This window comes from Tinamus guttatus, unplaced genomic scaffold (genome assembly GCF_059628265.1).
Source record: "Tinamus guttatus ecotype Peru unplaced genomic scaffold, ASM5962826v1 Tinamus_guttatus_pri_ptg000639l, whole genome shotgun sequence".
Taxonomy (NCBI): domain Eukaryota; kingdom Metazoa; phylum Chordata; class Aves; order Tinamiformes; family Tinamidae; genus Tinamus; species Tinamus guttatus.
This window is the reverse complement of record NW_028289173.1, coordinates 765,924-1,054,281: the sequence shown is the minus strand read 5'-3', so window position 1 is coordinate 1,054,281 and position 288,358 is coordinate 765,924. Positions and strand designations below refer to the sequence as shown.

General features: G+C 36.6%; 2 protein-coding genes across 2 annotated transcripts; one reads left to right on the top strand and one right to left on the bottom strand.

The window, feature by feature from the left end:
• Positions 1-11,164: 11,164 nt before the first annotated feature.
• CD226 (CD226 molecule) lies at positions 11,165-42,694 on the top strand. The gene is made up of 6 exons (XM_088535657.1): positions 11,165-11,210; positions 11,501-11,833; positions 29,164-29,496; positions 39,923-40,034; positions 40,828-40,882; positions 42,443-42,694. The coding sequence occupies exons 1-6, from the start codon at positions 11,165-11,167 to the stop codon at positions 42,578-42,580; spliced, it is 1,017 nt and encodes a 338-aa protein (XP_088391783.1). The 3' UTR covers positions 42,581-42,694.
• Positions 42,695-52,930: 10,236 nt separating this feature from the next.
• Positions 52,931-283,868, bottom strand: DOK6 (docking protein 6). The gene is made up of 8 exons (XM_088535650.1): positions 283,639-283,868; positions 192,936-193,043; positions 167,243-167,357; positions 144,532-144,651; positions 135,313-135,502; positions 112,051-112,189; positions 93,803-93,920; positions 52,931-53,147 (listed from the first exon to the last, which is right to left on the bottom strand). The coding sequence occupies exons 1-8, from the start codon at positions 283,702-283,704 to the stop codon at positions 53,008-53,010; spliced, it is 996 nt and encodes a 331-aa protein (XP_088391776.1). The 5' UTR covers positions 283,705-283,868; the 3' UTR covers positions 52,931-53,007.
• Positions 283,869-288,358: the final 4,490 nt, after the last annotated feature.

The following is a 288,358-nucleotide window of genomic DNA, read 5'->3' as shown; positions in this document are numbered from 1 at the left end:
ATGCCCTGCAACTTACAGAAGGTACTTTTATCTGCAAAAAGCTGAAAACTTTGATAATTTTGCTCTCTTCTCTTGAAAACCAGTGCAAGAAATAATCGCAGTAAGTAGTTTGGGTAGACATCTACCAAAAGCGGTGTTCGTAATACACAAAGACACAGAGCTGAACCTAATTTCGTAGTGTCAGGTGTCAGCGCATTCACCTACATCTTCCTTTTAAAAGGACGCAGCGGACAGAGACTCGATTCACTTTGTTTAGAAGAGAGAAGCTCTGGTTAAATGTAGTTGCTAATTTTATTATGACCAGGTAAATTGCAAACAGGTTCTTATTTGTTCACTGGCTATCTCTGAAAATGAGGGAAAAGCGGATTTAGGTGTGTCCTAGATATTCTTGGCTACTTTGCTAAGAGGCATGTATTGAAGTTAGGGTTTTTCTTGTTGATTTGTCAACTGTTTTAGTGCAATATTAGTTCCGACAGACAGAAGTTTTGGAAAAGATAAAAGCAAATCATAAACAATGCATATACATGTGTATATGCATGCAACTGGCCACCTTTTCCATGGCTCAGGTTGTTATTTAGGCTGTCCAATTTCTTATCTTACTTCAGAGACCAGCTAGCATGCCCTGATGCCGGTTATCAAACCAAAGGATAAACAGGGCAATATTGAAGAATTTGACTCTCTGAAAGCTCTTTTGAGAGAACGGGGTTGTCAAAAGTCTAGATGAGCTAAGAAAGATCCATTCTCAGCTGAGGTGACAGAAGCTGATATGTTAATATTGGAGTAGCAGCACTGCTCCCATAATCCCCAAATTTTAGAAAAATCTCAAAATGTTTCCCCTTAAAAATGTTTCACTTAAAATTCTTGGTGTCTGAAGTGCCTGTATGTATCTAAAGATTAACAAAGCACCCTTGCAAAAGGCTTATTCAAATGTGAAACTCTTCCCTGCTTTCTCTGTGCCTGCTGTACAGTGGGTCAGAAATTTATCAATCAAAGGATAAATGAAATAGTAAGAATTGCTTGAAAGTGAATATTAATAAACCATAAAAACAAAACATAAAAGTAGTGATTCTTTCTGAGAAGCCTTTTCTTTTTTTTTAACCATTTTTACATTTAACTTTTATAGGAGAAACTCTATTTTTGCTCACTTAGGATGTTTGTGGATGATATGCAGTTTTGTTGTTTCTATTATGTAGTCAGCTATCATTTTTACCTGGATTTTTTTTCATAAATCAGCAGGGCAAAACAGAGATAAAGCTAAGCTTTTGTACTATTTTAGGTGGCAAAAAGAGCGAGGCTAGAGCCAGAAAAAATACTCTGAATATTATTTTTAAGTCTTACTTTCTTAATGGCAAGAGCTTTGCATCCTCTAGAAAAAAAAAAAGGAGGAAAAAATCTGCTACTGAAATAGTTCATAAGGGCTGGTATCTTTCCATCAGTTTTACTTAGAATAATACGTAGTTTTAGTAGTTAATACCCAGTTTAATATGTAATTTGACATTGTGGGTTTTACCCAGTACAGTTTTAGAAGCTTCTCATGACAAAATAACTAACATGTAACATGCTTTTTTTTTTTTTTTAATGAGTGTAACAGCAACCAATTTTCAGAAACCAAAGACTATAAAAGTCAACAGAAAGATCGAACTTTAGGAGACGTTGGACAAATCCCAACAGGGGAACTGTTGCTGTATGAGCAAATTCCATATGGAGGACAGCAGGAATGGAGGTCAAAATGTAATCACGCAGAACGTAGCTCATCAGAATACATTGTTTTATTCTACCTCTGAACTGAAATATCTCTTAAGGGTAATAAATCCTCTTATCTGATGCTGAGACTGTGTTTACAGTAGTATATCAGGAGAAAGATCTTTAACAGTCTACATACTTTCTACATATGACTCTGTTGGTTTGGTGCTTCCTCCTGAAGAGCCCGGCATAATTTTATTTTCAATTTGAGACAAATCTGTCAAATGGAAATTTTGGAAGTTGACAAATACTAAATTAAGGTTTGAAATCCAATTGAAACTATGGTAAAAAGAAGTGAAAAAGCACAGCAAGTAAAATAGCCTGATGATGTACTAAATAAATTCAGAGGAATAGAGGTGTTGTTGTGCAAACAACAACAGTCTGCTCCATCATAGTCCATTTGAATTTCATTTGTTGGTAATGACCACTCATTTTTTATAGCCACTTAAATATTGTAATACAATAATTATTGTATTTCACATGTATGTTTGACTTCTCATATATGAACGAAACCATAATTAATAAACTTTTCTTATTGGTGAAATAGGCATCTGTCCAAGGATGATAACATTTTTCTGACTTTAGCAGCATGGCAGTATAAGCTCTGTGCACAGCAAAGCCCTCCTCCTTTTCCATGGATAGCAAAGGGAATGTTAGATGATCATTTGGCATTTTCATACTCCTTCTTCTGAAAGTGTCCTCTTTCTGCCATTCCCCTTCGCTCTTTTTTAGTCTCAGTTTGAAATTTTGTATCTTGTCTTCTGCTTTCCCAGAAACTATTCCAGTCTGCTTTAGAATCTGCAGATGCCCAGCACCAAGTGAAATGGGGCACAAAGCGACCTTTGCAGAGCCTGGCCCTGGAAAGCTGCCACAAGGCACATTTTGAAGCTCCACTTATTTGTGATTTTTTTTTGTTGTTGAATTTTGAAGAAAATAAGGGATAGAGCTGTGCTTTATTTCTGTCATGCTGTCAGTGCATTTATGCTGCTGTATTCAAAGGGAATTAGTCTTTTAGAAGTCTCTCTCAAAAGTCCCCTCACAGAGGAAAATGCATGTTTTGGTGAAGATGCTGAAGATGCCTTATTTAAACAGCTAACAATATTAACTGTACTTTTTCCCAGGAATTTCATTGCAGTGCAACAAATCTGACATTTTTCAAATGCAGTAGAAGAAATAGGAAGAAATTAATTCAAAGGCTCAGAAATTTCTCTTTTCAGATATAATCAACATTGTCAAAAGTGAAATCAGGACTATTTAAGATGCTTTACATATTGCCTGTCTTATATAAAGTATGGCTTATATCAGAATGACATGAAAATTGGAACTGCGTTCCCAGAAGCCTCTGTTCTCCCTCTGATGAATTAATTCAGCTGCCACATCCTGTATATTATATATACATTTTCTGAAGCAATAGAACCTCTTCTCAAACAGAAGGGTGGCAAATATATTTGTCTCAGATTGAGTAGAGAAGGCAATTGATTCAGTTGAGAAAAAAAAAATGTCCATTGAGACACAAACATAATATCAGGAAATACCATTAATCATCATCTACAGCAGAAAGCAACAACAAAAGCCAAAATATAAAGCTCTCAATCACACCAGGAATCCAGGGACAAAATATAGTGATAATAATAGAATATATCATTTATTTTTTGCCCTGAAACATAATCAAACAATAAAATACTTCTGTTATATATCCAAGTTTCTGGTTGAAAAATGAATATAGCTTGTCACAGCCAGTGCAAGGAATTTAAGAGGTAAGTACAATTTTGACCTTGCCTAGATCAAGAGATCTAGGCTATTAGCTTGAAAGACCTGGAAACTAAAGCTGGCTGTGTGAGAGCCTGGTGTATGTGGGAAGAGCGCTCTGCTGTGAGGGCTTTACCAGCGCTGCGCCTCTGCAGTCAGGCTCTCTTGTAATTTCTGGTCACTCTAATCCCAGTCAAACAACTCTTTGCAGATAGCAGAGCAACTTCAGCCCCCCACAAGGCTTAAACTCTTGCTCATGTCGTGCTGCAGATTATTCTGACAAGCATTTCATACACTTCCATGTAAGGCTTCCATAAATTCAAATCACTACTTCACCTCTTTTTGCTTTTCTTTTCTGAAAAACATCCATTAAGAATAGAAAAATAGGAGTGTATTAAAAAGAATATTTACAACTTCTAATTTTGAATGGTTTAGAATGGAATATATTTCAAACTGGTAGAGGTTTTGTATATGGTTTCTACTAAGGACTACTAACCCAAGCCATAAAAATAAAAAAATATTTTTCATTGGTAGCACATCAATGAAATATGTTGGCATAGTTGATAGGACATCCTCAGACAGGTGTGCTACTTCACAGAAATTTTGTGCTTCACGTATATACAAATTTTTAAAAGCCTGTCAGAGATCAACACTAGTTTTATAAACATACTAATGAAACAACATACAATTAAAACAATTCAATTCACAAGCAAAATCCTCAAAGAATAGCTTGTGATGATTCTGAAACAGTGCTCTTCAGCAGAAGAGATGTAATATAATTAAACTTTCAGGTTTCCAGAAATCAGCGACCAAGGTTGCAAGATAAAGTTTGAAAAAATAAAAGAAAAAAATCTATATTCCTTCTCAAACCGAAGTCACTAATTGAGACTATGCCAACTGTTGCTTTATGTCAGGATAAATATAATTGAATTCTTTGGAATTGCTTTAGCATAAGACAGATGTAATATGATTGTAGTGAATCAGACAGGAGGTTATGGTGCAATTACACTATTTCTACTAAAGCGAATGATTACAGAGGATACTGCTTCATTCAGTTAATTTACAGTTGGCTGTGACACCTTTGGCTACGTGAACTTCTGTAAAACAGTATCGTGCTCAGAAACACCTATTCTTGATTTTAGTAGGGAAGGAATTTTCACTTCAAGAACTGCATATCCATGCATAGAGGTAGAAAGGTGAGAGAAAAAAAAAAAAAAAAAAGAACAGATAATCTTTCTTTCTAATGCACTGGTGGTACTTTCAGCCTCCTTCAGGAGGGCTGTGAAAGACTGAGGGAATCAGGTAAAAAGCTCAATACTGCTCAGATCCTTACTTGCTGGGTGCAGGATGAAGACCCTGAGTACGATAGATCAGACTTTTTGATTTTGCTTTAGGTTTGTCCCTGTTGATTCTCCCATTTCATTATTCATGTAAAGATTCGATATAAGGTAGTTGATCCTGTAATATTTCTTTATCGTTTTCTCCCCACGCCTCCCTCCTGAGGTCATTTCTCCCCTTAGGGTGGGGAGTTTAGTCCCTTATCTCTTCAAGAATTTACTAGGCAATATTTTTTTGCTTTCCATTTTGAATAAGCAATATACTTATAAGCAGTGTACTTGTGAGGGAAGAGGTTGCTAGTTTATTATAAAGAATGTTTCCACTGAGGGACATAAACTGCTGGACTGGTACCTTCTTGAACATTTTAAACCAGTCAAAACTTAAAAGCTGCAGGAAGGATGTTTAGGTTATGTGTGTAGGAGGGGAGATTTTCAATAGCATTGGCACCTAGACTTGTTCTCCTTGTAAGGATAGACATGCCCCTTACCAGAAAATGATAAAGTGGCACTTTGCAGTTTACTAAACTCCTTTTTATTTTTTATTTTTAAATAGTGGAGCACAAAAAGAGCTTAAAGAAAGAACGTACAAAAGATATCTATCTTTGTTAGAAAAGGGTCTTGGTGGTGTCAACACAAAAGGCTAGAGACACCATATAAAAAAGACATCTTTTCTCTCTTGAGGGTTTTCTCTGGCTTTTGAAGGCTGTTTTTAAGACCATAACCTTATTTGCCATGCATAAGTTACAGATGTTTCTTGGAGACATGCCTGTGCTGGCAGCATCGTAATTCAAGGTGGCCCCAACCTTAGCTAGTCTGCCTCTGCAGAAAGATTTCTCGGGGACTCTGGCTCCATCTGCCAGCATGGCTCAGGAAACAGATCCCCAGTCTCTGCCAACAAGAGACAAACCCAGTAATACTCATCTCCTGAAAGGAGATGGAGTCTTGGAAGTCTTTCTACTTCAGTTTTTCTTTTATTAGCATTAAACTTTTGGGGATCTGCAAATAATATCACTTCTTGGAAATTAATAAGATAAGAAACTCACACAAGAAGACAAGAACCAAATTCAAAAACAAAAGTTAAGCACAGTCAACTGAACAGGATTAGTACATTAAATTCACAGAGACTCGAATGTAATAAACTACTTATTGTGAGTTAGTTTCTTCCACGTCTGTCAGATGCTGTCTTCCGCGTTATTATCAGATGAAAATACAAGGTCAAAAGAAATTATATGCAAAATGGAGATGCAAATCCAATAGCTACTTATTATTCTTCAAGTAGAGGAGAAGCTTAGAAAATCTTTTTAAAGAATATTCTTCATACCTTGTGCTAATCACTTGTATATATTTTACAGACAAGCTCACTGAACAGAACAGCCATGTTATATTATTTATCATTAAGTAATCACTTGGTTAAAATGCAAAGAGAGTTTTTATCAAAAATAAATTATCTGCTTATTTTCCCAGGATTTATTGTTGTATTTTTTCTCTCTTTTTAAAGCAGACCAGCTTATCTTTTTGTATATCCTAAGAAATGTTCTAAGGTTTTTTTTTTCTTTTTTTGTCATATTTTCCACTTTTGTTTTCTTTAAGGGAACAAAAGTATTTGATTGTTTTAGGAATTTCCGCTTTACACACACAGACATGCAGACCTCACTGAAGTTCAGTAAATCGTCACAGGCAGACTCTCTTGCTACGAATACATCAAAGGAACAGTATTTACACAGTGAATTTAAGAAATACCACAGACCTTCTTATCTCTTAGCAACACCCTTTTCGCTTGACAGTTTGCGAGACGAGTGCTTTAGGATGTCTAGTTTAGCATTTGTTCAGCAGTGCTGTTTCTTCCACTTCCTTAGCCACAAACTTATGTTATCAGTATATCTCATCATTAGCTCACTATAGTTTAAATGTCATCAATTAGTCACAATGAACCTCCTTGAAAAGACAAAAAAAACCCAAACAACACTACCCTATTTTCAATGTTTAGTGTCAATGCTAGCCTTCATATGATGTAGCTGTTGTTTTATCACCAACAATTTTCAGCTGGTGCTCCATGTTATGGCAGAATGACCCTCTAGTTTGTAGCCCAGTTCCAAAAATATAAATTAATAAATTTCTAGTGCCATGAAAGTAAAAATATAGTCCTTTATGTTCTTTTGCAAAGGTAGATTGCTTGGACCTGAAGCATTTCGTTACAGATGCTATATATAGTATCATGTTTCTGAGGCCATTATGTGTACTAATAAAAAATATTGAGTACTTAACTACATAGATTGTGTTTTCTTTCCTTTTCTATATTTGGGTGAATCTTCTACATTCACATCTCTGAATTGTTTTGACCTCTAAAACGTTTTGACTTCTAAAATATCTCTAAAATGTGTTTGTTTTAAATTCACAGCTTTCCTCTTTCTTCTTTCTCTTTGGAATAATACCTGGCATTAACTAAACTTCTCCTTTAAGGTTAATGAATAGATACTAAAGATACCTATGTAGTATGCCACTGACTCAGGCATGCTTGTGCGTTAATCCAGTGCTTTATTGATTGAATTAGATTAGATGCAGAATAGGAAAAAGAAAATTGAATTATGCGCCTTTATCCTGCTGTACTACTCAGCCATCCTGTTTAAGGAAACACAGAACGGTGAACAGAAAAGGAGGTAATTTCCTTAATGGTTGTATGCTAGCAACAGGAGAATAGGGAACTATATGATTCGTATTTGAACTGCCTTTCTAGTTTGGTTAACCTGCCTTTCGGGGGAAGATATAAGCTCAGGGGAGGCTCAGCTCAAAGACAAGTAGTCAGCAAGGCAGCAAAATCCTCCCTCTGCTCAACTCATTTGCTCCTTTATTTTCCCTTGACCATAACTGAAACTAAACAAACTATCCAGATCCTTTCCAGAGCTGAAGGTATAGAAGCTGTGCCTGAAACAGTCTCCTTTTTTAGCTAACACCGGCTTCACTACTCTGCCACAGCCTAGGACGTGTTTCTGGCAGCAGTGGCAGTCTGAGAGTATATTTGCCTCTCTTTCTCTATTATTGCTGCAGGCCTGTCTATATCTGTTACATCTTAAATACTAATAAATCATTAGAAAGGGTATTAACATATGGCGCTGACCCTATATATATATCTCACTCTTCACACTTGTTTAGCAATTTCCATTAAAAAGACTCATTATAGAGATCATTTTGACATACTTTAAATCAGCTGTGCTCATAGTATATTATCTATATATTGGAGTTTGAGAAATGAATGCACCAGGAAGTGAAATGACTCATCCAGGATTACAGAAGAAGTACGTTTAAGACAAGATTAAAATTCAAGGTGTAAAATCCCCACTATATTCACTGCACACTCCTCTACCTCTATCTTTCTATCTTTTCCTTCAACATCCAGCAGTTAAGCATTCAGCTGGACAATTCCACCATGCTGTTTTTATGTTCAAAATGCAACTGGTATTTAGCTAACAGTTAGTTAAATATAGCTTGAATATCTTTGGGATCAGCTCCTTCCTTTGAGCCTCAAAGAACAAAGAGAAGGTGGAATTCCTTGGAAAGAAGGGCAAGGATGGCAGGCAGGGAGCAGGAGAGGGAGAGTCTTAATGCCAATGGGGTGAGCATGAACTGTATAGATGCTATAGGAGTTTCTATTACTGCAGATCACTACTATCAGATGTGAATTTTTGGTGCTAAGGATGATCAGAAGAGAGGGAGGCTGTGACGGCAGGCCTGAAGGGAACAGGCTGCCAGAGGGACCTGCTCCAGTACTGCTATCTGGGAACAGCGGGATGGAGATGCTCTGTTTCTGCTTTTCTAGCTATACTATTTTAAGTTACATTTTCTACATGTGAAAACGTGGTACTGGAAGTGTGTGCTTGCTCCCAGGTCACCTCTGTAGAGTCAACTTTCACGAAGCCTGCAGTTTTCTAATTTGTGCTGGCCATGTTGCCCAAGCACCCAGAAGGGACTTTTATTCCAGCCTTTTCACAGTGACCCAGTAACATTTCTGTCACAGACTGCTTTTTTTAGCAGATGTGGCAAGGGACCCTGTTTTGGGAATTAGATCCCAGGAGACCCTGGCATGACTTTTATAGGAAATGTGTCTATTTCACTACAAATAAATGTACTTAGACAACATATTATATCAATGGTACTTAGTCATCATGCTGTGGGGCTGGAAGTTAATATTCTTCTGTTTTTGTTTTAATGCCAAATGGAGAGAAATGAGCATGAAATTCAGACCAATAAAAGAGTAATTTATATATAAACAGATGAGTGAGGAATAATTTTCTTTCAAAGGAATTTGTCTTCATTTAGGAGACTTCCTGAATACTTCATCTTAGCTTCAATTAAGGAAAACAGATGTGTAGGAAGGTTAATTTGTAATAATAATAAAAAAGAGTTATTAACATACATTTATCTTTTACTTCCCACTTTAGATGTTGTGAAATACCACCAGTCTGTACACTACAAAATACATGTGCAGCATGACATGAAGAATAATATTCCAGCCTATAGAGATACTTTGACTATTTGTCTCCTCACTTACAACTACAGTTTGAGAATAGCTAGTAACTGAGTTTAATAAAGATTTAAATGTAGAAAATATTGACCTTGCACAGCTGGTTCAAAAGCCACAGGGCATCTCACAAGGCTGTGCAGCATCTAGGGTCAGATCTCTTTGCCTCACAAAATCCTTTATTTTCCAAAATACAATACAAAATCTGTAATTTAGTTTCTGGAACTTCCCATTTCCTGCATTTCTTATCAGAAATGCCTCTATTTCCTGAGGCAAGCTAAATAGATGGTAATCTTTTTGATCTGTTTGAAAACGATAACTCTGTAAGACTAATAAAACACTGAGTGTTGAACTCAATTCTTTTCTATTTGGATTATTACACCTAGCATCAAATAGGCCACTGGCTGTCTAGGAATATTTTGAAAACCCAGATTTCAGTCTGGCTTAGGAAAACTTCAATTGCTGAATTATTAGCAGGTCTTATTCTTAGAAAATTTGAAGTTGCTTAAATGAAGTAAGCCAAGTTGTAAATTTTTGTTAGGGTTCAAAGTTTCCACTGCTGTGAAGTTCCAGTATTTAAGGAAATGCTCAGAATATAGAAGTAATTGAAATGGAAAAAATAACAAGTGGTGAGACTGTGAAGACAAGGTCATTAGAAAATTTTATGAGTCATTTTGATTAAGCATGCATCATTTGGAAGGTTGAGTTCAATTTTCTCAGAAAAGATTTCACTTACCCTATCTTTCTGTTTCTAAGGAGATTTTGATCTGTAGTCTACCTATTGAATTAAAGACTACAACTTTGTCACAAAAAACAAACAAACAAAAAAACATTTCTTATTTTGAGGGGGAATAGTTTGCTTAGAACAATGGCCTTTACTTAATGAGTCTACACCTTTCAGACAGAAAAAAAAATCCAAAACAACAGATCATCCTTAAAAAAAAATCATTCTTAAAAATAAAAACCATGACAAATAAATAAATAAAAAATTCTGCCTTTTCACACTGAATCTCAGATCTTCTTCCTAGGCCATCCTAGGATAAGCCATCCAGAAGAAGAAAAATAAAAGACTTCAATCCTAAGTAAGTGAAGCTTTTTATAGATAACAAGAAGACAAAATTGTGAGTTTAAAAGATCAAGCAAAGTAACCTTTACAATTTTATTTTGTCAAAATTTTTATAAATACATCTGTTTATTCATTTCATAATTTTATCCTGTTGATTCAAGTTTGATTTTGATTTCAAATTCATCAAATCAATCACTACATTTTTTTCAGCTTTTATAGCCACTGAAGTGCAAAAACATACAACCAGGCTTCTGAGAAAAAAAAATCATAGAATTGCGAGAATGAATTTTATGCTGACAGACTTCAACATAGGTCACAAATACTTGAGGATTCTTAAGCAAGTTGCATAATTATGATCCCAAAATACTATTTCTTAATCAACAAAGACTCTGAACTTAAGACTTTACTTTTCATAACTAGCCACAAAATTAAAATTTCAGAGAGATATATAATGGATACGTAACAGTATCATCTTCTTTTCCAAGTGTTGTGCTCCCTGAATAAGAGATAAATGCTGAATTGCAATGACAGAAGTAGAATTTTTCTATCAGGTAGATTTTGACTGGCAGTGAGTGTCTCTTTGATGCAGCTGCATCAAGATCTCAAATTTCATGTCTATAGAATGTGAAAGTAAAAAGCACACGATGCCTTTCACGCTTCAGAAGCAGGAAAGCTTCCGGGAAGCACAGCTCATGGTGCACAGAGACTGAGTAAAACCCTATCGCACAATAACCGAGTCCAGGATTCTTGGAGATGGACCGTGTAACTTTCCTTATTGTTGCTCTTCGGTTTTATGGACGTAAGATTTATTATTCCTAGCTTATGCTTAGCCTTACTCCTAGCTAATGTACTTTCATTTTTTTCTTACATCATGAAAGATACTATTGTGATTCACAAGAGTTTACTGTATGATTTAAGAGGATTTTATGTGTTCAGTCATATTCGGAAGTTAAAAGCAATGATAACACTCTTTTTTTAGTGTACCTTTTCCTCAGACTTTTCAGACTTCCAAAGTTATTTCTGAGTTTTGCTATTATTTCAAAGTTTAATGACATTAATTCTGAGACTAAATTTACATATATGTTTTAGCCCATGTGGAAGGAATGTTTGTTGATTCAACTGTAAAGCTTACAGAGAAGATGAAACTGGATTGTGTATACCCAAAGAAAGCCACAATAATCCAGACATCCTGGATGAAAAGTAATCTAACTTGTAAAGAAAATATAGCTGCCTTGCATCCAGTCTATGGCATACATATTAGTGACAAATACAAAGGGAGAATTTATTTTCAAAATTATTCCACTGAAGACAGCTCCTTATACTTCGTCAAGAGCACTTTGGAAGATGTTGGTCTTTACTTTTGCTCCATTCAAACTTTTCCAGATGGAACCTGGGAAAAGGTGATAAAAATTGTTCAGCCAGGTAAGTCAATCTTTCATTCTTCTACAAGTTTATGGTAAAGGTAAAACAGAAACGTGTGATAGTTTAGGGAGAATTTGACAATGCAATTTTTCTTTTCAGTTATATAGCATATGGAAATGGAATAATTTGGAGGTAAACACTAGCATGACAGAAAAGAATTACAGTACTCTGACAGAAGGTCATTTTAAGAGGATTAGCAAGTAAGGCAGTGAACTGGAGGAGCCAGCCATCTCCCACAGCAGCAGGATGATACATGGCAATCTCTGGGTACTGATGGTCAGTGATATTTCTGTTGGAACAAGCTTCTTGTAGCATTTCAGCCTGTTTCAGGATCTCCCCAGAGTATGGATAAACCTTCTATCTACCCTTGAGGATATCATATTTTTTCATTATGGTCAATAGTGAGGGTATTCCCAGCACATTCCTAAGGTCCAAACTAGGCTTGTTTTTCCCATTAGCTTTCTCTTGTCTTTTCTGCAACAGCATGACCACTGAGGTTTGATGTGGCAACAAAAGGCAATTAGGGAATTTTAAATGAAGGAAAAGACCTTTTCTGTAAAGGGCACTACTAAACAATTGAAGGGAGAAGGAAAAAAAATCTGTTATTGCCTTATACTTTTGGTGCAGCTGCCCCTGTTTTTTTCCAGTGCCTCTGTAATTACCAGACCACTTGCCCAGGGTTCAGGTTAAGCCTCCCCTACTCAACGAGAAAAAAAAAAAAAAAAAAAAAAGAACTCTTTTCTAGTATTTTTCCATGCTTTTTCGTGAATTGAGGGACTAGGTTGCCTAGGTGGGAGCTAATCATAATCACCAATTCCTTAAGAAATCTTTATGTTATATGATTGAATAGTCTTCAGAAGTCAACTGGTTTTGATTACTGATTGACTGGTTTGATATGCTGAATGCAGAAAAGTTCTGGACATTTTCTCATCTTGCAGAGTCAAAATAGACTTTTTTTTTTTTTTTTTTTTTGTATCTCCCTGCTAAGAAAGCATGAGAAATTCAGTTTCTAAAATTGGAAAAAGCAGAAGATAAAAAGTGGAGAAAGGTACCCCACTGAAAAAGTTTCTCCCTGCATCATTTCCGATTAAACCCAGACAATACATTCAGAAACAAAATGCTAAGATCAGTGGTGCCGTGGCCGAGAAAATGAGCTTACAGATCACTACAGCATCTAACTTTAAGGGTCTTCTCTTTTATGGAAAACCAGCCTAATGACAAGAAAGGTTCAACACTGCTAGAGATCAGTAATACTTTGCCAATTCTCTTTGTGGTAAATAGCAATCTACATTTCCAGGCCTTGGCTAATTTTAATGCAACCAAAAATATGTTTCTGATGCCTACAGTTATATTTTCATTATGAACTAAATGTACTGATAGACAAAACAAAAATCTTCAATAATGTTACTGTCACATGATCAAACAGACCTCCGAGTGAATCCAATCTCTGGATGCCACTCAAGGAATCTCAGCTGAGGAGCTCCGACATAGACTGCCAAGCTGCCTAAGGGACCCCTCACTTAGTACCAATTTTTATTGATGAAAAAGATAGCACAGTGTAAACCTAACACAAAGTGGATCTGTTACCGGAAGTATTTTTGAATGATACTGTGTGATTCAATATTTTCAGTATTCAATATTTTCTGTTTGTTGGAGCACTTTAAAACACAAACCTGAAATAACAACAAATCTCCAGTACTTTGATATCTCTTTTACTATGCCTCAGAAGGTGTATAAAAATTAATCTTTTTCTTTTCGATTTAAAGAATAGTGATTTCTGAGTGTAGAGACTATCCTATACAGCATCCCTATAGTTGTATACAGACATGATCATTATATTCATTGCTCTCATGAGAATAAAGTTTATTACCAGTACTAGTGAAGATAAAATATTACAACTTCATTCTGTAATTCAAATTAAATATGTTATTAAAAACAGAGCTTAGAGAAGGTATTTATTAATGCAGGGGTAGAGTAGAGCAACATCAGGCAGTCTTTTCCTAATTTTACTGGTGCATTCATCACTATCAAATACTTTAAACTCCCCAGATGAATTAATGCCTTGATTAAATCTACAGTAAACTTTAAATTCTCTTCCATGCAAGCAGTATTTCAGCTTGCTGTCATCAATGGATACATAATTTTTCTTCTTTATCTTTCAGTCTGTAAAATTAGGACACTGATGTTTAACTTTGAAGATTTTATATTCTTTTGGAAAGAACCAAGTACTAGTCTGATGCTGGGACATAAGATTGTTCTGTAGGATGAATATCCACTATTTAGAAGCTGAGCTCCTGGAAAATGAAGGGCTTTTTAAGGATTTGATATTCTCTGGTATACAGATATTTGAACAACATAATTTTTGAATCACATTTTTTTTCAGTTAAGATATTATATGTGTATTGTTTCTTAATGCACATTACTTTTCTGAAAGCAATAGCAGCTGGCCAAGTGCCTAATGCCAAAACCCAAGCCCCCAAAGGATCTACACAGCCACAGATAAATAAACAACTGACTGCAAAACCTATTCCTTCTATTTGCGACATTTGGTGAAGAAACTTAAGAGATGGAAATCTATATTTTTAGCAAATTTCAGAGTGTGCAGTGCTTTACAGATTTGCACTTATAAGCAAGCTTAGGTGATGAATCTGTAGTCATTATGGCTCTGTTGCATTGGTGGTGTAGTGAAAAACAGTTTTTGAGCTGCAGATGTTCTACTTCTCTGCAAAGAGACATTATTTACCATTTCTTTAGATTCAGTATTTAAAGTTTCCCTGTGTGCTCTGGGTGGCATCGAGTTTTAAATTATATGTTTTCAGACATCAGCCTTTCCTGATTAACTCGCTACTTCTGTGAAGGATGTCCTTTTACTGAGCCTAAACTCTTTTTTTTTTTTTTTTTTTGGATAAAGAAATAAATAGTCAGAAGAGGATAGAGCATTGGTGGTCCCTGAGTAGCACTAATTTGCAATGACACTGCCTTTAATTTGATACAACTTAGTTTGTGGACACTTAAAACATTTAAGCTTGCTCTAGGAAATTAGCACAAATGATACGTTGCTGACCTTAAGGTTTTTATGTCAATCAGAACTGATTAAATCAGTTCAAAGGCTGTTTTATAATTTAACTAATGTCTCCTGTACATTGAGATGTCTCAGGAGCTATCTGCGAAGCTGGGATCAGTTATTGTGGGATTTATTGAAGTTTCTTCACTAATGAAGGAAGGCAGGTATACCATCGAATTTGCAGCACAGACCTCAGTGACATCTAGCAACAAAAAACAGACCCAGAATATCTGACTAGCTTTCAAAATTTGCATGGATGCCATGAGATTCAGTCATGAAAGTGATTATTAACTAACTAGCTTAAAGTGTAAGGTGATAGGCTTCTCATATGGCAGTAACATCTGCTGGCAGTTACATAAATCTGGATGAAATGTGTGGGGTTTGCAAATTAATGCACATGCAAATTAATGAATGCGTCTGCACTCAAAAAGTTCAAAGTACATCGGTACTGATAATCAACAGAGATCATGGGACTGATCCTCCTTTCCCACTTGCTTTGTGTGAATTTGAATGCTTTCAACCAAGTGTATATGAAGTGGGTAAAATTGATATGATTCTGGTTCAAGAACTTTTTTCATCTGTGTAGTAGAAAGCATCAAGTGCTAATGCTTAATGAGTAAATATAACAAGTAGTGTCTCTTAAATTAACGTCAATGGACCTAGTAATTCAGAAGTGTTAATGAGACCCTGATGCTCTACAATATTTAACAGTTTAAAAGAGTTTTTAAAGAAAATATGGAAAAAGAGAAAGTAGAATATTAAAAAGAAATAAGCACACCTTTTTATTACTATTTCAGTAACACCTCTACCCTTTCTTTTAGGTAAAAGTGCTTTTTTAACAAAAAGTCCTCCATTCTTACAGTCTTTTGTATGTGATTAAAGATGTTATTAAATGAATAAAAGATCCCCCAGTGTTTGGCACTGTAAGAGAGCTGCAAAATAATGCAGCTGTTCTGGGCCACAGAACACTGGGTCACCCCACTGTGGTCTGTGTGGGAAAATTACATTCATTTTAAGTCAGGAACAATTTTTTAAAAAAAATGAGAAAAGATTAATCTTAATCTTGTCAAGGACCAATGTGTTGTCATAGGGATCTAGGATCCCAAGAGATAGAGGAGATTTCATCTCTCATCATCAAGATCTTTTCTTGGTGTACTATTTTTGCATTTTTGGCAGATGAAAGACACTAGAAGTGGTGATAAAGCACCATTTAGATCAATTTTTTGACACAGTTATTGTATTGATCGACTTTTTAACTAGATGCGATCTCAGTTCAGTCCTAAGGCTGTTTCAGGAACTACAATAAAAATGCTTTGTTCTTATTGTTTTAAATTTTTATGTTTTCTTGAGATCTATGAAACAGCCGAGAAAGAAATCTCCCAGACCACACACTATTATCTATGCTTTCTTTATTGGCAGTTACTGAGACACAGAGGCAGAAAAGCGGTAATTTTATTGAAAATTTTACACACTTAGCTACAGGATATTTTTACAAGTGGGTTCAGTACTGAAATTCTGTAACACAATTGCAAAGAGGTTTAGTACATTCTGCTATCATTACCCAGGAATATATTGAGTATTCTAGTTATCCCACAGGAAGGTGTTTGCCAGCTGTGTGTATCTACTGTTTTTTTCCAGTGGAGTGTGCATACATCCAACAGTTTTCAGAACTGCTGAATGTTCTTTTTTTCCCTTAATATTCTTTCATTTTTGAGGCACAAATGCTACATGCACTAAACAAACAAAACCCTCACCTACAGAGAAAACTCCTTTTATGTTTTTGAATAAGATATTTTAATGATTTTCTAGGAATGGTTAGTACTTGTATTATCTCACTTTTCTTGAGAAAGAGTTTAAGGACAATCTGGAGTTCATTATCTGCAGTGCTTCAGACGTTTTTCTGAAGACTGAGTAAAGTCACTACTAACAGAGTAAGTGTAGGAACGTTATGCAGGAACATTTGAACATCAAAAAGATGTTCATTCCTACGCTTGTTGCCCAGATGGGAAAGCATTTGAAGCTGCAGTTTGTTGTAATTGTACTTTTAGATAAAAGAACATTGAAGGAGCAGTGTGCTTGGTTAGTCTGTTGGGGAGGCGTGCTTTGCAGTGTGTGTTTAACTGTGGTCTCAGGTGGCCACTCAAGTAACACAGTACTCAGCTGAGAGAAAAAAAAAACGTGTTGACAATTATGTACCAAACTATTAAAAAGGCAACAAGAATTCTGCAATTTTTCTTTAAAAATAAGTATTTTGAAGCATAAACCTGTACAAAGAAATGTATAAGGGGAAAATTTTTGATTTCTAGCACCTTAGAACGAATACTGTGCACTGTGATGGTTGTTCTTCTTTCCAAAGGATCCAAGGAGGTATTGGCAAAATCCCTTATTTCTTACAATAACCTTTATTATTTTTCTTTTACTTGTTTTGTGCATACTTTTACTTTATCTATGGCCACTGAGGGCTTAACTGCATTTGTTTTTGATCCTTGGTCCTTTGCCAAATCTGTCTTCGGTCCTTTGGTTCTTCTTTCTTCAATTCATTCATTGCTACAGAAACACATATTTATGAAGGGATTTTTAAAATAGTTTTCATGAAGTATCAGTTCACCAAAAAGTAGTTTAATGAATAAACTACTGGCCTCCTTCATTACCTATTAACAGAAAATAAGGTCTTGCCCTGCTACCATCATGGATGTTTACTGTAGGTTCTTGTTATTTTTTGTTATTTTTCAGCTATTATTGACTCCATGGAACACTGTTCTACTGTATATATCTAGATATATAAATACAAAATGTCAAGATGAGATAAAGGGACTGTTATGTGGTTCAAAATTGTGACTTCCGGAAATTGCTGTGAATCGGGATTTAAGTTTTCAGCAAAACTGAAGGGTATTTGTGGCCTGTTCCTTTTCTAACAAAATATAATACTGATAGCTTTCATTTATAATGTCCTCAAAGGGCAATGCTTTGTTGAACTGAATAAGTTTAATTCAGGTTTCCTATCTAGTGACTTCTTAAAACTTTTGTTTTTACTACTGCACTTTCATATCAAATATACTTGTTGAAGAAAAATAAACAACCACTGCTACCTGGTTATAGCCCCATACTGCTGTTCCCCATAATGATAATCTTGCCTTTTACTGTGCTCATTAAGTATGAGATATTTGGAGTTCAGCACAATACTTCTTGCATTATCAACCCACTGGTTGAGGTCCAGTGCCTCCTACAAAAACACAAACTACCCTCTGATTCATTCTGCCTTGAGAAATAGTGATTGGTGCGTCAGGCTCCAAACAGCTCCATGTGGTTTTCACATTCTCCCAGGCCATTTTAAATAGGTTAGTCCTGCAGGTACTATTGCTTTGCAATGTAAAAAAAAAATCATGTGTATTTAGCATTCTACATACACATACAATTAGAATATTGACTATTTTTAGATTAATACAAGCAGAGATGATTGAATGTAGACAAAAACTCCAAGAAGCAAAGTCTATTAACCTGTTAAGAGATTTGTGGCACAAAATTAGATCTAAGGCTGACTCAGCACTCTTAAAGCAAGGGCATCAAATTTATGATGTAGATATAATTTGAAGATAATAAACATCACAAGAGAGTTCAAAAGCTAATATTGCTCTATATACTATTCCTTTGCTACACATTTAGATAGAGTCAAAAGTCTTCAGCAAGGAAAGTACTATGTGATATATAAAATGTTTAAATGAGATATTGGCCTTCATGCAATGTCTTTTGCTTATTTACAGGAGGAGTAGAAATAGTTAAAATTATCTGGAATATTTTTGTTGTCTAATTTCTTACCTTTAAAATGGTTGAATTTTAACATGACTTTTTAATATATTTTAAATCTTGTATTTGTTTCCTCCAGTTTTCTTTCAGTTAGATGGAAAAATAGTATCCTTAATTTGACTTAAAATTTCCCACTCTATGCTCTGGATGATGTGGGGAATATTCTTTTGACATTTATAGTGACCTTTATATCTTGTAATATGAATTACAAGAATAATTGTTAATTTGAATGTTCTTTGTTTCCCTATTTTTTTAAGTTTATGACTAAAATTGATTTTCTGTTAGCCAGTGAGGAGGGACCATTTGCTCAGGAGATGTTTTTTTCTGAGCAGCTCTGAATAAAAATAGAAGTTCATTAACAGAGTATTTAAATGCCAGATGTACCATGAGGTTTCATATTTTAAATAGAGTGATCAACTTATCCTGTGACAGCAGAGATAGAGCTTTTCTAACCTTAATTAGCATGATGATAACCATTCCATTCAGCACTTCTTTCTATATTACTGTTCTTCTGCCTGCCAAAAGCAATACATTGCACAGATTTTTTTAAAGTCCCTATTCACCTGAAATAGCTTACTTCCTATTTATCTCTGTCCCAGTTCAGAACATGATTCATAGGTCTATGGTGAAAAACTATCAGCCCTTTAAAACGCATGGAAGCAAGAGCTAATCCTGAGGGATCTTCATTCTTCAGCTCTTAGGCTGAGCTCCCCAGAGCAAGAACTATCTTTGCATCTTTATACAGAATCAACCACATTGTCAGCACCTAATTACAAAGGAAGAGGATGTAACCAGGAAAAGCTGCCTTCTTCACACCTCTGCTGCGGTTACTGACCTGTTAAGTACTGCTTTTCTTTCTTTTTATCTTCTCTGATGAGCTAAGTATTGGATACCCCTTCAGTATAAAGGACTAGGGGAAAAAAGAACTGTTGGGAGCAGTGTAGACATGTCCCCTATCTTTGTGAAAAAAAAAGAATGGAAAGGTGGGTTTTTTTTTTTTTTTTGGTGTAATATTCAGGTAAAAAGAGACATTGCAAATTCATCTCATCTATCTCTGTGGTTTGCTGCAGAATAAGCATAGCTGAATCACCCACTTCTACCTTTGGAAAATATATGCACAATATTCTTACACAGTGACCTTAGAGCTTAACGAGCCTTGCAATGGTAATCTTTTTCTTTATATCTAACCCAAATTTCTCTAATTTAAAACTGGGTTTATTCATTGTAGTCCTTTCCTTTTACTCACCGGAAGGCTCTCAGGATATCAGCCTTCAGCCATCTCTTTTTTACTAAATACAGTTCTTTGGTCATGTTTCTAAACTTTATCTTGTTCTCTTCAGAATCTCTCCAGTTTGCTTATATCCTTAGTAAAACGGAATACCGAAAACAAACAAACAAAAAATCAGCTACGCTCCATCTAAAAAATATAGCTCTTGCTTTGTCTTATATATGCTCTCTGTTCTTATACCTGAGAAAATAAGTCTTTCTGGAAACTGTCACTCTGTCGACACTGTTCATCTAACTGTTTATAATATACAAACCCCTTAATTCAGCATTGTTTTTTGCCTCTTTTTTTTTTGCCTTTGTTTCTTACCATATTAGATGTTTAGTTAGTTACTAAGAATAATGATGCTCTTATCTACTCTTGGTTACAATGCTCGCATCAGAATGAACTATATCAAGGAAAAAAAAATAAGCTGACTTCTTGTTGCCTGATAATTTGGGGACAAATCACACTTCTAATCTGTTCACCTGCTGACCCAACCTACTGTTTAGTGAGCTTTGCTGTTGCAGAGTGTCACAGAGAAGCTGCCAGGGATTGACCAGCCCTCAACTACTACTGCCTGCTTCTCTTTCACTTTGGCACCTCTCTATGGCCAGGGGAGACCTGGAGAACATCAAGCATGACTACATGGTGCTAAGGTCAAGTCAAAGATATGAGGCTCTGTGTGGTTTTCTGCATGATTCTGAAAATGAAGGGGAAAAGTATGATGAATGGGTGGCATAACCTGCAGGCCTACACCTTGTTGCGCAACTGGTGTTAACATCAGGGTATTGGCTTTTATGACCATGGAAGCCTCTTCGAGGTTTGAGGACTGAAAGGATGAGACAGGATGCAGGTGACAAGGTGGGGCAAAAGCATCTTCACCGATCAGCTAAGACTGCTTTAAACTAGGAACAGCAGGGAATGGAGGAGATGCCTCACAAACAAGTATGGAAGCAGTAAACTAGGTTGGCAAGCAGGATAATGTGGACAAAAGAGACCTTGTAACAAAATAGGATGGAAGAAAGCCCATCCCAGGATAAGGAATAAGGAACTGCTGTGAGGGCAGCATTTTGGGCAAGCTCTCAAATTTGTCCGGGAACTCAACATGACTGGGTGTCCATGTGAAACGTCTTTGAACCATCAGGATAAAAACAGGAGGAATCAGAGCTCTGTGTGCAGCTTGTGTGCAGCTGCTGGCCTATGTGATCATCAGGGCCGCAGAACCATGGTGGGATAGCTCATATAACCGTTATGATGAATGTGTACAAGCTCTTTAGGAAGGACAGACTGCAATTGCAAGGGGGGGCGAGTAACCCCTTATGTACAAGGAGCAGGATTGCATGGTGCTCTGCCTGGGGACAAGTGAGGGGCTAGCTGAGAGCACATTGGTCAGGATTAGAGACCAGATCAATGTGGGTGATACTGGGGGCCTGCTACTGGCCATCTGACTGGGAGGAAGTAGTGAGGCCTTCACCACTCAAATGGAAGGCATTTCATATTTCAAGGTCCTGATTCTCCTGGAGAACTTTAATGACCCTGATATCTGTGGAAGGAAAGCACAGTAGAGCACAAAGAATCCAGATTTCTGCAACTTTCAGGCAAGGTTGTTTGAGGATCTCATATGGAAAGGTGTTTTGCTGAACGTCATACTTGCAAACAAGGAAGGATTGTTCAGGGATGTGAAGACCAGGAGAAACCATGTCTTCAGTGACCATTATACAATGGAGTTCAGGATCCTGAGAGAAGGGAGCAAGTCAAATAGGAGGATCACAACCATGGGCTTCAACAGAGAGACTTTGGTCTGTTCAGGGATGTACATGGAAGAATCCCATGAGATACAGCCCTGGATGAGAGAGGGATAAGAGAGAGTGTTTGATTTGGATCACATGGGTCACATCCTCTGGTGGTCTGTTCCAGTGACCAAGAAATCAAGCAAACATGGCAGGCAGCTTGCATGAATGGGCAAGGAGGTCCTGACTAAACTCAAACACACAAAGGAAGCATAAGACGAAATGAAAACAGGATGGAGTGATCCAATAGGAACATTGAGACAGTGTCAGAGGATGTGGAATGTAGTTAGGAAGGCCAAAGCCCATCTGCAGTTGATAAGCCCATATGGTGAAGGATGTGAAGGATATCAAAAAAGGCTTCTACCTTATCTGCAAAAGGAAGACAAGGGAAAATATATTCCACTGCTTAATGGGGCAGGAAACTTGGTGACATAAGATATCTAAAAGGCCACGGTAGTCAATGACTCGTTCATCTTGGTCTTTATTGATAAGGTTTGCTTTCAGGATTTCCCTGAGCCTTGTGGGGAAGTCTGGAGCAAGGAAGACATCCTCTGATGAAAGAGGATCAGGTTAGGTAACATTTAAATAAATTGGACAGGCATACCTGATGGGATCCACCCATAGGTGCTGAGAGAGCTGCCCATTGTCATTGTAAGGGCACTTTTAAATATCTTTGAAAGATCATAGTGATTGGCAAAGGTCTTTGAGGACTTCTTGGGTAAGAAAAGAAATGTCACTCCTGTCTTCAAGAAAGATGAGAAAGAAGATCTGGGAGATGTGGAATATCTACAGGTAGCACGTTGATCCTTGGATATGATGGAGCAAAAGCTCCTGGAAGCCACTTCCAAACATTTTAAATACAAGAAGGTGATCTGGAGTAGCCAGCATGGATTTATGAAGAACAAATTGTGCTTAAGTACTTGACAGACTTCTATGATGAGAGGACTGGCTTGGTGAGCAAGGAGAGAGAGCAGTGGGGTGTTTATCTTGATGTTAGCAGTGCCTTTGGCATTGCCTCCCATAAAATTATCATAGACAAGTTAACTGAACAGGGCTCTGGGTGTCCTACTCTAGCTGACTCTGCTATGAACAGGAGGCTTGGGCTAGATGGCCTCCAGATATGCCTTCCACACTCAGCCATTCTGTGATTCTGTAATAACTGCTCCACTTACCTATTGAATAATAGTATTCAACTGGGAAGTGGAGTAATTTCAGTTGTCAAGTGATTTCAGCCTGATATAGGAAGATGTCAATTAGATAAAGGGTAAAGGAACTGTCAGAAACAGCAAATCCTTAATTTAAGTTGGATTTTCTTTTCTCAGGTATTTCCCTGCCTATATAGGCCAGAATACTTAATTTCCTCAGCCATAATTTTCTAATTCAGTGCCATTACAGCACCCATGGTGAAATATGGCTTAACTAAAACATGACATAATCTCTAGTGTCAACCAATACCTCTGTGGCATACAGAATTTTATAACCTTGTTAGTTGTTTCTGAAAGTGTAACGTGATGCGTGAAATTTTGAGATAATGGAATTTGAAAATCATTACAGTATGCAATTTCAGGGTACAATGAAAAGCAAAAAGTAATAGCTTTAAAATATTTTAAATTAAGAAAACGTTACTAATTTGCCTAGCACAAATTGAACAATATCTTATATGGGGCTAGGTTATGGAATGAGTACCAGCAGAAGGTAAGCAGAGGGTAAAAAGGACAACAGATTCAGATAGTTAAAGTTCCAAATATTCTGGTAAAAAGGACAACAGATTCAGATAGTTAAAGTTCCAAATATTCTGAAAAAAATCACTACAGGTTGTTTATATTTTAAGTTCTTAAGTTCTTCCATTGGCAGATCCTACTTTTACTACTGCTATTTCTAATGATGAACCTTGCTTTCAGCTTGCCTATCAGATGATATAATTGAGAATTTAATAAGGACAGAAAAAATGGAAAGGAAATGTTCAGTAAAAGATAGTGAGAATATATTGATTTATTTTATTTTATTTTATTAGCTGTTACCAAAATGCATTATGAAATGAATTGTACCTTTATTTTCCAATACATTTTCAGTCCTTAAAAAAAAATTAGAACTAATAAACAGATTCTGAGACATGGGGCAGAAATTCACCACAGAGCATGCTGCCCTGGCATTCCTGTGCTGCCTCATGGCACCGGGACTGGATGGAATGGGAAAGTGTGCTGTCTGCTGCTTTGGAATGCTCGAAATTCCCTTCTGAGAAACAAATGTTCAAATATTTGTCCTTAGGGATCAGTTGACTTTTCTCACCCTTTCCTATCCCTCCTCCCCTGCCTTTTCTGTCCTGTGTGGCTTAAAATAGCATTTCCCCTGTACTATCTGAATCTGATCCCTCAGGAGACTTATGGATGATGAGAGCAGGCAGGCACAAACATGCACAAACATGCATGCAAGGGCTGTGACGTATAGTTTCACAGTAATAATACTTGTATTCATCCTCTGGGAAAAATGTGGATCATTAACAATAAAATGAAGGCTGGGTGCAATAGTCTGTGTCACCTCTTTCTATTTATTGGGTTTCTACTGCCGATAAATTCCTTTCATCTTGAGATAATGACTCCTGTAGAGGATGAAAATTTGGGATCCTGACCTCTCACACTTTCTAGACTCTTGGGGTTGAATTCCAGAATGGCATTTTATATGCTCTTGTTGAATGGTTTCTTCCTCAAACAAACAACCAAAACAAAGAAAAAGAAAAGAAAAAAAAAACAACCCCCACAAATATTTTGTGCTAGAAATTCATGAATGTTTGTGTCAGAACAGAGGATGATTTTCTTTCTGTTATGAGAACTGTACTCTCTTTCTTTCTTCCTTGCACCCCAAGTAACTAGCATTCAGCTTTAAAGACAGGATAATATAGTAATAGTGATGCAGTGTTCATAAACAAACCAGAATCAGAGGATGGGTTGAAAATACATACAAAGTGTTTATAATCTCATGAAGAATTAATAATTGGTAGATACAGATTCACAGTTTTGTTACAATATCTCTTATTGTTAAAGGGATGTTTTGAGAAGCGTAGGAGTATGAATGCTTTATTTTTTTCCTTTATAACCCAAATAGTCACTGTTAGAAAAATACATTCTTTTCAAGCAGTATACTACTGTTGTACTACTACACCTGGTTGTCAAAATACTGTTAAAACATTTTTGGAAATAAAAATCTTTATTGGCCATTAATTCTCCAACTTATTTAGTAACTGTTCATCCTTATATCCTTATTTTATCTCAAAAATGACAAAAATATTTTTTAGAAATCATACAAAACTGTGTCTTATATATTAATACATTGGGAAGACATTATTTTGGGGCTTAAATATCACCCCATATTTCTTTTATTCGGGAAGAATGAAGAGGTTAATCCTCTGGAAATATTTTCTCAGTTGAAATCTGGTATTCATGGTGCTAAAAAGACCAGGAGAATGTTCATCTTCATGAAATTTTGAGCTTACTTTTCATCTTCGGTTCATTTCTTCTTCTTTTTTTTTTTTTCCCTCTGTATGTTTCTAATGGTTCTACAACAAAGGGAAACATGAGTAATTGCAATATACGATGAGAAAGCGCTATGCCAGAAGAGACTTGATAGGAGTGTCCAACACAGAGCACCTCTTTGACAAGCAGAGTCAAATGCACCTACTTTACCTGCTACTACTTTTTACCAGGAGGACGATTACATTGCCAGAGCAGGCACAGCTGCAGTCACTGGAATGAGCAAAGGGAAGGGGATGTCGATTTTTATCAGATGCAGTGTTACATATTTTTACCATTTTTGAAATAGTCACATGAGCTTGGTATAGTGTGCTTTTTGTGTGTGGTTGCAGGGGTGTAGGTGTGTGGGTGTACTTTTCTACAGAAGCACTTCTCAGAGTGGGAGGTATTCATCCCATACATAACACGCTGAAAGCAAAGAAACTGTGTTCAGAAATCTGCTAAATAAAGAAAGTGCTTAACAGAGGAGAAGGAGGATCAAAACTGAAGCTGATACTGGTGCCAAAATAAAAGGAACAATTGCTTAAAATGAAAGTCTGAAACATATAAGCTCACATGAAAAATTTAATTACAACTATGTAGGCCTGATTCTCCACTACCTGTGCCTTATACAATCGCGTATTTTGTGTACAGTACCATATTTTAAGAATGGGATTGATTAAAATCTTTTATTAAGAGTGTAAATGGCTGAAAGTAACTGTCAAGCACAAAATATATGCAAAACAAAAAAATGTGTGATATACTATTGAGAAGCTGGCAAATTTGTATGACAAATTTGTCTTGTTGGACAAATCTATCACAAGGATTTAACTAATAAATTATCCAACAGAAGAGATTTTCATGGTTATGGTAGAATGACTTTTATCTGTTTGGTCACAGTTCACTACATGCCTAACATATATTTTCCTAGCAAATGTACAGCAGGACAGCAAGAGAAAAGGCTGCTTTTTCCTCTGGCCTTGGTTGCTGCTGTTTGGTTTGGGGAGCATGCTCTGTGAGGAGGGTGGTACCATACCATTACGGAATGTCCTTAATAAGCAGGTTTAGATAGGAGAAATGCCTAGCGTCCTGTCAAGGCCACCAGCTCAAGGTGGCTTTGGCAGGAAATGAAGGACCCAGGAGCAGAGGGGACACATGGAGAGTCCAAAGCGTAGGTAGCAGCAGAGCTTGCTCGTAGCAGAAGGGGACAGTGAAGATAAAGTGAAGAAGAAGAGATTTTATTCAAGACTTGGGATAGGATGTGTGGTCCATTGCAAAACAGTTACTGAAAGCTGGTGGTCTGAAAAGTGGGGCTGGAGGAAAAGCTCTAACCTGTAGGAATATGATGTGTGAGAGAGATTTGGCTTCCAAGCCCTTTTTTTAAATAGCCCTGGCCATCTGAATGTTCTCTGCATGAAAATGACCTTGTTCTACTTTAGTGACTTCTGAAGGATTGGACCTTGGGATCTGTGCTTCAAGGAGCCTTTCACGCAAGCGTAGAGTCCCATTATAGCAGTCATTTAATCTGATCTGAGTAATAGTTATACTTCAGTGAGTAAATTTTTGCTGGAACTAGCATGATCTCTGACTTGATTATCCAGCCTTGTCTGTCTTTTTCAGTGATAGAAAATTAACCATTTTTGGTAAGTTGTTCAAGGAGTTAATTAACTTACTTAACTATGTTGTACCTTCTGTTTAGTCTGAATTTATCTCACTTCTGTCCTTGTCTATCATTAACTTTCTGTCTCCTTGATTGTAATCTACATGCAGTCAAGTTACTCATTATTTTTTTTAGGTAAACTAATTAGACATGGTTTCTTTTGTCTTTCAGCATTTAAACTTTTTAATCATACTGCTGGTCTCCAAAGGCAGAGGGAATGTATTTTTTCTGTGCTGTGTTCCATTGATAAAATATTCAAAAATTATAGCTGGCCTTTTTCATTTTTACTCTTCATGGTTTTACTGAGAGTGTGCAATTTTTTCTTCAGATTCTCTGGCTTCCACAGTAAAGTGCTCATCTATCCAACAAGAATGGAGTTACTTATTCCTAGATTTAGGGTAGTATGCTTGGCTACATGAAATACCATTACCCTTTGTTTATACCTATCTTAAGAGTGAGCTAGGTCATCCTCTATTGGTCATTTCTCCAGTACTTATGATTTGGCCATCCTAGTACTACCAACATCCAAAACAACAAAGTATACCAGCATTATCCTCCCTAGGTCTTTGATAAAAGTGTTGTATCAAGCAGTATTTAAACTTAAAACAGTCTTATATCATAATCTGTTCCAGCCAGAGTACTACTGGGTCCATGCCATTCCATGAAAGGCTGTTTACATCTTCATTTTAAAACCTACTAGACAGATTTTGATGCATTTAATGATTGCCATTTTTCTCTGCCCATTTTAATTTTCGGTCTCTGCTTCCAGTTGCTACTGTATATAAAGGCAAACATGTAAGAAATATTCACTGGTGACATTTTTTGACATCAAGGCATCTAATGAGAAAAACTCCTTGAACAACTTGAAAGATCAGTCATTTTACATTGCAGGCAAAGCAGTTTGATCATTAATCTTTTTCAGTACTAAAGTTGACAGTACTAGTCCTTACTTAAGAAATGTATGCATTACAAAGTTGCCTTTAAAAACCAAATGTCTGCTGAGTGCCCTGAATATCAGAAACACTGATAAATTTTCTGTAAATATCTTTTAAATCTGTTAACAGTGAATTCTATTACTAAAAACAATAGCTCTGAGCAGAGAATTTTCAGTTAAAATGGTTTAAAATATGTTTATAGTTTATGTGGGACTGAGCGATTGAATTTATCTGAAAGTCTCCTTGCATACCAGAGCCTGAATATTGCAAGATAGAGTGTATAAGTGGTTAAGAATTTCTTTATATCTTTGAGTGATGATGTTTGTGAATGTGATAATTGTTCATAAATTATAATGCCTTGAGGGTCATGGCAAGCTTTTTTTTTTTTTTATTTCCTTTCTTATATATATATAACTAGCATGAAATCATAATTTTGGAAGGATGAGACTACCACAAGTTTATTTAGAATGGTCTCATAATTTCTGCTGTTGAATATTTACTGAGACGTTTAATAATGCATTAATGTTTTTGAAATGTGCAGAAATATCTTTCTTGCAATGCTGCAGCAGCTCATAGCTGCATAGTTTACTGATTTGTTTAGATATGCATGGAAATATAGTCTATAATGCATAGATGCTGTTTTTCTGTATTTCAACTTGAAGCTGTAAGCTAATTTCATTAATTTTTACCATTCAGGAAACATTTACGTTGAACTTCACTTGACTACTTTAATTGATTATAAGCATATTTTTCTTTTTCTTTGTCTTTCCTTCTTTCTTTTTCTTTCTTTCTCCTTTCTTTTTTTCTTCCTTTCCTTCCTTCCTTCGTTGCTTCCTTCCTTCCTTCTTTCTTTTCTTCTTTCTTCCTTTCTTCCCTTCCTTCCTTCTTTTTCTTTCTTTTCTTCTTTCTTCCTTTCTCTTCCTTCCTTTCTTTCTTTTCTTTTTCTTTCTTTTCTTTCTTTCTTTCTTTCTTTCTTTCTTTCTTTCTTTCTTTCTTTCTTTCTTTCTTTCTTTCTTTCTTTCTTTCTTTTCTTTCTTTTCTTTCTTTTCTTTCTTTCTTTCTTTCTTTCTTTCTTTCTTTCTTTCTTTCTTTCTTTCTTTCTTTCTTTCTTTCTTTCTTTCTTTCTTTCTTTCTTTCTTTTTCTCCTTCCTTCCTTCCTTCCTTCCTTCCTTCCTTCCTTCCTTCCTTCCTTCCTTCCTTCCTTCCTTCCTTCCTTCCTTCCTTCCTTCCTTCCTTCCTTCCTTCCTTCCTTCCCTTTCATTGTATTTTATTATATGTTTGTGTGTGTGTGTGTTTTTCAACAGATGATTTTGAAGTACCTGAGAAACAAAACAATCATGTGTTTACTGAGCCAGGAGGAAACGTCACTTTTACTTGCCCTTATAATATTGGAAGTCCAGTGCAGCAAGTGATGTGGGAAAGAATTAAAGTAAATCAGATGGATTTCATGGTCCTTTGCAACTCATTAGGGCAGAAGAGCTTTGGTTCAGACTTTGAAGGGCGTACACTGGTGGACTGCACTTCCAAGACAAGCTCCATGATGGTCCTTCAAAATGTTACAGCTTCTGACTTTGCAATGTACCGCTGTGTAGTTACTGGAAGAAACAAAATCTTTGCAATGAGTTTTACAGTGGCTGGTAAGTAAAGAAGCAAAGTGATAAATGGTTTCACAGATAGCACCCTTTGAGGTATCACACTTTTACTATAGAGAGTAGTACTCAAATAACGAATGGACACAACATTCAAACTTGCAGCATGTAAAGAATAGCAAAATTAACATTTTTTGTCTGTTTGTTAACCAGTTAACTCCTCACAGGAGGGAAACATATTAAATATACACAGACTGACTCTCAGTCAGTCTCAGTGTAGGCTGACTCTCACATTTTTTTTTTCTGTTTTCCATTATGAATGAAGAAAATAAGACTAATTTGGGGTTATACTTTATAAATTACCTTTGAAAGATATGGTTCTTCTACCACCCCAGGCATTATTCTCCTGTTGTAGAGGGGCATAAAACTTCAGAATATCTTTATTCTATGATAGGCTTATTCAGAAGTGGCGAGAAGAGAGTTTCCATGCTTCTGTAGCTCCTGAAGTAAATCCTATAAATCACTACTATTCCAACAATGCTAATATAAAGTTATGGGTGTTTACTGTATGGAGGAAAAAAAAAGAAAAAAACATGAAATCAATGAAAAAGCTGAAGTACAGTATGATTCAGAAAATATCTGCTGTTTTCCTCTTAAACGCTCACAGTGCAGTATGATAAACTACTGTATGTTGACATTTGCAATTCGAAGAGTTTGCATTGACAAGGATTTCCAATCATTTGTCTTTAATGTTTGGGGCTGTTTCATAACACAATAATGCCAGAGAAATAAGTAGAAACACTAAAAGGAAAGGAATGACAGGTCATGTGTCATCTTGTGCAACACTCTCATGGACAGCCACTGAAGTCTCTTAAAAGCTCAGAGGGCCTTATTCTGTCTTGATTTGACATCTGTGCCTTGAGTGAACCAAGTAGTGACAGAAACTTTTTTTTTTTTTTCTCAGTCAGTTCAGTCACTTTATTTTGTCTGGCTTAATTTAGGATGAAGACACACTACCAAACTCCTCCAATGTCTTTCTTCTGCTGGTGTAAGGATATCTTTATTCCGCATGGATATCCCTTCCTTTCCCAATTTCAAAGACGTTTTGAAATATTGAGCCTAGAACTTGGGAAAACAGCTCTAGTTTAAATAAAAATAGGGAAACAGTCTGTTTTGGTGGAAAGAGAAAGATGAAAGAAAAGAGTATTTTTTGAGAAGCTGCTACTGAGAAGATGCCAAGAACTTTTGAAGGGAAGAAATCTTGTGGAAAGGAGGTAGAAACAAGGAAATAGGATTTAGGGATTATTTGCAGAATTCATAATAGTTTCAAAAGTACTGATTCTGAGAGATATCACAATCACAGAATCACACAGGATCACAGAACGGCAAAGGTTGGAAGGGACCTCTAGAGATCATCTAGTCCAACCCCCCTGCATAAGCAGGGACACCTAGAGCACATCTCACAGGGTGGCATCCAGGCGGGTTTGGAAGATCTCCAGAGGAGACTCCACAGCCTCTCTAGGAAGCCTGTTTCACGGCTCTGTCACCCTCACAGGAAAGAAGTTCTTCCTCATATGGAGATTAAACTTCCTATGTTTCAACTTACACCTGTTACCCCTCATCCTGTCACTGGCCACCACAGAGAAGAGCCTGGCCCCATCCTCCCTACATTAACCCCTCAGGTACTTGTACATGTTGATCAAATCTCCTATCAGCCTTCTCTTCTCCAGACTAAACAGGCCCAGCTCTCTTAGTCTTTCCTCATACAATAGATGCTCCAGTCCCTTAAACACTTTTGTGGATCCCCGCTGGACCCTCTCTAGAAGCTCAATATCCTTCTTGTACTGGGGAGCCCAGAACTGCACCCAATGCTCCAGGTGCGGCCTCACCAGGGCTGAGTAGAGGGGCAGGATCCCCTCCCTTGACCTGCTGGCAACACTCCTCCTGATGCAGGCCAGGATCCCATTGGCCTTGGCCACGAGGGCACATTGCTCTGGGTTAACCTGTTGTCAACCAGGACTCCCAAATCCCTCTCCACAGAACTGCTTTCCATCAGGTTAACCCCTAATCTGTACTGGTGCCTGGGGTTATTCCTCCTCAGGTGCAGGGCCCTGCACTCGTTCTTGTTGAACCTCATGAGGTTCCTCTCTGTGCAACTCTCCATCCTGTCTAGGTCTCTCTGAATGGCAGAACAGCCCTCTGGAGTGTTGGCCACTCCTCCCAGTTTGGTGTCATCTGCAAACTTGCTGAGGGTGCACTCTGGTGCCCTTGTCCAAGTCATTGATGAACAAGTTGAACAGCACTGGGCCCAGTACTGACCCTTACGGGGCACCACTGACCACAGGCCTGCAGCTGGACTCGATCCCATTTATCACTACCCTCTGGGCTCTGCCATTCAGTCAGTCCTCAATCCACCTCACTGTCCACTTGTCCAATGTAATGAAGGGATGTGCTTCTTGTCTTGGGAACATATTTCTGCAAGAAGAAACATTATGGAATTTCTTTTTTCTTTTTTTTTTTAAAAAAAGGAGGTGTAGGAAAACAGGTATTCAAGTGTTTGGACAGCCTTTGTTATTCTTGCATTTGTGCCAGTAAAAATCATCAAGCTCTCTTCAATGTTTTCCATGATTTGTGAAGGCAAAACCATAAGACTTGTTCAAAGCCATTAAGATTGTTTGCTCTATCCTACTAAATATTGTGACTTTTGCTATTCAGTAGAAAAATTTCCTGCTAAAATGGGTGTTTTGCACATCTTTCTTTGACCTCAAACACCCATTTAGTTGATAGTGAGATAGGAAGCGATTTCAGACAAAGGAAAATGGAAAGTTGTGCACTGCTGTGTGTTCTCAGCAGATCTGAAAAACTGAAGCCATGATGGTATTTAAACACAGTTTTAGGAGGTCAGAATTACCTTACTGACTTATTCTAATTGAAAAGCTCACCCTCTGACTTACACATCCAAGCTTGAAAATGTCAACCTCTACCTGTATTATGTGTTCTTAGTAGTCATAGATTTAAATCCTTTAGATTTTATCAACAGATTTTCTTAATATTTTTGAAGCAGAATAAAAAATAGCATATGTGAGTTTTGTGATTCCTGAACAAAAAAGTAAGCCTTGAATATTATTAGAGTTGTATCCAGTCAGATCACAGTGTGATGTAGTTTTCAAAGATTCACCCCAAAATTTTAAATGGTACTTTTTTTCTGTATTTTCTAGGGTGCTCTCATATTACCAAAAATAACATTTTATGCTTTTGGCAGCCTTAGGTATGCATATAAATTCAAGAGGATTCGTATGTTGTTTTATGCCAGTCCTAGTTCCCTAATTATTCAGGGTATATAAATGTTACTTTTAGGTTCTGGACTACATCACATCACTGCCTAGTTGGGAAACTCAGGCTTGATGACTGTTTGTACCAGAGCAAAATCAGCCTATGCAATAAACATTAATTACAGCAGATTTGGTTCTCTCAGCCTGCTTCAGTCTTTCCAAGTCAGAGACCAAAGCCAAGATCAAGGAATTCTTCCATGCTTACTCTCCTTGAGAAGAAAAGGCTAAGGGGAGATATTATTGCTGTCTTCAGCTACCTCACAGGAGGTTACGGAGGTGGCTATTTTTGGAAGTGCACAGTGATATGACAAGAGGCAGCGGACACAAACTGGAGTATGGGAAATCCCAGTAACATGTAACAGAACAAAACAAAAAAAACATGAGGGGTGAAATAGTGGTACTGGTTGCCCAAAGAGACTGTGGTATCTTCATCCTTGGAGGTATTCAAAACTCAGCTGGACACAGCCCTGAGCACCTCGCTCTTCTGCTCTGAGCCAGGAGTTGGACTAGATGACCTCCAGTGGTTCTGCAGTATGGAGCTCTTTCTGATCCCACCCCGCAAATTCATGCGAAGGGTCCCCCAGTAACACCACAAAACATACTTCATAGCGGTGAAGGCTACGGTTCACTACTGTGTCCACAGATGCTTCATGGTCTGAAGGAAGCAAATGGGTGCCACATAGACCAGGTCCCCACTTTCCAGTCGTCAGAAACAGGTGCAGATACATTTTCCAGCACATTCTTGGTAGCCAGCTGAGGTGATCTTTAAGTGAATCAGTGAGCAAAGCTACTTCAGTGTTAAAAGATCAGAGGCTTCAGCCATGGCTCTGACTGTGACAGGCTTTCACAACCATGACAGCTGTCAGTGAATCAGGCTACCATGGGAGCTTGGCGGGTCCTGTTCTGCAGCTTGATGTGCAAGTATACCCCTTTGCACTGACATGGGAAGAAAGAAAAATATCCTACCCTAAGACAATCCATTTTCCCCTCCTGATCTTGTCTTACAGATGGATTTTTAAAGCACCATTTCAACTATTTCAATGGCCCTGTGGTGTCTCCAGGGTCTTAGGCTTGCGAGTGCCAGCATCAGCAGCACGTCCGTGCTGTTTGTGCAGGGCAGAGCCTGAGAGGCTGCACTGAGCGGGATCTGCTTTATAGAGATTTATGGAGAGGACTGGCAATTTATGCAAGAGGCTAGTGAACTGAATTTGGGTGGGTGCTAGTGGGACTTGATGATGCACAGAAATTTTTTGTCTATACCTTGTTTTTTTCATTCATACTTCTTTTGGATACTTAGATTACTGAGTTACTGGTGTTCCTATGGGTTGAGTAATGCGTTTTGAGTTGTTACAGTTGACCATCTTTTTGGGTCTATTCTGTATAAAAACAACTTTAAAACATGAAAGCTTTATTTGAGCTTTCAGGGGATATTGGCTACCGGCTGTTAGAGGAAATTATTTCTGAAGAACAGGGACATGGACATCATCTTTTTTTTTTTTTTTCATTTTTGTTCCAAAATGATTGGAATCACAGAATCACAGAATGGTTGAGTTTGGAAGGGACCTCTAGAGATCATCTCGTCCAACCCCCTGCTCAAGTAGGGACACCTAGAGTACGTGTTGAATTCAGGCAGGTTTTGAAGATCTCCAAATCACTTTTTACCCTCGCTCTATTCCTGCTCACTAGATATTCAGGGAAATACATGGCAACGTCACTGAGAGTTATACTTGTGTGCCTTCTGCATATCAAAATACCTAAAAAAATCAAAAATAATTAAAACTAGGAAAATCAAACAGCAGTACTTGGGAGTGGGCCTACATGCTTTGTTTCCTTTCTGAGATAACCTGATGGAATTCCATAAACTGATGGAATGAGAGTGTTGAATCAGGAAAAATAAACTGAAAAACAATGGGAGGAGAACAAGAGAGAATAAAGAGGGAGGCGAAAGCACCAGTGTGGGGCCCTGCTCGCACAGAAAATCATATTTAGACAGACCCTGAGGGCAGACATCTGCATATAATGCAGGAGATGTCTTAAACGAGAACCATATTTTTGTTCTGATTTCATAATTCACAATAATTCTACCTCCATTCAATAATATTTCACAAAAATATTGAAAAAGATTTGGGAAAATGTAAAGCCAATTAAGGGCTTTTCTCTGTAACCTCTAAGATTTGCAAAATCTATGAGATTCTCATAATTTTATCACTCCTAAAATGACTTAAGGCCTGTTTACCCTCAGGCCTACTTGCCCTGTTTATCCTCAGGCCTACGTCCGCTGTTTACCCTGAGGCCTACTTGTCCTCAGGCTAGTCCTCCTGTCTGCCCTCAGGCCTACTCCCTCTCTTTACCCTCTTGCCCTGTTTACCCTCAGGCTTACTCCTGCTGTATACCCTCAGGCCTATGCATCCTGTTTATCCTCAGGCCTACTCCCACTGTTCACCCTCAGGCCTACTCGCCCTCTACCCTCAGGCCTACTCCCTCTCTTTACCCTCGGGCCTACTTTTCCTGTTCACCCTCAGGCTTACTCCTGCTGTGTACCCTCAGGCCTACCCACCCTGTTTACCCTCAGGCCTACTTGCCCTGTTCACCCTCAGGGCTACTCTTGCTGTATACCCTCAAGCCTACTGCCCCTGTCTACCCTCAGGCCTAATTCCCCCTTTTACCCACAGGCCTGCTTGCCCTGTTTACCCTCAGGGCTACTCCTGCTGTTTACCCTCAGGCTTACTCCTCCTGTCTATTGTCAGGCCTACTCCCTCTCTTTACTCTCAGGCTTACTTGCCCTACTTACTCTCAGACTTTGTCCCAGTGTTTACCCTCAGGCCTACTCCCACTCTTCACTCTTCAGGCCTATTCCCCCTGTTTACCTTCAAACCTACTCACCCTTTTTACCATCAGGCCTATCTACTCTGTCTACCCTCAGGCCTACTCTCGCTATTTATCCTTAGGCTTACTCCTGCTGCTTACCCTCAGGCCTACTCTGGCTCTTTATCTTCAGGCGTACTTGCCCTGCTTACCCTCAGGCCTATTTCCCCTCTCTACTCTGATGCCTACTCACTCTGTTTACCCTCAGGCCTACTCCTCTTGTCTACCCTGAGACCTACTCCTACTGTTTACTCTCAGACCTACTTGCCCTTTTTACTCTCAGATGTACTCCTGCGGTTCACCCTCAGGCCTACTCACCCTCTTTACACCCAGGCCTACTCGCTCTCTTTACTCTCGGGCCTACTTTGGCTGTCTACCCTCTGGTCTACTCCCCCTGTTTACCCTCAGGCCTACTCAGGCTGGGTACCCTCAGGCTTACTCTCCATGTTTACCCTAAGGCCTACTCCCGCTGTTTTGTCTCAGGCCTGTCTACCCTCAGGCATACTTCTGCTGTTTACAATCAGGCTACCCCCGTCTACCCTCACTCCTACTCCATCTGTCTACCCTCAGGCCTACTCCCACTCTTTACCTTCAGACTTACCTGCCCCGTTTACCCTCAGGCCTACTCCCCCATCTACCCTCAGGTCTACTCCCCGTCTTTACCGTCTTTACCCTCGGGCCTACTGCATCTGTCTAGTCTCAGGTCTACTCTTGCTGTTTACCCTCAGGCCTTCTCCCGCTGTTAACCCTTCAGCCTACTGCTGTTTATCCTCAGGTCGTCTTCCACTGTTTACCCTTAGCCCTACTCACCCTGTTTACCCTCAAGCCTACTGCCTGTTACATTTCAGATCACTGTTACATTGCCTCAATTATATTTTTAGTTATAGTGGAATCTTTCTGCTCTCAGACTTTTTACTCAGTTTTAGAGAACAGGAATTGGACAACAGCTAAGATAACAGAACAGAATAGGATAAATCCAGCATTGGGGCACAATTGAAAAGAGAAGAAATGCTGGAATTTTCTTCAGGGTTATCATTCAGGTCTTCTATGCTGGGAGATGATTTCTATGCTATAGAAAAGAGAAAATATGAGAGACAGATAGTACTTGAAGATTAGCTTATTGAGATTTATAGATACAAATCTATATTTTTTGATCCCAAAAAGTAGTGTATGAGGAGAATCAGAGTAGGAATGAAATATATTTCCTTTTCCTTCAAAGCCCGCTTGGACATGGTCCTGTGCCACATGCTGTAGGTGACCCTGCGTGTGCAGGGGGGTTGGACTAGATGATCTCTAGAGGTCCCTTCCAACCTTAATGATTCTATGATTCCTTCACATAGATGTAAGTTGATGTGTAAGTCTCTTTTGGATTTCTTAACCAACAAAGCATCTGTCTCTGAGCATGAATTTATTCAATGATGGATGTCTGCTGTTCCCTTGTGGGTGAAACTATTTCAGTAACGTGTATTTAGGATGCCATATGTCCCAGTCCAGCTAGACATGTGACAAGGTGCATCAAGACCCTTAGAGTGCAGTCAAACTTTTTGTGCAAACAAACAACTGCCTGGGCCATCAGTGCTTCCTACTCAGTCCCAAAGCCAGTACCCTGAAAACTGTCACCCAAGAAAAAAAGCCAAAGCCAAAGCAACAAACTTGGGAGAGAGAGGAATAGGTTGTCTAATGCCTAAAAGAAGTTGTGTCACTAATTACAATAGGCTTTGGATGTGTAAAGAAGACAAAAGCATGAGGGACATTTTGCTCACGTCAGATTTGAAGATGCAAAAGGACTTTGAATTGTTGCTCCTAAAACAAACCTTAATGACTTTTCTCATCCAAATTTAACTGACATCTGTTAATCCCAGCTCTCACACTTTTTTTTTTTTTTTTTTTCTTCCTCAGAGATTATTATCTTGTCCTTATAAAGTTGAAGGTGAAACTTAAGGAAAAGAGGAATGGAGTTTGCAGGGATCAGGCTGCCACTGAATTCTGGAACAAATTTACTCACTCATGATGATAATTTAACATAGTATTTTTAATGGAGCAACTAAAATCCTAAAGTTTCTTTATTTGTTACAGGATGTCTTTTTAATTACTCACTGGTACAGATAAGGATTTTCTTGTGATGTTTAGCTAAAGACTTAGAAAAAAAGACTTTTTTTTTTTGAGAGTTGTCACAGATATACGCGCTATCCTGCCATTTTAAGTATCTATCTATATTGCAGCCATGTTGGATATAATGTGATTTTACCTGTGGTTACATTTTAAAAGACATTTATGTTATCAGACAGCCATGTCTGATGTGCCACATACCTTCAGCAACATTCACTTCTGAGAGAAGTGTCGTTCTTTTCAGTAGAATAACATTGAAATTCAAGGCTAAAACTATTCTATAATCAGTATTTTTGTTATCCTTTCCAAAGAGCACATTAATACTAGAGAGGTGAGAGTTAGCAAGTCTCAAATGTATTTAGGACAGTCAAATATAAAGAGGCGAACATTTTCTATCATTTTTCAAAACCCTCTTTTCTTGGTCATGATGTTCAGGACAGAAAAGCCATCTGATGATGGCTCAGCAGCTGGCCAGCTGGGATTATTGTCACTAGTGAAGCTGACTGTTTCACTATGTATTGGGCACATAACCTTCTTGTCTTTGCAGAACACAAACTCTTGGAAGCAACCACTGCTTCATCTGCACTGAAGAAGGACTAACCTACAGACAGTTCTTGTAATAATACAAGAGGCATATCCATGACTTTTTTATAGTGAGCTCACCATTTTTATTACTGTTTTTCCATACCAGGACACTCCCATTTCTTTGTTTTGTTTTGTCTTACTCCTGCATGTTCAGAAACGGAAGAACGTGCAAGGAATACTTCCTTGGCATGTAGCTGGACAGACTCACACCTAATGTTTGTCTCAATTACACATTGGTTACATGTTACATCCAGCTAAGATGCGCACTGTAGACTTGTTGCTAGCTGTATTTTCCCTATATAAGATATTTTTTGTTGTCCTACTAGTTATGTTAAGTCTGCTTGCTTTTTGTCCTCTCAGTCTTAAGTCTGCAGAGAGCTAGCATGAGGTGCAACAGAGAAGCAGGAAGCAGGGTACGGGGTGGGTTGCAAAAAGTTGGCACTGCATGAAGTTTTGTGGTTTAACACATATATTCTTTTTAATATCATTAAAAAAGTTCAAAATTGTGACCAGAGGAAAAAAATATTCATAGTGCGTGATCTAAATTCTTAATAACTGTGCTGAGGATTTGTGTTGTGACCTTCCTGGATGATTTGGGGCACATACATAATTTCTTCTATTGATGTTTTTCTTCTGAAAAAATGAGAATAATATGACATAGCCACTTCACAATCTTGGGTACTACGATAATGTATTGACTGATACTAGAAGTGATCAAATCACAGTATTTGCCTTGAAGTCACAATCTTGCCTGTTTCTATCTCTACCTTGCCTGACTTATATAGCTAGTCAGGACATGCTACCCTTAGCCTAAGCTTTTTAAGCACATCTCAGAGCTTCAGAGGTAATGTGTTCTTCCATGGCCTGTGATTCCAAAAGAAAGCATTTTTGTTGGACTAGAACAAACAGGGTGGGTTTCCTGATATATCATCAAAGAATATATGATACAGGGTTACTTTTTTTTTAATTATTATTATTATTTATCATACTAGGAGAAGTTTTTGTGGATTTTTTTTTAAATGAACAGATTTCTCTTTTAATTAGAGCAGTAAAAAACTGACAGAACTATGTAGTACTGACTGGAAAACCCTCTTGGACTGAGATGCTCTTCTTGATCTCTGAAAAATGTCTTGTTGCCTATGGAAGTATTGCATGGCTAGTTTACGAGACAACTTCTGCAATACCAATAAATACCATAGCTTGTCTGAGTGCCTTTACTATCCATGTATCATCACATGTGTATGTTGTTGATCTGCTTTCCTCACAGAGGAGGAAGGAAGATGGGAAAGGAACATATAGGGCACTATTACTTTGTCTAACACTGCTTTGCTGTGCTCACTCACCTTCAGTCATCCCAGTGACACCTCTTGTAAGAGCTAGTTCAGCAACACAAAGACATTTTGTTGTTCAGCATAACAGACATTTTAGAAATGAGGAAATGGTTGCAAGGTCTAAGTATTGAACAGACGCTGGCATGGAATAATGTGTTTGCATAACTGTTGATTTTCAATTTAGTGTGTCATAGAAAGTTTCCTGCTGTTTTTTCCAGAATGCTAATAGCATTTATTACAATCATATTTTAGCAACCTTGGATCATCAATGGTTTACTATCTACATAGCAGGAGGAATTTCTGCTGCTTTTTTACTGCTAGTTTTCCTACTGATCTTCTGCATCATCACTGCTTATCGCAAGAAGTGAGTAACAAATCAATTTGCTTTTTGTAGCGAGTAAACGTAAAGTGTGAGGGTATTAGCAGCACATCCTCTAATATTCTTTTTAGATACACTTAAAAAAGGTGGATGTGAAAATCTAAATTTTCTTGAAAAAATTTTAAAAGTGAAAAAACTTCCTAGCCTATTAAGCAATATTCATTTTCACATTTTTTTCTTTTTTTTTTCCTGTTGTTAAAAAAATCAGCTTACTCTAATTTCTTCGGCTAGCTAAATACTTACAGGGCTATTAGCTGAGACTTGGTGCCAAGGGTGATTTGTCAGGAAGAACACAGGCATAGATGTTCCAGCACTTTTTTGTCCTTCAGATTCTATGTTCCAAATTTGGTCCTGGACAGACCTGAGACAATCATTTAAACCATTACCTAAGTTTGCTATACTCCTTGCTGAATATGCAATAGTTGACTGATCTATGAGCTTTGCTTTCAAGGAAAAGAAATAGCGAGTAGAAAAAAACATTTCTTTTCCTTATCAAAATACAAAAAGCGGATGGACTTTGTTAGAAATATATTATTATTGATCTGCTGGAATAGGAAGGTCTTTTTATCTGGCTCAGAGGTTATGAAACAGTATTAATCTCACACGTTACAGTTTGCAAGCCAGAGGAAAAGCTACTTAGATTTTTATTGTACTGGTTTCAGTACTGGTATTGGTTTCAGTAGGAAAATAAACTATACCAACACTATCTCTTACTTGGACTATGCTATCATGCATCTTTGCTGTTCTTTTCATTACGTTGCTGACTGTGTGTCCCCAGGAGAAAGAGGATCACGCCGGCCTTAGCAAAAGCTTTGCACTCTTCTTGGAATGGGGTAAGATCAGCTGGCATTTACTTGTACTTGACATGATATATATTTCTTAAACAGTGGTCTCTTCTGTGTCTGATACAACCCTTGAATATTCTTGTTTAATCTTTAACTATACTGACAAGAACTATCAAATATTTTGAAGTATGGTTATTCATGATTTTTCTGGTTAATAGTCTTTCATATTTTATGAGTATATTTAGAAGCCCAACTGCATTGGCTAGTATTGACAAAATAGCTCTTTTGGCTTGCCAGTTTTTTAAATAGTTGTGTATTGGTAATATCTTTTATTTTCCCAAACAGCTACATGCAAAAGGAAGCCACAAAAAAATCTCCCATGCACTGATATAGATGACAGTCACTTTATTTTTTTCTTCCATCCAGTTTCACCATACTTTTTGTTGTGCAGATGTTTCAGTGCCTACTCTTTCTTTGTGTACTGTAAAAAATCAGCTTTTTGGAATGCAGTGTCTTTTCTTTTGTTGCTGTTGTTTTTTGTTAATAGTCCTTACTGAGGCCTGAAGTTTATAAATGGAAAGACAGAAACCGTCTTCGCTGCCTCTGCCTCCTCTCTTCATATGCTGAATCAGGTTTTCACGCCCAGGGAAATGGCCTCATTCGCACAGCAGATGTGATGATACTCTTGAGCTTTTCACTTATCCCCTCTCAGCTGGCATTTCGGTGTGACCCAGCGTAAATCTCCAGGGTTGATATGCCCTTATATCAGCCTCCTGCATTTTACTTTTTCTCTCATTCTGCCCGTTCAGTCACTGTTTGCACAGTGCTCTGTTGCACAGAGCAGTCTGTGGGGCAACCACAGGACAGGGACTAGCTGCTTGCTGCAGAAACCATCTTTCTTCCTGTGCCTTTCCTCCAGTTAACCAAGTTACCATCACATTAAGTTGTCCTAAAGATATTATTACTTCTTAGAGTGGTCAATAACTTTGGAATAATTAATGTTTTAAGATCAGCATAGTTGACTATTTTAATATTCGAAGTTGTGGGCAGGAAGCTGGACACTTGTACCTTGATGTGGGATAGCTGTGAATATGTTTTTTTTAATGACTTGAAACTGGTACAATACACCCAGATAGAAAATATTTTGATTGATACTTCAAAATTTCCTAGCAATAAAATAGTGTATGAGAATTTGTCATACTTCTCTTTTTCCAAAGTTGCAGCTATTTTGCAAACATTCTAGATCCACAGGGAAAACTCAGAGTTTGGAACATGCTAACTTTTTGCAAGGTGTCATCCTGTCTCTACTCTTTGAAGACTCAAAGCTTATTTCATTTCCTTCTGAAATACAAAAGGCATCTGTGTGTTGTACTATTTACATAGAAATCTCAGCCTCAGGCTTCCCTCACTTAAGGGAATCTAGGGTGTTATTACACTGAGGGCAACAGAAACCTACGGCCCTACAGAGATCGTTGTGCCCACACCTAGCATGGCTCATGATTGAAACAAGCCTTTCTTCTGCTGAACTTTGCCTGAACTCTGCTCTCCCAGTTAACTTTCTTCTGAGGTCCCTTAACTTTTTTTTTTTTTTTTTAAATGTTCTTCTAGCCTTATAACAGTTATGGAAGATCTAATTTTCACGGTATAGAGAACACTGAAAGAAGAAGAGAAGAGGCATCGCTCCACGAGACAGAGATTTACGTCAACTGCAGAAGTTCCTCACACAAACCTAAGACAAGACTATGATATTAACTTCCTTCTTGGTAGGAAGCAACCAAAGTGAAATCACTGTATTTGCATCTCACCGTGGATTCTGTTTGCACTGTCTTCACACGGAGAGTTAAAAGTGGCTGTTCCCAGTGGTGCCGCTGCCTATGTCTGCCACCTTCACATTGTACCAAGTATATCCTTGCTACCTATCATCTGATTCATATGCACAAGTAAAGGCTATTTGTATGGCTACAGTTTTAAGCATTTCTTTTCTTTTTCTTTTTTTTTTTCTTTTTTTTTTTTTTTAACTCAGTAGGTACATTTTTAAGCAGCAATTTTAGAACTGCTCTGATATGCAGAATGACATAAGCTTGCATTAAGTTAATTTGGTTTGAGAAGTCTATGCGACAGGGTGAGAAATAAAATGTGCTTGATGTTGTCTGTATCTGTGACTTGTGCATCTCAAATTCAGAAAATTTGAAAACTGTTATAAAATAATAAAAACAAATCCATAATTTTTCACACTGTAGGTGTTATTATGCAGTATCATTGAGCTGACAGAAGTGAAAGCATCAGGGATCTCTGAACCCAGATTTGAAACCAGGACCAGCAGCTTGCTGTCTGACAGCTCTATGGTTATACAGGCTTCTTGAGGCTCAACAGGTTATTTCAGCACTTGCCATTTAGGGATGGAAGTTTAGCCTCTACTCAATACACACACACAGACACACAGATACACACACACTTTAATGCCCAGGAGAAAACAAAACACTCAGACTCTGTCACTGTCAAGTTATATTTAATAATAATTTATTATAAGATTTAGTTGCACAAAAAATAAATGAGAACATGGAAGATACATGGATAAATGGCGCAGAGTGGAAAAAAGCATGACTGAGAACATTAACAAAACAATATACATACATACATGTGTGTATTGTGTATGGGTATATATTCTGCTGAAACCTACGGAAGAAACCACACAAAAATAGAACAAACAAACAAACAAAAAATCCTCAAACAAACAGAACTAGAAAGCAGACCTGAGAATTAGGATCTACACATCTTCCGGCCTTTTACAAATCTGCTTTATTACTGAGGACGGAATCCCAGTAGATGAAGGCGTTACTGTGATGACTAATACTCATATAGGTCTGCATACCACAAACTCTATAATGCCTGGACCACCTCTGCTTGATTCCCCTTTCCTCTTGAAATACTAGTAAAAAGGTTTTTAAATATGAGTTTTACGACTTTTTTTTTAGAGAGGGATGGTCGAGGGAAGGCATCATCGTCTGCACCTCAGTCACCAGTTCCACTTGGTTGGCTAGGAAGGACGACCAACAGCCTGACAGTGAAAAGCACATTTTGCTCAGCCTTCATGGGCACAAGAGAACAGGAATCTGGGCTCTGGGGAGATTAATGTGGACCCAGGGCTTTTCTGAACTACTTGAGGAATAACAGAATTGGGAAGTTATTCTACACCCCAGCTAAAAAAAAAGAAATCTAAATGAAAGGTCCTTTAACTGGCATTAAAGATGTAAATGTAAAGTTGTAAATTGTTTACATCTGTCAAATGCCATGAGAAAACATCTCATTTTGGGTTTGTGTACTCCTGAACAAAGACACATACACAAGGGATATACCTTTTTCTTTTTTTTTCATTCGCTTGCTGAAGGATTTTTGAAGTATAAATGCTTGCATGTGGAGTTGATGATGTTACACAGAACTGTACTATTAATAAGTTGTTTTATTTCCTGAGTTATCAGATGTCATAGCAGATAATTCTAAATTGTGCACTGCATCACAAGTAAAACCCTGTAGCATTGGGTTGTTTTTTTGATGATCTCACTTATAAATAATGTAATGAATTTGAATACATTTAAGTAAGTTCTCTGTCAGAACTGCCGATGCACAAATCTCTATTTACTGAGAAGTTGGTTTCGTTTCATTGTTTTTAGAGACAGCATACAACACTAAAGGGAAGAGGTTGAGGTTAAGTGCCTGCAAAACCACATTAGTTTCATTTTTTCTGGTGATGCCCCTTTTTCTTGCCTCCCCTGGCACCTGTAGCTTTTCTGCACTTCTTTTTTTTTAAAATAATTGCTTATTTTTGAGATTCAGGGAAGAAAAAAAAAATCTGTAGAGCACATCTTTGCAGTTATTTAATCTTTTTTAATTCAAATTCCATAGACATAGTACTTCTACCAGGATAGTTCACAGGGGAAATTATCACATCACACATAGCATAATAAGAACAATATATTATTTTTTCAATAAACAAACCCACAGCAACAGCTTCATTTTTGTATCGTCATAGTATCAGTGAACAGCAGCTGAACATGAGACTGAAACAAATAAAAACAAAATGGAAAACAAATCAAGCCTCAGTGTAATCAATATTCACACTAGCTTAAAAGCTAGTAAATCATGCACCAGAGAAACTGCCAGAAGTGTCATTTGAAATGTAACATATAAATGCTTTAAATGTTTGCAGTGTGCAGCATGGTGGGATGGGACTCAGTAAGAGCCTAAGTGCTTTGCCAGGTTTGGATTATGTAAATTGGCCTGTCAGTGTAAAACAGTTTAAAAATATACATGTTTATTTTCAATATTTTTGGTAGAGCTGCCTTTTTTCTTTTTCTTTCAGAGACTTCTAGGTACTCTAGAGTAAACTTAATCTACTGTAATTTAGAAATTCTATCCAGAACAATTACTGTGAACAATTACTGCGCTGCTTTCCCAAATAGTTAAAAGTAAAAAAAAAAAAGAAGTAAATAATATGACACAACCATAGTTAGCAACCAGTTCAGTTAGCACCCAAATTCTTGGATAATGTTGTCTTTTTGCTGTTTCAAAGCCTTAGAAACTTCACTGAAAGGAGGCAAATAAAATAAAAGACACTTTTATTAAACAAATAACTCTTGAATCATTGGATAACTACTTTTCTTTTAGCAGGAAAATGGACCTATAAGATTTTAAGAAAGGAAAAAGCAGATTTTTTTTTTCTACATGAAATGGTGGGTGAAAAAGGTAAATTTTTAAGGTCCATGTTCAAAAGAAAATTCTGTGATTTATAGTACTGCCAAGTCTTTAAACAGCTTAAGCTCATATTTCCTTAGAAAAAGAAATCAGAGACCAGAGAATATATGAAATCAGTCTTTGCTGGGACTTCTGAGTGTAGGAGAGACAGTCATCAGAATTTGGATCAACAAAGAAAATATCTAACTGACAGTTTATGACAGGAAATTGGAACAATACATAACCTCAGCTCCAGTTATTCTCCTTAAATATGTCCCTATACAATACAGAATTTCTATGACCCTCTAATACCTTCAGGATAGTGCTTGCTTTGCTTGTCTTCATGTCCCCTTTGGCTGTGAGTCTTTGGATAAAACAGAGCTGCTGTCAGATCAAGGGGCTGGACCCACCGCAGACCGCACGAACGTGGGTTCCTCCAGACTCCTGCTTTTGGCAGCACCTTCCTCAGGACCTGTTCTAATAGACACTAAAAGTTTCTCAAGCACACTCAGAAACCACTAGTTTTAACTGCTTGCAGTGATCATCTAACTCCTAGGCATGTCTCATTCCAGGTATAGGGGAGGATCAATGCCGTAGGTCTGTCAGACTACTTAAAGGTTAGATGCTATCAACATTTGTTAATTTGGTCATAGGGGGATGCTGGCTTATTCTGGAAAGAGTTTTCTTAAAATAACTTTTTCTTAAAAAATCTTATTGGGCTATGGGAAGTTCCACTCAAATGAATGGCTGTTCTTTACACTAGCAGAAATGCTGTCCCAGTGAATACACTCCAGTGCAAGCATAAGACTTATTTGCTATAAAACGCCAATGCTCAAGAGGACTTAATCCTCTTAGCAGCTTTCTAAGACTGATCCTAAGGGTTAGTTCCAAGACCAGCCCTGTATGTCTGCAGAGTAGGTCCTATGATAACCTCACAGGCTTGGGCATCCAAGAGCGGAAATTCTTTGCCAAGTTCTGCGTACCTGTTAAGCACAGGGGAAGCTGGCAACTCTCCAGGTGTTCTGAAGCATTCACATCTCGCTGGGGAGCTGCCTTGGGCTGCAGCACAGGAGCTGCTGAGGAGGAGATGGGCCCCAGCTGCCGTGCCTCTCCGGGATGTGCTGTCAGGTGCACGTGGAGCCCAGGTGGTCGGCAGATTGAGCAAAAATATTGATCCTCATAGAGCCAGAAGTTGTTAAATGATCCAGAAAGATGTTTTGTGCTCAGCATGAGCCGGTGCTATGTGCCTATAATGTTTCCTGTATTTTCCTAATCTTTTAGAAGATAAAATCTTTTTTTTTCTTCATTTCTTAACTATCCTTTCTTTTTGCTTCATTATTATTCTAAAATCTTTTCCCTCTTTTTCTACAATGATATTTTCAAAGAGTGAAATGAAACTGAGAGCATTGATGAAAAGTGAGCATATGTTATACTTTGGTAGGAGGTCACAATTCTGTTTTTCCTATATTGTCTGTTTTCCTATATTGCCAGGTTTCCTTGTGACCATCGTAAATCAGTAGAACTCATAAAAAAGCAGTTCTACAACATAAAAAATCCTGTCACAGTCTGTCATCTAAGGAAAATCAGAAAATTGTCATCAATAAGGGCAACTATTTTCCATCATTTATTTTGTGTTAGCAGCAGAAGCAGTGATGAGAATAAATGCTTAACTGCAATCTTTAGTTTTGTAATTGATATCAAATTGTCAAGACAGTTGATTAATTTTGTGCTATTTTACATGTCTGTTGCAATCTTGCTATCGTGCCATGAAAAAAAGGTGGAGTAAAATATGTAGCCTAAAAGGAGTGTTAAGTTCAATCATGTCAAATATTGTTAAACAGAAACAACAACAACAACAAAAATATGTTAAAATGTATTCATGCGTACCCAGGACTGTAAGAACAGAATGAGGTCAATGTATTTTACCTCATGAGGGTTTCTGTACTCAAGGAAAAAAACACAAAACAATGAAATCTTAACCCTTCTTCAGGACTATCAGTGTGAGATTTTAGTAGACTAACTGCTGGTCTTAAAGATTCAGAGCTTGCATTTAATTAAACAAAGATATTTTCTCTGTTATAATTTGCTCTACTCTTAGCCATTTTAAAACGCTTTAATTTTAATTAATTATACTTAAACTCAATTGTACTCATATTTGTTTTAGCCATATCCATAAAAGTCTGCCATGCTGCATATGAATGCAAAGATGCAACAAGCATCTTTGTGTAATGAAACTTCTATTTTCTTGGATATAACCAGTCTTTCTGTGGATTCCAATCTTCAGAATCCATAGGTAAACCAGTGTCTAAGCACAATGGCATGTAAATAACGTCTGAAAACACATAATCTTCTTGTATCGCATTTACTGTCTTGTACATCTTGTACACAGAAAGACGACTCTTTATTAGAACAGAATATGCAATATACTTTGACACTTTTTTCATTCAAACAGATGAATGTACTTGTTTCCAACATACCACACCTTTTCGTCTAAAATCAAATGCAAAGATTATCTATTTATAATATCAAGAACATACACTACAGACTATATGGAGTTCCTGATGTTGCATCCAAAAATTAATATATCAAACCTTAAACCCTTCAATTTTAGAGCTATGTTGCTACAATGGTATTGCAATGGTGTATTGTTCTACTAACAAAACATAGGGAGGCACCCCAGCAGTCGTCTATAGTAAAAAATATAAGCTATTAATATATACTTGCTGTGTAGTAAATTATTTTGGAAAGAGTCACAAATAATTGGGATGATGTATGGAACAGGAAACTTCTCAGTGCTGATGAATCTATTCCTGTAACTAGACAGCAGCTTTCTGCACTTTCTCTACTTTATTCTGTGAGTGGATAAAAGCTACGTTTATTCCTTTGCAGCAGGTATAAAAAGTGTCTAAATACATTGATATTAAAAACTGAAAAAGAGATTAATGGGAATATCTTCCTCCTTTCTTTTTAGGAAGAAACAGTTGCATATAGGCAATGCTAGATTTCATGTTAAAAGGGACAGCAAGTCAAAAGATCTACATTTTGCCATGGAAAAACACCCTGTAGTTTCTAGGTTAGCAGCTGAAAATTAGAAAATGTGGCTGGTGAGATAAATCTGACTAGAGGTTTTTCTGCTACAGGCTGATGATCTTTGTCAGTTCCTACTACTCTAATATATGAAAAATTATTATCCTTTGTGGTAGTATCTATTACACTGGAGAGCAAGAACTGAGCAAGCATGAAGTCTATATCGTTTTTGATAAATGCCATTCAGAGCTCTTATTAATACTCTTTTTTAATTTTTATTGTGAATCAGTAAGGGTCTTCACAGGCTGTCTCCTTGTAGCAATTTCTAAATAAATGGTGCTTGTAGTCATTAAAATTATTTAAATTATTGCTATAGAGAGCATTTAATTTTTTTTTTACCTCAAACTATTAACTCTAACTCTTCCCCCAGCAAAGTCTCATCAGCTTACAACAAGACTTGCTTAGACACGTGTAGCTTCCCGGTCTGATTTCTATCACTAAATTGTTAAATGAAAAATTTCCCAAAATGCAATTCCAGACTTTTGACACAGCAAAAAAGAACAGCTAGTCTAACAAATTTACTCGGTTTGTCAATGCAATTCCATGCTTTCCGTGGTGAATTTGGGAAAAAAGTATCCACAGCAGAGTAGAGTAGATACTCATGGGATACTCATGCCCACCAGACAAAGCACAGCCTAAACAGGTGGTCAGCAAGGCTGCAATCACAAGGAGACAAGGCATTCTTTTTGCTTTAACATGGGCAGGCAATTTTTTTCCACAGAAATTTATACTCACAGATGAATTAAACTATTAATAATATATTGTGGCTGCTTCAATAGGTGGGCTGTTCAATTACCTTACGATCGTAGTTATGATTTATTACCTGTCTCCTTCAATTTCCCCTTTTCTGTGCCAAGTGACTTCAAAATCAAAAGTACCAGCATGCATCAATCGATAATATTCTCAAATAAGAGGTATTAGTAGCTAAGTTAGTAATGCTGCCTATTATTTTTATAAGAGTTAACATTCTTTTATTCTTTTATTCTTTAATATTCTTTCAAGGGTCATGTTTTGAAAACTTAAAATCATAGGTACAGATTTAAAATGTGGTTACAGACATATTCATTGCACTATTTCTCAGAACTTGAGTGTTGCAGGCAACGGTCTTATGTCAATTTTACCATCTTTTAATGCATTAATGCTAAGTTTTCTTTCCACTGGTTGCACCCGGTCACCACTGAAGACATTTGGTTGCCCTCCTGCTCTTCGCAGCGCATTGGCTGAAAACAGAGAGCTCTTCTTGGGTCAGGAGTGGGCATATTTTCTGTGCGTCTTGCACACGAAGAAAGCCGAGACTTGAACAGGGATCCATGGGGTCCTCAGACCGCTTTAAAGCCCCTGATAGTCTCTAGGCAGGCAGCTCTACCACGGGTGCCAAAAGAGAGTTTCCTTCTGGCAGAACCACTAGGAGCTGGACAAAGTTGTCTCAGTGGGGAGTCACTTATATTATTGACAGGCATATGTCAGGTATTAAAGCAATCCCATGAAAACAGAAATTTCTGACAAACTATTGGCCTGGTGCCTGCCAGCTTCTCATGGAGCTTTCCTGAGGAACATTTCTGGAAGTGATACAAATGCAAAAGTTTTGCAGTGGTATCGTCTGCTGTTCTGGAGTGGCACAAGTGACAAACTCCACCTGTCACTGAGTATCTCGGTGCTTCAGGTGCCCAGTTTTATTGGACTATGTTACAGGACACAGTGAAGTTGCATACAGTTAACAGAAGTTAACTTCTAGTACGGCTGTGTTTACTGTCTGAAAGAAAACATCTTCTTGAAAAGTCAGTTTTGCTTTTTATTGGCTCAGTTCTCTGACTTTGTCCTGGAATTTAGTTTTCTAACTGTTGCTACAAGATGGCACTTCACAAATCTTTATAAATACACAGTTGCATAATGTAGCAAAACCACAATATTTAGTAAAATTCCTCTAGAAAGACAATCTCTCTTCTTTTTCTGGAAACATTATCCACATTTTCATTGATTGAACATTACTCATACACGGCACAGGAAGACAAGGTTTTAGGATTTAGATATTTTAAAAGTCTATGGACACTGAATCTATAAAGCAGTTCTGATACTCTTCAAATTTTCTTTGTCCTGCTTTGGGGCCATGAAGAATATATAAACATTAAATGAACAGTCTTTGAATCACTTAAAAAAAAGAAAAAGTTACAGATAGAGCATAGAAACCCATACAGCATGCTGGAAACTTATTCCAAGGAGATTTAAAGAAAATGTCAAGGAAAGTGTTCACAATTGCATAGAAATAGAAATAATTGGCCAGTTCCTCAAAAGGCATATATTTGGCAAAGCTCTGAATAATAGAACTATACCAGCTGAGTATCCATCCTTTTGTATCACTCTTTGCATGCAACATTTGCAAACTGGAAAATTTCCCAAAGCAAAATGTTGACCACATTTTTTTTTTTTCATAAATGAAAGTGTGAATGAAGCTCCCTTGATGGCTACAGCTCAGAGAGCACCATAGGGACAGCTCCCTGACAGTGTGGGAGAACAGTTTTTCATTATTGTGTTAACTAACTCATCAAAATTTTCTCTGTAGGGAGCTGTTCTATTCCTGAGTGTGGCAGCGGTGTGAGAAGAGGAGGAGGAGAATGAGACAGGAAAGGAGAGCAAAAATAAAGCTGGTTGTGGTGGGGCACAATTGTTTCATTCAAATGGATTGCAAAGCTCTTTTATTCAGCAGCTGTTCACTGAGTGTGGAAATCTTTACATTGGTAAGATCGGTTCGCCTGTAAAATGTTTGGAGAAAAGTTGGACATACTGTATCAGTAAATGTTTAATCAAAAGCAGAAGTTTCTTCTGTACATTTTATGATATATATTTATGTATATATGTGTATGTGTGTGTACATATAAAACGACCCAACAACACTTTTTCAGTTAAATTATAATAGATAAAACTGATTGTTTAATTGGAAAACAGTCCAGGTATCTCCTCCTTAACATGCTTCCTCAACCTGTCCTGAGAAACAGCTAATGAGAAGAATTCCTCTGGTGATCATGGCAGAGAGTTTCGTGCTGGGAGTAGAATGCAAGGGCTGCTCATATCAGAGACAGACAGCAGATTTTTGATTTTCCATTTTCAAATGTTCCAGGGCATTGCAAGAAGTACATAAATATTTGATGCCACTTACAAAAATCTAAATATTTAGGATGGCTAAAACTTGTTCCCTGACTACAGGTGTGCCTTCCAACTTATTCCCTCCTTACTGATTACAAAAACACCTCTACAGTTCATTTTATAAAGACGTTTTCCCAAGAAAGAAAATATCCATTGAGAAGTACTCATGCTGCTCAACGCAAACTGATACCTGACCTATGATCACACAATACACAATGTGCATCTAAAACAGAAATCTGAGAAAGAAATAGAGAAAATCAAAGTAACACTTAGAAGGACAAGACCAGAGCTCTGCTTCTGCACCATATCTGGCCCACAACATACAATACGAGATTGCCAGTCAGGAAGGCAGCCCACATTTATTTGTTTGAAGAACAGAGTTCCTGCTCTTTACAGTTATACTTGCAGGCATGATTATTTAAATAATTTGCAAATGAGAAGACTTCTTGGCAGTTCTAAGGGCTCTACTTTGCGGCTTATATGTGCATTCATTGCTCTTAGAGGTATTCATGGGAGTTATGTGCATACTGGTAAGGGCAGGATTTGTGCCCCAAGAATTTAAGGTTAGACATATAGTAGGGAGCAATCTTCTCTTACTGCACCAAATTCTATTCTCAACAAATAACTAAGTATTCGCCTGCTACTGCAGGATTTATTGGAGTCAGAGTCAAGTAATACTTGACCCTCCAAATAATTAACTTTACTTGACTCTAAGGGTAGCATCTACATTATCTATGCTGTTTATTTAACTGGCAGCATTTCAGCAGGTCCAGTTGGAAACAGTGGGCTGCAACAAGGACCTAAAAATATTATCAGTGAAGATGAACAATGGAGATGGGTAGGAAGACTCTAATGTCAAAATGTGTCACCATGATAGAGCCCAGAGTGGGCCTTCTCCTGTCATGCAGAAACCTTCACACCAACACAGTTTCATTTGTTTCAACCACTTTCTTACAACACAAATGCTTCCCCCCTTGCCCTCCCCTCCTTTCTTAAACATATTAACAAAAGGAAGGATAAAATAAATAAATAACGACTTAGCCTCTGCCTCAGGGAAGCTGCCTCTTCAGGGTTCAACCTTTGCCGGGACCAGGCTGGAGCCAGTAGGACTCAGTTTTCACTGCAAATTGTGGGTGCGGAGGGCGCACGTTGCTTCCTGACCCGGGTGGCAGGCTCCAGGCTCAACTGTCTCTTGGCCAGCGGCTCTCCGGGTGTCATTGGATGAGGCCTGAGCTGTAGCTGAATCCGTAGCCGCCAGCCAGTGCCAGGGACTGCTGGTGCTCCTCGCCCTGCTCCGAAGGGTAGCTGGGAAATGTCTGTGCCCGAGACACCTTCCCTGGACCGAGACTGTGACCTGGAGTGGCAGGAAGAGTAATGAATCCATTGTAACATTTTACCATAACTCAGCTTCCTTAATTTATTTGGTTAGGAGCACTGTACTCTGGCTGAGTGATCAGGATTTTGCTGCCCGTGCTCCCATGGGTGGGGACGGCCAACCTCCAAGGCTATGATGAAGGCATCTCCTCATGTACCAGCATCACCACCCGTCCACCTAAGGCTTGACTGGCTGCTGTGCCAGGAGCAACACCAGCATGAGCAGCCACTCTGCTCTCTCTATTTCCATTGAATCTGATGCACGAAGAGCAGACCTACCATCCTGGGCTCTTTTGGGGCTTAGAAGGCTGCTTTTTGCCAGCATCTGAAGTACAACTGGAAGATAGATACCTCAGACAGAAACTATCCAGACTCAGGATAAAAATAATTCAGAGTCAAAATTTTCTATTTTTTTTTTAATTTTTCAGAATATCATGTCTATATATTCAATATTTTTTTTAAATCTCAATGATGAGAACTTATTCACTGATGCAGAACATCTGAAGATCTGATTAACTCATAGAAGTAATGCCTGTGGTTTCAGATGCAAATGTCATTTCACATGACACTAGAAAATAGGATGTTAGTTTCCGTCAGGTATACACAGCACGGTCATTTCAAGATCAACCCTGTGCATAAGAATATTGGTTGGGAAGAAGTACATCTGCGATCTTTTCTCAGAAGTCCTAGCGAGTTTCACATAATTGTGGCTTGTTTGTTCACAGTTGGGGAGATAAGAAATGATTATGAAAAATCAAAATAAGCTGGTGAGAAAGCTTAGAACATGGCTCATATTATGATTCCCTATCGTGATCACTCACTCATTTCAAAATACCTTTTTGAGTTAGAGATTTCATTAGTAGCTAAGACTGATGAAGCATTGACTGCTCTGATTTCCAAACTATGTATCTTCATCCAAAGCATATTTTCCAATTTTGGAAATTTTGGTATACTGAAGCCTGGAATTAAAATGGCTTTGGATAATATTTTTTGAAATGTCTTTAATACGTATATGGAATGTACAAATAGAAAATAATAGCTTTCCTTCAACCATAGACTGTAAATTAAAGAATGGCTTTGATAAAGCATATATTTTTATACTGAATAACTCACTTCACATTGAAACATTTCAAAGTAACTAGCCCTTTGCTAAACTGATCTAACAGTACTGGAACTAAGCATACAGCTGATGATTGGGTTTGGCAAAACTTTATCATTACTGTTGGACTTGGAAAAGTCTGTCTGTAACAACTGTTACTTACTGTCTGCTTAAAGAAAAAACCTCAATTCACTCAAAGATGGTAATCTTAAGGCCTACAGCAAAAGCAGGTCTAGAAGCACTAGCCAAGTGTGCTCTGCCTCTGATGTAACCAATTTTGAATTCCTTATCCAGTTTTGGTAGAGTGATGAAAAGTGCCCCATCGTAAATTAATTTCTAGCCAGGGCATTAAGGACATCTCTTAAAATATTGAAGCTGAATTGAATGTACTAATGTTATGTAGGAAATTAAACTCAAACCTCCGATTTCCTGCATGTGTGCTTTACCTACTAGCACTTCCCTTACTGATCTTTAAAAGAAAATTTTCAGCCACTAAATCTCACAGCGACACTGATATAAGCCATATGGTAACCAAAGGGATTAACGAAGCCAAGTGACTTCCTCCCTGGCTGTGAATGGCCTCATAGTGGGAGACTGTCTTAGATCTAAAAGATTAAAAGACATGGTCAACAGAGCCAAAAAGTCTAAGACCAGGGTTCGACCCAGACCATTACTTTCATTGGATGTATTTTCAGAATGTACAACATTACACTACGAAAATAATAATAAAAAGAATAGAGGACAGCTAAAATGAAATGAGCAAGCTATGGGTAACAGAGAATCTGTCTAGGAAATTATATTACAGAATTTATATATAATGAATAAAAGTATCTTATAATCAAATGGTCCTCTGTTTTCCAGGAGTTCCAATGTGAAAATCTGGGGGTCTGTTCAACACAGATTTTTCTAATTAGGTATTCCCTGGAGGGGAAATTCTAAATTTTAATCCTCTATTTTATTTGCATTTTTACTAAAAATTATTTTAATACTACTACTGCAGAATCTCTGCAATTATGGTTTAGATTTTGAATCTAAAGATACTAAAAAAAGTTTAAAAAGTTTTTGAAGTGAAGAAAAAAAATCGGTTTTCTAAGCTTCTGCTGCAATATTTGCTGTTATATTTTGGTCTTAGAAAGCTGAGAGAGAAGCAGGAGAATTCTGTCTGTGGACTTTGCAGCTCTTTGCTGCCACAGTTGTTTTCAAAAATACTAGAAAATCTCTTCTGCACAGCTCTTCTGAAGTCAGTGTAAGAGGAATTTGAATACTACACATCTCACCTTTTTCCTTTTTCAGACAGGACCCTGAAAGAGCAAGTATTATTCCGTCTACTTTGGCCTTTATTCAGATTTACTCTCAGGATCAGAGAACGCAATGAAGCCATAGTCCCAACCAATTAAGTATGAATGGTTCATAGGGATAATTTAATGTAACATGGAAAATTAGACCAAAATTAGATTTTTCCTGATCTTAATTATGTTGGAAACAGAGGCAGTATACGTAAAGATCTTATTTCAAGACATGGTATTTATTTATAACAATTCTTTAGAGGAAAAACCTAATGGTTATCTAGTAACAGATGGATGGATATTTATATAAGTGGATCGATCACAGCTTCCAAGAGAAAACTTGCAAGAGTTTCCAAGAGACTGAGCAAATTGAAAAAGAAAATCAAGATACAGAAGTACATTTTAAAAGCTACCTTGCTGCTGCAAAGGAGTTAGGAAATGTTTCTCTCTAGGATTTAGAATTCAGAATCTGACCGAGAAGGCAGGGGCATGGTTCACCTCTTTTCTAGGAGAAGTCAGGGTCACAGTTTTCTTTCTTATATAAGAATTCAACGGTTTCTTTTATCTGATGTTCTCTGGTTAGAGTACTTATCTGTGATGTTCAAATCCTGACCTCAAATGCCCTACTCAGTCTGGACAGGGTTTGACATTGCATTTTCTATGGCAGAAAATCGGCTTAAAAATGTCCCCTTCCTCTTCTGCACCCATCGGCCTGTCTCTCACTTGTGCCCCTGCAGCTGCCTGGGAGGCTCCTTTGCAAACTTCAGCCCTTTGGTGATCTGGTTTGCAAAGAGCCCTATGAATCTGCTGGTTCTGATCTGTTCCTCTGGCATAGGTGGAGATCATGCACAAACAGTCAAGTGAAAGAGATGGCGAGGTATTTTTTCAGACTAGCTTCAGTGCCAGTCTGAGAATTTGTTTGGGAAATGACGACCAGAGTAACACATACCCCAATTCAGATGAATGATATTGCCACCGGTTTTGAAACCCAGTGGCTAAACTGTCCTGCTATAATACTTAAAATATATGTATATTCTTACAGTATAATGATTAAAAATTTGTGAGATAATTGCTCGAGAAAGGGGAACTTAGAGACTTAGTCTGCTTAGAGAGCAGACTGTGGGTGAATCCAGTAGTGCCAGAGTTGGGCGTATAGCTAACACAGTGTTTGGTATCCCTATAGATACCAAGAGATGAGTCCAGCTGCCCCAGTCCCTCTAACCCTTGAGGATTGGCTGGAATGCAAGGGGATTCATCTCTTACCAGATTTGCCCCCCACAACAAACTGCAACGAATTAAAAAGACCAGAGGCTCCTGTGCTTCAGCTTCTGCTGTAGAGCCTTTTAAGCACCTCGTATTACAAAGGCAAATACAGAAACAGTTCTTTGTAGCTGCACAGCAAATTTTCATCTGGGACTTCTTAACTCCCTGAACAGATAACTTTGCAAACAAAATGATGTTCTTCTAACACAGTTTTACATTTCTAGATTATTAAAATAAACACTATATTTGAAAATAAAACTTTGCACTTCCATTCCCAAGATTCTGACCACAAAACTGAAGTCACTAAATTAAAGCCAAATGGATATCTTTATTAATATTATGCTTTGTATATGTATAGAGGAGTGCTCTGAGACTATGAGGACAAAAGTTAGGTGATTGTGAATGCTATAGAAAAACATGCTTGTCAAAAATAAATTTATAGGAATCAATGAGTTCAAGCTAAGAGTAAGAAAAGTGAATCAGGTGTGGCACAGTAACGCAATCTTTTCTTTTTTATAAGTATCCATTTGCAAATGCTGATATTTTTAATAAACAGAACAATTTGGCAGCCAGTGAAACTGAGACAATGAAGTTTTATTCACAAAGGATATTGCAAGGAGAGGTAAAAAAAAATACACACACACACAAACAGAAACAGAAAAAACTCCTCCACAACTAGCTAACAGATGTTTGAGAAACGAAATGCAGGTGCAAAAGAGTTGGCTGCATTTTTTTTTCTCACATCATTCCTGCTGGGCAATAAATGTGGCCTCTCAGCCAGAGAAGTCCACAAAACTAGAACCAGCCTTTGATTTAGATTCAGTTCTTCTAAGGACTTTTCCAACAGCAATAGAAATATGTAAGAGAAGGCCCAAGGATAGTATTGAGGATATAATTTTGATGGGGACTGGAGCCCTGAGATGCTTCGATGCTCAATATTCTTGATAGAGTTATGGTAAAGATGCAGGACAAAGTGGTGAAAACAACTGCAGTTATGCCTTGAGAGTCCACTAGGGAAAATAAAAAAACTTATTGCAAGAAAATAAGTTATTGCAACTGCTTTTTTTTGATGGAAGCTTTTATGTTCTTAAAAGCTTCTGTTGCAAAGAAAAACAAAATTCAGATTTTATTCCGGGTAAAGAAAGTGTTTTGTAAAAAACCCAATCTCAAATCACGTTAAGTGGCTATTATGGCATCAAATAGGATAGCTTTATTTAAGGCAGAAAATGAATGATTGCTGTTATCCTATTTATAAATTGATACTAGTTAAAATTCTGCCAACATTTCTATACTGAATATACAGTACCTCCTACTGAGCTGTTGATGAAAAAGCTTTTTTTTCTTTCCTGCAGTTAGTTGATTGGGATAACTAAAACGAAGTTTCATGCTAGGGCAAACTACTACAAAGCAAAACATTTATTCTGCAGTAATGATGCAGTTGGATTGCAATGTCATTAATTGGTACAGCAATTATTATGCTGTCAGTCACAAAAAGAGGCAATGGAAGGGAGCAGATGGAAACTGAATAATAGCATAAGCTACATTAGAGCATATTGAATTTCATATACACTTATTGAAAGTGAAACTGTGGGCCTGATTCAGTTCCAAATAAAGAAATCCAAACTTTCCCTTGAATTTCATAGATATTGGAATTAGCACTCCAGGGACCACAGCTGGACCCAAATGGTTACATTTTACACAATAATTCAAACATCTATCTTTTTGAGGGTAGAGTATAAGGAAACAGAATTCTTGAGGCACATTATTAATAAAAGAGTTTAGTTTTGTATTTGAAATAATTTTGAACTAACATATTTTAAATTTGCCCTGTGTTTTTTTTTCCCTGAAATACATTATGGGAATAAATGTAAAAATAAAAATCCCGCTAACATTTCTGAATATATAATTTTCATTTGCAACTAACTATAATTTTATTTTAAATTGAAAATGAACTGAATAATCCATTTTTGCCAGTGTCAAGCTTACTAAATATCTGACTAGAACATATTCATTAAGAAATTCCATTACTTTGCAGAACTAGAAGACTACAGTATGCCTTAAAAGTTTTTGGCATTGTTATCAGGTCTTCCTTTAGGGAAGATGGTGTTTTACATGTGCAGGCAGAAAGATTTTTTCTTGGCAGGTTTAAAAAAAAGTAAAACTACAATATGTCATTTTTTTTTCTGTCTTAAGGAAGATTTCCTCATTCCAGTTTTGGTAGGAGAAAAGCAATAAAACGCATGCCCTTATACCCTAGTGCTAATTGTTTCAGTACCTACAAAATAATATTAATTGCAGGTAAACTCTATGTACAGAAAAAAAAGAAGAACACTATTCCACATATATCACTACTTGGAAGAACAAGTGTTTAAAGGTGCTGCCTCCAAAATATGACTACAACTAACCTATTTACTAAAGGGTAGATTAGTTCATCAATAGGTTAATCATAGTTTTGTTTCAAGGTACTTGATACTTGATACTTGATCTCCCTTTGCTCTTGTATAAGAATGTAACAGCGTTAACTACATCTTTTAGATTTACTTTGACCAGATGATTATTGTTAGTCTAGTAGGGATTTTTTTTTTGTAACAGCTTTCTATGCCTCTGTCTGTGTATAAGGTAAGATATATATAAATGTCTGCTTCCTAGCATCTCTGTCTAGAAGATGGAAAAGAACAGAGAAGTTACTCTGCATGTCTCAAAAGTTACCCAATAGTTTTTCCCCTTGTTTTTTTGCCTGCAAAGTATTCCTGCAGCCAAAATATGACACATATTTGGAAAGAACAATCTGTTTCATATATTACATGCCTTTAACTCTTGTGCTCTCCTACTTGTAATACATATTTATATGCATGCATCCTGGAAGTAGAGAGAGATTAAATAAAAGAAAGGATCTGCCTGGGGTGGGAATAATTTTACCCCTACCTTCTGAGCCAACATACAGATAAGAGCAACAAGCTGCTCTGTGTTACATCGCCTTCCACGTACAGATTGCAGTTGTCTTTATAGAGATTAATTGATTTTCTTTACAGCTCTTTATTTACACTTGCCATGCTTATGCTAATGTTACAATACCAAAATAGTCCGTTCTGCATCCAGCTCCTGAACTACGCCAACACAGCAGAAGCAGGCATAATTTTCTTCACAATTCACAGAAAATAAGGCTCCAGCTTTGCTTCAAAACAAACAGAATTTTCCAGATGATTTTTTCTCAGATAGAAAAGTTCAGTTTCATAGAATCTGCAAAAGTGAAATTTTCTGCACCAGCGTTTTAAACCAACTAACAATTTTCAACTATTTATTGGGGAAACCTGATATGTCAGCCCAGCACTGAGCAAACAGTTGACCTCCAGAGTCATCTCTCAGCTTGAACTATTCTATGATGATCTTCAATACTTCATTTTCTGTCATTTGATATTCTGAGAAAAGCAGAAGAGCTTGTTTTAAATCAGCTAAAGAAAACAGGCATTTGTGCTGACTAGCACACTAGGAGTATGGTAGTTTTCTCTAAGTCATGACACACATGTATAATTTTAATACATTAGATAAGTGACTCTGACCAGAGATTTTGTTTAATAACGAAGGATAACGGCACCAGGAGCTTGAAGAAAAGGTTTTGAGAGGACATGTGCCAGAATGATCAGCAAGTTACTTAGGGTTCTGAATACAATCTTCAATTACATCCCTAGCTCAGCTGAAATGGTACTTCAGACCTGGTGGGGAGCATCCCAGGACCAATTTTTCCTTTCAGTCACAGACTTGGACAAAAAGTAGCTAACATAAAGTATCTTCACAGTTGAAAGTACAAGAAAGTTGAAAATATCACTTACAAAAATAATAATGCTAATCAGGTAATTTTTTTATGCCTGTTCAAAGTATATAAAAACAATAACTTACAGCAAATGTAAACAGAAAATAAGTTTGTGGATTTTTTCTGTGGGGAATGCGGGCAGTTTTGTTATCCGATTCAGGCTCAAAAGCTCTATGTAATCACAGACTTTTTAAACAAAAGCTTCACAAAGGTGGGACAGGCCTCATTAGCAACACTAAGGAAAGAAAAAGATGGTTGAGGAGGAATTCTTGCAGATTACGTGATTTCTTCAGGAAACATTTGAATTAGATAATAACAAGATGAAAAAGTAACAGAAATGAACATTCAGATAATAAATGGTTGTAGGAAAGGCTAAAAGAGGTTTGGGGGAAGATTACAAAACTAGGGAAAACTCCAGCAGGATAATGATTTTGGGGTTTGAAGTGCTTTGTTTTATGGTTACATAACTCAACAAGAAGGAAAAAATACAATGAAATTGGAATAACCTGAAGAGTGGGAAGAATATAAAGGTAATAAAATAAGAAACAATTGCAAAAGAAAATTGTGTGACCTCAGTTTATTTGACTCAATAATGACTTTCAACTGTATTTAACGAGGTAAAGCTGTACACTTAGCTATCTTCTTTTCCCTTTTCATTCCTGTCAGAAGAAGAAAGTCATTACATGAGTCAACTGATTGTTGATCTCTACATATAAATAATTTAGAATATAATTTTCTTTTGCATCCTTGGAAATTACATCTCCCAGATTTATTTGAAATAGGTAGTCGTGTAAGCAGTGTTATTATCTTGATTTTGTCAGTTTTGTCATTTGTCAGTTTACTTGTATTTGTTGCATTCCTTCCACAGCTAAGTAAATCTTCAGTTCATAGAAGCGCGTTATCAGTTGTCATGTTAAAACAAACCAACCAACCAAACAAAACCCTCTCCTAAATCTATTGCAGGTTTAACATGAAGTAACTTACTAAAAATGAAATTCAAAAATGCAAATGTATACTTCTTGTCAGTCTGATGGTATAGAATCTCACCGTTAAATATTTATTGCATTTTAAATCATGTTGACATTTCCCCTTCGATGCACTATTCCAGAAAACCCTATAAAGGCCTCATGCAATCTACTAGGGAGGTAAAGAGGAATAATGAATTTCTACTTCTGCATTAGAGAAAATAGAACAAAAGGAAGGGGTGAGGGGGAATGACTTCTATTGATAAGAAACATGCAGTGTGGAGATAGAATACTGCCACTGAAAATAGAATGTTCCTAAAGACTGCTTGTTCAGAAGTCTTCAGTATTTTTGCTTGTGTTATTCTTCTGATCTTTTGTATGGTTGGTAGCCAGTATTTCCTGGGCTAGCAGCATTTTAATTATAAGCACTCTATTCACAAAAGCTCACAAACTACTTTATACAAAACTTGCCATAAAGTAAAACTCAGTATATGACTTAAAAGCAGTGTAGTTTACATTGCTTGACATAGGAAAAAATAGGGCTAAAGGAACTTGGTGCTCTATCCTCTGGGCCTTCTTTGAACACTCGATGAACAAAGGATAGAGAAATAAACAGCAGGGAAAAAAATCTTATCAAAAAGAGGGGTTTTATAACTTATCTGGCTTTCAGAGATCAGAGAGTCAGATGTGCTCCAATACTAGGCTATGGAAAGAAAAGGCAACAGTGCATGACTGAGGAAATAGGTTCTCAGGTGAAATAGGACCAGGCGTTTTAGCTTCAGGTAAGTCTTAAATTAGCTTAGCTAATTGTTGCACTGCAGCCTCAGTCTCGGTTGAGCTCTGCTAGTGCTCCTCGCTGCTCAAAAGCAGCGAGATTTGTCATCTGTTCTAATAATACACTTCTGCCTTTGCTGTAGGAATCACAGCCATCCCATTACTGTGCTTCCTCATAGTTACATGGACATCTAATTCCATATAAACAGTGTACAATGTCCTCTGAAGCCGGGAAAAATTCTTGGACTCCAGTAAATCTCCTTCCATTCAAAGAAAACTGTATTTATGGTGAGACAGTGCTTACGGCAAGAGACTGCCTTGCTCACATGTTTTTGAGTGGGAAGGAGTAGGTGGTTTGTGGGAGATAAAAGAGGAGACACTGGCTTAATAAAATGAATTTATGAAATGTAAAAAAATTTTGGATGTTCATCAGTTAATTTAAATATGTCACTTATAAGGAAACTTAAAAAAACACAACTCATATTAATATCTCAACAGGTAAAATGCAGTTTTAGGTTTTATGCATACCAGTAATTATGACTTTTTTTTTTCTCATATCACCATCATGATGAATTTTCCTGTGGAAATGTTCTTCAGAAAAAAATTAAGGTTATTTCATGCTGCAACCAGTCAGTAATAGTAGATGCCATATAAAAATGAACATACTGCAGTAGCTGATAATTAGCCCTCTGACAATGATTAAGCATGTTAGGACAGGAAGAAACACCTTTCCAGTTGCTGTAAAGATGGAAGGACATCTGTCTTTTTTAAGACCTTGAAACTAGAGGCTTGTCTGCTTGTTTCTTTAAAATAAGATAGTCTGAACTAGGTCTGCAAAGAGTAAGTTAAAAGGAGAGACTGAATAACTGAAAAACTGCACTGGATTTAGAAATGCTTTGATAATTTCCCACTAAAATAATATCTGCTAAATGCCACACATTTATTAAACATGTTTGTTAAATAAAGATGTTTCTTAAACCAAATAAACTGGAGGTGGTAGCCCCAGTGAAAGCCATATGATAGCTAATTGCAAATTTATGAAAGCATCACAGAGATATGCTTTTCTATCACAATGAAATTATATAAAAAAAGCATATTTAAAAACTCTCAGTTTCTGCTACCATCTTCACAGTAAAATCCCATCTTCCTTCTGGAAGCAGAAAACCAGCAGATAATTTTGAAGATTGGCAGTTAACAAAATAAGTCTACAAATTTATCAAGAGATAATCTCTCAGTTTAAGCTAAGGATCATTATGTGTTCAATGCCTGCTTGCTAGAGGAAGGTGCAAAGCTCTTCTTGAAAATGTAATTAATATTTTCTTTTTAGCAAGAAATTTTACAGGCTAGCAAAATGCTATACTAATTTAGGATTTTGAGTATATTTTATATTCTGGAGAGAAAATTTAAGATGAGATTATATTCAAGGAAAAAATGAATCAATATTTTTCTGAATCAATATTTTACCTGCCTGAAGCAGACCTCCTGAATTACCTCTGAAGAATAACAATGCTTTCTGTAGGTTACAGGATGTAGTTCAGATGTATCACACCAACCCGTTTATCGAGGGTAATATCCACCAAATAAAAATCTTTGCCTATCTGAAATATCTCTGAGAACATATGCTCAGACAGGTGTGGGGTCTATAAGGGGGTAAAAAGCCATCCCATAGAGGCTGATTTGAGAACCGTGTGGTAAAACAAAGTTTTTTGAACAACCTTGAGCTAAGTAACTTTGTAGATCAGCAGACCTTAGGCTAATTGTTAACATGGGAACAGTGAGCCATTCTGGTCACTCTTATTTAACTCGAGGTCTTCCCATCTTTGCACTGCATTCTTCAGTATCCAAACTGAGAATTAAATCTTTCATTGCATAGAGTCGGTATTGTGTTTCTTAAATTAATTCAGTTATAGCCTGTAAGAACTCTGGTATGGACTTCGCTGATTTTTTTTTCACCGAATAAAAGCTAAAATAAGCTTTTATTTATCTTTAGTTAGCCAAGTATTCTCTTGAGATAAAGCAATAAAGATTGATCTGACATCAAATTTTACAATTCACAGTTGAGAAACATGCATATTGCTCAAGGAAAAATAAAAGGATGCATTTTGAGTCTCAGAAATTCTTATCCCATTAGCAGCAAAGAGAAACCTAATTTTGGAGACATATTTCATATTTCCTGCTTGTTCCAAGGATCCTGTTCCTTGTGCCTGTACCAGCTGGTAGCAGCTCCTATAGAAAATTTTATTAAAGGGGCATAGGTCTAACCCATGTCTAACTTAATTTTCAGGCTTCTTTCTAGATCCAGGCTTCTGTGCTGAAGGAACTGGGGAAAAGTTTCTGTAGTTGCCTTAATAGCACTTTGCATTCTCTTTTTCCTTCCAGAGATTACACACATAAAGCATGTGGAAATAAGGCAGTTCACCCAGGCCAAACAAATTATTTTTCTGCAGGATTTATTCTCTAAAATAAAGAAGTTCATTGATTTTGGATCTTATAAGTTTAATTGGAATAAAGTAGATGCCTAAAACATCAATGAAGCATTCAGGAAAGTTAATCCATTTTTCATGACTCTATAAATAATTTCTTCTAGCTGTAATAGCCTTCAATTACCCACTAGGAAATCAAAAACAATGGCTGTAATTCATTGAGGGATGCAAGTGGTGTTCTTTTGCCTTTTTTTTTTCCTGAAAGGGAATTCACTGTGATTCAGTGTGAACAAGCTGTGTCATTTTAATCAGACTCCTGTAAAGCTAGAGGAAATGAGCTGAGGTAAATCTGAAAAAGCTGTGTCAAACTGGTGGATCTGCTTGTGTCTTGAGATAGGAAAAATCCCTTTTTCTTTATTCTCATGAATGACTGGAGGAAAAGCTTAGCAAACAGCGCTTTATTCCTCCTCCCACACAATCAAGTAAATAAATAGCCAGTATGTTACTGAAAGCATTGGCTTTCAGTAACAGCAGCAATGATAATCACACCTGAATTACTGCCCATGTCTTCTCTCTGAAAATTTATTATTAAACCTGTAATTGCTTCTCGTTTCTTGCCTTTTCTTGCTTCTTTGCTCACTGAGGCCAGTTTTGGACTCACAAAGTCAGTCCTAACAAAAAAGAGTTCATTCTGGCAAATCAGTTGGCCGGCATGCTGAAAGTACAGGCAAGAAGATGCATAAGAAAATATATATATTCCCCTAAGTGACATCCATTCTGTCCTCTCACAGTGCCTATTAGTTAAGCATTATTAAAGCAAAATACAAAATTAAAATAGTGCTCACAGCACAAGGTAATAACCAAGGCTGAAATGTGGTAGTGGTGTGCAATATCAGAGGAGAAGGTGGGCAAAGATGGAGCTCCCAGCATGGCTGAAGGTTAGAGATAACAGAGCTCAGTAGCAAGACAGAAGCAACAGAAGAGACCAAAAGGTAACACTAACCATAGCAAACACGTTCCCTCCATCCTTAAGCTCCCTTTGTATACCGTGCATCAACTTCTGAAGGAAACCTGCGGCATTTCTCATGCATGCCAGGTCACACAGCACTCCTGGCATTTGAAGCAACACGGAGGCAAGTGAAACTCAGAGCAGCCATATACATTAGGGCACAAAAGGACTATAACCATCTTTGCCTCCCCTCCTTCCCTCGCCATGGTTTGTTGCCATTTAACCCACTTATGTTTGGAGTTCATATCAAACCAGAAGAGTGCATAACACAGAAGCAGACAATACATGATGATATTCTTGAGTTATGGCACCACTTCTTCACAAGCACTGAAGAAATTATTAACCTCCATGTTTATTTCTAGGTTTATTAAAACAGCTTTACAAAAGGAGGGAAATAAATAACAACATTTAAGTAGCTTGCCAGATGGAAAAAAAAAAGGGGAATTTAGAGAGCTGGAAATCAGCTGTGATTTAAAAGGAAATTAAAGCACAACTTTAGCAGAAATTATTCTGAAAGTACTTTATCTGTTGCAACATGACTAACATACATTTACATTAAGGCAAAATGGCAGCTTGCAAGAATATGCTATATAAGGAATTGGCTCCAGGTTGTAATCATAAAATTAGATTAAAATTAAATATATACTTACTATTTATAAAGACATGTTTGCATATATATATCTATGTACATTATTTAAAGGTATATTTACTATTTAATCTATTTTAAGATCAAATTGCAGACAATCTTAGGAGAAAAACAAATAAATAAAGAATCCTGACGAAGCAAATTCATAAAATAAAGAAGAAAGCAAATCGCTTTTCCTAGCTATTTTCAATGTATCTCTTTACAATCTCATTCACCGTACAGAATTAAAATAACCCTAATTAAAAATTAGCAATAATAGTGACTTTTATTTATCAATTGTTTAAAACTAAACACAGTAAAGCAGTACTGTGGAGTTTCTGAGTTGAGTGCGCCCCAGGCTGGAATTGCTTAAGTGTCAGATAACTGAGAAAAGAAACTATGCTATTAATGACAAAGTATAAATGATTTATACCACTAAAAGAAGAACAAAGAATAAAATGTAATATTCTGTAGCTCCCAGAAGTGAGGACTACACCATCTTGATTACTCAGGACATTGATTTTTGCATCATAAAATTACCAAACTTACATTCTACAGCTAGAATAGTCTATAGTCTTGCAGCTGCAGACATCAGAACTAGCCAGGCACAGAGGGAGGTGTGTTACATCTTTCTTGAGAGAGCTATATCTCTCATAAGATGAGATATTTACATCTTTTAAAAATAATTCTTATTTTTCTTCATGAATGTGAGAATGGGATCCACGTAGCAGTTATTTCCTCTTCCATTCCTTTTGGATGGATATTAATGAAATGCAAGCAGGGGTATAGGAGCCTCTAAAATAGCTAAAACACTAACTAGAAATGGCAGGCAGTGAATACTCAGTAGAAAAATCCCTGGCTTCTCTTTGAAATTCTCTTTGAAAGGCAAAAAAAAAAAAATAAACAAACATCCTTGCCTATTTAAAGAACTTCTTGAGAACAAACATGCTAAAAGAAGGAACTTAGCTGAGTCATTAGAACCTGCCTGTCCGTTTGCTTCAGAGGATAGACAGGAACTGAATTTAAAACACAGATGGGAAGCTCTCTGAATGTAGGAGCCATGCAGACCTGCTACTGCAGGCTTTGGACCTTACTCTTGTAAACGTGATTGTCAGAAGACACCAGGGATTGCAGGAGCAATGAGCAAGGGGATGCACTTTCTAAGCTTTTGATCAAATGGCTAAGTACCAATGGTTCTGGCAACTGGACTGCCATAATGCATAATAAAGCCTATCTTTATTAAATTGGTTCTTTAACTGTAAAAAAAAAAAAAGGGAAGCAGGAGATAAAAGGAGCACACTGAAAAATGCAGATACTGTTTCTGCCAGCTAGAAATTATTCTTCCTCATTCTTTAAATTAATTGCCTTAAAAAACCACAGCAGAGATGTGTCACAATTTCTTCTTCTTCATTCCCCTAGAAAAGAAGATAAAGGAATCTAAATAGGAGAGAAAAGAAAAGAAAATAAAAGAAAAGGGAAAAAACTCTACAGCACATGCTTTCTTTTTTTCTCCTTTCTTGGCATATTTGAGTCATTCAAAAGAAAAAAAAAGAAAACTGCTCTAGTTTCTACTGTGCTTGGACAGCAGCACATTTGCAAGAACTGAAACAGAGTAAAAAGAAGCATTTGAACCAAATAAAGCAGAGAACTAGTATTCTTGACTAAGTTTAAAAACAAACGCTCCACCTAACAGAAAATATTTCTTCCTTTCTTCAGAATAGGATGCAATTTTGGATTCACTGAGTATCACTCTTTAACCAGAGATGAGCATACCTGCATACCTGATTAATTATTTTTTAAACTAGCCAACTAGAAATTATGAAACCAACGAGAGTAATTTCTAAGCAAAACCAAACCAAACCATAAAGAGGACCGGTCCCTTGCAATAGATATATGTCTGTCATGATGTTCTGACTAAAACATCAAATAGATGCTAAAATGCTTTTAATATTATACTATAGTAACAGTAATATCTGTGCAAACTTTAGTGTTCCTTAGCGTTCAAAGGTAGGAAACATGCATGAAACAAGGTCCTTCTTGGTGAGATGGAGAGCACTTCTTCAAGCAGATCCTATTCTTATTTTCCTCCTATCAGTATCTAGCTCTTGCCTTTCCAAGAAATGACTAGTGAGTAGATCTATTGCCTCCAAATTAAATGACAATAAATGCTCATATACAAAAGACTGGTGATTCCTTTTGCAAATATACACAGCTAAAGGATTTACTAGTAAAGTATGTATTTGCAATTCCTTGTGGCTACTCCTAGTCTGCTATTGAAATTATTGCTGCCACTACATAAAAAACTATAATATTTTATAATATATATAATGGAGAAATAATATTTTTCAGTACAATTTAACAAAATATTCTTTTTCATATTTTCACAAATATCAATTTGTGAAAATAGAAATGAGAAAGGGGAAAAATAATGTAAATATTATCAAGAGATGATGACTGAAAACTATTTCAGATGATCAGATATAACCCAATGCTATTAAGATTCATATATATTTTAAAACTATTTCATTACTTTGGTCTCGTTGCCTTTATTTCTAAGTTCGTTTTATTTCATCTATCCAGATCATTTCTCAAGTAAAAGCTCTTTTTCAGTATTATATATTCCTCAAATGCTTATACATCTAAAGGGGACTCAATAAAAAAGGATGCTTTATAGAGCTTATACAAAATATTATGGAGGGAAATGAAGAAAAATATATGGAAATAAAGTGAGCTTCAACACTCTGTTAACCATTTTATTACCTATAATATATCTTGCTGGACCTTTTTGTCTGTTTACCTGTCTCAGAAACTCTAAATAAATTATTATTTTTTTTTTTTTTCACCAGGAATACATTTGCTGCTGAAAAGATTGTAATATCTTGGCTCCACTCATCCCAGCTGCTGGGGTGTCACAGCACTTAGCAGAACGTCCCAGTACCACAGGGACATTTGCATGCCTGCTGAAAACTGTGAATATTAATTAACCGTATTACAGCGCAATTCTGTTTCACTCACCAGGGAAGTGTGTTGTTTGGCAATAGAGCATTTGGATGAGAATATCTACGTCACACCTGAAAAAACTGAAAGTTTTTTTTTTTCCAAAGGTTTCATAAAACTATGTCCTATCATATTTCACATTCTGTTATCCCTTTTTTTGGCAGTGTTTTGCTGTGAATTAACTAACAACTCGCTAAAAATCCCGTTTCTCACTCAGACAGTCTGGATGAGATGGATTATTTTTCTTCCACCGACCTGACAGCCGACGGAAGTGGGATGCAGCTCTCTGCCCGCGCAGGCATGACCCTGGTTCCACCCCTGCTCCAGATACCGGCACCGCTTCTCCTGGCTAATGTCCAGACTCGGGTAATTGCTGTGACACCTCGTTGCCCCTTCCCTGGGAGAGGACACGGGGGCAGAAAGCTACTCATTCCCCTGGGTGGCACCTTCGCTTCGGTGGAGCAGCGATTACAGGGCCCCGTTCAAGGACAGAAACTGTTCCCAGTGTGGCCAAGAGCCACAGTTTCTCCTGCTCTATTACTTTGCACAATGGAAAGAGGGAACGAATGCTTTTCCTGGGAATATATAGAGTCAGGGAGGTATATGCAGGTAAAACCTGCCTGTCATTTAATTAGCTATGATGCCTGTGCTGCTTTGCCCCTTGTAAAGGGCCAAACCTAAGAAATGCTGCTTGCCAGACACACAGGCTTAATTGTTTTGGATAAATCACAGGTGTGCATGGATTGCCATAGGCCTTGTAGACTGGAAATTGTTCACATTATAGAGCCTATGGAAGCACAACCTAATTATGCAAGTTTTGTCATATTTTTGCAATTGAGTCTTTTTACCACCAAAAACCCTTAACAGTGATATGACGCAATGCCATAAATGAACAACAGTTAAAGACTGCTTTGTGGCAGAGCTGTTGCAGTGTGCTTGATGGACAAAACACAAAACACTCCTGACCTCTCCGTCCTTCCCCAAAGCAATGCAACGGTAAAAATAAAACACCCATCCCCAAACCACACTAAGAGAATGATTTTGCCCTGTATGGTATTATGGAATGTTCAGCCAAAGACAAGTCATATTCAGCAGAGGGCAACACAGCACTTTCCAGTATGAAGAAGTTTCTGTTTTATAAATATTTATATATAGGTATGTCAGCTGTAGATTCCCCAAAGCTCAGAGACAGATATCTCATAAACAGAATGGCAACAAGCATGGCAGCTAAGTTGTTTTTAAGCAAAACAAATTGAGCTTCTCAGAATAACATGAGACCCAATAGGAAATGCTTTTAGGATTTAAAACAGCACAGCAGCATTTAAAGCCTTTATTTTTTTTTATTGTTGCAGATATCCGTAAGAACAGATGGCTGCAAAAAAGATGCAGTTCCATTTAGGCTCCTGCCGAAGTATATTTATGAGAGTGCACAGTCACAAGGCATATGCCACCTGGTTTGGTGCTGTGATTCAGTCAGCTGCAGAACTGAATTAGGTGAAAATCTCTTTCAACGTTAAAGAAGTTGCTGGAACCTTGTAGGAGTAAAACTCCTGCAGTTTGGAGCCATGTCTCTGTGCTTCAGTAGAAATAACTCTATCAAATACCCTGTCAAGAAGAGAAAGCGAGGAGTAGACCACTCCCAAACACTACTGTCCTTGTAGATACAGGAGGTAGCCAGTTAGTTCAGGACTGTTTGTGAGTGGCTGGCAAACACTAAGAAACAATCTCACAATTCACACAGGTAAATACAAAGAAATGAGCTCACATATCTAGTCCTAAATGCTCATTTCCAAGCGCAGATTGAATAAATGATACTGAGAGGCTACCTCTTCTTTTGGCACAAATATATGTGGCTGGGGACAAGCACAGCTGTGTAGCTTTATGTATGCAGCAGCGCCATGAGCTTACTTTAAAGCCTTGCTGCTTTTCCTCCCTTTCGGGTGCAGATTTTTGAATAGTGCTTTGCAGAACCTGTCACAGCCCTTTTGGTTGGACTTGTTCTGGAAAAGGAGTGGAAAAAGATAGAGGACCAATCAAAGACTTTTCCAGGCTGAAAAGGCATTTTCTAGGGCTCAAAGCTCACTAGCGGTAGGATTTATTCTGTCCAGATATAACCTAGACTTGTCACCACTGACAAAGGAGCAAGGAGAGAAGAGTGTGACCTGTTATTTGAGTCTTAACATGAACCACCAGTATGGGTATTCTCTCTTCTCTCCAAGGTTTATAGCATTGGGTTTGGCAGTTTATAATGCAGGAAAGAACAAATCCTAATTTTCCACACATAACTGTATGCAAATCTGAACAGTTTAAATTTAGTGACGCATTTAGGCTAATAAGGGACTTTATCTCAATCTTTTCCATTCACTTAGTGCCATGAGATCCAGAGCCAAAGAAAACTGAGAAAAAAGCCACAAAGCCTATGTGAAATAAAAAGTATCCCTTATTTATCAAAGCACAATTGATCACATCGTCATCCTTCCATGTGAAACAGGTAGAAATTTTGAGAACTTTTGCTTTTTAGCCCACATCATCCTGGCTGATTTCCTCAGTGTTGCAAAAGATTTCCACCTAATATGACTCTAAGGTTTGATGAACTGCAGCTGTAAAAGGGGATGATGTACATACACATTTTGGATCACTGTCTGGCAAATGTACTTGATTATGTCTTGAAGTGGAAATGTTTTCACCTTATGAGTGATATAAAAAAGTAGTTCTATAAAAGCGTAGATTGTATGGAAAATGTAAACCTGCTTTTCAAACTCATAAAAGTATTTACAACAATAAATTAGGAAAAAAAAAAAGGGAATGTTGTTTCTATTTTAATACCATGTTAGCATACAGACAACCATGGAGAGGGGTTGCCAGACCCACAGACCTACATATGAAGTTTCATAGATATGCTATTGACAAGGTGATTTGCTCTGACTTCTATAGGCAATTCTAGGCTGCTTCTGTGTGCAAGGCAAGTGAGACTCCGAACGCATGAAACTCATACTCAATAACAAAAAAATACTTGGGGTTATCATACATAAGAAACAGTATTTGTTCTAGTGCCATTCCTCCCTATTTTGGATAGAACACACAAATTACAAGGAATTAAATAATATATCCCAAAGAGAAGTATATATAATATCAAACAGGTGTTTGATCACATAGGAATTCTTTAATTTTTCTAATTTTTCCTTCTATGAACTGGAAAAAGATCAAACAAATTTTAATAAAGGATGCAAAATAAAACTACTTTGAAGAATTAATCATGAAATTGGAAGACTGTATTGGAGGACTTCAAAATAAACTTACAGCCCTTGAACTGCACCTATTGAATTGTATCTATCATCTGGGCTAAATCTATGCTGTTGTCATACTTCGCCACTGATGGTGGCTGGCCAGGGATCCAATTTAAAGGAAATTCCCTTGTTAAGGAAACGTAACACCATGGGGAATCTAATATTCTTCCACTTGGATTTCCATTGGTTCAGTGAAGAGATGATGTACTAATTCCATACCTACAATCTACGTTGCCATTTTCCTAATTATGTAACTTCAATACACCCAACGTTTGGGACAATGTAAGAATGTTATTTGATATTTCACATTTAGAAATTTCCATGGTGCCACTCCCTGCCTCACGATGGCATACCAAAGACAAAGAGCTGATGTGCTCTCTAGTTCAGTATTTTCCCTATCCTAAAATCACCTCTTTTGGCAGTAAATGTAACCAAGCCAAGCTCACGTAAATCAACCTGATTGGAATATACTTTCCTATCTTAAGATCACTTTTAAATATAGCAGAATGGTTGACTTGGGACCAGCCCTATGTCATTCAGTGGCCCAGTCACTGTTTAGGTCAAGGCACTGTCAGCTGCTCCTGTTCTGCACTGTACGGAACAGCAGATCATAATTCCATGGTTCTGAAGCCACACTATAATTAATTAAGTGCATACAACATAAATAGGCCTTGCCATTTTTTTCTTATGCTACACAAAATACATGGCACTCTGGTTTGGAATGTGCTCATGTTCCCAGATTGCATTTTCTCACCTAGGAACACAACCTCAGAGCTTGTGGTCAATCCCTCCAGTGGAGGAAGGCTCAGAGGAGACGGACGAAGGCCATGCGCTCCTGTTGCTCAGCGAAGAATGCAGGTGTGACTGCACACTGCTGTCCCGAAGAAAGTTGAATTAATTCAAAACTAACAGGACCAGAGTGGATGTTGTTTTAGATGAACAGTGATATTTCAGCTGAGTGGATCAACTGGCTGTAAATGTTTTTGCCTGATTTAGTTATAAGAATGTGAACGTTTCCCAGAGTTAGCCAGAGCTGCACGGGGCTTGGCCCAACACAGAGTGTAAAAATCGAGCAACTAACACCAGACTTTTCGAGGCAGAAACAGACCTGAGATGGTTTGAACCCACGTACTCCTTCCCAGTGGTGACTAGCAGCACCCAGTGTCCTGACATGTTTGTACTGTGTCTCAGCTGTATATTGCAATAGTTATACTAACAAGTTGAAATGTATTGTGATTACAGTATATTGCTATATCACTCTGCTAAATAAAAATCCTGTGTCATGTCAAATATCTTCTTCAAGTAAATAAATCTGATTGAAAGAGCTGAAAAGTCTGAGTATATTTAGTAAGGAGAAGTTTAAACCCAGCATTTTCTAAAATAAATAATGATGACTCTATTGATGATAATGATAATAGTTTGGTTATCTGATTTCAGATATTGTATGACAGTACCTTCTGACTTATGTTAGACCAAAACATGCACTGCTTTTTGGATTTATATGCACAACCTGTAGAAGAATGACTATTATAAACTCTTAAAGTTTCACCAGAAAATGTCTCCATCTTGCTGTTATGCTAAAATTATGGAAAAGGAATCCCATGCTGTAGATTTAACGTTGCTAAGCAAATAGCAGTTCCCTCACTTTCAAGACTACTTGCAGAACTATGATAAGACTGCTCTAAGAATTGCTTCTTTCATGTAAAAATGCATAGTAAATTGTTTCTTCTGGAAAAAGGAATCTGTGCTGCACTTGAAATCATTATAATGTCAGACAAAAGAGAAAAAGTATAAAAGATACACATTGGAAAGTTCTTCCAAATAACAAAAATATGTATAAACATGAAATATAGCTGATTTCAATAGATACTCTGCTTCAGTTAGATGAATGGTCTGCCTGGAATTTTGTTAGCACAGTATAACTAACAGCGCTGTTCCCCTGTCATAATATTTCAGTGACTACAACTCAACTTTTCTTATCGTGTGAGTTACTCTTGTACTAAACCATTCCTCTGAACCATTTGAAGCTGTCACTTTTGATTGGGAAGGGGTTTGGTGCTTAGCCAGAGAGAACGATTTGCAGGCAATTGCCAACCCAATTTTTGCAGTACTGTAAACCAATCCAATCCAGAGCAGGAATGAGTCTGATTAAACTAATAATGATTCATAGTGGATCAAAGTAGAAGTTGGAGAGGCTACTGCACTATACTGTTTCTATAGCTTTACAACATACATAATTTCTGGTTTGCAAACACTCCTGTTTTTCTACAGTAGTGCACACATGCATGCACACACAAACTCAGACACACACACAAAGGAAATATAAAACTGATTTAGCCCATTCTATTGGCCTTTTAAAGATCTAATGTTTAGAGATGTGAAGCTCTTTCTAGAGGAGTATTTATGTAACCTACTTTTTTCTCTGGTAGTGATATAGATGCACTTAAGCAGCCTTGTAACTGCAGTCCCTTCTCATCACAAAAAGGCCTTTTATCTATGAACCTGTTAGGTCTGCCAAGCTTCAGAATGACCAGAGGGACCACATTTGTAGTCTGTACAAGCTGACTGTACATTGCTTTGATGGCTTAGATACTGGACATTATTTAGGCCTTAGAATCATTGCTCACTCATTAGTAGTTTATAGTCTGGGTAAAGGAAGCAGCTAACATTTACATATCATAAAGTAATCTTTAATGGGGAGTTTTAGCACTGGACTGAGATCAATTAAGTGATAAGGAAAATAGAAACCCTGAGAAAAGTGGAACTATTTTACATATGAGCATGAATAATCTACCACGTAACTATAAATAAGAAAAAAAAAATTACAGAGTAAGAAGTTAATTTGATTATGCATTTTCATATACACCTCTCCTTCCAGCTCTGTCCTCTCCCAATCTATTCCAACATCTGAAATCAGTAGAAATTTCCAATTTTATTATACAACAGTCTCTAGTAAAGCCCATCCCTTCTTATTTTCACTAAAAACTATGGAATTTCCACCTGAAGTGGAAATATAAGCTAATACTGTCTCTTCTTCTGTTTACAGAGTACAGTCTCCTTAGGGCAATAAATAAATTTTCTTGCAGTGAAATGTACTTTCTGGCATTCAGTGGCAATAATGATAATAAACACAGTTCCTAGAGGCCTCTAATCATAGTCCATGGCTACGTACTGAGCAGAGCAGGATTCTGGACCTGTGGGAAGTAGTCATCTAATGTGCTGCTTTCATGTCTCTACCTTTGGGTAAAATCTAGGTGCCTCTGTTCTAAGAAGTTGTTTCAGACATTTGAGAACCATAAGAAGACTGTGCTACAGAGCAAATTGCTATCATGACATATACTATATACTTTTGATTAAAACCACATAGGTCTTGATGATGGGCTATGATTTTGTGGGACTTACAGGTATATTATCTTATCTTATCCTAATCTTATCTTATTTTCAGAATGACAGAAATGCCAATGAAGTAAAATAACACACTTTTTCCTCTATGGGTGTTCAATGTGAGCAACAAAAAAGTAGACTTAATATGAAAAAGTCTAAGTATTAAGACAAAACTTGCCTACACATGAAACTCAGTATTTCTGCATTTTCATTCAACTTTTCATTTGGGTCTTTTATGCTTGAATTTTATATTTCTCTTACAAATAGCTTAATGTGGTACAAAACACTTGTCTTCGATTGCCCTATATCTGAATTTTGTTGCACACTGCGATGACATTTGGTAACACACCGAAATTACAATTTTATCTATTATATATCTATCCTGCCAGGAAAAATCCAAATAGATCAGTGGATCACATGTCTCAAGCACTAGTGAGAGAGTATGTTAGAGTTCAGTATTTGCTAGGAAATTTCAATGGAAAATTAAACTAAATATTTCTGACAGATTAATAATCCCAAATCTCAACAAAAAATATGAGTGTAAACTAATCCTTTTAAAATGATTACGGATAGGTAATTTGCTCGGAGACAATCTTAGTTCCTCTTGTTTGACGTCAGTGCTTAATCTCCTTGTCATGTTAAATGCAGTCTTGAACAATAATAGTTGTTGTCATCAAAAAATATGTGCTAATAAAAGAATGATAAATTCATCAAAATAATGGTCCAAAATTTGTTTTGATTGTAGTTACTAAAATAAATGTTGCTAAATAATCTGAATTCAGTCAAAGAATTGAAGGCCATTCCTAAAAATGATCTGTCTTATTTTAGCAAATAGGAAAATAAAATGATAAAAATATGTCTAGACAAGTGTGAGTGTAGAAGTTATCTACTTTATGCATGAACTGTGAAAAAAAAGGTTAGTAGTATTTTCATCTTACACAAGAGAGACAGGTTTTCAAAGTTAAAAAGCAGTTTTGAGTAGACTTGCTTATCATTTATAAAATTAAATTTATTCAAAACATAATGTAAACTTGAAGCAGTCAGTTGACTGGTATTAGCATAATCTATTTTTAAAAGGTTTTAGAAGGCAATTTTAAGTCCTAGATTCACCAGTTGTTGGTATTTTGTTAAATCACTGGACTATAATCCGTATTGTACATCTCAAAATATTTAAAGATGTGCTAGTATTTGTGGCCTCATACTATAGTGTGATAGCATAAAACTCCCCCCTGATATCTCCTACAGTTTGGAATGTTCATATTTAAACTTTTAGATCAAATTTTTAAACCTGTTAGATTACTGGAGGAAATTCCATATAGGTCTTAACATGTAAAACTTTTACTCCTTATACAGGTACTTCACAGTTTCTTTAAGAATCCCATTTTATTTTTGGTCATCCATCTACATCCTAGACACAAATATAAAAACTATTTAATATTTAGATTGTGGAGGTAAAATGAACATCTCTGCTATTTTTCCTTCTTCTGAAAACCACATACATAATTCAGAAAATTCTCTCTTTTCATCGTGACTTTGTTTTGTACAACTGCTAATTCAGGTTTCATGTATTCATGTACTTCAGTACAGATACTATGTTTCTAAAAGCCTTATACATACAGATAGATTTGACAGATAAAATGCATAATCATTGTTCTTGCCAGAAGGCAGAACATACGTTTCTGTTCCTTCCAGCCTGAAAAAGGCTATATATTATTGTCACTACAGTGCTTTTATTAACATTGTAGGGCACAGAACAAAATGTTTCATTTTTCTGAGTCACTGTAAAATATAACCTCACCTTCCTCCTCTTCCCCCTCTATTTGCAATAGGATTACACAAGACTGTGATATTAAACATTACCTTTCCTTTAGGTCAAAGAAATGATAAACCACATCGCTCTGCTACAGCTAGATCAAAACATAAAGGTTCTCATTGTTAGTAACTATAAAATAAGCCCGAGAGACAACTGAATGATTCTAAAAGAATAATAATCAGAGGAGAAATGAGTTTAATGCATATCCTCTTTCTCCTAGAATGTCCCCAAAACACAACAAAACTAAATCCAACCATGAAAATACAGTGGTTATTCAAAAGAAGCTTAAATCCTGGCACACAGTTTCTTGAAGGGAAGGACCCAAAGGAATATGGATTATTCACTTTTTGAAAACTAATCTTGCCAGAAAATATCTCACAATTAGATCCTCTCACTCCCACCTCCTCTTCCCTCCTTTCCCATCGCGAGCTATTTTAAGTCTACATTTGGCTTCTAAGACTGGTTCAGACTTTCAAGAAGAAAGATGAAATGGGAGTTTCATGTTAGTGAAACAAGTGTTAGCAGTTAGCAAAATTAAACATTTTTGAGGAATTATAATAAGAAATTAAGGCACAGTCTTCCATTAGATTTCAGGATCAGATATTAGCAATGTTAAATCACTCACATCCCTTTTTCCATCATGTACTAAAACAAAGATGGTGATGATGTATAACATTTCTCCAGGTCAGCCTGTTTCTCAGTGAGGACAAAAAAAGCTAGTTTCAGATATAAGTAGACTATTTCCAATAATTTTCATGGTAACTGCCTATCACACTCTTTCAGATGGAAGACTGAAAACGGAGATTTGGCTTCACAATCATTAAAGCCAGTCAAGCATCAATGCATCATTTGATCATATAGATTGCATCAACATCAGATTCACAAGTGCATTTATGTTGAATAAGCAAGAACATGCAGCAGAGTGCTTAGGCTAGCTTTAAGCCCTTGAATTTGCACTATACCAACAACAGGAAAAATGGCAGTACATGATGTGGTGTAAAATTAAAGTGAGATCCAGTCTGGCATAAAGTCTGCCTGCACCAAACTACTCATCAAAACATTTTGAATGAATTTAAACTGCTTTAAGGAGTTTGTGTCAGTTCAGCATTCTGAAATACATAGTCATAGCATTTCTTATCAGAAAGTGCCTTTCCATCAGTAGGCACTTTAAAACTGGAATTATTGTCTTGTCAAACCACTGTCCTATTCCATGCAGCAATGGGAACATAAGCAAACAAGGCAACATTTCAATCAAGACAATGCTAACACTTTTAATAATTTATATCTTTAAGTTACGCATCAATATCCATGCATGAATTCTTCTCCTATTAAAAATGAGCAAGCAAACAAACCAACCGCAAACATTTCTCATTAAATTAGAGCTCAAAGATAAAAAGTCTTTCAGCTTAAGAATTCTCATTAATATTATTCAACACGGGCTGGTAGGTAAAGTTCCTTTTTGTCCCTTGACTTTATTTTTCAGCCTACTGAAAAATAATTTTATGGTGAAGTCATGGTGAATATGAAAGGCCTGAACTGCATATTACCTTACAGAAGATCTCTGCAAAGGCATCTGTATTTCAATGTAATGATATGATGTTGCAATAACCATAACTCTTTCATTGTGATCATCTGGATGGGAAAATGTTGCCTTTTGTCATTGTGCTTCAAGTGCCTGTCATCAACATAGGCTCCCAGGCACCACATGGCAGCAAATGTGGCTACTACAATTTTCAGAGATCCTAGATTTAGTAAACAGAGATCTCATTTTGCAAATAGTGATGATACTAAAATAAAAATATCAGGGATTAATTTGTCATTCTCAAGAAAAGGATAAATTTACCTGGTAAATAAAAGAACTTTAGAATGAACAGAACAAGTTTCAAGTGAAAAATATTTTTAGCATGTTACTATGATAGCTACTTATAATTGTATTTATCATATGGCAGTTAAACAATACTAATGTAAACTATGGTAAAATAAACACTCATAGAGTAAGAATTTCGACATGAACTTCTGTAGCAGACAAACCTGTAGGGCTCTTCAGCAGAGCTATGCTGGTCTACAAAAGACTAGGATGTCACGAGTACCATCATTTGGTTCTGCCTCATGACCAGGAATACTGGACCTAGTTGTCACCAGCTATTGGAATTTCATAGACATCTAAGTAATAAGGAAAAATGCACTTATGATATTCTAAATAAAAATAATGTTACAAAGAAAATAAGATTTTTAAGTATATAAATGTTCAGTGGGCAACACACACTACAACACACAAAAGACAGGTTAAGAGTACCTATAATACCTACAAGAATACCTGAAATATGTTGTACATGGACATATATTTTCTGTGAAAAAAACATTTTTGAAAAATGTATTAGATAACAAAGTGCTCTGTTTAACTCAATTTGCATTATATAATACTTTTGATCTAACAAAACACTTCTATGCGGAAAAGACACTTGCATGTGAGTTTGATTCATTTTTGGCATTATTAAGTTCTTATTATATAACAGACAAGATCCATATTTGTATGTATTCCAGGTGTGGCACTTCTTCAGCTACACAATTTAGAGAAGATTTCAAACGTGAAAGAAAGTCTGAGCTATAACAAAATTAATTCATCCAAATTAATTAATGCATCCAAAATTAATTCATATAAAATTCATTATGGTGAAATTATAATTATATAAACAAGATTTGTATTAACGTGTGAATCTTACCTACAGTCATATATTTCATTTTGATCTCCACAGTGCTTTTTGTTTGCTTGTTCATTGTACAGATATAAAAATCCTGTTAAAATTTGTGAGAGAGATATCGGGAAATGGTGGATATATTCATATTGATGAGTTCTGCATTCTGTTTCTGTTTGTAAAAGTCAGTACAAACATCTTGAAATATTTCACTCTCATAAACACAATTGTGTAAAGGAGATATATATTAAAGGAGTGTAAAGGAGATATATAGCGCAGTGATCCAAGGATGATCAGGGGCCTGGAACATCTGCCCTATGAGGGAAGACTGAGAGAGCTGGGCCTGTTCAGCCTGGAGAAGAGAAGGCTGAGAGGGGACCTGATCAGTGTCTATAAATATCTCAAGAGAGAGAGTGAAGATGATGGGGACGGTGTCTTTTGAGTGGTGGCCACCGACAGAACTAGAGGTAACAGCCACAAACTGAAGCACCAAAAGTTCCACAGGAACTTAAGGAAAAATTTCTTAACAGTGAGGGTGACAGAGCACTGGAACAGGCTGCCCAGAGAGGTTGTGGAGTCTCCTTCCCTGGAGATCTTCAAAACCCACTTGGACGCAGTCCTGTGCCACGTGCTCTAGGTGACCCTGCGTGTGCAGGGGGGTTGGACTAGATGATCTCTAGAGGTCCCTTCCAACCTTAACAATTCTATGATATCTATGATTCTATGATATCTATTTTATACATATATATATATATATGTATACATATGTATGTAAATATTTACATTTCAAATGCAATAAACTATTTTTTTCTCCAAGGATAAAATCTCTTGAAATTTTAATGCCTTCAGGGCCACTTCAAAAAACAGCCAATCTACTAAAACTGCATGTACCCTAGCACAGTGTTATAAGAACAGTACTCGGCTGACGGATGAGAAACACCATAATAATTGCTAGATTTGACTGATTTCTCCCCAGACTGGTGAAAGCTGTGAATGCTGCGTAAAGAGTGAGACAGTGAGTCATATTACCTTTACATCTAAGGCAATTTACTTCTCTGGGGTCAGCAAAGATGGGATTCAAAGCTAATTCTTTCTATTGCTTCTGGATGAAAAATATTTGTAAGCAGCAGGTCGGCATTCACGGACTTTGGCTTTAGAGCTCCCACTGACTTAGAGCTGTTCTCAGGGAGATAAGGGGATCATCAGTCCCTTGCTGCTACGACTGAATATTGAAGCTCAGTGTAATGGTATGGACCCAGTCTCTAGGTATTAAGTTATACTGCAACAATATCTGTAGTGGGACAATTTCAAGCAATGTGATAGTACTAAGAGGGCTTTATTTAAACCATTCCCACAGTTTACTTTTTGTCTGATGACCTCTGTAGTGTAATAAAATACAGTACAAAAAAAATCCCTTTCATATATATATATATATATATAAATCAAAAGCAGTCAAACATGTAGAAGTTTATCAGAAAAAATATCTATTTCCTCATGTAGAAATCCTATTAAGGATCCATGACTACCAGAATAAAGCTAGACTACAGTCAAAAAGGCTATCCATAACCACACAGGTAACTGCAGAAGTGCTTGAAAGTGGCAGTATTGTTTATACTGCAGTAATCGGCTGACATGAGTTATTGAGGAAGGTTCTCATAGGTGTAGGTCAGCAGAGATTTTTTTTTTTCATGAGTGATGATCAATGGCAACAGCTGGAATGGAAGAGAGGCCCAGTGGCCTTAACAATAAGGAATCTCTCTTTCTTGAACTAGTTATGCGTATTTTCTCTTGCATGTTTGTGATTATTCAAACAAGCAAAATGAGTAAGCACCTCATATTCCTAGCAATGATATCATTTGAATTTTCTGAACATTTTTCCTTTTCATAACAGCTATGCACCAGCATAACTTCATTCATGTCCCTAGTAATGTCCCTGATTTACAGCAGCATAAGCAAAAAAAACAGTCACACTTTGAAGATAACAACTTACATCGTCTCCCTGTTTGGTATTTTATTACACAGTAAACACCACTGAAAAATTTATGGCTCACAGTTCTATATAAGGTTTGATGCACAACTAAGGTAATAAGAGAGTGTGAAGAGGTATCTTGAGCCTTTTTATATATTTCTTCAGGCCTGAGACATCTTGCTGCTGGTCCAACCCACAAGTATAACGTGGAACAGTTCTCTACTTTAGAAGACTGCTCATCAAATCAGGAAATCACATAAAATGATAAAGAGGCACCAGTAAAATCTCTTTTCATCATGGTCTTATACTGGATGAATAGAAGATACTGGTCCTGTAAGAGTTACAAGAAATTCACAGTCAGCAGCACTGGGAAGAGACCTTCCTAAAGATTTACTACAGAATTAAAGGACTTTTTGCTCGTGCTTAAAAAATAGTATATATTATGAACGAAAAAAACACCAACAAATACAGATAATATTCAGTATTTGTCACAACCAGAAGTCATTTGACAAAAACAGGCTATCTCAATTAATATATGGTGACAGTCAAAGAGGAGAACAACACTCTTCAGAAACAGATTCATGGACAAGCACTACAACAGATTGACACTTAAACCAAAATGCACGTACTTGATCAGAGGAAAGTGTTTCTATAAGAGGCATGAAAGGGATGAAAAACTGCTGAACTATTTCTCAGAATTAAATACCTGCTCTGATGAATGGGAAATAATGAGACAGTTGACAAAACCGAATCAAATACATTTCCACATCCTAACCCAGAACACATTATCTTTTCCATCATAAAACGCTTATGACATCAACTGTTTTGCAGTGATAGGACTGTCATCTCACAAATAGAAGCCCTGCAAAAGCGCTGAGATGCCCAGGAACAATATAACAGTAATAATGGAGAAAACAAGTGGCCAAAGTCTGTAATCAATCATTCAATCAAATGGATGCTGCATTTATAATAATTACAAGAAGAACAGACTTTTTCAATTAAAGCTCAAGCTTCATCATTTATGCAAACAGGCTCTGAGCTGTAATTTCAGCACCAGCGTCAGTGTGTACTCTCACACACAGGGATGTAGATAGATGAGGCACGGAGACAGCATATTTGAGTACCTGCATCCCGGGTTTGATGTCATCAGTCCATGAGCAAGAAAGTAGGAAATCCGAAGCCTGATGTAGGCAAGCATATGCACACAGAGGGACTACTCTAGCATGTCTGTGTGGGAATTGAGGTAGAAAACATTGTATTATGGTTATCGATTTATATACATTTTGGAAAAGTAGGAAGATGAGGTATAAAGTACAAACCATGTTGTTCCCAAGTGGGAATGGAAGCCAAAGGCAGATAAAAGGTGGAGAGCAGCCAGAGCCTTAGTTTTGGGCTATAGAGGAGAGGTCTGAGCAGCTGCAGCAGCTCAGAGAGACCAGCAGTGCAGCTGGAGGTTGCTGTCCTGGGGAAAATGGATGGGCAGCTGCAATGCTATGCCATCCTCAGGCTAGCCTGAGCGCTGGCATTGCCGCACACGGCAAATTATGGGACTATAATGTACAGACATCAAAGACAGCCATAAAGATACTTTCATTTTAAGCTCACTCTCCAAGTAGGGCTTTTGCTGAAGAAAAGTTTTTGTTTTCAACAATTTTGGTTGCTTTTTTTTTTTCAACAGCTGAACTAAAAACTCATACTGCTGAGGGCCTCACCTCCAACCTGCAGTTAAGACTTGGCATGGCTTCATGCTCTGTTACTCTGCACTAAGTCCTTTATGTGGAAGTTATTAGTAAGAGCACAAGGAAGGACGGAACTCTTCATATTTATTAATGCACATCCACAGCATTCAATCACATGTCCCTCAACAGCTAGCTCCACGTTTCCTATTTCTACAAAGTCCTGTCTCATCTCTTTTTCCAGTCCAACACCACATTTTCCTTTCTTCCCTAAGCTTTATAACTCAGAAGATTTCATTTGTTTTTGAACTTAACAAACTCTTTATTAAAATCCAGTCCCAATAGGTGTCTTCACAGAGTTTTAAAGGACAAAGATAAAAATGTATCCAACAGCCAAACAGCAAACACTTCAGGAGCTGCAAGGAGCCTGCAGACTGCAGCCATGCTTCACTTCCAGTTTGGGAAAAGTTTAAAAACTTTGGTGAATGATTGCTAACTCTGAATTGGGATGGAACCCTATTATTATTCATAGTTATTTCTTCTGTGAAATTTATTTTAGTGTCTTACAGTGTATCACTTTGATCAAATAAAATGTTGGCAAGATATAAACATTCACCAAGATGAAAAAAGATGAAAGTCTTTCTGAATAAGCAGAGAATGAAAGAATTTTTAAGATTTTTTTGTTCTTTTTTTTACTCTCTACTCAATAATACTGTGATTTTTTTAATCAGTTTTGCACGGCTAAAATTCAATATGCAGTTTTAAAGAATACATTATCATGGCTCAATAGAATTGAACATAGTAGTATGTTGTCCATTGTGCTTAAACTGTCATCATCATGAAAATAAATCAGACTGCAATAACATCAGATTCTATGTCATGTGCTGCGAATGTTGTCATCTCAGTTCTTTTAAAGATCAGTAAAGTGAAGTATACATGATGGGCAATCTTAAAAAAAATAAGATATTGTATTTGAGATTTTATGACACTTTTTATAACAAATATTATCCAAAGTGTTTAATAAGCAATTAGTCAAGGTCAATGCTATCTCACTTTGGATAGCGAATAAATCAGATGTTTACATTATGCCATTTTATCTCACAAGCATTAGAACATTGAAGGGAAGTGTATGTTTTTTCACTCAGAAAAGCAAAAATACAAGCATCTGCACTTGAAAACATTAAGAGTGGGTTCTACTCCCATTATTGTTGGAAAGGTTGATATTAGTAATATTCTACCACTCTGTCCATTATAAAGGCTATTTTCAAAAATTTCAACTTTTCTCCATTCTAAGGATTCTTGCTAACATTTTCAAAGGTTATCTCAATTTCAGTCTTCTTTACATTCTTTTAAAATTAATTATTGCCAGGAAAAAGTTTATGATTTTTATAGCACTGTTCAAAAGTTTAAGAAAAACTGTTGTTTTGCCCAGGTAGATTTTGCCCAAATCACAAGAGCTTTTTTTTTGTTTTGTTCCTCTCTTACTACAGGGTTTTAATGAATCCATGATTTCGAGTCATAATTTGACTAGAAGATACAGTCTGTCAGAATATTTCAATTCATTTGAAAGTACACAAATGAACTATTTAAGTTTAGCGACAATCATTGTGATTCCAATTTTGAAGACACACAACATAAAATGAGATAGCTAGATAGCCAGAGCAAGCAGGACCCATTGGTGAAAAGATTTGATAAGAAAACACAATTTGCATGAAACTGGCCTCTGTCAAATATTTCAATTTTCTCTAGAATAAATGTAGCAAAACCTGTTTTGCTCAGGCAATCCAATACTGACTGACAACTAGCAGTTGTACACTTGGTGGTGCCCATTTCCCTGCACCATATTCTCTGTTTGATCTACATCTCTCCCAGCATAACGCAGGTCTTCCTTGTGTTTTTTGATACATTTTGTGTGACCAGCTGATGGTAGCGTTCCAGCTTCAATCAGTAGCATGCACGTTGTCTCAAGCTAACTCAGAACAAGTATTTTGGTTTTGGTGAGAGGTGGGTCATGGGAAAAACTTAAATTGCTTCTCATATTAACACTGTGTGAGAAGCTAGCACCACCACATATTCATAAAGTCATTACCAAAGACAAAATGTGTGTAGTTAACACTAGAAAACACTGGAGTCCAATGACTTGGATGGTTTCTAGTTCAGCAGGAAGTATCCTTGCTGACAAGCGATCTCACTGGAATACCATCTACCATCACAACATAGGCCTTAAATGAAATCAGAACTTTTGAATTTGACAACAAATTATGCTTTATTAATTTTTTTTGGCTTTCTTCCCTGATTTTCATGGCTCATAATTGCAAGAACCTCTTACCTCAGCAACCATTTATCAGAATGAGGAGGAATATGTCAAGAAACTCTTTAGAGCTTTTCAGTAATGCTCTTAATTAGCTGGAGCAATCGCTGTTGAACAAAATGAAGTTCTCCTTTCCTTTTACTAGTTTCTGCATAAGACTCCTCACATTTCCAATATGTCATTTTAAAATCGGTCTAGTTTTTATTAGAGTAAGCATCATAATAAGACTTCATAGCAAATATTTTTGGAGAGGATATTAATACAAAGAGGAAGTGTAGTCGTTGAATCGTAATCTAAATTTCTCAAAATATTGAAGTAAATTTTACCTCAAACCTATTCTGAATTCTAAAATCACTTGAGGAAACTCTGTTTTCCCTAAGACCATGCCAGGAAGAAGTGGGAGAACAGCCAAAATACTCAGAAAATCTGGTGAGCTATTACTTCCTCCAGCAGTTTCTAGGGGAATGTAATAAGACAACATACTAACTTGATTAAACTATAATGTGTTCTTCCCTCCCACCCTGCTTTATTTTTGGCAGTAAGCATCTAAAAATATGAATTTTTCATAATGAGTGAAAAAGAGAAGAAGGAAATAATACTAAGCAGGTATACATTTTCTTTGCTATTCTCACATGCACTCTTGAAATACAAAATCATAGAATCATAGAATGCTCAAGATTGGAAGAGACCTCTAGAGATCATCTAGTCCAACCCCCCTGCACACGCAGGGTCACCTAGAGCACGTGGCACAGGACTGCATCCAAGCGGGTTTTCAAGATCTCCAGAGAAGGAGACTCCACAACCTCTCTGGGCAGCCTGTTCCAGTGCTCTGTCACCCTCACCGTCAAGAAATTTTTTCCTTAAGTTCCACTGGAACTTTTGGTGTTTCAGTTTCTTGCCATTTCCTCTAGTTCTGTCGGTGGTCACCACTGAAAAGAGGCCAGCACCATCCTCTTCACTGCCTCCCTTGAGGTACTTATAGACACTGATCAGATCCCCTCTCAGCCTTCTTTTCTCCAGGCTGAACAGGCCCAGCTCCCTCAGCCTCTCCTCATAGGGCAGATGTTCCAGGCCCCTGATCATCCTTTAATGAAATATCTTCTTGTATCAATGAAACAGAATAATAAAATAATAATAAAAGACAACAGCTAATGCTATCCAAAGAGTAATGTGGATCTATATCTTATATGTTACTCGACCTCCACTTTGTATGTCTTCCTCATGAAGACAGGGAGTATAATTATCTAAGTCAGTGATTGTTGTTGTTGTTGATTTTTAACTCTTGGAGACATTTGAGCTGCAGGGTATTTCCAATGGTGACATAAACTGTTTGATAGCATGTATGAACACGATTTTTTATGGGGACTTTCTAAGAGATAAGTTAGCAGAAATATATCCCTTCCATCCGCTATGCAGCAAGGATCACAGGTTGAAGGTTGTCCTCTTTCTAAAGAAAGAATAATGTCATAATTTCAGATCTGAAGCGAGATAACTACAACATTAAGAGTTGTCTGTTTGTCTCAAGAGAGGAGAAAAAGAACATTTTAAAATAATTAAGAGATAGGAATGAAATTAGATTATCTTGGGATATATAGAAAAGACTTCATTTTTGTGCTATCAATATCTGGATGCAAAACACTGGAGAACTGTTCAACAGTGCAATCTTGCATAAAGTGATTTCACAAAAGTATGCACAGGATATGGACAATACACCTAGGTCAGGAAAGATAATTGTAAAATGACAGCTCATTTCCTTTTATATAGCACGATAAACTCTTGGCAAAAGCAAAAAAAAGACAAAAAAATCGGACTGTTATTGATTAGGCTCATGAAGTTACAGGTTGCCAAGAAGTGCAAATTTGGTTTTCTTCTAAAAGAAGAAAAAAATCACTGAATGGTCTACCTATAATACACAGTCCATGTAGAGTAGATAAGAAAAAGCCCTGGATTTTTTTTTTTATTAGGTTTTGAACCAAAAGTAAAAATCAACAATGTCATTACAGTAACTCTTGACTGCAGCCATTGAATTAGGAAATATAAACGGACAGGAATATATTTTAATGCTTCCTTTATATAAACCTTAATGAAATGGACTAAGAAAAAAAAATATAAAGTGTTAAAAACCCAGTTATTTAGTATTTAATATTTATTTTTAAATTGTATTCTTATCGTAAATAAAAAAATCACTTTTTGCTTAAAATTTATCGCAAGAAGATTAACAAGCCATGAAGCGATGAATTATTTTGCAGAGAATTTCAAAGCTCCAAAGGGCCAAGTCTGCTGCATAAAACTGAAGAAGCTACCTAATATAGCACTTTTAAATAATGTAGATCCTCTATAGTCTGTACTCAGAAAGTATTGAGTTTTAGGTGTACCTTATTCATACATCAAATTTCACAGGCTTCATTTTCCTAATGTGAAAGTCCTTCCGAAAGATTCAGCAAAGGAAACAGCAAGGTGACAAGCTATGATGCAATTTTGCTTTAGCAGGTGGTAGATACTTGCTGAAATATTGTCGAGTAATCAGATTTAACAGATACATTCTAAAATTTTATAGCATTTTTACCATTCTGGCATCAAGATTACGTGGGGAAACGACTTCTGTGCTCTGTGGCTGGGCATATGAACAAACAATGAAATGCCAAAATGATGAATGCCTTCTAATTCATTTTACACACTTTAATTTGCAGAAAACTGCAGGAACACATAGGAAATTCCTGAAGGATTAGCCTAAGTAGGTTTGCACAGAATGATGCAAACCCTTCCACATATTTAGGATCTTGGATATTCTGTGATTATTTATAATTACCTATCAGCCTTGCTACTTTGGAAGGGCTGGAAATTTATGTAGCTGGCAGAAAGCATTTGCATATGCCTTTAACTTCTATAAATCAACACAAAACAATATTCTTGTTTAAATTTATTCCAAAATAAAAGAGAAAAAAAAAGAAAAAGAAAAAGAAAAAAAGAGACAGGCTACACCCAATAAGTCCGCAATACAAAGAGTGATGCAGGCTGGCTTACTGAGCCCAGAGGCTCCCCCCGTTTTGAAGAAGAAAAGCAGATTTATGTTTCTTGCATCTTTAGTACTAGCTAGAAAAAATAATTTTCTTAGAGACAAAATTTCTACCAACTTCATGGACACCAGCTCTCTTTCTGGGTCTTTTTGTTTTTGGCATATACTTAGAAGTTCAAGTGCTGCTTTTGGCTTAAATCCTATCCCACTGAAGACTACAGTTTTACTTTTTGAAATTCTTCCATCTCCCATCACAATCTAACTCTCAGCAGGCACATTTAGAGCATTTCTTCAGTTTTATTTAATTGCTCTCTCATGGATTTACAATGAAATCTGAGAAGCAATTTCTGTTTCTAAGATTTCTGTGGATAAAAAGGCATTATTGTTTGCTTTAAAGGGAAAACAGGCAAGGTGTTATTGGTGCAATCCTTATACAAGTACACATTTCCTTATGTGAATAGAAAAGAAAGAAGGATTACTTCTTTCATAAATTCTTGCAATAATTCTCAGAATTCTTTCATAGAAAGAATGACTACTTCTGTGCGTAGGTGTTCACCACTGAGAACGGATAGCAAAAGCAAAGTCCAAACAGGGAAGATGAAGCAGAATCATCCAAACAGGGTGAATGAGAGTAATATCTAATCTTGAATTTCTTGGAGAAGGGCCAAACTCTAATTAGATTTGCCGAACCAATTTCCTCAGGGATTTTAATAAACGCAAATAAAAAGCTAGTGTGGATTTTTAGGCTAACATTTTATTTGGTCTTATTTGTTTAAAATTATCCAAACTGTTTAAAATTTTCTTCACCTAAATTCTGTAGAGCAAGAAATACTATTAAGTTAAAGTTAGCTTAAAATCATTCTGCAATTCTTTTACATTCTAAGCAAACTTAAACTCCAGAAAGCAAAATTTTAAATTATAATATGCATTAATGTTATCCATTATGATTTGTTGTATAAGAAGACATTCATTTTGTTTCTCAGTTTTTAATACCGTGACCTTGTGAAACAGTGCTAAACCACAGGCCAAAGACCAAGAGTAATAAACAGTGAGTTGTGAAGGTAGATACATCTTTTCCTCAAGCTTATATGCATGCTTGATTTGCTTATATTTTGCTGTTTCTTATGTGTGATTTTAGTTGGCAAAGTTGCTCTTGGCTTTTGAGTTTTGTTTTCCTGTAAGTTTAGGAGAACATAATATATTAATGAGAGGTATCTTCTGTTGCGCTCTAATTCTTTATACAGTAATTTATTATTCATAAAAAATGTAAAACTTATTTATGCTTATGTGTGTACACACTAAGATCACCATATGATAAGAAAGGGTAAAACATTTTTATTTATTCATTGCTCAAACTATTTTATGTTAAAAGTCTGCAAGGACTTAAAGGTACAATCTGGATTATATGCAAATTTCAAAAACAAGCATTGTGATTTGTAAAGCCATGGGTGTCATGTCTTTTAAGTGAAATTACTTCAGAAGTTCAGTAGTATTCAACCTGGTGGCTGTACCAACTTAGTGTTATTTATCTGTGTAACACTGATTTCTTTTATTATTATTATTATTATTTTTATTGTGCAAAACAGTGAGGCTTGCACCATGGTGATTGATAGGCTGTTCTTGGTAAAAGCCAACTGTTGAGCTGTTCCTATTGACAAGATTAATAAGACATCAAAAACACTGTTTTTCTCTTATAAGTGTAATCAAGGACTGAATAAAGTAATCAAGTGCAAGGAAAGCACAAATGGATCTATAAAACCTAATTTTAAGATACTTTGTGAAATCTTAATGTGTAGGTCAGTTTTTAAAAGTCTTTTCAGGTCTTTAAGTGTTAATGGCCAGATGGAGAATTTTAAGCCCAATACATATTTATTGAATTGCTTTTTCTCCTATGAAATATATATATTTATATATATATATTTAAATCCACCTTCTCACTCTACAGCATATTCATTATCATATCAACTCACACTAGTAATTAAGTTAAATTCTACTTCTAAATAACTCCCAAAGAGCCAATTTATCTAAGGTAGTATGAGCACATATTCATTACTCCTTACACATCACCAGCTGTTATTATTAAATGCCAATCACTTCAGACTGCAAGTTTGAAATAATTGCAATTATGGAAACACTTTTATACTGTATTTAGCACTGAGTTTGGATGTTGTTTTACTGATACTGACAATAATTTGGATATGGGTAAGCACCACCCAAGTAAATTCATTTTAGAATTGACAAGATATTCAGAGGAAAATGTGGAATTACCATGTTCATTTCATGAATGTAAAAAGCTTTGTCATAAATGCACGTGAAGTGCAGAATAAAGTTTGATGGATTTTTGTCTGGAGAAAACATGTCCTTTCTGCAGATGTAGCTTGCCTTTTCACACATACAGGAGAAGAGCAGCAGAAAGTGACTTTTCCCATGGCAACAGCCCATCTCAGCTGGCTGCTGTCCTAGGAGAGTGTGGAAGTGATGCTCACACTCTGCTCCCTCTCTACCCACCCTTGTCTGCTGCACAAAGACTACCAACATGAGCAGGTAGCTAAAGGGATATGTCATGCTCCCTTAGGCTTCTGCACGAATACTTCACCTTTAATCGGTTGTAAGCTTTGCTGCAGGCAGTTCAAAGAGGTCTTCACTATGAAGAGTAATATTACTGCATGTCAAACTCGAGTAACCAGAAGGAGAGGACACTGCCCTTTGCATGCATTTCTTAGCTCACCAATAAAACTGAACTAGTCTTTCCTGAGATCTACTACAGCACACTTTCAAAAGTTTCAATCACCACAGTACATGTAAGAGAAGTGAAAAATTTGAGTTAGATTCAGGATTTATTAACCTTGTGTTTCAGTGGGAGTGTGAATAAAATCTGCATACTTCCCCAAAGTGGAATTCTTGTGTTTCTAATAATACACTTCCAACATGCTGCCTCCTGCAAAGCCAGTTGATACACATGTTGAGATATGATTTATATTCAAAGTTTAGCTTTCCTGAATTATACTGAATTAAAACTGTCATTTACAAGACACAAAAGATATGGCAAGGAATGAAAAACATTCCAAATACTTCTCGTTTTGTAATTATAATGCATGTTTTTCATCCTTTGGCCAAAGGGAAAGTCCATCAAGAATATAACAAGACTAACTGTAACAGATCTACAAATATATCTTTTCTTTCAAGTTCTACCATGTTCATGCAAAACTATCAGTCATATGAGGAATAACATTTAAGGTGATGTACAACATTTTTCACAGACAACTTCTGGAAGGTATTTTCTTCAATTTCTGTGACAATTTACAATGTAAAACATCTCAGATCTTTCATTTATGTCCTGCATTTCACTTAGTTTTATGAAAGTAATTAAGTAATACATTTCTTGGACTAGATACTGTTGTTTTTGAGCAATTTCTAACCTTCTATCATAACTGTAAATTGATTAGGCAAACAGCACATTAAGAAAGAATTGAAATGAAATACTTAAGGCTTTGTCAAGTAACACAAAGGAGTATGTTGACAAAAGCCTGTTCTTTTTTGAAGTGAAAAAGCACTGTTACTTAAGGTTTACAATTTAAATGTAATAAAAAGTTCAATCTCCTAAAAGATATCAATCAATTTCAGCTTAAGAGAAGTAAATCATCATCGAGCAATGTTATTTATCACATTTAAATTCTTACACAAATACCTTAGAGTCCAACCAAAGAGAATTGGAGACAGAAAATGATGATATATATATACAAACATATATACATATAGCAGACATGTAAGTTTGCCAAACAAAGCAGACCATATATATGGCTCTCTAAGCAAATTCACCCACAGTAGCTCTTATTCCTAGAATTATTTTGCTTTAATCTTGAAACTCATACAGCCACTTTATGTAGATTTAATTGGGCACCCTGAGGTTAGCTTCTGAAATACACACACAGTCTTATTGGAAGAAAAATACTAAAACACTCTGGCATTCATTAGCTAGTGAGAAGCTACATTGTGCCAAATTGGCTATCCATTTTTATGTAGTGATTTGGGGAATAATTTTCACCACTAGTTTATGAAATGACTAAAAGAAACCTGCTTTATGTAGATTTGGGAATCCTGCTGAGGTTGCTGACAAATGATAAACTGAAATAGAGAGAAAACAACCAATGCAAACAAAAAGCAATTTGCATAAATTTTGATCAAATGGAAGGAAGCTAATGGACATTGCATTTATTTATAAGACGCTTGCCTTGTAAACTGTAGATTTCTCCAACGCTGTTCTGCCGGGTGATGTGATGCCAGTATGCACTGCGAGGAAGGGAGATTGACTTGGATAATGTCATTGGTTCAGACAGACTGGTCTGGAGCTTAAAAAAAAAAAGCAAACAAATGTCAGATCATACATGACTACACTTGATAAGTTAAATCTCTAGACTTCGAATTGCACCAGCATTGTTAGGAAAACACAATTTACTGAATTACTATATTTTTTATATTATCATTTACAGCGTGTAATATCCATCAGCACTGTCAGCACTGTAAACACTCAGAAAAGCCTTGCAAGAGACTTGAATATCCATGCTTGGTTGTTTAAGTTTGTAAGCAGAGGTTTATTAACATATAGGAATATGTCCCTATTTGTCTACAGCTACTTCTGCTGCTGCCAGGATTTTGTTATTTTTTTCTGAAACTTTGCAACAGTGACCAATTAGAATATATCTGAAATCTGAACCCCCCAACAATTGTATTTCTTTCTAGTTATTTTACCTGCAAATTGGATAGACTATCAAGAAAGATGTTCAGACAACATCTGAGCAACCTAGCAGAGATTTAGTAACCTGAAGTCATTAACCTCCTAAGCTACCTTTCAAGTGCCAGCATCTCAACACCAGTTGCAGGTTATAGCCTCAAGAGCAAATCTCCCCAGTCAGGGAGGCTTGATCTACCAAAGCAGTGAGCTGCATGGTAAGTGTGCATATATACAGGAGCGAGGCCAGAGAAACCTGTGGCAGCAACGTAGACTTTAATAAAGGGAGTTCTGTCTCCAAATGTTCTAAAGATGCAACCTGGGGACAGAGAAAGTGGAGGGACAGAGAATTTTGAAAACAGACAATGTTTTGGAGAAATCTATCTCTCATCCCTAATAAAACAGAATTTATCTGCAAAATTTATGCATCTCTGGCTGTGCATTTTACATTTTTTTAAAGCCAGGGTTAGATTCTGCAAACTACTGTTGCATTTTATATTTTTTAAACGGTAGTTTGCAGAATCTAACAAATCACTAATACTCTGTGGAGCATGTCACGGGATGGCTGGGAGGATCAACACTAGACTCCATGTCTAATGAGCTAGAGGGGAAAGCCCCTTACACTGAGGAACAAGGCCAGGAAGGTGAGAGCGGATCTCTGACGGGCTGTGTCTGAAACCCACATCTTCAGTGAGTCCAGCTGCAGCACAGAAGGTATCTATCCAAGCTCTGGGTCATTTATTGCAGGCTAATGAAAAACTCCAAGAGATTCCTCCTTCAGAAACATAATGACACATTCAAAAAGTCATTTTTACAGCTGCAGACTGATGATATTCTATAATAACACCCTGGAGGCAGGACACCCAAAAGATCTACGATTATTTCATTTTTGAGTATTAAGACACACTGATGTGTACCAATTTTGATGTCAGAGCAACCTATTATAATTACCTAAGATGCTGCCTTCTTGAGAATCATCAGCAGAATGACTCCTAGTTCTTTTCTGCTCATTTATTGCCAAATATAAAATTTAATTTCTCATTAGTGCAGGCCACCAATGGAAACATGGAATACGAATCATTTAGTAACAGCAGAAGAATTATTCTGCGAGTTATTTTACTATGCTAGTATAACAAGGCTTTGTAGGGTAGGAAAAATAGATAATATTAATTAATTTTAATATACAAATGATTCCCTTGTAATTTATTCACAAAAAAACTAAATTCTAGTCTTGAGGCAATAGACAAAGCTCTTTATTGGTACACACTCTGAACAAATTAATTCCAGTAAGGAAAAACACTTTTGCTATGGTTCAGTGTCTCAGAGCTAAAGGCTTTAAAAGACTTAAAATCCATTCTTGCCATAAATTAAAGTAAGAAGCACTGAGGTACAAGAATCACAATGGAAGCATTTGCAGTACTGTATTTTCTCAGTTTCTCTAATATGAGAACAACTTCTGATACCAACATTTGGACAAGAAGTATCACCTCATGTATGCTAGTATCACAGATGAACTAAATTTCTTTGGGCATTCTACAGAGAGAAAAACATTTTATATTTAATGAAAGTATCATGTTTAGAAAAAGAATAAAAATCTTTTAATGTCAATTCATTTTAACATGAGATATAAACCATATATACCATAAAATATAAACATTACAATTGAAGACTTATTTCTCCATGAATTTCCTTTTTCCATTAAGTTCATCTTATTAGATTCTAGATTCTTATTAATTGAGATTTTCCTTTTAATCTTTTATATCAATATTGAAAAAACACATATTAATGGTCAAATGCAAGTGGAAAATCAATGAAAGTGATAATCAATGACAGAGCAAATTACAAATTACCCTTCACAAAAAAAAAATCAGATTTTACCACAGAAAACTGAAAAATAAACTGGCAGAGACTTACTTTTTTTAAGAGAACATCTCATGTGCCAGACAGTGGGTGTTTTAGAGAAAAACTTGTAGTCAACGTGCGAAGAAAACAGCCATATAAACATAGATAAATCACTTAAAAACACATTGGTATATAATTTTTTGCCATATTATTTATTGCAGCGTAATGTGCAGAGATCTATTTCAGGATCTATTTTCTGCAAGTTCAAATGATCCTGTTATTTAACAATGTTAAAAAAAAAAAAACCCAAAACTATATGCAGAATGCAGATCAGGAAAGATGATCTAGAACTGTTTACTTTTTAAATAATTAGCCTCTCAGGTTTGAGGCTCCTACTGCTCCGCACTATCATCGGAAGAGATCATGATGGATAAGTTTAAAGTCCTTATCCTAGATACTTTTCTTACCTTTGTCTTCTTACAAAGACAAACAAGCAAACAAATAAAATCCCCAGAACAAAAAACTTCTGCTCAATCTTTTTTTTCTGAATCAGCTAACTCAGAGAGCATCTCCCTAAGGAAAAGCAAGTAAACAACCTTTCATTTTAATCTCTAAACATACATACCTTAAATTTCCTACATTTATTTTTTCCTGCCTTTAATTTAACCTATCTTTACAAATTATTTCCCCTATCTCCTCAACCTTACATATCACTTACTTACTTACAAAATTTAATCTAAGCTTCTCCACATGGATCCCGTTTTCTATAGGTCACCATTGGGTAGTGTACTTGCAACACCAGCACTCTTCTCAGGATCCAGCAAAACAGACTCAGATGCATTAACATCAGCTGTTCAGAAGCAGCTCATAATAGCAGAGGTAGCACAGGCACTTAGAAAAACAGAAATGCTTTCCTCTGCAAAGGAACATATCTTAATCGTTTGTGACTAGGTACAGAAATACAGAGAAAAACAAAACTAGTATTCCAAATCAAGCATGCTAATACAATAATGTAGCATTAACTAAAATATTAATCTAGAATGATTTTGCTACAAATATTTCCCAAATGTAGTACGACTTAAGAAAACAAAAAACATAACTCAGACTTTTCCGCCCAGTTTATGAGGGAGAAAATGATGGTGTAATTAGAACTGGGATGAAAATAAAAGTAGAAATGAATACATCAGTTTCACATCAACCCGGGGATTTTTTGGTGGGAACATAAAAAAAAATCTTGATTGAAATGTTTATTTTATCTGATAAGAATTTGCACAGAGGTTAGGTTTCCTCCAGTTATTTGAATTGCATGGTGAACACTGCTTTTCTTTCCTGGTTATCCAAAATCTTTAGTCATAAAACGCCTTTCCATTGCCATGACAACTTTATAATTCTTAAAGGACTATTTGGTTAAAGTAGAAACAAGAAAAAAAATCTATAAATGCCTCACTGTAGGTTGTTCTCAATATTTTTCATTATTGTTCTTTCATGAAACAAGGCTTAAAGGCTAAATTTACTTTTAATTCCCATAGGCCAACTCCAGTGAGTTAAATATATTTGTTACTCTGATTTCAGTTAAGAATACAATTCCAAGAATGGAACCTATTAAATTTATTAGGACTCTGAGCTTTGATCTGTTTAGCATAATATTCTCTTGTTTTCCTTTCACGTTAAAAAAGTCAAAAGAATGAAAGTGACAGAAAATAATGCTTGGCTTGGGGAGAAAAACAGAGCAATAAACAGATCATTCAATTTTTTAGCCTGCAATAGAGTGAAGTCGCTCTTTACAGATACATTTTGCAAATAGGTTATTTTATTATGGATAAAAAAGACCAGCTCATTTCTCACTACAGTTTTTAAATAAATAGGAAGAGAACCAGGTCACAGAAAATTAATGAGAATTAAAGAATAGTGTAGAAGAAGGAATAAAATCTCCTTCACTATTTAGATTCTTTTTCTTTATAATTCTAAAGAAAGCTCTATTTTGTGTTATGCTTTGAAGATGAAGAATAGTCAAGAAATATATTTCACTTATCAATTGTCCACTAGCTGAGAATAGAAAAATATTGATTCATTTCACTTGCATTCACAAAGAGGAATGACTAGCATTTAGGGATTTTAAGGATCACACAATCTAAGTGGTAGCATCAGCTGAGCTTGTGTTATAGAATAAGCAAGAGAAAAGATGTAAAACATCTATTAAAAAAAAAAAAAGACTTTAAATAATGATTAAGGAAGAAGTGTCATGTTTACCTTTATTTACAATAGCAAACCCTGTTGCCTTTTGTTCATCTGAGAATCTACCAGGGCACACAGATCTATTCTACAAAAAAAAAAAAAAACTCCCATCCTTTACTCCGAGGTAGATTATTCTTTCTAAAGCATAGAGTTTTGTCCATTTCTATTGAATTTTATTTTTTTCTTCCAAGCAGTTTATCCAGCTGGTCATCCTCAATTCTAACTCTCTTAAATAACCCACTTCCATATTGTTTTATCCATGTTAAGATCTGCAGATTTAATAAAAGATTGTGCCTTCATCCAAGTTTTCTAAAAAATGCTTAATAGAATTGGATGCAGGATATATTCCTATGAATGTCTAATCAGTGCAATCTTTTCTTTAATAATGTATTATTAATAATTACTTGACTCTGTGATTTTCCCATAACCTTAAACAACCTCACTTAGGTTGATTATGAAATAATCCTGTATTACTTGGACTGTGTTCATTACTTGAAGATGTTGACTAATATATAAACACAAATAGCTATCAGCATACCTTTTCTTTACTATTGCTGGCTTTATGTCTCTTTTTGCATTTTTAACCAGCACGCTGTTCCTGACAGAATGCACAATATTGGCACAGGATCACAAATTTATGCTTTTTTTTTCTGAAAAGACCTATATAAAAGCTAGCTATAAAAGTTATTTCTGTTATTTCAACCTTTATAATAATATATTTCTAGCATGCAAGTTTTCAGGAGCTATTCTAGACTTGTAATGACCTTTGAGGGAGTTTCTTATTCAATTATGGAGAAAAAAATACTCAAAATAATAATAGTGCTTTGCAGTGCCAAGGATGATTACTCTCTGGCTGTGGAATAGTATTATGTATGAATAATGAAGTGATTGACTTTTTTTTCCCCCGCCCCCGATCTCCTTGGCCACACTAGAATTGGGCCATTTTTCTGCTTTTCTGGCAGAAGCCTTTTTTTTTTTTTTTTCCTTTTTACCCTCTGGAAGCTCATAATAAAACATTTTCTTTTTGTCTGACAGAAAGGATTAATTTAGAGAAAAATAGATGGATTTTATAGTGTATCCGGATTATATTATTTGAATATCACAAGGTGTGTGTCTTCACCCATATTCTGTTACAAAATTGTGGTTTTGTTTCTTTTTTTCATGAAAGAAATTTCTCATCCATGGGAATGATACTAATTACAGTGATGGCAGAAGGTCAGGTTCTTACATCTTTACAAGATTTAGGCTATTTCATTATTCATAGGACATATTTGAAATACTTTATTCAGTCTTCATTGCCTAAAACTATTTGCTAGCAATATAGGAGTTGGTGCTGGCATAAGCACAGCTGAGAATATTTCAGACCTTGGCTCTACAGTATCTCTTAGTGGGAAAAAAAAACATAACTAAAAAGGTAGGAGTCTGTATCATAGTGCTAGGTTTTGCTAATTTGTTCAATAAATGTATTTAATGGGGAATCCAGTAGTGCACAGAAAGTATTTGCAGATATTGATTGTCCTTCCTGTTACCATTAAATGGATGCTTTACCAAAATGAAAAGAGATGCTGGAGGTGAAGAAAAACAGACTTCTGCAGATGGATGTCTGTTGATCTGCAAATATATACATTTTTAGGATAACACTGAGTAGAATGACAAAATAATTTCTTTAAGCTTCGGGGAAAAATGTTCAGTTTTTAAAAAATAAAAATGGGTTGGATTTTGAAAGTGTTCAGTACTGGTGTATTTATTTAAAGATGTAGCTATTTCTAGGTAGGAAATGGGAGAGGATCAGAGAAAAAATGCCTCCCCTCAAAAAAAAAAAAAATCCAGAACAACATCCTCCCCCCCTGCCCAACCTTTTTCTTCAAGTCAAAAATGAAAGTGAATCACAGTCTCATGGACACTTAAAAGAGAAAGGTGATGGGGATGGACAGAACTGATTTAGATCAGCTTAAACTATATTGGATTAGAATAACCTTCAAAGATATACTCTAGAGGTCGTTTATCTCAAGCAGTTCACCACTGAAACACTCGTTTATTCTTTTGTATTATTTTAGAAACATGTATGAATCATCAGTCCCATCGGCCCCTGCATCAGTCCCACTATAATGTTTGTTAGAGGGTGATATAAAATATGAGTCAATGATGGCAGGGCTGGGAAGAGAGTAGGTTTTTTTTTTTTTCATTGAATTAATAGTACTAGTAATAGAAATATTAGACATTAATAGCAGACCAGTTAAGTACAGGAGATAATATCTGGTTTGCCAAAAGCAACATTTGATCTCCAGAATGAAAGAGCAATTTTTAAACTGAAAAGGCAATGTGTCAGGTCTCTCTTCTGAAAAACTAGAGATAAATCAGCTGTGGTGGGAAAAGAAGGAAAGAACCAACTGAAACGCAACAGTTGCAAAGACCAAGAAAGAGAAAGTCCAAAAAGACTGGCATGTTTCACGAAGACTAAGTCTTTCTCAGGGGAATTCAACCTGAGATTTAGGGTATTCCATATGACTATCTTTCATGGGGTATGTCAAGTCAAAGTCAAAAATACAGAGGTTTGACATCAGTGCCAGCTTAAGAGCCTATCCTCCTTCCTCTGCTTTTTACTGTCCTTGTTCTGCTGCATATCCCTCTCTCTGACAATGTTACTCATGTCCGACCTCAGCCTAACTGGCACTGGAGAATATTTCAAAGTAAACAAATTGTTTCACAACTTGCTTCTGAAACAAGCACTTGCCCAAAGTACGGTGACTACTAAAAAGAGGGATCCGGGACACCCGAAGTGCCATGTCCTCAAGATCTTACCTCAGAGTCCTTTGACTTCATAGGAACGGTCCCAGCCAGTTTGAGAGGTGATAAGGGAAGAGTGATAGCATAAAAATGGTGCCCTTTGGTAAAGATCAGTCTCCAAAAAATCTCTTGGGTATTTTGCAAGAAAGGAAAAGTAAAGGATGAAGTCAGAATGTCCCTGTTCAGGCAAAGTTTACTTGAGTATTGTGAAAAGATCACTGGAGTCTGAGACTGAAAAGGTGGAATTCTAAGGCACATTTACTTGTTTTGGTAACAAAATACTAGAATCTGAATTCAGAGAATTCACTCTTGCTTTATGCAAAGTAAAGCAAATTAAAGCAAATACATCACAAGCTTGCTAATAAAGTCTTTCCATCTGAAGGATAAACCAAATCAGTAGTCTTCAATTGAAATTTTGGTTTTGATTTTGAAAAATGCTATATTTTTATATATTTTGAGACAAAACAAACCTGTGTATGTATATGAATGCAGAAATAAACATTTTAGATTCATTATTTTACTATATATTTCACTAACTCTGTTACTATCAGTGTTTTTTCGCAGGTTTCAAATAAGCTGTGATGGCGGCATTTAAAAATAACAGACTAATCCTTTTCAGTGTGTGCATTAATGCACCATGATCACATATAGATGAATATGGACGGAGAATTCTTGACATTACTCAATATTCAGATTGTATTACATTGTAATAGTGAATCATGCAAAAGCAAAACAAGTGCTTCTACTAAATAAATACACATTAGGTGTGTTTGGAAGTATTTTTTTTTGTCCCCAAACAGCTTAACATGAAGAACAAGACTCTCTGCAGCCCCAAAGTCTGCATATAAAGGAAGCCAGTAAAACTGGTTAGGATCTATAATGGTGCAGACCTACCTATATAACATTAACAACTGCAAATTAGGAAACCAAATCGAATAGCAGGAGACATACATGTTTCAAATTGCTGTGTCTTTCAACATATGGGAATCAGACCAATAAATCCTAGAGCTGTCAAATTCTGCCATTTAATTTCATTTACCAATAATAACTCAGCGTTTTCATTTTGCCCTGGTTCATGTTCCCCGCTACTGGAGATGCCGTAGTTGCCCGACCACAAACCCCGTAATTCTCTCCTTTGGAAACGCTGTGCTGCCCTTTCCCAGGGCAGCCCTTTGCCTCCGTGCTGGTGACTTCCAGCTGCACGAAACAAAGGAAAGTAGAATTATGCTTGTTGCCATGGGAATCTGCAACTCTATCAGGCTTTTGCCTCATGTAATAGAAAATACATGGAAAGGTGATCATGGGGCAGTATGTGGGAAACATTACAGAAAGGGCTTCATAAAAACAACCAAATTTCTCAGCTGGTAGCAATTCCAACTTTTCCACTGCACCCTACAATGAAATTATTGAGAATAATGGAGAAAGCCTAGCTCTTTTTAGTATAAACCAGAGCCCATACTGATTTGTCCATGGATTTTGAATTGCAACCACTGTACTGCATTCAGCAACCTAGCCAACTACACCTCCATGTGAATCCTGCCCGGTAGCTACTTCTGCAGAAATAGATGCTGACAGAATGAATACCTGATGGGAGCAGTATCTGCATGTTTAATATGAGAAAAGGAAGGCTAAGAGACATCTGAATGCAGAGTCTCTTTCTCTGAGACAGTGGCAGAGATGGGTTATCAGAGATGCACAGTGAAAAGGCAAGCAGCAGTAGCCACAAGCTGTAGCACAGGAGGTTCCAAAAAGAAATGTGGAAAAATTCAACACAGTGACAGTGGTCAAGCACTGGAACATGTGCCCAGAGCCCAAATCCTTGGAGATTTTCAAAACTTGACTAGATAAGATCCTGAGCAACTTGATCTAGTCTTTGATGGTATCCTTTTCTATGACAGAAGTTTAGATTAGGTGACCAGCAGAGGTCTCTTCCAATCTATTTTTTCCTGATACTGTAATCATTAGGATGGGAAAATAAAGAGATAGTGAGATGGGCTGTGCCAATGTCTTAATCCAACATTATTTTGCTTGCTATAGCTGCTGCACAGCTTTATACAATATAGTTACTATCGCAAGTGAAATAACACTGAAACAACAGCTTAGGGACTGCTCTGCATATTTAACTTTCTTGCATTCTTCTGGAACCAGTGAATATCTGAAAAACACAAGCTATTAGCATGGCTACATTCATACATGGGTTATCAGTGATGTAAGAATCCAAGGTTGAACAAAAGGAACGTAAACAATCCCTATCTTGACAGGCTTTGACTAATATACATCAAAAGACAGCCGGTACTAGGAAAAGCATCCATATTTCAAGGATTTTTTTTTTAGCATGCTAAATATCAGAAGTCTCAGTGTAATCAGAGAGATTGTTGAGTTAAAAGATTTGCCATCTTTAGAAAGAAAAGGAAAAGGGGAGAAAAAGAAAAAAATAAAGACTATAAAGGGTGGACTTCACCTATTTTCTGTGCTACGAACAGGTACTTGATGAGCCAAAGCACATAATGCACAGAAGGGATTTACAGAGTAACTTTAGGACTACTATGAGAGTTTCTGATCCCCTTGCAGATTATTACTTTTTATAAATCTTCTGTTCTCTGAATAGGACCATGTCCCTCTGTAAATCATTGATAACAAAGTCCTATATTAATCAAAGCCCTAACAATTCCCTAATGCTTTATAAAGAACTCCTGAACAGAGTTGCTTGAACAGAGGAAGGACTTGTTTGACAAAAGACACAGCACGATACTGTTGTTCGGAAGACCAAGGAAATCCATGTGAAAAATAAGACTTTCAAAAGTTAATTCTTCTGTGAATAAGTAATTGACCATGATTCAGGATTTGTTTAGTTGTTTTGTTGTTGTGCTGTTCCCAGCAGTACAGCTGATTGCTCTGTGACCTTGGGCAATTCACACTCAGTTGAATTTGGCCTTAGTCTTTCTGTGCTTCATTTTACTCATTAGTATAATTACTATAATAATACCTGTCTCATGAGAGCATCGTGCGGCTTCATCAGCTATTATTTTTACTAATAATAACAGGAACTCTACAGGCTACTTTAGCTTATTTTACAAGAAACAGTTTTCTCAGAATAGTAGATATGAGCTTAATAATAAAATGAGCCAGCTGGAGAACTGGCTTGAAAATTATTTTTCTAGTAAAACATCAACATAACCTGCTTGTCTGCAAGAGAGTTTAATGATACAAATCTACAAGCATAGCTATACAAGCAAGTCCTTTCAAGTGTACAGAATGCCAAAGAAAACTTCCCATCCATATTAAGTGCTTTTCTGAGTTTACTTAAGGGGAGGGCTGGGAGTAGCCAAATAGGGTTCAGTCAGGCATGCAACAACCATTGCGTAATTACAGCAACCCTTCCTAATTTATCATTCATATCACCCATGTCTTTAGCAAATAAGACCACTAATCAAATAATCAATTTTGTTCAGGGAAAGTTCTTCAGCTCTTTGCTTCCTTGCATTTTCTAAAAGCGAATATGAATTTCACCTCGGTGGTGCCTTTCCAACCACTCTGATAACTCTGTAAACATGCAATATTTTGCTTTCTTGGCTCCCCAGTCCCCTTACCTACACAGTGTACATTGTCTGCAATGTCTCTGAACACTTGCTCTGTTCTCCAACCAACTCTACCAGTGCATAAAAACACCCGCTTTCTGCTTTGCTACCATAGCAGAGACATTCCTGCTGCTGCCTCTTTATTCAAGCAGACAGCCAACTTTGAACAACCACCACCACCATCTACAGCTTCTGCCAGTGTAGAAGGGCTTTGCACCTTGTTTTACCCTTGCCCATACGGGAGCAGGTAGGGGACAGTAGATTCCTGCAGTTGACAGAGAAAAGGAGGAGGTAAAGATGATGACTTTATAGAACCATAGTCCATAGTGAGGGGCAGTGGAAGTTAGAAAAAAATAATGAGCAGCACGAAATATCTTCTTTGAGGAAGCCAGTGATACCCGATTAGCAGGTTATGGCATTATTTCAGTGCTAGTTATTGGACATGAGTATGTTTCCCTGAAAACAAAATGCCAGTGAAATAAAGCTATTTTCAATGTAATATTTTCTTTCAAATAAGATTAAAAAATGAAATAGCTGCAAACTGAGGAAGCACCGCGTTAACAGTTATTGAAACCCAATCTATATTCACAAATCCTCTACTTTCTTCTGAAGCAGCAAATATTGAAAATAGACCTGCTACACAGCTTTGGGATTTGCATTTTCTAGGTATGAATTGTTTTCTGACCCTGAGGACTAACAAAGCACAATGTAAAATTGGCAATTGGCACAATTCTCAGAAAATGCTCATGGAAAAATGACATTATGTGCTTAATGAATCAAGAACTCCATAGGGATTTAATGATATTAGCATGAACATGGGATACAAAACTCAGTCCTGGGGCAACAGAAAAAATGCAAAATTTTTGTTTTGGATGTTAATCTTGGCAACATGCACCAGTGACCAAGATGTCCCAGTGGGTAGAATGTTCACCGCTATGTGAATGTTCACACACTAGTTTTTTATTATTGGTTTCTATTGCATAGAGGAGAAAGCTTTACTTCTGCAGAAGTCCTCTTTGCCAAAACTGCTGATAATCTATTTAAATTTTAGTTTGTAATTGTCAAAGACCTCTAGAAGCAGTAATAAACTTCACAATGCATGTGAGAACTAAGTAAGCAATTTATAAACTATGCACCATAATAAAGCAACCAGCTTTTTATAGGGCTATAAATTAAAATGCAATAGCAGCTTCTAAACAAACATTATATAACAACATCGTACCACAGTTTCAGGTGGGAAATATAGAAAAATATTGAGCTAACATGAATAACTCACCTGAGACTATATATTTACCTAAAGTGCAAGAGTTCATGAATGACCATATATATCCAGACCTCAATACATCAGTTTATCCAGAATTTGGAGTCACAGCATAACACAGTAAGAAGCCAAAGAGTTGTAACATGGAAATCTCAAACCACATTCTATCAGTGAATTCTTGCATTTTTTCCTCTCTATATTGACTTGACCCAACTGCACTTATCAGTTTATTGTATCCATCACTTCTTTATTAAATTAAGTAAAATGCAATCCCAAAATGGGGCCTCAAAGACATATATTTTAACTAAATATTTGATTTAATCATAGGGTTCACTGTGTAGTGCAGCATTCAAATGTGTTTCCCTGCTTTTCCTACCCTTCATAACTTTAAAATAACAGGAGACAGGCATATCATTACAAAAAGGCATAAATATAACTATAAACCAGATATATAAGCCCTGAATATGTTTTGCCTTTTTATTGAGGCTATCATTTTAAATTGAAAGCAAAATGAATTTTTAGATTTGTTTATTGATATTGCTGTATTCGGTAGAATTTTGATGAGTGTTTAGATTGAGATTTCATTTAAAATATGTGAATAAAATCATAGTAAAGACTTGTTTACAGAACAAAATTAAATTAAAAGTTGACTATGGAATTAATATCGTTACTTTTTCCAGCTTCCTTTTTTTTAATTCTAAGACAATTTATATTGTTATTTTTCATTCTATTTGCAATCTTCCTATTAATACCATCCCTGACAACCATATAATTTATATTTATCCTCTGACCAGACCTATGAAATGCTATTATACTTCTAAACTTGTTTCAGATGAATTAAAGAAAGATCAAATGATTTGCTGAAGACCAAAAACAAACAAAAGAATGAATACTTATACCCAAAATTTCAGGCTTATTTCTTAATGGCCCTGCTCTCCAAATTCTCTTTCAGTCTAGTTACACTGCCTGACGTTTGCCTTCTTTGGTACATTTGTTATTCCCTGCCTGATAACTTTTTTTTTTTTAATATCCAAACTCATTGATATTAGCTCATTTAAATGACAGAAATCTATCTTGATGATTCATTCACGTATTTTAATCTGAATATTAGAGACACATCATGTAAACAACAAGAATGGAAGAGGAATATGCAGATGCGGTACGTTATAAAGGTGTTTATCTTCTGCTAAATATTAAAACTATCACAATCTAAAATGGCATTATTCTTGTAGCCTTGCTGTCCATAGTAAGCCAAGTGCCACAGAACATTTCCCTGGCACAGGCTGCCCAGAGAGGTTGTGGAGTCTCCTTCTCTGGAGATCTTCCAAACCCTCCTGGATGCCACCCTGTGCCACGTGCTCTAGGTGTCCCTGCTTGAGTGGGGCGGGAGTTGGACTCTCCAGGTGATCTCTAGAGGTCCCTTCCAATCTCAACCATTCTGTGATTATAAGGTAGGAAAACCTACAGCATTTTCTTTTCTTCATGCATTTATACTCCAGGCTTAATGATGTTTGATTAACATCATCTGGCTAACATCAACGTTAGCATATCTTATTTAGAATTAGTTTTACAGACACATTTTTATTCTTCTGATTTTGCATAATACAGTCAATTCTTGAAGAAGTGATTTATAAGGTTACAAATATACCAGTAGACTTCCTCTGCCCTTCCTTGCACCTCTAATCATAATGTGAATAATCTGTAGCTCTTAACCCCACATTCTGTACACTCAGAATTAATGGGTATGGTAGTTATATTAGGAGCGTTTTCAGCAAGGGCTGAATGGGCAGAAGATTAAAGCTGGCATGCAGAAAATCAGGCCTTAAATTCTAATGCCTTATAACTGTAAGTGCATTTTCATTATGATCGAGAGATTAGATAAACTAGTGCTATTGAGAGTAACTGTATTCACATGTGTAAAAAGAACTGAAATTACAGAATTACACAATAGTTGAGGTTGGAAGAGACCTTCACAAGCCTCTATCCTTTACAAAGATCACCAAAACCAATATCTTCTGTTGATTTTGAGAAGGAAGATACTCACCAGTTAGAAAATTGATTATTCCTTTTTCTACTTTTTGTCTCTCACCTTTTTTTTTTTTTTGGTCTAAGTAGCAATCTGAATTGACTTGCTAAATCAGATTAGCATCTGAGCTAACTTAAAAGTGGAGGGATGGGATGGTTGGCTACTGTGGATCTGCCATGCTTGAGGTCAAACTGCAGCTACTGGGGACTCTTCCTATTCCTGCGGTTGTCGCTTTTTTTTCGATTCCAGGACTGGTAAATATTCTGGCAAATATTGAACCATATTTCTAAATGCCTCTTAATTTTTCAAAATATGGGGTAAGAGAAGAGATATGTAAGAACGTAAACTATTCAGAGGGTAAAATGACAGCTATTGGTACTCTGAGATAACAAAAGTTAAAATATTGTAAATAGATAGCAAATCATTATTCTTTTTACCGAAGTTGTTGTATTGATACTGTAAAAGCACTACAAAACATTCTAATATCAACCCCTACCCACAAATAAAAAGTCCACTAAAAAAAGATTAAAAGGAAGTAAATACACAAACAACACTTTCTCTAAAAAATTTCCAATATACAGTATTAGCTCTGATCCAAACTTGTTCACTGCTCAAAATAAAGAGAACATGAAGCATTCCGCTCTGCAAATGTGACGTTTCAAACTTAACACAAGAAAAGCACAAGAACTAAATTACCACCCATCTCTACTCTGTCTTGATGTTTGAGTAAAATGCAGCCTGTTTTGACCACAGTAAAATAACGAACCAATAACCAACAACGAACCAGAAACCCAACCTGTGTCAGAGACCATTGATCACATATTTCATGACTTTCTCTCAACGTTATAATTTGAAAGGGATACTGGCAGAAGACAAAGCTGCACATTGTGCTATCTGTTTAAACTGACACAACTGCCTTTCTCGTGATGACAACAAAGAAAGCTTGATACTCTATCAACTGCCACAGAACAATTTTGCTTCCTCTCCATGACATTTGGCATGTAGCAGGGGAAGAATTTGTTTCCTCCTCATGTCTTGCCCTTATTAACACAGTTGTGCTGCAGTTACTTGGCTTCAGCACCTGGTTCATTAGGGTAAAAATAAATGTATTGCCTAATAATCTGAAGCAGTATTTGTGTATGAAGAGATACTCGACAAACAGCAATTTGGTCTGAAGCTTCTTGTGATACCGTTATCTGAAAAGTTTCTTGTAGCAATAATATATTTTGCCTTTCTTCTTTTAGCAGAATGTGGTGGTGTTTTCTTATGTTTTCTGTTGTGGAGAGTAAGGGTACTCACTTTGTATAACCATACAAACTAACCATCATCTATAACTATACTATATATAGGGAGTATATACTGTATACTATATATATAGTGTATATATATATATATATATATACACACTATATATATACACACACACACATACTATATATATATATATATATAGTGTATATATATACACTATATATAACTATACTATAACTAACCATAATCTATACATTTCATCATGATTTCTTCTGTAAAAACAACATTTAGTTTCCTTTCTAAAGTCTAGTTACTCTTAATAATACTGGAATACAGCCAACTATAATCTAGAAAAAAAATAAACAAAACTTTAAGAATATTAATCACTTAAAATGTGCTAACATTTTAGGAGGAGTACGTAATTCATGACTCCTTTCTAACAGTTAACTATTTAACTCCTATTTAACTCCTTGAAATTGGAAGGAAAGAGTAAAAAAGGAGCTACCTTTACATTTCTTCCCTTTTCTTTGTTTAGTAATGGATATACCATTAGTCTTCCCTTACTTTTTTTTTGGCTAATTTCTTTAATTTTCACCTTTTCATGATCAAAAAAAAAAAAAAAGGTGAACATAATGATTCTTAATTATACATGACATGTTCATTACAGAAAAAGCAAAAACAGACCCAAATATGGAGATATAAATACAAGAGATAAAAGGTCAAACTTTAGGAATGTTTAGAAGACATTTGTAGCTTTAAAAGTATATTGTTTATATTGTTCTGTGATTGTATTTCAATGTCAGATCTTAGGGGAAAAGTATACATAGGTACATGGTGCAACTGTAGGCATTAGATATTGCAGATGCAGTTAGAGTTGAAATGGGAAAATAATACTGACTTGGCCTATCTTCAGTTTTTACTTCTATTTCTAGAACAAATACAGCTCAAATGCTGTAGATGTAGATGTACAATCGAAGACGTAGATGACCTGTTAAATGTTCAGTATCTCCTCAGTCAGGGGTGGCAATACTTCAAAAAAAAAATTCACATTAGATTACCATTTTAAATATTAAAGAAACATATTTTTCACAGAATGGTTAAGGTTGGAAGGGACCTCTAGAGATCACCTAGTCCAACTCCTCTGCACAAGTGGGGACACCCAGAGCATGTGGCACAGGCTGGCGTCCAGGCGGGTTTTGAAGATTTTTGTGCTACTTTTTCACAGTCTGTAGCAACTCTGCAGCCTACAGCAGATCACAAGCCTGTACGGATGCCCTTAGGCAGATCACCATACAGACTCATCCAAAGATGCAAGTACTTTGTACCCTGGACGGATGATGACTCATTTTCATTTCTCAGTCTGCGCTCGGAGTGCAATATTATGTACCATATGGCCACAGACTTCATAAATGAGTCTTCAAGGAATTCACCCTATGGCAGAATGGAAACAACTTTGCTATGTAGCAAAGCTATCAAGCAATGGTTGGAGGACCTAAAAGATGAGTTGCATGAAAGGAAAATTCTCCATAACCCTGGATGCAGGTACAAGCACTTATTATAGCAACATCAAAAATGCTCCATTTCTGATTTCTAGCGCAGGCACATTAAAAGCAAACACATTTATAATGATGTTTTGTTTTTCACTATTACTCAATTACTTTCCTGCCTTGCAGAATTAAGTATTTTTTTACCAAGACTTTTGCAACTTGACAAGCTTTAAAATTTCCTCTATTGCCTACGTTGTTTTGGAATTTCTAACAATTGTTCGTAGGTTCCTAAACTTATTTTAATCTTGATTGTGAACTCTTCCTACTTTTTCTAAGCAAAGCTTGTGAATCTCCAGTTTCCTACACATGCTCCTACTTTGGGGCTAGTTTCGTTGAAAAACTCATCCATCTCTTTCCACAAACCACAGAAAAAGCCACATTTTATACCTTCTCATCTCTCAGCTCTTACTCAGAGACTTATAAAATCTGAAGGGAGCATTCAATATGATGAACTTTTGTCACAGAAAGGTAAGTCTTTCAAGTTTCCTCTGTAATAAACAGAGAAAAATAGGCTTCTCTGGAGAGTAATTATGAGCAGGAGTTGAACACTGGAGTTTTGAATTGGCCTCTACAGCAGCTCCTTTCCTTCTCAGGAGCATAACAAGGTACTTTGACAGTGATGGAGAGTGTGGGGAGAGGATCATGGCAGTCATGCTTGTGCGACTGCGGGCACATCCACTGGAGGTCAGGGAAGGAAGGAAGGAAGAGGTGGTAACTGGAAACAGTGTCAAAGATATGTGAAGAATTGTGGTCATTTGAGAGGAAAGAGCATTGATCTGGTTCCCTAGCCTCCCCCACCTTTCTTCTTCTTCACTGGTGCATATAAAGGTAGAGTTTGTCTTAAAATACACTTTCAAATTACTACAGTGTAGAGAAAATAATTTCTTTCTTGTGTTAAAATAAAACAAACCCAAACAAAACCAACCAACCAACCAAAAAAACACAGAAAGAACAGAATGTTCTTGAGTTATGGAGGCATAACTTTCAGGAAGGTAACCATGGACTGAGTAGCTAAAGGTATCTTCTATTTCAGAAAGACATGACCATCATTGTGTAGCACTCTGAAAAAACTGAAAACTCTGAAAAACAAATCATGAAGTTTGTCTTTTTCCTAGGCACACAGCTAGTAGCCTTACTGTGGTTGAATCAATGGACTGCCATGCTGCACACTTCTTTGGTTCCTGATTCTCAGTTTTTATAAGAATATGGTGAATGTAACTTACCCGTGCTTTCTGCTCCATCTCCATCATTAATCTTTCATGTTGCTCTGCTATTGCCAGTGTTGCAGAATGAACTTTCTGATATATCATCTCTCCTTCCCTTGTCTGAAAGGTGAACAGCCCTTCTCCTGTGTCACACATCCTGAAATGAGATTAAAGCAGAATGGAAGGAAAAAAATTAGTACTTTTTCATTTTTATCCAACTATTATAAAAAATGCATACTTTGCAGTAGAGAATGCCAACTTTTATAGTTAAACTCTGGAATTCTGAACATCTGCAAAATTATTTTTAACCAGTGAGGAGAGACATATTCCAAGAGATGTGCGCAGAACTTGATGAACATAACCTTTAAATTCAGTTTTAATCATCCTCTGAACGGTAAGAGAGAAGTTTTATCATAAAATAAAAACCTGAGGTAATACACTCAGCTATTCACAGCACAATTTAAAGTGTCTGCACTGGTAAGTAGAACTTCAATTTAATTCTCTTAACCAATTCATGCCAGAAGTACATAGCACATCACAACACTGAAAAGCTGAGTTTTTAACAGAATGCTGACCAATAAAAGTTGCTGTTATGATGATCACTATAAAGAAGATATTTTGAAATAGAGCATTAGGAGTGTTAAAATATAACTCTGTCCTTTTAGGAGTACATTTATGTAAGGCAACATAAGCTATCCTGATAATTTCAGAAGCCATTCTGTCTGAGTATATTTGGCATTAGCAGAAGTATCTCTGTTGTATAAGAAGCTTAAATAATGAAAAATATTACATAAATAAAATGATTTTATTGCCCTTAGGGAGTAAATGCTATATTATCTTTAACTTTGGTATTCCTGTAGCATTATTCTAAGAAACAAAAGAGTGGTATGTGGTAAATGTGATGAGCCAGAGGGCTGTTAAATAGAGTATGAGTAAACATTAATGTCAGGTTATTGAGTAACTTCAAAGGTATATACTGTGTTAAATAGCAGTGCAATCTGACATATTCAGATTAGTGAATCATAAAAAAACAATTCTCATTGCCTTATGTGGATCCTGATAAAGACAAAATTATGCATAAATAGCATTTCCTTCAACAATTAGTTATTGCTTCATCAGTAACAGCTAATGTGTGTCTGATTTCTGCATTTATAAAGAAATCTTTATGAAATTTTAGAGTTGAAACTTATTTGATTTAATGTTTTAATTTGATCTTATACTTCCTATAATGATTTTCAGAGTTAGCTATGATATAAATTTGATGTTTCGAGCCATTGAAACATCCTTCAAGAATAGGAAGATTTCCATTTGTCTAAAAGACCAAATTTCTTTAATATTTTGGTTGCTTACATTATTTTTAAGGCATTGATTTTTCTTTCAGAAAGTGTTGTCTATCCCAATGTCTCCAGTACGAACCCTGAAAATCTCAGGCATATGAAATTGCTAATCATTTTAGAAGTTGTCCCTAAAACCCCAACTTTCTAACAAGTTTCTAAAAATAAAAACCTTTACAATTTGTCTCTCAGACTCTGGATTGTTGTTTAACTGTAAAATTAAATGTAAATTTTCCAAAATATTTTCCAATAAGTCAAATTAAGGGGTGTGTGTGTGTGTGTATATATATCATTTTAATTAAATAATCTCTACATACTTTTGCTATATAACAGAAACACACAATTATATTAGACTTGTTTGAAAAATGATATTTGCCATAAGAGTGGTTTTGGTCCAAATTAGAATTAGCAAAACTAAGTACTGTACTATTAATAACATTTCTTTAATTCTTAACTGTATTTATAAACAGGATTATTGTGTTGAGTAAAAGACTATTGAGAGTTCAAGAATGTCTTGTGATTTCAAGGCAGATCTAAGGCAATCTTACTAACTCCTATGAAAGCTTTTTCCATACACTGGAAATGTACACAGTTTTAGGAAGTTCCTTCTAAAATTGTATGCATATGTGTGCTTGGGGAGAGAAGAAACACGTGAAACAGAAGTGCTTCTTAGGGAAGGAAAATGCAGATGAACACTCTTAGATCAGCTGAGATGCTGAATGGAAAGTCAGTGTTTTAAGAATAGACCAGATTCCCGGCATTAGATACACCTACACTTCTGAAACAAAAATAGCCTTGCCTAATCTGGGAAGTAAAGAAAATGCATTTCGCTTTGTAGACTTTATTCACTTTGTAGCTACTATTTCATCAGCAGCAATGTGATGTGACAATTAAAAGACAAAAAAAAAAAATTTGTACTAAATTCCAGTGGACATCAAGATCCCTGCTGTAAACATTTAAGAAGATAGTTATACCCTTAGCCACAATCTTCCACAATTTTCCAAAGAGCTTCGAGTAGAAATAAAATATCTCGAGAGTTTTGCAACACTCTTTCAGGTCCCTCAGGGCATCATATAGCTGGTATCTGCTTTTGTGTAAAGAGATCTTAATAAAATTCAAGCGGCATGAAATGGAAAGTCTGGAAAAAAATGACCAAATTTCAGAAACTGAAGCAAAATATGATCTCTTTGTTTCACCCTCCTTTTCAGAGGCTGATAAAAATCCTACAAGAATAAAAACAAGGAAGCAGGCAATGGAGTGTGATGAAGATGTGAGAGTTAAGCACCACGTCCAGTGTTGACACCATCAGTCACCATTCTGCATCATTCCTGTGAACCGTAAGTGGAAATGACCCTGGTGGCTGCCCCCGCAGAAGGTGGCCCCATGGAGGAGGCTGCGCTCTGCAATGGGAAGGGACAACCACAACCTCCCAGCGTGTGTTGTGTTCCTGGGCTGGGGAATCCTTTTGATACAGCAAAGTTCTTCCGTTCAAATTGTCAGTATGATACAGGAGGGCATTCCCTTCCCGCCCCTATTCTTAATTATTTTACTCAGAAAAAAATGACTAGACCTTACTTATCAGACTAAGCACAGAAGCACGTTTTGGGTTTAGTTTCAGGCGTTCCAGAACAGCAAAATGCAAACTGATTTAGAGAAGCCTCAAAGTGCTAGGGAAAAGCTCCTGAGCATGATGAAGATAGGGTACAAGGAAAGGGACAAGTGTGCTCTACTGTATCCGAGAATTTTGCTGAAAAAAAAACAAGGTATTTTGCTTATCTGCCCAAAAGGAATGGGTAAGCAGATGAGCTGAATGGTACTTCTTGACTTGGTCTATCTACATTTAAAAACAAACAGCAGAACAAACATATTATTTCCTCTATAGCTTCTCTATTATATTATTTCCTCTAGATACCAGAAAAATGTCCATCTAAAACTGCAGTTTCAAGTTTAGCCTTGTCATTATGTTGTTTTAGAATGAGTATAAGATTCAAATTTCTCTTTGTTCAAAACTAACCATGACACAGAGTTGTTTAGCTGCGTCATGTTTTGGTTACTTTCCACTATATTTTAAAATAAACAAAAAGCATTGCTGCTTGCAAGTTCTGTTCCAAATATTTAAAAGGCTGTTTGTTTTCCAGCAAACTTTAAAAATGAAAAATGATTCTTTTTTTTTACCCCCAACAAAATTATTGTCAAAATGATTACTTTTTACTATTCTGAAAAATACTGTGCTACATTTTTACCTATTAAAGGAATTGATGTCAATTTATTTCCAAGAACCCTTTTAGAGTAAAGACAGAACAAAAATGTGAACCTTTTTTTTTTTTTTTCCCCTGATGCTGCCACGGGTTTGCATTGCAGCTCTACCTACTCGGTTTGACCTTTACTGTCAAAAAAATTCACTGATTTTGTATGCTTTAATTTTTTTGATGGGAGATTTAACAGTCTATATATGCTTGAAATATGCTGATGATAGCTTCTCTATTTCTGTGTTTCCAGCTTTAAAGCAGGTATGTCATTAACCTATGTCTTAGGATATTCAAGGATTCAATGCATTAAAATGTATGAAGTACTTTGAGTGAAATAGAAAAGTGCATTTTTCTCCTGTATTATTACAGAATGATTTAACTGGGCAGATAACGAAGCAAGTAGATAAATAACACCTGGAAATCATCATAAAATTTTTAATACTGCAGCTTTTCACCATCATCACTGTTAGCAGATCTGGTTCAAGACTCAGTGAAAGGAACAAGGAAAGAAATTATTAAGAAATTATTAAGAAATAAGACTGTGTCATAGGGAAACCTGCACTGAGAGATCAACAATGAAGTTTCTTGCTTTTGCTCAAAGGTAGGTCTTATTTTCAGGCCAAGGAAACTTTCCAGCCTTATATGTTGCCAAATCTTTTTTTCAATATTTCCTAAACCCACACAATGATTTCCCAGTGCCCCTGCTCACTACTGCAATCTCACTCTTTAGGGCAGAATCAATAATGTATATTAACCTCACAGAATTCACTCCAAGACAGAAATTTTGTTGACACATTCTATTCAGTTCTTCAAAGATCAAAACAAAAACAAAATAGTAAATAGTTTAATTCCTTTATACATCACTATAAAATGCACTGTTCAGATGGTGGTGGCCCAGCAGCCCAATAACACTTAGTTCCTTTGAATTTTTCCAAATATAACTAAACCAGCTTCATTCACTTTACTCCTTTTTCTTTCGAACGAATGACCAAGTTTCCTTTCCTCTATGGTCCTCTGGCCATATGCATAAACTACAAGTCCCAGGAATGATTAGTAAAGGCTCCACATTATTCAGCTTATCCAAAGAAGAGAAATAACTAACTGCTTTGTCAACACATGCTAGGTAGTATTGCAGGAACTTTCAGGTTAAACCAATTTACATTAATTATTAAAAATAAACCTTTTCTTTCATACTTGCAAACACTACAAACTAAATACCAAATGAATTGTTTGGAAAATGCCAATGATAAAATAACTCATACATAGACTTGACTTGATTTAAAACGGTATTCTTTTTTTTTTGCCAAACAGAGGTTGATACTCTCATGTCGTGGCTGAAACTAAAAGAGTAATATCCAGCAAGTGAATGTATGAGGGCATGAAAGGACAGGAGTTTGATATCTCAGTTCCATTCAATTATTTTTGCTAAAAGTAAGATGTATTTTTAAAGAATCATAAAGGTTTTCTGAAAACTGAAAAACACTACTTGCTATAAGTCTTTTTGAAATAAAAGATAAATGGCAATTGTAACTAGAAAGATTTTAGCTGTTCATATATCAAAATCTTATTTTTTAATGAACTTGGATGATTTTTTTTTTACCCATAAATAGGTCAGCATTAAAGAAATGTTGGCTGATTTGTAAATTCATTAATCATCCAAACCTAAATAAAGGTACATTCTGAAATAGGCACTAAACAAACTTAGAGTCGTTAGTGTTGGAGTCATCCCTTCCTGAAGAATTGTGATTGACTGTCAACGTGTGTCACTGATTGCAGCAGGGAACCAGCTCCTGAGCACATCACTACTCGACTCTCTGGACCAATGAAAGGAACTCCTGCCCCAAACCATCTGCCATCAAGTTTAATTCTATTAACAGATGTTGTCTTCTCAAAATGTATCTTCTCTTTTCTTGCACAGTAAATCAAGACAAAAATATACAGTAAAAGCAGGAGATTTTCTGTTTAAAGATAGAGGTACATAACTGTTGCCTTAGTTTGGCATTTTTAGCTCTTTAAAGAGACATGGGCTTTACATTTTTAATTGAGAATGCAGATCAGACCTCATTATTATCCAATAACCAGAGTGGCAAAAGTTAGCAATAGCTCATCAGATTTACTTGCTGTTGCAGAGTTTGCAGGTCCTGTATTTCAGGCCCCCCTTCTACACCATGAAACAGTACATAAAACTACACTAGTATTTAGATTTTCACATACAACCCTTCCAACATCTTATTCCTCACTTGCATGACACTTTTTCCAAGTTACTGATTTATTTTATTTTGGCTATCCTAAGACTTTTGAGTAGCATCGTATCTTTTTTTTTTGCAATTTTTTCCTTAACTTTGCAGTCCAGCGGTAAAGTCTAGGTTGCCTCATGAATGAAAGCTTACTGAAAATACTCCTGTTAAATAGTGAATCTCTTTTCTCAGACACTTCCAGGTCCAGAAGGGAATTAAGCTTGTGCTTATTTCCTGTATTCTGAGGTTGGGCGAATGCCAGATGTGGATCCAGACCTGGTACCCTGGTACTGTCACAAGAAGCATGATGAAGATTCTTACAGCTTTGGATATTGGTCAGAGAACTCAGCGGTGTGCAACATCTAACTCTGGACTGAAATGCTTATTTCTTGTGCCGTTACAGCTTTGATTTTCTAAAAAAAAAAAAAAAAAGTCGTCCAAACTAGCTGCAATTTTACTTCAATTTAATTAGATTATCAGAGGAGACACACAAACATTGCCTCCCTTGTGGATATCTAATTTTTGTTCTATCCTTGTTTGCTGTTATCTCAATTTGAGCTAAGTCATTTTGACAGAAATCCTGTTTGTTCTTTCTATGCAAGGACATTACACACAGCACACTAAACACAGATTAGCTAACTGGGAGGTTTCTCTAAGAAATGAATACAAAGCTCTCCTCAAGGTCCAAATGCTTTGATCGTTCCAACACATGCTAGCTTGCATGTATCCCAAGGTTGTTCTTTTCAGAGAAAACAAAGAAGAGCAAGGAAAGTAAATAATTATTTGTGCCGGGGACATACTCATGTAAAATGGGCAATACTTATTAAAATATTTGTAAAATAAACTACATGGATTTTTACAGAATTGTAAGTTCAACTTTTACGTTGAAGAGAGAAAGAATAGGGGAAAAAATAAGAAAGCATTGATAAAAATCCTAAATTACAATAGAGCAAGTAGGCAAAAATGTGACACATTTTGGGTGGGTGAATTAATAGGAGAAAAGGTAAGATTATATAAATAGAATCTGTACAGGAGTTATGAAAGGTCAATGAGTAAAGCAGAGAGAAGAAAATGAATGGAAAATGTGGAAAAGGTGCAATCATTTCAGTTACAGAACTCTGGTAGTAGACATGGTTAGAAAGCTCTGAAGGTGGGAAAAGGTCAGTGGAAGCCAGGAATATGTCCCGTGAAAAAAATGTGAAAGGGAAACGAAGATCAACAACATCAGGCACATCAATAATATCAGGGGCAACATACAGAGGAAACACACACAGAATCTCAAAATCTTTGTGTGTGGCATGTTACTTATACCCTGAAGTGAATCATGAGTTAGATTTCCATGCTTAGTAGTCAGCATTTCGGAGTTTTATGCTGCTTGTTAAACAAGGATATACCAACAATTTTATGATCTGAAAAGCAAATAAATTTATGTGATATCAGCCAGGTCCCCTAGATAAAACTACTTATTGCCAAAAATATACATCAGGAAAAAGAACAATTATGTATGATACCTACTAATTGCTGGCTGTAGACACTGATCCATAACATTTATTGTCATGTTATTACGTGTTAGCTGAGGTGGACAATTTACCACTGTTCATGTGCATGCTCATGAGAAATGGTAGCGTTTTATTTTAACTCTCTTTTATATGGGATCTCCTTGAATGAACCTTAATTAAAATGGGGAACATGGTGGCTCAGATGGGGCTCATTAACTTGGTCATGTAGCTTACACCTGAACATTTGTTCTAGATCCTATCTTGTATCTCTCGCATAATTCTTAGCGTTTTCTGCTAGAAGAGATACGTGGTTCCTCATGGCATCAAAACACTTTCTCTAATAAGGTCTATTTATGGAAATTTTGAAATGCCATATTTTGGCATTTTGAGAAGTAAAATATTAAGATGCATTGGAAAAGAGTGGGGGTTTGTCCCCAAAACACAACTGAGTCCAGAGGACCATAATACTTTCCAAGCAACAGCTACATGTCTTTTTAAGTTATTTTAGGCAGTCATGGTAACTGGATGCTTATGTGGTAGATTGATAAATGCAGTGTAAGTCTTCCTTAACCATATGCATTACACTGCTAATTTTCCTTCTAAATTATGAGGGGTTTTTTTTGCATGAATACCGGTTATTTGAGGTAAAATAATTTCTCTTTCTGCATGAACCAAGCAACAGTGTGAGGGGATTATATAATACACACACATTTCAATTCTTGAAAACACATATTTTTTTATTTGTTTAGTTAGACAGGAGAGATTTCTGTAAAGTACTAGTAGTAATTATGCCTCTTGGGAAATTCCTTCTTCTCTCTGCCTGTGCTGTCTCCACAATCACTTGTGTCTGCACTGTCCTCTGTAACAGCACATTTAGAGTAGAGGGGGTGAGTGTCACATTGCCAAAGCTTCAGGGAAATATCCCACTCCTGCACATCAAATGCTTTCTGCTTAATGGAAGTACAGTGAGCTGTATATAAGCCACGTCTTTCTCGGAACTAGATCAATAACTGTTCATTAGTCCTGTTCACTATTCTCTAGTTCATTTCAAACAGTATGATCAATGTTCATCATAAAATGTAGCAAAATTCATATTTTAGCTTTTTTCAAAGGTTTAATTTTGACAAGAAGCAAGATTATGTTTGGGACTGGTTTCAGACTGCTTTTATTTGGTAGCTACCAAGCTTCATCACCATTTCTCATTGAAAAATGTTTTTATGTATTTTACTTTCTTGAGCAGGCATATCAGAATAAATGTGAGTTTTTCCATAAGAGTTAAAGATAAATACTTAGTCTCCATGCTAGTTGCAGTATAAAAAGCAGAAAGCAAAAATCACTCCCCCAAAACAACAAATGCAATACTTTAGATCTGAGTGCAGAAATAAAAATCTTCAAAACAAAACATAACACTTCCATAATAAGCAACATTGTAGAGCTCACATAGAAAAAATAGAACATGGAGACAGACATCCAAACATGAAATACACCCATACATGATGATAAAGATACTGTGGCATATAAATGTACTGTTTCTCAGACAATAGAAACTGAAGTTCAGTCAATAAAAGATATCCACCTGGAACTCGTATTTTGGAGTCTAATACATTGAAATCTGCTTCTATGACTTAAAACTTTTGTCCCTTATAGCAACAGAGTAGTTTCATAAAACATGATCTAGGCACTTGGCGGAAACTTGAATTCCATCTGGACATAAGGAAAACTTGCTTACTGCGAGGGCACAGGCACAGCACCGGCACAGGTTGCCCAGGGAGGTTGTGGAGTCTCCTTCCTAGCAGACTTCCCTCTGAAGAGGGTCCTGCACAATGTGCTCCAAATGACCCAGATTGAGTGATCTCAGTAGGTCGCCCCCAACCTTCCCCGTTCGGTGAACCTGTGGTCTGTGCTGTTTATGCTTTAGCATCTCTGCACAAGAAGAAATCTAAGCAAGCTGCACATGCAAACTAGTATCTCTCCTCAATATTCAATCCACTTACTTATAGTTTAATTAATCAATGGAGGTCAATGATACTTATACATATGCAAAATGACCCATAGTAGGGAAATTTTTGACTAATGTTTTCTTTTTTAAAAATCACATATATTATTCATAAGAGGAATTTATCAAAGACAAAGGCACGATAATGAAACCAACTGTTGACATGCTCTTAAATACATACAATATTTGCATTTTTGACAGTTTAAGTAACAGAACAAATATAAACATTTTGTTAGATAATTAGTTCTGCTAATTTGCAAAGCTCTGGTCTCATTGATAACGATGAAATACTATTTAACACTCTTTTGGAAGAGTAGTTATTCTTAGCAGCCAAGTGGAAGATAAACTAATAATTCATATCACTATTATCATTTTAGCACAGAAGCAGCATTGATAGACTGCTACACAGCAAACAGACTAGTAAGAAACACAGATCTGAAGGGAAGAAAAATAAAGAGGTTACAAAGACTACACAGTTCTTTTTTTTTTTTCTTTTTTTCTTTTTTTTTGATTAAACCTTTTCACCCAGCATGGTCCAACTATTATTTTTATCTCACTTTTGAACCGCAGAGATGCAAGTTCCAAGCCCTGTAATCTGGGATCGTGTTCAAATAAAGAAAGATAACCACTACAAATTTCTGTCAGCCTGTTAAGAGCTATTATTCCCCAACGAGAAGAAAAAAGGAAAAAAAGAAAATGCTTACTTCCTCTCACTGCCTTAAGTAGCACAGCACAGGTGAAATAGCATTAATTTTATATCAGTAATGTTGAGTTAGCTAAATACAAAAATGTTAGATATAAAACCCAAATAAAGTTATTGCTTTACTGGTTAAAACCGATGAGAGCATAATAATACAAAAGAGCCCTGTGGCAGTGCAACATGACTTGCTATATCAGCAGCAATAAAACTTAGGCATCCAGAGTCTTTATTCTCTTCTTGTTTTCTTTTCAGAGCTCTAAAGTCACTGTTATGCGTGGGACTATTCCTAGTCCAGGAATTGCCTGTGGAATTCTTCTTAGCTGCTACAGTCTGAATTACTTCTGCATACAATGTGACACAAACATGAATTTATTTGTTTCTCTCTCAAGAAGCAAGTTTTGTAAGAAGGCGGCATATTCCAGTTAACAAATACTACCATAATGACAGCCAGGGAATTAATCTGTATAGGTATAATTGCTTATTTTACTATTGTTTTTAGGAACTCAAGCAGCTCAGACGCTACAACACTGAACACTATTCTACATGTGCTGACAATACTTGCAGTGATCATTAAAGATCAACTTAGAAAAGACAACAGAATTCAGTTTTGCACCTGCACATACCACATATGCAGTATGAGTCATAAAACACAGGACGACACTTGAAAGGATCTACAAGAAGAATTTGTCCTCTAATGCCCCAACAATATCTCCTCTATATGCTAACTGTTGTTGGAAATAAATTGCATCTACCATGATGTTGACACTGTGTTTGTGTCATTGACCCTTCTTTATATTCAAAATAAAGACTGGAAACAGACATTCTGGAAAAAAATAATGCTTCCACTTATAGGGATAGGAAGCAAATTTTCTGGAGGACTGGACACAAATGAACTAAGACAATTAACCTTTTGATGGATGGACCAATAATATCAAGACATTAAAGCAAAAAAATAGTAATGCCCAAAGACAGAGTCAGGTTTAGAACTACATAACCAGGTGAAAAGGTGAATTAGTCACAGCTGATGATGATGTATATTCAAAACAACAGTTTTCCCAGCCTGTGGAAAATGACATGACCCTCTAATGCTACATTCTCTTGCTTTGAAGGTGGGAGAAACAAAGTCAAAAGGAATGTTGAAGAGTGTTTCACTCCGCAGTCGATGCTGAAGGGTTTTTTTGTTTGTTCGTCATGAAATGTTTTTGCCACTCAAATCTATGGTCTGCCACTCCAAGAAATTTCAGTATATTATGACCCTATTGTGAAGGGATTTTTTTTTCAATGTCAGTCTTTCCCTCTTCCACCTTAAGAACTGCTGGTTTGAACATTTCCGCCACAGTGGAATTTTCGGAAAGTCATATGCAAATATTACAGGCATAAAAGTGTTGTCCAGAGACACTCACCATCCTATGTATGTACACTAATGAGTAATTAACATATGTTAATGATATCCAAGGACTCATCAGCACTAAGCTCAAAATTGGCAGATTTTCAGCTACAGTTTGGGAGTTCCCTGCCATAAGCTGAATGCCTACAGCAGTGACCCCTGGGGCTGACAAAAGCACCGGCCATGAGTCAAGACAGGGAATTTTTTTTTAATAGATTTCTTAAATGCTGATGACAGTAGGAACTGAAAGCTTCAGCTGAAGGCCATGTTTCTGGTCTGAACATCAGCTAGACATATGGACACAAGCTGTGAAATAAGGCCTTATGTGGGTAAGCAGTATGTGCAATAATAGTATTATGTCAAAAGAATAATTTTAAAAAATGTACAGATGTTATCACAAGTGAAAAACATTGAATATCTACCAGTATTATACGTGCGGTATTTAAAGTAGGAGGAAACAAAACTTCTCTCCCTTTTGCCTTATCTGTCCCTCTTCTACACAAGCCAGGCAGAAGCAAAATAGCCAAGTTTTATCTGTTCTCTTGACTGCAAACAATAACAGCACTGTTATGGATTTGACAGCTCACCCAGCATTAGTCTGGCATCTCTGGCTCCAGTTGTCATTGTGCATCTGATATCTGTGTGTTCGTGTTTCTAGCAGTGGGAAAATTCTTGGTAAAGATTTCTCACTAGTCAGATTGCTAAGTTCAACTAGTAGTTTCTTCAGGTAAGTAGTAGTTTGATAAGGGCTTGAGAACCCTCACAAATGCTTTGGTAAAGTTTTCTTCCATAAAAAAAGACACACCTTTTCAGATTGAAAAATCTGAAAGGCAACTGGCGAGGAAAACGTATTAGTGGATAGAAGGAGCAAAAAAAAACAAAGAAACTAAGAAAAAAGAAGCATCAGTGAAGAACAACAAAAATAATCACATGCATCAAATAACACGGCAATGGAAAAAGAGGAAAAGCATAAAAATGAATGAGGAATAAGAAGAAAGCAGCATTTATAACCTATAATGAAACATTTAGACAAGCTCCCATATTTCCCCTGTTTTCAAGAAATAACTTATTTCTATTTCATTGGATGAAACTGCTGGGTATTTTCTGTTTTTTGATAAATGCGCATTTCCACTTCTCTGCTGTTAATATTTCAATTATACTGACCATATTCTCCTAACTGAATAGCTATTACGGGTCCTGTGTGAAACTACGGAAGCCACACTGAACAAAGACACATTTTATGCTGTCATTACTGAAGATTTTGCCTAAAACAGAAGAAATTATGTAACAACAGGAGGAACTGTGGTCCTGTGGTATATGACTTTGCCTCTTCTTCATAAACAGACCAGTTTCTCTGCGTAGCACTATGCACTAATAACTGATAAGAAATGCTACTTGACAAGTTCACAAGAAGAAACACAGACTGCAAAACATATTATCGGACCATAGAATTCGAAAGTGTGAAATCTGTCTCCTCTAATGCATAGACACAGCATCCTGCTCTGTTTCCAGGGATTATGGGCCACAATTAGAAGGCAAAACTAGGGAAGCAATCTTCCTCTGCCCTGAAAAAAACAGTAACTGGCTAGTAACTTAGTTACTGTAAAACAGTAAATTTTACACTACAGCCTGCTTGTCTGAAGTTCAATATGTCATAATTTAGGCTTTTGCTTCTACAGTTTTGCCTCCATTAGCAACATTTTTATAAGAAACTTAAAGCAGTGGAACTGCTTTGTACATTGGCATGTGCCAAACCTTTCTGTCATGACTCTGTAGGCCAGCTTAAAAATATAAAAAAATTACAGATGTTGACACCTACTGGCTGCATTTATATGTCCCTACGCAATTATGAAGCACTGTAAATGGCAGAAATCATATATATGAGATATTCATTACCGTCATGTAATGAAGGATACTGTTCATCTCCTGAATGCTTGTACAGAATAGCTTGGGTATGTTTGTGACTACTTGACGCATGACATTAAAAGCATTTTGAGTATCCTTGGCAACACCTAAACTTTTGAAGTATTTCCCCATTTTCTCACTCCCATTCATATTATAGGTAAGCTTCATATCACAGACAGAATATAAGCTTCAGGATAAATGCTAATATGCATTTTTATGTCTGTGTATTACTATTTCTGCTCTTATTTCTCTGATGGTGCTTTTTACTGGCTATTCGACACTATTTCCACATGCACTGAGCACTTTTTTCTTGGCTGCCCTCCATTTCCTCTGTGCTTCTAAGGCAGAGAGCTAATTGAACCCATTTTTCTTCTTTTTCTCTCTGAGAAGCTTGTCCAACAGGGCTTAAAGAAGTTTAGGTGAAATACTAGTAAAATGAAATACCTGAGGAACCCATTCCTGCTAATTTTTGCTCAGATCTTCCTTACTTTTTTACAGGATGTTATTACTAAAGTGCTAAACATGTTTGGTGCCAGTGTGCCATCAAAGCAACATATATGTTGTTTTGCTCACAGACTGGATAAACGGGCAGTGAGAAATCTTACGAAAGTCAACAAGACCAAGTGCAAGGTCCTGCACCTGGAGAGGAATAACCCCAGACACCAGTACAGGCTGGGGACTGACCTTCTGGAGAGCAGCTCTGCAGAGAGGGACCTGGGTGTCATGGTGGATGACAAGTTGACCATGGGGCAGCAGTGTGCCCTCGTGGCCAAGAAGGCCAATGGGATCCTGGGCTGCATTAAGAAGAGCGTCTCCAGCAGGTCGAGGGAGGTGATCCTGCCCCTCTACTCAGCCCTGGTGAGGCACACCTGGAGTATTGTGTCCAGTTCTGGGCTCCACAGTATAAGAGGGATGTGGAGCTGCTGGAGAGAGTCCAGCTCAGGGCTACAAGCATGATCAGGGGCCTGGAACATCTGCCCTGTGAGGAGAGGCTGAGGGAGCTGGGCCTGTTCAGCCTGGAGAAGAGAAGGCTGAGAGGGGATCTAATCAGTGTCTATAAGTACCTCAAGGGAGGCAGTGAAGAGGATGGTGCTGGCCTCTTTTCAGTGGTGGCCACCGACAGAACTAGAGGTAACGGCCACAAACTGAAATACCAAAAGTTCCAGTGGAACTTAAGGAAAAATTTCTTAACCGTGGGGGTGACAGAGCACTGGAACAGGCTGCCCAGAGAGGTTATGGAGTCTCCTTCTCTGGAGATCTTCAAAACCCGCTTGGATGCCACCCTGTGCCGCGTGCTCTAGGTGACCCTGCATGTGCAGGGGGGGTTGGACTAGATGACCTCTAGAGGTCCCTTCCAACCTTAAGCATTCTATGATTCTATGTTGTGCTGTTAGTCCGAGGCCCCTTCTTAACTCTACTTCTGTCTTACTTGTTCATGTATTTTACCATCAAATTCACATCACCTCGTCTTATTCCATTTACTTAGGCCTTTATGTCGCTGCCACAAAACCTTCCCTGATTTTTATCTATCTCTTGAATTTTCATTAGTCCCAGAAAGATGGTCTTTTTGATATCCAATTTCATGTTAGTGTCGGGCTTCTTGAGCAACAGCTTTAGCCCTTGTACTGCTGTTGTTGTCTCTAGCCCTGTGTTTTTTCGTACTTCTGTTGTCACTCCTCATCCTGTGCTGGAAGCAGCAGGAGTCCTAAATAAGTCAGTCACCAGAACAGACGATCCAACCTGTTCTTTCTTTCCATGGAGATCAGACAAACGTGATCATCCCAAAGAATTTTCCATTATACCACCACTTAGACTGCAAAGTTTCCTTCCATTTCAGTCCCTTTCTGAAGAGTAGGTAATAGTTATGATCAAATGGTTTCAATTTATTTTTGAGTTTCAAAATACCACATATTAAGAAATGCATTTTTGCACTCTGGTGATTATTTCTATTTATTTTTATAGTCAATATTGATGAACTCTCAGTCATCATATCACATCACTAGGAAAGTAAAATCTATCCTGTTATTCATTCCAAGACAATGTTGTTTTGAAAAGTTGTATCAGAGATCATTTAAAATATTATTTTTAAGAAGGGATATTATTCAAGTTGGACAGAGCAAAAACCAAAATATATACAGACACATTTTAATACAACAAAACGTCCAAATCTATGTTTTGTGCATTGGCTCTAGCAACCCCTGAAAATGCAATGTTATATTTGAGTTTTCGGCCCTTGACAGCATAATCAAGTAGATGAAGCATCTCAGTGAGTTACAGAACTGTACGGAGTTTTTCTTTTTTTTCAAAAAGTCAGAAAGATCAAATGACGTTTGGAACCTCCGAGATTGAGCGATTCCATTAGATGCTGCCTTTCCCTCCTCTCCTTCTAATAAGACTGAAGCTTTTTAGAAAATATGTGACAAGTGACTACTCACAGTAGAAATAAATCACGTACCATTACAGCATTACTCAGAGTACAGAATTATTAATAGTGCACTAATAGTAATAACTTACTGCAACAGTGAAAAAGTACTATTAGAAGGGACCCGGCAGCTAATGGCATTTCCTCTAACAAGGGCTCAGGGACAGCCCTTCCCTCCGTGCCTATAAATAAGCACAAGATCAAAGGAGCCCAGGAGCCCAGTCAAGCACTCCTCAAAAAAGGCCTGACTTTTCTAGAATATGACCAAGAAGGTGCTGCAAGTAAATTGTTCTTGATCTTCCTTATGTGACATTGTTTTGATAGTTCTATAGTTAATTAAAATTAGGATGAGAGGACACTTAGTTTCAGTGAAAATCTTGAGGCGGACATAATATAGCATAATGCTGCAGTGCTCTGGCTTTCTTTTCAATTACTAGTCTTGCTTTCTCCTTAGGAGAATCCTTATATGAAAACAAAAAAATGGAATTTAGCATAGGTATTTGTATTCAGTCAGCACACGCCATCACTACCTAAGCAATAAAAAGAATTACTCATGAATGGTCAATTTGATAGTTCTTCCGGGCCTAGCTATTTATTTATGTATTCATTTTTGCTAGTATTCTGGAAATCTGAAGGAAAACATATTTTATAATATTTCACAAGAACACATGTCTCTGTATTTTTTCTTTATGTGTATTTGTCTTTTTAAGCAGCAAATGTTTCTGTGTGGCAAAAAGGAACTTGAATTTCATTGAACAAACAGCTGTTGGAAATGGTGAAAAATCTCTAGCCTACTTCAAAATAAATTAATGAAACTAAACTAACAATATCTGAACACTAGCCAGTCTGACTCAAATGAGAGTTCTGAGCTTTTTTAAAAACTTAGATCAAAATATGTGGAGTATTCTCCGGTTTGTATGGATATACATCTTTGAAAAAAGCAAACAAAAGTAAAGTCACCACTAATTTACTCTTATACTGCTGTCTTAGTTTTGTTTACCTATACCTTTTTACATATGAGAATATTTTTATTTTGAATTAAAGATTTTTTAATTATTAGTCTTTGATTTTTGCATTAAAAATTGGAAAACTCCACAGCAAAGGAAAAAAATAATTATGAGTAACTTCAACAATCACACACTTATTTCTGAACAGTCCTGGAGGTTTTGACAACAATTGCAGAGATATTTATGCATGTGTGTATATAAAAATGTAAACATATACATGTACACACATATACATGTACGCATACATGTACATATATATATGTGTGTGTGTGTATGTATGTGTGTATATATACTCTGTATATCTATACATAAAGCAGTGACTGGGTATGATCATCCTCAAGAAAAGATGCATCTTAGGGAGGATAAACAAAAAGAAGTCAATACATATTTTATAAGAGAATTTATTATTCATGAGAGCATTGAATTAGCACTGACAGAAGCAGGGAATTACGTAGATATGAGGCAAAGCTTCCAAGTGCAGCTGCCAATGCAGCTTTCTCAGCTCCTGAGTAGTGACTGGCAGTCACACTATACTAAATTTGATTACTACACAAGCAAGTCCTCAGATTGAGAGAAAAACAATAATTTTGCTTTTTTTCACATGTAACATACAAAGGTCAACTGTTCAAACATTGAAATGGCCTTTAGAATAATCCTACAAGCAAACTGAAGCTCAGGAGCTGAAGTTTTTACAAATGGAGCCCACAAATGTTTTTAGAAACATGTCCCTTTATAACACTCTGAGTGTGTGTACAAGGCTGCATTTGCATAGCCTTGTATATATTCATGAACAAGGCTGTTTGGTGGTGTAAATTCCATCTTCTGCATTTTGATCACTTCCTTCTATGTTTGCACAGCACTCAGGCAGAGTATAGTGGGTGTTGCAAACCTCCTTAAGTGATGCTACTCATGACAACCTTTGCAGAAAAGGAGGATTTATTTGTGCTTAGCATTTCTGTTGGCTAGGTGGTTCTCTCATCAAAATGTGCCCCTCTGGGTTGTCTATTGTGACGCTCTCCTGTTATCTCTATAGAGAGTTAGGTGCTTAATTTTAGCATTTTCAACCAGTTAATGCAGACAGGCTTCATGGTGTGGCAGAGACAGTGTTTAAAGGCTACGCGAGTCATGTGGGTTCTTATTGTAACAAAAAAAAAGGATATTATGAATTTTATTAGTAGACTTCGTAGACATGTGTTGTGTCAAGCTTTGCTCATGACTTTTTTCTTAAATGGGTAACACTTCCTTTTTTTTTTTTTTTTTTTTTACTGTGAGTTAGAAGGTTAAATTTTAGTAATAGTCCTGTAGACAAAGAGATTCAGAATCCCCACATGGGATATTTCTTTGCTATGGTCCACCAAGGAACTAGCAGGTCAAAATGTGGAGCTGGAACAGCCAAGTGTATCCTGCTATGAATTCAAGTGCTCCAGTGCTATTTGCATGTTAGACAAGGGAGAAGGTGTGGGGTGGCTGATTTTTCAAACCAGGGCTAAAATAAAGCAGAATGCTTTAGACCATACACTAGAAATCCAGTATAAATTAATTTAATATATATATCCTCTTCTTCTCATTGTTGGTCATATTAATTTACATTGTGGAGGAACAAAAGGGTTGACTGAGAGCCTTGGCAGAGAGAAGATGCAAGAAGCACATCATAAATCATTTGCAGTGAGCTAAAGTAGTTTCTTCTAATCTAAGAGTTTTGAGACAAGGCGGCACAATCAAAAATCAAGAGTGAGAGTCCTGCAGATGACAGGATACAAGGAAATACACAACTCCTTTTAAAGTATGATTTACATGAGTCAGAGGACTAACACAGAACTTATCTCAGATCGAGAAAATGGCAGAAGCCAATTTGACATTTGGAAAGGGAAAAGAAGTAGGAATGGAACTGCAATTAGATCTGATTTGACTACAACCTTAGCACTGCTAAATATCAAGAACTAATTAATCCTTTCCAGTGGTGAAAATACTACTTGTTCTAAAATTAGAGCTATGTGATTACTAAAAAAATAAGGAGGGAATACAACACACTCTAGTTTTGAGGAAGTTATGCTACCAATACATTGCACTTGGAGGAAGCACTAGGGAAAGAAGGGAAGAGCCTGTGAGAAAACACAGCAAAAGCCAAACCATCGACAATACAAATTAGGTAAATTCCGCATTATGAAAGTATAACAAAGGCATAACATTAAAATAAAAATAACACAACAAACATAACTCAGTGGAACACAGAGATCTCTGAGCTAGTGCTTGCATGAAATGATAAACATTTATTGCAGTTGCATTTGATTGGTTATTATGTTTTTAAACCCACGCTAACTTACAATTCTTGAGGCAGGTACAAAAGGAGCCTTTCCCCATATGGAGGAAAAAAGCATGTTTCCAATACCTTAACTGTAAAGGGCCCCATAACTTAGCTCTAAGGGTTAACTGACTGTTTCACAATAACACCAAAACTTGCTACAGAGGACTGACAATTAGATAAAAGATTTCTGTCAGATGTAGCACCTGAAGCAAACACTGAAGTTTCTGCTTCAGATAGCCCTAGCATCTGTGTATCTAACACGGAGAAAATGCACAGCCAGTCTTTACTCAAGAGTTCAAGCACTCTATAGTGCTTGAACCTAATGCTTTCTCATCTGCAGAAACAAATTGCAGATCTTAGGAGTGACAGAAAACAGCATGCTTAATTAGTGCAAAAAAGTAAAAGCAGATAAAAAATAATTTAGTGTGACTCAGTGGGTCTCTCTGAATGTGCAGCATGAATAAACTTGAAATGTAGATGATTGCAAGTATTTGCATATTTTCTACAAAAGAGAAAAATTATATTGCAGAATAAGGAGCATACCACAGATTTGTGACTACTTCCAACTTTTCTCAAAATTCTCCAAGAATAGACCTGTTACCTCTGACTCTTTTCTCATGAAAACTTATGATATTTCATATCTTTTGGCTGGGGCTATTGCAGCCCATCTCCATACTGCAGTTTGTCATCATGCTTAACTGGACTTCAGCACTTTCTTTTGGCTTTTTTTTTTTTTGGATATATCTTGCCAGTAGTTAATGCACTTGACCAGAGAGCTTCCATGTGGAAAAACTATTGTTTAATACAAATAGCAGAATAGCGGTAAAGTAAAACAAACAATATTTCCAAAAGAAGAGAGTCCATATGTTTTTACTTCTCTCAATGCCTCACTGCAAGAGATGAAAAGAAAATCCTGAATTCTTGGGGTGTCTCAGAGAGTACCTTAGACAGCTTGTTTCGCTGAAACAGAAAACACTTTCCAGATAATAATTTAAAAAAAAAATGTTTTTTGGTTGTTTGGTTGTCATAATTAGTAAAATGAATCCTGTAGCTTTGGCAAGTGGCTGAAAATAACACCTTTACATCTGATCCAGATCACACGATATCTTATCTTCATGTATTTTACCACCATACTGGCATACTTCTTAGATTGTCTATCATTAATTAATCTAGCACATACGTACAAGTATCTCCACCTGGACAGTTACATGGACATTTCCAAAAGGAGCATGTTTCCCATTTCAAGGGCTTAAAATCACCAACACTGTGCAGGCAGACCTACTATGTGCAGCAGCAATTCCAAAGATTCCAAGAAAAATGAATGCTGCTGCACTTGCACAGTTCCAATGCATCCTTATTCATAGTGTCTCTGACACATCACATGAGCATGAAGAATCTGAAATGCCTGGCACCTTACATCTGATCATAAAATCAGGTAATTTTGTTCACTCAGGAATGATTCGACAGTAAAATCGATCAAGCCAATCTGAAGTTGGCTTGTGAAAGTAAATGGTCAGCTCCTAGTTTAGGTGCTTTAAATTAAGGTGGGAACCATTCTCTATAGTAGATGCACATTGTTAATTGGTATAATGCCACCATAGCATCTCTACTCAATAGAAATGTGAATTAATATTTTATAATCAATGTATGGGATTATATGGGATTAGCCCTAATCAGCTACTTTATCAGATATCAAAATGCTGAGTGCAAAAGAATCTCACCACACTGTTTTGAACGAAGCCACACAAAACTGTGCTTCCTCCACATCTTAGCAGAATTTAAATGGAGGAGTATATAAACTGAGTTTGCAAGACATTTCTATTAGTTTTCAAGAAATAGTTATTTTCATTGGGTATCATCTGATTAATGAAACTTTATACACAATGTGCAGAACATACACACAAACTCCAGTTTAGTGGAAAAGTCAATGCAAATATCTGGGTACTGAAAAGAGTCTGTGTTATTCCTCTTACGTTTAAGACATCCTCCTAATCATGCAGTTATTAGATTTCATTAGACAACTTAGTGTGATACAAGTGAGTATATATTTAATTTAAATGTAAGGAAATATGTTTATTAAAAGATAACTTCACCCAAAAACTTAATTTTGATCTACTTATCATGGTATCTTTTCATGAATATGTCCACTTATTTTAACGTGATATTTTGTTGATATCACTTATTTTGTGAACCAAGTAATTTAAACATAAGTATGGATAATAAATAGCATAATTATATAATAATAAGCATATAAAACTGAGTTCTTAACGTTCGCGTATATTAGCCACTGCATAATACTGCATAGCTGCTGGTGCTCTACAAACAGTAAGAGTTTATTTCAAAATATTTATTTTAAAGCAATTCTCTACATTCAACTTTTAAGCCTTAGGGAAGAAATAAAGCAACCACATTTTTACTATGTAACATTGCCATCAAGCATGGATGAGTGCTTTACTTCTGATAAGAGACTCTGCATCAAGAATTCACCATATTAAGATACTAGCAGATTAAGGGACAAACATAAAATCATGTCCAGAAGGATCCTGAATAAAAGATAAATAAATCCCCACAAAAAAATAAAAACAGATTTTAAACTGAGTATTAGTGTTGCCCTATATATTCTTCATATGTTATTAAAAACACTGTTTTTCTGTAGTCCTATTTTCCCTCTACATTTTTCTGCCAGTCTAAATTTAATCTTCATGCATTTTCAAATCAGACAGATAAAGCACTCTCAAGCCAGCAAAAGGAAGAAATCAGATCAAATAAAATAAAGTATGACAGATAAATGCAGAGCTGGCTCATAAAAATGAAACACAGGAAAACAACCCACTTTTCATCAGGATGCATGGTGTATGGATGGCAGGGGGAGATGATGTACAAATATCAGTACAGGAAGCTGGAAAAGCAATAAGATAAAAATCTCTTGCATTTTACTTGAGTATGCACAATCACTATATATAACTTGCTAGTGCTGATGTGCCATAGTTAAAAATAGAGTAGAATAGAAAGCAACAATCCTGTTTTAGAAAAAGAAGTAAAAATAGAATTTCAGTATTCTACAGATAGTCACTTTTCATAATTAAAACACTGTAGATACACACATATTTTGAGCCATATACAGCAAATCGTCTTCCAGCAATTAATTTGCAGATCACAAAAATACTCCTGTGATAGCAATCTTGATATACAACTTAAGAGTCAAGCAATAATTCCAACCCAATCAATAAGAATCTGCACAGAAGTTTTATTTGCTATCTCTTTTAGAATTTAGGGTCTATTTGATCTGTGGTTTTGTTTATTAACACCAGCTGTGCTTTCACAAATCTTTGTTAATGCTGTTTTAATAAGTACATACTGAAATAGATTTAAGATTTTTGGCAAATGAGGCTAACACAAGATTGCAAGGACACCTGACTCCATAGACCGCTCTGCGTAGGGAATTGGTACACAATTAGAAAAGTCTAGAATCATAAAACATAAAACAAGACATCAAGGATAGAAATAAACCAAGAATGTAACCTAAAAAAAAAAAAAAAAGGCAGCGGATGATATGGGAAAGATCTGATATGCAATAAAAAGATATGAAATGGAAGGAAAAACAGACTTGTCCAGATCTTTAAGTTTGATCTGAGGATGGAAATGGCAATGAGGATTAAAATTTCAGACAGAAAAAAAAGCTAGACTTTTATTGGGTCCACTTGCTTTTATGAGATTTCTCCTTTTTATGACTAGAGTGGAAATCATGCATTAGGAATATCTGAGAAGAATATCTACTGTAGCTGAAGCTTCTCCATTCAATCTATATTACAAGCCTTTTCCATGATCCACAATTCATCTCTTCTACATCAGCAGCACACAAATATATCCCACACTAGTGTTTAAGACATGTAAAATTTAAGATGGATAATTCAATGACAGTTAAATAAAGAACAGAGTCAATGGATACCCCCAGATGGGAGATGTCAAGTAAAAAAGCTTTCAGCTTCTTTTAAATATTATTTATAGCATTTATATAGAATTATGCAGTATTTTATAAAGTATTTGTACCTTATAGTATTAATGTTTATTTTGAACAGACAATTGAATATATTGGAAAGTAATATTCAGCAGATGGAAGTATATGGATAAACCATGTATTTTGTCTTTCTTACTTGATATTGAGGGCTAATCTAACAAGCAGCTTCCCCAAAATGACTGTTTCTTTTATTCTTGTTGCTGCTTCTCTTTAGCTCTTACCTTCCAGACTCAAATGTGAACCACGTTGAGTCACGTCCATATCTCCTCAAAGAGCTCAGAGGCCACATGACCAGCTTGACCTTGGCATTGTGGATGTCCCAGAGATATATGTTTTCATGAGTGATCTGCATTGTACATTCCCCATAGATGTCTAGATTTGGTGTAGGCATAAGGTATACATTGAATCGCTCTGGAAGGAAAAAACAGAATAAGTTACATCCAGTTAAATCAAAATGTCAACTTGCAAAATGTTAAGGAAAGAAAATTTTTAAGTTACTAAAGTTTCAAAAACTAACAGGAAATTCTCTCCTGTGAAAGTGCTATGGATTCACTGATGTCCAAAAAGCCCTGACAGTATACTAGAGGAGTCTGAGAATCCTTCTCATTTCATCTTCAGCAGAAAGAATAAAGCAGACTGAAACATCTTTCACAGACGATCTTCAAAGTCCTTTAACTTTGTCATATAATCCTAGCAACTTAACTCAAAGCCTCTGTGTTCATACTGAAGTTCACAATTCTTCACACACAAAATAACAGTGATTTAAACTCTGGTCTAAGTTTCTTTCTCAAAGAATAAAGTAGTTATATTGATGAAACATATATGCACAACTACTGTCCTTATAAAAATTGTCCTTGTATTTGCAAAACCAGACTTACTTACTAAAGCCTGTAAATAATTTTATTCTTTGTGTCAGGCTTCTATTTATGTGCCACAATTGGTAAAATTTATAACATGTTTCACTATCTGTTGCTTTCAGGAAGCATTTGATTCAGCAAAATATATTATTCAGGCTACACAACAATTTGTGATTTCCTGCGCTTCCACTTCAGGGTATGCTTACTGAAGCAAGAAGTCAAGGCAAAAACAGTTCAAAGCATAAACATTAGCAATACTCATTATATAAAACAGAATCTTGGATATATGTATTTACAGGCAGGCTTGATAAGAAAATTGTGTCCAATAAGTGAATGATGGTTTGGCGTGGACCACTTTTAAATCAACTAATTACAACAAAATCCTTCATGCTGAGAATGACTTTCTAAAAATTATGAAGCAATTCAAAATAGTCATTTAAGGTATATAGTGAGATATTTAACAAAACAGTCAAAATGAAACTCAACCTTCAGGTGTGTTTGACAGTCAGGATCTCAAACATTATGTCCTCAGGTTTTTTAGTATTTGTTAAATATACTTTTCTGACAAATCATTAAATGCACTGCAAATAAATGAGTTAATATAAAATATGCCAGAAGTGAGTTTTTGTAGAAAGTAATAAAAGTTTGGTTAAGGAACTGCTGGGTGAGCAGTAAGATTTGCAGTCCTGCATAGCTATAAGTAAACTTGTCATCCCCAATGTTATTCTGTTTCAGTCCATTTAATTTTGTCCCATTAATGATTCCCCAATTGATTCACTCAATCTCATGGCCATTCAACCTCTTCTCCTAGGCTCTTGGTCTCATTAATCACACTAATGGGTGCTGGTCCTAAAAGCTGCACTTTATGACTAAGGTCCTATGTGGGAAACTCTTAATGTTTTGTAAAAGTCTTCTGACGTACAGCACAAATAGCTTAGCAGGTGCTGCTGAAATTGCTGACAAGAATTTCACCCAGCTCTTGGATGAACGTGTTGAGCATGGGTCGCACTGGATGTTTGCTAAAGTCAACAGAAGGACTCGCATGGGAGGATGAAGCAAGGTCTGCATCATAAAGAGAATGGTGCAGAACAAAGTAACCTACACTTTGTCCAAGAATTACATATACTTGCCCTCTTTCACTGCCTAAATGTTGTAGTAATGGGCCGTGCAAAAATGCCTAGGAGCTATGGAGAACTGTGCTTTTATTAGGCTTTAGTTTTGCACTTCCATGCTGTTTCCTCCTAGAGTATTCTCCCACTGTTTGAAAGAAAGATGCAGATGACCAGGAAATTCTCTTGCCCCCTCCACCTTTCATATAGTCCCCTTTGATTGTGTGAAATCACACAATGTGTAATACACAGCAAGTAGGAATGTCCATTTCCCAAAGTCTTCTCTTTATCTTGTCTTCACTGACAGAGTACCTCAGAGAGCAGAAAAAAACAGAAATGTGCAATTAGTTTCTGTAGCAGACATGAAACTCCCATGTTGAAGACAAGAAAAAATTCAATTTGTTTTACAAGCTTTCAGAACATTCACAAAACCCTAAACTCTCAGAAGTGTCTGACGATATTATTTCATGAAGGGTATTGAGGACATTTGATATATCCAAACTGTCAGGAGACATTTGTTGACTTTGCACTGGAGGTCAGTGTCTAAGGTGAGGTGTCAGGGATTGAGGAAAGTATAGCTTATCAAACTGAACATCAGCTGCAAGGCAAAATGTAGAACCACTGGAATTTATTCAAATTGGCAATAAAAGAAAGTGCATAAATGTATATGCAGGGAGAGACTGAATATGGATCTATTTGCTTTTGAAACCCAAATTTACCAATGCCTTCGAGTAACAAGAAGTTGAGGACAAAGGAAGGCCCACTGTTAAATTATGTTAAGAAATAAAATGTAGGGTTCAATTTGTCCATTTCAGAAATATTTGAGTAGGTATCTAGATGATGATAATACAATCATTCAGTTCCCAGAGGCAAGTTTTGCCCTTAAACTCAGTAGCAAGTACAAATACACTTGGACTATATTTGGGGTGTCTGGACTCATTCCCCAGCTGAATTCAGTCCCCCTGATCTATGATATTTAGCTTCTCTGTGGGTCAGTCACCATCTGCATATGAGGGACAAGGTTAACGAAATAGAAGTTGATGAGGGATGCAGAAAATAAGGAAATGGAAGAAAACGAGCAAGTAGGTACGACCCGACTGAACAAGACAAGGCTGTGACCATGAAGGCGCAATTCCTCAGCATTCAGTATTTCCAGTTTCTTCCTTCCTCTTAAAAAAAAAAAAAAAAAAAAAAAAAAAAGGTGAAAGCAAAATTCAGAAAGAGGGGCAGCCAGGATGCGAAAAAAAATGCTGTTTTATTGCCACACCTATTGCTCTGCAGCTTTCGGTGCGGCTGCTCTTTTGCGTCTCCTTCAATAAGCAGCACAATGCTTCATCACATACTTGGGCTATGTAAAGGTGTTTAGCATTTAGGCTTTGGCAAGTAGATGACCTTTAATAATGCCTCTTGGAGCTCAGGAGCAGAAGAGGCTTTGTTAAACTGAGCATATTGACTGAGACGGAGACCTGGCAGCTACGATGAAATGCAGTCCTGCAGTCTGCTCGATGTGCAGCTGTACTGGGGAAGCAAAATGACCGCAAGGCCTAATGATCCTGGCTCTAATCATTTTATCACTAGATTCCTTTGACTAAATCATCCCAGGTGGAAAACTGAATAGATAACCCTGAAATCCTCTAATCTAGATGCTTCTTTTCATTTCAGCTTTAATGTCAAGGAAAAATACTTCGGGAAAAAGGCAGTCAAGTTGGAATCTAAGTAAGAAGCGGCTTTAAAAGCACATTTTTTGCTTCTATCTGGAGCTCTAAGCTGGAGCTTCTAAGCTTCTCCATCTATGAACCTTTTTCTGCTGACAGTGCGTCGCTAATTTCCAGGTGGAAAGAGAGCTTTAAATCACAGCATCTTCTGCTATTTCATACATCAGGATTGTTAGAACAATTCTCTCCTGGTTTTCCTTCCCAGGAAAGAACTGGGCCTTTAGAATTACCTCCATGTCTCTTTCCTTGTATAATTATTCTGCTTTGCATCCATTATAAATGCATGGAAAGGTTTATTAACTTCTTTTTAGTAAAATATCAGGGCAGATGCACATTATTTCCTGGTAAGTAAGGTAGAGACGAATCTGAAAATTCAGTGGATTAACTAACCACTTAAATCTGTAAATCCCTTTCTTCTCTGAAAAAAGCTAGCAGTGTTCACTCTTGAAAAATAAAACTATGAAAACAGATTAATGATAACAGAAAATGAATTTGATGGTAATCTCAATCTGTAGTGTAAGGAACTCATAATCCTCTTCTAAATATTCAAAGACTTTTTCAGTATAGGAAGGTACATTTGTATTAAGAGTAATTAATGAGTTTCTTTCTATTAAAATACAGGAAGCAAGAATCTACTGTAGCATCCTTTAAATAAGAAAGGGAGGCAGCACAATAGTTATCATAAAAAAAGAGGTGCCTACAAAGGAAGAAATTTTATGAGCTTTTAAAAATTATATTAGGCAGGGAGTAAAAGAAGCAAAAAATTAATTGTCTATCAAACTTGCCCAGACTTCTAAAATCAAAATTAGCCTTATAGCATATATCAAGGAAAGCCAAAGAGCCAGAAAGATATAATACAAAAACACCATCTTGACATCACAGGCATCACAGCAAACATTAACTGAGCCACAGTGGTAAAAGATGGAATGGGCCTTTCCTTCATCTTAAAAATGAAAATTTTTTCCTTTCACAATTTCTTCCCTGCTTGCATCGTTCTTACAAGTAATATCCCAAAGTATCTGATTTTAGTACAAGTATTCAGCTATTTACGTAATAGCTTTAGTGTTCATAATAGATAGGAATACTGTCTTTATCAAAAAAGGTGCACTGCTTTTAAAGGATCACTTTAACAGCATCTTATTCAAATAATCATTTTTCAATCAATATTGTCTTGAATATCCTGGTTTATTTTACATGGTAAATCTAGTCTCTCGTTGTTCATTTAGAGTCTTTTTTCTTATTACTTTCTTTTATAAAATGGAACATTTTGATTAAATTTTGTGACATTTTGATTAAATCATCACCATAGACAGATTCTACGAGCAATGACAGCCAAGCAGTTCAAAATATTCAAAAAGCAGATTTGTTCCTGTTAGATTTTGGGAGCACTACTACAATAGTTTCTAAATGCATTGAGATCTATGTGGGAAGATGAAGACAGTACTCTCTATGAATGCTCTTTTTCCCTATCAGCAACATGGGAAGCATAAGGAATATGAAAGGCATATGTAAGGGTCTGAGTACATCACTTAGGAGATTGCTTGTCAACAATGTTATCAGATGCAACTGAGTTCAGATTTTCTTTCCAGGAGTTATTACTGTGTATTATTACTTGCACTGCCATTGTATCTGGAGTTCCAGTACCATTATGCTAAATTCATTATCTAAAGAGGATCATGTAGTCTTTATTGCTTTTGATATAATCCTATATCTTCATTCTTCATAAAATAATCTAAATGGACTTTCATAAGCAGTAAAGCCTGTTTTGTTGTCACAGGGCTGGGGAGCGCTGCAAGTCACATGAATTTGCAGGGGAGAGAAGGTAAAATGAGCGTAAGGGACGCTTCATTGCAGATCTCACTTTTATGAGAAACTGCATTTCATTGCAAACTAAGTAGCCATTAGTTGTGAGCCTTTTATGTAGAAAAGAAAATCACCCAAGGGTCATTTCCCACGCGGGAGCTAACACAGTGCCACTTGCAGTAATGCTTCTTACAGGTAATAACGGAGATGGAGTGCAGCGAGAGGTTTGCAGCTGCCAATACTTACACGGGATTTGCACAAGAGCAGAAGGCTCTCAGGAGCCTCCTGTGCTCCTGCAGCAGGTCACAGTACTTGCAGCCACAGGCCCCCTACCACAAGCAGCTCACACGCACAGTTGGGCTTCTTCAGCTACTACCGCCGCAAGCTCGTGCGCTGCCAGAGGGTCATGCACCAGTGCTGCTAGGGTAGACAGTATCTAAAGAGCCTACCGAATAGCTCAGAACAGAGTAACTCTGCTTCTAACAGCTGCACCACCACGTATTTTCTCCTCATGTCACACAAATGACTGATTAATGTACCTTTTAGCTATAACATTCATTTGCAAGCCAAGCCCCAATTTAACCAATCTCTAGAAGAAATTGCTTTGTAAAACATACTATCACACGCATGAGGCAGAGGATCAAGTATTTTCCTTTCTGAAATCAAAAGCTCAACTCATGGGTTGAACACAAGAGTGAGAGTGGGAAGGTGAACATAATAAACAAAAATATGCTACACAAATCACAGTGAACACACCTATTTTTCCTCCCAAATATTTTCCATAACCTGAGACCTAGGGTGCAAAAAATCCAAGCAGTGTATGGCAATGAGATTTCACGGTCCCAAAGGATTTATGGTATCAATTAAGAAATTTATCTAAAAATCCTCAAAACTAGATGTTTTCATTATGGATGGTTATATCCAGGGAATAAAGCAAATGCACAGCACAAAATATACTCTCTTCTGTCATGAGATCCCAAATTTATCTGATTGCTTCAGTGACTAGTTTTAGAAGTACATGCCATACAAATGCACGCTAGGCAAATGTCTTCTGTTGACAGGAAAGGGAAAAAGAAAGAACAGATGAAGAACATCATAGCATATTGAAAATATCACTGCTAGGAAAGAGTTACATATTTGGGGGGCATGAGCTCAAACTTTAGACTAGTTCTTTTATAATTGAGGAAATATCTTTATCAAATACTAACCATTTAAGATGGTCTTTATCAACAAACATTTGAAAAAGGAAGTGGGATTATGCCTGCTGTGTTGGGATTAAAGGTATTAACACCCTGACATATCACGCAGATACTAACATGTTGTTGTAGCACTACACTTCAATTGCTTTTAGTCCTTAAAATGTCAAAAAAAAAAGATCATTGACAATTGTAAAAAATGCTATGACTCTAGGCCAAGTATCATCCATGGTCTTACTCAGAGGCTAAGAGGCATCTTCAGTTCAGTTCCAAAGGAGAGCCATAGCACGATTCTGGGAACAGGGCATGCATGAAATTAAAAGTCAAGACTTTTGGATTCTATTCCTGGTTTTGCAAATATTTACTATGCATTCTTGCATTACCATTTTTCAGTAGATGCTAACAGTAAACTAACTCAACAGGAGTTCCATGAGGTTAAAAAACACTTGCAAAATGTTTTGAAATAATGCAATGTAAGTTCTTATATCAGTGTACTGTTATCTAACACATACACAAAAAAATCACCTTAAAGTGTCTCAGCTGCCATTTTCACAATGTGCAAGGATTTGACATTTCTTGAACATATTCACTTGTCATGTGTTTTAAATTGGAAATTTCAACTTTGACCCTTCATTCTCAGGTTGACAGAAGGTCAATAGTCTTTTTAAGGGGTTTTGAGTGTCTTTTGAACTACAGCATTTGGTAGCATGCCCTTACAAGCCACAATATTGAAAATGTGCAGAAAAGTAAATTTCAGATTTTAAATTTTTATCACAGGTCACCAGGTGTTTCCACCCACAAATACACATCTTTTCCAAAAAACGCTCATGTTAGGAATGAGACTGACAAGTTTATAGGAACTAAGATAGACCAAGTCATGGTTACGTTCAACTGATTTTACCTCAGAAAACTGTTAAAGAAATCTGAGCACAAGTACAGGTTCTTACAGCACAGCTGGACTGCTGAAAATGCTAGATTTCGTACCTCCTTCCAAACTGATTAAAAAAATACAAAACTAGAATTTGCTTCTAGAACTAAAACAGACAACTTACTTTGAATTTCAAACATGCTTATTAAAATGCAGAGCTGTGCATCAAGAGAATGAGGGAAGAAGGGAGATTGGTATTGGAATTGCTTGTACAAGATCCTGTAACTAATGGTTTAGAAGACAGTGTTCTTCAAATATTGGATCCTACTCAGTCACTTGGTTTAAAAAAGACCGGTAATCATATCCCTCCATATGTTTTCATTCATTGGTTTTGCTTCTTTTTATCCTTTTATTTACTTTGAACAATAAAAATGCAAGCTATGTTCTTTTTTGTTGTTGCTAGTACTGCAATTAATTTCTACACTAAAGCAACTGAATCAAGACTGGTTCAAGCAACAGGACTAATCTACATCTTTAGGAGATGTTTTGTATAACTGCATCTCTTTCTATCAAAAACAAGATAAAATGTAGCATTTATCTTCTAAGACCCAAAACTGCTGGACAGTAGATGATTCACTAATGAAATAGCTTGAAGAATTTTGAACTATTTTTCTGTTCACAACACAAGCTTTGATAAGATTTACTTCTCTTTTGTAAAACCTGCGCCTGCTCACATATTTCTCTTGCTAAAAGTGGATACATGAGTTTACACCTATAGCTTATGCACATACAGCAGACAGGATGCTTCATATCTGGTCATTACCAGTTGTATCTGATCATTGTCACTCTTCCACAATCTTAGTAGCTATAATTTGTGCTATAGTTTGACATGTATGTAAAGGTAAACCAGGTTACACATTGAATCTAGTGTCACAGTAAGCAAATAATTTGCACAAACACTGGAACTTTCTAAAACTATACTTCACTAATATCTGATATTTGAACAAAATTTCTTAAATATTTATGTACATTTTATGCTATTAATTTCAGAGGTGAATGAGCTCTTGTAAGAAATTAATGCAATGTCATTGAAATAGCGCTATTCATTCTATAATTTAATTATTGGATTTTGTTTATAATGAGAGCTGGTTTGATATTTTATAACCATTGAGGCGATTTGTTTTATTGCTTTTTTAAAAACTATTGAATTTTATTAAAGCACCAAGACATTAATAATTATTGAGCATGATAATTTAAAAGGGAATAAATGAGCATGTTTTGTGTTGCCTTGTTCATTAATAGAAATCAAATGAGAGTATAATCACAGATTTAGTTTTGTTATTGAGTATTCCATCCACTAGAATTGCTCCTACATGCATTTAATTTAAAAACCTTTATATGAAGATTTATAAGATTAGGCTTATATCTAGTATCTGCCATTTTTACATGTATTTGATGACATTTGGATGACCTAGATTTCATTGTTCAAGACATGTATGAGCATAAAATGAACATGTTTTTTTGCAATCCAAAGCCTTGTTCAAACATTCATCACTTTCTTTCAGAGGTTGTGGAACGACAACTGCTTTATTCCTCTGCACAGAGGCCATTCTCTCCAGAACCAGAAAGGTTGTAATCATCATTTTTCATGTCAAATGTGACTGCAACAAACACATTAAGTCACTGTATTTGTGTTGCTTGGCATCAACTTCATCTTCATTTGCAGAAAATAAAATTGTTATTCTAAAACATATGCAGTGCGTTTACTAATGATATTAATGCAATACTTCCAGGCAATAGAAAAAATCTTTGCAACAAGAAACATCAGCAAATATAGCATAGGATATAGATCACCCAAGAACAGATATAGCAGCAATTAGAAAATTACTTACCATTTTGTTCTCTCTGGACTCCAGCAGCAAGCAAGTCAGGTTCCCCAAGACTTATATCATTGAGTCTGGTTCCTAGACATTCCATGCAGAGATGTTTGCACCACTCCTCAGCCTCTAGTTCTGTAAAAAAATGGACAAAAATATCAGACAAGAAATGAAATTTTTATATAAATGCTTCCAAGCTAGTTTTATGACAATTTGTTCATTTTGAAACATAAGTTATTAACATAAACTTCCTACTTCTTTGCCTGGAATTATGAACATTTAAAAGAATTCACACTATCAGGACTACATCTATGGGATAGAGGGTGGAGGAAAAAGAGAGAGAGAGCGAAGAAAGAAAAAGTGAGATTTAAAGGTAGTACCTTTCTAGAAAAACTGCTTGAAAGAAAACTTTTGATTAGGAAAAAAAATCTAATATTTGGAATATTCTTTATTGCTCATTGTGATAAAAACAGCATTTAAAAATATTTCTAAAGTAATTTTCTAAAAGCAAAATAAAGTAATAAAAAGAATCCTCAAATACAAAATACTTTGCTGTACTGAATAGTCACGTCTGTTAAATTAGTTTGAATACTGAGCTCTATCAGTTCTGTCTTCTTTTTTCTGCAATCTGGAATAATTCTATAAGAATTTAATATCTCCTGGTCCAGTGCCTGCTGTTGCTTCCCCTTGATTTGCATCGGTGAGCTCCCCACAGCTCAGTCATCCGAGACACAAACGCATAAGCCCACAGAGGCCCCTACACACAGTCTTCACTTCCCAAACATAACATCATGAAATTTCTGCAACTGGTCACACAAACTGCATCCCAAATTGACTTTCACACTGTGTGAAGCCACAACTAATAAAACAGGCTGACTATTTTTCATTAAAAAGTAGGGTTCACATAGGGGAAATTTTCTGGAGAGCAGGCTTGGCATCAGGCTCACCCTGAGCACCTACTGACATAATTAACCGAAATTTTGTTCAGTTTGGTTCAAACTTTTGTTCGGATGACACCAGCCATTTAACAATGTCCACATTAAACTGTTCAAGTATTTTCCATTCCTATTTTTGTGGATATCTGGGAAATACTTAGGGGGTCATTTTTCAAAGTAGTGCTGAAATTTTGAGATGAAGAAAACACTGCACGCATCCGGCAAAATTCAGTGTTGATGATTGTGGAAGAATTGTTTGAAAGCAGCAACTGAGAGAAAAACTAGGGCCTAACCGAGATTTTGGCATTACAGAAGCTTGCTTGGGGTGAGACACAGTTGCCACTTCCAGGATGGTTGGTGCGCACGGACTCTGCTCCTCCACAGTTCCCTGGGCAGCACAACCTGCCCTCCTCGCAGCTGCAAAGGGGAGTAACAGTGGATGGAGTGGGGTGAAGACACCGCGGCCAAACTCTGTTGCACTCTCTGTGCTGGGCTGCTGATAAGCCGCACAGTGGCTGTCTAATGAGAGATATACGATAACATGTCCGGTGCTGAGCCAGCAAAGGTGGCAAATCACTCCTTTTGGATGAACTTTGCTTGAACTTTGCTCATTATAATGTGAAAACCACACCTCCATCCCAAAAGTTACCTGCCTCCAAGGTACGACCACCCCTCACTGAGCACACGCTCTAGATTTTCTCTTGACTGTACCTTTAAATGCAAGCGAGAAACTTTTTCACCAATCAATAACAATATTAAGTAGGACTCTAGTCACTAAAGCTCCACCTGAATGTAAAGAAAAGTATAAAAGGTGAACTCAGGAGGAAAAGTTTGGAGGGAAGAATCCATCGTAACTCTTGGGTCAGTCGACAGGCTGAGCCCCCTTCCCTCCCTTCAGGTCAGGACGCTGCCTGAGGAGACTAAGGAGTGAGGAGGGAAGCATCCATTGTAACTCTTGGGTCAGTTGAGGGGCTGATTCCCCCTTTCCTCCCCTTGGACTGGAACACTGCCTGAGGAGACTTGAGACCGAGAGTCCTCTCCCATCTTCTGGGGTGAGTGATGATTGCACATTTGTACATCAGAGCTAGCTAAAAACCCCACGCTGTAGTAGAGAATTTTCTGCACTGACATCTGAAACCTGCTTTGTAAATGTTGCATTTGAATAAATCATACTGTTTGTGAACTTGACTCTTTGTTTGGAGGCGATCGGACCTACAGTTGACAGACTGTTCGTGAATCCGATACTGCCAGAGTCGAGCTTATAGTTGATCACGCTATTTGGGAACTCAATTCACTCCTAGGAAGGCGATCGGACCTAAGGTCCATAGACTGTTTGTGAATCCAATACTGATTTGATATCTCTTTCCCCCGCCCTGCCACCAGTACCACTACAGCTTTCAAACTGCAAGATTTCACAACGATTCACTGTAATTAGTGAAAAATACATATATATGGGAAAAATCTTTCCCATGCATAATGGTATGATCTTCAACTCCTCACCAGGTTAACATATTGCAAGTGACAGAAACATCTGACAGAGAAGAGAATGGATTTTAAAGAATGGATTTAAAGAATGGATTGTTTCTGAGTTATGCTATCAAGCCTCTAGCCAAGTAGTTTGAAGGACAGACTTTTTGAGAGCCAAATGTGCTTGTTGTCACAGCAACACAGGAGATTTTGGTGGGAGGGCACAGGAATGTTGCAACCAAAGAGATTTCCCTTGACCCTTTCTAATTTTTTGCAGTCTTTGTCTCAGGATATACATACCCAAAGCCTGTCTTCCCAAAGCATCTTCAGTTTCATATAGTAAGAGAGAATTTGTCAGTAATATCCAGACATTTAAGTGTGCATATGAGAAAATGCAGAACTGTTTCTTAACTTTTTATTTATTTATTTATTTATTTATTTATTTTTACAGATACATATTTCCTTGGTGGAAGTAAGGAGAGAAAAGGTGTATTTCTGGACAACAATAAAAATGTAAGACTTTTAGTAATAAAAAGATGAATGAGGTTAACAGCCTTGCTCCAAATTTGCTTTCTGTTCATGCACGAAGAAAAGAAGATTCCCTCCCAATTTCACTTCCTCTCTTTCAGCCTCTGCCATTTCCTTCGGTATTCTTGAGGTCTGTTGAACCAGTGCCCTGCCTATAAATCATAACTTTCCCTGGAGAGGGCTTCATGCTGGGAGACATCAGAAGGAGACTACAACACCCACTGCCATAATCTGGCAGTACGCAGTAGGTGCCGGGGCACACTGGCATACGGATAAGCCGAGCCTGCCAGGGAGGATGGCACTGACTTGATCAACTGGTGCTTCCAACTGCAGAAAAACTTTGGGGAATCAGCTGGAAAAGACTGGTAGCATGAAAGTGACATTGCAAATCTAACCTGGAGGTCTCATACTTTCTTTTCTGCCAAGACTGAGTAACAGAACAATATAAATGCTCATGAAACGTGTAACCATATATAGAGTCTATGATCTTTTTCATGATCAATATATAATTGTTTACATATTTTATAGAGCATTTTATTACTTTTTTCATTATGTATGCATCTATTTTGAAGGGGTGCATTTCGGAAATGTAGAATGAGATTATGTTAAATATATCCTAAACTATTCTATTTTTACAACCACCTAGGGAGAAAGAAAAACATATTGATGTTTGCATAAGTCTAGCTTAGCACTGATATGCATTCAAAACAGGACTCTTGCTTAAAAGCTACAGGTTCTATTTATATGCATCCTCACACCACATTTCAAGTGGAAGTACTAGGAAACAAAAAGGTTTGTTCTTGGAAGTGATTTCTTGTGAGAATCTTTATTTTCGTCTCTTCAGTCCACCTGTCTATCTCTATTACAGGAACATCTAAATCTTGAAACTTTGGATCTCAAAACAGCCTCTCAAACACCTTCAGGGTGTTTGAATCTGGTAGTTTCATTTAAGTTGCTGCTTTTCACTGCATGACATTGATGATTAGACCCAGATTAGATCATTCTCCAACTGCACAGGAGAAACTATCTAACTGTGATCCAAGATTATGCTTGGATTTTTCTTGCAAAGTATAGGCCATAACATATGCTACATAACTCAAAATTTATATCTTAAAATAACTATCAACTGTATAGTAGAGAAAATATTGTTTCAATGAAGACCTGAAATATCTTTCCAAAGAACTGTGACAACTTGGGCATATTGTCAAAAGCATCAACATCAGCTGCAAATGGTTTTGAAAGGTCAAGAGTACAACTGAGTTTTACCTAACACATCCTGGTAGCTCTTGCTTACTTGCAGGGGATTGACATAGACCTTTTCTTTGCCATAAATGTGAAACCCTTTTTAGAAGCAGGTGAGTTACTTTCCACAGCTAAAGTCATATTTCTCCTTTCATCAGCAGTTCACCACTCTCCCTTGCAACTAGTCTAGAATGCTTTGCATTTCTGGGTATCAGATTTAATATTATTTATGAATTTTGAAATATATTTATTATAATTTATAGACAGATCAGTCACAGCAGCAAACTTTAAAGAAAGAGTAACAGCCAGCACGTTGCCAAACAAAGAAACCATAGTTGCCTCTTTATTTTGATTATGCACAAATACTGAAAGAGATGAAATATTGCAGTGGAACCAACCCATATAAAAGGGCAGCACAATTCATATTTTTAATGCATGCAGATTAGATTTATTGATGGTAAATGTCACTGGAAACTTGGTCCATTGAATGGTCGATTGAAAAAACTGGCACTGAATAATTCAGTTGCAACTTAAGCTAACTGAATTGTTGGACTGCATGATAAACTGTAAAGCATGTTTGCACAGCTATAAATGTAATCAACAAACGTGCATTTTCATCTGGGCCATATTTCAGTTATAATATGCAGCTATACAAATGTCACGAGGCGAGATAAAATACAAAGAGATTGGAGAACTTAATTAGGCCCCACGTTTTGCATAAGAATCATCACTAGGAACATCTATAAACATCTCATCTGAAAATACACAGCTTGTCTGTGGCACTACTCCTCCTTGGCTTGCCTAGGCCTCGAGGTCAGTACATGCGGTTATGTGATGTGGCATCTTTACTTCAGCTCTCCGCTGATGACACGCACACCTTGCCCCAGCTGATGGGAACGAATTGCCACCCCCTGCAGTGGTGTGGAGCAAGGGGGCAGCACCACAGGGTGATGCTTGTTCATATAATCAGAGAGATCAAATTATGTTGGTAAATCCTGCTAAAAACATAACTTCCTAATAGCAAGAGAGCACTTCTGGTACTTACAGTTTAAATCAGTTCGTGCTCCACATCAAATGCTGCAGGGGGCTGAAGCAGAGACTATTGTTTTATGCTAACCTTAGAGATCTTTGTATCAGAGTTACCTTGTCTAAGGGTAAGTTTCAGACTCGTAACTAACATTTAATGTTAGACTAAGCATAAAGCCACATGACTCCCAATAACTTCATGTTCTTTCACGTTTGCCTGCTAAGTTCACATGATGCAGCTTGCAGGAAAAAGGTCATCACTCCCTGGTAGAGTGCCACCAACACAGTTGAGGACAACTGTCCTGAGATAGAACCCCAAACACATCCTGCTTTTTTCCCCTGAGCTACCCTGACTATGTTTCGTTCCCTGAGGCAGTGGAGAAATCTTCCCATCATGGCAATGGTGTGGGCAAAAAATGGCTCAATTCATACCTGGCCCTTAAAGGCTAAAAACAAAGATAAGGCCACTTGTCTTTCACCTTCTCATGTAGTCCATGAAGGTAATGGCCCAGGATTTAAGTAGGAAATAGCGTACATGCAATATGACAGAGGATAACAATTTTTTTCCTTTTGTACATGTAAAAGTCTCATTTAGTTTTTGAGTTCACCCTAATGACAAACTGTACAAATCTAAAATGACAGTGTTCTTGTCTTTGAAACATTTCTACTATTTTCTGCTGAATTGCTTGACTTCTCTCCATCTGCTTTGATAAGAAGTTCAAATCCAACTGAATATTCTGTCTTTGACTGAACCTAGACGGAGCGTTTTTCTTGCTTGAATTAGTGGGATCTGAAAATCTCTATCAAGGAAAACGTCTCAGAAAAGCCACACATGATAATTTATATCTTCTAAAACATCACTAAGGTGTAAATAGAAGTCTCTAGGAAAAAAAAATCACAGAATCCTGATAGGAGCAATGTGCTATCATGCTGAACCCGAACCACATACAGTAGATACAGAGACTTAGTCTCATTTGTTTCACTTGTAAATATCACTATTGCCTGCAGGCACATAATTACATATTAAAATTGGTAATGCTGGTACTATGATTTTTGATAGTTTAAATACAATTCTTATTGGGTAACTATTTTAAATGTAGTACACCTAACACTGTCTGCATTATTTAGGGTCATTTTACAACAGCACTTCATGGCCACTCACAGACACCACTACAAAGCAGTATGGATACTCTTCACTCTTTCTCAGAAGAACATATGGATGTTACTTATGTTGAGTAATGACATGTATTACTAATTAATGCTGGTTATGCATGAATTATGCAATTATTTCTGTTAAATGATAGTTAAGAAGTAATGAAGGGGAGATAACTTCTATTTAGTGTAAAAGAACAGAAAATTAGGCCATACTGAGACTAAAAATTGCTTCTCATTTAGGTTATCATGAAGATAGGGGGCTGTAAATATGAAAGCAACTTCATTATTAAAATTAGATTTGTATTGACCAATTATATATAAAGTTATTTCATAAGATAAAGGGCTCATCCATAGAATTTTTGCTTATATCTCCTCAGAAAAAATCAGGCAGAAACATTCTCTAAATCATTGAACCCGAATGTCAAAGGAAGTCATGAAGGAAAATTACATAGGCTGTTAACCTTCGGTCATTTACTGAAAGTGTTCTATATTCAGGCTGTAACAAAATATTTTAAAGAAAATGTGACAGAATTTTTGTAAAAAATACCAGTGCATTGAATTCCTATAATTTTTGACATAGCTCTTTTTTCCTTTCTTTTCCATTCAGCAATCATAAGACTATTAATTTGTAAGTATTTCCACTTATTAAAATGTACACATATTTTAGGATATTCTATCCATTTATTACCTTCTTTCTCTGTACTATCTTAGCATATTAAGAACTATAGCTTTCCTTAAACAAGTATTGAATAACACAGCAAGAAAGCTAAATGAATAGTTAACAAGATGGACACATATTATTTTTTCTAACTTTAACTATCCGTATACAGATATACTTTTTTTTTAAACTGAGAGAAAATATGGTCTACATATTAAATAAAAAACTCCTATTATTATTCATTGCTTTGAAGTTGTTGTTGACATGAGGGCAACACTACTCATCCCAACAATTATCAGAAGACATTAATTAGCTATAATAAAATTAAATATTTCTGCCAAGAATCATGCACACTTATCTACAGAAGATGCAAGATATATCACAAATATGCTTCCAGTAATTTAAATTTGTGTATGTACACGTGTTTGCCAATAGCCATCCCTAGCATTATCTAGGTGTATGCAAACTGACAATTCCTTGAGGATTCCCCTTTCATTTCTAAAAGTTTGATCAAAACTGTCAACTTGATTAACCAGCATTTGGCTACCAGACTGTCTCCTATTCCACCTTTAGTGTAGACACAATGTTAAGTGAATATGCTTTTGAAAGAAAGAATAGTATTTTATGAGGACAAAAAGACTTGTCATATTGCTGTTACCATCCAATAAACTACAACCTACTTGCACCAAATAGGTACATCTCTCCTTTTTCCAATGTAAAATTGCACACATATGAATCATACAAGTAAAGGCTACGATACGTTACACAGATTGGTGTATATATGACACAAGAGATAAAATCTCCCATGAAGAGTCATGACCAGATGGAGATTTTTGATAACCCATAAGTCTGACCCATAAAAATATTACTTATACCATATAACACTCCAATTTTACAAGGCCAAGGTGATGTACGATATATAGCGCATATTGTCATTAGTCAAACACTTTGTAAGGAATAATGCCTAATGATTGCAAAATTGCTTAACATACCAACTTTTTCAGAGATGCACAGGGACTAGATGACCCCATACATAATGACTACCAATGATGCATTTGCAGTGAAAGGAGAATTCACCCAGAGTTTATAAAATGCCACACAGAGCAAGCTATCTTGCTCTGCCTAAGTTTCAAAATTTCTCACCTGGAATGTTTCTTGAGAATGTAGTTTTCATACAAATCGAGGTACTTTATTATTAGTGAATATAGGGAAAAAGGAAGAGAAATCGCAAACTCATAGGAAGGCAATTTCTCTGTTCAGTATTTACTTGTGCTAGCATAACTGTAAGACATATTTTGTTTCTTTAGATAAAGGTTGAGGTCTGCAATCAAGGAAGTGAACATCACTTTTCTCAGGGATTAGTCCTGCAGAAATGAATGATGCTACTCATGGAATAAAATGCTACTTGGTGGTATAAATCAGTTCTTGAGGTTAGGTTTCTAGTTAACCTCACTGTACTACTTCACTCTGGGGACTAGTGCCCTTCATCATATAAATAAGTGTTTAACAAGTAGTAGCATGTCCAATAGATGAATAGTGAGCCAACAGAGCACAATCAGTCAAAAATATCCATAGGAACCATTTGCTCTGAATGCAAACTTTCTTTCAAGTGTTACCAAAATCTGCCTGGAAATAGTAGAAACTTTCATACAGTGACTGAAAGCACCAGGTCAGTTACAAGAATCTGTCATGGGAGTTGGACAGTTCTCCAGGACTGTCAATCTATACCTGCTTAAGCACTTATTAACATCAAATGACAATGGCATGAAAGTAAAATAACCTCAGGCAGCTTCTCTGTAGTGAGAATGACATAAACACCATCAGTGAAGTGTCCAAAAAAGGTCTGTCACCAGTAACACAATCCACAGAAGATGCTATCACATTTAGCTATGCAGCTAACGCATGACTGGCAAATCAACAATGGTATTTGTTTGGCTTAAAATTTGAGATTATTTCAGATTTAATCTACTCCTATCATCATTTTATTTCTCTTGGAAAAGTTGTAACGCATTTTCTTAAGTGAGTGGAAACTGAAATTTAAAAAAGACCTTCTGTGTAAGTCTGAAGTATTTCCTTTCTCCTTTTGTTAGAAGCCTTTCTCCTTTATGTTAGAAGCCTTTCTCCTTTATGTTGGAAGCCTTTAAAGCCTTAAAGCTTTTAAGTTAAACCTTTAGAGAGACTCCATATGCAAATAAACTAGTGCAAATCCTAAGATTCATTTCACTGCTTTTTCTTCAAAATATTCTGCCTTATAATTGAATTACTGACAAATCTTATTGTTTGAAGATTAGAAATGCTATATGATAAGGAAAATAATTACCAAACTGATAAGCATGTGTTACAAGCTATATGCACCATTTCTGCACCATTTCTATCATACACTTGATAACATGACTTTCATTCCAGATATCTGAACATCTTCTACATGAAATCACTAGGAACAGCCAACACAACTGTAGACTAGAAAGCATCTGGAATCTTCTGTTCTTTCTTTGGCTAAACATATTCTGACTGAAACAAGACTTCTAGTTTTTAATACTTTGTTTTACTAAACACTTCCATTCTGGCTTAGCACAGAAAAATCATGGTGGGTGCTGCCCCTTTCTTATGTTGCAAAGGTTCTAGAAACCTCTTCAAAAACACTGCTGCAAGCCTCTTTTATAGCAACGAGAATCATTTTTCTGTCTCTACTTCCATTATCTATGAAATATAACATTTTTCCCAAAATTCTAGGAATATAAATATTTGATTCTTTGCTATTATTAGAGTTAACAAGCAGATTTTTTTGATGTTGGAGGTGAAAATAAGCAGTCCCTTTTCCACAGATTCAAAGCAATTGCAGTCAACTTCTGACTGAAATAAAATAACAATCTTAACACAGTGGTATATGCTGTGCAACTCAATTTTTAGTGGCAAAAGTAACCAGCTTTGGGAAAAACTAAGTATTAGTTATAGGCTATCAGGTATCTTCTATTTAATTTTGGTGAATTTCAATGTGGCACAATTACAAAAACAAAACTTTTAGAATTATATAGTCTCTATTTATTATCAGAGGAAATACAATGTGTAGTATCTATCTCCCTCAGATTGCATTTCTGTATTATTTAAATCCAAAGAGCCTCCTCTCCTCTCCTCTCCTCTCCTCTCCTCTCCTCTCCTCTCCTCTCCTCTCCTCTCCTCTCCTCTCCTCTCCTCTCCTCTCCTCTCCTCTCCTCTCCTCTCCTCTCCTCTCCTCTCCTCTCCTCTCCTCTCCTCTCCTCTCCTCTCCCTCCTTCTTCACTCATACTCCAGGCAAAAATACTCTTTGAGATACCTCTTAACTAAACTAAATTCCAACCCCAATTAAACCCTCCTTAAAATGGAGACAACAAGATGGAAAAGAAATTATAAACAGAAATCAGGTATTAACTGTGTTGATGAGAAAAATTAACACTGTCATTTAATAATTATTATCTGGCAACAACAGCATCTCAGCGCATATTCAACAAATGGGCAGGAATACAACATATATGCTGCATTCTTTAATGCATTAATGCACTTAAATGAGGAAATAGACAACTTAAGTGCCACTCTTCCTTCTGCTTGAACACTCTGGTCTACTTGTAGCACTTCTTCTTTAAAAGAAATGCAATAAAATAACATCTTGATTTTTGTGATATTTATTGTCTCCCTCAAAAACCAATGCATCTGACATCAACTTTGATGATTTGACATCGCAGTGCTACAAATGACAGCATAACAGCAGCAAGTTCACTAAAAGCGAGGAAACAGCATAATTGTCTTCTTTTTAACATGTCAGGTAAGGGCGGGCAAACCTCAACTGTTCTTTACATTTTCACAACAAACCCTAAACTATGTGTTTTCACAGAATCTCTCTAATTGGGACAGAGAAGGTGACTGAATTTTTACTTTAGAAAGAGATATTCATTGATCTATGTAACAGTAAGGTAATTAGACCTAACAAAACTGCCCAGATGTGACTAAGATACTCAGTTGAGCAAAGATCATTTGCCCAAGTATTTTTTATTTGCTTCCCCTCATCGTGCTAAGTCTGGGGTGGATGTTAAAACAGCCACAGCGTTTTCAAGACAGAGACTACTGCACTTAGAGATAACAATCATCAAAGAAGGAAGTAATTTTAAAATAACTGCAATAATGCCTTTCTGATGTGAACAAATTCTTGGCAAGGGTAAAAGTCACATTTACTTTTTCACTTCTGCCATAGTTTATTTTACTGAGATTAGTACTGCTCATGCTAAGTCCTCTTCCCATCTCAGCTAACTCGCACACTACCGAATGCCTTTATAACTTGCATTCAGCCTTCCCTCAGAAGCCTTTCCTATGCTTCCTAATCTTCTGAAATGAAAGCATACTATGTGGCAAGTAGGCCAGCGGACACTTTGATCTACTGTACTGTAATTCTGAAGTCACAAAATTCCAACAGCATCATAGTTAGTAGTTTGATATATGTTTAAAAAAATATAGAGATACAAAGGATTTTCCTGAATTTCCTAAATGTTAGGCAGAAGGTCCATCCACCTCTCTCTCAGCCCTCTGATAGGAAAAAGGAATGATGGTTACGTTGCTTGTTCCTGTCTCTGTAATTTAAAGTTGAATTTTTTTAGTTTCTGTGAAATAAAGTTTTTCTTTGTTTGTGTACTGTTTTTGGACACACAGTCAACATTCTTCACTGAAAGAGTGTTTTCCTTTTTTCTATTCGCTCAGGATAGTATCTAAAAATCTCACACTTTTTTGACATGCTTCATCTACCTCTGTTCCATGCTAGTAAACGTGAAATCAAGATGATAAGTATTTCAAAAGAGAACATGTAATTAAAAATCTGAGTTGTGCTTAATCAGAATCTCATTCTACTGTATAATTTTCAGTTCACATTCCTCATGAAATGAAGAGCTTGAGTGACCTTGTGTCAGTATCCTCCAAGGAAAGCATGTCCAGCAGTTATGCTGCATCCTCAAGCAAAAAAAACCCTCTTATGGCAGATGCCAAAATCTCCTTTCCTGAAAGCATGATAGTTTCAGTACATGCATAGACATGTGTCCACCTTTCTCACTTACTCATATAAGCATATATATATTTTGCTCTGGATATCAACAAATTCATCAACAGTCAGGACGTATTTTATGCACAAACATGTTTAAAAATGTTTCATGAATTTGATCAGGCATGTCTAAGGGATTAGAAGCTTTATATACCCAATATTTTATTTTCTGCTACATATTATTAACTGAAGACTTTTTTGAGGAATTTTTATAAGGAAAAAATAAAAGATGTCCATTCATCTTGGTTTAGCACTTGGAGCTGCTGTTTGATCAAGGGGAAAAATGCAGATATCCAGTATTTATATAAGTAAGCTCATTTTCTACTTATGTGTGTTGAATATATCACTTCACTTTTTAATGATTTTTAAAAAATCTATAAAACTCAGTATTGGAAAAAAATGGATGAAATACATATATATTTTTTTCCTAGTTAAGATTCCCTTACCAAACTACTAGAGATTTCTTCTGATGAGCTTTTACTACCTAAAATATTTTACTGAAATTAACTTTCTATCCAAAGTATAAAGTTTCGGTTCTGTTTTTTGCTAAAATAGTAAGATGCTTGATTTCTTTTTGACATTTCTGTATGATATTTTAATTAATCAAATAATTGCTAAGGACATCTAATTTATAATCAAATTATTTTATAAGTAAACTTGAAAATATCAAAATTCATATCAACTGCAAAATAAAACCATAGATTAAACTGAAATCCTTAAGGAAACATTTCAAATAGAAGTAGATAAGGCTCTGAAAATTAACCAAACTATTTCTTTAGATTCTAAAGAATGCCTTTTTAACTCATGCATACTCCCTTAGTGTAGTTGCTCAAGTTCATAATACCGAAATTGGTATCTAAACCCTAACAATCTGTTAACTGAATTTGCAATTCATTTTGTGTTAACATGCTTACATGCTTGAAGATATTCATATGTAGCTACATTTCTGACTGAAATTTTTTGATGAATAATGAAGTTTTCCAATGGCTCTTGTGAAGAAAGATTTTTTTCTCCTCCTTCCTTTTTTCTTTCTTTCTTTCCTTCCTTCCTTCCTTCCTTCATTCATTCCTTCCCTTTTTCTTTCCTTCTTTCCTTCTCTTGCTCTCTCTCTCTGAGTGTGTCTATTTATCTAAACAAAGGTTATGTATGGAAGGATTATTCTGCTGTCATTGGACGATATAACTATGCAGACAGTGGCCAACCTGACTACACACCCACATGTTTGTACAAACCTGACAGCATTGCACAGAAACCCTCAAAAAAATAAAGCTGTACTTAGTCAACTTGTCTGTTGTTCTTTGAAGATGTACTTAAGGGAACCATGGAGCATGTGTTAGACAGGACAGTCCACTGCAGGTCAACTTCATAGTTACTTAATAGCACAGATACTGCTAAAAATGGTGCAATCCAAAATATATACATCAATCCAACCTTCTCAGCTAAGGAACACATTTTTTTTTCACTTCCCATATGCAGTGTAGCAGCACTCGTGTCTCTGAATTCTGAACACAAGGATTCTTGACCCACTGCTGTGCCTTTTCAACAGGAAAGTATGATTATTAATATGAATATGACATGGAATGAAAACAAGTTGTATTCAGCACACAATGAAGATATTGTTACTAATTAGTTAGACAAAGATAATATACAGCTTTGTACTGGGAATAATGCTGATCCATACTTTACCACTAGTCTGTCTATCTGTAACAGCAGCAGAGGACAGCATTTAACAATGGAACAATGCTGATGTCACTAGTGACATATGCTGTGAGCACTGCTGCTTAAATTGCAGAGATGTCATGGATGTTGTGCCACCCTCAGAAAAGATTCATGCTGCTACTAAGCAAAAACATTTTGAAATGACATTGGCTTTTTGAGTTTTCTGCATTAATTCATTTCCCTTCAATAGAAAGAATAGAGAAGATAAGTGACAGACTGATTAATTCATTTTTCTCTTTATTCATTTTTCTCTTTTTGAATCAAGCGACTGTAAGCTGCAGCTGAGTTTAGGCTGTGCTCCTTGCACATCCAAGCAAATCTAGCATGGTAAGATCATTAATGTTTAGAATTTAAAATGGAAGCTACATAGTGATTTATTTTGCCATTCTTGCTGCATTAATGTTTATAGGAACACACTTTAAAAAGACCTGTCTGTGTTTCTTTGATGGATTAGATTAATTATGTAGAGGCTTGTCCATTAGCACATTCAAATGTTCTTTCATTTTACATTTATTATCCATATTCATTTTATATACCCAGAGTAAATTCTCTAATTTGATTACTTCAATTGCTGGGTCCAGTCAAAATTATCTATAACATAATCTAAGCAGAAAAAAAAATACAGTTGTAATACCTACTTCATGTTTTATTTATGTAACATAAACTTCAGTTACAGGATTGATTTATTTTTTCCTTGAAATTGAAATAAGATGCTGTACTAGCAAAAGATTTGGCCAATGTAGAACTCAAAAGAAGCACAGAAATTCATATTGCTACTGAATAAGCACCACTGTGAAATGGAGCTGGAGGTCTGAGTTTACTACAGTATTCCAAGAAGCAATCTTTGTGGGACACTTAGCAAAGCATATCCTGTTTTTCAAAATAGTGAGAAACTCTATCAGGGAAGCATTGTTCTTACTTGTAAGTTGATTAGATAGTAAAGCTGATTGATAGATTTGGTTCCATTTTCCTCTTGCCAATAAACATTGAGCTTCACTAATTCCTAGTTTTATTTTTTTCTGTTACTTGCTAGATTATTTTTTCCCATAAATTATACATTAATTTTAATGTTGTAGAGTTTAGAGCCAAGTGGTGACCAGTTTTTATAGTTCAAATTTGTCTTTACGGGAAAATGAAAATACTATGTTTGTATTTTGACTTTAGAATTGCTTAATAACAGCTGCCCCATTCCTCTGGTGTCACGCTCACCTCTCCCATGTCCCTTGGGTCTGAAGGTCAATGACACCAGTCCTTCCCAGGCAGAGAAGGAAGTTGCCAGCATCCCCAGTTCTTCGCTGGGAGGAGTTCAATGCAGAGTTTCTCCTTACTACATGTACTTTTAGCAAAGAGTTCGAAAACGAAACAAAGACCTTGTGATTATGCACTTTTCATTTTACCTGACACGGTCAGAAACACGCAGGCTAGTTGCTCATTGATACTGTTCCATAATGTCATTAACATACTAAGAGATACTAGTAAGTTTATGCTAAAACAGTTTTCAGAAAGTTCATTGCAAAAGTGAGTCCAGAAACAGCTACAAAACACTGATATAATAAGAAATATCCCCAAAGTGAGTTGAGAAACAGGCAGAAATCACAGCAAAATTAATAAATGTCCCACATGTTCTATATTTTCAGTCTTCAAGAGACCAGACTGATCTAGATTCCCTAGCAGAAGAGGATCCCTCCTAATTTGAATGAATAGGCAGCTTTCATTTCTGCGTAAGGCTCAGATCTTCATGAGATTTCTGAAGACTAGTACATGGCATAAGGATTTTCCTGAACACAAAGCTTTAACCCTTGACACATGCCAGCACACCATATGGATGCACTTTAAAGAAACAAAAACATGAACATAATACGGACGTATTTATGTTGCTTTTGTGAACAGAATCGTTGATTCTCTCTTGACTGTGGCATTTAAAAGAATTAAAATGTGTGATTGGTCAATGTGAATGAGGAAAAAAAATTCCTTATCAAGCAAATGAAAACATATTTGAAAGGATCTAATAAACTATCACTAGTTTACTAGTGATATCTAGTGTGAGACTAACACATAAGGTGGCCCTCAAAAACTACCAAACAGCAAAGCAAACTAGATCAGCTAAGCACATGCAATATTTAAATCTAATATGACATTGATTCTGTTTTTGCAAGCATTTGCAAGGAACTTGCATTTTTAGAAAACTAAACTTCCTAAAAATACAAATTCTCTGTGTTTTTATAAAGTTTCTCAAGCCAATGATAGCTATTTCAGCAGGAGGGAGATAATTTATATATTCATCATGATTAACACCTGTTTGCATTCTTTGCACTATTTTCTACACTAAGTCTCAAAGACAAAAAAAAAATTAACTAAACAGGCATTTAAAACATAAGTATATCTTCAATAGACCTGCACAGTTAACAGCTTCTCTCAGTCATTTTTTTTCTATTGATTAACTTCAGTTTTAACCTCAAATTAACTTTCAAAGCAGCACTAGCAGCAGTTAGAATTGATTAAATCAAACTTTAAAAGCAGACATGCTTTAGAATAGAATCTATAGCTAAAAGGTTCTATGCAGGTTTTAAAAACAGTTCATGAATGCAGCTGAACTGCAATTACAGAAATTTTTTTTTTTTTCCTGTTTCAATGCAATCTTCAGAAGAGTCTGTATTGCAATTAATATTGTATTGAGGAGGACTGTATTTCAGGTCACTGTTTTTAAAGCTAAAATACTTTAAAACTGCATTAAAAGGTACTCTGAATGTGAATCACAGCTTCTTTTTAGGATGCTTCACATCATTAGCCATCCGAAGCAAAGTTCACAGATTGGCTTTAGAACAAGTTCCTTTATTTGAAATAAAGAGATTAATCTAAAATCTCCAGAGAATTCAAGGCTGAACTTTCAAAACTAACAAAGAGGCTACTTGGACAATAAAATATATTCAGGAAAATATTTATTTATCATGGAAATGGCTGAGGCTTGCCCTTGAGATATTCGATGTTGATTTATTTGGGATATCACTCTAGGGTCATCAGTAACTGTAAAAAAGGGAATTTCAGGCATTGGGGAATATACTATGCAAAAAACGTCGTGTCTGCTAATTGCTGTATTAATGATTCATTTGTATACCTAGCTGGAAATCTTGACCAATATATGAAAGAAACTCTTGCATGTTTTATAGACCTACTCTAAAAAAAGCTCCAAAAAGAGATTTTAGTCTCAGTAAAGCAATAGTACTCCCGAGGAACACAGTCTTGATAGTCTTACCAAGACACTCGAAGACTGACACATAATTACTGGCAGAGACAGACACAGTACCTTCCAGAACTCACAAAAGGACTGGATGCCTTTTTAGATAATAAGAATATAGAGTGCAAAAAAAAAATGTTTTCACCTAGAAAATACTTGTGTTAGAGAGTACAATAGAGATTACAAAGTTCCACTCTCAAAGGCAGCAAGGCCATAATTACGTACTGGAAAGCTTCTTGTAATAGCTGGAGAAAGCACACTTTCTGCTTTAGCTGTAGGACATACCAAACTATAGACGTGGCAGTCTTTTCAAGTACATAGGAAATGTGAAATAAATGTGGTCATTTATGCATGCTATTCTTATCGGTTCATCTTCACTCAGGGATAGAAGTTTTTCAAAGGCTTGAAACAGTCAACCTGCTAACAGCCCTGCATAGCTTACATACTGCAGGTAGTCAAATGCAATTCAGGTGGAATTCTCACAGAGAATAAAAAATAGAACTGATGTTTCAGGTTTGGAGTAGTAAATTATCATCTTATTCATTGAAGTCTCCCTCAGCTCAGCCAGCCATACATCATCCTGCAATACTCCAAATTCAATCTATAAATTAACATCACGAGTTCTGTGCTGTCACTAAAAGCATGGTTTGCCCATGAGAGGTAAGGAACTGCAGAAGTTGCATTATTTTCCAGGGTGATACAGATTTGCACAGATCCCATGAGATCTGACCCTTATTGCACACAGATGAGCAAAAGCCATTGTATTTCAGCTGATCCCTGGCTCCCAATCCAGTGTGCACATATTTGAGGAGAGCTGGTAGGATATTAGATGAATGATCCCAAAAAAGTAGAAACATGCCCAAATGCAGGGTGCTTTCTTAGGTAGTCATGAGCTAAGTATTTGTATCTTTCTATTACTATTAGAGACTTTAATGTGAAAAAATATGGAAATATACACTGTAAAATATAACCTTTTGCAGATGATGCATCTTAGCACAGTCCTAACATTTATGCAAGATTTTAAGAGGTAGGGCTCCGCATGTGCTATTCCTAGAGTTGTCTGAGACCTTTTGTCACTAAATGCCATTTCATCAACTCCTAAATGAGCTCTCAGAAATCAACCCATCTCTTCGTCAGTCTGCCTGGCAGGATTCTGAGGAATCCAAAGTTTCAGCATCTAAGGCACCAGTATCATGTTGTTGGGGGCCAGTAGCCCAAAAGCCTGAGGAACAGCCACACTACAATAATTAGGCCTTGGAGTCCTGTTCGAATTTCCTGGGGAAACATCTTATTTAAATTTCCTTCTCACAAGAACAGTTATATACTATTTTTAAATTCCGACCTTTACAGAAAGAAGCAAACTGAAACCAAAGAAAGGTACACTATTATAATATTTTCTAATGCTACATGCTAGAAAGTACAAGCCTAGAAAAGAAATGGAGCCTGTTTTTCCTGGTGTACCACAGGTTTAAAACGCAGAGTTTCATTCTATTCTCTCCCGAGCACCTGTCACAGCAGACGTCCCTAGAAAAAATTACTCAGACATGTAACCACATAACACAATGACATAAGAATGATTAAATAAACACTAAATTATTAAATAAAAAATACAAGGGGTGCTGGTATGCCATCCCATTTCAACTGTAGCACTCCTGATATATTTTTGTGTCTTTCATTATGTTCAAAAAACAGACAAACTATATTCTATTAGGAATGACACATACACATATATGTTTGTGTGTACATGTGTGCACATGTTTGTGCAGGCATGAGATTCATGACTGAATGTTAACTTACTGATAGAATTACTGATGTAATGCATATTTTGTATAAATATACATAATTATATATAAAATAATATTAATAAATAATAGGAAGAGCTTATACATTAGTAGGACAGGAATACATCTCTATTACTTCCACTGTTTTTGCATATTATTTATGATAATAAATATAATTAGACAATTACTATAGTCTTTACTATATTCATTATATTCATGATAAAGCTTTTTCTACACTATTATGTAATTCCTAGTAGCCTTGTACTTCCTCGAGGCTACAGGTGGCTAACTGACAATCTGACCACCATTTCATATGCAATTCCTTGATCATCATAATAAAATCAACACAATACTCCTAAGAACCTGAGTAGCATGAGGGAAACATCAACCTACAATCCAGTAATAACATGACAAAATCTAAATAATAATAAGAAGAAGAAGGAAAAAGGAATTTCTTTATGTATTGTGGAGTCAACAAGAAACGAATTTAGTTAGTGTAGAATGACACATCCTTAGCATGAGATATTCTGAGAGCACTGTAGTGGTTGTTAATACTGATGTTTCAAAAGCACTTTTAAAATGGGAACATTAAATTTGTATGCAGTCCTCACCCTTTTCCACTCAACGGTGTTGTTTCATAACCTGACTCCCACACGTAGGAATACATAAAAAGGCAATCTTGGAGAGTATTTAGCTTCTACATTATAAAAAAATACACACAGTTTGAAGAAACAGGATATTTCTTAGGATGAAGAAGACATGGATTTATTCCTGTTTCAGAACACAGTTCATCTATTCCCCTGTACCGCAGGAAGTCAACTGTGAAAACTTCTCTGTTGAATGTCAAGAACTACTCACAGAATACAAGCATCTAGATAGTCCAGAAAGCAGTGGATAAAGAGGAAGAGATGGATATTTTTACTCTATTTTGCATAAAATGTTTCAATATTTCATATTTCTCACTGCTAGTAGCAACTAAAATCCAATTATACCACAATTTCATGCATATACATCTTAATTAAAGCAAATTCTTTATACACATAGTTACACACACACACACACACACGCTTTTATATATATATACACATATACACACACCTATATGTGAAATTCATATAGTGGGGCGAAGTCCTCAGAGACAATGAGCTTCAAGTTGATTTTCCCTGGCTTTGTCACTTTCATCTGCCATTCAGCTAATGGCCCTCTCCTCCTAACCCCTAATAACAACTCATAATAAGAGATCATTTTATCCATAAAACTCATCAAGATTCTCAGATGGTTTCCGGTAATAGTTTTATTATTTTGTAAGAGCACATTTTGGAAGTGTAGAACAGGCAAGGTGAACTGACATTCTGGTATATACTGTATGAAGGCATGTAAAAAATAGGTGGTGCCTTAGTATTTTAGGTCCTAATAAAATGTTTGCTTTCTACTTGCTTCTGCTTTCTTTCTTCTGCTTTTCTTCTGAAGCTGCTCAGCTTCTGCAAGTAGGAAGATTTTTTTTCCTCCTTCACTCCCAATGAGTCCTACATCCCATAAAATGGATGATTCATTATTATCTCAGCTATCCGGCTTGACTTTTCTATCCTGTTTGACTTTTGTGCCCACAGGAACACTTTATATTTCATATAAATTTAAGTTCCTCTGAGTAAAATTGAGACATGGCAAATACTCACAGTGTCTACACTTCAATATGTTTGTCCAGGAACAAAGAATAATACGGACTTTCTTCACATACTTAGATCCACTATGTTGAAAGTAAAGAGCATCCAGACAAGTTTACAGCAGGTGAACATCAAGGGCGCTCTGAACAGTTAACACATCGGCAATAAATACTATTTAATGAAACTTTATTGGAAAAGGGAATATTTTCAACTCCCAAATGTTTTGACCTTCAAAGCCTATAAATTAGAATTTCCTATATTGCATCCTCCCAACAAGATACCTTTTCCAATTTCTGCAGTTAAAAATATTAATGGCTTCCAGCTAAGTTGCCAAGAAAATTCTCAGATTTTCTCTCATTGCAATAGAAGGTGGAAGGTACTCTATAGGAATAGCACAGTTTGCAAGCCTGGATATCCTTTTTTTGTGCTTTTTCTGAAAGGACGCAGTGCTGAACCAGGAGTGCCACCTAGAAAAGTCTCTTTGCTACTGATGTAGAAATATGTTCTTCCACTGAGTTGTGCAGGAGGCTAATGAATGATTCCTACTGCTCTTGTCACCTGCACGTGGATGCTCTGGGCTGAGGTTAACCCTGTGTCATTGCAGCCCCCTTTGCACTGCAAACAGGGAATGCAGTAGAGCTCGCAGCTCAGGCACCTGGCTGACAGCAGAGCTGAAGGGATGGCAGGTGCTGGAAAATGCTGACAACTGTCTAAAGTTTTCCAACTCAACATCTGGCAATCACACTAAAATCTGAGCTGGTCTTCCCAATAGATGAGAAAAGAAAACCCCATAAAAAATGTTAATTATCTTTAGAATTAAGTTTGTACCTCAATTATTAATCTGAAAATAGCTGGGTGGAAAATGTTCAGGACTAATAGCACAATACCTGTCCTAATGAAAGCAGTTTCCCAAAGATGGGGCAAAATACTCTTTCCTTTCGTCTATTGTGTATACATGTTGCCAACATGTGTCAGAAAGTCCTAACAGCATGGCTCAAATAGGCGGCCATGGGAAAATGAAGACCAACAGGAAAGCATATGAGAAAGGTGGTAATAAAGATAGATATTTTTTAATTAAAAGTGCATAGATACAAAAAGTCATCATTACTGAGAGGAACTATTTCTCATGATCAAAAGAACACACATTCTAAATAATAATCTTAAAAAATCTTTGCTTTCATTGGTGAAAATAATCCATGCTAAAAAGCATAGTCGTAATCAGTGGTAATTTGGCAATAGCCTGAAAGATCTAGCAGTAAAAATATTAACTAATTTGTCTCATTCCTAAGAAGCAAGCTTTTTCTTTTTTTTTTCCTAAGATGAGGAGAATCAACACCAACAAGTAGCAAAATCTCATCTTTAAAACAACAAAAAATACACACAAAACTAAAAAAAACCCAACAACTAAACATGTTGTCACTCGATGCCAATAGTCTATCACTCATTTTCAACCAAAAGTAAAGCTTTTTTAAAAAAAGAGTAAAAGCAAGACCTACCTATTATAGGTCTCAGAAATATTATATCTAGAAATATTACGACAATAAATTTCTGTTTCTTTGTTTAAACTTTTTTCCAAGTGAAATATCCCATAGATCACAGACATGTACAATCACATTTTTTAACAAGGAATAGGTAAATTAATAATGCATTATTTGACGCAAATGCTAGGTAGCTGCCTGTCACTATGTACCCTGAAGTCAGCTCTCAACTTAGTCATTTTACCATGTAGCAGTTGAAGCTGCAGAGTGCTTGACATACATCTGTAAAATATCCTGAGGTTTTAGTTGTTACTTACCTCTTTGCAATAGCACAATTATTATTACTTTAGCAAATGCCTATAGCAAAACTTGGTTAAAAACTGAATATGATGTTTCACGTCTTGACTTAATATTACCCTGTAGCTGTTGTTTACTTGGTGTTAGAAGCTTAGCAGAAAATCTGCCAAGATGTTAGATTATGAGGGTGCAAAATCCAGTCAAAGATAAATAACGAAGGAAAGAGCTCTGAACCCACAACATTTTCCAAAGTAGATTATAAAAACAAAATAAAACAAAACAAACAAACAAACAAAAAACAGACAAAAAAACCCAACCAAACAAGCCTCCACCTCCAGAACTCATCACCAAAACCCCAAGTTCTTGTTTACAACAAATTCTCTTTAAGATGAGGATACCTATCTGGTGTTCCAAGGTAATTCACTTAAGCGATTCCTTGTACTGTAACTTGATTTCTTCAAACTGGAGTAGCAATTGCTTACCTGACTCACACGCAAATGTCTTCGACGTCTCATCATGAAAGATAATTGCCACTGCATGCTTCTTGGTCTCTCGAGGCAATCTGGTTATGTTTTTGATATTGTGCAGCTCAGTTACCTTAAAATGAAGAAAAATATTTTAGGACATTGTACAAAGAGTATAAATAAAAATACTAATTATCTACATGCCTTTTTTGTTTGCTTAATGACACTACTTAAGTTTGCCACTATCAAAAACAAAAACAAAATATATAAATAAGTAGAATCTGAAGCAGCAAAACTTTCTGTAAAATTTAATGTATTAAAAAAGGAACAGTCTAATTCTTTAATAAAGTTCTGCACGGTCTTGTTATTCTTCTATAATAGGTTTTCCAATTTCTATATTCATAGAGTTTGATCTTTTTCATAATATCCATCAAATATAGACAGAGTAGAAATAGCAACATCTTTTTAGATAAGGGGTGTAGCCCAATTAGCATGTCAATTAGTGTCACTACATTTGCAATGGATACAGGCTTATCTGTCTTTAAAGTATAATTGTCCTCCTTGTCAGAACTCAAATTTTAATTTTCCAAATGTCCCAGAAGTTTATCAAAAAAGTAAGATACATAATAGTGAACATACAGTAAAAACAACACATCTATTTCCAGCCTCTTTTGATGTAAGTAGATAACTACAATTAACACAAATGAAAGAAAAACATGTTTTTTCAAGCAGATCTGGAAGCACAGCCTATTTTAAGCTGCCTAGCATTTCTTGTTATGAAGCCTTTCTCAATTCTGTAAGTATAAACAGATAAAGTTTGCTCAAAATTCTAACTTTTCCAGACAAGACTTTTGCCTCATGGAATTGCTACTTTTTTACTTAAATGTCATCTATATGAGTTTGGCCATCTATGGTTAGTGAAAAAGGTACTTGAAGGCCTTAAAGTGAGATTTTGGAGGGAATTTGTGTTTTAAATTCTGATGAGGTTTGTTCGCAGCTCTAGCATCCCTTTTCAGACGAAAATAAACAGTTGTTTTTAAGAGAAAGATTTTATATTGAACAGTAAAAAAATGGAAAAATGTAGTGAGAAAAAAATCACACAAACACACACACACAAAAAAAATAAAAATAATAAAATAAAAAGCAGAGGAGCTGAAGAGTAAGAGATATCAAGAAGCCAGAGAATTAAAAAGGGAAATTGTAAATTTGGATTTATGTGTTTTGATGAGTCCTATGACCAGGACTGAATATAGCTACAGGCAGGTGTCTACCTTGGTGGCCCTCAGGAAAACTTAGTCTACTTTTCCAGCAGCTTTCCTGCACTGGGGTCCCAAAACTGGGCACAGTGTCTAGATGTCAGGACGCACAGTTCGTGCTCAGTTATTGAGCTACCAGGGACTTCTCAGCACGTATCATTGCAGCGCTGCTCCTCCCAGGGCAGGACATGACATTTGTCCTTGTCCAGTTTCACAGGGTCCCAGTCAGCCCATTCCTCCATCCTGTCCAGGTCCATTTGGCAGCTCTGCCCTCAACTGTGGAAGTTCCTTCTCCCATGTATAGAGCAATGCACAGACTTGATGAGAGCAGCTCCACTACCTTCTGCTGGCCATTGATAAACATGTTAACCAGGACAGGTCCTTCTTGTACAGACCCACACATACTCCTCACTGACCAGTAGAACACAACCTGTTAACCACCACTCTCTGAGACTGAACATCCAACTAGTTCTTTTTACTGACTAGATGTCCACCCATCTGTGTCCCACATATAAGAATATGTGAGAGACAGTACTGACGAGCTTGTCAAAGTTCAGGTAAAAAACATCCACTGTGCTGTCCTTATTTCAATCTAGTGGTTTTGTCATAGAGAACAATCATGCTGCTCAGGCATGATTTACCCTTGGCAAACCCATAATGGTTGTTCCCAATCACTTTCTTCTCCTTCACATGCCCGGAAATGTGTTTTAAGACAACTTGCTCCATAAATCTTCCAAGGAACTGAAGTGAGGTTGACAGATATGTAGTTCCCGGTTGACATTTTGGCCTTATTTTTTGATGACAGGTACAACACTTGCCTTGTCGTGGCAAATGACTATATCCATGACTTTTAATGGGACAGCCATGCAAGGACATCAGCTAGCTCTCTAAGCATCCTCTTATACGTAGGAAATACGTACGACTGGTCAAAAATGACTTGTACTCAGTGCATCCCTGAGTACCTTGCTATACATTTTCCATTCAGACTTGGAAAATTTTGCATTCCAAAGTTTCATCATTTTACACACAGAATAGTATCGATGGATAAATCAATCTACAGAGCGACTGTATTTTATGCATTGAGAAGTTACCTAGTAAATCCATGATAGATCAATGGTAAAACTGGTGAGTGCTGTCACAAGGCAGGACTACGTCATTACGTCATTAATATCAGGATGTTCCTAAATTTGTCAAAGTTGCACCACTGCTCACCTTACAAGGTTATTTTTAAGGTTAAGTTATTTTGGAAAGATAGTTGTGAGCAAATACAGTATTTTAGGAAGCAAAAGGACAAAGCAAAACAAAAAAAAACCCATCGCAACAATTTTACTTTTCAGTTTTTTTTTTTAAATGAGAGATATTTACTTTGACATTGTCAGTTTAAGACTGTTCTCCTAGATATTAACTCAGAAACTGAAAATGCGCATATTTCCAGTGGTGATGCTGTTTTTAAAAGACCTTATATATGCAAAGTGACCACTGATGTCAATGAAGATCTTTTCCAAGATTGATAAATTGAGCTGTAGGTCATCACAGATTTAAGATATTTTGGGATGAAAAATACTAACTGATTCTAACCAATACTCTTATTAATTATTACATTAAGCCTGTTTTATTTAATATATTGACAGAACAGTTTCTATGCAAGATCATTCACATGCTTGGAAATAAGAGAACAAAGAATAGACTTTTATTTGCTCAGGGGAAATTCATGTTTGAAAGAGATCAAATTTTGATGCCCCAGATTTTTAGTACACACACAAGTGATTCAGTAGAATAAAAATGCAAATTTTGGGGGGAAACAATCCTATTTTCTTCCTAGACAGAGCAGAGCTTTTAAGAAGTCCTGGTTGACAAGCAGAGTTATGTGTCTCCAGTATCTCCAACTTTTACATTTTTTGAAATAATTTTTTTTGAATCATTCATTGTTTCAAAGCAAGAGACACAGCAGAGGTAGCATTCCTCTTGTGAGAGACAGAGTATACCTTTTCACAGAAACGGATATATTTTCAACTATGATGAAATATTTTGAGATATTTCTTTTCTTGTAAAAGCCTTCAACAGTTTGACATTGATAGAAAAAGCTTTTTTTTTTTAACTGGCAGAAATATTTTTGTTTTTTTAAACAAACACATTTTGCCTTGAAATAATTGATTTTCCAAAAACTGAACGTTTTCTCGGAAATAATATTTTTATGACGGTGACTATAAAACATCATAAGAGTATAGAGATGACTCTGAAGATATAGGGGTTTTGGAGAGATGTTTGTTAAGAAAAATATTGAAGATTATTGGGTAAACTAACAGAAAAAAATAAAGAGAAAAAATAACTGAGGTTTAGGACACAATTCCATCATGAAGTCTGATAAAACAATGAATTTCAAATTGCATAGAAGTTAAAGCAGTAGTTCTGGTTTTATCCATTGAGCAAGTGAACATGCTGAAAAAAAAAAAAAAAGACAATTATAAGAAGAGGATGGGTGATGCCAGCTACTCACCCACCAGTGAGTGCCTAAGTTTTAATAATCCTGTAATGTATAACTTTTGCGTTCACATTCATCTTTTGAAACTGTACTGTTGGCTCTTTTCATAATCAGGGCACAGGCACAAGAGCAAACATTCTCTGAAAATCTTTCTCCTTTTCTCCCAGTGATAGAAAGCATAAAGTTATCCAGATTCAGGACTCTGTTTTTAACTTCAGTGGCGCATGAGTCATTTTTCTAACCTCTGAATGCTTATGAGTAAAAACAATAAACACCAGAGAGCTTATATTATATTATATTATATTATATTATATTATATTATATTATATTATATTATATATAGAAATGAAAACCAAACTTTAGTTAGGCAAATTGCCTTTTTTGATATTTCTAAAATTTAGTTTTCATTTTGATCTTTTCTAAAAAAGAAAATTAATACTTTTTACAATGGAAAGTGCATCAACTTATATTTTATCCAAAAATTATAGAAAAAGACAAAGTAATTCCCCATAATATAAACATAATTTCTTTTGAAAGATTATAAAGCATCTCTTTTCAAACTTTAGAAAGCATTTAAAAGACTTTTCAAGTGGAAAATTTATCCAAAAATCTGTTTTTATGTGAACAGTGAATTGGGCATATCAACTTTTTTAAGTAGAGAATGTTCTATCAAAATTTGCTCACTGCTATCGTTACAGCCTTATGGAAAAGACACAAACTAATTTGTTGGAAACACTGCTGCTCTTCACAATAAAATGACAGTATTCCAGAAATATCTAAACCATTGATTGCTTTTCACAAGTCAGAATAGAGAATGAAAGGAGAATTTTATGGCTATTACAGACCTAAAGATGTTACCTAGACCTTCAACAAATAAGACCAAATTAATTCAACGGTGGCATCAAACTTTGCCTAAATCCTGGCTGATATTATTAAAAGGAAAAAAAAAAGTTTTGTTATTCCCCCATTATATACCTTTAGAACAAAATAAGAATCAAATGAAATAAACTAAAAAGCTCTTATTTTTTTCCAAGTAATTGTGCAAATAGATTTCTTGCCCAACCTTACTTTTTATGATCCTACCAGTAAGCAAAAGGGATCTTTTTGTATTAAGCTGCAGTCACGTAGTTCACAACTTTTTTAATATGTTAACTTAAGAGATGCTTTTCTCTGCTAGACGCTGGCACTATCATTTAGTACAGTCCTCCATATGGTACTCAGTGCAGTACACATCAGGGACTCTCAGCACCTGGCCCTCTTCTCAGCTCTCCTACTCCTCATCAGTAATTCCTGCCTCATATGTCCATCACTCTGCATCCCACACATATATATTCTTGCTATTTGTTTATTTTTTCTAGTTGATCTCTTGATTTTTTTTTCTTTCCTGTACCATATTAGTCCTTTTCACAAGAACAAATCAGGAAAGAAACAGGAAAGAAGTCTATGAATAGTTACTTAATCTATATGAAAAAAAATCTTTGCCAAGCTTTTTTTTTTTTTTTTAAGTTCATTATTTATATAAAAGTCTGCAACTTTTTTGATGCCAATGTAACAAATACCACCAACTCTTCCTTCTGGTTAAAATCTGGTGGAAGGGTCACAACGCAGAGGAAGTTCTTGGACTGGTAAAGACAGCATCTCATTCCTCCAATGCAAAAATTAGGCTCTGCTATTCCAGAGCCTATCTGCATTCCCAAGCTAAGCTTCCGTAGACTGAGTTCTCTTATCATTAGGAATTTAGATTGCCTGGAAGTTTCCAGGTAAGACAAAAGCTGAAGTTTCCACATGAACACAGCTAACCACAAGTACAATCTCAGGAAAACAAACACACGATCTGCACACCAATTTTTTTAGCAAGTCTCAGACTGTTCAGCAAAGCTGCTTTGCAGAGGAATGTCAAGCTTTAAATGAGAATGCAACAGAGACTATAGTAAGTTTTCTGCTGCTTATATATTTAGAGCCCTTAAGAATCAGTCAAAGATTGCTACAAGTAATGCATTGCACTTCCTCCTATCCTCATCCTTACTGTTTATCTTGGTCTGCAGATGGGTCCCCAAACCTCACTATTTTTTTTTTTTGCTTTGGTATAGCATTTCATCAAAAAAGAGCATCACTTTAACAGTTTCCCCTTGCTTCTTTTTAGTACGTATATATACACACACTGAAGAATATATATTTTTCAATATATACATATATATATTCTTTTCAGTATATAAAGTCAATAACCACTGACAACTTCTAAAAGCTGCTTATCCACATCTTGATATGGATAATCCATCATCAAAGAGGAAAAAAAAAGCCCTATTCTCTATTCAATGTTAGGCCTGCATAAGAAAAGGTTTCTACAAACCCTTTTCACAACAAATGCAGAATAAAATATAGAACAATGCACCAAGACGGTTGCATAGTCAGAAGAAAATCTGAAAAGGAAGAAGGAACCAACAGTTAACAAACCTTATCTGCATGAAGTTCATAAAACTGATGGTAATAGCAAATCATTTCTGCTTACTATTCCTTGCCAAAATTCCTGGCAGTACTGCTTGATGTCAGTGGATCAAGTTAAAAGTGTAACTAAAGTCTTGGAATATAGGGCTATATAGGGCTATATTTGCTTAAAGTGCCTTTCTGTGATAGTAGATATAGGAAAGAACTTCAATGTTCTTTAGAAATCTAACCACATTTTTTCATTAACTAAGACAACCTTCATCTATTTTCAGTAAAGTCATGCTGCGGTTTCCTAGAAAATAATTCAAGTGCAGGAAAACGGTTAATAAATCTGCAGTGGCAGGTAGCAATAGTCTAAATCAAGGCAAGATACACAAGCATAGGCTGATGATCAAGGAAATTATTCAGTATTCTTATGCAAAAAAGTTTCTGAACAGCTCTAAAGGAAAGTTACCCCTGGCCAGCCAGAAGAGAACAAGTCATAGATTTCTGGTGACATGGTGCCTAAGGTACAAACACCTGGTTGCTCTAAAAGCAACCTAGCCCTTCTGTGTCTTACAGGACATTTCAGAACTCTCACATTCATGCTCTGGCGGTAAAATCGCATCCACATGAAGAGCCAATTTTCACATGGGGAGAATACTTTTCTTTTGTCTGGGAGTTTGTGAACCACATTGTAGAAATCTGTAGCTATCTTTTCGTGACCATGCTTGTTATCCAAGTAAATTACAGGAAATTTCAAGAATTCTTATTGAGCTTGCTTAGCCTCTAAAATATTGGCTTCCCTGGATGCTAAGCTTCCTCTTAGACTGCTAACCCTTCACTTGGATGCTCCCCAGCTGCACAAAACAACCACTCCACGGGAATGAGATGTTGTGGAAGAGGACAGGAAGCACTGGAGAATGCAGCATAAATACCAAAACTGCAACCAACTTGCTTTCAGCTACACTTGCTTCACTTCCCCCCCCACCCTAACACACACATATACACTCGAAACCAGTGAGCAAACAAAAACTACCCAAAGCAACAACATCTCATCACAAGTACATATTCCTCTATGAAGCTCTTGGGGCACAGCCTGGTCCTATTTGTCCCTCAAAGCACACTTCTATCCTCCAGCCCCATTTGCACTTTGCATCTTTTGAACTTGTTTTGGTCTGCAATGTTAAGTCCTCCTTTGCCTTAGACTTTTTTCCCCGTTTGGTGTCTGAACTATTGTGCTGGCAATTCATTTCTTTCATGCTTGAACCAAGTCAGTCCTAATGGTCACCCAGATGGGGGAGAGGGGGTAGGGAAGTGGGAGGGAAGACAAAGCAAACAAACCAATTCAAGCCAACCTCCTTTCCCCTACAAAAAATACAAACCACATGCTGGAAATATCTCTTCTCCTTGACTTTCCAATTTTCTACTTGGAAAATACCATTTTGTACAAATATCTCCAGTGCATGAATTGGGCAATATAGCCCTGAGCAACCTCAACACATTCAAATATAGTTAGATGCTTTTCCCTCCTTTCCTCTACTCTTTTAATCCATTAAAGCAAGTCATATGGTCGAAAACAATAACAAAGCCTTCAGCAGACACTCATGGTCACATTTAACAAGGGCATTTTTCCTACTATTATTTAAAAATCTGCACATGCTGGCACACTCTTCTCCGCACACAGACTTCAAATTCAGAAGATGTCAACACACCCTTACAGACAGATGACTATCACTGGTTATGAAAACAATGATAACACTATCAAAAAATGCCCAACAATAAAATACCAACTAACCTAAAACTAGCCAGGCCAACTTTGGAGAACTGAGTGGCAACCAAATTGCTCTTTCCAGTCTGTTGACTTTTAACAGCTGAGTATTGGGTTTTAGTGACCATTTTCTCTGAACGCACATTGGCAACACAGTATTGATCATAAAAACATGCAATAGTAAGCTGAATGCAGTTTGCTTGTCTGCTGACTATACTGTATATGACTAGAGGTAGGCAGAAAGGGTTGAAGCAGATCAAGACACAAGAGAAGAAAAATATCGTCTTAATGCAGCACAGTGATTTTTACAAATTCTAAAGAGCTAAAACCCTCATCTGAAAGATGAACACTTTAAATACTGACACAAATATTAAGCAGGAAAAGACATCTGGGGAAGGAAGAATCATGGTGAATTTCTTCCAATATTATTAAAGCCTGCATGAGACTTTTCAAACTTAGATATTAGTGGACCTTACATTGTTCTTCTCTAAGCTGCAGGATTTGGTCTTAATAGGACTTTGGCTGATTCAAAATTTACAATGCAAACATAAAAATGATGTGAGACCATCCAAGAAAGTAGCAAAGAATTGGATCCTGCTCCTTAGAATTGGAAGAATCACATATCTATTAAGTTATCCATAGATTTAATGTGATAAAGCAGTTTTCAGCATAAGTTTTAGTATCTTTCACCTACTCACTATTAATGAGACACAAACACGGTACCTACCCTTATTTATTTATTTATTTAGCTTTTGTTATGTTAAGTAGCTCAGTAGATGTGAAAGGTAATTAAAACACAAAATATATTTAACTAAATAAAGGCTCAAATTAGCTGTGGATCTTTCTTCTTAACCAACAACATTTATTTCGACCTTTTGACTAGCACTTTCTTAATAACTACTCATAGCTTTACTCAAAGAGGAAGGATTTTAGGAATAAGTCAATATATTAGTCAGCACTTACCAACTTACTTCCACAAAACTGTATTGTATAACAGACATGTGACTACACTACAGGAACATTCAGAGTTCCCTGCAGCACTTGGTGTAACTCAGCTCAAACTGGAGCAAGATAATTATTTTGAGAGAGTTTTAGCAAGCTTACCAAGGATCTCTTTTAACTGCCATCTAGGGAATTCAGAGTTCAACATTCTCAAAGGGTTTCCAAACTCAATAAAACAAATGGAAAAACAATACATACATTAGAAAAATCTACTTCCTTTGACACCAGCACTAGAGTAACATTATTCTAAAACTAGAAACATGCAAACAATGAAATGATCCGTATTGTTCCATGGTGCATTCAAGCATAACAAAATACACACAAAAAAAGCATACTTCATCATTGACTTGCACTAGATAATTATCTGTTTTCTTGTTTGTATGGAAAGATTCTGTTCTGTTGACAGAGCTGGATAAAGCAAAGGACCTATCATCCCATACTAACATAAGTACATGTATTGCATAAGGTGTTAATATAGTTTCTGTTCCATTTGCACTCAGCTCTTTTTTGGAATACGATATTTAAAGACTAGGGCAGCAGAAAGGCGAATGCAGACAAGAAAGTCAAAGATTAGTCTGGTTCTAATAAACATGCAGGAGAAGCCAGACTGCAGAGGTACCAAAGAGAATGAGACAACAGCTGAATACATGCAACTAAAATCAAGTTGCACTCTACTGTTAATATTTGCATAACATTACTTTCTTACTTAGGATTAATCTCATAGATGCTGGGTAAAGAGAGTATTATTAAATTGTTCAGGGAGAAACAGACATATCACAAAAAAAAAATCTTAACATACCTCCAAATTGTGAAAAAAAAGTCTGAAAAGTACCTGCTAAGCATCAATTCAAAATAAAAGATTTTAAAGTTTTATCTGCCAATCACAAAGGAAGAAATTAAAATAGACAACTACCTGGAAAAATTTCTGAGGATATCAAGTTTTGAAATGTTCATTTTTTTGGGGTTTAGCATCCAAAACATAAGATTGGAATGCAAATCATGTTCTGATTTAAACATCATATTCAGGTTTAACTACTAAAAATAATTGCAGTAATTTTTACAAATGAAAATTTTGAAACTCTTGCAATTTTCATGCTAAAATGATCAAGGTGATGTATTCCCAGTGCCAAGTTAAACAGCATGCTAAATTATTGAATTACCACAATAAAACCAATATTGCAAACATAGAATAGGGATCTGCTCTTTTGTGCGACATTGACATATAAATGCTGTGAGCCTGTTACATACCTAGGCATTTGGCACTTAAATGGTATGATTAAAAAAATGACATAACTCTCCCACCATTACAGTAATAGTACAGTCAAATTGCATATTATGTCTGTATCCCTTTACTAGAAATAGAATCCCAATTGTAAATAAAAGAGCAGCTCTGGAAGAGATTAAGGGAAAAAAAAAACTCAAATCAGAAACTTGCATAAAAACTCAAATGTTTCATTCCAGAGTACATCTTCTTTGAATTCTTCTGAGTGCATGACACTCATAAGAAACTGGGATGGGAAATCATTATGTGATTCCATGTATTGAATATTTTTCCGCTGTGCAGAGTCCTGGAAATTGCTTGGGCAGAGGAAAAGGTCTGAATTTACATAAATGTATTTCTGTGTTGCATTGTGCACTACCTTCCTGTCGTTTAATTCCTATCTAAGGAAAAACTGAAGCAGAGGCGAGAGCTGCAAAATGCAATTGCTCATCTCTCTATTTCGTTTTAATGGCCCCGCTATGGCCATCTGTTGTGTCATATGAAGCATGCAGGAAGGCAAGAAAGCCAATGTCAACGCAGCGGCAAAGAGCAGGGCTTCCAGTGACCAGTCCCCAGGCAGCATGGAAACACCTCAGACAGCAAGAGTGATATAAGGAAAACGAGCTATAATAATTAATATGATAATTAAAATAATAAGAAGTATATTATAATAAATATGGCAAATGAAGGGCAAAGGAACCATGCTAAAGTTACACTGAGTGCTGCTGTCATCTGGGGGAAAAAAAAGAGGAGTTAATGAACCCATTTCAGATGGAAGGAAAAGAACAACAGTAACTCAAACTAAACATCTCCCTTCTGCTAAACTTTCACTAGTTCTATCTGTAACAAGCCAGCTGAATAATTGCCATATGTAGAAGTTTTGTTATAGGTTAGACTGTAAGACGTTGGACTAAAGACTGCCAGAGCTCCTTTCCATCCTGAAGCATCCTATGAACAGAAGAAAGGGAAACTAAAAGATCTCTAAGTCTCTTTGGACCTTTGGGCATGCCCATATGGGCTTAGGCATGCAGACTATGTAAGATGAAACTAATTTGCCTAACTTTATTACATTTTTACTTACTTCGCACAAGGACAGCACATAACTGTCAACAGGGGGACCAGGGATCCAAGAAATCAAAAACTAAAACTTAAGGAAGATAAGTGTTAGAGACAGAAAAAAAATGCATGAAAGTCTATTGCATGAAAAAACTGTACACAAGATTCCAGCGGAATATGAGAAGGAATAATAGAAATCCTGTCACCATGCAAAAGAAAACCAATTTATGAAAAAAAAAAAGAGAAGAGTTATCTCCATCTCTGCACACAGATTTATCTCTGGAAGGGGACAAGTTGTTATGGTAACAACATTCTCCAGGAATTTTGCCAACAAGTGACATATCAACCTCCACATTATGCCTTTGGGGCAGGTCTCCAGCTGCTATTTCAAAGGAGTAAGAGTTAAGGGAACTGCTTCCAAGTAAATGTTCATTCCCATAAGCACTACATGGAGACCACATCTACTGTGAGAGTAGGACTCCTACCCTATAATTCAAAAGTGGATTTAAAGAAAGATAAAGAGTATATATTTATACTATATATATATATATGAATATATTTATATTTTTAAAAAATCTAATTTAAGCAGCCAGAAAAGTGAAGTTCGATGAGGAGAAATATACACAGCTCTGACAGGAGAAGGACAGAGGGATATCGTGTCACTTCTTGCCTTCCAAAAAAACTGAGATTAAAATGTAAAAGTTTAAATTTGTTGGTGTAGTTGGAGAACGCAGATTACATTGTGCAGTTTTGGACTAAATAGCAAATGAATTTTCTATTTTTTATTTCTCAAAATGTAAATAAGTTCAAAATAAAGATAAGTTATTAGGTCACTACTTAAGTGTGACAGAGCCCTGGCACAGGCTGCCCAGAGAGGTTGTGGAGTCTCCTTCTCTGGAGATCTTCCAAACCCACCTGGATGTCACCCTGTGCCACGTGCTCTAGGTGACCCTGCATGTGCAGGGGGGTTGGACTAGATGATCTCTAGAGGTCCCTTCCAACCACAACCATTCTGTGATTCTGTGATACTTCAGCTCTCTGCTTTTCCTGAATCATAACTACTATTAATATAACTCTGACTTGCAAAAGAATGACCATTCGGTACCCAGGTTCATACCATACCGGCCACTTACCACTATCAGTTATGAACTTTTTATTATTTTAGATTTCACAGAATCACACAGAATATATATTTTATATATATTATATATATATAATTTATTTCTATTTATTTATTTATAACCCAAATTCGCTTCTGAAAAGTAAAAAAGATACTTTTAATATCAAAGTTCCTTCTAGAGTTACTATGTATGCAAACAGCAACATCACACTTATGCCTGAGAAATAAAAATGGGGCATTTCATTACTTTAGTTTAATTATCCAAGCAGAGTAATAGGGCCATACTTCACAATGAATGTGTAAATGAATTAGACCATTATATGAATTTTAATAGCATTCTGAGGTTATTAAAATATCCTGGACAGTTAAAGACCATTTCCAGTTTTCAAAGCTTTTTGCTCTTATCATTCTCACAGTTTACCAGATTATGCCTGGACCTTTTCAGAATTGTTTCAGCCCAAAGGTACTAGTTAATTAAAATTTAATTAAAAGTTTTTTTGAGTTTTAAAAAGAAGAAACATACTTTTCCAATATTTCCTTTTGTTTTAGTTAAATTGCCTGACCTTTAATAATTCTCAAAATTATCTCATTAGATAAGCTTAATCATTTTTTATTCTTAAAACAGAAAATATTCCAAACCAAATTAAAACAAAGAAAACAAAATTATAACATACAACCTCACTGAGCGCAATAAGTGACAAGTACGTAGCTCATTGCAACAATGCTAGGCATAACCTTAACTATTGAATTTCTAACTGCCTTGACAGGCTAGAAATTTAATTTCCAGAACTTGCTTAATTTCAAACACAGAACAATCTTTTGTGCTGGCCAGTAAGACTTTAACTGACTCTGAACAGCAAGAAGTTCTACAAGCCTGGGCTTACTGCACGCACACAAGCACAACCAGGGAGACCCTCACTGGCAACCTGAGTCTGTGGTTCATATTTGCAGAAGGTTAAAATTATAAATACAAATATGACTCTAAAAATGTGCAAATTAAAAACATTTCAGATGCACAGAGGAAGTATTTATGATGTCCTTTATGCTCTGTAGAAAAATGAACCAACTCTATGAAAAAAATACTGCACATGGAATGAAATCCCGTGAGTTTAAATTAACCTAGATTTAGCATGTACATGCAAATATGTGCGCACAAAGACATCGAGTGGTCCAGAAATGTGTAACAGAGGGGTAAAGAGAATCAGATGCAAAAGAAAAATTAAGAATTTTCCACAACTGTAGAAAGAATAAAAAAGATTCTGAGCAGGAATGTAAATCCTCTTCTAGGTATTTATTTTTAAGTAGATGATAGTTTAATTTTTTGAAAACTCTTTGAAATGTATTAATTTCATTTGTTTCTAAAATTAACTATTTTTTTAATGATGATTTGAAAATTCTTTTAGCTTAATTGTCTTTGGGGATAAATTCATTTGGAATATCTATTATGACAATTATATACAGCTACATTTTCAACTCTAATGCATTTTTAATAGCCTTCTTTATCAAACAGTGATATGAATTTCAAATTTTCTTCTATGAAGAAGTAAAAATTAGAATTACATTAGAAGTTTATTTTCTGCTAGTTTCATATTTTTTTTATTTAGATTGCAAGACTTCCTTATTGTAAGCAAATCCAAAATGTAAATGCATTATTTTTATACATAAAAGTTATTATTTTTCCCTTTATTAAGAGAAAATAAATTACAGTGACAAACCTGTTCGCCCTTCCTGTACACCATAATGTGGTGTTTGTATCTGTCTGCTTCCCTTTAGAGTTACACACAAGGGATTACCCTTCCTCCCATGTCCAAACTGAGATGGTAAATATGTTAGATTCCCCCTGCAACACACATACAAACACACACTCACAGTTTAGAGTAGTTCTAAGGGAAAATGTTGTCATAAAAACAAAAACAAAATAACAAAAGATCCTTACATCTTTCTCTACTAGCTCCATGCATGGGATGCTAGATAATCTTTCCTTTAATATTTATTAATGATATTATTATTATTTACGCAGCATGCCTACTTTTGCCATTTAAAAATGAAAATAAATACACACAATACTGAAAAAAAAAACAAACCAAGAGAGAGTGTCAAACACATTCTCCAGGTCTAATTCATCATTTTTCTGAGGTTTGAATGTAAGCAAGCCCCAACACATATATCTATGGTATTTTTGAGCAGTATGTAAACACAAATAAATAAACCTAATTTTATTGGTACCCCTTCTACATACTGTATGATAGATATTGTCTTAATCTTATGATCATATTTTATTTTTGTTCCTTTTTTAACCTCTGTCAAATAAATATGATTATGTTAAACAGAAGTTTTAAAAGTTATGTCTGGTTGTCAAAAGTTAGTGCCCTCCTCTTTTTCTGACTTAATAGTGTACCAATTAAAACCTGTTTTCCCCCAGAGTTTTTCCATGATGGTCATCACATAAGTATGTTTCTCACAGACTGCTCCACAAATATTAATTTTCCTTTGCACCTTTCTCACTTCTGAAGGTGAAGATTATATTGACAGGTACGGAACAGAGAAACTGTGCAGTGAGAAATTAATGAAAGTCAAAATACGTCCTCTAAACTTTCGATCCCTATTTGAGATAGACAAGATTTGACTTTTCAGATATACTGCCGGCATTAAGGAAAAGGGGCACTTTCTCTTAATTTGCCCATATTTCAATAATTCAGATACCACAATGCCAAGAGCATGCAAAATAGGGACAAGGAGGGAAAGGTCTGGTTTAATAACACCCAGCATGGGAGCTGCGCTTTAGGGGACAGCAGTGAGTGCCTCTCTCCCCCACAGGTCCCAGGTGTTCCTGTGTTGGCTCAGTCTCTGCTTTCTGGTCCCTCTCTGGAGAGCTGTGGCACCTTCCTTCAGAGTCCTGACTTCTTCCTTTCTGGAGGTATCCATCCTTTCTGTCCCATTTCTTTATCTTCTTCACCTTCTCTTCATTCCTTTTCTTTTCCACCTTCCTTACATTTTTAGATTTTTGCCACAGGACCAGGACCCTTTTTTTTTTTTTTTTTTGTGTGTGTGTGTGTGTGTGTAAGTCTTTGGGGTTTGAATTCAATCTCAATAACAGGCTCACTCTCTCCATCCCGTTCTTCCCTTTATCCATTCATATCTCAACATCTCCTTGCCCAGTCAGCTTTGCAGCTCTGACCAGCTCTTGATGTCTTTCCCAGACACCCGATTGATAAGGCGCTCTCCTAAAATTCCAGTGCATTTTTTCCCTTTATTTTTATGTCACTCACCAACATTTGCTTTTTCTTCACTAAACTTTATTTCAATGGTTTTCCTTTCCACGATACCTAGGTGTCAGTGGATATACACGGACTAGGTCTCTGATTTCATTTCAGATACATGACCGCACACTAGTCTTCAGAAATGACTAGCAGCTACTAGAGTGAATGTCAGTCCTTAGCCCTGAAGGAACTGGAAGGCATATATTTCATTACTCAAGAGAGAAAATTATGTGAATTTTCATCATATACAGGAGCTGCATTTATGACATGAGACATTTTAGCTGTCAAAGTCAAAAGTGTCTCTAACAAATATACACAAACTACAAGTTTTCAAAGGCTTAAAACTTTGCCAAAACACGTCTAGATTTTCATGGGAAAAACAGAATATACATAACTGACACACAGATCATCATGTTCTAAGTCTCTTCCATAAAGCATGTAACACGAGCAGTTCAAAGAAAAGCTCTCCTGAGACTGGTTTAGGAGACTATAGGAAGATTGAGTCTATTTTTTCCATTACTAGAAATAACAGAAATATACTCAGGAGATGACAGGACCAGTTTGACACAACATGTGCCGCCCACAGATACATCAAGAGCTTTCAGTAACTTTAATGACACATACTGTACAGTTCATAGGAAAGTCTATGTTGGAAGGGACCCGTGCAGATCATCTTGTCCAACCTTGAAAGAAACCATGTAGATTAGGTCACCAAGGGGGCTGCCAAGCTGTGTCGTGAATAGTTCCAGTGCAGAAATATTGGTTGCTCTGCCAGCCAATGTTTAATTGTTCCCATGGTGATTTTTTTTTCTTATATCCAGATAATTTTCCCTGAAGTAACTTATTCCCATTGCCTGTTTTTCTGTCCATGTGCGTCACTGTGAGATTACCTGCTTTGTTATAATTATGTTTTATGAACTAGAAGAGTGTGATTGGAGCCCCCCCAGGCCTTCTCTCTTCACTAGGCTGAATGAACCCAATTCCTCCAACCTTTCTTCATGTGTCAAGTTCTCCAACCTTTTAAGCACCTCATTAGTCCTATGCTGGCCCCTCTTCGGCCTTTCCATCAAACTGTTTTATGTCAGTCACTGCATGGCTTTTGCCTCAGTTCTGTGGCTATCTCTTAATGCAGCAAACAAAACTATGCATACACACTTTTTCTTTTCAAAAATCTTATGTGTTCTGGAAAGACATTACCTGACCAAACCAGAATATCAGAGTACTTTAAAATACATTCTTCCTCCCTCAAAATATCTTTTTTCCATGCAAACTGAGTTTACCAGAAATTCAAAAAATCTGAAAATTTAGTATTATACAGTTTCTGAGTAACTAATGCTTCATTATAATCTCCTTCAATCTATCCATACCTATGAGCTAAAACGGGCTGAAAACATTTCTATGGAGCACTTAAAGCTCTTGAAATACACCAAAGTGTAATGACACTGGTGGGGAGAAGACCATGAAGGTGCTCAAGCACTGGAAGGGAGAGGTTGTGAAGTTGTCCCCATTCTGGAATATATTCAAAATCTGACTACACGTGACCCTGAGCAGACTGGTCTAACTAAACCTGTTTTGAGCAGAACTTGGAGTAGACTGAACTAGATTACCTCCTGAGGTCCCTTCCACAACTGCACTGTGGTTCAACCACATTTTGTAAGTTTTGACAAATATCGTTTGTTCTGCTGAAATATTTAAGTGTTCCTCTTACTTTTCCTCTTCACATCTTATACTCAAAATTTTTCCAGCTTGTTTTAATAAGTAGAAACAGAAATAAGAGCATTCATTTAAACAGCCTGTTTTCAAGAGTAGAGTTGCTAACCACATTTTTTTTTTGCTAACCATACTTAAGTACTCCTACGAATTCCGTTGTAACAAGTGTTAATGGCGGGCCCTACTTAAAGATCCAGGTATATCTCCAGAGATTGCTTTCTGTTACTACTAAAAGGCTCTTTAAGAGCTTACCTATCACCATTTGTTCCCCCAGGGTCCCTGGACTCTGTCACACTCCTCTGTGTAACTGTAGTCTAAGCAGGGCTTGCAAAGCTCTCATGTTTAAGAAACAACCCCCCACCCTGCCCTGATGGGATCAAGCCATTGATTTCACTGCTAAATAATTCAAAACACAAGCCTTCACCTCAAGGGGAAAAAAAAAAAACACACAAAAATAATATAGGAAGAAAAATAAAACAATTACAAAACATCTGCAAACTAAAAGTGATTATCATAGTACTACCATTAATTTATGAATTAGGACTAAAATGGGATATCCTTTCCTCCCCCTTTCCTCCTCTAACCTCTGAAAAATCAGACATGATAGTTTAGCAGTCATCATATCACTCCAAGATCATAGAACCCATTGACAAGTTAACTCTTCACAAAATCACTTCTTTCTTTATCCTTATGAACTGACATTCTTCATTCACACTTATGTCTCTTCAAGACTTAAAAAGATGGGAAGACTCAGTTTGCAGTTTTCCTCATCCCATTGTTAAGAAGACCCTACTGCCTTAATACAATCTTTGTTGAAAGAAATTGTTTTATTAATTTGCATGCTGCCCTTTAATGTGCTTATAGTCTATTAACAGCTTTATCACCAGCACAGTTCTAATTATATCTGCAATCTGCTTTTTGGTGCAGAGAATGCTTATTTGGTACAAGTACATTGTTCAGATACTTGGATGCTTTAAGAGAGGCCTAATAATTACTGCCTTTTTTTTTTTTTTTTGATTTGGTATATAAATCAAAGAACTGACTACATTAAGTTATTTTACTAATAATTATTACTTTAATAGGGATAATTTAAATTTCAATCTCATCAAACAAGCAATGACTGCACTAGAAACAACACACTTTGTCTACACTTGCAAGTACTATCTTATTATCTAGCAAAATCATAGTCATGAAAAATCACAAATGTTTGAAAAGAATGACACACCATATGAGTAAAAAATAAGGATACAGTTTTCAAGAAAATTTAGCTATATCTGGTTTGAGTGGCTGAGAAGACTTAGCGTGTAAACAATGCAACATAAATACAGTGTTACATTGGGGCATGTCTTTCAATGTTAAAGTGCAAAGATTTATAAAAGTAACTAACTGTTAAATGTTAGATTCTTTGCAGATAGACTATTTGTAAAAGATTATTCAAGCAATAAAATATTCACACACACAAACACACATTCTTATACAGGGCTATTGGTGGTATCATTTCAAAATCTTACTATGAAAATAAAATTGAGATCACTATTTTGTAATTCTTTGAAAGAAGATTTGCACAATAAAATATGGGCACACTTTGAAATAACAAGGATAAGGAGAGAAAAGGACAAAATTGTCTGAACTGGGAGTATTTCTTAATGTAACTATCTTCAGAAGGCACATATTTAGCTTTCTTTTACTACGAATTTTGGAGTTACGAAGTGAATTTAACGAGAGAGTACAATAAGGTATTATTGAAAAAAATAATAACTAAAACAGTAAATAAAATAGTAACTTAAGTAGTATAGCCTAATAGCATAGAAAAAAATGAACAGATAGATTTGAATTTGAGATTCTAAGTGTAAAGTGTAAGCATTATAACATAAAAAAAGAGCAAGGAGAATTCAAATAACATCTAAGTTTGGATATATCTTATAAAAATGCAAGAACTCAAGCCTAACAAATCCCCTTTGATAGATGTTTAGCTAACTGCCCTTTAAGGATATCTTTGTTTCAGAGAAGCAATGAAACATGACAAGTAATAACAGTAGTAATAATAATAGTAATAATAATAATAGCATTCCAAAGCAAGGAGGTCTAAAAGAAGATTTAACTACTGATTTGTAGTAAACATGAACAATATAAAAGGCTGAAATACTCTGTAATAGAAAAGGACACTTGGACTAAATTAGCATGAACAGGAAATCTGGCAGTGGCTTGAAGATGCCAAGACAAAAACAAAATCAAGGAAATAAAACCACAACAGCAACAATTTAAGTCAAAACAAAGAGAAGTTCTTATAAGGACTGTGATAATGTTGCCACTTGCAAATATTTTTATCCTTTTTTTTAAGAGTTGGAATTCCAATTCTGAATAGTATGGATTACCACAGGGATGACTGTAACCAAATCTGGTGGTTTTCAAAATTTTCAGGAATTCATTTATCCTGAAATATTTTGAAGTGAACAAACATCTTATGGTAGACTCATTTACAGGCTGATGGCTGTACTGTAGTAGCATAAATCTACTCTATATTTTTTTCATACCAGCTTAACCAACAACCTCCTTTTTCCTTTCTCTTACAAGGTAGGCCTATGAACACACTAGGGAAATTCTTGAATTCTGTGCCTCTGTGAGTGTGTTTATGGAGAAATATTTTAAGAAATCGCTGTAGCTGCTACAAGAACTTGCCATAAGTCACTGGAAGTGAATTACATCATAAACTATTATTTCTGAAGCCAGGTTTTAGAATCCCACAAGTCGCTATGGGATATTCAAACTGTGAAGAAAACTTGTACTGTAGCTCCCCCCTTTTATGGCCTTTGCCACAAAACTAATTTACTGGACTACATTTAGAAGGCATCTTCTATTCTTTTTCTTGATTTTCATTTATTTGTGTGAACATACATTATGTAACATGCTACTTAAGACTATCTATTCCATGTAAGTTTTTAGCTATTAGAAGTGATTGTTAAAATTTTGTGCAATTTCTTTTACCTCTGCAGATTTACATCCCATATATATTAACAAAAAACCCAATTTAATAACAACAGCAACAAGCTGTTATTATTCTTAAATTGTGCCAACTTGCCATTGTTTGAATCATACCCAGTTAAATTAACCAATTCAAACAAAATAATCCAGGAGTTTAATTGTTGAATCAAAATTCCTACTTTATTAAAATGTGATTTAATTCTGAAGAGTACTACATATATCAAGAAATACCAAATAAAAGTACCGATCATCCACAAAAACCTCACCCACAGAAGGAATTGAATACAACATGCCTAGACAACCAAAGAAACAGAAATCAAACACGCTGTAAAATACACCCAATCCATCAACACATCCCAGCTGATAACCTGTTAAGTCTAATATTTAAACAATACAACACCGTAAGTCAGATAATAAATCCAAAATGACACACAAGCATGTAGAAACAAGGCTGAATTAGTAAAAAGGCTGCAAAACAGTGAAGTGAATTAGCGTTCATCTCATTTAAAGGCAAAACTGTTTTAGAAGTGAAAGACCACAGCATCATTTATTAAAAAGCACCAAAGCCTAGAGATAGCTTTTATTGACAAAGTCTTAACAGCACAGTCTCTCATACTGGTGGAATTAATCAGCAAGCCCTGAAGTCTATGCTAGACATCTCTTACATATTCGAAGTGACAACGAAGTGACGATGTTGGCCGACTGAAGCTCCTCTGGGTGCAGCCCTGTCAAAAGCAGACCCACCTCCCAACACCTTCATTAGGGTTGGTGAACTTGTTAGTGAAGAGCGCTGTGCAGTAGCTGGACCAGAGCTTTCACAAGCTAGAGTGCACAGCAAGGTAGGGGGTGGAGGCGTTCACATCCACCGGTTCCAATTTTGGAGCTTATGGGCCACTCTAGGTAATTCAGCCATGTCAAGTTGCCTTTCAGCTCCTGGGTGAACACGCTCTCTGTAAGTTGTTAGTGACCATGTGGTGTGCCTGGGTTTCAGCTATCTATGACCAGTTTAAGATACTGATGTGTCTGCAGATGCCTGTCTCTCTTGCACCCTCTTACCAGATTGTGCCAGCTTTCCTACTGTAACTTTCAGTGCAAATGTACTCTTTGATACTTTCTTCTCTCCAAATTTCTTTAATACACCAAGCAAGGATGCACGGGGTCTTTGGCAGACTTTTGCTCTTTTCTCCTATTGGGTCAGAATGATGCTTAGAACCAGATTTGATTCCATCTGCTAGTTGCTAGTTTTTTTTTTTTTTTTTTTTTAGAATGTATTTGTGCAAAATTACACTCCTTTCTAGCCTGTTCGGATACAGGTCAGCTTTCTGAGGTTCGATCTCTTGTTTCCAGCAATGTTCCTCACATTTCTACTTAGCCACATTGGCTTCCTGTTATCCTTTTGTGAGCCTCTCCTAATGGATAACAGACACTGGTCCTGTCTGAGCAGCACATCTCCAAACGCTCGACGGAATCTCACCTCCTTACATAACAGTTAACTTTTCTTGTAAAAATGAGAATGATTTTTATTTACTCTATCTGTTAAGCTGGGAAAACATGTTAACTCTGTACACTAGTGTAACTAGGATGTGTGTAAAGCTACTGTATTTTATGTCCTCACAAGAATAATGGGAGTAAACAAAATTGTGAACCACAAACTCTACAGTAAATGTTGAAGAGAGAACAGTACAGCTAAGCTGCAACTTACTGGGGCAAGAACGCACTGAATTAAACTTACTCTAGATTAAAAAAAAAAAAAACTTTTTATGTTGTAACAGAGAAAAAAGATTAATCTAAAAAATCACAAACTAAAAAGGGAACAAAAACCCCATCCTCCTTCTAAAAAATTCTTAAAAAATAAAGTGATGATCTTGTTGTAATCTTATCTAAGATCTGCAGCTACCAAAATTTTATTATTCTTAAGTCGTAAGGCCCTAGGACAGTAGCTATCCATTTGATTTCATTGTGAAGACTTTTACTGAATTACACTCTTTACTTTATAACTCTGTTTAGAGATGATCTGTATGCATTTCATGCAAGTTTTTCAGTTTATTAGAAAAGGATGAAATGTTGTTATTACATGCCAAAATGTTGCATACCAAAATAAAACTGGTTAAATTTTTCATTTAAATAGTGTCTCAAATTTGTACACAAGCAAAAAGGCAGGAGAAAAAGAGAGTATTACAGTAATGAGAAGTTAGATTTTGATGCCAGAAAACAGAAACAGCAGTTGAAGTCATGTTTCGACTAATGAATGCAGTGTTCACTGTTACTGTCAGTCTCTGAGAACTAATGCCATTATGGTTATATACAACCATAATTTATACTAAGAAAATCATTAGAAAACACAAAGTGATGCATAACAGGATTACAGAATTTAGGGAATAAAAAGTGAACCCATATATTATCTGAAGAGCATCAAATTAAAAAATCCATTTTTTAAAGTGAGGAGAGTTCATTTCCACATTAATAAATATTTATTTAGGATATGTAAACTAGAAGACATCTATTTTTCATTCTGCTCACTTTGTCGTACCAGGTCTTTTTTTTTAGTTTTTCTCTCCTTTTTTAGCCTAAGGGCCATTCTATAATTCACACTGTCTCCTACACTTACACAATAAAACTCTGTACTGAGCATTTAGCCATGCTGGTGAAGTGGTTTTAAGAGGACTTGATTTGAGCTCCATTTCAAGCTAAAATAATCACTAGAAAAGCAGACATGCTTAAGATCTTGATGAGTTACTTAGTGAGTATATATACACAGCAGTAGCAAAACTACCCTGGGGATTTGTGTTCTTGGACACTGAAGTGGATATAGGTAAGACAAAAGACAGTAAATTTTGCTCATTTTCCCTTGAATTTCTTCCATTAACCCACAACAGGAGACAGCTAGAAAACCTGCGCCCAACAACTGAAGTCAGACCGATGCGTTTGTACACGTACATCCTCTCCCAAGATAGCACGGCCTGACCTGAAGAATCCAAGTAGCTCTGCAGCCTGCCCTGCACCACCCGCTTTCTTCTACTTGTTAGATTAAGAGATTGGTTGAAAACAGGGATCTCTGTGTTGACACACATAATACTACCATGTTAGCATGTGGTCAGAACTTTTCACCATTTCAATTATGTTGCCCTTTTAAACGTAGTTGACTTTAGTACAACTATTTTAATCTTCTTTTAATCTTCTCTAAATACAAGTGCTTTGATTTCTCAAGTTTTTTAGCCATTTTTCTTTTGCTGTTGTTTCTTGGAGTTCAGTTATCCTTTAACTCTGTGCAACAAATGTCTTCCATTCTATTCTGTCAGTCAGTATGGAAATGCAAAATTTCAAAACAATGCTAAAATTTTGTATTTTATAACAATAAAAAACTATTTGAAAATATGGCAAAGAAATAAGCAGCTCTAACAAAAAAGAACCAGGATAATTTGGTCTAGTATCAGCTGTCAAATGTATTTTCTCCCATAATGACCATTCCTTTTCCCACAAATAGTTATACTTCGTGTTAAGAACTCATTGACACCCACTTTAGCACTATTTCATTTATCATATGGAAACAATTGAGGTGAAAAGCCTCAAACAATCATTATCTGTCTGAAGTAATAAAATATCCTTTAAAGATCAAACATGAAGATGAGATGCAGGCTTTTATTTTTTGATAATATACTGTAAGAAATGATTCCATGACTTCATTTGAGAAAGGGTACACCACTCCAGCAAATGGATACATTTCTCTCTTCTGCACAGCCAAAATTCAATATTGTTTTTAATAGGAGAGATTATTCTATTTCATTTGCTTTCTCTGTTTAGGAATGGAATAAGAGAAAAAGAGAAGAAAAAGAAATGTAATATCCTTTCCATCGGCCTGTATCACATGAAAAGGGCCATGCTAATGAAATCTTCCATCAGCAGTATCATTGCATGCTGCTGCATTTATAACTATGTTATTTTTGCAGCTTCTCAAATGATTCTTGCACGTTCCCTGATTTTTCTACAAAGACAAGTGTTGTCAAGAAACATAAAATGTTTCTGAATCCTTTTATACATAAGCACAGCATTAGCCACACATTCTACAAATATCCCCCTTTCCTTCAGCCCACAACAAAAACACCCTACACCTTCATTCTTCTGCCCTGTTGCTAATCCATAACAACTTCATAGTGGATCTCATTGGGATTTCAGCCATACTATCGGCTATCAGCACAAATGAAATAAATTCATCTTTTTAAAGGACCATCATCATCTTCCATCTGCAAAGTAATAAGGTTTTGAAACTTACATTGAAGAAAAGAATCATTTTTGCTTGATGTGGATACATGGGAGGAAATGTCACTGACTTGCATTAGTGAAAGTGACAATTGTCCAGTACATGTCAGTCCTCAACCCTAATGTCAGCATCAGATCAAAAGCTGGATTTTTGATGATAACAAATTATCAGGGTAGTTTTGCTGTTGTTGATGGAAAGTATCCAAGAGATAATTGCATATTATTTATTATATGCACTTTTCATTTAAAGTTGTCAAGATTTCATTGGAACTCTTGGTTACTTGGAACTCAAAGGTCAATTCATTTTTTTTATGATAAAAAGCATTAGTCCTGGCTTCAACGGTTCTATACTTTCATCCACTCTCTTTCACTGCTTGTTGACTAACCATGGTTTAGTCATCTCCATGTTTCAGTTTGCCAGTGGTAAGGTAATATCCAATTTTGATATGCTGGGAAGGTAAAAGGCAATTGGACAGAAGTCAAAACTGCAGAAGCATAAAGCACTGCACTTATTATTTCATTTGAAGCTTTCTGCATAACTTGGAAACCTGGTAGCAATAATTTTTCATATAGAAAGAAAAATTACTGTTTTCCATCACTAAAGCGATGACAAGAGAGCAGGCAAAATGTCATCCAGTGAATACTTTCTTCTGGAGAGGCTAAATTCTACCCCTAAAAAAAATTTGCTATCAACAGCACTTGTAAATCTTAAAGAGTTCTGGGAAAATCATTACATATGCAACCAGTGTCAACTTACAAGTGAGGGATTAAGCATCATCATAACTAGTTTTTAATAACTAGTAGTTAAAGATTTCATTAAGCAGTCAAATTTACATTTCTGAAATACAGCGTGAAATGGTAGTATTTTTTAGGCAACATGAGGGAAAAAAAAGCATCAATTTATTTCCACACACATGAACTGTGGGGTTTTGCTCATCTAAACAAACAGTGCGAGATCTAGCCCACACTACTGATATTTACAGAAATTTTATTGTGCTTTTCCTGTCAGGGTTATGCTTTTCAACCTGATTCCCGCAGCACCATTTTCAAACTTGTCATATCAAGAATATGATCTTCCCAAGGAGGAGTGGGTAAACAGTGCCTCATTTCACAAGAAGAGCTTGATTTACCTTGTGGAAGTTCCTGAAGTATGCTGCCTTCTCATCTGGAAATTTTTCTAGCCTCCTGGGTCCTTTGCTAGAAGCCTTCTTGAAAACCAACCAACATCGTCTGAAAATCTGCAAATAAAATCAACAGATTCCGTTAGCTTTTCTTTAGAGGTGAAAATTATGAACATTCAGTTACCTAATTAACCTAGCAATATTTCATTTTAAAAGCTTGAAAAACTCTGAAGAAATCTATTATTTCTATACTACTAATTCTTCAATTCATAGATACCAATTAGTCTCACACTTTTGTAGACTTGTAAAGACTACTTTCCTTCAATCTCTTTAATGTGTGCCAAATTTGACAACTCCTGACACGCAAGAAAATCCATAAACTTTGAAAGAGAAAAGAGTTAAAAGGTGGTCATTATAGAAAGGGTATTTAGAAATTGCTCCATGCATTTCTAGCTTTCACATTTACATTCTGTTTCTATGACAGTGTCAATACCATTGAGAAGCATTTAAATTAATTGCAGCTCTGATAGCAACACAGTAGTCAAGAGTTAGTATAATCTTGTATGCACAGGATAGAAAGTACCAAGTAGAAATAAGCATCAGTGTAACCACTGCTAGACAACTACAGCTATTTCTCTCACTATAATTAGACAGTTTTCTAAGGAAAGCTATGCAGATTATTAAAGTTTGGCAACATGTATCAAAACAAGCAAACAAACAAAATAAACCTCCACGATGATCAAGAAATCCCAAAACAAAACAGTAGTAGCTCATTCTAATAAAGATCACACTAGAATTTGCTTAAAATGCATTTTCAAGCAAAAGGGATATTTTATTAGACTTCTTATCAAGACTTTGGTGGTATAGCTGTAACTAAAAGTTTAAATAATCAGGACTGAGTTACCAAACTCATCTGCAGTTCACAGAGAAGCTGATAAAGGATAATCTGCTAGACTTTGCTATGGAATGAGAGGATTAGAAATTAATCTGGATTCATAATCTATGACATTATTTTACTTAATTCTCCTCTTTCACCGCTTGCACCACTCATACCCTACACAACTTTACATGATTATTTCAAGAAATGTGCTAAAAAGAAAAAATAAAATACACACAAATAATACACACAAAAAAATCAAATGCTAGGTAATGGTTCTGCTGTCCTCATGTGGACATGAACCATATTCACTGAGGAAGTCTACAGAATTTTATGACGTGATATAAGTCATATGATTACACCACTATATTCAGTTTGGATTGGTTCAAACACAACAACAAATATGGGCAGAGCGCACAAAGCAGAAGATTTTTCCCCTCATTGTGCAAGGCTGCTTAAACTGAGCATAAACAGAAAATGTCACTGAAACCATCAGGTTTAATTAAGTACATTCTAATATAATAATACTGCCAACATCCTGCTGTTATTTTCTCAGATGAATGTTAGCAATAAAACCAAGTGTTTTCCTCTACAAACCCTACTAACTGAACTACAGTATCAGTAGTTTTTAATTATGAAGATACTTAAGAAGAAAAAGAAATGCAATGACATTCAGCAAACATACTTCTTACATAGCAGGAAACATTCCTTTATTAAGGTGGTCAAGTGACATTTCTACCTCCTACCTCTACTTCACATTTTGGGAGAAAAAAGTGTTTCTGTTTCTATCTTACTAGATTCAATAGCACCAATGACAAAGAAGGCCCACTTATTTAACAAGCATTACTTATGCTTTTTAAAGCTTGAAACATTTTCCTCTTCTAGCAATATTCCTGACTGTTCTGGGATCTGAGTTTTAGTATATGGGTATTTTCAATTCATCTCTCTTCCTCTGAGGAGGGTCTTTTCTTCAGAAAAGGTAAAAATTGCTGCTTTCACTTCAAATCTGTTATTGATTTCCTTCTTTCTATTACCCACCCATAACGGTTTGTGGTCCTTACATATGCTTTATGAGGAGACTAGATCAATCTACAGGCCTCCATCATCAGTCATAGCAAGTTTTAACACAGCCATGGAATCCACGTTTTACAGATGACCTGAACCTTGGACAGATAATTTTGAACAGCAAGGTAAGAGTCAAACAACTCACAGTAGCTTTTTTGTTCAATTTCTTTTTTAAAAAAAAAATAAGTCATTTCTTCATTTCATTTCATGAAAACATAATATATTAGTTAGACCTAGGGCATCTAAAGTGTGCCTAACAAATGGAAAACTAGACAGGCTAAATCAAGGAGTCAGAGTGAGAACATTCCCTAGATAAAAGGTCCCGTAGCAGAGGTCAAAGCAATTCATTCAGTGATAAACAAGTAGGGTCTTCTGAATAACAACTTCAGGCTTTTCTGACTGGATGTCAATCTGAGCAAGTTTTGGAAGTGCAGGCAGGGTTTGAGGGTTCGCCAGAAGTTGACAGGGAGGCTTTAACCTCTCATTAGTGAAGGCTTCAGCATATCTATCCATGAAGGCTGCGTATTACCTATACTTACAGATGCTCCTCCTTAGGCTCATCCCTGAGGTCTGGCATTAGGGTGACTTGGCAGCATTTTGTGACTTGGGCTTCAGTAGATGGGGGAGACAGGGAGCAGTGAAGGATCTTTAGATATTAAGGAAAGAAAGAAAAAAAAAAGAAAAAGGAAAGATGTTTTCCCTTAATTCTGTTACTGCTTCATTTATCATTTACATTTTAATATTTTGCAGATGCAGACAGACAGGAGATATGAAGAATGCAATGGCTTCATCAGATCTTCTGATTTGATATGTACATACACAAAGGGACGTCCTTGCATGCGGATTTTTTTGCAACCACTTTTTTAAAGCTAGTATAATCATGTACAATTCCACCGGACTTAAGCGAATTTTTATCTGATTACACCAACAGGCAGTTTCTATCACAGTGTTTGAAAACACATTATGAATTCACCCATAAATATGAATAAACAGGTGCAGATGTGTGCACACAGCAAGCAAACATTTGCCTTTCATAAGGCTCCTCACTGTTATATGAAACCCTCCTCAATTATTCACAACTTGTGTGTTATCTTTTTATTCTTGGCCTAGTTTAGGATGCTGGTGGCTATAATCAAAACTTCTGAAAGACTTAAAAAGCTCTCGGATAATTGGAGTAGCGATGGTCAAAGAATTCAGCATCAGCCCTTTAACAATAGAGAGAATGGCAGCCATTTGCAAGGTGGTCCCCATAAAATTCAGTATTTCCTGTGAAATTTAAGGGTCCCTTTTTCATGCACGTAGCATTAAAGAATTGTCAAATATTTGATCTTTTAATTGGTATTACTGCATTCTTGGAGGAGCACTCACTTCTCAAAGGAAATGATCTTATAATTTTGTACTGAATGCAAACAACACAGATGACTTCTAACTATGTACTATTGCTTTTCCTCAGGGCAAGTCAAAATGGTAGTATTAAGTGCACGCTTTCCTTTTCCTTTTCTTTCTGTTATTAAAATATAGATTATAATGAACATTATGGATTATAGATTATAAAGAACAGCCCCTAAACAACTGTTCAGTGCAAACCCAAGAAGGATTCTGCTGAAATGGCCTGCTAACTTCATGGACCAGCAGAATCTTTTCTAATCTTTTCTAGTAAGAGCTTTTCTCTCTCAGTTTTACTTGACTCATAACTGAGCAAAGCAGTAAAAAGAAGAAATCTTCTAGATCCTACTACAAATGCATTTGTGGATCAGTAAGCACACACATGGTCTGGAGAGAACTATAGGATTCGATCCTAACAATGTCACACAGTAATGATTCTTATAACGATGTATAAACCCACAGGAGAGTAGAGTCTCTTTTACTACAGAGTAGCTTGTCTCATAGCAAGAGAAAAAAAATCTGGATTTCTATCAATATAACCTTATTATCCCAACATAATTTCTGAAGCCTTTTTAGTCAAGAATTCCACTTTCTATCTACTATTCAGATATCCCCTTTTATGTTTTACTTAATAAAAAACTGTAACAGATCAAGTCATGATGAAAATCTGCACTTAATCTTCTCTGCTTACTTCTTCTGCTTCATGCATGTCTCCACTCAACTTGCTAGGCTCTCAGAATTTCTGTTCTTACCATTTAATATTCTTGACAAATCTATGGAAGTGTCTGGACTCTGACTGAATCATTATTTTTTATGCTGGTATCTGAGTTCTGTTTCATTGTTACCATGGTTATTCATAATAAAGTCATTAAAAGACATATTACAGGAAATCCATGGACTATATTAGTTTTCTAAAAGGAAGGATAACTTTTTCCTCTTGTAAAATATATTAAAATAATTGACTATTATGTGAACCTTACCTACGAGCTTCCATTTTCCAGAGATTTCTAAATCCTTTTCCTAGATATTTGCAAAAGATACTGTCAAAATTCATATATGTATTCATGCACAGCTGTAAGTAATAACAAAGCTTTACTAGTCAACACTAATATCTACAGAAGGATTTTTTAATAGCAAGTTTCTCCCTAAAACAGTTCAAATTTCACCTCACATTCCCCAAACACCCACAAACCTCTAAACTACTTGCCTCATTTTTAAATAATCTTGTCAAAAAAAAAGTTAAAATGATCTGAAAAAAAAGAGCATATGCATTGAAGATATCTTGGAAATACACTTTCCTTTGAGATATCCCTCTTACCTAAGGAATGGCAATTACTTTATCAGGCATTTTGAACAACTACCTAATTTTCTGTCAGCAGCTGGAGAAACAGTTATGTCTTTAAAGAAGCAGCAGTGAGTCAGATCCTAGCCACCAGCAGAAAACATTGCTGAGCAGAACAGATGAAACTGCCAGGAGATAGGTATAAAAACACCAAAGCATGAAAAAAAGACAAAGTTACTATATTAGTTATCTTAATTAAAAGATGGATATTGATTTTTATGAGGTATGTGAGGGGAAAACCCTATGTTGTAAGCAAATAAAACCTGAAGTACCCTTCATAATAATGGATATATATGTATATATGCTATATAATAATGAAAATAATTACCAGAATAAAGTCACATTTAGCAAACGTTATACCACCCACCATTTTTTTATTTTTCTGTGCATATTTGCTTCAGGGGGAGTACACACTTGAGGCATCGCATATGTAAATAAAAAGTTAAGAGAAACAGGAAAACAGTTACTACCTTCAGTGAAAAGACTGAAAAGGAAAAGGGGAAGACAAAACCATTTATGTCTCACCTCAAAAGCAAGTTACAGGATCTAATGATGAGTAAAGCCTTAGAGAAAAATAAAGAAAAAAACCCCACAAAACTCATGGGAATCATAGAACCATAGAATCATAGAATTGTTAAGGTTGGAAGGGACCTCTAGAGGTCATCTAGTCCAACCCCCCTGCACACACAGGGTCACCTAGAGCACGTGGAACAGGGTGGCGTCCAAGCGGGTTTTGAAGATCTCCAGAGAAAGATACTCCACAACCTCTCTGGGCAGCCTGTTCCAGTGCTCTGTCACCCTCACTGTTAAGAAATTTTTCCTTAAGTTCCTGTGGAACTTTTGGTGCTTCAGTTTGTGGCCATTACCTCTACTTCTGTCGGTGGCCACCACTGAAAAGAGGCCAGCACCATCCTCCTCACTGCCTCCCCTGAGGTACTTATAGACACTGATTAGATCCATCCACTTGAGTTAAGAATGCTTTCCACTGCAAAGACTCAAAAGTATTGCTGTGTCAAGGACCTCCATTCCTCCTGTGTGCCCTGTTTTCTGCGCATCTTCAAAATTAGGATGCTCTAGAAACAGTGATTTTCCTGTCTCAAAAAGCACAGATCCTTCTTTCTTTTTTCCTTTTTTCCCCTTTTTTTCTTTCTTTTTTTTTTTTTCTTGAAATACATTTCTTTAAAAACATCTAGCATGACCGCTCCAATGATCGGATACATTTTAGGCGGCAAACCTGCCAGATGGGAGACCAAGTGCTCTCAGCCACCGTGGCCCCCAGTTCGCAGGCTAGCGCAGCGAGGCTGCAGGGAGCCCCAGCCAACGCCGTTCCCCACAGCTCACCGGCTTCCCTGCAGGTGTTTGCCCCATATCTGTGACCCCTCTTCAAGCAAGATTAGTGGAGGCAAAGCCACCTCACAGCCTCGTTCAGGAGCAGGAGATACCGTCTTCTGCCCCTCTCCATTTCAGCACATTTTCTTCAAACTTGAACAAAACAACCATCACAAAGCGGCTGCAGTAAGAGCAGAACTGTTCAAACTAGAAAGCCAGGACTAGAAGTTCACCGCCACAGCCCTGTTGATGTCATTAGTAAACACCAAAAGTGCCCGAATGTGTGTTATGGACAGTGTTAAACAGGCATGGGCTCATCATGTACAATAACCTTGCACTTTCTCTTGAGCTTCATCTCATCATCCTAATTAGGAAGAAAGGTTACACCTCTACTTCATCAATCTTGCTCTATAACCTCCTGCAAGGTTACAGAGGACAGCTACACCTTAGATAATTTCAGTGTCACAGTTCAAATCCTGAGGTTTTAATAGCACTTTTTTAGTATTTTTTGTAGTTTTGCTTTGTTTTCCTTCCCCTCCCCTTTAGATTGTGAGTGTGCTGGCATTTGCAGCTAGGAATAGAATTACAGAAACATCTGCTGCAAACTGTTTTATCACAGATTAGATCAGATCTTGTGGACTTGATTGCAGTCAGGGAGAATTAGGATGGATAGAGAGAGATGAGTAGGGACAATTCACCCAGTTCTAGAGCGCGTGTGTGTGTGCGCGCACACATGTCCCATTTTTCATATACCATAATTTATTGTGTTATGGTCACCAGCTATATATGTTATCCACAGAAAGATTTATTTTATTATTAGAGAGTACCGTGAAAGTACCTCATGGTGATGTTCCAACTATTCCTATGTTAACTAAACTGCTGTGTGTATAAACAATTTAGCTATGGAATCATCAGATATACTGTTCACATAGTGTTTTTATATACAGAAAATAAGGACAAATATGTGCAGGGACTTGCATGAATGCTTCTGAGAAGTGGTCTAAGCTTATTAATCCTTAGGCACCCCCAGCTTAAAAACTCAGCATTATTTTATTGTGCTGTGGATAGCCTGTCCAAAGGAGGATTTGTCTAAATAATACACTGAGACATCAAAGCAGTCTCTAAATCAGCAGAATTCATCCTTTATATTTAAATTGACGTTACAATTAATTAAAAAAAAAAGACAGCTGAAATAGCCTCTTTTTTTTTGGCTTTTCTCAGTTTAGCCAAGAATAATCGAAGGTTTTTTTTTTCTTTGGGGGTTGGGGGGGGGGGCGAGAATAACTTCTACTGTTTTCTTCATAGAGCAGAAGAGTTAAAAAATAATGATCATAAAAAGTTAAAGAGTACCTACAGAGAAAGATACTGTTTCATTTCATTCTAACACTGAACAGCTCTGTCTTACTTCAATCATTTAAGACCTGTTTCTGGGTGGAAATATCAAGTTTTTCCACTTTTTACAAAGTTTCCCTTTAATTAGTGACAAATAAGCATGAAAATGATAGACCACAAATAACTGTTTGAGATTCCACAATGGAAACTAATAGTTATGGAATAAAAGTTACTCCCTTTATAGAATAAATGTTACAATCACATGATAATATATTGAGGTAATAGAAATACCACCTCAGTATTACTTATTTTTTGATTACATATGAACTTATAATGTTGAAATATCATATCTTTTATATATATTTTGTACACATAGTAATTCATTGGTTTATTTCATAAAAAAAAACAAAAAGATAAAGGCTCTTTCTTTACACACACACACACAAAAACTGATCGAGAGAACCAGACAAGTTATGGTTGCTGAGATAGTTTTCATCTTTAAGACCTTGTAATTCAAAATTCAAACCCTTACAGATAATAAAAAATAACACACATTGAAAGATCATGACTATTTACTGAGATGCTAAGTACTGTCTGTCTAAGTACTGTCCTGTCTCAAAGACAGGAATTTATGAATATACAGGTTACATAATCAAACCCTTTCAATACCAAACCTTAAAACAAAGGGGAGCTTCTGAACAGAACAGTAATCATAAATATCTGCTCTAACCTACTGAAGAACCAGGAAAAAAAAAGTAATTTTTACATGTTCAGTTTAGATGCTTATAAGCATACATTGAGCTTTGGACTCAAAATTATCCTTTAGATTTCCATCAGCTGGAGTTCCACTGCATTTATTCTTTTTTCTGTGTTATCACACACACTTGTCTTAGCAGAGATATCACTGTATTAAGATGCAGTTGTTTTGACTGACAAGAAAGGTGCAAATAATGTGCTTAGCATGCAATTGAAAAAAGTCAAGCACAGCACTAAGTCTAAGACACTTTCCACAAAGATTAAAAAAAAAGTGAGCTGAATGTAACTGCCACTGCATATTTATGATTTACATAGTTGTTTTATTTCCAACAGCAATTGGTTCTCAAAACAGAATAGGAAAGACAGTCTTTTATTGCTGTATATGTTGTGTAGTTTCAGCATATATCTAGAAAATCTTGCAAAACTAACCACACTGATCTGCACGAGAGCTAATTGTAATCTGTAGGTGCCACTCAAATAAATACTTGGTCATTAACCGAAGTGTGCATACATGTTGCAGGGTATGCAATATGCATGCTCTGACTCTCCTTTTAGGATATCCTGGTATGTCTGCTGTAGAGTTTATAGAGTAAAAGAACATTTATATGAGGGGTGTACTGCAACATGAAGCAGTAAGGCTGCTGCAGGACCCTACACTGATCAAGAGAGCATATCTAATATCAGTGGTTTCTCTTGACTTTGTCAGCTGCCTTATGCATAATGCTCTAAGTCACAAGAGTTTAAGAGGAAGATGTATGCAGGCAGAAACATATGGCTTGCTTTCTGACATTCTACTACTTATTTTAGACTAATTCCTAGAAAGTCTCTTCTTAAGGATGTAGCAATCTGCTACAACAATGCCATCAGCTTGGCGCTAAATAAAGAAGTGTTGAGGATTCACCCCAGGTTTACCCAAACATGACCAGGGATGCCATGTTCCAGCATTTCAGCATGCTTTGGTTCAAGCCCAAAAAGTACCACTGATGGTATCAGAGATTAGCTGCAAAATTCTTGCCTTGAGAGAAGATTACCATTCCGCCAAGACAACACATTATTAATATGGGAAAATAGAAGGAATCCTGTAATCACTTTCCCTGATTATTGATCATTTGAGAAGAATCTGTAGGAGATAATCCTTTACGGGCTCTACTTCTACAGCCACTACCAGTGGGGAGAGGGAAATGACTAGTTTGCCCAGCTCATGCCCATATTTTCCAATATGCACATCAGCTGTATGGAAATTCAAAACATCTTGATTTCTGGTGCCTCCTGAAAGGAAAGGAGAGAAAAACAAAAGTATTACAGCATTCCAAATTAAGTTTAATGGACATCTTGTGATACACTATACAGAGTATAAACATCTACCATCTCAGATCAATATTCAGACCCTCTTCTTACTTGAGTCTTTAATAGTGCACACACGTGCAATGGCAGAAAGCATCCTGGTTTCCAAAACTGCTGCAATCATCTCAGCTGGAAGACCTGAAGTTCTATTGCAAATTTGTATTCTAAAAATCAACACAACCTCCATTAATCCACAATAATTCCTCAGCCATTCAGCTTGCCTTTGGCATTTGACTAGGACTTGCCTTGGACTCTCCAGTAGGTCAAGAACAGTTAAAGATATGGGGCTGCCTAGGACTGAACTGAACAAATGGAGAAGCCAACAGGATCACAGGATCATAGAACCACTATGGTTGGAAAAGACCCTCTAGATCATTGAATACAACTGTAAGCCCCTCAAAACCAGGCGCTAAACCAGGTCCCTGAGTGCCTCATCTTCCCTGGGCAGCCTGTTCCAATGTTCAACTACTCTTTCCATGTAGAAATTCTTCCTAAATTATTCCTAATGTCTAACCTAAACCTCCCCTGCAGCAATTTGAGCAATCTGTTTATTCAAAAAAACAGAGTAAAATAGCTCTCTTATTAAGCAATCATTCCATGCAAAAGGTCAGGAGAAAACTATACTTGCAAAATAAAATTTGCAGATTGTATGGAAAATATTTAGTGGGATTAATAAAATAATTACTGTAGCTTTATTAATAGCTACAGTGAATAAGAATGTACCATGTACTATCAAGTAAAAATGCTGCCAAGATCTGTATAATACAGAGACTGCCAGAGAATGGATTAAATGTTTTGCTTTTTTATGCTTCATTATTATAAAAGTGAAATAAGACGTGTATTATAAGCATTTCTTCACAGATAGTTAGAAATGGAATCATCTTAGACATCTGACGCCAAATCTACTGACAAGACAGAAAGACTACAGCCCACATGGAATCATTGCATTTCATAACAAACTCATTTTTTATTAGGCTGGTTTCATCATGCCTCAATGCAATAATATATCCCACTGAAAAAGAAAAAACAACTTTTCAATTTATTTGGTATCATTTGACTGACTCACTATAGGCATTACATATGCAAAGGTCCACAGAAACTGTTTTATTGATTTAGTTGTTTCACAATAAAGTCATGAAGGAATAAATCTTTCCCTGCCCATCCCTCTTATCTGCTCAAACACAAAAAGTATTTTTGATATCTTAGAAGTTTCTGATTTGGGGCTTTGTGGAAGATGGGAAGATGTGGAAGATGGGAAGTTTTCAGTGTGGAATTGTTTAAATAAACACACCCATAATCTCAGGCATAAGATACAAACACTGAGAACGAGTCAGAGTTTAACTGAGGTTGTGTTTATATTTACATCATCCATACATATCATCTGCCTAATCAGTTAACACATACTGACAGCAGTAGGTAAACTTCAATTTCTGCATCCTAATCAATTTATTTTCTGGTCACACATCAATGGATCTTATACCATAAATAGTATTCTAAATTGCACAACACATTTCCAGTATCTTGGAAATCAATCCTAGCAATTCATCTTATTAGCAAGAAATGAAAGTTGGATACTAAAATGTTATTCATGTAGGGGGAGCAGCAACTGATATATATACTCGCTTATCATCTTAAAACCTGCACTTAAAGTAGCCCAGCTTTCATCTCGGTCTAAATATAGAGGTTGGCATAGATGAATGGGAGGAACTGCCCAAGTCACTGAGCCCAGTCTCCTTCAGTTGAAATCAGTCATGCAATAGATGCCTACTACCTCTCAGACACCTTCTTCACTCATCGCACTATTAATATCCAAGGAGAGATCTGCAGTATGACAGTTTTTCTTGTTGTCATCATGGTACTGGCACACAGAGATTGAACTAAATCCCTTCCCAAGGGATAGCAGGAAAATGTATACACTACATACATATTGGACATTTCACATTTGTAACTCCATTTTCATTGGTGGTGAGTGACTCCAGCACATCTATCATGCTTGGAAGTGCTTTAGTTATGAGAGCTTTTTTTAAAAAAATGTTATGATTTAATTTGTGAATCTTGTCCCATGAAAATTTTAATTCTTGCAACAACTGCAAGAACAAATTTCACCTTTGACTCAAAAAGTCATTCGTTTTTTTCATTTTTTTAGTTAGCTTACATTGGTTTAGTGCCTTCCTAGCATAGATTAGTAACAACACTGTGAAGAGGAGGAACACTTCAGTGTAATCATGGTAGTTCAGTTTAACATTCAGTGAACTCACAGCATCAGCTCACAGCAAGACAGTCGCTGCGACACTCAGTAGCTGAAGACCCTGCATCAACTTATCTTTTGATGACAGAGCCTTTTGTTCTACTTCTACTTAGAAGGATCCAATTTTATTCCTTTTAGACAGCACATAATGTGTAATTTCTCTTTCAACTCTTCAGCCTTTTGAATTAATAACTCCCTCCTTTCTATTGTTTTCCCTCAGGTCTTTTTAAGTCTACCATGCTGGACTTTAAACACCTTTCAATAATCACCTTAAATTAGTTCAGTCTTAGTTTTCGATGGATCTAAGCTCTAAGACTTTGCAAATGAACAAAAATATTTGATAAATGAAGCTGACTCACAATGGAAACATCTATCAGCTGTCTTTACAATGAATAATTCTGACTTTTACAGAATTCTACATTTCTCTACTGTTACATCCATTATTGCTGCTATTTCTATTGCTCTGTATGACACAAGTTTCTTTTCTACTATGAATAGTCTGCATTCTTTTGTTATTAGCAGTATGGCAATTAAGCAGTTTTATTAGCGTTAGTAATTATCTCACAAAGTACATTCCAGGAGATACCCAATGCAATGCAATGTAGATTTCCCTTAATTTTCCAGTCTGAAAGTCTCCTCTTCTTAGAATACTAGCAAAGCGATTTCTCCTTCAGAAACATTCTAAGACAACATTTGTTTGGGAGAATTTTTTTGTCTATTTTTATGTCTAAAGTCTGGAAAAAAAAAAACTTAGTAAAACATTTCAATGGCACAGGCACTGGGGGCAGGAGTTTTCTGAGATTTTCCATTTTTTCTAAACTTAATCTTTGAAGAAAAATGTTCACTACATGTTTTCCAAGTCTTACTTTATATTAAACTTCTCCAGTCTTTTCTGGAGTGGGCGAGCAGATGCAGGGCTTGCTATTTCATTATCTGCATTTGAAACAGAGTGAAAGCAATATTCCCACTGAGCACATTCAGAAGCAGGCAGGGAACAGAGCAATGGTCTATTCTGGAAAGCTCGGTCGAGTTCGACCTCAACATATGGTCATGAACACGGATGGTCAGATTTATCTGAACAGGTCTAAGCAGACACACGTACACACGTCAGTGCTAGGGCTGGCTTTGTGAACAAACGCTTTCTATGAGCACAGCAGTAGTGGCCATTTCCCATCTCATGGCTTCCTTGCAAGAACCAATATGGTTGTTCTGATAGAACCTGCCAAAAGCAGTTCAGCCTGTCTTTCAGAGCTCTTCATCATCCAGAAATGGTAAGAAGGACATGGATTTTTGCCCTTAATCCTTTAAAAGGGATTTTTTATTCTTCTTTAGTTCTAGAACTTTTTTAAAAGCTTTCAATTAAAATTGAAGAGATGGAGAACCCTTGCACCCAAGCAGTGAATTTTGTTTAGGGATATATACATGCTTTCATTTCCTTTGCCTAATCAGCATTTTCTGTCCAGCTCGAGAGTCAGTATTTCTGGATAGACCACACTTGGGGCTTAGTCTTGCACTCCAGTTTCCTACTTGGAAATGGGATTATTTCACAAGAATAACAGTTAATAGTTCCTCTCATTGCTGCTTCTTCTCCCTAGCTCACATCTCCAAATAAAAAAGACCCAGTTAGTTTGGCACAGAAAAAAAATAACCATTCGATATCTTTTTCAGCAAGAGAAAGACAAAGCAAGCCTCCACTTCTCAATCTCCCAGTGATCCATAAACTAATGCAATAACAAAATACAACATATACTTAGGTGATTTAAACTAGTTTATATGTACCCCAATTGGAAAATATGTGAAGTAAACAAAGTACAGTTTCTTAAAAAAAAAAAAAAAAAAACACTTGCAACCTTTGCTGACTCAGGTTACTAATTTTTAAGGAATCTCTCCTTTTGTCACCAGTGATTAGAATTTCTTAGAAATGTCATAGAGACAGCGTGTTTTATAACAGAGTGCTTAAATTAAGAAATCTATTTTAGTATCTCTTTCATTACTGTCACAGAGGATTCTTCCAAACTGTGAACAGCACAAGTTTTATATGATTGTCTTTAAGGTCAAGAGAAGTTAATAGTTGCAGTCAGGGGTGTTAGACTAGCTAACCTCGAACCTATGAATATGTGAATTAATGATCAAATGTAACCTTAAAATATAAATAAATTTGGCTCTCTGTTAAAATGTATCTATTTCCTTGAAAATAATTTCTGAAGGAAAACAACACAGAGAGCTGTTTTTTCACAGTGGTGCCCTTTATTCACTTTACTGCTAGACTTCAATGAGGTTGCACTGAATCAGCCCACAGAGCCTAAGGGAGTTTTGCCATGTGTAGACCCTGGAAGCAACCCTGTCAAGCAAAGGCAAGCAGTTGAAAGGTATCAAAGCAGCTTTCTATCAAGTTTTGCTGCTTAGCAGTATAAAAGCAACAATAGAGTTTGCTTTTGCCAAGCTAACCTTAGCCTCCTTTTCCACCCCCACTGCCACCCAATGCCATATATTTTGATTGGTACTTTTTTCTCAGCAACAAAAATTATTGGTTTGGGGGAGAAGTACCTTAGGATAGCAGCTTTTTACTTTTTTAGGATTGCAGAATGACTGAAACTCAACTTTCTGCTTCCAGACAAGCCTCCTCAAAAGTGCTGTTCATTGAAGTGAAAAACTAGAGTCAAAAAATGAAATTAAGTGTCTTATAATAATAGTTCTGGCCTTTTCTGTGTAATTTCAGAATAATTTGACTGCAACATCTGTGGATTACGGCCTTCTAAAGAGAAACAGTTTAGTCTCGCTTTGTTTAGAGTAAGAATATGTAATTTTTAGAACTTCTTTTTTTTCAATCTATTTTTGCCTCAGAATTGCACAACTTTCTGGCCTCATCTTTTCTGTCTGAATATACCACAGTTCAAACAAATGGATACAGACTCAGTCAGACTCAGATCTGAATGGAAATTAGATTTCAAGCACTGGAAGAGTATTTTTTTTAATTTGAAAGTATGAAGAAAAAGAAATTACTACAAAAATGTGTGCTTTTATTTTCCACTATAAATTTCATTCTTTGTTAATAAGCTTTTGACCTTTTCAACAAGTTTTCTTGATATCTGTACTAAAACACTGACTATGTGTCTGGGACAGATCAAAATTCCTATATTTTACCCTTTTCTGGGACAACTTGCTTTTTGCGCATATTAAATATGACAATTTTTATGGAAGAACTCACATATGCAGTATATAAGTATATAAGTATATAATATTAAGATATTTATTTCTGTAAAGCCATTTTCTCCCCTTTCCTTTGCCATGTTTTAAGATGAGGAGCACGGCACAAATCAGAGTGCTCAAAGGTCTACCACTAGAGTAGCAGTGATTTTGATGACAACCTCCATGAGAGGCCACACAGTCAAATCAACTGTTTGCCCTTGATTTCAGTAAGCTACATAACATATGCTTGCTGTTTAAATTTCACTGCTTTTCTAACATTCTCATTGGTGACTCCAACGCAGAAGTCACCACCACTGAAACTGGAGTGACTCAACAGATGAAACCACTCCAGAAAACTCATTGCCTTCATTGCACTTGCAATTAATGATAGCTGAAGTAATAAGGTAGAAACTTTTGTACGAAGAATTGCTGAATGTGCTACAAGTTGCTCCAAGCTACCAACAACTTGTCAGATGCACCAGAAGTGGAAAAAAAAAAAAAAAAAAAAAAAAAAAACAGCTTCCATTTTCAATTCCAGGTACTATCCTCCTTTACGTATTTACCACTCCTGTATTTTCTTAAACAAACAAACCAGAAGCTATTGCTCTTGATTTTATGTTACCTTATTTCTCTCTTCTTGCTCACATCAGTATTTTCTCTCCTCCTTGTCACCCTCGAAGAAACAGTCTTTCAAGACTAAACACGAACTGGATAAACTAATACGATTTGGAAGCAAATGCGTGCTAAACATTTTTCTCTCAATGAAGATTTATTTTTCGGTTAAATTATAATTAACATCAGCTACCCAAAGGAGACTCCCAGGTGGTCAGTGGATGGGCACAGGGGAACTTTGACAGTGGAAATGGCAATTAATACCCAAGTGATTTAAAAGTTCGCATTTCATCTGTCCTCTTTTCAAGACCGATTTGTGTACGAATTCCTTCCCTAGCCCTCAAACTTTGCACATATCCAAGGAACAATGACTGAAATGTGAAAGCAGAGGTCTATGGAAGTACATTCATGACCTTATGATACCACCCGCTAGCCACTATCTTGGCTAGATAGTGTCATGGCTAGAGAACCACCCTGTTTAGACTGATATTGCACTGTGGAAAAAACAAGCAGAGTGTAACAGTCTCATAAAGGACTATTTCTTCTTCCTTCTTGCATGGATTTACATGTTTCAAAATATAACTCTCAAAGTCACTCCAATATGCTTTCTTAATCCCTTCAAATCAAGCAAAGGAAGTGTCCAACAGAACCCCTTCACACATGTGCACACACACAGACATCCAATTAAAAATCCCCAAATTAATGGTTGCTGGTAGTTCCTTTTCCCATTATTTTTGCTAATTTGTTGAAATTACTGAAGTGTACTTGTGCTTGCATTTTACTGGAGAACAATTATACAGTTAGTTGGGAATGGAAAAAATAGAATGACAGGTATTTAGGTAAACTGTGCTTTAATTTGACACCACTGTTGAACATCCTAATTCCTGAGTTCAAGGAGTTTGAATTCAGATCACTTTGGTCAACCTGAACTTCCCCAAATTCAGAAGAGCTCCTAATTCATCAGCTGTACAAAAAAACAGTCAGTTTTGATGAGTAAGAGTCACCTCAATTAATTCATCATTAAAGTCACAGGGTCTTTTTCATCGCTAGAATACAGACAACAGCCTAGAGACTCTCACACTCATCTCAGTGCATTTGATCTGGTAAAAAAGCAGAAATGCTGAACTTGTGATGTTGAAGTCATTTCCACAGCAACATCCCTAGCATCATCTTGGCTCTCCTGGCACAGTGAAAGCTGAACAAAACGCAAGGCTGAGGGGTCTTCTGCCATTCAGACATAGGACTGCTTTTAGTACCCTCTTAAAGGAGAACAAACTCTATACCTTCAGTTAGCATACTGACAGATCCTTGTTCTCCATTAACTTTTTTCTTCAGAAAAAAAAAACAAATCAACCAACAAACAAACAGAAAAAACTTCAAATGTGGCAGTTCTTTATGATTTCCTAGTAGACCTCAAATTGTCAACAGATGTCCAATTTATACAGACACCATATATTACTACTTATTTCCATTTCTAATATCATTTGAATTACTACACAGTTTATATAAATAATGAATCACATTTTCAAATGTTTTAGTGCAATAGCACTCAATATATGCCTAAGAATAAATAAGGATACACAATATCTGAGTTTTTAAGCAACACATTATTTGAAAGCTTCTTTATTTACTTGTGATGCTCTCTGTTCACTAAGCAACACTAATAGCAAACTGATATTCAAAACAACAGCGCTTACGTTTTTAGCTAAGTTAGGAAAGCACTGAAAGAAGGAGATCATAAATGCTGAAGATACCAGTAAAAAAAAAACTCCTTCCTACTCCCTCCCCCAGTTTTCCAAGAAGTCCAGACTCTGAGGAAATTTGGAAACTGTTTTTTCTAGGTTGCTCCACAGAATAAATCTTAAAACTAATCAGAAATTCATTGACTAGGAGTTGTTATATTTTCTTTACAGTCAAGCCCAATTAACCAGTCTGCTCCTATAACAGCATTTCAAGATTTCAAGTATAATTATATATTAAAAAGCTACCTACAAAGTAGGAGCCCTGTAACAGTAAGGAGTAGGGAGGACAAAAAAAAAAAAAAAAGTATCACATTGAACACATACTCTGTTTTCCATAGAGGCTCCTCTCCCTTCCACAGAACTTCACTGCTTGTGCCATCAACCCAGCCTCCTTATTTCCCTTCTTCCCGGCACACAACATTACTGCTCTAGCCTGCCTACCATCACAAAAGTGTGCATAAGTCTATTCCTCACAAGTCTTGTAACCCTTTCTACTCACACCAACAAATTCGCAACAGCGTTTTACAAGACCAGATGCTTCTTGCAACATCTAAGAGCCACAAATTGCCCAAGGAGCGACTAATACCACACAAAACTCTGTTTTGATGCTTTGATTCATAATGCTGGTATCTTGAAAAAGAAATGGCTAGTTGAATAAAGAAAATGGGAAATGGAGAAAAAAAAACAGTGCAGGAAGGTAATGATCTACCACCCATGTTTCATCGGATTGTGAGAACCTCACAGTTGGAAGTGGAGTGAAACTCTGAGCTATCATTGACACATCGGGGACATGGCTGGAAGAGATCCGAGTTGTGGTATGCACTGCCTTTCCTACTATTGAACCTACCTTCTACACTATCATCTCACCCTCTTATTTTCCCTCCTTTTCAGCTATAATTTATCAAAGGATAAATACTTTAAATAATTTGGTTATAAACTTATAATCTCTTAGCTTTTCTATTCTGTCTCACATTTACAAAGCAGTACAATTCATCCTTTTTGCCTTCTTGCTTTTAAATAAGTTCCTTTCACGGGAGACCTAGTAAGTATTGTTGATAAAAGGTGACAGGAGAACTAAAGAGAGAATAATAGATCATCTTCCTCTCATTTAGGTGTCAGTACAGAAGTCTGATCCAGATAACCATACTAACGTGAGGTTTCTCTTTTGTTGCCTACAGTGTGCTCAGTTCTATATCAGCTGAGAGACTCCGTATTCAGAAAGTTCCTAGCTTCCTTAATATACTTTGAGAAACGTGCCAAAAACTGCTCAGCAGAACGGACTTGCTACAAAAGAGTCTACATAGCAGCTGAGAAGAAAAGGGAATGAAACTTTGCTGTTGATGCTATCACAGACTCCACAGCTGCTGCGACCTCCCCCATGACCCCAGTGCAGGCATTCACACTGCTGGATACTGAGAGCTGAAATTCTACCAGTCCTGCATTTTCTGTTTTGTGTTGTCCACTTTTCTCATTACCTTGTAAAAAAAGCCCTCTGCAGAGTAGGTGAAATATCACATAGAAGATATGGGCATTTTTCTTGACTACTTGTATTCCACCTTTACTGCAAATACTGGAATTGCTTCACCTTCTATTGCATCTCGTTGAATACATAGGAGAGATCACTTAATTGTTTCTCATATTTGTTCTTGCTATAGCACAGTGGGAACTATAAATATACAAACAGCAATAAAAGCTCCATTTACTTATCTTTGTCTTATACTAATTTAAAGACACCATCTTTGTTTTTGCATCATATTTATATGAAGACTCAAATAGTATAATTAAGTAGAGAGAGTTCTGGTCCTACAGATGTAATTGTAAATATTTAGTCATCTTCTTTTATTTTAGTCTAAGACATAAGTTCCTGATGCAACAGCTGTAGTGACCTAGGCAGTGCAACAGCATGAGGAGGAACTCAGCATTATATTGTTGGAGCAAGTAAATAACTTTATGCAAAATGATATTCCATGTTCATTTTTCTAAAAGAGCAAAATCATTAAAAGTACAGCATAAATGCTCTGTAATTAGAACCTTTGTCATTTCCCCTGTTAAAAAATATATTCTAGTTGCTTTAGGTGAAAACACATCATTATAACTTCCCCTGAAAGGGGAACTAATAAATAGATCAGTAAAATAGGACAGTCAGCACACTAAATCATGTTTATTCATTGAGCTGCGACTAGAACATGCAAAGCACATCTTCTTATGGAAAGACACAATTATGGAGAATGGCTGGCTCATGGGATTAGCCACGGGATACTGAGTTTTCCACAGGTAGCTTGGTGGGGTGAATCCTGCCCAGCTTGGTGTTGCCTGAAGTTTATGACCATCTGCTGCTTGTTCACTGTCTTGCGCAAAAGGAATTGATCGTCTTTGCCCAACAACATGTTCACAGGGGCCCAGTGCTACAGCAGCTGGCGGGAGTGAGCACACCTTTTAGCAATATCAGCAAAAATGCAGAAGATGGAAGAAGTGCAACAAAGATGCTTATCTAGCACAACACGAGCAGGCTATCAGATTATAAATCACACTTTGGAAAGGGGAAGGATTGTGAGATGGGCATTATCTAAATGCTTTTATTTGCTTGTGCCAGAATGTATATGACTCTACACTTTTGTGTACGATTTTTAATGTCCAGTTTTGCTGGATTCAAAAATCCAAAGGAAGCAAAATGGCAATCCCTGTCTTTCCTTCTGAAAGCTTAGGTTTCCCACTAGGAAAGGGGAATTATATTAAAGAAGGATTTGTGTACTTAAGATCCCGTTACTATAATTAACTTGGCTATAGCCAGGATCTGGGAGAACTGTTTTAGCATCTACAACATATCTCAGTTTCTATGACCCCTGGGCAGCTGAGCAGGAAACCATTGTGCATGGGAAGGGAATAAACACGAAGCTCGTATCTTAATTTGTCCAGGCACATATCGCTAACCATTAGGTGAACTGGCCCAGTTCCCTCTTTTGCTCATCTCTTAATAATCTTGGCTACAGCCACATTATGTGAAAGGCGCAATGATTCATACAAACGGCAAACTAACAACCTGACAGGATAATTACAGTGTATAAGCACTTCGCAGTTACTGAATCTGAATTATAGTAATATTAGATATGAAATTAAAAGGATAATGAGTAATTGCCATGTGTTTCACTCCCTAGTAATGAGTCACTAGTTAATCTAGTTATTTCTAGTCACAGTCAGGCACTGTAAAAGCTTTTTAGGAATTCTTTTATTTCAACACTTGTTTTTGTTCTAGAATAGATAAAAACTTGATTTTTTTCTAAGATATGTAACAAAAGTTTTAAAGCAAGTAACCTAAGATCTCTCACTCTCCAAACAGACATATTTAGATTTAATTATCACTGGTGATGTGCTGTCTTTGTCTCTTTTAAGTGGTAATTCAGCTGTTTGTCCATAGTCCAAATTGTAAGATTGCTTTGTAAATTCCCACAATAATTCCTACAATAATTGTGTATTTTTAAAGGAGTATTCTAACCAAAACTTTTCAATTGGCCTCTACTTCTTGTAGGTGTCAAGTAAGATTATTAGGAATGGGAGAATTAAGCAACTCTGTTGTAATCACTGAACTCCTGTGATCCCCCACTAAAAGAAACAATCGAACAAAACCTGACAAATTTGAGTCTTCCCATTTTAGAAAATATTGAATCTGAAGGTATTTTTCATGTGATTTTTTTAACATTAAAAATGTTTGATAAATTTTCTGTCTCTTCAGTAAGGGCATTCTCTTGAAGAAGGAATATGAACTGCTTTCAAGTTGGTGGTCAAGCTTCCATCTATTTGAGAAGATCAGGATCAAGATCTTACTATTTGCAGGCAAAGATATACTGAAAACCTGGTAAGAAATCTTAATCCTCTAGGATTTTTAGTCCTCACAGAGTCTGAGTTTCCTTTCTTCAACAGGAAAGATGGTCATCTGGATGAAGCATTAATGGGAATCAGGTTGTTCTTTAGATTCATGTCCTTGGATAATAAATGACAGCTATTAGGACTCCTCTTTCTCAGGACACAAAGCACGAATCTCTTTACTGAAACATGAAAAATGTGAATTTAGACAGGACAAAGAGATCCTGTGCTAAACTCTGTGAGAATACAATTGAATACTGAATTTCATATATATTTGATGTATGTTATTAAGTAATAATAATATGCAAATAATAAAAATAATGATGTACATATATAAACAATAAAATGCAGAAGAACAGCTGTTGATTTGCCTGATCTGAAATCAGACTTAGTCTGTTTTGTGCTTAGTTCTGAATGAAACAAAAATATGAGTAAGTGTCTATTTATAATACACAAGCATTATGGAAGAGTACATAAAATTTGTAATTCAAGAAGCATCCTTTTTAATGCAACAACAAACCCAAGATTAAAGGAATAATAAAGTAAAAGATAAATTGTAGTGGCTGTTAGTTAGCTACCTCATTAGTAAAAATGAAAAGTAGAGAAGGCACCCTGCTTACTTTAGTAATTTGATCTACTCTGACCTGGAATAACTATTGCATATTTTACATTCACCTTTACAACAGAAAGGTTATCTCTCCAAAAGCACTTTGTATTCATGGCCATTCCCTTCCTACTATAAATGAATGCAATGCTTCCTCTGTATATTTTTCTCCTTCTCTTTGACACCTTATCAGATTAGGAATATATTAAATATTAAGTGAATAGTATTGAACAGTTTCAATAACTGAAAAAAAAAAATCTGTATTTCCTTCTTTGCTTCAGACAACGGAACTTCTGCAGCTACAGGGAAGGTTCCTGTGGTATCAGCACTCTGTGTCCACTTAAATATCTCCTCTTTCTCATGTCCATATATCTGCATAGTGAATCTCCTGCTGGGTAGAAGCAGGCTCCATTTAGCCTCTTTGAGATTGACTGCAAGAAGCAGACATAGCTGTATAAATATATGCTGATTCAAATTTCCACCCAAAATGCAAGAATCCCTTCATAGTTCAAATAAACCCTGTTTCAACATGCCTGAAGTTGCAGGGCCCTGTGGAGAAAGCTGACACCCAGTTCATGCTGTTAAATACAACTCCTCAGTCTGGCTTTGACAACTGCTTTGGGGTGTAAGTTCTTGCAGAGATACTCGTTATGCTTCTTCATGTGATGGGACTGCAACACTGGTCTGAAGAACTGCAAACATTTGTGTGAAATTACTTATGTCTAACGGGTTTCATATTTTTGCCATGTATACGTATCTTGGAAAAAAACCCCACAACACTAACTATACAGGGCTCTTATCTGTACTATTCATACAAATTGTGTGTAACTAAAAGAGAAATACTGTAGTTGTTGAATATTTTATTGTACATTGAATACCATCAGAGAAGCTTTAATTACATGTTTTCTTAAAGTTTAATCAGTCTACTATTAAGACAAAATTGAAGTGTTATAATTAAGATAGAGCACTTTCTTGATTAAGAAGAAATGAATTATTTACTAGTTGGCAAATATTCAAATAGTGCTATTAACATAGTATTTTAGAATCAAGAATCATCAAAAGAAAAAAAAGTCTATGACATGACAGTACTAATGGATGAATCTGACTAATGTCATCAAAAGAATTTAATTTTAAAATGCAGATGATAACATATGTTTTTAGACAGCTTCCTTAACTTAGAGAACCAAAAGCATAGAAAGCCAAAATTACAAACATAGAAAACTGAAAACAAAACTAAAAAGCAAATATTTCATAGAAAATTTTAATTTGTATCCATTTCTAACACATTTTTCACCTCAATTTTGACCAGAATTTTTAGAAAAATAGACAATTCTTAACAGTGACATAAAATGGGGCAACAGCTGCACCCACTGGTGCAGCTATGAACAATCTTCTGAAAGGCAACTGTGGCAGGAAAAAAAAAGAGAGAGCAGGTAATAGAGAAATGATGAAAATCTTTCATAGTCAAAGTTTTTTTTTTAATAAATAAATTCACCAAGGTATGATAATATTTTGACAGCTTTGAATATTGACCAGGTATATCCATCCTCAGCCACTAGTAAAACGTGTGTGAGCCAACATAAATTGCTTGGAGCAGGTGCCTCAGCCTTCTCTTAAAGCAATTGAGAATAGCTAGGGCAAAGGAGGTTTCAGATAGAAAAATTGCATTTTACATTGTAAGGGCCACTAGCTGGTAGTTTGCTTTGTGATTAAATGGCACAGGCACCACCATAATGAGGCAGTCTATCACAGCCTTCTACCTGGTTGTTTACACTCCATGATATATGAATGAAGGTTTTTAAAGTTTTCATTAAGTCCCTGGCTGCTGTGCATGCAGAAACACAAAGCCAATTATTTTGAAGTTACACAGGTTTTTATTCTTTTTATTTTCTTTGAAAGTCTTACTGCTGCTGCTTATGCTTCACTTAACAGCAAAAATAGGGACATTCCTGCCTTTTGAGTGATGTTGGTTACAATTATCCTATTTATATAAAAACGTATTCTTATGTGTAGGCATCATCATCCTAATTGGAACTGTCAATTGCAATAGTAAATTCTGTATATAAAAAAAAAAACTGTCCAAGTTTGAAATGAAATTAAGTAGAATTTTTTAAATTAAAACAAAGCTTCCACATGGGGGCAGGGGGAGAGGAGGGAATTCTCTTTTTCTTTGGAACAAAAGAGAACATTATAGATATGCCAGTATTAAAATTCTAGACATTTGTTCAGCTTCTTTTATTCCTTCTCCCTTTTTGGTGCTTTATTATGCTGTTATTATTTTGTTGCCTGTGTCTGTTCCTCTGTTTCTTCTTTTTCTATTCTGAAACCTAATCTCATAAGCACTTCCATGCAGACAATTTCATTTACTTGAGGGATTGATTTAGCAAACCTACCGCAACATTTGAAGAACTAATTTCTGAGTTAACAGGGAAAAAAAAATGTCCTGAATTCCAAGAACTGTGATCCAAATGAATCACATTTTCCTTAAGTTAGGCTATTCATTCTGAATCACAAGTCCTCTACAATGTACAAGGTACCTCTGTTCCTGTATTCATGGATGAAAACTATGATTTTTTGATCCTTGTACATAGTTTCAATATTAAAAGTTACCATGTTATTAGTATAAAAATAATATTTTTTCCTCAAACAAAAAAGTTACTAAGGGAGGCATTTTTTAAAAAAAACATAAAAATGATTTTCAAGATGCAAAACAGAACAATACAATTTTTGCCTCACATATTTCAATAGGCTTATCTTATCTGTGTTCATATCTGATTATGAACAAAGGAGACCCTTCATTAGTAAAGTTGGCATCAACAAAAGGTTGCAAAGATAAATTCCAATGCACTGAATATTGGAAGAATGACTTCATGAAACTAACTTCTTATACCAGGGACCAAATACATATATCATCTCCAAAAGTTGTAAAATAGCTTTCTGCAATACTGCTGTCATTCAGCACAAATAAACTCCCAATAACCAAGGTCTGTTGCAATTGAAAGATTATTTATTATACTCTGATTTAGAGAAAAAAAAAAGAATATCTAGCTAAGCCATATATTTACTATTTCTACTATCTTTTCCTATCTTATGCAATAGATGAAGATCTTTCAGATAGGAGAAAGCACAGAAGTTATTCTCAGCCCATATTTAATTTATTTCTCTCGAAGTGTGAAAGTACAAATCAATTTTCCTGAGCTTTTCTAAAGGATCAATTTGGGGCACAGACAAAGAATAGAAACATTTATTTGAAATGTAAATTGTTCTGTAAAGGTTGTGCAACTGAAAATAGGCATACTCAAACTTTGATATCACTGTAGTTCATGTCATTAGTATCCCTCTGTCAGAAAACTTGTCATTACCCATATAATGAAGTCGTATTTCAAAAGAAACACAGTACATGACTAACAGCATATCCTGGTATTAGACTGTACATATAGAAAGAAAATAATTTGCACTAGATAAAATATTAAGTATATTTAACTAAGTGTATAATGTTTGAAGCAAATTAAATTTCAAATACTTATTTTGATTCCAACAAGTTGGAACTTTCTATATTTGATGCTGGTTGTTAAGGAAATTAAGGTAATTTTAAGGTTAAAGCAACCATGGCATGAAAAGGAATATCATGGGATGGCTAATAGTTGAACCAAGGAGAGAAAACAAGGGTGGGAGCACACGTTCAATCCTCGCAATGGAGGAAGGTCACGGCAAAGCCCTGCAAGGGCTGGTACAGCTCGGGAGACTCAAGCGCCCGTCACAAGGGCAGGCTGGGGGTGCAGGACCTGCAGCTGGCATTTCTGAGCAGCCGAGCTCCCAAAGTGGCCGTGATGAATGGGCAACAGTGTGCCATAACACAGAAATGCAGCAAATGACATACCCAGGCGAGCTGGACCTACCTGGCATGGGAAATGGAGGGTTTCGAGCTGCAGCATTGGCACAGAAACATCACTTTGGTGCTAGATAGCACTCACAAGAGTAAGATGAGTCCTAAGAAGGATGGAGAACAAAACAGAGAGCCCCTGTGCAAAACCTAGGTTTACTCATATGTGGGTGATACTGTTCACTCCCCTCCAGGAAGAAGTATAAGAAGGTTCAGAGAGGGGCAACAGAAACCAGGTCTAATGTGTGACACTGCAGGAGGCATAATGAGGCCCCAGAGATGCAACGACATGGCCAGACGTCAGGGTGCCTCAAGCAGAGGTCACCAAAACTGTAAGAGGAGTGGGGGTAAATTGCCTCTGCCAACTGAGGTTGAGGAACTGGAGGTAGTAGGTGAAGACAGCAGGATCCAGGTTCAAACCTGACACAGGAGGTGTTTTGTCTGTTGGTGGGAAGGGAAGGGCACAAATTTTACCTAAGAGTTTTGTGGGTGCCCAAAGTCAGGAGGGGCTGAAGGGAGGGCCACACAAGTGCTAGAGGAGGTACCTGTTAAGGGGTACCAACCAGAGAAACCACCACAGACTGGGGAAAGCTGAGCTCGTGAGACAGGAACAGCCACATGTGCTTGGTTTGCTTTTACCGTTCACTGCGTGTCAGCTCATGGATACTGATGGAGAAATACCACGGAGTTACACTGACTTTTCGCTCTTATGACCTATAACCACCCACATGTTCACGAGTTAAGTTACTAGTGAGCAGAGTACACAAGTTTGTGTATTCACAAATAAGGGGATTCCCCCACAGTCTGGCTGATGAGCAAGGGCCGGGGGAGACTGAGCGGAGTCATGAGTGAGTGGGACAAAAGAGCATAGGCCAAGAAGAAAATGTTCCCCCTTCTTTGGCAAGGAGGATAAAGGAATCAGCTGACCTCAGGTGAGAACAGATGCAAGGAGGCAGGGAGTTTGGTACAGGCAGGCCGGGAAGGCTGTAACTTCTGAGTACCTTGGCTAACAGGGAAAGGAGAGGGCATCCCTCGGTCAGGAAATTAGGATAAAAGTGGGGCTGCGTCCTCCAGCAATTTGAGACACCCCACAGGGATAAGCCCAATGCACTCTCCCTTTATTCAAATAAAGTTTTAGGACACCCTGTCTCCTTTTTGGACAGTCAGTTCTTGCCAGCAAGACTTTCCGCATCATAGCCAAGCAGTCACATCTTTACTCTTGGTAAAAGTTGCCACCAAAACCAACGGCTGAGTTTTCTGTCAATGACAATTCAAAACTAGCAGCATCCTGTTTTCTGCAGTCCTTTAGCTTTTCTTCAAACACTTGTTTGGGTTGAATGTTACCTTTTACAAAATTTGACAAGATTGTATACAAGGACATGGAAGAGAAAGAAGAGTCTCTCTCACAGTGACTTGCCTTTTCCAGCTGCTAAAGAGCAGCATTGCTCATCTTGTGCATTCTCAACTGAAAGGCAGTGATAACCCCCGAGCACTTTCCAGGAGGTAAATATCTTTGTTTGTAAATTCTCCAGGCATCAAAAATTAAAGTGTCAGCTTTGACACTGCCTGAACTTTACAAATCTTCTCAAATATCTTTCAAAAGCAAGCTGGAAGGCATAACACATAAAGGGTAATATCACACAATGACAAAAAAAAAAGGCAACACATACAGTCATCTCTTTAGGAGTGTCATTAAAAGCAGATCCAGCTAAGTGCTTAGATGCCTAAAGAAAAGCTTTCATGTAATAGCTTTGCATAAATCCAGACCTGTGACCTGAAAAACACTGTAAGCCTCCCAGTCCAGGAGGAAAACACTGATCTTAAAATAGCAAAATATAATGACTAGGAGGCTGTTTCTAAACAAGTTAGAGAAACATCAGGGAAGTGTTAGGAATACTTGATCTTGCTGAGATGAACCCCCAAGGTCCATTCCAGTTTCCATGATGCAACAAGTATACAACCAGAAACGCCCCTTCTCCTTGTTCACGGTGGAGTAAAATTAGGAACTATGCCTTCCACTCCGCTCCTCCTTAACCCTCACTTTATGGATGATTGATAGCACCTATGACCCAACTGGAGATCCATGTCTGGACCTTTAAACAATTGTTTTCCTCAAGGGATTATTATAGAAAAGTTTATCATTTTTCCTAAAAAATTTTCTAAAATTAAAAAAAAAAATAAAAACTATTTTTTTCTTAAAGCAATACTGAATATTGCTCCACTGTATAGTTGTTAAGCAATGTTTCTGAATAATAATCATTCACTACAGAGAGAAAGAACATCCTTCTGCAATGCTTTCCACACTGAGCCCTTAGACTGTTCCTCAGTCATCGTATTTGGGAATCAATTCTGAGTTGCTTAAGCCCCTCCAGGGAAAGCCAGTCAACCTAACTCTGAAGTCTGGAATTTCACTTCAGAAGCTAGAGATGAAGGCAGAATTGAAATGCTACTTTTTAATCATTAGAACTTGCATTGACGTAGCCTATAAAAACATGCTATTTTTTTAATCTCAGAGGGTTTACAGGTACTTACAAACCAAACTGTATATAGATATGTAGTGCTGGATTACTATCTGATGCAAAGACTATCTCCTCTTACATCAAAAGAAGAATAACAATTGTAACTGCTTACTGAGGACATAAAACAAAAATCACAGGGAAAGGGCAAAGTAAAAATCAATTGAGTAAAATTTTTACAGGGAAAAAATCGAATAATTTGATTTTCACTTTTTCATTTCATCATCAGTGTATTTTAGCTGTTACCACAATATATTAAAAATCCCAAGTCTGCTTGTGGTATCAAACCCTGTTTTGGCAGAATATGCCATTCAAATTGAAAACTTGAGAAAAGTTAGCATGTGTGTTTTTGTCATGGAATATAACAGATGAAATATTGAACCTCTGAGCCTCTTTTTTTTATTTTTGTTAGAAATTGCATAACTAAAACTTTACTACAGACACTGTTGCTGATGCAGCAGTCCAGAAAATCTTCTACAGAACAAAATACTGATCATGCTTGATTTGGAGAGGAGATAAGAATATTTGTGCAGTAGAAAGTGTTCCATTGGCATATTTTTAATATAGCAATCTGCTACAACTTTTTAAATGTTTCTGTGTTAAAGATCAATGCCAGAAAAAGTATGATTTTGAATGTTATTTTCCTTTAAAGACTTCTTTTCATTAAGGTTGCTTAAGGCTAAAGTTTGTTGTTTGTTTGTAAAGGTTTAACAGGCAGCAAACATCCCATATGAGACAATCAGAATTTGTGTACAACTTTCTATAAAATAATGTTTCAAGAAAGTTGGCACAAGATTATTTCCATAGTGAAATTAAAAAAGTTAGTTGGCTCACAAGCTTAACACTGGCAGAAATGCATAGCACTAAAACAGCAGCTTCAGCAAAACTGTAATTTGTTAATTGATGGAGAATGTTTTCACTACTAATAGCTGAAACTTAGTATAAGCCTGAGTGACCAGTCATGAATTTCCATTAACATTAATGAGAAAAATAATTAATAGAACATATAACAAAAGGGATGTGACCAGACAGTCAGATATGAAAACAACAGTATTACTGTATTTAACAGAGAAGTTTGATATTCATTATATATGCAAAATACTTTAAATGATATTAGTTCTCCAGTGTAGGCGAGGAATAAGAAAAATGTTCTGTTTGTTTATGAATTTGATTTAAAAAATATAAATAAAAATATATTTCATGATCTGTTCAGCTTTTTTTGTTTATGCCTGTTTTATGATTTGTATTATATAATAAAAGTATACAATTCATATTAGTGCAATATTTTCAATGTTCTATTTATTATAAATCTTCAGTTTTAGTCTCTATTATAAACACCACTGATAACTTTTTCTCTTGTCATCTTACCCTTAAAAATAATATCATTGTTTTCATATAATTATTCAATGAAAGGTTTTACACAGTGCTTGTAAACATACAGAGTGAAAACCAATTGCAAACATATTTGCAACAGAAATTACAATCTGAAATTACCTGCCAAGCTGTTGTTTTCAAAGTTCTCAGTTGGCAATGCTGGAAATAACTGTTCTTAGGGAGAATGCAGACAAATGCTAACTGTGTTGCAGTGTAAATGTCCTCCTTGGGTTAAATATACAGAGCTTGCAAGTGAATCGCTCTTCAGCCAGACCTCCCCAGTGATATAAACATCGTTCCTCCTAATTTCCATATGATCCCTATTATTCTTGTTTCCAACCAACATCCTTATAAAACACTGATATAATTAAAATCACACAGCATGACGTGTCACTTCAGCTATCAGAAACAACCTGAGGGCTTGTCCCAGTGATTTATACTTGTAAAGGAAAGAGTTTGGTCCTGTATGTAAACACCTTCTGCTATGCTGTAGCCAATGTATTGCTGCTCAGCCCTTTTCCTATGTATCACAGAAAGAGTTAAATGGAAAAGTATCAAAGGTAAGTAGATACACGACACAGAAATTACTCCTTATTATCTTTTTTCCCTCTCTCTCTCTCCCCCACAGAAAGGAAATATGGATCCTATTCTAAAACCTTTAGACTGTATCTACATTAGCAAGCAAAGAAGCTCAAGAAGATCAAACCTGTAGAAGAAACAGATGGTGCTGAAGAACCAGCACTTGCATTATATGCGTTTAACTTTAGATTAGCTCATGTCTTGTACTGATCAAATGTCTCTTACAGATTGGCACACCCCAGGCACATCCTTTGGGCTATTTTCACTTTTAAGAAATCTAGTTAAGAGTCAAAGATGGCTTAGGAATGCGCATGAAAGCCTGCTAAGTAGGCACAGAGAAAAAGAGGGCTTCTGCTCCAAGCTACTGCAGCAATGCGGTTGTACCTTCAGAGGTGATCAACAAATATCATCTAAACAGATGGAGGAAAGTATTCAAAAACCAAACTGGAAATAACGAACTACAGCCCCCTAATTGAAAAAAAAAAAAAAAAAAAAAAAAGGTCATATTAATATTTTTATAGTCAGTTGTCTAAATATACCATTGAGGCACATCATAAATAAAAAGATTACAGAGAATGGTTGAGGTTGGAAGGGACCTCTAGAGATCATCTAGTCCAACCCGCCCTGCTCCAGCAGGGACACCTAGAGCACGTGGCACAGGGTGGCATCCAGGCGGGTTTGGAAGATCTCCAGAGATCACGACCTCTCTGGGCAGCCGGTGCCAGGGCTCTGTCACCCTCACAGGAAAGAAGTTCTTCCTCATATGGAGATGGAACTTCCTGGGTTTCAGCTTACACCCATTACCCCTTATCCTGTCACTGGCCACCATGGAGAAGAGTTTGGCCCCATCTGTAGGGAGCTACATTCATCCTCAAATCTCCTCTCAGTCTTCTCTTCTCTAGACTAAACAGACCCAGCTCACTTAGTCTTTCCTCATACAACAGATGCTCCAGGTCTCTAATCATCTCTGTTGCTCTATGCTGTATCCTCTCTAGAAACTCAATGTCCTTCTTGTGCCGGATAATATAACTGGTGTAGATTATTTATGCAGTGATCAAATGTGCTAACATTATAAGTCAAGACTAATGAAAAAAGATACTTCCCTGCATCACAGTGTTGTGGAATATTAGTAAAAATATGATCCAGTACAAAAATATAGACTTAAAATACAAGTTGCGAGCAATTAAGTGTTAGAAAATACCCATGCTGTAGAGCTTTTACCCTTTTATTTCAATTATGTATTTTTAGTCATCCAGAAATCCAGAGAATAAAAATTTTGTGCTGTCTTACACAACTTTAAATTTCAAATGTAGAGAAGGTTACTTTTTTATGCGCTAAATATATGATATGAGGCAATGCTCATGCAAAGCTCCTGGCATTCTGTTATGCATTTTTTCTGGATTACCACTAAGTTCACAACCAAAACAATACTGACCATCTAAAGCAAAAAGCCCACTCAATTTCAAAATCAATTCTTAAGGACTTTCTGCTAATAACAGAGTGAATAGAAATGACGAGACTGTTTTTGGAAAAGAGGAAGAATTCCAGTCTAAATCAACAATTCCAAGTGGATGAGATCCTATATATAGTTTCTCACAACTAGCGAAGGCAAAATGCTGTCTTTGGATAAAAATAGTCAAAGTAATCACAGATTAATAAACACATATTTATGTAAATCATTTCACTACAATCAAGGCTATTTTTAGCAGACAAGTATATACAGACTATATGGGTAAATCTCTTACAATTTACAGTAACAATTTGTCTCTTTTGGCCAAATTTTGTGAATCTTGACTGTTTATGAGATACAAAAATGATGGACAGTAGCAATAGAGAAGACTGCTTGTCCTGTCTCCCTGATTTTCACAGAGCATTAAGGGGGTAGATGACAAGACAAGAAGCATCCTGGAGTTTCCTTTGACAGTCTGCGAAACAGCTCAGAAGCTAAGCTCCCATTTGCACACAGTAATGAGCACAGCAAAGTTGCATTTGTTCAGTGCTAGGTTATTTTATTGCAACTTACGTACACTTATTTTTTCAAAGCCCAAGACTCCTTGCTCTGAGTCCACATACAAGGAAACAAATTTGCCCATGGAGATGCACCTTAGTCCATGTTCTGTCTGCCTCTTGCTAAGAACTCCTGCGTCCACTGCTCTAGTTCAGAGCTACAGAAGAAACACATTGCATACTCAAAAAACAGACCAAAACCAGAAACTAGGATTCTCTCTTAGCTCTTGATATATATAGGTCAAGGCATTTAGTTGTGTTTAATTTGTATTTGCTTGGTGTGGGAATCTCTGTTTCTTTCAAACATGGTAATCGTAACAGAAGTAAAATTAGAAGCGCAGCTGTGGGAGCGAGGTCTCCAGTACAGGGCAAAACAGATGGAAAAGGATAGTGAATCTGTTTTGATTTTAGGGAAGCTGACCTCCTTTTGCAAGCAGAGACTAGCACAGTCTCTTCTCTGTAGATAAGACATTTGGAGTGTATTTGAGTATTGAGTTTCCATGAATTGCATAACACAGGGAAAAACATGGTCATTTACAGACAGCAATCCATTCATCCCTTTGCTCTGAAACAAGAACTTTTTTTTTTTTTTCTTTTTAAGGAAACATACATTTTCAGCATCACAGATCTTAAAGGGCAGGTGTTAAAAATACATATATAGCACAGACAGCAACCATAACATGTCAATGCTCCACAGTAAAGAAATGACATTTGTAATAACCTATTAATGTAGGTAATGTAATTTATAAGGGAAACTGTGTAAAAGGAAGATCAGCTCATTACATCTGGTATACAAACATAAGAATAGTCACACCACTGAGCTCTTTATAAAATCACGTTTAATAAATTAAAACATGCACTCAGTAACATTCTACTTCAAAGAGAAGAAATACATAAACATTTAATTTACTAAACTGAAACTGAAAGGAGTAACTAAAAGGGGAAAGTGATTTTAAATTGGAATTATTTTTTAAGTTCATTGCTATATATGATCACTTTAACTACATATGATGTATCCAAAAAGGAACAAAAGAAAGTTGGGTTTTTTATTCATCAGACACTGTCAGAAATAATTTTCAAAATGCATTTTTTTTTAAATAAAAGCTGTGTCCAACAGAAGAAAAGAGGGAAGAGTTTAAGTTCTAACAAGTTAAATGTAAAATTGCAAGAAGTCAGGCCAAGGAATATTCTAAGGCATAAAAAAGAACTCGAAAAAAATAACAACCAGTGCCAGGGAGTCTGCAGGGCCAAATGGTAATCAGTGATTGAAAGAGATGTTCAAAGAACATAAGGCTGCAAGAGAAAAAATAAAATAAGCAATTAAATTAATTCTTTGCATTAATCTATCAGAAGCTTGAGCGACATCTAAACTACTGTTTTGGTTGGTTTAGAATTTTTTTTTGTGACATTAAACAAGTAACCGTCTCAGTCACTTTGGAAAAGAGGCTTTGGAAAAGAGGCTACTGTCTAGAGGCTTTGGAAAATAGTCAATAAAATTAATAATAAAAAAAATAGAACTGAACAGCTCTCATACAAGAGTTTTAAAGCAACTCAAGTAGAAAAGTTCCAAAAGAGTAAGTTGGGTGAATGAGCTATCCTTAAATAAGTAGCAAATGACACAAGTTTTTTTTTCCAAGGTATCCTATATGATGTGTGGAAATAGAGTGCCAGGTCTGATCTCCACACCAATTAAACCAGCTGAAAACATGATAAGTAATAGAGTTAAGAGAAAATAAGACAGACATGATAGGACTGTGAAATGTCACCCCAGCTTTAGGAACGCTGGTTACAGCTTCCCATAACAGATAGTAGAATGCTCATAAAAGACATGGGAAATAATAGGGGGAATAGTAGTTACTAGAAGTACATAACAAATTCTGGGATAGACTGAGATAGACTAAAAAAAGATGAAAATGTCTTGGTCTGGAAAAGATTCACCTCAGAAGAAATACTGTGTAAATACATAAAATCATCAGTGGTATGATGAAGATAGATAGATAAGATAAGGATATTCCATTGTTTCAAAAATGTAGGGGCATCAGGTAAAATTGTCACTAAATAAAATAATGAAGTACTTTCTATATCATTCAAAATAGTATTTTTGAGTTTATTGCTTTAAATGTGTCAGATGCCTTTGTAATTAGACAAATTCAGACAAAGCACTTAAGAAGCGGTAATATGCATGACACTGTTGAAATTCTAAGGTCACAAAACACGAAATACCAAAACCTGCGAAGAGGCCTATCATTCTGAATTTGCCCTGATCTTCTACTTGTCCTAGCATAGGTGCTTTCTACTAATGCCATTGGGCACTGAACTTGACAGTAAGACCATTATGTGGCCCTATGCAAAGCACTTTTCAGAAGACCAGTACTGATTTACTTTTGCCATTTATGGTCTTTTTTTTTCAGAGAATTCTATTAGATTTTATAGTATTATGATTGCTGATAATCTAAACTACCTAAAAATAGTCCTTATTCTATTGTCATGGCAAATGCCAAGAATATATACAAGTTAGTGTTACAAACATTGGATATCCCAACCTTTTTTAGAGAAATGAATTGGACGTTCAAGCAGTTACGGAGCTTACGCAATTCTTGCTTCAGCATAATGATATGGCCAAGCAGCCACCCTAAACTGAAGCCATTTGTCAGCATCGTTAGGAAGCAGCCATGATCTTCCACAGATCCCTGCTGTGCACCACAGCTAGATGGGTAACCGGCAGCCTGGTTTTTAGATCACTGCCCACAGAGGCACATCTGACAGAATGACTGAATAAGGCCCAAACGCTTCTCCAAGACCGAAGAAAGAAAGAGCACAAACGCCTTTTCAAAACAAACAACCAAAAAAAAAAAATTTCAGTCTTTTAAAGTTTTGAATATTCAAAAGAAACATCTAACAAACATTCAGATGTTTGATGTAGATTATAATTTTTCTTATGAAAAAAATGGGTGAAGAGAGTTCACAGTGCATTTGCATAATAATAAGCCAGAAAATATAAAACTCCAAAGCAAGTGACTACAATGAAAAAGTTCTTCTAGAAATCAGTAGAAAATTAAGATGAACAAACAGAAGCTTTGCAAAGTTCAAGGCTACCTCTTCAAAGCTGTGCTCTGCCAATGTGATGGTTTGGCCTCACTTTTTATGACCTCAATTTTTAATTGAGACGAATAGGGGTGGTGTTATTAAATGTTGATTTTTACTAAAAAAAAAGAAAAAAAGGATTAAGAGAAATCTGATTTGGAGACTTCAAAAATGGTCCAGAATGGAAAGAAGAGCATGCAAGATCAGTTTGGGCATGTTTACTAAATGGCACTTTGACAAATGTCCCTATGTTTTTCTCTCCAAAACATTTCTCCAGAAAAGCATCTTGTGATGGTAAAGCACAGAGAAATGCATCTGGACTAATTGGTCATGCTGTTTTTGTATGGACATGTGTGTAATACCAACAAAAGCTATGTTTCTGATGAACTGCAAGCCAGCCACCTATTCATTATTAACAAGGTAGGACTACAAAGTGCATGGCAGGAAACACTCCTTGACAGTTTTCAGTTCTGACAAGATTTCCTGCTATGAGTCAATGCAGGAGACGGCAGCAAAGGCTGTCACTCACATCCCTACTCCTTTGAGGAGCCAGCAGTAGAGATGAACCCCAGGCACACTTGTGCCTCTGCAAAGGTCCCTGCTGCTCTGTTTTGCCACATTGTGCTCTGATGGTCCATCTTCCTATGAAGGGAGCAGGACAAGGCAGACCATGCCAAATAAAGCATTAATTCTATAGGCCCTTATGCAGCTGAGGGAGCAAGAGTTATTTAGTCTGGAGAAGAGGAGGCTCAGGGGTGAACTTGTCACTCTACAACTACCTGAAATGAGGCTGTAGCGAGGCGAAGGTTGGTCTCTTCTCCAAAGTAACTACTGAAAGTAGGACAAGAAGAAATGGCCTCAAGTTGCTCCAAAGAGGTTCAGGTTAGGTATTAGGAAAAAATTCTACTACACGGAAGGAATAGACAAGCATTGGGACAGGTTGCCCAGAGAAGTGGTGGAGTCACTATCCCGGGCAGTGTTCAAGAAACATGGGACATGGTTTAGCAGGCAGGGTGTTGAGGAGCTTACGGTTGGATTCAATTATCTTGAAGGTCCTTTCCAATCATAATGATTCTATGATTCTGTATCTGACCATACCTCCTAATAGGGAGGAATATTTTATTGTTGCATGGTTGTAGCAGGTTTTTGTAGCATGTAGATTCTTGTTTTGAACCTGCTACAGTCAATATTTCGAAACCATCTGACAGCAGAAACACTCCTATACGATAGCTAAAGCATATCGCAAAAAAACCACCACCACCAACAGCTTTAGGGTGCTTCACTGTAGAGCTGTGCCATGGTAGCCCATGACTCTGAAGGATTATGTGATCCCATCTACCAAGAATCTGGGAATCACTTTCTTTTATCAAGATACAGATAAAGCTATGGCATCCTTGTATACCAAAGCTGACACCGGTCTGCTCTCAATCTTGAGTCCTGGGAATGGGAGAGACAGACCAGGAAATTCTATACATAATGAAAAATGGAAATATTTTAATATTACATTGCAATTTTAAATACATTTTTCACTCTTGAAGTTGGATGTTCAAAAATAGTATTAGAGTACAAGAATACTAGAATATCTGTGAATGTGTTTATTCATACTAGGTATTTTCCACGTGTGCATTAAAAACAAAACAAATCCAGAGGTCCATTGCTAAACTAGCTATTATAGTCATAATAGACTGAGAAAGCTGTTCAGTGGGCATCGAAAATGAACATTTAGTAACTTTTTAATGAAGAAGTGAAGGATATTTTAACCTTAATAGACAAGGTGATCCATAACCCACTCTTTTTAAATTCAAATTTCCTTCCCCCTCCATCCCTCAGTAAGTGAAACAGTACTGCATATTCCAGATTTTCCAACCACTGTAGGACTTAGAATCTGATTAAGTGAAATTTTTTAGTAAGCTATGAAGTTCACTTTAACCTGTAACTACATTTTAGCATAGCAACATTTTGGCAATGTTATAATGTCCCTGACGATATTCAGGAATCTTTCCAAATAGGGCTGTTATTCACATAATTCAGCATATCTATTTTTCGTCTTATCTATCTGCCCTAGAGAGACAGTACTGTGCACTAATACAACTTGATTCTTTTTTCATTTAGAAACCCTATCCAGAAGTAGGCAATTTATGCTTCCTGTCTTTGAAGAAAAAGGTGAGAAATACTCTGTATTTCCATCTGTGATGGTCTCTCTTCTTTTATTGTCAAATTTAAAAGGCTAAAGAACAAAGACCTTGCCACAGGGAAGACCTGCTCTCCATCCAGTGGTTAAATTGATAAAACAACATTTGTTGATCGGTTGAAAGGCTTCAAGTGTAGGTCACACAAGTATCTCAAAAGATGAAATGGAGAAACTTCTTTCTTGTTGAGTAAGCTTCTGCAACAGCTATTTTATCTACAAAAACACTGTAAATACTGCACATTTTAAAGCCAAATTAAACACTATGCCTGGACTGTTGAAAGGTAGGCAAAACCACACATTTTAATATGAGACCAATGAGTTTCCATTGCTTTTTATTCTATAGTCTTTATTTTGTTACCAAATAACAAAGGCTGATTAGATGGGCATCCATTAACTCCTTTAGAAGTGATAGTGATTTATAATAGCAGCAAAGCTGCCAGTTTTCTCTTCTCTCTCTTGGGTAATTAGAGAATAACTGTGTTCCAGATGTGCTGGCAGTATGCACTATATCCACTTTATTTGTCTTAAATTCTTTTCTTCAATTCAGTAAGTTTTATGGTAAAAAGCGGAGCATCATATTGCTTGGAAATGATACAAATGTAGCCCGCCCTACAGAGAATTCAGACTGTGTATTGAAAATAATTTATGTGCACAGTTTTCTATGATATGGAAAAGGATGGGGATGTTGTTGTCTTTGTACTACGCATCAGATCTATGCAAATAAAACCTTCTTTTGAAGCCAGAACAGTAGGCCAGACTAAAAGTGTTTCTGGGATGTTTCCAAATTGGCTGGGGTAAACGAATCAGCTTCTGCTAAAAAAGAGCCTCTCTATTTTAGCCCACTGGTTGTAATGTCTTCTGAGACACCAATTACAGCATCAGAAAGTGCGGAGAGGATGATAGGATCCACATGCTGACAAATCCTCTGCACTCAGTATTTTCAAATGCTTTTCCAGCCCATGAACATTGCCATACGAAGTATGAACATTTTTCCTGAGCAAATACGTAGAATACCCACAGTTATGGGCAAACTGCTAAAGAATCAATAAAACAAAATCTCATTGACCACTCAAGAAAAAGCTATTTGAAGAGCTCTGCTGTCTCCTACACAAGGGCAATTTCACACTATCAAAAACTATTTATCTTCAAATATAAAATAGTTATTTTGTCATTACATATGTCTAATTAAATAATGCTCAATTAAACGTAGTAATGATACACAGCTCTTCAGTACCTACTTTCAAAAGAACCTAGATGATTTTCTGTGATGTCCTATTCAAAACTGCTGGTGTATGCTCCATGGCATGATAATTTAAAGATTTTGTCCATTTTTTAAATTCTAAAGCTATAAAATTTGTGATAATATATTTATTGCTAAAATATGTGGTTTAATCTTAAAATCTCTAAAAATTTACCCATGAGAAACAGAACGGTTTGCTGGCAGCAAACATGTTCAGTGTTAGTTGTGATTTAGCAATCCAGGTTGTTGAATGTGTTCAAATTCATGCCAGAATGTACCTTTACTGTATTTGAACTGGATGTTTTACTACTTTTCACTACTTCAAAAACCTTACAAAATATTTTCAAAGGGTTGAATTTCTTGCTTTGATTCATCAAATATGAGAAGATTACCTTCACATATATTTTGCCATTTTTCTTCTAAGAAATCATGATGTGAAAACTCTGTGGTGTTTAAAGAAGAGATCCTTATTATCTTAAACCTGAGAGAAATTACCCAAAGAAAATAAATAAAAATGTCTGATATACTGCAAATCACAATTTGTCTGCAAGGTTTTTTAGAATGACAACTTGTAGGTCTAGTTTTTGACAAGTTTGATAAGACTGGCTGTTTTAAAATATGTTACGTAAAACATATTTTGTTATAACAGATTAATCTGGAGATATGCAGACAAAATTTTCACTAACTTACAATTTAAAACAAGTATCAATAGGTATCCATTTACTTGAAGATAGCTAATGTACAGAGCCACAGTATCAAATATCTTTCTTCATAATCATTCAAACTGCATTTTAATCTCCTAGCATCTCAGTTCTTTCAGTTCTCTCATCCTGCAAAAATGAATTAATTGCCCAATAAATAATACAGCAAATAAGCTGACCCGATGGATTTTCGTTAAAAACTGTCATTGATAACAACCATCAACTCTTAAGATTTTGCAAATATTTTCCATAAGACAAAAAATATGCAAAAGTACCAGTTCAGAGTCCTCACAAAATGTTCTGATTTTTACAAGTAAAATTACATTATTATATCACATATAAATTAATGAACCTACAGAACTAACAAGTTTTATATTATTCACTTTTCCCTTCACAAACTTGTATGTCTTCAATACACACGAATTAATAATTTTCTGGAAACAAGCTGTTACCTAATAAATAATCTTCTTTGTTTCAACATTATGTTCTTTAAATATTTCTCAGATATAATGAGATACATAAAAGACATGAAAAAAACTATTTCAAAAATGAATGAATCTAAAATTACAGTTAAAAAGAATCAGGTATATTTATCTAGCCTTGTAGGTATATTTTTAGTCTCTTTAATTAGTCAAAGAAATAACATCTATGATATACCCAGCAAACAAACAAACAAAAAAAAAAGATGGTGGAAACAAAAATACAAATAGTTGAACGGAATTCCCATATGCATGTGAGCAGTAAATACAAGTACCTTTACTCTCATATTCCACACTTCCTCTTCCAAATAACTCTTTCAAAGCAAGTCTGCACACTTAATTGTTGGATAGCTGTCCCTAGTATCATTTTTCATCTTTGCTTAAACTACTTCTTCAACTTAACAAAGTCAGTTCAAATTCTAACTGTATTTGAATACATATCACTAGTTTAACAAGACTACAAACATTTGTTAAGGGCCAGCAGTTTGCGTTTACATCAGCTCACATCATATGCTGTTTACAAGATAAAAGTGTGCACTTTCTACCCCTTCATCCAAGTCACTGGTGCAGTTCTGTAAAAGTCTGAATCCACAATAATCCTGCTGAAATTTAATCTGACACAATCCTCTATTTTAACAGGGATCTGGTTGTATCTGTTCCCTGTATATATTTTTCAACTACTTTTGCATCCATTTATAGAGGCTTCTCTTGCTTAGAAGACAGTGCTAAAACCATTACAAAAATCTAGATAAGATATAAGCTACTTATATGACAGTGTCTACCAGTTCTATAAAGCAATTTTAATAAAGTACTTGTGATATGCTGAAAACTAATAGATACTAGTAACAACTAGCTACCAAGCATCATCTACCTATCTATGTAGACAGAGATCTATCCAAACTGATCTACCATTTTTGTAAACTGAGTGACTCTAGAATAACTATGTATCCATAACTGCATATTGTTAATAAATGTATTATCAGGAAGCCACATCTTAAAGACTGCTGAAGAAAAAACAGGGGTGATGGAGGACCATCCCCCTAGTATGCACACAAGATGCTTAGAAAGAAAAAAGCCTTGAGTTTGGTAAGACCAATTTAAGGTGTATTTCAATATACGTAGAACTGTGTTGCAACTTGCCACAACTGCCTATGAATGATGGCAGAGAAGACTTTACACTGCGCATGGCTACAGCAAAACCAGCTAACTGGACAAGAGTCTGAATTCAGAACTGACTTCAGTTCGCACTACTACCCTATGTTGATTCACATGCAACTAATACTTTATTATCATCAAAGGGAAATGTCCCTCTATTGCTTGGTGTTTGGACTGGAACTTAATCTTGAGGCTTGATTATAACTTGCATGCATACTTAGGCATTTCTGAAACTATTTTATAAAAGTCTATTCTAAAAATAATAAGGAAAAAATATAAATATTTATAATGGTGAAGGGGCTAGGAAAATAATGGCTATTTTTCAAAATACAGTAATGATTTCTGGTATCATGCAAATACAGAAGTAAGTTGTTAAATTTCTCACAGAAAGATTAACTTATTTATTTAATGCAGTGAAGTGAATTAAACTGAAGATTTCTCCCCTGTCAGCAGCTCTCGCACTTTTGGCAATTCCAATTTCATATTGAAACACATTTTTTATTTTCCTCATACTTTATTCATCCTGACAAAGCAGCTGGTGAGAACAGCACACCAAATTAACCTAAAGCCTGATAGCAAGACTATCTTTGCTTCAAAAAGATAAAAGCATAGCAAAGTAAAACTGTTTATCATAACCTCTTTCATAATCAAACTACGGTGCACTAAAGGAAGGAAAAAAAAATAGATTCAGATGCTAATTTGCTACTTCACATATTTTGCAAGTAGTGTTCAGAGAAATTTCTGGACTATGAGGTATCATTCAAATGTGATTCAGATTTTAAAGATGATTATAACAAGAGTGGTTACAAATACAGAATTTGCATTCACACAATTGACCTGGGGCCCTCAAGCACTCCAAATAGAGCTATCCTATTTAATATACAACAGTGGAAAGGATGTTCACGAGCAATGAAAGGATACTCAGTTCAAATTGTGCCAAAGGACTCTCATTTCTTACAAACTAAATAAGAATAAATATTATGGTTTTTTTCCCTAAATGCCACTTAAGATTGATAGATTATATTGACTTCAAATGGAGATGAGAAACAACTCTTTACATTGCTTGCTTCTCTTAGAAACTATGAGGAAAATGTTATTACACTTATGAGAAAGTGCACTGTCTTTTTTTGCACAAGCAGAAATATGTATAACCCATATTTTCCCTGGTTTTGGAGAAAAGCCAGTTTGCAGATAACAGATAACCCCACCAAAACAGTCTCTGAGGTCTAAAAGCAACACACTCCTTAGGTCTTTCTGCATTTGAAGAAGGCCTCTCACCTAACTAAACAGAGACTAGTATTCACGCTGCAACTATTTAAACCTCAGAAAATAACCATATGCAGAAAGTCTAACTAATTTTATAGAAATATCAAAATGATACGATATTACCTTTGTGATTCTCTTTTCCTAAAGTCTGCATTTAAAATGTATTTGTTTTCTTTGGAATGCCACATTACATACTTCACTGTTCTTAACAGTTCTAAAATTCCTTTCTTGTTTCATAAAATGCCATATTTACAGGATTGTCACCTACTCAGAAATCACTCTCTGACAGACTGATGCATCCCAGCAGCACTGTATTGTAATAATATCACTTCTTTATAATGTTTTTAGTTTTTTTTTTCCTTTCTAATATCTGCTTCCATAGCAATCGTCATCTCCATACAAGAGTCTAGAGAGAATCTTCATGCTGTTAATTCTCTTCCACCCTTAAAAAGAAAAAAAATAGGGAAAGAGAGAGAGATCCTTCAAGCACGGAGCATGCCTCGGTTCCATTTGAGACAGAACTCCTAAAGAAACATTCAAAATGCAGAAAAAATCCTGTAGCTTCTAAAATCTATATTTGCCTTTAAAAATTCACAAGAAAAGTGAATTTCGTATCTTATTACATTGACAGTGCACACAGAGAATGACCATCTACTACTGTCACCACTGAAGATGCTTCTTCAAGCTGTTACTTCTTCAAAACTGTGTCACGGATCCAGTTTAATTCATCGCGCCAATGCAGGAGGTAGGGCAGGAATTGTGACATCATTTTGTATTTTGTATTTCTCTCTGGCATCCAAAAAAAAAAAAATCAAAAGCTAGGAAATAACAAAGAATTAAAATCCTTTGTGCAATTTTAAAATTCTGTGTGATGTGCAGGCATGTTAGAATAATTTTTTCAGACATTTCATACCCATTCAACAGACCTCCTGCTTTTTTGTGCCATTCGATCTACGTTCATTCTTGCCTACCTGCCCCATTCCTGCAGAGTCCCAGGCGTCCTGTTCAACAGCCCTAATCTCCCTCATTGGGGAAAGCAGCCCAATCTCTCCCTTTTCCCCAATTTCCCTCTGCTCATCATCCTTCTCTTTCCCTGGCAGAGCTTCCAATGCTCACATTTCTTTTGTTCTTTCTGTTTGATCAGTCATTCCAGTTTCCAAGGTTCTCCTCAAATTTCAGGTTACCTGCCCCGTAACCTCTCTGCATTTCTGTCACAAATACCGTCTATCATCTCCTTCCAAAAGCAAGCCTTACTTGAAAATATGAAGCTGCAAGAGCTTTTCACCTGATTGCCCTCAGACGCACAGTGTATGACAGCTTCTTCTAATAAGATATGCTTCTTCTAAAACGGCTAAACTTACTTTTCTTCCACATTGCTGTTTGAAATGGCTGAACCATCTGACTGAAGCTGTTGAAAACTAAATTCAATATATGGGCTGATTCCATATGGAGTAATTTAGCCCAAATATAAAAAATACAATAAAGCGTAAGCATTTAAAATCAATTTTTATAATCAGAAATGTCAGAGAGCTGAGTAAGTGCTAATAAACAGGACTGAAATTTAAACAGGAGTGTGCCTGTATGAGACCCTGTGCTGATACTTCTCAGCAGGCTCTAATTGCCCTAACTTATTGATTCCCACATTTTCATTTATTTACTTTCCAGTGTCTTCTCTCTAGGTAATGAGAAACACTTTGGACCTAATTGAAGAGGTATTCATTTCCTTTTTAACATGTTCCACCCATCACTGACTGAAGTGAAAGTTTCGTCTGAGTAAAAATTGAGCAAACGCTCCAGGATTTGCCCTGACTTTCTTCTCTTACTAAAGAAGCTGGGTAAGCAATCCTTAGTATTCAGGCAGAAGCAGTACTACAGCAGCTTTCCAAATCATAACTCCATAATCATTGCTCCTGTATATGCTCACACATACACCCATATTTGTAAGATTCTAAAAAGCTTATTTCTCTTTAAAGAAAATTCTTACTGCAGGCAGAGCTCACTTAAAAATAAAACGGAATTAATATTTATAGCTGCCCTTTAACAACAGATTTAATTCCTATCACATGCAATCTCTTGTGAATTTTTTGATAAGCCTTTGCTTAAACTAAACAATTTATGTTTATATCCCAAGGCATAAGCAAGCATTCAAGAAATTATAATAAATTGAAATAAATACAAATGCTTAAACTACACATTGGGCTAAATTATTTTCCTTCTGCCGTGGAGAAAACAGCTTTATTATACTCTTTTTTTAGAGAGATGAAGGCCGAAGTGCTGGGTTTTTTGCTTTTTTTGCTTTGCTTGGCCAATGTTTCTTTTTTTTTTTTATGGTTCCTGCTCAAGTCAGGCTCTGCTGTTTGCTGCAAACACAGACACTTGCAGCAGATGGTAGGTGGGTCAGGTGTCAGGCCATATTCTCTTGACAACACCAAGCACATCAAGCTTCAGCCTGGAGCGAAAGCTTAGAAAATATAATGAACCATGAAAGTTTGTGAATTCATTGACTAACTACTACAGATCTCATTTGTCGCACTTTTCTGTATGAAATGACACCTTCTCATCCTGCCTTCTTACATGGGAGACATGTAACACATTTCACAAACACAAAAGCACATTTTATCATGAATCCATATCAATTTGACCATGATGGGGCTAAAATAATGGCAGTAATCAAATTTCCTGGTTTCTCAGATAGTAAATACTGCAAAGAATTAGAGACTAATTAGAGACTAAAAATCTACCTGCATGAGGCTTTTCTTTTACAGGATCTTTTCCCACTGCACATCTGAATTGTCTACCTCCTTTCCAAAGCATTTCAACCACAGAAAACATGAATAGCATGTGCAATTAATAAAGACTTCTCTTTACCTGACAATACACTTGCTGTTAGACCTCTTTGTAATAGTAATCCCAACTGAATTTGATTCAAAAATTTCACTGCTCTGTTTTTCTTGTAACGAGTAATGAATCCATCTAAGGAAAATCTACCCATCAGCATTTCACAGGTGCTAAGCATTCACACTAATGTAAAAAAATCCCTAGCAAACAAAGAACCAATACAGAAACTTAATAAACTTATAAAAGGAAATATACAGACATCTCACAGATGTCCTCATTTGTTGAATATCTGGCTTAAGATATTCTATACGTGCTTGCTTTAAACTGCTGGATTACTCTCTTGAGATGCGCACAGTTCAGCTTGTTCCTGCAGAAAAGAGCTTTCGAGAGTCATTTCCACTGCAAAAGAGTTCTTGGGCATATTCTGAGCTACCTGAGGCTTTAAAAATAAAGAATGGTACTTTAAACTACTATTCAGATGGAATATGAGTGTATCCAGCAGACATTAACAACAGATCCTTATTTTAACTAAAGAGAAATGTCGCTTCACTTAGAACCATATGCATTTTTTCCAGACAATGCTTTCTGAGATGCTAACTATACCTTGTCACCGCTTGCACAATAAAAATAGAAAAAAAAATTCTACCATAAAGCATATTATGTTTTGTTTTAAAAGCAGGTAAGTCTTCCCCACTCTGAAGAAGTACTGCATTCAACTCACTTCACATTTTGCACAAGATTTGGAGATTCAAATTTGACATTAAAAAAAAAATTAAAAAAGGTGATTTCTGTAGTCTGAATCTGGATTTATGTTATTTTGACTTATAAACTCACTTTAATGCTTGTGGCACTTCCAGGATCCATACAATCAACAGAAAAGCAATTTAATAACTTTGTTACAAGAAATTATGTGTGTAATAAATGATTATTCTCTTTACTGATTTTGTATTTGCAAACATGGCACTTGTCCAACATAAGGACTTATCTTTTCCACATGTTAGAGAAATCTAACGATTATATTTTCAAGTTTGATAAACATAGATATTTTGGATATTGCTTTAATACCCTGTGATACATAACATAAGCAGAAGTAATGAGCTATGGAGAAATGAGTCTCCATTATTTCTCCAAAATCTAAGGCTTCATCAAATTAAGTCTTTGCACACACTTCTTTTTCTTCATCCTCATATTCTTTCCTTCACTCATATTCTACTTAGAGAGAATTTCAGAGGTATCATCAGTGCAAGCAAGACTTTGTAGAGTAGTTCATTCTAAAGCCAGTCTATAACAGACATAAACACAACGGCTTTTGGAGGACACAGATTCACTGAATCATTGTGACAGACAAAGTACATGAACAAACTTCTCTCCAGTTGAGTACTAAGGCAAAATTTCAGGGGGAGATCAATGTAAAGATCTCCTTGTGAGTCTACAGAAGGGGACTGTCATATTTTTGTGTTTTGAAATACTCCACAGGTTCACTGCAGAAAAAAATCAGCATTTTACCCAATTGTTACAAAGGTGAATTTTAAAGAAACATGTTCAAAACTCATTTTACTTGTCTTCATACATTCACACTATCCCAATTTATGGTGACCTGGAAACCGTATTATTTAATCCTGAAAATGTTATTTAAAGCATTTTATAATGAAAGATTCAACAGCCTTTATAGCAATATAAAGGTTAATATTGTCATCACCTTTTTAGAAATGAAAAGCCATCTATCCTACCCTAATTCAATATACACAATTGAAATCAATGAGTTCTATATAAAGATCAAGGGTAGAGAATGATCCAAAATGTCAAGAGCTTCTATTCATAGGTGCAGCAATGGTAACAAAAAAAAAAAAAAAAGGCAATTCTGAAAGCAAGTGAAAAAGATTATCTTACTGTACAAACAAAGCCACGCAAATGGATGCTCAATGTCCAAGGCACCTGTCCTTAAAATTTACCTTTTGAATGTTTTGAATTCCAAAGGAACCTCATTTCATCTGTGACCTTCCATATAGCACAAGCCACAGAAATTCCATAATTTGATACTGTATTTTTCACTTGAGAAAGGAGAAAATATGTGTTTAAAACTGAAGCAGAATAACTCATATTGTTATTTGCACTTCTGTAGCATTACCTAGGGTCAAACATCCATTTAATACAGTAACAGTGGTAGAATTCAAAAGGAAACAATATAAAGAATAATCATTATTTTGCATGGATGGATAGACAGAGATATGCAAGTACTGTCCACACCCAAGCTAATAATTTGAGCAAATACATTTACTAGCCACAGATTCTAGTAGAACATCTTATTACTATCTGATAGAAACTGTCTCTTAGAATTATCTCTGGCATGTTTAGCTTTCAAGTTAAATAAAAACAAACTGGACTCTAGTTATCACATCAGTTAAATAGCTTCTTTGTCACTCTTCATCATTTTTAGTTTTTGCAATTTATTTTGTTCTTAATTAATAGTTGTGTTTCTTCTAAGTATCTTCTGCGTAGCAAAAAATCTGACAAAATTTTGTCTTTTCAATTGACTGTGGGATACTGGTCTGGCCAAAATTGCAACTTTCAAAGTAAGCTCAGTACACTTAACTACTATGCTCACTTTATTATTACTGGTAACATGAATTAATCAGTGCTACAGTATAATGACTTTGAAGTAGAAATGAGCAATCTGTTACTGAAAATTGATTTTTGTATGACTAATGAACTACAACATAAACCATCATTGAGAAAGTGGAGTTTAAGACCTTCAAAAAGTATTGGAATTGCAGCACCATGACAGTTTCCTCTCTTCTATTCACTACAGAAAAGATAAAGAGTAGATACCAGTTTATTTTAATATGCTTATAACAAAGGGAACAGTATCCCCAAGTGCCAATATGCTATTTCATGGTATCATTTTATTACCTTTAAAAGCATGCTATGTTTTTCTTAGATAAGCAGATAAAAAATACATATATTCAAATTTACTACTGAAATACTACTTCTCATATTTACTAATGAGAATAAATTCCATATTTGAAAATCTTTAAAAGCATTCAGGGGCAGAATCTATAAAACAAAAATAGTTCAACTACACCCACTCCATGGAACTATTTTGTCAATGTTAATGTCTTTGCTGCACTGACTTTTGCCAGCTGGGTCCCAGGAGCGACACTGCAGGCTAGTTCTTTCTCTGTTAGGCCCTGTGAAGAATCAATACAAACACACACACACAATCTAAAACAAGCACATCAGGCTGCACAGATCTCTGCCTCTGCCCTCAATAAATATCCCATTCTCACTCCATGACTCAAGCCCAATTAACAATATTATAGAAGCAAGCAGTGGATACGATGGAGGCAATTTCACTTACTTTAAAGGACACACAGAGTTTTTCCCTACCCAGTGCGGCAGAGAAAACTACTCCTTTGATAAAAACAAACACTTACTCTGTTTTGAGTTAAATTTTCCTTCCCTCTTTAATGGAGATACTGAATAAATGGATTTTGAGCAAGCTAGACCTAGCCAATAACTGACTCGATTCCGAATTTCCTTTTCTGGTCAACTCAGAAAGGTTAGCTAAAAGCCTGTTTACCTTTCGCTGCGATAAGGCACAACGTGGATGCAGTTGACAGGAATGATCGACTTAGTGATCTTTTGCTGTGAGCAGTTAGTGAGAAACCGTGAATTATAATGCCCTTATATTGCTCTGTGACACTTGTATCCCAGCTGATGGTAGGGGCAAAACAATGTAGGAAATCGATACGAATGACCTTCTGCATCAAAAAAAAAAGAAAAAAGAACAAACAGGTTTTGCAAATGAATTCATCTTCAGAGTCCCCAAACCACCATCCTCATCCTCGTTCTGTTCCACATTCCTGGGGAGCTGTGAAGCCAGCTCTGAGTGTGCAAGAAGCCACACACATGACTGTCAGCAAAACACTGCCCCATGAAAGCCTAAGCAGAGCACGGCCCAGTGCTTGCACCCCTTCTCCACGCCGTGAACTGCCCTCCTGCCAGCCTGCCCCCTTGCAGGGGCAGTGTTACTCGAGAGGGTGAATGCCCGCACAGAAAGATATATGATGCCATAGGTGGGCCTGCTTGGGAACGGTGGCACTACCAGCACCACTGACATCCGCGCGGCTGCTGGGCCGCAACGGCCTCGCCAGCAACCGCTCTTTGGGCTGCCCTATTGGGGCAGCTGTTGCGTTACTGCTCAGCCTAAAAGCTCAGGAAAACCCAGCTACCCACTGTGTGCGCTACCCAACAAATAAACACTTTACACTTTCAAGTAACATGTATTCTGCCCCCACCTTGCTAAAGCAGCCCAAATAAACTGACCCCAGAGAAAGGCCATAATAAACTCCACCAAGGTTAAACATTTTGGCTGGGTCTATAATGCTAGGCTGGCATCAGGACAAGAATCAGATGCTTGGATTTGGCAAAGGAAAACATTTTGAGGAGTTTTCTCTATAATGTCATCTCCGTTGTTTAAAAATTCACGCCCATGAATTGGCTGATACAGATTACAATTTGGGATTGTACCTAAATTTAGGATGTTAAACTACAGCAGTTTATATTTTATGTTAATAATGTGCTCTGTCATCTACAGCTGGCTCACAGAGTACATTTCATCCTAGCAGGTTATAAACTGACCTCATGTAATATATCCCTTCCTGCCTCCTGGCTTCAGCAGCGCAACACACCTGGGCGTGAAGCCATCAGCTCTCAGCACTTGCACCAGACAGCCAGGAACCTACGCAGAAATACAAGAACTCAAGAACACACGAGATCCCTACACTGATTGCTTACGGAACACTGCATCAAAGTCCTTATTTTAATCTACAAAACCCTCTAGTCGAGGAATCCAAGGAAGTATATTAAGCAACGCAACCATGACCAAAATCAAAATTTCCACTTCTCAGGTACAAGCAGACACTAAGTAAGTACACAAATGGCTTGAAAAGGAGATTCATCGAAAGGTGATACAGGTCTGGCAAGGACTGACATTTCATCAAGTTCTGCCCCAAACATAACACGCCTGCCTTCACTCATGCTTCTAATAGAAACTAGAAACAACTGAAAAATATTAAAATATATTTAAAATCTAACACATTTTTTCTTGGGTGGCTGTTTAATCACTTGATGTATTTTAGGAAGATGCATAGGCCCTTCATCTGAACTCCTAGACAACAACTGCCAACTGCCACTAACCACATAAACTGATCTTTATTTTTTTTTTCTTAAATGAAGATGATTTGGATCTTCTGTAAAACTGAAATAATCCCACTCTTGTCTATGTCCTAGTTTAAGCTTTTCCATTTTACACTTTTGTTTATACAGTGGAAGGTCTATCATAATTCTCAACAAGATAAACTCCCAATAGGCCTCAACATTTTTCTTTTGTAACTCAGAATTTCATAGAAGCATAAAATCCAAACCATCTCCTGTCAAGCTTGTCTTAGGACAATGAGCTTTTGCCTCAGTCTGGTTAACCAGTCATCTCTAGATCTTTGGTATGCAAACCCATAGCACATTTTGTTGAAGTGTGGTCAACTGGAGGAATTTCCAAACCAAAAGATATGCAACAAAAATCTGCATGTCACAACCACGACAGGTCATATTTTTGCATTTGTTGAGCTTGTAAAGTCTATTTTTATTTAATTATCACAAGCTAGAGGCACACAAACAGAGAACAAGTCATTATCAAGAAACAGCTGATGACTTCTTAATGCAATCTATTGCTCTTTTAATCACTCAACAACTGAATTAATCCTCAAAGGTTAATATTTAGGAAAATTTTTACCAAAACTAAACATAATACATCATTTCTTTCTTACATTCCATGTTTTATGCATTTAATTAATTTTAACATATCTAAACATACTCATTTTAATTATTGTATTTGATTGGAATGTAAGGACGAAGTGTCAGGTACATGACAAGTATCCTTTTTTCCTGAAAAATACAAATCTGTCACCTTGCCAGTATTCATGAATTCTCTCAAGTAAAAATCACACTTTACAACGTGAAATATTCATGACAAACATCTGAGTACTTCCAAGCCATAACAAAAAAAGTTGTATTTGTCCCTTTTAATTAAAAATTACCTACTCCAGTATCAGTGTACTAAAACAAGAGTGTAAGACAGTACTCAGGATGGTTTTCTTTGAAAGACTATGATTTTACAAATAAATTACCATAAAATAAATGGGGATAAACTGCCTCACATTTACATCAGGCTGAGAATCTACAGATATTGACACAGAAGTAGCTAATGAATTGTAAATTCATAGTGTATTTGGCTTTGAGTTAACTCGATGCACAGATGCACTAGCTAATAAAACCTGAAGGTTCCTGATATAACTGAAGTTATATAAATATCAGGAATAAGGTACACGAGATATATTTCTGCATTAGATTTCTCTTTCTCTTACTGTCACATTACTGTCATGCCTAACACCTACTTTTCCTTCCTTCTCCTGAACACCTACACACTCATACATAAATACGCTTTCATTGCTATCAACTTTTTGGTGCATATGTTCAAGATATTTGTAGAAATAGAGAGTAGCTTTGAACAAATTATAAAATCACATTTTCTTCATTATGTTACATAATTATACTTCTTACTTTTTCTAATATTTTATAGCATACATTATTACAAAATAAGACTGCATAAAACAGCATTTAACATAAATTTCTAACACAGCAACAGTATAATCTAAAGAAAAAATTATTGAATTTTTTCAGGCTACAACTAAGGATTAACACTGTACCCACAACTGCAAATCTTTAGTGAAGTACATCTTTGCAAATAAGCAGGAAAATCCGCAAAGAAGTACAGTATCTAAGATCAAGGTAAGACTATCCCTTGCTAGTTCCTCAGGAGCTACTTGACTCCCCATCCAATTTCTAACCATATTGCAACTGCAATCTATATTCTCCTCAGACAATATTCGTTTTTACTGTCAGTTTTCTCTCTTAGTGTTAATTTTGAAATTTTGGTGCTAGATGTCTTTTGTGGATCTTTTGAACCTTCGGGTGGGTGAGGTCCTTAAAAAACAAAATCATTTAATCACGTCATTCAAATCTGACTCATACTTAAATACAAAATTATCATGGATTAAATACTGATTTCCAGCAGTCTGCTGGGCAAGAAGAAAACGTTAGGAAATCATGAGGACTAAACAGATTAGAATGAAATAAAGAAGCTGAAATCTTTAATAGTGAAGTGAATTTCTTCCACTTGTTTTTTTTGCACAATGCAATTTTCCACATATCACATTATGCATTTTTTTTCCTTTCCTTCATCTTTTATTTTGTCTTTGTAAGAATGCACAGTACTAACAGAATAAAAAGTGAAGCATTTTTAAAGAGATTAAGTATGGACTAAGAAAAAAAAACACATAAAGCCACTTGTATTCATTTTTTCTCAGCATAGACTCAAAGCAAGACTCCACTGGCTAAAATGTTGCATTGCTGAAGGTCAGTAAGATCTAGGATGCATGAACATTTTGAGAAAGGAGTGAGAGCATTAATTGCAAGCTAGAACAGCCAAATCACAGCTTTTTTTTTTTTTTCAAATGGAAATAAGGGAAAATCAGTACAAGAACGAGGAAAGGTGTCTTCAGAAATAAAGTAAGGTTACAGCATTTTCATGTATCTCTACCGCCACTAGATAAATACACCAGCAAGATGTTCCCGATGGTGGAGTTACCAAAATGTTATACTGTGGTCCTGTTCACTTAGGCTAGAGAAAAGATTTACAAGCAGTGGCCCTAATCCTAGTGTCTTGATAAAAAATAAATTTGGATAAATGTCTCTAATTACATTTCTAGCTAATCCAATTTGTCCCTGTATGAAAAAAAAAAAAAAAAAAGAAAGAAAAATCCTGCTATATTCAATTACAGCAATCGTCCTTGCTTATTTTTCTGCTTTCTTCAGTAACCATTAATGGGCCTACCATAAACTGACCAATAGATCTGGTCTGGAATTTCCTGTTTTATCAATTATTTTAATAGAAAATGTATATTCTAAAAATGTTAGGACTCATAAGGGGAAAATCTCTGTTTTGATAAAAATTTAAATTTTCTGTTACGAAACTCTTCCCAATATATCAGAAGTACCATCTGGCAAGACAAGCGGTAGCGAAGCCAAAGCTAACAGATTTTCTATCCCTTAACTCAGGAGCAGAGCAGCAGCAGGCTGGCGAGCACCTCCCAAATTCAACCAGCGACCAAGTGAGCAAAGCCCCCAGACCAGGGGGCACTGGAGAAGCCTACAAGTCCTGGGACACCTGGAAGCCAGGTCTATAGATTGCCCAAGATGTGCCTTAGAAACAGCCTCTGGAAGCTACGATTTTTGTTTATGAGCTGCTGGAAGAAAGAGGCAGGGTCTCGAACGGCACATTGAAACAGCTGAAATATTTTTCTCTAAATAGAATTTGAGAATCCCTATTCTGCACAAAACATCACCTGCCCATTTCACTAGTGGTTGCTTTGGATTACTCAGAAGAATATTCCTTTTTTAATCTGGGCACGTACAGCTGTTTCTGGAAGGGACGATCCATTCTTATAGCTCTAAATTTAAATAAGAATTAACATCTACTGAAAAAGTTTCTACAGTCTGTTTTAGTTACAGTTTTTAAAATGTTAAATACCTATACATGTATGCATGTAGTATACACACACACACACACTTATATGTGTGCCTGTCTGTGTGAAATGAATTGAGATGTGAACTTTATAGATAAGGTTTCTCTGTCTGTAAAAAGAAAATTATATTTATCTTTTAATGTTTGGGGCAAAGAAAGCTTAGAAATGGTCAGATGAAAAGCATTTAAAGGATAAAGTAATATTGCCGCTACAAATCAAAATACATTTAGAATTAATATTTTAAAGCAGCTTTTTATAACACCAGGATTCACAGAGACACCAAATTCCTATTGATCAATCCAGGCTTTCGCTAAACCATCTGGAGTAGGTCCTTGCCCAGTTGGCACTTACACTTTCATAATTATATTCTGAATAATCTTTATGATTTGTAGCAACTGTATATTTGGAAAAATTTAATGCATGAAGGCAAGCAAAGAGACCAAAACCTTGTTCACAAATAGCTCTTACATTTATGACTATCTAATAATTTTCATTGCAACATGTTGCAGTATCATAAATAGAGACATTACAAAATTACAACATCTTAGTGCTGAATAAAAGCGGCAGCTAGGAAGTAGAAATGCTAATATAAAGTAACAGAAATACGAAACAAAGCTGCTAGAATACTGAAATTTATTTAAAACATCTGTAACCGTTTTTGGACAAGCTCTTAAAAGATTATTTCCATTTGGAGAAATGCCTCTTTATTCTTACCAATGCACGGTTTTCACATTCAGTCACCTTATGTCACATAAATAATAAAGGATGTTCCATAAGACTGTGACATATATTTTAGTTATTAGAGTCTTTGATATTTATTTTCCGTATGAAACCTAATCATCCCTATTTATTTCAATATTGAAGCTATGCTACAAACTAAAAGTTATACTTAGATCAAATATTCTGACAGAAGTGAGAAAAACTGCGTTGGGCATTGGCGTATCTTTTCCAACTTTTGATTTGATAAATTTTAAGTCTCTAAATATGAAGTTAATAAACCCAAGCCATAAGAAGGAAGTTAAGAAACAGAAAGTTAAGAAGAACACTCAGTATGCATATACACATTCAAAGAATAAATGCAGTATAATATAGTAATAAAAATAAACAATTGTAACAATCTCAAAAAATGGAAATCTAATAGCTGCCATTTCATGCTCCACCAACCGCAAGTCACCAGAGGACTGGGAAAGCTTGGCTCAGCTTTCCTGAGATATGTCCTCCTTCAGGTATACAAAATGAAGCTGAGATGCTGCCCTAGTATTCTAAAATCTAAAATGTTAAGTCATTTCATAAAAAATGAGGCAAATTAAAAAGACAGAAATGACAACAAATTAGTAATGCAATTATTATTTACATCCTCAGGGGGAGCATCCTGAACAAACATGTTTTGGTATTTTTTTGTATGATTGCATTATGATCCCATCGCTTACCATTATCATCCCTTTGCTTCTGTCTCATTTTATTTCCATTTCTTAAATCACATCATTGCTGAAGTTTTGAATTTTAGGGGATGAGCCTTTGACCTCCCTGCACATTTACACATACTAAAGACAAGTATTCTTGGCTTACACTCTATTAAATAATAACAAATAATAACAAAGCACTTCATTACAGTCCTTATTTTGAAACGTAACATTTTTTTTCAGAATAAATATGCCAAATAGACATAATTGCAGATGACGACATCTAATGACAGCAGAAGAGAAGTTAGAAGTCTAAGCTGAAGATTGAACATTAGTTCTTGAATAGAGGTCTGGACTATCATAAGTTATCAGTATCGTCTGCTGGAGTCAGTAGTTACTGGTCTCTGTTACGGCAAGTGAGTTGGTGATATTAATGTCTAAAGAGCTTATTTAGCATTTGCCTTCTGGAATTCATAATACAAGGAATAACTTTAAACTATTTGGATAACTCCAGTGCATAGACAGCACATGCACAGATGCACAGACAGTAAATGTAATAAGAGATTTTTTTTTCTATTTTTTACTGCTTTGTCTACAAGTTTGGTATCTTCCCATAGAAAATATTTCTATATAATTTGAATTTAACACTTTCATAGGTAAAATTATTGCATATTGATCAAGGGAGAATGTATACACTTTCAATACACTAATACCTTCATTATATCAGTGAATTCTGATCACTAGTGACTTATCTCCCAGTGGAGTCACTTTTATAAGCAGACACACCACCAAAGAGAAGTTTGTCCTTTATTTTACAACTCTTTTTTTGTCCTCATTCTTCTAATAATACTGTTTCTGAGTCATGTGCATTCCCCACTGCAACACTTTTAAATTATTTTCTTCTATATTTAATTTGAAAGACAGCCAATGGAATCCTGGGGTGCATTAAGAAGAGTGTCTCCAGCAGGTCGAGGGAGGTGATCCTGCCCCTCTACTCAGCCCTGGTGAGGCCGCATCTGGAGTACTGTGTCCAGTTCTGGGCTCCACAGTATAAGAGGGATGTGGAGCTGCTGGAGAGAGTCCAGCGCAGGGCCACAAGGATGATCAGGGGCCTGGAACATCTGCCCTATGAGGAGAGGCTGAGGGAGCTGGGCCTGTTCAGCCTGGAGAAGAGAAGGCTGAGAGGGAACCTGATCAGTGTCTATAAGTACCTCTAGGGAGGGAGTGAGGAGGATGGGGCCAGCCTCTTTTCACTGGTGGCCACCGACAGAACTAGAGGTAATGGCCACAAACTGAAACACCAAAAGCTCCACAGGAACTTAAGGAAAGTTAAGGAAACAGTGAGGGTGACAGAGCACTGGAACAGGCTACCCAGAGAGGTTGTGGAGTCTCCTTCTCTGGAGATCTTCCAAACCCGCTTGGATGCAGTCCTGTGCCGCCTGTGTGTGCAGGGGGGTTGCACTAGATGACCTCTAGAGGTCCCTTCCAACCTTAAGCATTCTATGATTCTATGGTAGCCAAATTAAGTAAAAATGTAAAAATGTGATTCAGTTGCTTTTTTAACAGTTTTAATAACTAGTTCAGAATTGAGAATTTGCAAGGTAGAAAAGCAAATTAATAAAACATTTTCCAGCACTGCCACACAATATATTAATTAATGTGGGTATGTAATAATCAAACCAGAATTCTGGAGATGCTCTAAGGTGGGCAAAAAAGTATTATCCAACACTGCTTCATTCACTTTGGGAAAGAAACCTCAATTACACTTTTTTTTTGGCAGAATCTAAACTAGTGTGTGAGTAAAATCCAGTAGCCAAAATGGAGGATTGCTGAATTTGTTAAACGCCCTTCTGTGGCACAGACGCAATGTTTACATTGTCCTCCTTGAGCTTGTGATGGATGTGCTCCTTCCCCAGCTCAACCTGACCTTTCACAGGTAGCCCTATTCAGGTGTTAACCACCAGTGAACCTGGTAGTTGCCTCTCTGATTTCTATCTCCCCCCCCACACCTGCTCAGACATTAACCATCAATAACAGTCCTGGCGGCTCCATCCTGATGGGGAGATAAGGTTAACTGTGTGTACACCAGCCAAGTCATTTCTGAACTGAAAGAATGACTGTAAGTCAATCCTCTTATCCCATAAATATGGGGATGGTCTGAGAGCCCATTGAGCTGTCCTTGCATTGCAGGGGCTGTACGCCAGGATCTCCCCTTGATCCGGAAAACCTTCCAAGGATACTCCTCGGGGTTGAGAGATCCTTCCCACTACAGATTCGTGGTAAGTGACTACAGCGCGCTCTCTTTTTGAGCTTGTAAACTATACTGATGTAACTGTGCACAAAATCTCTTTAGATTAGTCATAAACCGTTAACCTGGTCTGGGACTAGGATTGGATCCAGTCACATTCAGACTCCTCTCAGGAGTTTGGAAATGAATGGGATTCAGTCTGAACCTGGTGACTCAACGGGAGGGTCTCCTTGAGAATCTGTGAGTTATTTTGTACCCCATGCAGTAAATAATAAGCCATCTTGCCACAGAATCTCATGAAACCATTGTCCATATCACTAAAACCTATTACTATTTCTTCCACACGAGTGAAGTGTATTGTGCCACTCACCCCCATGACCACTTGTTCCATGACAGAGCTCAATGGGTATAGAGGCCATACTGTACATTACTAGCATTTACCTTCATCTAAGTTGAATCTCTATTGGAGATACCAATTTTCAAAAGGAGAGCACATGCAGAACAATTGAATCAAATACAAATCCATAAAATTGGAGCCTTTATTCACTCTGCAGTTCTGCAAGCACACACGTGATTGCTGTTCCTGCAGGTATATCTTTATTGGTTGCTTCAATGCAGGGTTATTTCAGGCATTCCCTGCTCTCTTCCTCACTGCTGCCCATGCCTTATTCCTTCCTCTGGATGAGTATTAATTAGCAACTCTAAATAAAATAAAAAACAATAAATAAATAAAAACACCAGGCAACCAACATGGAGGTAACTTCCTTCAGCAGCTTCATCCTGCTGAATTTGATCGCTACCCACACAGCTACGAATGGTCAAGAATAAGAATGAGGTCTCATCCACTTGCACTGGTTTGCCACAGTTTTTTATAAAGCACCACTCTGTGTATTTAGATTTCTTAAACCATTGCTTCTTCAAGAAATGCAGCTGATTACTCTTTCTACGCAATCAGGGAAGTCCTTGAAGTTCAACGACTGAATGAATTGAATCTGGGCTCTCTCAACTTCCTTTGGCTGTGATTGGCATTGAAAATACTCAGCATGGGATGAAAAATGTTATGTATGTCTCGAAGTCTGATCCCCTTAGAAAGGATAAGTTTAAGATAGGTATGTTCTTAGGGCATTTGTATATACAGATATACAAATGAGAACGAATTCTTTAAAAAAAATCCATTAAAAATAAGAATGCAAATGAGGATTTCCTCCCCTCTTTTTATTGTAAACTCCCATAATTTACTGCAAAACTATGAACCCTTGTTGTCATAAGCATTAAAAGCCAGAAGTTACAATTTCTTCACCTTTTTTAGATTGCCCACAGGTCAGAATTTAAATTTCTGGCAGAGTTATAACTCTGTGGACTGATCAAGGTACAAGGTTTGTTACCACTTCTTTGCTAAAATATATATCCCTCTTAAAAAAAAAAAAGGACCTATTACACTGAAAAACATCAAACTGTTACATTATTTACTTACAACTCTGTAGAAAGCAACAAAGTGAAGCATGAATCACTGTAATCATATAAAGAGAATAATACTTGCAGCAATAATGAGACATATGATAAGGAACAATAGGAATTGTGATTTTACTTGGAAAAAATCTAATAAAATGGTCTTCCAGAATTAAATTATACTCTATTACATAGCACAGAGCTTTTCAAAATTGCAAAACTGCTGTCTTCATTTTATTATTCACCCTGAACTTGCAGCTCTCATAAACTTTCCAAATTCAATTGCTCTTACCCCAGTCCAATTTTCCCGTCCAATTTGTGTTAATCCAATTATATCACTGAATGGTTCCCTAGTGAGAACGCAGGCCCTTAAGAGACAAGACTAGATGTATTTAAGGTATTTAATAGCCATCCGGTTCTTTTCTTAGAGATAACAAAATTAGCAAACTTATGAGGACCTTATGAGGTCAAATTTTCGTGAATATTCCTGTATTTCTGGGTGGAAAGTTAATAATTTTCCTATTCATAGACCAGGAACAGTAAACAAAGCCTCCAAACACACATTTTTTTCCTCAACGCCCCTGCAGATTTCCTGCAACCCATGGGACAAACCACCAAGGGCAGCGCTGAACCAGCGCGGCCCCGGTGAGGAGGCCGGTGGCGCCGGCGGGGCCTGCCGGGCCCATCCGAGGAAACGGCGCAGGCCGGCAGCGCTGGCGCACGGCGAGGAGGGCCCTGCGGCACACGCTGAGCCTCGAGCTTGGGCCTTGCTGCTGCCAATCTGATACATTTTGTGGAGAACGATTAAACTGCAGTTTCTTTTTTTCCTTTCTCTTTCACTAATGAAGTGTCCTTGCAGAGGACGTGGGAGAAGGGAGCAAGAACTGCCTCCTCCTGAAAAAGAAGCAGAACTTCCTCCTTCTGATAAAGGCACTAATCAAACCTAGAAAAAATATGATGTGGGAGCTAGTTAGACCAAAGATTTCCTTCCTTACTTGGTGGGGTTTAACGCACTCGTGAATGTACAGCAGCAGCATGTCCTGCTAGACAAGCGAGAGCTCCCCAGGCTTGCTATGGGTCAGATCAGATTGCTTTTCAGGTGAAACACAACCTGTTTTTTACACCTACGAAAAGTTAGTACTGTGTTCTGCTCTTCAACCATTTTATATCATGATGCTGTCTAGTGAGGCACAGAGAAAAAGGAGATTAACTTAAACAGGAAAAGACTAAAAGGGGTTAGACTTTAAAATCTTTAAAGCAATCTTGATTTTATCTGAGGTTTTATTGCTAGCTCGGCTGGTGTCTGATGCAGACTAAGCAGCTTCCACAGGTAAAAAACAAAGGAAGAAAAGACTGCAGGTCTTCGTAGATTAAATTTCTCCCCTTTTGGACTTTCCCCTCTATAATGGAACAGTCTCTTCTTTGGTCATTGATAATGACACTCATTAAAAATTCAATTTAATAATTGCTTAAGAAAAATGAATATTATTATTTGCTTTCTTGTTTCCCTGATACAAAACCATTACACTCCCTGCAGGAACCAATTAATACTTGTAATAAGAATTTCCCTCAGTTAGCAATGGGGCTACATTTTACATATATTCACATACCATTCTCAGGCATGTTCTGCCAGAGAATATGCTGTATAAGCAGGCCGCACTAGACTGATTCAGTCCCTATATTCATTATACAAATATCACACAAAACACAACTAAAAAGAACCTAGAACCTCAAGAGATGCTAAGCTTTTTAAAAACTATATTCCAACTTCACCTAATAGCTCTCCTACTTCTCTAGAGAACCTCAAGTCTTTAAAAAAATGTAACAACAGTTCAATCGGGACAAGATAAAATAATTCATAAAGGGATATGAAAAGTAGAAAATATGGTCAGTATATGTGTGCCAAAAAATTATGCACAGCTGTATGAAAACAAAGTTCCAACATGTTTTCTCTCTCCTAAATGAGCAATTCACTTTCAGAACATCATTCTGCCCTTTCTACTACATTAGTACAAACATATTGGTCATTATAAGCAAACAGGATATAGTAACACAGTATACAGTCACACATTGCAGTGATGAAAGCCATATTCGTGTATTATTATTTAATCATTCTGAATAACATCAGGGTTTTTGAACATGTAGATCAAAGGACAGAGTCAATATTGATTTAAATATGAAATGTCATAATACATATCTTAACCCATTACTGAATTCTATCCTCTTTCTTAGAGGAAGGGATACTTCTTCAGGTACATGAATATTTGTTACCATTCTAGTAGAAGGTTAATAAAATAAGAAAAAAAAATCTCTTGGAAAAAAGAAAGTTAATTATCATTAAAAGTCTATGCCTCAAATCAGTCTCCAGCAAAAGCTTACATATAATGGTGCTTCAGGACTAAAGCCTCAGGCAACCAAAAATACAAGAGGTCCATTAACCTCACTAGAAAAAAAGGCTTAGCAAAGGAATAAGGGTGAAAAAAAAAAGGCCAAATGATTCAGGGGATACTGGTCTTGGCAATTTTTTCCTTCGTACAACTTATACTTCCTTACGACTTCAGGAATGAACTGTATTTAGCTATTGTCTCAATGAAAGTAGATGCAGGAATTTTTCATTCAAGTATCTTACTCTTTTCTGAGTTACAGCAGCACAAGATTGAAAGGATTAGAAATTTTTAATAATTCCCTTCCTTATTTGGCTATCCTTATTTTCCTTCTCACAGAGTTACCAGCAGTATTTCACCTAGAATTTCAAGGTCACCTATATCACATTCTACCTCTCTGACTTCTCTGTGGGTCTTCATACGAGGGGAAAAAAAAAAAAAAAACACCACTGTTCTGATATGCTGTCCTGGATACATGGGAAGAGTTACCCCTCCGAGGTATTTCTCTCTCCTTTTTGACTGCAGCTTTCTAAATTAGCTCCAGTTCCTGACTTAGGCGACTTAGCTACTGCAAGTAAATGCTGGGAGCTAAGTGAGAAGGACCCAGAACTGAATATTCAGATCTGTTCAGCCTACTTCTGGATAACCATATATCATTCTATGCCTCCCGAGACAAAAAATAGAAACAGCAGTCTCACTCTTTGCAAGAAAAACTGCTACTGCAAGGAGCACTCAATGGCAAAGCAATTAAAAAAAATGTCTTAGTATAGGCAGCATGATCTCAAATATTTTGCATGGTCATATATGCAAATGTTATAGCACATAGGAGATAATGATTAAACATTTTCGCCACCCCACCACAACAGGTTTTAATAGCAAGGATTCCCATGCAGTTCTAAATTAAATGGGAGCTGAAAACACACAGGCGATTAAGTGCTAGGACTTGATACTTTTCTTTCCAATACACTTAAATAGGCTTGCAATCAGATACATAAAAAGAGTCAGTTTGTTATTCTAGGTCATCAGTTGATTGTGGGTCCACGCCTGCTGGTATTAAATAACTACAAAATGAGTAGCACTTCTTACTCTAATGATATTCCTTTCAAAAAACAAAACAAAAACTTAAGCTCATTATACTTTCACTTTATGGTTGGATGAGAGGCAATGAATTTCCGAATTCAGATTTAATTTTACAACAACAAACAATGATTAAAAAAATCTAGCCATTCAGGAATTGGGTGACAGGAATGTGACTTGGATGAAAGTTATATACAAAAATATATAGTATATAAAGTATAATTTGTATTAAAAAAGCCACAAACTTTTACTAAGTCCTTGGAAATCATAATTAAAATTGTTCAAAATTTACATCTCAAAACAGATTTTTTTTTATCATTGGATTAAGGCAAAAATAAATTGCAAAATGTAAAATGAAGCCTTGAAAATAAAGGCAAAAGTCTTTCTGACATGTCTTTCTTCAAACACTGGTTAAGTTTACTAACAAAATAATTGTCTACTTGTTATATTTTTTATACAACAAGCAAAGAGCTCTTTGAAATCAAATTCTGCCACTCACCAAGTATAGTCTGTGCATTAGTCTGGGTTCCTGTCCATGCATGTGGCCATATGTGAGGATACTTGTTGTGGGAAGGGCTTTTCCAAAATCATCTTCTGAGCAGCTAGCTGAAAAGAAATAACTGATCGAGCAAATGAGGAAGGCAGCACAGTCAGCCCTCTGGGTTTTGAGATCTTAACACACATGGGGATTCTTAATGCCTTGGTTTCTTTGGCAAACAAATTGAATCACTGCTTGAGACCTCCAGAGAGTCGTGATTCCCAGTGCTTAAGAGCTTTTAATCTGGATTTGTTGAATTATACACAGATTTGAGGGCTTCATAATCTTCAAGCAGGAGGATTAATCAGTTAATACCTAGAAAGAATGTTCTACAAAAACACCAAAACCCAGGCATGACAGTTCATGAAGCGTCGTAATAAAAAACAATGCTGAAGAAAGGTGGTAGGAGAAAGGATTTTCCATCATGGAAGATAATTTAGTGAGCAAGCACTTCAAAAAACACCATTCGAACTAATAATAGTATGACTATGCGCACCACTAATTTAATCAAAATGTTCTTGAAAAACAAATATTCTAAGAATTCTGTCCCTCATAGTTACATACCCAAAATACAAAACCCAGCAGGAAAAAAAAAAAAAAAAAAAGGCTATTCAAGATAACACAGCACCCCAAAACAAACTAGTTTTGTGCTCCTCGATGCAATCAGCAGTGCAGTTATTGCGACAGTCTCAACAACTGACCCCAGCAGCACAAGCTGGGATTCAGGGCCAGAGCCTTCCACTTATCCAGTCCCTTGCAATAGGTGTTTGCACAGATATGAAATAGCTGTGAAATAAGGTACTACAGATCCCATTTGGAGCAGATAGCACAATATGCCTTCTACAAAACAAATGAATAGGATACTTTAGGATTTAAAATAAGGATAAATGCATAGTCTCAAATCTGCTTGATGATTAGGCAAAGCAACAGGAAGGAGGGCTTATATAGTTACTGAATTTTTATACAAAATAGATCATATTGCTCAAGACGTAAAGGTCTGATGCAAGATACAGCCCATTAAAGACAGTACAAAAACTTTGCCTCAGTTAGGAGGAGGGAGTTAGGATCAAACCCTGTGTTTGAAACAGTGGACATCCTTCACCAGGGGGAAAGCAATCTCTTGGACTCTGCCTAAGAGATAACAAATTCCACCCACCTTCCAAGTTAGAACAAACTGCTTCTAACTCTCCATCTGCTTCTTCATGCTAATAACAGCTATGCCTTTTCCCCATCCAGAACTAAGTTCTGAGTTAAGCAAAGATCAGAAATCCCCCATTTGCAGGCTTACCGGGGCAAAGGAAGCACATGCAACGTGGCAATTCATCTAGGTTACCATGATGCAAAAAGACAAAAAGAAAAATCCTAGAATCTTTCTCCAGATGATATTGAAAGGGTATGTAAAAGGTAGTCCAAAAAACAGAAATAAAATCAAGTCCCCTTCCAAGAGAAAGAAGATATTGCCTTTATAACTGTGAATCATAATTAAAGGGCAAGCCATTCTTCAGGTAGATTTTGGGTTTACTTCCAATTTGCAAGTCTGTCCCCTTTGTGTTCTTTATACACACGGACGCGCACACACACACACACCACTCGGTCAATTGTTATTGTGCCACATCTTTTCCACAGCAATTTATTTAAAAAATAAATCTCTGAAGGAAATGTAAGAAGGAAAAAGTAATGGAAAACTTATTACAGCATCCATCTTGAAAGATTGGTGTGTAATCACTCTTCATCGATCAGTAAGAAAGGGAAATAATTATTATCACTGAGCTGGCATGACAATTTATGATTTCTTCCACAGAGGAAATTTTGGACCAAAAGATTTTGGACCAACCAAGATTTTGATATTTTGATGGCAGGACATCGCTAAATATTTTATTGACTACATCAGGAAGTCCTTTTACCACTCCCCTCCACCACTACCTTTTCCCTTTAACAGTTCACTCTGTTTTCAGATTGGCTATCCCACTAATTTTTTGAATGACTTATTTAAACTTCACATTGTGAGGCCCTCAAGAAATATCGAAAAACATTTCAAAGACAGCTGAAGCTGATAAAATTTTTATATACAGCAAACTTTGTGGCAGTATATTTTGCATTTCATGATGATATCTTAATATTGCAGAAATGTTCATCCTTGCTTTCTGAACTTGGCATAGTTAGCTAAAAAATAGCTTTGTTCAAAATAGCACTTACTGAATAACATAGTTCCCTGGCACCTGCAAGGGCACTTACATAATCATATGAAAATCCTTCACCATTATTCTAAAGTTTGCTTGTAGTGGTCATATTCCCCAAATATAATGTATCTTTTACTCAAAAACAGTCCATTTGTATTTTCCTTTATGGCCATCCATTCAATAAAAGGAAAAATCAAGCATACAACCCGCCCACCACCGCCCCAGAAAAAAAGAATTATCTAATTTTGATCCTAATTCAGAACAAAAGGCATCATCCTGGGATAGGATTGTGTTTAATTGCATTTACAGTCAAAACAAGAGTCCCATTTTTAAGCTATTCAAATTGAACATCGATATAAGCTGACAAAATATTGTTTTGTGTGGAAACCTTAAGTGTAGATTATTGTCATGAGTATCACCACAGAAATCAGTTGATATCTGAAAAGTGCTGAAAATGTTAAGTGCTAGAAGACTTGTTAAAAATGTTATTTTACACTGTAATCGCTAATTTTAAAGATTTTGGCACTTTTTGAAGTTTGCAATGTAAGATGGGTCCTTATAGTTAAAAGCAGAATAAATAAATAAAAAAAAAGATTGAAGCTCCTTTCACTAATACAAAGACTACAAATAAGGCAATTGTATTTGTCATTGTATTTGAAATGATGGAGTTGTCATAAGTGTGTGACTGGACATTAAACAGATGCTTTTATTCGTGGCTTGAATTTCTATTTCCTCCAAGAAAGTATAAAAAGAAGAATCAACATTAGATATTTCTGCAAAAAGAACTTCCTTTTTATCTTATTATTTTGTCTAGAAAACTTATTTTTGTGTAGCCCTTTCCCACCCAGAGTTGACATATTTATGTTAACCTCCAGGACATACCAAAAAATAAGATAAAATGTTTAAACAACCTTCAGTGTGTCGCTACACCAAAAGCAAAGGCGTAAACGGTTCAGCCTAAGTGGCGCACAGGCTACGCAGTCTTAGGCATAACATTAGAGCAATGTTGCTCTGATGTTACAGATAACTTTTCACAAGAAAATGAATACATGCACAAAAGTCTCTGTATAAGCCTCATTTTCCCATTTTACATTCAGTGACTTGCTGTTTGTTCACTCTAGCTCCTGCATATGAGGGAGAAAATTTTTTAATATGAGCGTAATACTTTAACTGTGATTTTTGTGCATGATTAGATACTCACATTTGAAACTATTCATCAATATTATTACTATTTATTTTTATCAAATACAATCCATTTTTCATTTTTGCTTGCCTAAACCCAAAACACATCATTTCTGTCACTGTTCCTCATCTATAGCCTGTAGATTTTTATAGATTTTTATTCAGTAACATATCTATTGTCTAAAACACAAACAATTTACAATTATTATCTGCAAGTTTATATGAGCATATTAAGTAGGAACTAATCGAAGAAAAAAAAAAGATTTTTAAAGTCTACTAAAGACCCAAGAGTTTAAAAACAGAATTCTGCTTCAGGCTTATATCTAAAATAATCAATAATATTAAACTATGTATTAATTAGAATCATAGTGCTTTAAATCAGCAATTTTACCTTCACATATATTTCAAGATCTGCACACACTATAAAAAATTATAATTTGAAAGATACTTTTTTAAAGGATCTGGATTATATTACCAATTATATTACTAATTCTACTAATTTTAAGGAGAAAAGACATTTTCAGTCTTGATTCTGATTTAATTTTAGCTAACCAATGAAAAATAAAAAAGGAAAACAAACTATGAGAATTTTATTTGTAGTAAGCAAGGGATAAAATGCCTAATGTGAGCCAAAATAAGGGCTTTCAGGTAATTCTTGGAGTAATTAAAGTGAGGAATAAGTTAAAAGAAGTCATGATGAAAGAAAAAAAAAGGATGAAGGTAGACTTGTCATGTAAGCCCTACAAAATTCTCCTTAGAAAGTTTCCTTTAAAACTATTTGTTACTATATTAGCATTGAGGCACCTGTATTTCACATCAAACTGTGCAAGACTGAGTACCTACAGTTAAGTGCCAGTTTGATTCCTATTCTCCAGTCAATGCCTTTCTTCTCAATCCCCATATTAAAAGTCTTATGAGAATGTATCATCAAATTAAAATACTCCATCTTTTGTAAGAATCATCACATGTTCAACTACTACTTTGACTGCTATCAATGTTAGGCCTACCTTCAAAACACGTCTTGCTGACTTTAAATATGAAATATTTCATTCGAAGTCCCAGATAAAATGAACATCATTGAGCCTTTCAAAAGTCACTAAAGCAGTCCTAGTAAGAACAGAAGAACAACTAAGAAAAGGTAGTAAATTATTTTAATTTTGTTATTGAATAGAAGCAAAACATCATGAAATTAAACCAATTTACATTACATAAATTGTTCTCTCTCCTCTAAAAGCTCTAAAGGATCAAAAGAAATGACAGAGGGTTGTCTGGGGAGGGAAGGAGGAGTGAATGAGAAGGAACAGAAGAGTTGTAAAACTGAAGCCTTCCCTTCATACAGCTCAGGCTTTTACAGAAAGACAAACATTAAAATATCCCCTGCAAGAAGTAGGCTATACGTTTAACCATTTGGATTAGGTCCGCTTGGAAAAAAAAACCTACAGATTACCTGGTGATGGAAAAGAACACTAAACCTCAATACCATTGCATGCCAAAGATCACGCACCCTTGTTAGAAACAACAGAGAGGAACGTCTCACTCAAAATAGAGGCCTGACCGTTCACTCAAAAATTATGCACCTCCACTGCTTTCCTGGCAGCTAAACACACCTTCCTCGGCCCAAACCTCGCTGCCCATTCCACAGCATGGCCCAAGGAGGATATGGGAGTTACACCTGCTCATTTTCACCATATGTAGGAACACAAAGGGCCGCATGGCAATTTAATGAGGAGGACAGTGCACTAGCGAAACAGAGGGAAAGGGATTCCCAAGAACTAGAGCCATTTCTTCCTGGACTACTGAAATGTCACACAAAAGAACAGGAGGACATACTGCATCCAACTGACCTGCTTCTTCTTGGGTGACCTGTTACCGCTCATACTAAGCTTAATGCATGTACATGCACATGTAGGGAATTTACTGAATGACTTGGCACAGCCATAGTGGCTACAAATATTATGCATAACCACCTGTTATGCATAATATGTATATTATGCATAATATACACACACCTGTTTGTGCGAGTGCTCTTTCAATGCCTGTACTTATGGCCTTAAATGTCTATGAGGACTTTATGGGGAGGGAGAGCTAACCACCTCAGGTAAGTAAGGCTATCAGTCACATCACATAAAATCCTGCCTCATTCAAAACAGCTTTCCCAGACCTATTCTGACCAAGGCTACCAAATCCATTGGTTCAAGAAGAGCAACCTATATCCCCTTGTGCGGATTCAGTAGGACCTCTAATTTGATGCAACTTAACAAAAAGAGTCAACATTGTATTATATTTCATAATGAGAGATTTTTTTCCTCTTATCACTTGCTATCTATGTGCTAAGATACAGAATCATTAAGGTTGGAAAAGACCTTTAGAGATCATCTCGTCCAACCCCGCTGCACACGCAGGGTCACCTAGGGCACGTGGAACAGGGTCGCATCCGAGCAGGTTTGGAAGATCTCCAGAGAAGGAGACTCCACAACCTCTCTGGGCAACCTCTTCCAGCACTCTGTCACCCTCACTGTTAAGAAATTTTTCCTTAAGTTCCTGTGGAACTTTTGATGCTTCAGTTTGTGGCCATTACCTCTAGTTCTGTCAGTGGCCACCACTGAAAAGAGGCTGGCCCCATCCTCCTCTCTCCCTCCCTTGAGGTACTTATAGACACTGATTAGATCCCCTCTCAGCCTTCTCTTCTCCAGGCTGAACAGGCCCAGCTCTCCCAGTCTTTCCTCACAGGGCAGATGTTCCAGGCCCCTGATCATCCTTGTGGCCCTGCGCTGGACTCTCTCCAGCAGCTCCACATCCCTCTTGTACTGTGGAGCCCAGAACTGGACACAATACTCCAGATGTGGCCTCACCAGGACTGAGTAGAGGGGCAGGATCACCTCCCTCGACCTGCTGGAAATGGTCTTCTTAATGCAGCCCAGGATCCCATTTGCCTTCTTGGCCACGAGGGCACACTGCTGCCTCATGGTCAACTTGTCATCCACCATGACACCCAGGTCCCTCTCTGCAGAGCTGCTCTCCAGAAGGTCAGCCTGTCCTGGTGGGTTATTCCCCCCCAGGTGCAGGACCTTGCACTCGGTCTTGTTGAATTTCATGAGGTTTCCCACTGCCCAGTTGTCCAGTCTGTCCAGGTCCCTCTGGATGGCAGCGCAGCCCTCTGGGGTATCAGCTACTCCTCCCAGTTTGGTATCATCAGCAAACTTGCTGAGGGAGCACTCTGTGCCTTCATCCAGGTCATTGACGAATAGATTGAACAGCACTGGGCCAAGGACTGACCCCTGGGGGACACCGCTAGCTACAGGCCTCCAACTAGACTCTGCACCGCTGATCACCACCCTCTGGGCCCTGCCATCCAGCCAGTTCCTAATCCATCTCACTGTCCACTCATCTATCCCACACTTCTGGAGCTTACCCAGGAGGATGCTGTGAGGGACAATGTCAAAAGCCTTGGTGAAGTCAAGATAGATGACATCCACCACTCTACCCTCATCTACGCAGCCAGTCATTCCATCATAGAAGGCTATCTGGTTAGTCAAGCATGATTTCCCCATAGTGAATCCATGTTGACTACTCCTGAGCACCTTTCTGTCCTCCACACGGTTAGAGACAACAGCCAGGATGAGCCATTCCATCACTTTTCCAGGGATAGACGTGAGGGTCACTGGCCTGTAGTTGCCTGGGTCCTTCTTCATGCCATTTTTGAAGACTAGCGTGACATTGGCTTTCCTTCAGTCCTCTAGCCCCTCCCCTGTTCTCCAGGACCTTTCAAAGATGATGGAGAGCAGCTTAGCAATAACATCTGCCAGCTCTCGCAGCACTGTTGGACGCATCCCATCAGGGCCCGTGGGTTTGTGGGTATCAAGTTTACCTAAGTGTTCTCTAATCCAATCTTCCTTTACCCAGGGCAAGTCTTCCTCTCTCCAGGCTTCTTCGCTTGTCTCTAAGGTCTGAGATTCTAGAGGGCTGCCCTTGGTAAACACTGAAGCAAAGAAGACATTCAGTAATTCTGCTTTTTCTGTGTCCTTTGTAACCAGGACACCCATCCCGTTCATCAGGAGACCCACATTTTCCCCAGTCTTCCTTTTGCCACTGCTGCATTTGAAGAAGCTCTTCTTGTTTTCTTTAACATCCCTTGCCAGATTTAATTCCAAATGCACCTTTGCCTTCCTTGTCGCATCCCTGCTTCCTCCTCGTTGGATCCTGAACTCCACCAACTCATGGTCACTGCAGCTGAGGCTACCGCCCACCTTCACATCTGCAACAAGTCCCTCTCTATTTGTTAGTACCTGGTCCAATAGTCCACCTCTCCTCGTTGGCTCCTCCATAACCTGTGTCAAAAAGTTATCCTCAATGCTCTGCAAGAACCTCCAGGATTGTTTGTGTCTGGCTGTGTTGTCTTTCCGTATGTGTAAACAGAAGTCAGTCCAGCTCTCCTCTCATTTCAGCGGGCATTAGATTGATATACTGACATGAAAATGATAGAAATAACATACAAAAGTAAAGCTCAGTACCAGATTGAACTGTATCGCACATAAGCTTTAGGGAAAGTGCCACAAACTTCCCTACAGCAGATGTGAAGGGGATATATTTTTCTGGAAATTAAAAGCATTGATAATGCAATATGCAACTACTTCAACCTACTACTTTATTCATTTTTAATCTAATACTCATGATTATTACTAAAAAGAAAGGAAGTGACAGAAAGAAATGTATCAAAGTCCAAGAAGAGAGCTTGAAGAAAGGTAACTCTCATCAGCTATAGATATCAGAAATAAATAGTAGTGAATCAACCCACACCATCTCCCCGATGTCATAAAGTCCCTTTCTGATTTGCCTGAAGCTGTTCGAGGGGTAACTATAGGTTCGAATGGAGAAACAGTTATCAGAAAACAGGCCATAGAGAGAAAACATAAATGCTGAGAAAGTAGCATGTGAAGGTTTCCCATGGAGTGATAAGCTCTGGAGACTAGTCCTGCAGAAGCCAACACCAAACATCTGCAGGATCCCTACAAGGCCACGAGCACATGCTAATATCAACAACAGGTTGCGTAATTCGGACCACATCCAAGAAGGCAGCAGCTGTTGTATGCAAGCAAAGACTAAGCATCATACACAGACCTGACGAAACAAGGGCCCCCAAAGATGCTCCTGAACTCCTTCCTGACAGCCCCCGGCATGCAGCTTGGTTCCCACCCTCTCCCTCACTCCAACAAGGTAACGAGGTAACTGCGTGAGCAAGTAAGTAAATGTGCTGTGTGAATCGCTCTCTGTGACTTACCACTTTTTCTTTACCGCAATAGTTTGATGAATAAAAGGACCATCTATGAAACACTGGTTGTGATCTGTGTCTCTCCCCAGCTTGACGTCCTATTAGGGAAAACCCTGAGAAAGGGCAAGTACAATGGCTGCTGGAAAAGGAAACCAAAGAAGGCATCATCTTAATCAGTTACAGGTTTTTTAGGTCTCCAGCAAAAAAGATATTAGCCAAGAGCAAAGCTTGAACAGAGAGCTGGCCTTCGTTGAGCTCCAAGGAAAATGGTCCTGCTGCCAAATGCAGTTTTCCCAGCTGCTAGTAAGGCTTGGTAAGTACATAGTCCTGCTGACCTTGTACAGAAATGAAACCCTTGAAGACACAAGAATACATTTTCAACAGAGAAAAGGGTTAAGTACAGCCATGAAAGAAGGACAGAAGTGGCTTTTGTGAAGCCAACTAAAGCAGAGTAGTAATTTCAGTTTTGCCTACTTGACTTAAGCTGCCGACTCAGCAGAAATGATAGCAGATGCGTAGGATAGAAAAGGTTCACAGAACGCAATAACTACTTGCTTATTCTCTATTATTCATAGCAGATGGCCAATGAATTGCCTTAGTGTAGACAGTCAAGAACCAATCAAAACCTTAAGCTAAGGCAGGAACCATCTTCTCTCCTCTTTTCTTACTATGCCTGGCCACATATGATCAACATCAACATCACAAGACTACCCAAGACTTCCTTTACCTTCTTAGAAAACAAGAACAGGCATTATGCATTCAGCTCTTTTCAACCGTGACCAATCAAATGCCCAAAATTTCATAACATTTTTTTCCCAGTCACAGGGACAAAACATTATTAATCACTGCAGCTGAAAAAACAAATAATAAATCTAAAAGTCAGATCCAGCTGAGGACTTTAAACAGCTACACAACATATTTATGCAGCTCATACATTATCACATTTGTACCTAATATTGCATTAATACATAACTAACCATTCTCACAAGAATAGGAGAAATGTAGCAAAGGGCTTTCCGTGCTGCAGTAACATCCCTGCTACACAAGACCAGTGAGCGCTTTGGGGCCAAAATCCCTGTTACAACAGGTGCAGCAATGCTAGAAACTATGAGGTGCAGTTTTAGCCACAGAAGTTATATGACTTTTTGTCATTTAGAAAATATATATTCCATGGATTAAAATGATTATTTCTGATCTCTCCCCTCATTTCTCATCCTATTTCTTATTTCTGCTTCACCACGTCTACTTTCTGTGAGTCTCAAATCTCTCTCCAGAGCAGTGACTATGTCCCGTGAAAGAGACTGAATCAAGTTAATATCAGTGCTCAGCACATTTACATACTTCAAAGAGCCAAGAAAGGAAAGTGAAACTATGGAATCAAACTACCTCTTCATTTTAGCTCTCCTACTGCCAACCCCCAGACTGCAAGTCTCCACCCATCATAAAATTTAAGGGAATTCTCCTGGGGTCAATGGAGCTTTGATATGCAAATCTTCTTTTTACTTTTTATGATTTTCTTCATGCAAGTGGAAAATATTTTATTTCATATAATTACTAATTATATTCCTTAAAAAATTCTTCTTTAAGAAAAAAAGAAACTTATAGTGATACTAAATTACAACACATACTATACAGAATATCTATTGAAATAAAAAACCAAGCTTGTCAGCAAAAGTGTTGTGTTCAATGTGTTTCATCTGCTTCCTTTGTATGAGACAAGTCTTCTCTATTACTATGTGTGACAGAAATAAATAACACTAAACAGGATCACTGATAACAAGTATTATTGACAAGTGTATTAACAAGTATTATTGACAAGTATTATTAACAAGTATTATTGACACATGTTAAGAAAGAATATGCCGGAAAAGTATGCAAAGGAAAAAATATATATACTGCTGTTAATTCCTAGAGTTATTTTAGTGGCAATTGTTCCCATAATTATATCTATATTTTTAATGTATATACAAATTATTCTACGTCTTGGATCAAAAAATTCTGCTGTGAACATATTTAAAACAAGTGAGCCAGAATTGACCCAGGGCACGACTTAGGCAATCACACAAGAATGCAAAACTTGATTGCAACTAGTCCTGCAATATCTACATCAGACGCATTCCCCATTTCTTTCTTATTTAAGTGAAAAAAAAGGAATGAAAAAACAACAACCTATGTAGAGTCTCCTTCATCTGCAAGCATCTTAACTACCTGCATAAATCACCTAAATACCCTCAATCAAATGCAGCCTCCCTGACCAGAACATATCAATAGCTTGGTAGAGCCATCTACAGACTGAAGACAAGAAAGGAGCAATAGTGAGTTATTCCTGCACTGTTGACTTTAGAGTGGGCAGATAAAGCAGATGCAAAGTGCTCATATTGGTACAGAAAAGGATAATTTTCCTATTGAAGTCTGTTAACTCCCAGTAAACTGAATACCATTTCTGGATATCTTCAATGTAATGATGGGCAAAATTCTAGACTAAAACCTTAATTCTTGATTCAATTGAAATCATAAATTCCAGAAGTGTTTTTTATTAGTATCATAAAATATTGGAATTATTATATGTGTATATATTTTCCCTTTCTCGAAAGGTCTGTTATTGTAAGCCAGGATAACAGCAAGTAGACAAAAAGCAATGTATCTATGCTAATATACTAGGAGAAGATAAAAACAAATTTCCTTTTGCACTTCTACAACACTTCTTCCTAATCAACCAAATCTTTAAGATGCCATGTTTTCAACACTTCTTTGTTTAAAAGGGACTCTTATGACATTTTAACTCTCTTACACTGTTCAAGGTAGGAAAACAAATAATGTCTCAAAGAAGAGGAAGAATCTGAATGGGGGATCAAGTATTAAGTGATGTGACAACCAAGTGTCAAACGCTATGCACTGTACTCAACACTTGTGATGGTTATGTCATAAAGTTCATGAAGATGTGATTTTAACGTTAATGGTAGAACACACATAAAACCAAGAGTCTAATATTGTGAACATGCACTGCCAGACTAAACGATTAGAACAAAAGTTACTAATTCTACAATAATGTTACTTTGGTCAAAAAAAAAAAAAAAGTTCAAGTTTTGGTAGTAGTTTGTCCTATTAAAGTTCATTGTTCAATATATTTTCTCTGTTTCACACTTCAATAAAGTGAAAGGAGGAGGAAAGAGTTTACAATTTTGCTCTCTGTTAAAACAGCAGATACCCTTTGGTAACTGCTTCTTGCCCACAGGAAAGAAAAAGTACCTTTTTTTTTTCTTAAAAATGAGCATATGCTCTTATGAGCATATAGAATATGCTTTTTTTTTTCCTTAAAAACAAACAAGCAAACAAAAAAAGCACACAATGAATGAATGATGAAGCACACAAATTGCACACTGAGAGGCATAGCCACCCCAGACCTGTGCTACTTCCAATTATCTCACATTTCCTGCAACTCTTCTTGGAAATCTCTTGCTGCTTGCATTTTTAATGAAATCAACAGCATTTAGACATGCTTTGCAGCATCTGTGAGTAATAGAATAATAGTAGATAACCGATTCAGAATCATATTCCTTAAGGAAACAAATACTTCATATTCTGTGGATAACCACATGAATTTTGAAAAATACTTTGGCAAAAAGAAGGCCGTTCTTGTGAGCTGAACACATAAATCTCAGAGTTTTTAAAAACAAAGACTGAAAAACTCCAATTACTGTGGACTTAGATTTGGAGTACATCTCTCATTTAGAGAGATTGGTTTGGTTTAAGGAAAACTTTGCTGGTGACAGTCTGGATTTATACTTTTTTAGCCTTTCCAGGTTAAAACTACCCAACTTTATGAACTACTACAGAGGCTTCAGAATGCTACTGAAGTTCAAAACACACCATTTATCTGCATTAAACAAATGGACAACCTGTGTTAAGATGCTTGTATACGTCTAAACATCATCAAATACAACATGGAATATTTTTACATTGCCTTATGCCCATATCCCCATAAGACAACCAACTTACTTAACTGAACATATCCTAAACTTTTAACTAAAATTGGTTTAAGGAATAGAGAAAAACCTACAATAAAAGCAGACTATTACATGAAATGAAATGAATTAATAATAAGACTTATTTCTATGCCTGCATGGACTCTAGGCTGCAAGTAGACTTAATGGACCCAATTTCCATTTAAATTGCAGAGAAACTTAAGAAAATAATTATTAAATTTATTAGATTTGATGAACATACTTGTCATCTTCTAAGCATTAATAAATATCATATTAAACCACTGCTATCAACGTTTCAACTATCTACTGTGTTATACTATCTACTGTGTTGTACTACCAGCTATCTAGTTGTTTTCTGTACACATCTGTTATGTATATTAATATATATTGTATGAATTATGTGAGAAGAAATGTTACGAGCATATAGAATATGCTTAAGATGATAGAGTTCAGTAACAAAATGTATAGATTTTAACTATGCGCAAGCACAACACTTCTTATAATTTTTTTTTTCAAATAAGCACACAGAAAAAAACTTCATTTGGAGTTTCATTTATATTTTGCTCAGCTGCTATCTTTCTTACTTTTTGCTCTACTCCAAGCAATGCTTTGAGTACACTAAGAGCATGTTAAGGCACAGCAAACTTAAACTTCCAGAATATTGTGCTAAATGCAAAAAGTACTGCTATTTTTCTGTTTAGCTCTGGGGAGAAAGATAGCCATTTTATAACATAATTTGATATTTTTATTAATATCATATAATACTCAAATACCAATACCTGATTTTAATATGTTTCAGAACTGATAGAGCAGTTTAGAAGCTTAAAAGGCTACTGTATTACACCATAATAATATTGTAATTTTAATACAGTAAATTGTATTAGAAATAAACATGTGGCAATATCACAGCCCAAGAATTAAGCCTTTCAACATTTGAATAAGACAATAATCCTGCATTCATTTGGCAGACAGTGAAGCTTTTACCATGTTCAGAAGCCTGAATGAAACCTCAGGCTTAATGAATGAATTTTGATATTAAACCTATGTTTTAACATTAGGAAGATAAAACTACTGATGCAGATAATCATAGGCTGGTGCACACAACGGGGTTCTTCTCAGAATCACAACAATCCCAGACCACTTGGCAGTGTGTAAAACCAATAGTTGTGTATGTTCTTCTCCAGGAAAAAAAAATCATTAATTTAAGATTCCTACAAATTCGTGAACTAAACATCCATCTATTGCTTCAGCTTTAGTAATGGCAGCATAACTTAATACTCAAATGTTTTCTGTGGTCTTCTGCTCAAAGAAAGGCACTTCATTAGCCTGAAATGGGAAAAATCACAACGCTACATGTTGAAATCCCTCATGGTCATTTGGCACTACAGCAAAGTCTGCTGTTTGCCCTCGCGCTCCTAGCACGAGCAATACTGCTTCCTTCTAGTTAACAAATTTTAGCTTGCATTAAACCTTATCAGCAAACATGGCAGCACTGCAAAATCAGCAATTAAGGCCTCAATAGCTTCACCCAATTAGGGCCGCCGTGCGCCAAGAGCTACCGCGGAGACAGATTGCATCTCGCCTCTATTAACTCGTTCGTTTTACAGCGCGGCAGCTAAGTGCCTCTTCTCTGGCCATATTAAAGTAGATATAGTTGTTTTATAGTGACATACGCCTTAGGAAAAAAAAGGCAAACCAAAACAAAACCCCCCATAAGGCCGTGTGTTTCAGGCAATGAATTTTTCATGTGGGAGCTTTTGCGGCTGCTGTTTATATATGCAACGTACAACATACACATTGCTATACGTGTTGCTAAACAAACAGTACCTCCCTTATGGACTCCCATTTTGAAATATCTACTACAAACTGCTTTGCTGTCTGTGTTGATTGTACTCTTCCCCATGAGCCCTGCAAAACATGGCACTCGGTTGGTGACTTTACTCAGCGTCGGTCCCACTGGTGACCGATCGGTTCTTCATCGAGCTGGGGGAGGAGGAGGAGGTGGCATAGCCAAGCTTTAGAAATACATTTCCGTGATAGGCAGAATAGGCCAGTAATTTTAAATGGAAATAAGCCTCCCAGTGAAAAATAAAACTGTCCTTGGGATACCTTGCACTAGCGTTTCCAGTGCTAGAGCATAAGCTCTCTGCGGCGGGGACCACAACTTAGTTAAGTATTTCTCTTCTCTCCCGCACAGTTGGATGATGATTAATTTGTCCTGCTGCACTAAAAATGATGAATAATTATAAGCTGTGGTCTTCTAAAGTGCTGAATATCTTCAACACCTTTTTTTCCTCAAATGCAGATAAAGAAGCAGACCTACAAGGCGCCATATTATGAAAGACGCATTTACTCAAGCAAGAGAATACCCATCTAAGTCTAAATGTTAGAAAATGTCATTCCCTGCATCTATCAAGATAACTAGAATGCAATATTAGCAGCAATTCATATAATAAAATGCATTTTATATGATCATTAATATTTCAGACTGATTTTGAAAAAGAAGAAAGAGAAGCCAAGATGCATATGTAACAAAATGTATATTTCATGAACTTTAATTGCTATAACTAGGACACAGGGATTAAAGGCCCCTGCCTAAGGCATCTGCTCCTGAGGACACAGTATCACACCAGCATTTCAATTTTTCATTTCAAAAAACTAAAGTTTTTTAACCCTCCTGATACTGAAGAAAAGCTGTTAACATAAAGGCCAAACAAGCCCCATTTAGTATATTTGCTTGAAGTTATTCATACACCTAGAAGAATTTGGAAACTGACGGACTGCCTGGCTTAATTTTTAATATTTATACAACCTTTTCTAGATGAAACCAAATGCAGCAACGCAGGAATGATTAAGGAAACCACAGCAAAGGAGCCAATCAAACAGGGTCCAAATATCCACAGCTACAGAGCAGCCCTGCGGCCGGCTTGTAAAACCTGCAAACACGTCCTGCATGATCAAGAGCAGATCTGGCCCTTCCTTAGCAGATGACCTTCTCCTGAATCTCTGCAATTCGTGGCAGCCCAACCTACCGAACAAACACCAGTGGTACTGGAATACTGACGATCTCTTAATAATCGCTCGCGTGCTCAGCTTCTTCCATTTTTATCATTTCAGTCACGACCATGCTAGGAGATACGTAGGCAGCTATGTTTTACTTTGATAGCTCTGTAAAGTGGGCTTCAAAGGGTAACGGGAAACATTCCCCATTTCAAATCCCTCAATTTAACTCAGCTCATTTATCACCCACTTGGCTCAGCCGAGAACATCACCGCGACAGCAGCTGTCGCAGTATTCTTGGTTAGCTCTGTGCAGTGAAAACCAGCATCATTTACATCTTTCTGCATCCTCCCGCACTGAAAATCCTCACACATACTGAGGTATTTCTGCACATACCTTTCTACGCACAGGGAGGCATTTTGCCCCATAGCTTAACCCCTTTTAAGCAGTCCAAATAAACTGATTAAGTCTATTAAGAAGAGTATTTATCTGAACAATAACAGGTACTTACTCTCTCTACTAATCTCTAAATTACAGAATTGGAAGACATTTGCTATCATATGATCAACTACCTGCAGTGATACATGGAAAACTTCAGGCAAGACAGGTATGGAAGGGAAATAAACAAAAGAAAAAAAAAAAAAGAGGAAACAAGTTCTGAAGCATCGTGGATACTGAAGAGACGTCATCTCACTACAGCTTTTAACTCCATCTTTTCAGATCACAGTAGAAGAAAAATTCATGTGGAATTTGTTTCTTTTCTGGAGGGTAATGAATATAAGCCAGAGAGTAGCACTGCACACAGCAATAGTTTGTTGGGGGTTGGAAGCAAGGAAGGAATTACAGTCAAAGACTATTTTTTTGACTTGAAAAGTTCTCGAAAATACTCTTCTAAAAATATCTGGAAGTTTATTTAACTGCTGGGTTCTCTTAGGACATAAACTACATTTTAGTATGATTTTGTCAAAATAGTACCTTTTATTTTGAAATCTACAAAATGTACACATCTATTTTACTGCTATCTTCTCTAGTTCAGGAAAACCCAAAGCAATATTTTGAATACAGTCAGTATATTATCTCTTGAAAGCTGTTAGAGTAACATTTATCCTCAAACAGATATAGTATGAAGCCAACCAGCATAAATCTTCCTTGTGTTGCCTATAAATCTCATCTACCTCTAATTCCTTTAGCTCCCAGGTTGCTCCTTCACGGGTTCCCCACCGTGTCTCCTTGCAGGGCTTCGGCTCTCCAAACTCGTGCACACCTATTCCCCATGGCTTGGCTCCCTCTCCCCACGGGCTGCTACGCTACAGCTCGCTCTCCTGACTGGTAGGTATCTTCTTCCCTCATCCCAAACCACGAAGTGCAGCAAAGCAGTTACCTCTAATGACCCCCTCCATGTTTGCTCTGCTAATTCTCCAAAATAGCCCCAATCTTTTGAAATGGCAGTGACCTGGCAATACCCTGTCTGGCCCTGGGGCCCTACAGGCAAGTCCTGTATCACACACCAGCCTTTATTCTACAAATAGTCTTTCTATTACCCCATCTACTCAATTTTTTAGAAACTGCAAGTCTTCTGCTTTACTAAGAATGCCAAACCCACAAAATTAATTCCATTCTGGATTTTATGCAATGAAATCAGAATAGAGTGCTCAACTTCTTTCTACTGCTCCTTATACTTTCTGCTATATTTTTAATTTTTAACTTCATATATATAGATATTTAAAAATATATATTAATAAAAATATCATCCAAAGGAATAATTGTTATCAGAGATCTTGTTCTAATTCATGAAGTCAGATATTTGGATTCTAACTCTGCTTTTTGCAAATCTCAAATTCACTGGTTCACACTAGCTAAAATTTATATGTAAATGTGGATTTACTGTTGAGAAATTTCTTGCCTGTTGCACATCTTTTCATGCTAAAATGTTTGATGCTTCTATTTGCTAAATGCAATGAAAAGGGCACCTACCCGGAACAGTGAGAGCTAATATAGGGAACAATTATATATTCCAGAAACAGGGGATCTAATTCATCATGATTTTTGCATCACAGTAACAATAAAAAATATTCTATTTACCTCTTTTGAATATGTTTTTCTTCTCTAACTCTGCTTCAGGGTGAGTTAGAATATTGATTATTAAAAAAAAAAAAAGGATTAATGATGGTAAAATTGTAACAAGATGAAAGAATTGGGTTTCAGTAAACAGACCACTACCTGGGCCTGTGACATTGTATAAGACTATTTCACTAACATGAATAATACTAGTAAAGCACACCTGCTATCCTTTAAACATTTTGCTTTGAGCTAAGATCTAATGAACAGAATACAACTTTTCAATGCTTGCAATAGTTGTAAAAAAAGATATTTTTGATTAAAGGCAAGCCAATAATCTGATCATTCTAGCTGCTACAGTATTTCTTTTGGAAATGCCCCTGTTGGCATTGCTCTTCCAGACAAACTGTAACTTGATTAACTATTTTTTCTAAACCTCTTATGTATTTCTTTTCACTGAACAGTTCTCTAGTTGCTTTTTTTATTGCACATATTGTATAGGTAGCTTTCCTCAAGAGGCAGGTTGTAGTATCTCTAGCCTCTGCAAGTGGGCTGAACTGATTGCTACAACTTCTGTGGAGTCCCACAGCCCCACACAGAACCACACTTGCTTCCGGAGACAAGGTCCGGTATTCATGGGTGAAAGACAACTCAACGGTAGGTATTAGTGTTACTCAGTAGAAAGCATCACATAAGTCTACAGGAGAAGGGTCTTTTAGAACTGTTTTGTGGAAGAAAAGTCCTACATACCATCTATAAAACTTGCAGATGAGAAAATTCTCATGTCTTCTCAAAATATGAATGAGGAACCTCTGCATTAGCAAAGCACAAAGATGTTGTAGCAACATCATTAGCCCCCTTTTAAGTAAAGGTTGTTGCATTTATGACATTCTTGCGACAAGCACAGCTAATCCCTGTACCTCTTGGCTCATAAATTTGCACCCATCACTGTGGAGTAACAACCTGAGGGGCTACAAAATTGCATTACAGGCCATATTCAACTTTCAGAATTGTCTTGCTAATCAAGACGTGGATAACTGCACCTTTAACATTCTTTCCAAAGATATCTTCTCTTAAAAGTGAAACCAATCAGGACTTTAGGTTTTGTGCTACAGGGGTGTCCTGTAATTTGTCTCAAACAAAAAAGAGAGACACACAAGTCCTGTGAAAGCCGCCAGCTTTGCTTGGCTATCACTGCCTTGTCTTGCAGGGCGCAAAAAAAGCGATACGTATTTCTGAGATGGAAACTAGTAAGACAAACTTGCACCAACAAGATCGGAAAACAAGCAAAGACATACTTTATTTCTATATAGAAAATAAGTGATCCAGACACTTAATTAAAGCTCTAGCCTTAAGAAAAGACATCTTAAAGAAAAATGAAAAGTATTTTCAAACCAAAAGGCGAGTTTAAGAACACAGTGAAAGTAACTATCTTCATACTACACTACAACAGACTTAAAATATTTAAAAAAAAAAGATTTTGAATTATTCAGATATTATAATTTAAACTGCAATAATACATAATAATGGTCTGGACCATGATCAATGCTAGCCAATCTACATCCCTAAAATAAAAGCCTTAGCAAGAGTTTACATTTTAAGAAAACAAAATGGGAGAGTGAAGCAAGATATTATACTCATTTTACAGACAAGCTCAGAAACCCTGTTTCGATTTACACTAAAAGCATTCTTCACTATGCTGGCAGTATGAGGGTCTTAATGTAGCTTTAAATTTAATTTATGTAGTGTACAATGGCTTTAGTATAATTGAAAACAAGCTGACATGAATCAAAGTACTCGAGATTACAAAACTGCATATCTAAAAAGACTAGAATTTAACTCCTCTGCATACAGTCTAAGATGTTAAGCACAAAGATTTTGGTATTCTAGAAAAAGGTTGTTTTATAACTGTAAACTAAACTCTAAAAACCTTACTACAGTTAGGATACAAGGGCTACAGAAAAGTAGAAGAGACAGAAAAGTCAGTAAATTCAGTTTTATTTTACTACTCTTCTTGTTACAATTAAGAAAAACTGCTCTTGTGACTATGTTGTCAAGATGCTGCTATTTTCTTATATATGTGTATGGAGAGAGAGAGAGACAGAGCGCTGAATGTGTTCTAGATTATAATTTGCTTTAGTTGTCAAAAAAACACTGTTCTTTTTCTATTTTTATATGAAAAGTTCATCCTACAGCAGTATTTTTAGAAACATTTTAAAAGTGCAGTTTCAGTAAGAAAAATAATTGTTGTTTAGAGAAAGTTTTATTATTCCAACAGCATCAACAAGAACTGCCTTCATCAGCAAAATCATTTCATTTGAAAGCATCTTATTATTATCATACTAACCTAGTGATTAATAATTTAGTATTTCAACTTCAGTTCAAATAGAATATTTTCTTCGCCCTTAGCGAAGCCACATATTCTATTTTTTCATGTTCTCTCATCACATTTGAACTAGATTATATATTTACTTTATGAAGCAAATCCTTTATCAAAGGCTGCATTTCTAAAACTGCAGTCAGATAACTAAAAAAAGAGAGAGAAAAAAAAGAGTAATAGCAATGATAATGAATTACATTTATCATAACAGTGCCTAAAGGACAACCACGAATGTAGTCTCCTTTTTCTAGGTACCATTAAAAAAAAAAAAAAAGAGTGATGCTATTCTTTCAGAAACACCTTTTTATTTTGTATGACTTCATATATTCTTTTCTCTTTGTGGGAAGAAGAAATGTTTGCATGAGAAAAGCGAATCTAAGCATTTGCTCTCAAGGGCAAAGAATCTTAAAACAGCACTGTCTAAAAAAAAAATCCCAGAGACAGAAACCATTTCAAAAGTATTAGCAACATTATGAGCTTCCTGACCAAGAAGGGTTCTACCTTAGTATACAGTAGCAAAAAAAAAAAAAAAAAAAAAAAAAGATATTAAAGCTCTTTGCTTTTTTTTTTTTTACAACAAGGAAGAGAGGACAACACAAGCGGGAGGGCCATTCTTCCAACAGGAAAACGGGGGCTGATTATTTCCCCTGTCCCCAGATCTAGTCAGTGCAACATGTTTCCAATTCCTGACTGGCACGATCATGAACAGAAACTTTCTGAAGTTTCAGTCTACATAAGCTGGAGATCACGAGAGCCAGTTAGGCAGCTAAAGGACAGAGCAGTCTTAAAAGATCATCAAATACCATCCTAATTGCTTTGCATCTGAAGTGAGGACCTGCTCCTCTGTCCTCCCATCTGGGATGGTCTTGTCACCTCTCAGGATGGGATGTCAGCAGTCACACAGTGCAGTGGTTAAGATGCTATAAAGTATGGAAGGCGTCACGGAAAAGGACCTTACAGATTACACTATTTTTGCTAATTTCTAGGAATATCTCAGTATTAACATTCATCTTCAGAACTCCTCAGAGTTTTATTCACAACTTTTTGAGGAAGGCTCTATCCTAATCACCAAAAGTCTTCATTCCTGAAGTCAGCAGATTCAGTTCTTGTATCAGTTGCACATCTTGGAAATCTCTTGACCTGTATTAGGTTTTCAGTTCTACAAGGGGGTTATTAGTGCCCTAAACACTTACATGAATTTTGCTCTCAGGTATGAGGCATGGTTAGTTATTCCGAATAGTAAAAGCATACACACATAAAGAAATTCTTTATACCACAGGAAAGGGCTAAGATACAGTTACAGCAAATCTTACTTTCCCTCAGCTTATCTTTATAAGTGTGCAAATTTGTCCTACAAAGTAGAGACTTTCTGCCTGAGAAAATCAGGACTGTTTTCTTGATCTTTGTTGACCTTATCACAGATATTCCATTTATTTCGATATGAACTATTTATTTATATGGAAAACAGTTTGTAACAAAACAATTATGTCTAAAATACGACACCAATATCCTTCTGACGCATAGAACTCCATTATAAATTTAAGAGATTGAGAACATAAAATACAGCATGACATTTACAACTGTCATTTTAAACAAACATACTTGAGAGACTACAATGTAAAGTACCCAGACTTTGGTTCAAGAACACATTTATCAATTTAAAGGACAGTGAGGAATATAAACTGCATCCATAAGCAGGAACATAATAAGGTGTTTTCCACCTGCAGCAGGGGAATATTTTGTATTGCTTAGTATGACTACATACAAGTATATTTGTGAAATGCAGTCCAACTACCTGACCTTTTACCCAGCCTAGGATAGAAGAGAAACTTTCCAGGGCCATATACTCAAAACAAACAAACAAAAAATCTGATTATTGTCCATAAGCTGTGAGAACACTATTTAAAGAGGTTTTTAGAACAATTCTCGGTAGCGCCTGTTCAAAATATATCTCTTTATATGGTGTGTATGTACACACACACCCGCACGCACACGTGTGTAACTAACAACGGACTCACAGAGGCCGTTGCATGAATATGGTGTTGCCAGGCAACGGCGGGGAAGCATTTTGCACCGCTTGCAAAAATCTGAATGAATGATCTGCAGGAAGATTCTGTTCTCAACAACTAGGAAGCAGCCTCGCTGCCGGAACGGCATGAATAATTCCTCATGCATTTCAAAGGCTCAGAGAGAATGATCCTTTCCTAATTACCAGTATGAGGAAGGACAACTCCTTTGAGTAGGATTTGAAGGGCATTTCACAACAAGGAAATTCATGTCCTGTGTATCCACCTAATGATCCCTCTTGGATTCTGACCCAAAGCCACTGAAGTTAATGGGATTCTTTAAATTGACTTCAGGGTCTTTTGATCAGGTCTTCGGTGACCGACCCTAGTAGCAGAAAAACTACAGACTGCTAAACAAAGAACCAAAAGGCCATCATCTCATAGGAGATACAAATACATTCTGGATATAGTCTGATCATTTCGAAATATGCAAGGCAAAGAGGCCATGTCTACAAACCCTCCTTCATGTCATCTGCATACAGCTAAGGTATAATCTCATGGAGGCTAATGATATTACACACAAGAGCAAAAATAGAAGCATCTATAATCCGCAGATAACATGGAAGTAATATGCAATCAACAAGACAGAAACTATTTGTCACTTCAAATAAGTGCCATCCATTACAAAATTAACAGTCCTTTGGCTGTCAGGCCTCTCGAGACTTAAGAACTGAAAAAGAGCATCAAGAAGAAAACTGGAATACTTAGCACCGTAGAAGTGCCTAATTCAAGTCTGAATCATAAGTGTCTTACACAAAATAAAAATGGCTCAACCTTTTATTCTTGTTTGCAATAGCTGCAATTTTTTTCCATCTTCTGCACAGTATATGTAGTCAACTGATCCAAAAGCTGAAAACGACTGCTCTTCGCACAATGACCAAATTGGAAATCCATATATTTTCTGTTTAATTCTGCACATCCGCTCATGTAACTGTAGCAAAAAAAAGGTACTGAAAGCAGTAATTACTGGTATTTAAAATGACACTGTCAGTATAAAATAGCAAATGTGATGAGCTTTTTTAATGGATTACTATGAAATCCTTTTAGCTTCGTATCTCAGGTTGTCTAGAACAATCATGAAAAAAGAACTCCTTCAAATGGAAGGGATCTGGCATCTAAATCCCATGGGTTTAAAGTTTTATTAAAATTCAAATAAATTAATAATAAATAGCAATTACATTCTTGACGATGCACCTGAATTGTTTTTATGCTCTGAGATATAATTCAGAATTTAGTTCACACATTAGGATGCAATTACAATGCCATTCTCGATGCTTCTGAACAGGCTGTGCATATTTGCCTGAGTTACAAATATAAAATAACCTGGAATATGGAAAGGAAATCCATTCCAGTGTGCACTGTTTGCTTGGGCTTTTTTTGTTTATTTGTTGTGGTTTTCCATATGTTATGGAAACTTAGAAAAAAACAGAAGAACCTTTACTCTGCCCTCTGTATTCATCACGACCTACCTGTAAAGCTGCCATCATCAATCCATCTAATCTTAAATTCGGGACTTTTTGCAGATCCCTTCTGTCTCTTCACCCAAGTGTTTATGTATATATACAATATATATATTTTATTAATTAAACATTAGGAATAATACATTAGAAGGTAAAACACATTGCACCATTTCCAGAGGAACTAAGCTGCAGTCAGAGGTTCGCGTCCGTAACACTGTTAACTCTGTCCTCAGTCAATCAACATTAACATCCCAAGGAGAAACACCATGTTCACTTCCATAACAGCTACCTGCAATGATATTAAAGTATGGTTAAAAATAGGGAGTTTTATGTGGTAAAACTTTTCATTTGGTGCCTAGCAGCAACCTGTTATTTATTACTCAATCAAGACTGACTGGCAAGCCCAATTTTCTCTTTGGATAGCAGTATTAGAGTACAAACTGAACCACTCAGGACATAATTCTACTCAGTATGTGAAAACACATTAAAAAAAAAAAAAAGAAGTATTTATTCACAAACTCAGTGAAAATTACCTCTGGAATGAATTATTTTGTTCTGTGGCCAAGGTGTGCCGCAAAGCAGATGAAAACAAACAAACAGATTGTGACTCGGAAGGTCGAAATGGGTCAAAAATAAGACCATGGAAGTGACAAAAATGCTTGTTTTTAATTAGACTCCTGAACACGACACCTAATTGTTTTTTCTCCCAAGGACCAGCACTTTGACAATGCATGAAATCCTCGCAGCTCCATTTATTAGGAGGCAACAAAGGGATTCCAATCTGCTACAGGAAAGTTTCAGTCTACAAGCACAGCCAGCGCAGGAGAAAATTGTGTCATATGAATTTTAATGTAACCCAAGTATGAAAGATTCTGAAAGAACAAAGGCAGCACAGTCCTATTCCACACTACACAAATGACCTATTCTGATCTGAACAGCACACCACATTACAATCAAATTTATTTCAAAAGAGGGTCACACAGGTCAAATGTAATGGCTGCAAGAATGAGGTATTTCCTTTATGTAGTATTAGAGAAAAGCAAAATATCAAACAGTGCTGGAATGCCAAAGCGCTGAAAACAAAGACATATTTAGGCTACAGGGAAACTAGATCTGAAAAAAAAAAAAGTTGATTTAATTACAGTCGTTATCCTCACTGACCACAGTTTCTAAGTTTCAAGGATACTTGTGACACCTCTATGAAGATGTCACGTATACACGTGCAACATTTCACTGCACAGGCTTCAGCATATTTTAATCTTCAAGGAATCATAGCTGTGTTTTATACACAACCCACATTTAACAAAAGCTGAGGTGACAGTCTAGGGGGCCTGACTCGCCTAAGTCCCCTTCACTGCCTGACAGCTCCATAGCAGATAGAGAGGTATTCCCAAGTGGGGTAGATGTCACATCATGGCATAAAGAGGGAGGCAGGTAACGCCTTTTCGGTGAGCAGAGTATCCAATTCTTTGCCGAAAGAACCTAAAGAAGACATAAGCCCACTTGGTGATTCTGAGAGAAGGGGTGAAAAGTTAAGAAAATAAGTCTCAGTGATCCGTGTATTATTAAACAAAAAGCAAGGACAAATTCTCACAGTATTTCTTGCCAGTTGTTCCCCTCTCTTTGACTTTAAAGAACCCTTTGTGAAGCAATTAATTTATTTAAGCAGCTCAAAGTCCTGATAGTTCAGGAATAATGTACCTCCTGAATTTCAGGTGGGAGAAAAAGAACATTTCAGTAAAACAATTAGCTAAAAAGCACACCTGTCCTTTGTGAGTGACTGGAGAAAACATTTGCTCATAGCACAAATCTAATCTGCACTTATGTGGGGAGGCGACATGCAGGCTAACAAGTACTTAAAACACTGTACAGCTCTGCTTAAGTCAGAGGTAAACACAAGGGACCTTGCAGAAAAACATCCATAAAGAGTTGCTGTTTTACAAAGTACAAAATCAATAAAGGGAGGAGAACAGAAAATGACTTGCGGCTCCGGTTTTCGAAAACTAAATTCTACCCAAAAGTACGCTCCAAGTCAAAGGTTGTATTTTAAAATATAAAGTAGACGGCCCGCATTTGCACGACAGCATTATGTCACCCGGTTGACACGTGGCTGCAACTTCACAGGTCGCACTATATCAAAGTATCTTCGGTTTGATTCGCAGCCAGGGCTCCCTCTGTCACCAAGTAAGAGAGAATAAAAGAAGCACTGGAAGAATTTCCGTAATGAGTTGGCTACCAGCCTAAAGGCTAGAATTAGTTTTATTGCCCAAGTCTAGTACTAAAATTGGTATTAGTCACCTAAGCTCTCCAAGCGCTAATCTACTTTTCAGAAGAGGGCAAAATATTCATATAGCGTAGACTATCCTCATTTTAAAAAAAAAATCGATAATTTCCCGTGTACAAGAATGAAACATAATCAGCAAGAGATATAATTCTATTTGCATATTTCAAAGTTACTGCAACCTTAGTTTCTAGGATCCATAGCTCCCTTCCCCCTTTCCATATTTTTTGGAGGTTAAAAATACTCATTTGTTAACAGATATTTATATCCCTGAAAGCTGATGCATTCACCTATCTTATGACAGCTCTAGTGTAATTCATTAAGGTTTGGACTCGGAAATAGACATAAGGGGGAAAAAAATACAAACCTTTAATATTTAACTTAGTGAAGAAAAATTACATTAATTTAGAAATTCAGTCACCAGAATCCAATTAGCTATGGATATATACACACATATTCATACCTTTCAACTATCACATCTCATTTGAATTTTGATGCTATTTTCTATAAAGTATAACCCATTTTACATTGTACTTAATACATTTATTTAGATGTGCATCCTCATATGTTGTATTTAAGCTTATACTACCACCTGCCTGAGGCTGTAGTCTCCACTGTTACCCCACACACACATCTCTTCGCAACAGAAAATTCCCCATAGACATTGTAGGAACTGTTTTATTTCTGCTTAGTGAAGAAGTATTACTGTCATTCTGACCATGAACAATAATTCACTCCAGAAAGTGCACTAACATTAACATTAAAAAAAAAGAAAATCGGACATCTTTGAAACAATATATTGAAGGTATATTAGATATGCCATAGTGAAATATGACCATCTTCATAATTTCATTCTCAAGAGCCAGAAAGTATCATCCAAGATTACCATAACGTGAACTGCACATTTGTTGCATATACATCATACCCATGTATACACATATATTCACATACATGCAGACACGCATATGCGTAATTTCATAGCCACTATGCACCAGGTAGAGCTTCAAGCATAGATGTGCAAATCAAACGATGGACTCCAACTTGCCACACGAAGGCGACGCGACGCAACCACCATCCACTGCTCTGCACTGGGCCCATCTAGCACCACTGCCGAGCTGGGAAAACTGCGGAGCGGAGGGGAGCCAGAGGGCTGCCCGAGGCACTCCAAGAAGGAGGAATCGCTTCTCCAGGCAAACTGACGCTTGACTCCGATTCTGGGAGTTACTAGGGTGGGGGTTGCAGAATCACTCCTAAGAGCATCCATTCTCCTTGGATTGACACCCTCTCTCAAGCACCTGCCTCCGGCACAGCTAGAGGGGCCGGCGCGATTAGGGATTCGCACCAAACTCTCCTGTGCTCTTTGGGAAGCATCATCCCCGCCAAGGCAGCGGAGCGCTCCAAAGGTCAGTTCATGATGAGTCTCCCATGGCGCCTGCCAGCGCCGCACGGCACCGAGGAAGGAGGAGGAGGAGGTAAATATGAGCGGTGCGATAAGCGCGACCCGCAGCAGGGCAGGTCTCACACGGCCCCTGCTCGGACAGGCTGCGGGAGCGGCCAGGGGAGAGCCCTGCTGCCCGCGGCTCGGAGGGAGGAGGCACCCTCCAAATACCTGCACTTCCAGAGGAAAGACTTAAAAAAATAAATAAAAAGAAATAAAAAGAAAAAAGCAAGTGTGTTCTTCCTGGGGACGAAACTCCAGGGGGACCTCGGTCTCTGGGGTGTATGGGCTCCATGAGCAGCCGCGCGAAGCGGCGCGGCCCTCGGGGCTCGCAGCTCTCCCGCAAGGCGCCTTCCCTCCCCACACGCCCGGGCGGGGCTGAGGAAGGCGCCGCCGCACAGGAGCCCCGAAGTTGGGCTCCTCCTGCCCCCAGCCCGGCCAGCAGCGCCCGGCACCCACGAGCCCGGGCGCCCGCGGGCAGCCCGGCCTCACCCGCGCACCCCGCGGCTCAGCCGCGCTCCAGCAGCCGCGATCCCGGCGCCCGGCGGCGCCGCTCGCTGCGCGCGGGGCAGCCCCCTCCGCGCGGCCGCCCGCGGAGCCCCCGCGAGGCCGAGTCCCCGCGCCCGCGGGCTCCCCGCGCCCGCCTCGCGGCGCGGAGGCGGCTCACTCACCCCCAGCTTCCTGCTGCGGATCTTCACGTAGCCCTGCTTGACGATATCGTTAAAGTTGGAGGCCATGGCCAGCGCCGGCTGCTTCCTCCCCTGCGCGCCCGGAGCCCCTGTCCCCCTCCTCCTCCTCTTCCTCCTCCTCCTCCTGCTCCTCCGCTGCCGCCGCCTCCGCCCGCGGGCCCTCCCGGGTGCCGCCGCCCGCCGGCTCCCGAGGCGCCTCTGGCATCCAGGCAGCGGCGGGGCCGCAACGCGCCGCGCTCAGCGCCGGGCACGGGGGCGGCCGCCGCGCTCCGCCCCGCGCCGCTCCGCTCCGCGCTGCTCCGCGCCGCTCCGCCCGGCGGCGGCTCCGCGGCCCGGCCGGGGGCGGGGGCAGGCGGGGCGGAGCGGGGCGCCGCCCCCGGCGGCCGCCGTGGCGGCCCGAGGCCCGCGGCGCTGCGCGGACCCGCGGCCGGGGCGAGGGCAGCGGCCGCGGAAAATGCGCTGGGAAAGGGGGCGCGGAGCGGGTCGCGCATCCCCTGCGCGCTCGGCCAGGGAGTCGCGTGGGTTCCCGCTGCCGAAGCTTGAGGTGCGGTGTCAACAGAGGCCACTCCGTGGAACCGGCGTTTCGGCTGCAGGAGTAAAGCAAAAAGCGCGAGTTCGCAAAAGGGCATGCCACGCTGTGCCCTCCGCATGGCGTTAGTTATACCGCTCCTTGCACGGGATCCAGCCAGGAGAGCGATTCCTGAAGGAATCCTTGCAGAATATCTAGCCAGGGAGTGATTCCTGAAGGAATGCTTGGTGGAGATCTAGCCAAGAGAGTGATTCCTGAAGGAACCGCTACGTTGCACTTGGGAGAGAGCAGGCAACAACGCCTTTGGAGTTGGTTGTGTTTTCTTCAGTTATATACAAAAGAGGAACAGATGAGGGTGAATCCAAGCTGGTTCAAACAGAAAGACCAGGCTAGGGCTGCTGAGCAAGGGCTTGCATTGCTGGTGTTTGTAGTATCTCATAAGGATTCCCTCCATAGGCATTTTCACTTTTAAAAAGTTGTGGGTTTTGGTAAGCTTAATGGAAGTCGCATAAATGCATCCCTTTGATGTCCTCTTCGGAAGTGCACCATTGCCCTGAAGTATCAGGAATCATAGAATCATAGAATCATTATGGTTGGAAAAGACCTTCAAGATTATCGAGTCCAACCACAAGCCCCCACACCATGCGTGCTAAACCATGTCCCTAAGCGCCTCATCTACATGTTTCTTAAACACTGCCGAGGAACTTGCAATACACAGTAATACCCCGGTGTGCTGCAGTACCGGGAGCAAGAAAACTCCTACTTCTTCTTTTGGAAACTTTTAAAAATTTGTTTCAGATTTTCAAAGCCTTTAGTGCATGTTGGTAATGTATGGGATATATATTGGTATAACTTAGTTGTTCTTGAATAGCTAACCTTGTGAGAAGTTAGATTTTCTTAGTAAAACTTTTCAGAAATTTACATCTAGAGCAATCTTGCAGAAAATAGGTAAGATATGATCTGGAAAAATAATTGCAGTGCTTAGGAGATGGAATTTTGAGGAAAAAACTCATGACCACGTAAGTGTGCACAAAAAATGGAGGATACAAGAGAAATCTTGATGTTTCTTTATTTCAAAAATATTTTTAACTATGATGAAAATATTTTTGCTGGTTCATCATAATCCTGGTTTAGAATTCTCTAAAAATCAGCATCTTAATATTATCTTCTAAAGTCTTTTGCATTTTCATTGACTGCTGTATTCATTGACTGGCTTTGTATCCAAGTCTAACAAGTGTGAAACTTTGAAACTAGGCCAAGAAAATTCTCTTTCAACAGAATAACCCTTATAATTATCTTTTTTTTTTTGTTCTTAGTTTTTCTCATAGACAATCAGCAAGTGGTGAGGGAGAATGGAGTTTAGCTCTCCTTTTGTTTTCTAGCAACATGGTTTCAGAAATGAATTTTGGCACATCTGCTAAGAGTAAGACTCTGCATTACTTCTATCCAAGCACAAATGTCTATATAATCATGCAGTTATTCATAAAAGATAAAATCAGAGAAAGGGATGGAGAGAAATACTTACCATATGTACAGTTTTGGTTTCCTAGCTATTTCTAGTAAAATGTCCAAAGGTATTATAAGTTTGTACTTTCATTTTAGGCAAAATATGACTTCTTCGTTAATTTTTATTTTAATGATATGTCAAAGTAGAACATTCTGTGATTTAAGAAAAGAAAATTGGGATGTGCCTGCAAGAGAATTCTTTCAAGACACCTTGCAACATATTAAGTGTAAACTCTCTTCCAAATGAGACTAGCAATTGTTTAACGTACAGAAAGCTCTTGGAGGATCAAAAAAGAGAAGAACATTTCCTTTCAGTTGCCAACCAGTGAAGTACATAATTGTATTCAATTAACTGACAAAGAAAAAGATATTTCCATGAACGATTGTGAAGTTTGCAGATGCAGATCTGGTTTCTTAAGCTTTGTCTGCCCACTTTTTTGGTGGCCTCTCATCTACACAGAAGCTGACTTGCGTATGTTCTTAAAATGACATAGAAATAATGGTAGGACTATTTTTTGAAAAAGAATTGTGTTGTATAATAAATTATCTGCTGTGAAAAGTCATGAGCTAAGTAGCATGCTTCCCCAGAGCAGTCACCCTAAAGCCTTTACCCTGTTTTTCCTCATAAATCTCTAAGGCAAACATTCTCAGAAACTCGACATACACCAACTCAGTAGAGCCAAAAGGAAAAAAGATAAGAAGGACACAATATGATTCCCTGTGAATAATATATTGCCATAAACCCATATCTTGCAGATTATATAAAAGATTATTTATGATATTCCTGGTAGTGTGAAACCATCATTTGGAAAGAGAAATGATTAAATAGGTAATCAAGTCACTAATTATTTCAGGCAGAGGAGTTAATTTCTAACCCATCTAGCACAGATGCAATCAAATCTAATCCTTTTTTTCTTTCTTTTTTTTTTTTTTCTTGGACAGACAATACATAATACTGCCATTCACCTCTGTCAGAATGCAATTCGTTTAAACAAAATGATCTCCACTGGTGCTTGCTTGACAAAATTAATGATTTTTTTGGCAGTATGTATTTTAAATTTGACTTTGTATGTCCCCTGTGAATTCATGAAAGATAAAAAGAATGACAGTTAAAACTTTCATTTGAAGTTTCCAGCCAAGAGAGTCTTTTACTGCGCTGGCTAGAAGGAGCAATGGAGACCTTCCTCTCTCTGGTTTCAGCAATGAAACGTGTGTGAAAGAGAGAACTCTCTTCTCATTCCAAATACCAACTGGGATCAAAGAAACTCCTCTGGTTAAAAGTTTATCAGGGAATAGGCAGTTGGTACTTAATCAAGACTTTTGATAACAAACATGTTTGGACCTAAAGCTGTTTCCAGTCTAAAATACAGAGTCATTTTTATTATGGTAATAAGAAATTTTCATAGGCTATACCAAGATAGCTACATTAACTAATGTTTTATTGAGGTCCCTTCCAACCTCAAACATTTTGTGATTCTGTGATTAATGCACTGAAAGCCTACATTCAAACAAGCTTCAGATGATTATTTTAGTTCAACTCATAATTCACAGACCAGAGTCCTTTGTGAACTAGCATGAAGCATAAATCACTTAGATGGAGAACTGTTGGTTTGCGTGAGCATCATAAAAGGCAAAGCCATTATTGCTGCATAAAACTACATTCACAATACTACAATAACAATAGATGTTACTTGCTTAGTGCCCAGGACTACAATGCCTACACTTTCATCCCCCAGATATAGGGCAGACAGGTAAGCACCCGACTCATATCTTACTATGTTGTTTCTGGCCTAGATCAGAAAGACAAATAAAAATAATGAAATCTTCCAGTTGCTATTAGAGATGGTAGTTTAGTCTATTTGTGTAGATTTGAAAAGAAACTCTTGTCATGCCTTTTTATTTATTTTATTTGTTTGTTTGTTTGTTTTTGTCAGAGAGTGCCTGTGAGTGGCAAATCTCCGTTCCTCTGAGACTGTAAAAAAAAATTCATGTATTTTGCACTTTGCCCCAAAACAAGAAGTCACATGGGCATGGTTGGGGTAATAACTGCAGTGACAAACTAACTTTGTCCTGACACATGGGCTCTGTCAGAGGCAGCACGCCAGCCTGAGGCATTACTTTCCCCAGATGTAATTCTCCTCTTTCGGAGAGCGATGCCCTGTAGCAGAGATGTTAGAAGTGGATGTGTACTGACTTAGTACACATAAATGGCTTAGGCTGGTGTATTTGACTATGAACTGCAATGTCTAGGAGCCACATACTTTGCTCCTGCTTCTCTGTTAGGGGGAAGTAATGTTTTAAATAAACACAGCCAAGTCTCAAAGAGCCCATTGATTATAAACACCTTGCAATGTATAGCTTCAAAAATAATGATGCTTTGACAGACTTCTGGCAATTTGTAAGCAAGAAACATACTGAATAATACAAAAGTGTGCTATTTAAAATAGAACAACTGTTTGTTTGCTTCTTAACATGCAATACCGTACTGGTCTTCAGAAAAAGCCATGCGTATTCATTGTTGCTGCTCTTTTCTGGGTGATTTGAATGATCATATTTGGATGATACTCAGCATCTTATATCTAGCACAGGTGTTGCAGGAGACAGTGGGTGAGCCCCAGTGGTTGTTTGGACTAGGACATTCAAAAGAGAAAATAAAAATCTTACATT

Excerpts from the sequence above, each read along its gene's own strand:
- CD226 (XM_088535657.1), top strand. The coding sequence starts at position 11,165 with ATGGACCGTGTAACTTTCCTTATTGTTGCTCTTCGGTTTTATGGAC. Across the intron at positions 11,211-11,500 it reads TGCTCTTCGGTTTTATGGAC|CCCATGTGGAAGGAATGTTT; the intron begins GTAAGATTTATT and ends TATATGTTTTAG. Across the intron at positions 40,035-40,827 it reads ATCACTGCTTATCGCAAGAA|GAGAAAGAGGATCACGCCGG; the intron begins GTGAGTAACAAA and ends GTGTGTCCCCAG.
- DOK6 (XM_088535650.1), bottom strand. The coding sequence starts at position 283,704 with ATGGCCTCCAACTTTAACGATATCGTCAAGCAGGGCTACGTGAAGATC. Across the intron at positions 144,652-167,242 it reads GACATTTGCGTGTGAGTCAG|AACTAGAGGCTGAGGAGTGG; the intron begins GTAAGCAATTGC and ends ATTTTTTTACAG. Across the intron at positions 135,503-144,531 it reads AGTCCAGAGAGAACAAAATG|AGCGATTCAATGTATACCTT; the intron begins GTAAGTAATTTT and ends TTTTCCTTCCAG.